At 53.6% G+C, this 245232-nt stretch overlaps 7 protein-coding genes, 1 long non-coding RNA gene and 1 other non-coding gene across 34 annotated transcripts in view; 6 read left to right on the top strand and 3 right to left on the bottom strand.

The window, feature by feature from the left end:
- The window catches only part of INSR (insulin receptor), a 142295-nt gene extending 94329 nt beyond the window's left edge, over nucleotides 1-47966 (bottom strand). For both annotated transcript variants that reach the window (XM_047828799.1, XM_047828806.1), the window contains exons 1-2: nucleotides 47435-47966; nucleotides 28195-28746 (exon numbers count right to left, since the gene is read on the bottom strand). In XM_047828799.1, coding sequence (XP_047684755.1) covers nucleotides 28195-28746; nucleotides 47435-47534 — 652 coding nt within the window. In that variant the 5' untranslated portion in view covers nucleotides 47535-47966. The remainder of the gene's footprint in view (nucleotides 1-28194; nucleotides 28747-47434) is intronic.
- A 22411-nt stretch (nucleotides 47967-70377) lies between these two features.
- Nucleotides 70378-70462, bottom strand: TRNAG-UCC (transfer RNA glycine (anticodon UCC)). The gene has a single exon. It is a non-coding gene; the product is annotated as a tRNA-Gly (tRNA).
- Nucleotides 70463-79336: 8874 nt separating this feature from the next.
- LOC125150096 (uncharacterized) lies at nucleotides 79337-82536 on the top strand. Of its 2 annotated transcripts, none has more exons than XR_007146190.1 (2): nucleotides 79337-79380; nucleotides 81484-82536. It is a non-coding gene; the product is annotated as an uncharacterized LOC125150096 (long non-coding RNA). The 2 variants fall into 2 exon arrangements; XR_007146186.1 differs by lacking the exon at nucleotides 79337-79380 and adding an exon at nucleotides 79830-80175.
- A 7464-nt stretch (nucleotides 82537-90000) lies between these two features.
- Nucleotides 90001-174633, top strand: ARHGEF18 (Rho/Rac guanine nucleotide exchange factor 18). 4 transcript variants are annotated; one of them, XM_047828814.1, is made up of 29 exons: nucleotides 90001-90288; nucleotides 101739-101863; nucleotides 109723-109982; nucleotides 110722-110872; nucleotides 111469-111583; nucleotides 112506-112563; nucleotides 112870-112914; nucleotides 113405-113482; nucleotides 115002-115104; nucleotides 115249-115390; nucleotides 154148-154286; nucleotides 155326-155438; nucleotides 155569-155709; nucleotides 157470-157720; nucleotides 158417-158542; nucleotides 160919-161036; nucleotides 161896-162144; nucleotides 163152-163228; nucleotides 164335-164513; nucleotides 165288-165379; nucleotides 167422-167604; nucleotides 168817-168954; nucleotides 169284-169405; nucleotides 169920-169976; nucleotides 170070-170117; nucleotides 170228-170689; nucleotides 171051-171384; nucleotides 172236-172361; nucleotides 172442-174633. In XM_047828814.1, exons 2-29 carry the CDS (start codon nucleotides 101849-101851, stop codon nucleotides 172582-172584), a joined length of 4065 nt encoding a protein of 1354 aa, XP_047684770.1. In that variant the 5' UTR covers nucleotides 90001-90288; nucleotides 101739-101848; the 3' UTR covers nucleotides 172585-174633. The 4 variants fall into 4 exon arrangements, with proteins under 4 accessions (XP_047684770.1, XP_047684776.1, XP_047684782.1 ...); XM_047828820.1 differs by lacking the exon at nucleotides 109723-109982 and having other exon boundaries at nucleotides 90271-90288; XM_047828826.1 differs by lacking the exons at nucleotides 90001-90288; nucleotides 101739-101863; nucleotides 109723-109982 and adding an exon at nucleotides 110491-110506.
- Nucleotides 174634-176464: 1831 nt separating this feature from the next.
- Nucleotides 176465-183151, bottom strand: PEX11G (peroxisomal biogenesis factor 11 gamma). The gene is made up of 5 exons (XM_047829294.1): nucleotides 183070-183151; nucleotides 181559-181747; nucleotides 178661-178839; nucleotides 177721-177783; nucleotides 176465-177120 (listed from the first exon to the last, which is right to left on the bottom strand). Exons 1-5 carry the CDS (start codon nucleotides 183127-183129, stop codon nucleotides 176886-176888), a joined length of 726 nt encoding a protein of 241 aa, XP_047685250.1. The 5' UTR covers nucleotides 183130-183151; the 3' UTR covers nucleotides 176465-176885.
- Nucleotides 183152-188172: 5021 nt separating this feature from the next.
- TEX45 (testis expressed 45) lies at nucleotides 188173-194793 on the top strand. 3 transcript variants are annotated; one of them, XM_047829021.1, is made up of 9 exons: nucleotides 188173-188784; nucleotides 190458-191043; nucleotides 192064-192170; nucleotides 192259-192359; nucleotides 192610-192722; nucleotides 192804-192913; nucleotides 193265-193469; nucleotides 193977-194062; nucleotides 194566-194793. In XM_047829021.1, the coding sequence occupies exons 1-9, from the start codon at nucleotides 188770-188772 to the stop codon at nucleotides 194791-194793; spliced, it is 1551 nt and encodes a 516-aa protein (XP_047684977.1). In that variant the 5' UTR covers nucleotides 188173-188769. The 3 variants fall into 3 exon arrangements, with proteins under 3 accessions (XP_047684977.1, XP_047684973.1, XP_047684979.1); XM_047829017.1 differs by having other exon boundaries at nucleotides 188173-188921; XM_047829023.1 differs by lacking the exon at nucleotides 188173-188784 and adding an exon at nucleotides 189993-190039.
- Nucleotides 194794-200440: 5647 nt separating this feature from the next.
- Nucleotides 200441-205157, top strand: ZNF358 (zinc finger protein 358). 8 transcript variants are annotated; one of them, XM_047828879.1, is made up of 3 exons: nucleotides 201327-201348; nucleotides 203026-203131; nucleotides 203375-205157. In XM_047828879.1, exons 2-3 carry the CDS (start codon nucleotides 203059-203061, stop codon nucleotides 205078-205080), a joined length of 1779 nt encoding a protein of 592 aa, XP_047684835.1. In that variant the 5' UTR covers nucleotides 201327-201348; nucleotides 203026-203058; the 3' UTR covers nucleotides 205081-205157. The 8 variants fall into 8 exon arrangements, with proteins under 8 accessions (XP_047684857.1, XP_047684856.1, XP_047684855.1 ...); XM_047828889.1 differs by lacking the exon at nucleotides 201327-201348 and adding an exon at nucleotides 201545-202229; XM_047828896.1 differs by lacking the exon at nucleotides 201327-201348 and adding an exon at nucleotides 202237-202467.
- A 1846-nt stretch (nucleotides 205158-207003) lies between these two features.
- MCOLN1 (mucolipin TRP cation channel 1) lies at nucleotides 207004-215565 on the top strand. 6 transcript variants are annotated; one of them, XM_047842840.1, is made up of 14 exons: nucleotides 207004-207161; nucleotides 209320-209516; nucleotides 210216-210383; nucleotides 210472-210637; nucleotides 211056-211164; nucleotides 211411-211507; nucleotides 211721-211820; nucleotides 212049-212155; nucleotides 212282-212431; nucleotides 212573-212674; nucleotides 213095-213217; nucleotides 213476-213691; nucleotides 215160-215290; nucleotides 215390-215565. In XM_047842840.1, the coding sequence occupies exons 1-14, from the start codon at nucleotides 207131-207133 to the stop codon at nucleotides 215424-215426; spliced, it is 1734 nt and encodes a 577-aa protein (XP_047698796.1). In that variant the 5' UTR covers nucleotides 207004-207130; the 3' UTR covers nucleotides 215427-215565. The 6 variants fall into 6 exon arrangements, 1 of the variants encoding a protein (XP_047698796.1); XR_007148717.1 differs by having other exon boundaries at nucleotides 213476-215290; nucleotides 215390-215408; XR_007148718.1 differs by lacking the exon at nucleotides 215390-215565 and having other exon boundaries at nucleotides 213476-214786; nucleotides 215160-215281.
- A 75-nt stretch (nucleotides 215566-215640) lies between these two features.
- PNPLA6 (patatin like phospholipase domain containing 6) lies at nucleotides 215641-237685 on the top strand. Of its 7 annotated transcripts, XM_047842818.1 has the most exons (35): nucleotides 215641-215828; nucleotides 216910-216978; nucleotides 217061-217129; nucleotides 217468-217555; nucleotides 217727-217809; nucleotides 217981-218078; nucleotides 220061-220201; nucleotides 220296-220455; nucleotides 220808-220888; nucleotides 221102-221230; nucleotides 221602-221682; nucleotides 221773-221935; nucleotides 222129-222212; nucleotides 222487-222596; nucleotides 222722-222889; nucleotides 222986-223063; nucleotides 227294-227499; nucleotides 227755-227886; nucleotides 227966-228089; nucleotides 228466-228579; nucleotides 228811-228886; nucleotides 230816-230959; nucleotides 231169-231232; nucleotides 231502-231670; nucleotides 231840-232022; nucleotides 232218-232336; nucleotides 232531-232687; nucleotides 233029-233145; nucleotides 233233-233302; nucleotides 233742-233858; nucleotides 235438-235739; nucleotides 236636-236752; nucleotides 236963-237059; nucleotides 237152-237267; nucleotides 237392-237685. In XM_047842818.1, exons 2-35 carry the CDS (start codon nucleotides 216976-216978, stop codon nucleotides 237464-237466), a joined length of 4035 nt encoding a protein of 1344 aa, XP_047698774.1. In that variant the 5' UTR covers nucleotides 215641-215828; nucleotides 216910-216975; the 3' UTR covers nucleotides 237467-237685. The 7 variants fall into 7 exon arrangements, with proteins under 7 accessions (XP_047698774.1, XP_047698730.1, XP_047698738.1 ...); XM_047842774.1 differs by having other exon boundaries at nucleotides 215641-216978; XM_047842782.1 differs by lacking the exon at nucleotides 233742-233858 and adding an exon at nucleotides 233539-233655 and having other exon boundaries at nucleotides 215641-216978.
- Nucleotides 237686-245232: the final 7547 nt, after the last annotated feature.

Genomic DNA, 245232 nt, shown 5'->3' with positions numbered 1-245232 from the left:
CCCCAACAGACCCAAATTCCCTAGGCTCTCATGCACTGAATGCCACTGCTGCTTGCCACGTCGCAGCCACCAAGCAGATACAGAAGAAACAAAAGACGAAAAAGCCGCACAGCTCTCCAAGTGGGACAAGACACTCCCCAGCCTGCCAAGGACGTCACAACACACTGGAATGAAATCCCTATGTCTTCCCACAGCCTAATCTTATTGTCTTTCTCTTGTTTCTTTTTTAGATGGTGATAAAACATATATAACATTTACCATTTTAATCCTTTTTTACGTACAGCTCGGGGACCTCAAGCACACTCACGCCGTCGTGCGGCCATCCCCACCGTCCGTCTCCAGAACCTTCCATCACCCCAGACTGAGACTCTGTCCCCATGAAGCACGGACTCCCCGCCCCCTGCCCCACCCCTGGCTCCCACCGTCTACTCTCTGTCTCTGTGGACGGGGCTCCTCTAGGGACCTCCTGTGGGTGAGATCATGCAGGACTTGTCCCTTTGAGTCTGGCTTTATTTCACCGAGCATAATGTCCCCCAGGTTCATCCATGCTGTAGCAGGTGCCACAATGTCCTTCCTTTTCAAGGCTGGATCATATTCTGGTGTATGGATATAGTGCACGTTTTGTGTATCCATTCAATGGCTGTGACGCGTGGGTTGCTTTCATCTTTTGGCCCCTGTGGACAGTGCTGCCGTAAACATAGGTGTGTGAACATCTCTTCTAGCCTCTGCTTTCAATTCTTTGGGGTGCATCCTCAGGAGTGGAATTTCTGGGTCACGTGGTGATTCTACGTTTACTTTCTTGAGGACCTGCCATACTGTCTCCCCACACTGGCTGCACCCTGTCATGTTCCCACCAACGGTGCACAAGCGTTCTGATCTCCCCACGCCCTCACCAACACTGATTATCTTCCGTTTTTATTATTTTTTTCTTAATTTTTTTTTTTTAACGTTTTTATTTATTTTTTTGGGGACAGAGAGAGACAGAGCATGAACGGGGGAGGGGCAGAGAGAGAGGGAGACACAGAATAGGAAGCAGGCTCCAGGCTCTGAGCCATCAGCCCAGAGCCTGACGCGGGGCTCGAACTCACGCGAGATCACTCGAGATCTCGCGAGATCGTGAACTCACGGACCGCGAGATCGTGACCGGAGCTGAAATCAAGAGTCAGACACTCAACCGACTGAGCCACCTGGTTTTTGATCGTAGCCGGATGTGAGGCGGTATCCCATTGACCTCTCGCTTATTACTGACATCCATCCTTCCCCTGAGGGAGTGGCGGCCTCACAAGGTCAAGAACTCATCTCCGCTGACGGGCCACGTCCTCAGAGCCTAGAACAGTACCTGGCACTTAGCAGGTGGATTGGAAGTAAACGCCAACTAACAAGCAGCTTGGGCAGGGTGGAGGGATTTGGAGGCCACTTGAGGACTTCAAGGGACAGGCTTCAAGGGCTGCCTGGAGAGACAAGGGGGGAAAGGTTCGCAGCCCCAGGCTCAGTCAGGCTGTGAGCGGGGGTGGGGGGGGCCGGGGTGTGGTACCAACTTTTGTCCAAGCCTCAATTTCTTCCTCTGTGAAATGGAAATGATAAGGGCATCTGCCTCGCGAAGTCACCCAAGAGCTGGGAAGAGAAGCCGTGCAAAATGCTTGCTTGCAGGAAGGCACGGCACCTTCCACAAATGTTCGCTCACAGCCTCCCCTAGGAGAGACTAAATCAGGTTTCTCCTCACACGGCAAGGCCCTCCAGCAGGCCCGAGAGCCCCAGAGGTCTGTGTGGAACAGAAACTATCTAGGGAATGTGTTTTCAACAAAGCCAACGCCAAAGGAACACGTGTCTACAGCGGAGCTGTGGCCTTTAAAAGCCTCCAGCTTCCCCGCCTGGCTCGGGACGCGGGACGCTCACTCCCTTGGCTGCCCGAGACCTTGGGCGGCCTCTGCCATGTGGAGAGCCGCACCGGCCTGCTGAATCCCAGAAACTCGGAAGCGTTCACACAACCTGCACAGTGCGGAGGAACCTGGAAAGCAAGCCAGGAGGGGAAAACGTTCCAGATCCCACGCTTGCTTCTGCAAACGCTGTTTGGGTTAAAAGGCTCCACGTTGCCTTGAGAAAGTTCAAAGCCACTGGGCCTCCGGGGTGTATATGTGCCACCCAGCATTCTGCCATACAACCTTCTCCCGCCTCTACCGAAATCCTGGGTTTCGAATCTCTCTACCGCAACCTGCCCACGTCTCTTAAGCTTTTCTGACAAAACTTTTCCTAGGCCTCGTCGTGGGCTCGGTCTTGATCTTTTTTTTTTTTTGATGATTTTTTTTTTAACATTTTATTTATTTTTGTGAGACAGAGAGAGAGAAACACAGCATGAGCAGGGGAGGGGCAGAGAGAGAGAGGAGGAGACACAGAATCTGAAGCAGGTTCCAGGCTCTGAGCCGTCAGCACAGAGCCCGACGCGGGGCTCGAACTCATGAACCACAAGATCGTGACCTGAGCCGAAGTCAGATGCTTAACAGACTGAGCCACCCAGGTGCCCCTAGGTCTTGCTCTTTTTGCACGAAAAGGGTGACAAGTCCAGGGTCCTAGCTGGCCCCCCCCCCCCCCACCATTTACCCATGCCCTCCTCCACTCTCCTCTCCTCCAAAAAATAAACTGAACAACAACAATCGACGATGATGATGATGATGATGGTGGTGATCACAACGACACATCGTGCCCAGGGGCGGGAGGAAGTCATTGGGAAGAGACACAACATGGCTGCCGGGGACGACAGCACTGGGTTCCATGTTGGTTCTGGTGGTGGCCATACGAGTGCGTTCTGTCCAAATTGCTGAACCGACCACTTAGGATCGGCACATTTTAGAGCGTGTGCAATGTCTCGATTATGAAAATTCACTGAAAGGAATAACACAACAGCAACAAGGCGAATACATTCATAACTATAACAAAGTTCCAATGAGAGCAACAGTGTAACTGCAATGGTTCTCAGGCCTGCCTTTTCTTATTTGACCCTTACACCTTTATGACAGGTTTCTATTTCCATTTTACAGACGAGGAAGTTGAGGGACTTTGGAGAATTCCAGCAACTTGCCTGGCTTCCCACAGTTAGGAAGCGGTAGGGCCAGGTTACAGATCATAGTAGCTCCTCGTGTGCCCAGGGATGTGCTGGCATGCGTCTTATTTGATGACAGCTTTCCAAGAAACTTCCAGAATGGAGGCACCTGGGTGGCTCCATCAGTTACGCATCCGACTTGATTTTGGCTCCGGTCATGACTCAAGGATGTGGGACCGAGCCCTGCGTCTGGCTCTGCACTGGTGGCATGGGGTCTGCTTGGGATTCTCTCTCTCCTTCCCTCTCTGCCCTTCCCCTCCTCTCTTTGTCAAAATAAATTTAAGAAGGAAGGAAGGAAGGAAGGAAGGAAGGAAGGAAGGAAGGAAGGAAGGAAGGAACTTTCACAATGAAACCCTAAAGCAAGCACTGTGAGCCACTATCAATCCAGAAACCCCCATATGCACACGGGCGCGTGCACACGCACACACACGCGCGCACACACACACGCACACACGCACGCACGCACACACACACACACACACGCACACATGCTGCCTACTGAACTAACCTGCCACCTGACTACCCAACACTTTCAAACCAAGGATGGCGAGTCCCTGCAACTTTGAGCATTTCAGGAAAGAGAAACATCTTTTTTTTTTTCTCTCCTAACTGCTGGAAGATCTGTTTACTCTGGCTCTTAACAAAGTTCTTTAGTAATCCAAAGCTAGAGAGTATATGCATGTGTGATATTTGGTTCTTAACAAAACAAATATAGACAACTGGGTTTTCTTTTTTCATGCTTATTCATTTTTGAAAGAGAAAGAGAGAGAGAGAGAGAAACAGAGCATGAGCAGGGGAAAGGCAGAGGGAGAAGGAGACAGAACCTGAAGCAGGCTCCAAGGCTCCAAGCTGTCAGCACAGAGCCGGACGCAGGGCTCTAACTCACGAACCACGAGATCATGACCTGAGCTGAAGTCGGACGCTTAACCGACTGAGCCACCCAGGGCGCCCCAAAGGTTGTTGTTGTTGTTTTTTAATTCCCGAAAGGATAAACAACCTGCCCAGGAGTATTGTCAGTTAGCAGGGGGGTTGAGATTTAAACTCACATGGGCCCTCAATCACGATGACAAAGTGTTTCCTCCAACATGACTTCCAAGTTGTTTTGCTTTTAATCTTTAATTTTGGTCATTTGATGTCTGTGGACACAGACCTGCTGATGGAAACTCCCGAATAATCTTTACAAAACAGAGCCTTGTATCCTCACCAGCCCCCTTACGTATCAGGGCTCCCTACTTTATATCTCTGCCTGAGATTTCCCTGGGCCCCAGCACGGAGGACCCTTTTCATATGACAGCACTCTGTGTTTGAAACGTGACTGAAGTCACTGTTAACAGAGGATGCTCGCAGAAACCCAGAACCTGATATGCAAAAAGAAAAAACACCAGAAAACCCACTTGCAGGGTTCTGTACAGTGAGTACAATACTACTGCTTTATACAAAAGTATGCAGCACTGTGTAGGGATCAGCATTTAGTTAAAAAATATGGTCTTGGCGATCATTTAAAACAAAAGTTATCTCTGGGGAGAGGGCAGTTAATGTAGGGGGATTTTCAGGGAGCCCAGAATGTTCCCCTACTCGACCTGAGTCCGACTCTCTTTACAATGACTTGTAAACCATGCAATTGTCCTCTGCACTGCCGTGTGGCCCTGTTCCATGCTACAGGGTCGTCAGGAGGAAAGACACTGAGAAAACTGGCAATTCAGAGGACCAGGACCTTAGGATAGGATTCAAAATATGTTCTCATCTGTTCAAATCATGGAAACGAGGGTTTGGCCGGGGGGGAGGGGGGGGAGTTCTCTCCTTCTTTAAAATATTTCTGGAAATAGATTTTTCACAAATTTTCCTGAGAGAACATGCCAGAATCAGATCATCACTCCTGACCAGTCAGCCCTAATGTCTGCCGAACTTTAAACCTGGTCCACAGTCTAAAAAACAAGGCAAGGTTCAACGTCCAAGCTTCCCCCACCTTGAAAGATCCTGAGAAGGTCATCAGCCCAGGATTATGCTTCTCCCTCTCCAAAGACAGCCTTTAACTTCTTAAATTCTGACTCCTTGTACTTATAGATGGAAAACCATCCTAACATGTTTGCCGTAAACTCACGTGGAAGAGAATTTCTAGTTCTCTTTTTTTTTTTTTTTTTTTAAATTTTTTTTTTTTTTTTCAACGTTTATTTATTTTTGGGACAGAGAGAGACAGAGCATGAACGGGGGAGGGGCAGAGAGAGAGGGAGACACAGAATCGGAAACAGGCTCCAGGCTCCGAGCCATCAGCCCAGAGCCCGACGCGGGGCTCGAACTCACGGACCGCGAGATCGTGACCTGGCTGAAGTCGGACGCTTAACCGACTGCGCCACCCAGGCGCCCCTAGTTCTCTTTTTTTTATTTTTACATTTATTTATTTTTGAGAGACAGAGAGCACAAGTGGGGTAGGGGCAAAGAGAGAGGGAGACACAGAATCCGAAGCAGGATCCAGGTTCCGAGCTGTGAGCACAGAGCCCGACGCGGGCCTCGAACCCACAAACTGTGAGATCATGATCTGAGCCAAAGTCAGATGCTTAACCAACTGAGCCACCCAGGCACCCTGAGAATTTCTAGTTCTCGGAAGAATAAAGTTCTGGGAAGGAGGGAGGGATGAACAGGCAGAGCACAGGGAACCTACAGGCTGCGAAACCACTGCCTTTAACACGTGCCATTAAACTCTATGTCACGACCCAGAGACTGTCCACACAACACGTGAACTCACATGTAAACTACGGACTTTAGTTAATGCTGGATCAGTATCGGCTCGTCAATTACAACCAACGCGCAGTAGTCCCTGCCCCTCTCCCAGCCACAGCTTCCGTTACCCCCAGTCAAGCAGTCAAGGGTCCTCCTCCTGCCCCACCACAGGCAGGCCTGTGGCAGCCTAACGTGACGTCACAGCCTCCTACACATTTTATCATCTCAGGTCTTCACAAGAAGGGCAAGTACAGGACAAGAGTTTTGAGACAGACATGACATTCACATAACTTGTGTTACATTATATTGTTCTAAGTGCTCTATTCTGTTGTTAACCTCTTACTGTGCATAATTTGTAAGTTACCCTTTACCATAGGTACTCGTGTACCAGAAAAGGCATTGCATAGACAGGGTTTAGTGCTATCCGCGGTTTCAGGCATCCACTGGGGGGTCTTGGAACAAAACCCCCATGGATAATGAGGGGACTGTTGTAGCACATTAATGCAAAATGTTAATAATAAGGGAGTCTGTGTTGGGGAGGGTGAGGAACGCTATGAGAATTTTTTTTTACTTTCTGTAAGCCTCAAACTGGCCTTAAAAATAAATGCTATTCTGGGGCACCTGGGTGGGTTGAGTTGGTTAAGCATCTGACTTCGGCTCAGGTCAGGATCTCAAGGTTTCGTGGGTTCGAGCCTCACATCAGGCTCTGTGCTGACAGCTCAGAGCCTGGAGCCTGCTTCGGATTCCTTGTCTCCCTCTCTCTCTCTGTCCCTCCCCTGCTCACACACTGTCTCCATCTCTCTCAAAAATAAATAAACATTAAAAGAAAAAAAAAAGAATAAAATTCTGCAAATGTCATATATCTGGGGTTAGGGCTTCAGGAAGATTTTCAGAGCCACCAACTTGGACCTAATTGAATTAATAACATCACCCTGTTAAAAACTGGCTGCTTTTCAAAAAAAAGATGCTCTTAAGAAAATAAAAGGGTTAAGCCCCTGAATGGGAGAAAATATTCACATTACCTCTGACATCATTCTGGATTGCAAAATGGATATATAATGAAACAAACCACCCCTGAAGGTTGGGGGGAAAAAGGGCAAAGGATTTTAACAGTCATTCCACAAAGCACATACAGACCCCCAATACACCTGTGAAAAGATGTGCACCATCGCTGGTCATCAGACAAATAAATGCAAATTAGAGCCACAAGGAGAAGTCAGTTCACACGCACTCGAATGGCTGATATTAAAAAAACTGACATCACCAAGTGCTGATGAGGATGCGGAGCCCCTGGAACTCTCGTACGTTGCTGGTAGAATCATACTGTGGTCCAAACAGTTAGGAAAAGGGCTGACAGTTTCTTAAACATATGTCAATGCATGCACACCACTCCTAGGTATGCATCCAAGAGAAATGAAATCATCCGTTCACACAAGGGCTCACGTACAAATGTTCATAGCAGGCTGATGCATAATAGCCAAAGATTCCAAACAACCCAAATGTTCCTTAACAGGCAAATATAAAATAACGTAGGCCCACACAACAAAATACTCCTCAACAATTTTAATAAGCTGTCAGGGCACCTGGGGGGGCTCAGTCGGTTAAGCGTCCAACTCTTGATTTCGGCTCAGGTCACGATCTCACAGCTCGTGGGATCAAGCCCCACATCGGGCTCTGTGCTGAGTGTGGAGGCCACTTGGGATTCTCTCTCTCTCTGTCTTCTTCTCTCTCTGCCCCTCCCCGACTTGCACACATGTGCTCGCTCTCTCTCTCTCTCAAAATAAATAAATAAACATTTTCTTTTAAGGGATAAGCTATCAGTAAACGCAATAACGTGCATGAATCTCAAAACATGAGATCTCTCTCCAGGAGTGCACACCAAGGAAAGGCCATACGAGGCACGGCGAGAGGACAGCTTGTCTAAAAGCCAAGAAGTGGGCTCTCGCCATGAACAGAATCTGCCAGTGCCTTGATCTTGGATTTACCTGCCTCCAGAGCTGTACAAAGTAAATGCGTCCATACAGGAATTAAAAGTATGATACAGATTTACATCTACACAGAGTTTTAATAGATTTAAGAAGGAAAAAAAAAAAGCGGATTTTAACAGAGGGATCACATGTGTGTTGTTTAATCCCCTCACTCTATGGTACGTTGTTAAAGCAGCCCAAGCTACTAAGACACCTACCCGAGGTCAGCAGATATTTGCTCTGCCCACATGGAAAATCCTGACTTGCTTCACCCAAAGTGCTAGCGTCAAATGCCAGGGGATGCCAAAATCCCACCCACCCAAGGACAATGCTGCTGCCTCCCTCCTGGCTCTGTTAGCTTTCAATTTTCTCAACAAGGACCCCAGGGCATGGGGAGAGCAAGGCAGGCATGTGTCGGAGGGCAGCACCCAGTGGAGAATTCAGAAAATCCATCTGGGAGAGCCCCAGGCGTTGGTGACCTAGAGTAATAGGTCCACGCCTCCACGTGACGTCCCGAACCAGTGTGACAAAGGCACCTGCAGATCACAGACCTGCCCGACCCACCACGTTTGCAGAACGCACACCCCTAACGTGCCACAGGGCACACGTGGACTCCCACAGACATCCAGAGGCCCTGATACCCACCCTCCGATCCTATCACCTCCGTCTCAGAGAGAGGTTGCGCAAACCGTACTTTGTTCGGTTAGAAAGAAAACAGTATAAAGTGAGAGACCAGGAGCCCTGTTGGGTTTCGGCTCGCATTTATACAGGATTTCACAGAGCTGACGAAACAGCTTCATGCTCCCCACCACAAGGAGGGACTCCAGCGACAGCCCTGCGGGTCAGGTGGGGACTCAGCCAGGGGGCAGGGGCAGTTCGGATGGGGACACCAGCGGAGGAAGTCACTGGAACTCACCGTGGGTATAGGCGGCCACCAAGCATTGCCCATGATAAGCACACACCACACTGCACAGAGGGGGAGGGGGGGGGGCCTCAGGCCACCCTCTCCCTGCCTCGGTTTCCTCTTCTATAATACGGGGAGGCTAAAATCTTGTCCCCCAGAGGGCTGTCATGAGGAATGCTGTGCTTATTAGCACATAGTAAAGATCAAGTAAATGTCAGGGCTTTGAACCCTGTTGCTGTGTTTTTTTTCTTTCTGACTTCAAACCCTATACAAGTCCTTCAAACCCCAAAAGCCCCTTCAAACCCCAGCAATTGCAAGAGAACAGTCTTAGAAAACAGGAGGAAACAAAGTTCATCCGTTAAGCTACCTTCCCAGATATCAACATACAGAATCAAGGTCTGACCTACCTGGATCAGTGCCCTGAATGAGACACCGCCCAGGTGCCAGTGCATTCCAACATTCACGGGGTGCCGGTGGAATGCTCAGCCCCAAACTGGGCTGAAGGAGGGGCCGCAGAAGAGAATCCATCCAATCCCTAGCTCAAACTGGCTACATAGGGGGACACTGGCAACTTCCCCGGAAGAAAACATCTACGGGGAAATTGATGCTACAAACAGAACTGCTCGGGGACAGTCTCGTGGAGGTATTTGGGATTGGAACCAAGTGGGGGCTTGGGGGGAGGGGAGGGGAGCACAGAGCTTTCAGATGCAGAGATGCTTCCAGCCAGGAACCAAGGGGTTAGAAATTAACTGCCGGGCACCACGCACATTATCAACTGACCTTAACAACACGCTTATGGAGGCACCACTATCCCATTTTACAGATGGGGAAGCTAAGGCTGTTCTTACCCAAGAAGTGTTAGAAGTGTTAGAACTAGGAGAGCGTGGCGATAAGAAGGAAGATTCCAGGTACTGGCTGTGTGATCCCGGGGAACTACTTAGCCTCTCGGTGCTCAGTTTCTCCATCTATAGAATGGGAATAACATTCCCTACTTCTTTAGGTCGTCAAGAAGATAGAATGTATTGGGGCGCCTGGGTGGCGCAGTCGGTTAAGCGTCCGACTTCAGCCAGGTCACGATCTCGCGGTCCGTGAGTTCGAGCCCCGCATCAGGCTCTGGGCTGATGGCTCAGAGCCTGGAGCCTGTTTCCGATTCTGTGTCTCCCTCTCTCTCTGCCCCTCCCCCGTTCATGCTCTGTCTCTCTCTGTCCCAAAAATAAATAAACATTGAAAAAAAAAAAAAAAAAGAAGAAGATAGAATGTATCAATACCTATAAAACTCTAAGAATAGCGTCCAAAACGTTATTCTAGTGAGCACCAGGCATATATTTTTGCCAAAACTCTTTGAACCATTCTCTTCAAATGTGTGCATTCTGTTGTTGGTGACTTATATCTCAATAAAACTACGAAAAAATAAAAGTTGAGAGCAATCAGAGAAATAAACAAAAATAAATATCAAAATCGTTGCCACAGCATGATCTCATGCCAACGATAAACTGGAAACAACCTTACAATGCCGCCCATACAGGAATTAAAAGTATGATACAGATTTATATCTACACAGAGTTTTAATAGATTTAAGGCGGGGGGGGGGGGGGAAGCAGTTTGCAACAGAGGCATCAGGTGGCATCATATAACCTCGTCTTCTTCCACATGTTGATTCCAATTGATACATATGTTTGCAGAGACAATTATGAAAGATTTCTCATCAAAATTAAGAAGCCACGCTCGGGGGTGGGGGGTAGATTTCAGGGTGATTATCTATAGATCTTTCCTTTTTAACTATATTTCTCTAAAATAAAGCATGGATAATTTATGAAATAAAGAATAGACATTTTTTTAAAGACCTAATGAATGTTTTTTAAAGGGACAAGAATCTAAGGATGCAATTTGTGTCCTAAAACTAAGGCAGCCCCCCTGCTCTTATCCACTGGAGATACATTCCAAGACCCCAAAAGGATGCCTGAAGCCGCGGATGGTCCCGACCCCTATACATTTTATGTTTCTCCTATATGGACGTATATTCACCCTTCTCGCGATGGGAGGAGATAATAAAATGCCTACGTGATGTCACACAGGCTACACTGCCTGAACTTATTACGTTTCAAAAAGAAAAAATATGAGAGACAGCATTCGTGAGCAAGAAACATAATAGAGGACCAACTTTCTTCGTGATCCAGAAAATGCATGTTAAGGCTCTAATGATACACCTTCCCATGCCACTCTGACCCAAATGGAAAAGCCTGACCTGATTAACTTGGGGAAAAGGTGTGTGTGTGGGGGGGGGGGGGGGAACAGTGATTTTTAATATCTACCGATGTGAGTAACAATGTAAAATGTTTTTTCATTCTTAATTGCTTTAGAAAACAAATAGTCCTTGTCCATTTCATCCTTCCCCCTGTGTTCAATATTTAATTTAAAAATTTTGGGGGGCGCCTGGGCAGCTCAGTTGGTTAAGCATCTGACTTCAGCTCAGGTCAAGATCTCACAATCCGTGAGTTCCAGCCCCACATCGGGCTCTATGCTGACAGCTCAGAGCCTGGAGCCTGCTTCCGATTCTGTGTCTCCCTCTCTTTCTGCCCCTCCCCTGCTCACGCTCTAGCTCTCCCTGTCTCTCAAAAATAAATAAAGGTAAAAGAAAAAAAAATTATAAAAAAGAAAAAAGGAAAAGAAAAGAAATCCAAGGGAGGACCTTTTAGGTCTCCGCTCTCAGCCTCCGCCTGCAGCCAAGACAGAGAAAACAAGGTTTTGGATGATGGACGAATCCTCCAGACGGATGTTAACACAACACCCAAACTACCCCCCCCACCAACCCCAACACCACTCTTAGTCACGAACAATAAAAAAGCGTAAGAAACACAGACTCCAGATGGCAGATGAAAACCTTTATTAGATTTCAAACGAAAACTACTGTAATCCTTCTAACATGATACAGCCCCATAAAAATAAAGATGAATCACAGACCATTTTCAAGGAAAGGTTTGACCACATGACGTCACAACAAATCACACTGACTTGCAGCATCCTTAGGCTGAGAGCAAGACCCAGAAATAGAAACGAGGGCCAAACAGCGGGGCAGCTCACAGGTCAAGTTCAGCGCTGGCCCAGCCCACGCTCCTCAAAGCCAGCATCGCAAAACCGTAAGCACATGATGAGGGAAGGAGAGAGAGAAAGTGCCTTTGGGAAAACTAGTCCCAGCTGTCTCGGGAGTTAGGGCAGCGGGGATAACAGAACACATGAGGGATGACAAGTCCTCCTAGCTCTGGTAGGACAGAGACATTTCGCCAGCGAAGTTAAGCCTTTATGTCCACACCCCACGTGCATGTCAGTCCTGGGGGGCAGCTTGTCTTGTGGGACGGGAGGTTGTGAGCTCTGACTCCAAATGTGCCTGTTGTGGCAGCATCCAAGCATCGTTTCTAGAAGCCCATCGAACAGTCGCTCGGCTACCGAGAGGCCACCCGCAGTTATAAAATGCAGAAACCCTGCAGGTCACAACAAGTTAAATTTTTAATCCCAACGACTGGACATTGAGACAACCTATTAAAATAAACAGTTAATTTTTTTTTTTTTTTAACCCTAACAACTAGTGATTAAAACTCACTCAACTGGAGAGGCAGTGTAGCAGTCACAAAGGCATGTGGTTCCCAATCAAAACAGACCATGGGCTAGGTGCCAGTTCTAGCCCCGCCCCCACCCTATTATCTGGGCCACCTTGGGCAAGTCACTTTCCCTCCTGTGGCATTATAATTCCTAGGTTGTCCAGGAAGATTAAGGCAGATCATTCATATAAAGAAATTGAAAGAGAGTCAGCCCTCAAGAGCAGCTTTTGTGATAATGATTCTCAAAAATAACAAATCAAAATCATGTTCCCAGACCCTTTAGAAAACAAAAATGTTATATAGCCAAAACCTTGGAGGGCAGCCAAAGTCGCATCCAGGGGTTGAATTCATGGCTTTAAAACCTTTAACTGGGGGGGCGCCTGGGTGGCGCAGTCGGTTAAGCGGCCGACTTCAGCTCAGGTCACGATCTCGCCGTCCGTGAGTTCGAGCCCCGCCTCAGGCTCTGGGCTGATGGCTCAGAGCCTGGGGCCTGTTTCCGATTCTGTGTCTCCCTCTCTCTCTGCCCCTCCCCCTGCTCTGTCTCTCTCTGTCCCAAAAAAAATAAATAAACATTGAAAAAAAAATTTTTTTTAATAAATAAATAAATAAAACCTTTAACTGTACTAAAAGAATGTTACTGGGGCACCTGGGTGGCTCACTCAGTTGAGCATCTGACTTCAGCTCAGGTCATTATCTCCCAGTCTGTGAGTTCGAGCCCCGCATCGGGCTCCATGCTAACAGCTCGGAGCCTGGAGCCTGCTTCGGGTTCTGTGTCTCCCTCTCTCCCCTGCTCGCACTCTGTGTCTGTCTCTCTCTCAAAAATAAACATTAAAAAAAGAAGAAGAATGTTATTAAATTCTTCATTCATTCATTCATTCCCCCCAGTTTACTCCAAAAAGGATTTCGGTGTCTGGTGAGTCGTCTAAACATTTTACACACCAGAGGGGTAAAAAACAAACAAACAAACAAAAAACCAACCCTGGTAAATCTAAATAAATGTAAGTAGAATATATAAACAAGATTATAGCAAGCATGAAATCATGCTATTAAATCCGAAAATCTCAATGAAATGACTACTAAGAAAATACAAATTTCAAAAGCTGACTCAAAGAGATCTTTCCAGAGGTTAAAAAAAAAATTTAAGCTGAATTCCCTAACAACCTCATATGAAATTTTTCAAAGGTTATCAAAGAATTACTCGCCCAGAAGTTTATAGCACCATATGATTTTTCCAACAAATAATTCGTTCTTCAAGTGTTAGTCCTGATGCCACAATTCTAGAATATTTAAAATGGAAACTTGCCTAGTTCGTATTACATGGCTAGAATATCATATAATAAAACCTAATGAAAAGATTGCAAAAGAAAACAGACCGAAATATAGCATGATTTCACTCATGAACAGAAGGCAGAAATCCAAAAAAATAAAAAAAAAAATAAAAACTAACCAAGACAAAGCAAACCCAGCAAATCAAATTCAAAATATCAAGTCATCACGACCAACTAGGGTTTACCACAGGAAAGTAAGGATGATTTTATCTTAGGAAATCTATCAAACATGGATGTCCCAGAATACTATTGTTAAATATTTAATATTAGTCTTGAAGCCCAAGTCAATAGAATAAGATTTAAAAGTGAAGTGAGAGGTATAGCATTTAGATGGGATTTTTTTTTAATGGCCAAAATGTGTAGAGGATAAAATTGCACACAATGAATTAAAAAAAAAAAAAATGAAAGCCTACTAATCCATTCCATTAAAGGATCGGGATTCAGGATAAATATGTCCATTCAAAGCAGCAACAATGAACAACAAAAACTCTAAGATATAGGAATCATCATAGCAAGAAATGTGCAGGATAAATATTTTTAAAAGAACAACATGAAAATATGTGAATAAATGGAGAAATTGATCACACACCTGCTTGGAAAGGAAAAATATTAAGGTATATTTTCTCAAATTAATTTACAGACAATACAATTTTTTTAAATGTTTATTTATTTTTGAGAGAGAGAGAGACAGAGCATGAGCTATGGAGAGGCAGAGAGAGAGAGAGAGAGAGAGAGAGAGGGAGACACAGAATCAGAAGCTGGCTCCAGGCCCCAAGCTGTCAGCATGGAGCCCGACGCAGGGCTTGAACTCACAAACTGTGAGATATGACCTCAGCTGAAGTCAGACGCTTAACCGACTGAACCACCCAGGCGCCCCGATTTAATACAATTTTTAACCCAAATCTGAATGGGGGGAGAGCGCCTGGGTGGCTCAGTTGGTTAAACTCCTGGTTTCGGCTCAGGTCATGATCTCACGGTTTGTGAGATCTAGTCCTGTTTGGGCTCCACGCTGACAGCACAGAGCCTGCTTGGGATTCTCTCTCTGCCTCTCTCTCTGCCTCTCCCCTGATCATGCTCGCTCGCTCGCACTCTCTCTCTCTCTCTCATGATAAATAAAGAAACATTTCTTTAAAAAATCTCAATGGGTTTTACGCATGCTGGAAGAGGTAGCTTTAGAGATTCTTAAGTTCAACGAGAAAAATAAACACTTTGAAAAAGTGCAACAGGAAATGCTGGCTCTACCATTAATAAAACATGTTCTAAATCTATGATAATTAAATCAGTATGGCCCTGGTATAAGAACAGACACAGATGAATGAAACCGAATTGGTATCCCAGAAGCAGGCCATGGTGTTTTGTTGAATTTCATAAATGATAAAGAAACTATCAAGAGTCATTTGGGGAAAGGAACGGATTATTCAGTCACTGGAATTCAGGAAATTAAATAAAGGCTTAGGAAAATCATTTTAGGTTGTCAGTTACACCATACACAGTCTTGCTCTGAGTCCTGGCTAGACTGTTCCATGAATGCCACTGTATTTCCCACCCTGGGGTTCTGTGCCAGATGCCAAAACTCTCCACAAACTCCTGTCCTCCAATCAACAGGTGGAACCTGTCCTGGCTCCCCCTTCAAGCTTGCCTTATCCATGTGACTTGCTCTGACCAATAGGAAAGTAGCACACATGAAGCAGAGACTTGGAAAACACTTGTGCACTGGGGATTAATCTCTGGCTACTTTTGGAACCTCCAGCCCATCATGTGATCCAAGTATAAGCTAGCCTACTGCAGGATGAGCGGCCACAGGGAGGAAAACCAAAGCATCCCAGCTGACAGCCCAGCACTGCCTGCCAGCCATGTGACTGGGGCCATCCCACCAGCCGAGCCCAGATTCGGGAGAGAGCCAAGCCCGTGTCTGTGGTCAGCTGAGGGGTCCAGCCCAGAAAACCTGCCCAGCTAACCCACAGAATCGTGAGCAAAAATAAATGACAGCTGTGTGAAAGCCATTATGTTTCAGGCTGGGCTGTTACACGGCAAGAGCTAGCTGATACAAGTTCCAAGAGAGGGCCCTATGTCCTCCCAATAAACCACCCCTCCTCACTGTAGTTTAAGTTGGTCTGAGTTGATTCCTGTTATCAGCAGTCACGAGTTGACTAGGGCACTCCACGCTGAGCCAGGAAGACAAAATCAGACTGAGGTTCCCTGCCTCAGTCCCTTCCCCATCTGGAGCCTACTTCCTCTCTGCTCCCCCCATTCTATTCTGCTTACACTAAAAAGCACTCTGTTCCCTGTTCCTCAGAGAGAGAAGAGAAGCCAGGAAGGAGCTGACATATTTCTCCTTCTTGATGACACTCTCGTGCCCCCACTCACCACACCTACCCCTTCCTTGTTCCTCTTCTTGGTCAGAGGTACCTAGAATAGCCTCTTCATTGTATGCAACTTTCCCAAGCCTCTCCTTCCTATATTCCACAGACTCTCAAGGAGGTAAAAGGCTGAAAAAAGAAAAATTCAGTGTTCCATTTCATATTGAAAGGGAAAAAATCAAAAAAGAGAAATGAGATTTTTGTTTTTATTGAAAAGAGGGGATGTCAGTTAAAAGTTGAGAAACAAATGATGAGACTGGGTCCTTTACCATTTTCTTATTTCAGATAAGGACGCGGAGGCTCAGAAGAACCAACTTGTCCAAGGTCACACAACAGACGCAGGAGTCAAATCCAGGTGGGTCTGACCCCAGACCTATCTTTAACCATGCAATGAAATGCTCTAGATCAATGCTGCCCGACAGAGCTTTCTGGAATGATGGAAATGTTCTACGTTGCATTCTCCGAATGTGGGGAGTACAACCAGGGGACAAATGTTTAATATTATTTAACTTGAACTCATTCAAACTTAGCCACATGTGACCAGTGGGGCTACCTTATGGACGGCCCAGCTCTGGATTTTACCACGTTGATTCTCCACTGCCACCAGAGGGGGGACCCTCACCATCGTTACCCTTGCCGAAGCCCACCTACCCATCCAGGAGAAGCGGCAACTGAAAGATGTGAGAAAATAGCATGAGGGAAACAGGGTTACCACCAAACCTCTGAAAGCCTTCTATAAATACTCTAATGTCAGGACGCCTGGGTGGCTCAGTCCGGTAAGCGTCGGACTCTCAGTTTTGGCTCAGGTCACGATCTCACGGTTACGTGAGTTCAAGGTGCTCTGCACTGACAGTGTGGAACATGCTTAAGATTCTCTCTCTCCCTCTCCCTCTCTATCCCTCCCCCGCTCACACTGTCTGTCTCTCTCAAAATAAATAAGTAAATAATATGTATATCATAAATACTCTAATGTCCTCTAAAATAAAATAGCCTGTGCCATTTTACCCTTACTCATTTGGAAAGAACAGACCCTTAAGAAGGGATTCCCATTTGGGGCACCTGGGTGGCTCAGTGGGTTAAGCGTCCGACTTCAGCTCAGGTCATGCATGATCTCACGATTCATGGGTTCGAGCCCACATTGGGCTCTGTGCTGACAGCTCAGAGCCTGGAGCCTGTTTCTGATTCTGTGTCTCCCTCTCTCTCTGCCCCTCCCCTGCTCACACTGGCTCGCTCTCTCTCTCTCAAAAAATAAATATGAAAAAACATTTTTTAAAAATTTGAGAATAGATTCCAAATGACCATCCCTGGCTGGCTAGAACCTTTACAAGATCTCCTTCACCAAGTAGAGAAAAAACAGATTTTTTTTTTTTTTTTTTTTTTTTTTTTTTTTGCCTCTGTGTAGCCAACATTTGCACTGTGGGTCAAGGGGGAGTCACTGTCATTTTCTGACTTCTTTGATTCAGAATGTGTAACTTTTATGACCGGGGTCTACTTTAGTTTGCTTCACCCCTCCTCCCAAGACTTCAAGGCCAATGTGCCACTGTGTCCCTCACTTTCTCGTGTCCCTAACTCCTATTTTTCATCCTGCCAATGCCCACTGCTGTTATTTGCCATTCCCAACATGAGACGCTTATAAACTCCCAATGGCCAGAAGTCCCAGAATCAAGTCAAGCAGTACCCCAGCCTTGTGGCTCTCTTTCAAAGGCATCTTTTCAAAAACTGTAAAGAAAGTCTGTGAAGACTTATATCCTTCTCTGAGCCACAGGGGCATTTCTAAGATAATTCTCCAATTCAATTTTTTCTTTCTTTATCAAATTCATCCCCACTTGCAAAACCTTTCCTTTCTCAGATTCACCTGCTGTTTGCTCTCTGGCATGTGTCTCAAGGTCTTATCCACTCTGTCTTTGTAGAACCACGTACCCTAAGATCAACTTCTTGGTTGTTTATTTTTTTCTTACCCTTGTAAAACTCCTTTGCAAATAACCCTCAGACCTCGTTCACTTATAAAAATAATTTTCTTAGCAAAAGTTGCCTCCGTAAAGAACACGAAGTTTGCTTACGAAGTTCACTCTTTGCCTTGTTTACCATATGCTAAAAACAGGAGACCAGGGAGTACCATTTTACTGCATGACAGAATTTTCAGAGTTTAGAAAAGAAAAAAATAATCAAAGAGGCCAGGGCAAGGAGCAGCCAAAGGCTACGTTCGTTTTGTGTGGTTTTCCAAATCTGTGTGTTCTTTGATAATACAAGAGTTTATTTATTTTTTTTGTAATAACACCAAAAGCAGAAAAAGCAAAAAGAAATCTTGACTTAATCTGTTAAACACAGAATCACTAAATGGCCCAGCAATCCCCCAAGGGAATTGACAATAATTATTCAAACAAAAGATTGTACACGAATGTTCGTAGCTGCACTATTCACAATAGCCAAAAGGCGGAAACAGCTCAAATGTTCATCTGTTGGTAAATAAACAAACAAGGCTGGTATATCCACGCAATGCAATATTATTCAGCAAAAAGAGGGATGGGGTCCTGATGCATGCTACAACACAGATGAACCACGAAATCGTGTCTGGTGAAAGAAACAAGACGTAAAAAGCCATATATCAACGATTCCATTTATATTGAAACATCCAGAGTAGGTCAACCCACAGAGGTAGAGAGCAGACTAGTGGGTGTTGGGGACTGGGGCGCGGTGGGGGGGTCGGGGCAGCAGGGAACAGTGAGTGACCACTAAGGGGCACGGTTCCTTCGTGCCATGATGTTGAAACATATATGGTGATGACAGTGACACAGCACTGTGAATGTACCCAATGTCACTAATAAATCTTATGTGACTAGTAAATCTTATGTGTATTTTACCACAATAAAAATACGTTGGTTTTTATTTTTATTTTTTTCAGGTTTATTTACTTTTGAGAGAGAGAGCGTGCAAGCAGGGGAGGGGTGGGGGGGGGGGTGGGGGACACAGGATCCCAAGCAGGCTCTGGGATGACAGCAAACAGCCCGATGAGGGGCTCGGACTCACGAGCCCCAAGATCACAGCCTGAGCCGAAGTCGGGCCCTCAACCGACTGAGCCACCCAGGCGCCCCAAAACACATCGTTCTTTACCGAAGAGAAATCCTGACTGCTTCGGATCGAGCCTGTCTTGCTTTGCATATCTCCCGCCAGTTTTTTTGCAAAGGTGAAAGCCTTTTGCCTCCACACCAAGGAGATCACCTGTGGCGGGAACGCCAGTTGCCCGCGGACAAGCGTTGCAGGTGGTCCGTAAGGAACACTGGTGCTGCACGTGCTCTGTGCCAGGGTGACTCACTGTAGGCACCAGCAACCCTGTCCTTATCAGATCTTCCAACGAGAACAGTTTCTCATAGGCGAGCGCTTGGAAACACTCTAGAAAAAGCCTCCCTCTCTAGACAGCAACCAGCAAGCCTGGGGCTCACTAAAGACCCAAGACCCTCGATGGAAGAAAACAAGAAGCAAAGAAACTTGTCTCATAAAAAGGCCAAAGGACCCTCTACCGAAAACCCTCCAGGCACTTGACGGTTTGGGGCTTTTATCTAGCAGAGATGCCCAGCCCACCCCCCCACCCGCCCCCAGCGCCACTGGAACCCTGCCTCTGTGTCCCTGGGCTTGAGGTTGGGTTGGGGATCTTGGGTCACTTCCCAAACCTAGAATTGGGGGAAATCAGCCCAATTTGCTGCTACCCGTAGGGCCCCGCCCATGACAGACAATGGGGCCCCAAAGGAAAGCAATTTTTTTTTCCTACTTAACGTTATTTATCTGTAAGTCTGAGCTAGCACAGACTCTCTCCAAGCCTGAGAGAGAGGGAAAGAGAGAGAAAGGAGAGAGGGGAAGAATGGGGAGCAGGAGGAGAGGGGCGGGGGATACAATTTTGAAACGCTCCGCTGTGAAAGGGAATGTTCTATCCCGGACAGGTGCCTGGAGAGACCACACGGTGCGCCTGGCTTCCCAGCCCCACAGGACCTGAGGTCCTTGGGACCCCCCTGGGGCACTTCAGACGCCGAGTCACAAAGAACAGAGTTTGACTCTGACAAAGGGTCTGGTGACACGGTGGGAAATAACTGGTCGATGAATTTCGTCAAGGAGGAGGGAACCAACGAAAAACTCGTCCGACCAGTTACCAGACAAGCCACCTTTCCATAATTGCGTATTTAACTCTACCCCACCGTCTGCCAACGGGACTGGACCCGGATTTACTTCTCCAGGCGAAAAGGTGGTTAATCGGAATCCCTCAAGCTCCCTCCAGGAAGCCAGGCACTCGTGCAAACTTCAGTCTGGGTCTACTACTGTCCCCAGGGTGCCCGGTGACCACGCGGTCAACCGGTCTGCCTTCCCTTCAGGGCATCCTCGAGCCTTCCAAAACACGTGCTGCCTACCCAGCTTACAACCTTAACAGTGAGGTCCTTCCACTTTTTGTCCGACTCAGCAAGGGCTCTGGGGTCCCAGCAACACGCCTGGCTCGGGCCACCCGGAGCACCCTTCCTTCTTACCCTCTTTCTAAGCATCATTCACCAGCTGAATCAAACCGCTCCAACCTGGAACCGCCTTCCACAAATGCCAGTGGCAACCTGTCATCAACGCTGGGGACGGGAGGCATCACTCGCTCCTTCCTGCCACACACTATCCAACCGGCTCCAAAACCAGACGTTCATCTCAAAAATTCCAAGCATCCCCGGGGATAAGGAAATCACCATGACCGTGGAATTTTTTTTTCAGTTTGGTGCGGCTCTCCCAGACCTTTTTAAAAGATCGTCGCCAAAACAGAAGAGAGTATGAGTGAAAACTTCAAATGGCCCATCATGCTACGCGACGTATCGTCTTTTGTTATTATTGTTATTCGATCCCCGTGAGCACAGGTTGGATCTCCCTATTTTCTGCAGGGACTACAGTGACACAGCCACAAAGGAATTTAATTTATCAATATTCTGCGGCGATGTTATCTGGAGAACATTGTGATTTCCAGGTGCTCTGGCTCCAGACGTGTGCAGAACCACCGATCAGATGACTCACTTGGAGAGGAATGGGAAAGGGGGGGGGGGGGGCCACCTACCTGCCTTGTGACATCCTCTGCCAGCTGGGCTGCCTTGAAAGGTTAATCCACTCCTGCCCTTTGACTCCCCAGCCAAACCAAGAGCTCCTGGTGCGAAGGGATGGCATCCCATACTCTACAGCCCCCTCCCCTCAGTGCCAACAAGGGGTAGGGGGACTGTGTCAGCCTGATGCTAGGATGTTCCCAATTTCCGATGGAAACAGCCTCTACCCCCCAACGCTCCCCTCATCTTTATAAGGTGCAGAGCCAAAAACAGAGGTTGGCACATCTTTTTTTTTTTTTTTTTTTCCCCGTAAAGAGAGATACAGTCTCTGTTGCAACTACTCATAGCACTAGAACGGCCACAGGCGTTATGTAAATGAATAAATGAGCCAGCGCGGCCGGGTTCCAATGGAACTTTATTTGGGGATGCTGAAATGTTAATTTCATATCGTTTTCACCTCTTATAAAATATTATCCTTTAGATTTCCACGCGCACACACACGCACGCACACACACACAATCTTTTTTAACATATAGAAAGCATTCTTAGCTCACAGCCCACACAAAAATCACTGATGGGTTGGATTTGGCCCATGGGTCAGTCTGCTGACCTCTGGTCAAGCGCACTGGACAAGCCTGAGGTCAAACCACTTCCCAGAAAGGTCTCCTCCTAGAGTAAGTTTCTTAATTAGTACTCTAGCCTCAGTGTCCCCTTCTGTAAAATGGGAGTAGCGTCCTCTCATAGGCTGGCTGTGGTGAGGATTCCGTGAGGTAGCTTGTCAAATGCTCAGCGCTTAGTAAGTGCTCAATAAACGTTAGCTAGGAATGAGTGGTCAAAGGCCATTGCGTATCTACATGACAGGTGCTGGGGACACACCAATAAATTCCCCAGTCCCTATCTTCAAGAGATCTTCGCCTGGGGCACCTGGATCGCTCAGTCAGTCAAGCAAGCTTCTGACTCTTGATTTAGGCTCAGGTCATGATCTCAGGGCTGTGAGATCGAGCCCTGCACCCTCCTCTGCTCTGGGCGTGAAGCCTGTGTAAGAGTCTCTTTCTCTCCTTCCTCTACCCCCACCCATATCGCACACACATGAGAGAGAGACAGAGAGAGAGAGCGAGCTTAGCCTGACAGAGGAGGCGGCTAATGCAAGGTGGCACAAAAAGAGCTATATGGAAAGGCAGCCAGGATGTTGGCAGGGGCAAATTCTAGGGGGTGTCCCCCTCCCCTCCATTTCTTTCTTTCAATACTTCACCAACTCTCCGCGTTGAGCTCAGGAAAGCACAAAGGTTAATACCTCAAATTCTGAGCCAGAACACCCCGGGTTCCAGGGGGGTCCCGGCTCCACTGCTCACTAGCCGTGTGATCCGGGGCAAGTGGCTTAACCTCCACGGGGCCTCCTCGGCCTCACCTGTGAGAAGGAATTGCGGGGAGGATTCGACGCGGTGTCAGAAGCGACGTGCATCGAACAGCGCCCAGCACAAAAGAAGCATTTGCCACCAAGAAGATTCTGATTATTGAAATGTCAAAGGCAGAAGTAAGTATTTAATATTTGATCTAAACAGACACCCCCCCCCCCCGCCATGCTCAGAGACTCTGGAACAAGGATGTATGTCCAAACCCCGGGAGGAGAACCCTGCCTCCTTTCCGCCCTCCTGCTCCTACTCTCTGGCGGATCCCGTATGTGGCACCGTGGCCAGTTTCCTGGCACCCTGCACGCCCCGGCCTCGCCCACCCCTCTGACTGGCAGGGAGCAGCTGGGGTGGCCTCCCAGGGGGGAAAAAAAATGTCACTGGGTTTGGCTCCAGCAGCTGGTCAAGCAAGCTCTGTGGCTTCTGATGCCCCCCAAAGCCCAGAGCTGGGGGTCTCCAGAGCACTGGAGGCAATGGGTGAGCAAAGCGGTCTTCCCTCTGGGGCCATGGGTCCAACACCCACCCCTCATCCACAGGTCATGCAGTGGGCTCCCCTCCGCCCTCCCCAAGCCCCAAATCAGAATTAGAGCCAAATTCGGCAGGTATGCACCCAGCGGCTGGTCTGCCCAGAAGGGGAGTAGACCCATGGCACTCACAGGAAGCTTCCAGAACACACAGAGTGCCAGGCGCTGGGCTAAATGCACCTTCCCCAACCCCCGCATCGTCTCACCTACCCCTAAACCACAGTTCTGACAAGCAGGTCCCGCAACTGTCCCCATCTTTCAGATCGGAAGACAGAGGCTTGATCCGGCTCAAGACCAGTGAACAGGACCCCAAGTAATTCTTGTAAGCACCTGGAAAAGGGTCAGCGAGGCCGACCTTTGGGGTCCTGATACACACCGATTTGGGGGAGGGGAGATACACTCCGAACCTGACGGCAAGTTTGGGGCTCCGACTGGTGCCTCTACCCACAGAGATCCTTCTCCTGTGACTCTCCCGGCCGAGCTGCCTCATCACATACTCAAGGTCAGCATTTGCCACCAGAAGGTCCTCTCCAAGCAGGTGGGGCTGATCCCTCCCGTGGCCCCTGGGACCCCAATGCCTGGCCAGGGTAGGCTCTCAATGAATGCGATCCATGACCCAGCTTGCATACACTCCATCTTCTCTGTCCATCTGAGGCCTCTTGCATTTGGCCTCTCCTTTGACCCCAAATCCATGAGCAGGGTGATGGAGAGGCGGCATCTCAAGCCACACACACCACAGTGATTTTTTTTCCCCCTTTTAATTACCTTAACCTTCCTTTAACCTTCCTTTGCTTTCTCTGCTTAAAGCATCGTTCTTTGGGGAATGGGTGTAAGAAGGGACACTGTAGAGAATGCATACAAACTGGGTCCAGAGAACAACCCACCGTTTCATCCCAAATGCTGACCAGACCCCAGAAGCTTCCAGATCCTGATAATCACATAAGAAAAAGACAATGGTTCTGGAGGCCCCGGGAAGTATTTGAGAGGGTTCTAGAGAGCCGAAAGAGTTGTTGGGTAGTATTCACAGGCCTGTGTCCATCACCGAAGAGAGGGGAGCACCCCCCTAAAGGTTCATTTCAGTCTGTTCTGTGTTCAAGTCTCACACGACTTCACATAAGCCTTCCAGAGCCACGGCAACAAGGTAACATAAGCACCCAAAAAGCCAGAGAGGCTCACCGTCGTTCACAGCAGCCTTATTAGCTGCTGTGGAAGCCCCCCAAGTGTCCATCCATAGATGAACGGATACGTAAATGTGGTCCGTCCACACAATGGAATATCACCCACCAGCCTTAAAAAGGAAGTTCTGACCCCACCACCACATGGCGAACCTTGAAGACGTTACGCTCCGTGGAATAAACCAATGACAAAAGTCCAAACACTGTCTGATTCCACCTCTATGAGGTCTCTAGAGGAGTCCCAAGCATAGAGACAGAGAGTAGACGGTGGCCGCCAGGGATGGTGGGGGTTGGGGGGGGCAGTCAGTGTTCCACGGGGACAGAGTTTCAGTCGGGGAAGATGGGAAAGTTCTAGAGACGAATGGTGGGGGTGTTGTTGCACAACAGTGCGAGGGTGACTGATGCCACTGAACTGGGTACTTAAAAATATTTACGATGGCAGGCACCTGGCTGGCTGACGTGGTGCGGCGTGCAACTCTTGGTCTCAGGGTTGTGAGTTTGAGCCCCACGTCCGAAACAGAACTTATTCTTCAAAATGATAACAAACAAATAAAAATATCAAATCTTTAAAAAGAAATTTAAGATGGTGAATTTTATCTTATGTGTATCTTACCACAATAAAAGAAACTGAGGAAGGGAGAAAAAGGCCAGAGCGGAGTTATACTCAGCAGACGGGGGCACCTGTTCAAAGAGCAATCATTTCGGGGCACCTGGGTGGTTCCGTCAGTTAAAGCTCTCGATTTTGGCTCAGGTCACGATCTCACGGTTCTTGGGATCAAGCCCTGCCTTGAGCTCCATGCTGACCGCACAGAGCCTGCTTGGGATCCTCTCTCCCTCTCTCCCTCTCTCCCTCTCTCTCTCTCTCTCTCTCTCTCTGCCCCTTTCCCCCCTCAGGCTCTCTCTCTTTCTCGCTCAAAATAAATAAACATTTAAACACTAAGTAAACAGGGGCACCTGGGTGGCTCAGTCAGTTAAGCATCCGACTTCGTCTCAGGTCACAATCTCACGGTTCGTGGGCTCGAGCCCCGTGTCGGGCTCTATGCTGACAGCTCAGAGCCTGGAGCCTGCTTCGGATTCTGTGTCTCTGTCTCTCTCTCCCTCTCTGCCCCTTCCCTGCTCACGCACTGTCTCTCTCTCAAAAATAAATAAACATTAAAATAAATAAACAAACAAACAAACAAAAACAATCATTTCAACACCTGTTACCAGGACAGGACAATGCCTTGCCTAGGGGACCTCAGCACCGATTACACACCAGGAGCAGCGGACATCAATGCCAGATGCCGGGAATCAGGTATTGTCAGTCACAGCAGCAGGTGCACAGCCACCCCCTCCCCCACGACAGAACCCCCAGCGTTAGAAAAACAAGCCTGTTCTCAAAAACAAAAGATGAGGGAAGAAAACAACTGTTCGCATCAGGGACGTTTCTGCAGACAATACCACCCTGGATATTTTGAGTAAAATGTGTACAGAAATAAATCCACAGAGGAAGGTCTTAAATAATACCTCAAGACCCGAGAGCCCGGAGCATTTCAAAAAGGCACCTAAATTTGGAGACCTCGGCATTGGAATAACGAAAGCACGTTCCATTTCTCCGGTGCCCCACCTACAAGTGGCTCTAAACAGAGGGGACGGTCCCCCCGCCCCCACAAAAAAAAAAAATACCACATGCCTTTTTTGTGTCTCAGACTTGGCACAAACCCCAGCTGTCTTATGAGCTGTGTGGCCTTAGGTAAGTTAAGCAACCCCTCTGGTCTCTAAAATGAGGGTAACAGTGCTCCCCTTGTAGCCAGATGCTCTCGGGACATAGATCCGAAACAGCCTCTTCTCCCCTCACCATCGTGAATACCAGCTGCCCCCCAATCCGTCTAGACTGTCGTTCCCACAGCTTATTCCCCCCCCACCTGCTCCCCACCCCCACCTCAGCAGCTTCCATGTTCTACAAAATCCCAAACCCACAGGTAGTCATTCTACTTGTGCTGAGATTTCGCCCCAACTTTGTCATTCAGCTCCGTTCTCTCTGTCCCTGACCGGCCAACGTCCCCAAGATTGCTCCACAATATAATAATCATCCTACCCACGCCCATCCTCAAACAAGGCTCTCTCTGCCTTCACTGCCCAACCTCTCAGAAGAGGTGTGGCCTCTGCTCTCACCTTCTGTTATGCTCCCCACGGCTCCCATGGATTCTACTCAGGACTCACCCAAGTAGCCTTTGGGCTCAGGCAAGAAGACCCTCCCTTCCCCCCGTGCCCTATCTTTTATGATACGACCCACCCGTAAACCATCCACTGCCTTTCTCCCACCTCGATCTCACGTTCGCGAATTCTTCCCAGGGAATTTCACAAAGTACGAAAGAGTCAAAACAATAAAAAAAGTAACGGGTGTGTGTTTGGAACTTGCCTTCCTGGTTATCAAAACATTATAAAACCACAATGATTAGAACGGTAGCGGCCCCAACGCAAGGAAATGGTTTACCGATAGCCAGAAACAGACCCCAAATCAATGACAAAGGAGTAAATTTCATCAACAAAAGGCATTGAGACCCCAACAAGTTATTTGCGGGGAGAGGAACATCCCTTTGAATCACGCGCACAAACAGATTCCAAATGTCCAGGATGAGCTTTTTTTATTGATAATTAAAATTAAAATAGGGAATTTGGGGGGAAAAAACCACATTCATTTTACGGGTGGAAAAGGACTTTCTAAACATACGGTAACAGGACAGGCATGCAAACATCCAACTCTGGACTCCACAAACATTTTAAATATATATATTTTTAAGGTTTATTCAGTTTTCAGAGACAGAGACAAAGCTGTGAGCAGGGAAGGGGCAGAGAGAGAGAGAGAGGGAGACACAGAATCCGAAGCAGGCTCCAGGCTCTGAGCCATCAGCACAGAGCCCGACGCGGGGCTCGAACTCACAAACCGTGAGATCGTGACCTGAGCCAAAGCCGGACGCTCAACCGACTGAGCCACCCGGGCGCCCCCGGACTCCCCAAACATTTTAAGCTTCTCTGGCAGCCGACATCCAGAGCATCTTGACCACCGAACAAAAGCGTCTGAAGACACAGTTGGCAAAGGGTTAACAGCCTTCATGTTGAAAAACCGCAAGGAGACTAGTGTTTCAAAAACCACTAAAGTACGAAAAGATAAACGGACAAAGGATATGAACAGGAAGAGAAAACCCAAATGATAAATAAACATGTTTGAGAAGGTTCAACCCCGATAGCAATCAAAGAAATGCAAATAGAAACAATGACAACACATCGGCTCCTCCCTCCGGTAAATTATGAAAGATTTTTCAAACAACATGCAAAGCTGGCCAAGGTGCTCCCTCTCAGCCAATGCTAGGAGGAGCGCCCATCAGTACAACATTTCCGGAAAGCCATTTGGCAATCAGTATCAAGAACCTTTGGCCCAGAAATTTCACTTCTGGAAAAGCAAAGCCTAGAGAAACAAAATGCTCAATAAAGCTTTGACCCGAAAATGCTCATCCTTCTCTTTAGAATAACCGGAAATGATCTAAATGCCCAGAGACAGGGAAAGGTAGGTAAATAAAATAAACACACAACAGAGCCACGAGAAGGAAGTACTCCACAAAATGTGGGATGAGGATTGTTGTTTCGCTTCCTTCCTTTACCCATTTCTTTTGCCAAATGTCTACGCTGAGCAATCTTACTTCTTTCATCACTCAAGAAATAAACCTCCTTTTTCTACAGCAAAGTCCATACTTGCCCACCTCTACCCCCCCTCAAGCAAGAGGAACATTCGACGGTCTAGCACAGCAATTGGCAAACGCTGGCCCACAGCTTGGCTTGTAAATAAAGTTTTATCGAAACATAGCCGTGCCCATTTCTTTCTGGGTTGCCCGTGGCTGCCTTCCCGCTACGATGGCGGTGCTGAGTAGCTGTAACGGGAGGCCACGCAGCCTGCAAAGCCGGAAGTATTTAATATCAGAGCCTCTGCAGAAAAAAGGGGCCACCCCCTCGTCCGGCAAACGCCTCCAGCTGCTAACAGACACGGCGAAGAAACAGCTGAGAGCCCCACGTACCCCAGCATACCTTTCTGGCAATGGCCGTGTGTCCAACAACGCTCCACAAACTGCCCGTTGATGACAGTGGCAGGGCAGTTGGTCTTGCCCTTTGCAGTGCCTGGACAAATGTCCCCACACTCCTCGTTGTCGTCTTTGTTCAACACAATGTAATTATCCTCCACCGAATCCAGGATGCGCGACCAGTCGATGGTGGCCAGGTAGCACAGCTCATTATTCTTCTCGATGCGGACGGAGCCCCGGGTAATGTTCATCAAGCTGTAGAGGCCAAGCTCCTTCAGGTGCACCATCTCGAAGATGACCAGCGCGTAGTTGAAGAAGAGGCGCGAGCCCCGGATGACCGTGAGGTTGGGGAAGAGGTCCTTCAGGCTCTCCAGCCCGTACACCCGGAAGAGCAGCAGGTAATCAGTGATCATGACGAGTTTGGGGAAACTGAGGTCTCGGAAGTCCTCGGGCCTCGTTTTGAACATGAGCAGTATCTGCAAATGACCTTCAATGACCGAGCAGTTGGCCAGTTCGTGCAGCCTCGTCAGGTTGTTCCGGATATCCATGCCAGGGCAGACTAGAGGCGAAAACAAGCACAAGGCAAGACAGGTGAGCACGCATGTCACGGGCGGGCGGTAAGAGTCAGTGGCAGACGGGGCGCCGGGCTGGCTCAGAGCCCGCGTCGGGCTCTGTGCTGCCGGCTCGGAGCCCAGAGCCTGCTTCGGACTCTGTGCCTCCCTCTCTCTCTCTGCCCCTTCCCCAGCTCACACTCTGTCTCTCTCTCTCTCTCTCAAAAAGAAATAAACATTAAAAAAAAATTTTTTGTTTTAAATCAGCAGCAGGGCCAGCTTCACAGGTGTGCATCTTGAGTCGTGGGACTCGCCCGGAAGGGCCCTGCCCTTGGCTTAATGCTCTTCTATCCATTTTTAAACCCTCGGTCGTTTTCGAGAAAGGGGCCCCATGTTTTCATTCTGTGCTGGGCTCCCCCACCGACTCCATAGCGAGCCCCTGATCCGTGGTTTTCTCCATAGCGTCTGTGCCCAAGTGATCGCCTCCGAAAGGCAAAGAAAAAATTCCTTTCGCAGTCCTTGTTAGAAGCCTTTAAAAACCATCACGTCGAACGAGATGCGACGGAGACGCTGGGATTACACGGGATTGAGTAATACGGCAGGTGCGGAAGCGAAAGGGGAGCCGGCCCGGGTGAGTCAACACTGGCAATCTTCAGGAGATAGATTTGCGAGGATAAAGGTGCCCACGCCAAAACAGGGCAAGGAGGGCTGAATTTGTTTTGACAATTCTCCTACCTCGAGGACTCTCCTTCCCAGGCAGACATCCACAAAACAGCCTCGTTACCTCTACCTGGGTGTGGCAAGGGCTGGATGTGATCTCCCCTGCACAAACACCCTGCGTGCCCGTTTCCTTCAGGCGGTCCTTCCCAGGCCCCAGCACCCTTCCTGGCTCCCCGTGACCCTGCACTCCTCCCTCCCAGCGCGCAGGGCTCCTCCCCATCACTGCCCCCCACCCCCTGTAACATGACCTAGGAGAAGCAGCGAGTGAAGTAATCCAAGCCCTCAAGCAGTGCCCAGCACACAGTAGGTGCTCAGTTAATGCCAGCTATTTTGTGGTTGCTGATTTCTCCCACAAACGTATCACCATCACCTCTAGGCTCTGTGCCTTCGTGTCCCTAGACCAGGCGCGGGCAACCATATTCTATCAATGCTCAGTCAGTCAGTATGTTCGGCTTTGTGGTCAGAGGGTCCGTGCAGAAGCTGTGCTACCGTGCCACCGCAGCTCAAATGTGAATGAGTGGACGTGGCTGTGTTCCAATAAAACTTTATTTACAAGAACAGGTGGTAGCCTGGAGTTCTGTCCCGGGGCTGCAGTTTGGTGACCCTTGCCCTAGTCCACGGCTGTCCAACAGAACTTTCTGCACTGATACACATGTTCTAAATCTGTGCTGTCCACCGTGGAAGGCAGCCGCCATTTGTGGCTTCACCTGTGGCTAACGAGACTGAGAAACTGAATATTTAATTTTACTCTAGTTCATTTAAATGGAAATAGACACGTGTGGCTAGCGGCTACTGTCCTGGACAGGGGAGCCCTGGCCCTGTCGGCTACCAAAGCCCTTTCGACCTTAGCTCCCTGTTTCGAAATCTAGCCCATCATCCTTCAAGATCCAGCTCAAACGCCACCTCCTCCAGGCACCCTTCTCTGATTTCCTTTCCTCCGTATACCTCTTTGAAGTTTCTTTCCCCTTCTCCTTGTCCCCCTTATACCCAAGGTAACAGTCATCATAATCGAACTCTTTAGACAGCTTCTCCTTGCCAAAACACACACACGCACATGCACACATGCACACACACACACACACACACACACTCCACTTCCCTCAGCACCAGGAATATGCTTAGTACACAATCTCTACTTACTGTATTCCAGGACACTAAACCTTCCCCCCAATATCTCTGAGGCAAAACAGATGATTCTAAAGAATACTAGAACATTCTCTTAAAAATCCACCCTGAAAACAAATCACAAAAGAAGCGCACATTGGCGGGGGGGGGGGGGGGGGGAACCCCAGCAAAGCAAACAATTGAGGAAATAAAGCTACAATGTTCCTCAGCCACGTTCTGTGCGGATTAGGCTAAGGCAAGGGAAAACACAGAAACACGCTGACCCACTCACTGGGAAGTTGGGAGGCTGCCTGGGGAGAACGAGGGTCCGGGTTCCAGCCCTGCACACTCGCTCGAGGCATCCAGGCCCCGCCCAAGACTCCCAGCTGTGGTCACATCCGAAGCCTCTGTGCCTCCCACAAGCCCCATCCCCACCTGAGCAGTGGCAGGCAGGCAGGCAGGCAGGCAGGCGCGCCAGATCTGGCAAATAAAAATGCAGGATGCCCAGTTAAATCTAAATGTCAGATAAGCACTGAGTATTCATATTTAGCCAGGTGCCCTGTCTTTTATCTGGCAACATCCACTTCACTCCCACTAGGATGGCTAAAATCAAAGGGATGGACAATTACAAGTGTTGACAAGGATGCAGAGAACCTGGAACCCTCGTACATCACGGGTGGGAACACACAATGGCGCAACTACCGTGGAAAATGGTCTGGCAATTCTTCCAACCATTAAGCCATGAGTTACCGCATGGCCCAGCAGTTCCACCCCCAGGTAGATAACCAAGAGAAATGAAAACACGACCACAGGCACACCTGGGAGATGCTGCGGGCTCGGTTCCAGACCACCGCAATAAAGCAAGTACCTCGATAAAATGCATCGAATGAGGGCACCGGGGTGGCTCAGTTGGTTAAGCATCCGACTCTTGATTTGGGCTCAGATCATGATCTCACGGTTCATGGCATGGAGCCCCGCATTGGGTTCTATGCTGATAACACGGAACCTGCTTGGGATTCTCTGTCTCCCTCTCTCTGCCCCTCCCCTGCTTGTGCTCTCCCTCAAAATAAATAAACTTAAAAATTTTTTCATCAAACGAATTTCTTGGTTTCCCGGTGCCTGTCAAAGTTATATCCACACTACACTATAGTGTATTAAGTGCGCACGAGCATGATAACTGAAAAAAAGTACAACCCTTAATTAAAAATACTTCATTACTAAAAAAAGAAAAAAAATGCTAATGATCACCCATGCAGCCTGAAAACGCAAGGCAGGGTGAGAGAAGTCAGGCACCACAGACGACACATAGTACGACTCCATTTACATGAAATATCCAGAATGGGCAAACTTATGGATAGAGACAGAAAGCAGTTTCGTGGTTCCAAGGGGCTGGGGAAGAGGCAATGAGAAGCGACAGCTGCTCAGGCTGCAGTTTCTCTTTGGGGTGATGAAAAATGTTCTAAAATTGACTGTAGCCGAGCGCCTGGGTGGCTCAGTCGGTTAAGCGTCCGACTTCAGCTCACGTCATGATCTCAGGGTCCGTGGGTTCAAGCCCCACATCAGGCTCTGTGCCGACGGCCTGGAGCCTGGAACCTGCTTTGGATTCTGTGTCTCCCTCTCGCTGCCCCTCCCCTGCTCGCACTCTGTCTCTCTCTCTCTTTCAAAAATGAAAACATTTCTTAAAATTAAAAATAAATAAAATAAAATTGATTGTAGTGATGGCTGCACAACCCTGCGGATGTAATTTACTGAATTGTAAACTTTAAAGAGGTGAATTGTATGGCATTGGATTATAGCTCAATAAAGTTGTTATAAAAAATTTAATGACCACGGGCACCTGTGTGGCTCAGTCGGTTAAGCATCCGACTTCGGCTCAGGTCATGATCTTGAGGTTCTTGGGTTCAAGCCCCACATCAGGCTCTGTGCTTATAGCTCAGAGCATGGAGCCTGCTTCGGATTCTGTGTCTCCCTCTCTCTCTGCCCCCTCCCCTGCCTATGCTCTCTCTCTCTCTCTCTCAAAATAAATAAACATTAAAAAAAAAAATCTTTAAAAATTTGATGACCATAGGGGGGCGCCTGGATGGCTCAGTCAGTTGAGCATCAGGCTCTTGATTTCGGCTCAGGTCATTCATTATCTCATGGTGTGTGAGATCGAGCCCTGCTTCGGGCTCTGCAGTGACAGCACAGAGCCTGCTTGGGATTCTCTCTTTCCCTTTTCCCTCTCTCTTTCTGCCCCTCCCCCGTCCATGTGTTGTCTCGAGAGCTCTCTCTCTCTCAAAATAAATATTTAAAAAAATAAAAAATTAGACAACTGTAACAGTAGGGAACAATAAAGAATTGCTTTTTAAAAACCTCCAATGAATCTAACTCAATTCATTAAGGCTGTGTGTGTGTGCCTATTAGCCTCAACAATAGAGCAATTTACTGTTGGGACAGAAAATATCCCGAGGATGTTAGAAATGGTGCCAGAAATAAACGCAGGACCTTCTGCTGGCTCTTAATACCTCTGGATGGAAACCGAAAAATGCTTCAAGTTTTCAGTAAGTGGTACCTGACGAATCCCCACTCCATACACTGGTAGAGAAGAACAATGGGGGGCAGAGGAAGTGGTGGGGGGGTCCAGCAACAGCTAATACAATTATCCCGTTATCCACGGTTTCAGTTACCCGCGGTCAACTGCGGTCAGAAAATATTAAATGGAAAATTCCTGAAATAAACAATCATAAGTTTTGGATTGCCCACCGTTCTGAGTAGCGTGATGAAATCTCCCACCATCCTGCCTCGCCCAGTAGGTGAATCATCCCTTCATCCAAGCTGCGTGCACAACACGCCTGTAAGTGACATAACGTAGCTATTTGCGTACAGAAAATAAACATAGCATATATAGGACTCAGTGCTATTACGGTTTCATGCATCCACTGGGGGTCCTGGAACATATCTCCTGCAGATAGCGGTGCGGGGGGTGGGGGGGAGGAAGAACCATCTTCGTTCTTTCAAAAACATGCCTAAGGAAGCAGGTGCATGTGACTTAAATAAGGAAACAGTGAAATAGTTTTCATGCAGTGACAGCCTAGAGAAAGTTGTTCAAGATAATTCCCTTTGTCCTCTCCCTCAGCACATATCTACAGAAGACCTGGTCTGTGCCCAACACCATTCCAGGTATGAAAGTGCCACCGGGAATAGGACAGATCCAGATTCCTCTCTCAGACTAATAAGTCACTATCAACTACCTGAGTTAACGTGTAACGGGAGAGGATGCCCTCAGGCATTTTAAATTTTCTCTAATAAGGTAAAAAAAAAAAAAGAAAGAAAAGGAAGACGAAGGTACATATATTTTAATTAATGCAATGTATCTAAAAATTTCACTTCAATGTGTAAGCTATACTAAGAAAAATTATTCTGGGGAGGTGGGGAATGCAAACTGGTGCAGCCACTCTGGAAAACAGTATGGAGGTTCCTCAAAAAGTTAAAACTAGAACTACCCTATGGCTCAGCAATTACACTACTAGGTATTTATCCAAGGGATACAGGTGTGCTGTTTCAAAGGGGCACATGCACCCCCATGTTTATAGCAGCACCATCAACAACAGTCAAAGTATGGAAAGAGCCCAAATGGCCATTGATGGATGAATGGATAAGGAAGATGTGGGGTATATGTATATATACATACATATACATACATACATATGTATGTATGTATACATATATATATGTATGTATGTGTATACACACACACACATATACAATGGAGTATTACTCGGCAATCAAAAAGAATGAAATCTTGCCATTTGGAACTATGTGGATGGAATTAGAGGGTATTACACTAAGCGAAATTAGAGAAAGACAAATATCATATGACATCACACATATGAGGACTTTAAGACACGGAACAGATGAACATAAGGGAAGGGAAGCAAAAACAATATAAAAACAGGGAGGGGTCCAAAACAGAAGAGAGTCATAAATATGGAGAACAAACTGAGGGTTATGGGAGGGCCTGGGGGAGGGGCTAAATGGGTCAGGGGCATTAAGGAATCTGCTCCTGAAATCATTGTTGCACCATATGCTAACTTGGATGTAAGTATATATAGATGTAGATAGACTACATCTATATATATTTACAATGAATTCAAAAAAATTTTATTTTTTTAAGTTTTATTTAAGTAGTCTTTACACCCAATGTGGGGCTCAAACTCATGACCCCAAGGTCAAGAGTCCCATGTTCTTCCAACCGACCCAACTGGGAGGCCCATAATACTAAAAAAATTATTAATGAGATACTCTACAAGATTCTTTTGGAAGAAAGCTTCCAAAATGCCATTCAGATGCTAAATTTTCAGAAATACTCGACCTGTACACATAGATTTCATAAAGTGTTTCATCCAACACGTAGGTTCATTTCCCCCACCTGTTCAAACACACTAAAGAGTTTTCCAACAACAGAATCGAGTACTGACCTTTTTTTTTAAAACTAAAATGGACTGAAATAAGATAAAAATAAAGATTCAGCCACACCAGCCACAACTTCAAGAGCCCCATGTGGACAATGGCCACCACATTAAACAATCATGGAACATTCCCCTCAGAGCAACACGTTCTTTTGAACAGTACTGGTCTAGAATTTCCTGCCCGGCCAGAGGGATCTGAGGATTTTCCAGGAGAGAAGACTTAACATGAGAGCAGTCTCTTAGCAAGTGTCCCTTCTGGGGTGCCTGGGTGGCTCAGTTGGTTAAGCATCTGACTCTTGATTTTGGCTTGGGTCACGATCTCATGGTTCATGAGACAGAGCCCCACTGGGGCCCTGCACTGACACTGGGGAGCCTGCTTGGGATTCTGTCTCCCTCTCTCTCTGCCCCCCCCTGCTCGCTCTCTGTCGCTCTTGAAAGAAAGAAAGAAAGAAAGAAAGAAAGAAAGAAAGAAAGAAAGAAAGGAAAAAAGAAAAAGAAAAAAACAAAAGGAAAGAAAGGAGGGAGGGAAGGAGGGGGGAGGGAGGGAGACAGTCCCTTCTCCCTGGTTTCCTCTCACCCATCAAAGCAGGCAAGGAGAAAGTGTGGAGGGGCAGGGAAGGAGGTGTCTAGAAGGTTCTGGCAATGCTTCGCAATGCTGAGATCGAACGCATTCTGCGTTCGATCATGAATGTACTTGATCTTTAGTCTCCACATTCTTCAAATGCTCCCTGGTGGCCTATTCTGGGGCCACACATTCTTCTCTGCCTCCTTACCAGTCTTAACCCCCCGAAATTCAGGAGTCCCGTGCCAACAAGCCTTGGGTTTAGGCGTCCGGCCACCACCCACACCGGTTCCGGGCCATGCTGGAAACACAACAGATCGGCTTCCTACTCCAGCACCTCCCGCCGTGTCATCCTGGGCCTCCTCCTCCTCTCTGTGAACAAGGGCAGCAGCGTGATCAAAGCTCTGAACCTGTGTTAGTTCTCCGCCCTGAGCTCACGGAACCAATACCTAGATTTATGAGCTGCAGAATTTAGAATTTGGGCACACGGCAGAATCAGGCATCCTGAAGATTCTCCGCCTGCCCAAGAGGCTGGCTCTTGCAAGTGAGTTCCTCAAAGAAGGAGAAATGGGGGTGGGGGGGCGGCTACAGCAGGTGCGAGGCAGAATGAGGAGGCCAGGCTCCAGAACCAACAAGTCGCCCACATGGAAATAACTGCTGTACTCATTCAGCCAACGTCTGCTGGACACCTCGGCACCAGGCATCGTGCTGGGCACGGGGATTAGCAAGACAGAAAAGGTTGAAGGCTCAAAGCTGTGACAAGGTGCCATCAGAGTAAAGAGACAAACGCTAAAGCAATGAGCTGCACAGACCAGAAATCCTGATGGCCCCGGGGTGCAAATCTCAGCTTTGTCGACTGGGCACTGCGTGACCTCGAGTGAGCGATGTAACCTCTCTGGGTTTCGCTTTTCCTGGCCCCCTTGGGCGGGAAAGCAGGTGCACAGAAGGCACATGAGGCAGTAGCAGAATAAACATCACAGAGAAGCAGGCTCAGACAAGATCTAAGGGCCTTCAAGAGGCCTGGGTGAGTGATGAAACCACCCAGGGTCAGGGGCAATTTTATAAACACAGATGTCCCTGGACCCAGAGATCCCTGCTGCAGATAGGTTCACACGTGCACTCAGGGAGGTTTGAGGGTGGACCGGGGACCCAGGCATCATAGTGTTTTCCTGCAAGTTCCTGGTAAAAAATACCAGTGAGAGAAGAAACAGCCCCCAGAGAGGAGACCTGAGGAAGGTGGTTCTCAAGCCCAGATGGAAGGTCCGTCTGGGGACAGGAGGGTCGCTGCACCTCCACAGTGGTCAGGGGCCCCGAGGTGGGTGCTCGGGGACTCGGGGACAGAGGAAGCGGGTAACAACAGCGGACCATCGCATATGGAAGACGGAGGAGAAAATCGTGTACGCAGAAGCCCAGAGGGGGAGAGAAGGCCCCGAAGGGGACACTCGCCATCCAGACCATAATCCTTCCGGAAACTTCTCACCATCTTGGAGGACACGCCAAGGGGATCTTCTGAACAAACCAAGAGCCCACAAGGCGCCGCGAGAGACGGAGAAGTGGAAGGAAGCCCTGGGAAAGATGGACGTGCAGGTCCTCCCTCCCCGGGAGAAGGGCAGACGCCTGGCCTGTGACGTTCGTAAGGCAGGGACATCAAAAGGCCGGAGAAGACCTGCAAATTCCTGAGACCCCGGGTCCACCGGGGAAGATTAAGCTCTGGAAAACAGGCCTGGGGAGGGTAACGGCAGAGGCCACATCTGGAAGAAAGGACCGCGGTGGGTAGCATGTGAGTCGGACACTGCTGGAAATTGCTGGAGACACAGGGGCGCTAAGTGCCCTGAGGGGTGGGGGTGCACGAGGCTGGAGCGAGGACAAAACACGGCGCACGTGTGGCCCAGACAGATTCTCCAGAAGAGGAAAGTGGCGGAGGCTCAGAGAGGACTGTGTCTGCCTCAAGGCCACACAGCAAAGAGGAGACAGAGCTGGGACTTGAACCCAGGACATTGGTTCGCTCGGCCCGTCATCACACAGAACCGCAGGCCAGGGGCCTTCGACGGCACACAGGAAGTTCTCACAATCTTCGAGTCCAAACTCAAGGTGTCAGCCGCGTCAGCTTCTCCTGAGGCCTCTCTGTGGCTCATAGATGCCGGCTTTCTCCCTCTGTCCTTACAGCTGCCCCTCTGTGGGCACACAGGTCTGTGTCCTAACCTCCTCCTCTTTGAGGGACACCAGGCATATTGGATTAGGGCCCGCTGTAATGCTCTCACTTCTTCTTTTTCTTTTTTTTTTTTTATGTTTATTTATTTCTGAGACAGAGAGAGATAGAGCATGAGTGGGGGAGGGGCAGAGAGAGAGGGAGACGCAGAATCAGAAGCAGGCTCCAGGCTCTGAGCTGTCAGCACAGAGCCCAACGCGGGGCTCGAACTCACAAACCGACCTGAGCCGAAGTCGGTTGCTCAACCGACTGAGCCACCCAGGTGCCCCTCTCACTTTTTCTTTTTTAAGAATACATTACTATTTTCAAACGAACCTTTTTTTTAAGTTTATTTATTTTGAGAGACAGAGAGAGAGAGAGCACATGAGCGAGAGGGTAGGGGAGGGGCAGAGACACAGAGAGAGAGAGAGAGAGAGAGAAAGAGAGAGAGAGAGAATCCCAAGCAGGCTCAGGGCTCGAACTCACAAACCATGAGATCACAACCTGAGCCGAGATAAAGAGTCGAATGCTTACCCCACTGCCCCAATGCCCTCGTTCTGATTACTTCTTTAAAGACTCCAGGGGCGCCTGGGTGGCTCAGTCGGTTGAGCGTCCGACTTCAGCTCAGGTCACGATCTCGCGGTCCGTGAGTTCGAGCCCCACGTCGGGCTCTGGGCTGATGGCTCAGAGCATGGAGCCTGCCTCCGATCCTGTGTGTCCCTCTCTCTCTGCCCCTCCCCCATTCATGCTCTGTCTCTCTCTGTCTCAAAAATAAACGTTAAAAAAAATTTTAAATAAAGACTCCAAATAGTCACCTTCTGGGAGTTGGCTTCAACACACAACTTTGGGGAAAGAGGGACATAACTGAGCCCGTCACACACAGGTCTCTAGGCCACCAACACCTGCACCTGTGCCCTTAGCCATCACATAGGGTTTCTCAAAGTGTGCCATCTAGACCGCCAGCCTGAGAATCACTAAAGGAGGGAAATGCAGATTCCTAGGCCCGGCTCTAGACCAAAGAAATCAATTATGTCCGGGAGCCAGGCCCCAGAAACCTGCATTTTAAACAAGGTCCGCAAGGTATGCGGGGGGTGGGTACTCAAGTCGGACAGACATACAACCTACCCCTGGCCCCACCTCCCCAGCAGGGCTTCCCCCACAACGAGTCCCCATTCTTCTGCCCCACATGCCTCACTGAGCCCTTCACCCCAGAACCAACACCGTCGGATGCCTTCTTTGGGGCCATCGACTGTTGCTGGAGAGAACCCCGTAAGCATGGTGGGCCGCCCCCAGCAATTTCAAAGAAAGCCGGACCCACACCCATTTTATCCACCTGTGTCCCTGGCTGCTGTGTTTCAGAGCCAATTCAGATCCCAATTCTCACCTCAGTCAGCTAGGGCTGCCCTTCGAAAAGACCATGGACTGGGGAGCTTAAACAACAGAAATCTGCTTCTCACAGTTCTGAAGGCTGAGAGTCCAAGATCAAGGTAGCCAGCATGGCCAGTCTGCAGGGAGAGCCCTCTTCCTAGCTGGCAGGCTCTCTCTCTGCCTCACGTGGTCTCCCCTTGCTGCATTCGTGCAAAAAAAACCAAAGAGATCTCTCTCCTCCTGTCCTTAGAAGGCCACCAATCCCATCGCGTTAGGGCACTACTCTTATGACCTCATTTAACCTAAATTACCTCCCAAAAGCTTGATCTTCAAACACAGTCACACTGGGGAGTGAGGGCTTCAACACACGAATTTGCAGAGGTGGGGGCTCCAGGACTCTGCTTCCTGCTCTGGACAGACACATACCAAGCCCTTCTGGAACCTACACTTTGAGCGTGACTTCATTTACCCGTATAGTCAATGCTTCGCTAGAACGCGTCTCCAACGGGCAGACCAGTGTCTGTGGGCACCCAGACGGATACCTCCAGTCTGTACTGAAAGGGAAGGAGGAGGGGTGGATGATGCCGCTGGAGAAGGAGGGATGGAGCCTCTGACCCGCTCCTGGGAGGAAGAAGCATGGGTGACCATGGGCAGAAGGGGGACACGAAGTGTGCTTGGGGCGCAGGAAGCACATGCAAGAACGCTGAGGCGTATGAGGAGCCCCAAGGGACAGCAGCCCAGAGAGGCGGCAGCTCATGTGCCCGGGGAAGGGATCTAGCTGGAGCTGCAGAAGCACCCAAGTAGGAAGCAGAGAAATCCCAGTGGCAGCAAAATAGAGGAAGAACCGAACGGGGCACACTGGCCTAGAAGAAAGGGGGTCTACCGTGGGAGTGGGTGCAAGGACAGAGGCGAGGCCACGGAGACGCTGGGGAACTGGTACCCAGGGAGGGGGAGGAGAGGAGGGAGAAGTGAGGGACAGTCCCCGGTGAACGTGGAGAGACCGAGACAGGGCCGGTTTGGGGTAGTGAGGACAAGAGGCACAGTGTGGGGCGTGTTGAGTCCGTGAGGACTTTGGGGTGTGCCCAGATACCGGTCCGGAGCTTGGGAAAAGAGGGGCAGACGCGGGTGACGTTTGGTGACATAACCGGCAGGAGATGGGACAACCAAGAGGAGAAAGGGGTGGAGGCGGAAAGCACAATATTTAAGGACAGGCGACTAGAGGACCAAAGGTTCATGCCCACCCTGACACCACCTTCTGTACGCCCGAAAGCTCCGGGACATCCAGGCATTAGCTTTGCAGTCGTAGCTTCGCAATCCCAGGGAGGGCATCGCGCACCAACTCAGACGGTCCTAGGAAGCTTCCGCGCCCCTTGGGAGTTCTACCTCCCAGATGGGAAGGATCGTGCCACAGAAGACCCAGGAAAGAAAACCAAAAGAAGTCAAGAAGTCTTGGCAAGACAAAAGGCACTTTGTAAAAAAAAAAAAGAAAGAAAGAAAAAAGGCAGCAGGTGGCCTTGATACAATATAAGCACATATAATTCGAGAGGAACTTTTCAGAACCCATCCCCCTTCCCATCGTCTGCAAGGAACAAGGGGAAACAGACTGGCAACAAGAATCACAGAAAGCCTACAGGAAAACAGTGGCAGCCCTCCTCTCTTTACCCCTCTGTGTCCGAGCACTACCTTTTTCCACGCTGGTAGCAGACAGTTTTTGGAAAGTACCTACGATTTCCAGTCTCCCACAAAGGCACAGGAGAGAAGCAAGAATCTTCCCGCTACCAGGCCGCGTTGTTCCCCGAACACAAACCTGATGTGACACCCTGCCCTTACGGGATCGGAAGAAAAACCCAGATCCGAAATCAAATTTTAATCCTCCTGCGTCTGCCTCGAGCTCCGACTGGAATTCCTATCCAGTGTGCACACGGCAACGCAGAAGAGCAAATCGTGCCGTGCTAGAAACAAAATCCCAAGAGCACATGCTGGCACCAGGCTTAACGGAACAGGAGAGACCCCCTCCTTGAAGCAAGGGCCAGGGGGCTGGGGCCATCTCACGAACTTTCCAAGATGTAACCAAGGATTTCTGCACAGATTAAAAAAAAAAAAAAAAAAAAAAAAACAGGACCCAAGGGGCATATGCGTTCCACAAGATTCCACACGGGCCCTGAGAAACCCAAATGCACAAATTCTGAAGTGTCGCGATAGGAAACCACCCACAGGCCATCCTCAGCATGTCTGCGGACTCCCCTGGAACACAGAATTGGCAAACACCATTGTCCCCAGGGGAAACACAGTAGGGTCAGGCTCCTGCAAGCCTCCGGCCCCGTATGTTTTTGTCAACTGATCAAAACACAACCTTGTTTTACATCCGTTTCTCCTTAAATACATCTTACGTAATATACGGTGTTGATCAGCTGCCTGTGCGAATCACAGCCAATAGCACGAAGCACCATAGCGTCTGCCTGAGCTGAGCTCATATAGCCACATATTTTCTCCATGAGGCGTATCAAGCCTTCTTGCATTTACTCCTGCACTTACACGAAAATAGCACGTCAACGCCATGGGCAAGGCCGTTTTCAACGGCAAAATCACCAACGAAAACCACAAAAATGTGGGAAGGTGTGGCACTAAAATACGTCGTGAAAAAAAAAAAAAAAGACACTTGGTTTCATCTTCGAGGATCGTATGAATCCACAATACCAGAGCTAGTCAGCTGCGAATGGGCTGGTTCGGCGATTCGAATGGTTGGGTGCTCCGTGCAGGTCCAGGAGGAACCACAAGAGTGCACTGGGTCTTGATTGTAGGGTTACGAGTTAATTTTAGCGACCAGGCAAATTCCCAAATAGGGAATCCGTGACCAACGAGGAGCTATGAGCGCGCAAATTAAGACTACCAACCAATGTTAGGGGCGCCAGGGTGGCTGATTCGGTTGAGCGCCCGACTCTCGATTTCAGCTCAGAGCATCATCTCATGGTTCGTGAGTTCGAGCCCCGCGTTAAGCTCTATACTGACAGTGGAGACCTTGCCTCAGATTCTCTCTCTGTCCCTCTCTCTCTGTCCCTCTCTCTGCCCCTCTCCTGCTCTCTCACAATAAATAAAAAATAAAATAAAATAAAATAAATCTCTCAATCTTAAGAATATGAATTCAATTACAAGATATGTTTTAAAGTCTAAAGAGAAAATGGTAACATGGAGAACAGATCAGTGTTGGCAGAATTCGGGATGGAGATAATGTAGTAATAAAGGGGTGTCTGGAGGGAATTTGGGTGATGGGACCGTTCTGTATCCTAGTTGAGGGGTTGGCCACACAAAACTCTATGCGTGGGTTAAAAGTCACATAATTGTGCACAAAAACAACAACAACAACAAAACAACAACGCTAAGATACAAACTAACAGCACCGTCACCTCCCAGAATAGAAATGGAATCATTTTAGGGACAACGTGCTGAAGGGCACTTTTGTTTCTTCCCCCTCTATGTTTTTGTAAATTTCTTTGCAATGAGCATGCATTACTTGTCTTTTTTTTTTTTTAATGTTTATTTTTGAGAGAGAGAGAGAGCATGAGCAGGGGAGGGGCAGAGAGAGGGACACACAGAATCTAAAGCAGGCTCCAGGCTCCGTGCTGTCAGCACAGAACCCGACATGGGGCCCGTACTCACCAAACTCACCAACTGTGAGATCCCGACCTGAGCCAAAGTCGGAGGCTTAAGCGACTGAGTCACCCAGGCGCCCCACTTGTTATTTTAAATAAAAAACCATAAATAGGGTCTGACTGCAAATCATAAGCCAATATAGGTATTCTCAGTAGAAATTAACACAACGTTGTCTTGAAAGAAAATCTCACAGCAGACATCGCTTTCGAGTTCCAGACACAAAGCCGACAGCAAGGGATCCTCATTCAATGCCAAGATGACTGTTCACAGAAATAAATCCTAAGACCATACCCGTGGCTAAGTAGGGAACATCACTGTTACTTTCTCAGTTGGAGAAAGTGGAACCCATGTATTCGGGGAGCCTAGCTTTCTTTAATCCATCTTTCTCTGTATAGGGCCAAAGTATGACTATCTTTCTGGGCCATGTGATTGCAACTACTCAACTCTGCCATTAGGGCACAAAAGCAGCCATCGATGATGCCAATAAAACTTTATTTATAAAACCAGGTGTGGACAGACAGGATTAGGCTGTAGTTTGCTGGCCGCTGTTCTAGAAGGACTATGGCTATTCGTAAATTAAAAACTGGGCTGAGGGGGCGCCTGGCTGGCTCAGCCAATAGCGCATCTGACTCCTGATCTTGGAATCATGAGTTCAAGCCCCACATTGGATATGGAACCTACTTTATTTATTTATTTTTTTAAACTGGGCTGAGAGTGCTTGGCAGTGGGGATTGGCCCTCCATGAAGAAAGAACTAACATCTGAGCCCCGGAGGGAGCAGAGAGGATGGAGGGAGCCAGGTGCAGGTGAAAAGCCAGGCGGGAAACGGTCTTCTCCTGGGAGGGAGGAGGCAGTGGAGGACCCAGAGAGGTCAGCTGGGGTGAGGCGACAGGAGAGCACTTGGGAGGTGAGGCATTACCTTCACCGGAGCCACTGGCAAAACAAAGCGATGGAGACACAAGCCAGGTGCCGTGGGCAGTGCAGCGGGCAAGAGGTGAGAGAGAGGGTGGCGGGGGCCCACCAGGGGAGGCCTGGCAGGGGAAGGCTGGAGGTGAGCGGTGGGGAATGAGGTTCAAGGGAGTATGGAGGGTTTGTAGGTCAAAAAGGGAAAGGCTCCCGGGCAGACGGGGCTCCCGGAACAGAGAGGAGGGCTGGGACCCCCAGCAGGTAAATGTCCTAGACGAGGTAAAGGTTATCTCCCTGAATGTGGCTGTTCTCAACTGGGGACAGGCTCGCAATGTCCAGAGACACTTTCGGTCATCACGACAGGGAGAGAGGAGGTGTCACTGGCACGTTGTGGGTGGAGAGACCAGGGACCCTGCTCAGCCTCTCGCAATACGCAGGACAGCCCCCCTCAGCCAAGCCCCATCACAGCCCAAACGGTAAGAGCACTGAAGGTGAGAGGCTCTACTCTGGCCAGATTAAGAAGGGAAGTCAATGGGCACCTGGGTGGCTCAGTCGGTTGAGCATCCGACTTCGGCTCAGGTCATGATCTCGCGGTTTGTGGGTTCGAGCCCCCCCATCAGGCTCTCTGCCATCAGCACAGGGCCCACTTCAGATCATCTGTCTGCCCCCTGCCCCCGACGCCACTCCTGCTTGTGCATTCTCTCTCTCTCTCAAAAATAAACATTAAAAAAAAAACAACAACAATGGAAGTCCATGATGGAGCCAGGTACAGTGGGAACCCCCAGGAGCTCACCTCAATGACCTCTATGAGTGAGTGAGTGAGGCAGAGATAATGGGCAGATCCCCAGGAGAGAGGCAAAGGTTGAGAATAGACTTTTTTTTTAATGTTTATTTATTTCTGAGAGACACAGAGCGTGAGCAGGGGAGGGGGCAGAGAGAGAGGGAGACACAGAATCCAAAGCAGGCTCCAGGCTCCGAGCTGTCAGCACAGAGCCCGACGCGGGGCTCAAACTCACGAGCCGCGAGATCATGACCTGAGCCGAAGTCGGATGCTTAACCGACTGAGCCACCCAGGCGCCCCCTAGTCCTTCATTTCTTAAAAAAATCACATGCACCCCCCCCCCACCCCACTCCGGCCAAAATGCCCTACTGGTTGACATTAGAGATTAATGACCTGTAGGGTTTCTTGCCATTTCCAAACCTCTGAGGGGGCATCACATCTCATCAATTCAATAGGATTTTGTTAACCATTACTACAGGCTGGGGTGGGGAGGCTCAAACCCAAGAGAACAACCTTTTGTTAAGAAACCAGTGCTCTGAAGCCAGGCCAGCTGGGGTACTAAACCCACCTCTACTGTCCTGGTCAAATTTCCTCACCTGCGGAAAAACGGATACGAAACCTTACCTCATAGGGCCGTGGTGAGGATTAACGGAGATTATATATTCCAAGCACATGGAACAGCACCTGCCAAGCGTTTACCCTCATTAGTACATGTTAGTTAGGTATTAGCTGAAGAATAAAAGACCCATGGCTTGGAGTCCTGGTGAGAACATAAATATGAGCTGAATCAAGAACAAATATTTCTTTTTTTTTTTTTTTAATTTTTTTTCAACATTTATTTATTTTTGGGACAGAGAGAGACAGAGCATGAACGGGGGAGGGGCAGAGAGAGAGGGAGACACAGAATCGGAAACAGGCTCCCGGCTCTGAGCCATCAGCCCAGAGCCTGACGCGGGGCTCGAACTCGCAGACTGCGAGATCGTGACCTGGCTGAAGTCGGACGCTTAACCGACTGCGCCACCCAGGCGCCCCAAGAACAAATATTTCAACCACACACCTTCTACGTGCCAGGCGCTGTTCTAGGCTCACGAAAGAAACAGAAGCCTCAGGGTGCCTGGGTGGTTCCGTGGGGTAAGCATCCGACTTCGGCTTAGGTCATGATCTCGCGGTTCCTGAGTTCGAGCTCCACATTGGGCTGTCAGCACAGCGCCCACCTGGGATCCTCTGTCCCCTTCTCTCTCTGCCCACCCCACGCCCAACTTGTGCACGCATGCGCACATACTCTCTCTCTCTCTCTCTCTCCCTCCCTCTCTCTCAAAAATAAACACTAAAGAAGAAAGAAAGACACATAAGCCTCCGCCCTTGTGGAAACTGCAAACGTGGAAAGAAGTGGTAAATCCATCTACTGGCCCCTGGAAGCCCAGGCACAAATCCACAATTACCAAAGCTACAAGGAACAGAAGAGCAGGGAACCACATGTACATGGGTGCATACGCACATACATACACAAAACCTGGAACAGGTCTAACATTGGTCTTGGATTTTCTGAACAAGAACCCAAAGCCATGGTCACCCTTCTTGAGAGCCCACCGTACCCCGAGCACCCAGGCCTCGGAGCCACCACATAGCTGAGACAGGTGCTCAGCAAACCTGGGTTGTCCCCTCCAGAGCCTCTGTGTGTTTTCTCACGGACCTCGTTCCCTTCCAGGGAACTCAGGAGCTTCTGTTCCTTCCCTCCCCGACCCCTTCCTCATCATGACTGATTTCCTTTTATGGAAAATTCTGAAAACATAACCCAACAGATATTTTTAAAGTGGGGCCTCCGGCACCAGTCAGGAAAACTCCAGCCATGTTCTCTGAAAGGATTCTTCATTCCTTGCCCCACAGCCAGAAAGGACTGCCCTCAAGCCCAAAGAGCTGGAGTTGGTTTTTGCCTCCACTCCATCTGCTACCAGCACGGGGAGGCCCAGGAGGGAAGTCCGTGGGTGGGGCGGGGCCTGAGAGGCTCACCTGAGGTGAGAGACCTCCCTGGGAGGGCAGGTAAAACTCCTTCAGTAAGGGCAGACCTGGAGGGGGAGGTGGGGGCCATGGGGAGACCCGGGACATCCAGCAGCAGTCCAGAGCCTAGCCTAGCCAGGCCACCAACAGAAAGGTTCGAGTTCTCCCTCCGGCACTGACTTTAGGGCAAGTTGAACGGTCTCCTACCTGAGCCTCAGTTTGCTCCTCTATGCAATGGGCAAACAACAGTACCAACCTCCAGGGGCCCATGTGAAGGTCCAGGGAGATAAGCCCGGGGTATTTGGTGGCACTAACCACAATAATCGTGATAGAGGCGCCAGGGCTTCTGCTACAACAAAGGCCCGGTTGCCAAGGCGCTCGAGTTTGCCTCCGGACATCTGGAAACGGCACCCGAAAGTGTAAACATCGATCTGAAGTGCGGGTAGCCACGGACCTAGATCTAAGGAGGGGGGTAGGATTCTACAATTCCCCCGCCTAGGACATCTATCCGCGGGGACCCCAAGGGACCCTCGACTCTGGCTCCAAACCGTGTGCGCCGCCGACATTCGGCCGCCTGGACCCGGAGACCCCACTTCACAGGGGACCCAGGAGGACGCGTGTCCCGTCTCCGGAGCGAGCCGAGGTCGCAGAGAGCCACACACGGGTCCGAGGCGCGCTCGGGAAAGGCACCCGCAGCGGGACGGGCACTGGGGCAAGGTTCCTCCGGCCCGGGGCCCGCACACGGCGCGCGGAACCGCGAGCCCAGGCGGGCAAAGGCCAAGGTCAGCGGCATCCCGCCCCGCGCGGGGCCCAAGCTACCTTCCCGGCCACGCGCACCGCGCCCCCCCCCCACCCGACACACGCGCGCACCCCGAGGAGGGCTCTGGGTCCACGGCGGTGGGCTCCATTTTGGCAAGGGGCGCCCTCCCCACCGCGCCGCTCCCCGCCCGCTCCCGGACCCCCAGACTCACCCTCTCCGGGGTACAGGTGGCCCGCGGCGCCCAGCAGCAGCGCGGCCACCGCCACCAGCAGCGGCGCGGTGGCCGCCCCCCGCCCAGCCCCGGCGCCCATGGCTGCTGGAGCGCGGGGTCCCGGCGGCTCAGAGCGCGCGGCGCCGGCCCGCGGGGGTCATGCTCCGAGGCGGCCGCCCGAGCGGCGCTGGGGGGGACGCGCGTCCTTCTCTTCCACGCCGGCGGCCCCGCGCGCCGCAGCCCCCGCCCGGGAGGGCCCTCGGAACGGCCCCAGGAGGGGCGCGGGGCCTCGGCCGCTACCGATCCGGCGGAGGCGGCCCCGACCCCGGACCGCGGCAGCCCGGGCCCCGTCCGCGACCTCCGGGTCCGGAGCCCCCTCGCTGCGCCTCGAGCGCTCTGGGCCGCGATCTGCGAACGCCGAGACAGACGGACGCGCGGACGGGCGGGCGGGCACCTGGGCCGGCGAGTGGCGGGCGGGCGGCGGGAGCGAGGGCTGCTCGGCCGTAAACAACGCGGCCCGTCAGCTGGGCCCCGTGCGGGTGGCGGGAAAAGGCGGCGCGGATCGGCACCGGGAAGGGACTCGGCGCCCTGGAGAGGCCCGGGAGGGGAGGGGGGAGGCCCGGGAGGGGGAGGCCCGGGAGAGGGAGGCCCCGCCCCGCCCGGCCCCGCCCGCCGGCCTCCCCGCCCCGGGCCCCCGCGCAGGACGGCCCCCGGCGCGTCCCAGCCGAGGGGGCGCCCCAGACCCCCCGCGACCCGCGTCCGGGAGTTTGGGGGCGCCCCACATGCCGGACCCAGCGACACGGAGCCCTTTTTTAATGTTTCTATGGCTATCTCGTTCCCTTGGTCTTTGGGAGGCTCATTTTGATTTTTTTTTTTTTTTTTTTTTTTTACTATTTCATTAAAACGCTATTTATCTTGGTCGCTCGGGTTTTCGGGACTCCCTTAAATGTTGCGCCCGCGTCACCCTGGTCCCAGTCCTGCCGGCGCGCCTCGTAGTAGACGCGCGCGGGCGCCCCCGCCCAGCGCCAGGGCCCTGGGGACAGCCGCGTGCACGCGCGCCCAGGGCGCTCGGGGTGCTCCGTGGCAGGGGTGACGGGAGGTGGCCTGAGGCGTGCGGCCTGTGGTGGAAGTTGGAGAGAACGTGCAGAAGCTCGCCAGAGAGCAAACGGGGCCCTGCAGATCCCGGTGACAGCACAGGTGGACACGCCCGATTTTCAACGCACAGACCCAGCGTCCGGGGGTGTCTGCGTGTCCAGCATTTGCCGTCCGCGAATAGGGCTCGATGGTGGTCCGCCCGCCTCCCTGAGGGGGGGGGGGGGGGGGAAGGAGCCTTAAGTACAGGAAAGCCTGAGCCGAGTGGAGTCTGGCTCCCCCTCCCCTCACTTCCTGTGCGGCCTTGGACTCGGGACTTGACTCTCGGCGGGTTGGCCTCCGCTGCGTAATGGATGTAACAATACCTGCGTGTCAGACTTGAGGAGGCGCAAGGGAAGAGAAAGCCCGAGACAGCACCCAGCGCGATTCCAGGAGCGGGGCGGGGGGCGGGCACTCATTCTTCCTCTTGTCTATGAAACGAATATTCGTTGGCCAGGAGCTGAGCCCACGGTCCCTACTCCAAACCTACTCCTGCCTCCAGGCCCCTACCCTGGCTGTTCCTTCCGCCTGTCCCTCGGGTGCCTGTTTCCACCACGGTGCTCCAAGGAACCTTCCCAGACCACACTTTGCAAATGCCCCCGCGCCTCATCCCTTTGTTCCCTTTTCTGTCATTTACATCGCACCAGCGGTCCTGAAATTCCTTGGGGTTTTTCCGTGTATCTTCTCCCCTCCCCGTGCAGCAGGAATCTGCCAGCCTTCACTACGTGTCACTCTTTACACCCAGTGCCTAATGTATCTGTTGCTTAATAAATATTTGTTGAATGGGAGAATCAACATGCAGTAAGTAAAGAGGATTTACAGTGAGCAAAATAAACACACTCGGGTTCCTCACAGTCTGGACCCCGGAGAGGGCCCTTGATGAGACAATGCTGGGGCGTAAAGTGGGGGGGGGGGGGGGGGAGGTAGGGTAGGATCCTCTGAGGAAGTGAGTTGGAGCTGAAATCTGAAGGTGAGGAAGAAAAGGAAGCCAAGGAAAGCCAAGGAAAGCTCGAGGAGGCGATCCAGGTGGGGAGACCAGCATCTCCCATCTGCCTGAGCCAGAACACAGAGAAGAGGAAGAGCCTTAATACACCCGGTTAAGCCCCTTCCCAAACCACCTTTTCCTAAAAGCAATGGGGAGCCCCTAGACGGTTTACACAAAAGGGCTGACATAATCTGATTGTCTTTCCCATAATATCTCACCGTCTGCAATGGGCCAAGCGTGAACCCAAGGAGAAGGAATGGAAGGCAGTACAGCCTGAGGGTATGAAGAATTGTGGGTTTGAGAAAGGTCCCCCGTCCTCCTTGTGCAAACCTGGGCAGAGCTGTGGGCTTCCCTCTGATCCACGGAAGCCCCCAAAGCCACTGCAGTTCCAGGCGGGCAGCGTGTCCTAGGAAACGCGTGGAAAGGGACACGCCGTCCCCTGGAACTCCTTCAGGACATGGGACTTGTGTGTTGGGTACAAGTCGAAAGAGTCATTTCAGCTGTGACTTGCTGAGAGACAATGGAGACATCACCACTTCCTGACAGCACGTTTTCTTTTGTAAACACCCCCAGGACCCCCCCCCAAAAAAAAACCCAGGCTTCTAAAAATTGAAAGTCAATCTCTGCCTTTTATTAAAATCATTGGAACAGAAGTAGAAAAACCACCATTTGGCAGTCTCCAAATAATCCGTTCAGGCGAGAACCATCTGTGAATGTTAAAATTAATGGTTGGAGATTAGGGAAGTCAAAGAGGGCTTCTATGGTCCCCAAGTATCGCTCTGCAAGATACTACCTGTCGATGGATGATAAGGGAAAGGAAACAAACAGCTTCACAGAGGAGAAAGCTGGCAGACATCACCCTCGTTAAGTGGCCAACGTTGCTTCTGGATTTTCTTTGGTCATGTAACAATGACCAGGACAATTGGAGAAGACTCAAAAAGTGCCATCAATTATATAATAGTATTGAATCGGTTTTAATTTAATCGTCGCGCTGAGGCGACGGGAGAGAATGTCTCTGGTTTTAGGAACGACATACTGAATGAAGTTATGTATAGGGATAAAGGGGCAGAATGTCTGCAACCGACTTTCAAATCGTTTAGAAAAAAGCAAGAGAGAGAGAGAGAACAAAGCAGATGTGAGGACGTTGGATACAATGTGTGGATCTGGTGAAGAGTGTGCACAAAGGGATTCCCTGCACTCTCCCGAGCAGCTTTTCACGGAGCCCCACCGTCATGGCAAAATGAAAAGTTTTAAATTTTGAAAAACTCATTTGGGGGCTTTTCATTTCACTTTGTTTTTGTTCGGTTGGCTTTGGTTTGACATTTAAACACATTGCACTCTGAAGGCGTGATCTAGAGAGAAAGTGAGCTTGGTTCATGGTTCTTGAATGTAGGCAATGAACCCCTTCGTGGCCCATCAAAGAAGGCGCGGGGGAGACCTCACCACCAACCTGCCCAGCATCCTCTGTTAGGTCTCTCTGGTGCATTCTTCCTCCATCTAGCTGCTCTCCATTGCATTGAAGCAGGAAACCAAGCGTAAACCCAGACTCCTGTGTTGTCATGGAAACCTGCTTTAATACATTACATTTGGGGGGGGGGGGGCGCAGAATTAGAGAATGAGTTCACTTGTAAATAGCATTGCAAAAACCCAGCATGGAGAATTTACTAACAGAACCAGGCAAATTAAAAAAAAAAAAAAAAAAAAAAAAAACACAACACCAACCCCAGGATCAAGTGGGACTCAGCCCAGGAGTGCAAAGATGGTTCAATGCTAGGGAGTCTAGAGTCATGGAGATCATTGTTTTAATAGATCCAAGAAAAGAAGGCACATGAGCCCCTCCATGATACTACAAATGTATCTGATGAATTCTGCAGCCACTCAAAAATGAAACCATGAGACTCTACAATGTGGAAATACTGTTTTAAAATTTCAAAGTAGGGAATATTTCTTAAAGCAAGGCATAAGTCCCAAGTCAAAAATCCAAAAATAACAAATTTGGCTACGTGAAAACTCAGATTATAGGGAGAGCAAAAAAAAATTCATACATAAAGCCGAAAATCAGATTTTTAAAAGTGAGAAAAAAAATTAAGTGAGGAAAAAAATTAAATGACAGATAAAGGACACACGTTATATTACAAAATATGCAAAACATAATATTAATATTTTTCAGTGAGAAAAAAAATCCAAACTCTTGTTTGCCAAGATTAAAATGGCAAAGGACGTGAACAGGGAGCCCACAGAAACAGACTAATGAAAAGGGAAAAAAAAAAAACGGAATACAAAAGGTGTTTAAACATATAAAAAGATGTTCAGCTTTCTTCCTACTTGGAGATATGGCCACATCATTTTCACTGAGTTTGCCACAATCAGAAAAATGGGCAACACAGTGTGAATGTTTGTAAGAAAGTGGACACTCTTGCAATCACTGTTATAAATTAGGTCGATCAATGGGACGTGATTTGGCAATGACTTTCAACAAGTAAATTGCACTGACCCTTTCTGCCTTTCATCTCCTTTCCAGGAAATTATATGCTGCACAGATAGACTCCTGTGAGTAAATATATATTCACAAAGCTATTCATTGTAACAAAATCTGGAACCAACCTAAATAATTTTTCCCCGAGAAGCAGGGAGACCTATCCATTCTCCTCAAAATACCTAGTCAATTCAAATATTTCAAATTTTTCTTGTTCTTTCTCTTTTCTTTTTCATCTCTTGTACCATTCACATAGGGTTTGCATCAATAAGTTATAGTAACTTACAATAGTCACGTATTTTTTCCCTTTTTTTTTTAATTTGGAGGCTATAAAGGCAGGGTGTGACATTGGTATAAGAAAACAGACATGGGGGCGCCTGGGTGGCTCAGTCGGTTGAGCGTCTGACTTCGGCTCAGGTCACGATCTCACTGTTCATGAGTTTGAGCCCCGCGTCGGGCTCTGTGCCGACAGCTCAGAGCCTGGAGCCTTCTTTGGATTCTGGGTCTCCCTCTCTCTCTGCCCCTCCCCTGCTCATGCTTTGTCTGCCTCTCTCTCTCTTTCAAAAATAAACATTAAAAAATTTTTTACAGGGGCGCCTGGGTGGCTCAGTCGGTTAAGCGTCCGACTTCAGCTCAGGTCATGATCTCACGGTCCGTGAGTTCAAGCCCCACGTCGGGCTCTGTGCTGACAGCTCAGAGCCTGGAGCCTGTTTCGGATTCTGTGTCTCCCTCTCTCTCTGATCCTCCCCCATTCATGCTCTGTCTCTCTCTGTCTCAAAAATAAATAAACGTTAAAAAAAAATTGTTTTTAAAAATTTTTTTACAAAATAAAAAAGTTCTAATTGTGGGGCGCTTGGGTGGCTCAGTCGGCTGGGGGTCCAACGACTTCGGCCCAGGTCACGGTCTCACGGTTCGTGAGTTTGAGCCCCGCGTCGGGCTCTGTGCTGACAGCTCAGAGCCTGGAGCCTGATTGGGATTCTGTGTCTCCCTCTCTCTCTGCCCCTCCCCTGCTTGTGCTCTGTCTCTCAAAAAAAAAAAAAAAAAAAAAAGAATAAACATTAAAAAAATTTAAAAAATAAATCTCCATTTCTGACCCCTATTCAAATACAATGGTTTATTGTTTTGATTTTTTTTTTATTGTGGTAAAATGCGCATAACATAGAATTTACCACTTTAACTAACCATTTTCCAGTGTACAATTCAGGGATATTTAGTATATGCACAATGCTGTGCAACCATGACACTAACTACAAATTTTGTTTCATTGTCCCAAGTGGAAACCCCATACCCATTGAGCAGACACTTCTCATTCCCCTTCCCCCAGCCGCTGGCAACCACCAGTCTACTTTCTGTCTCTCTGGATTTGCCTATTCTGGACATTCCATATAAATGGAATCATATAACATGTGACCTTTTGTGCCTGACTACGTTCACTACTTAGTATAATGCTTGCAAGTTGTATCCATATTGTAGCAGGGATTAGCACTTCATGCCTTTTTATGGCTGAATGATATTCCATTATCCATTGGATTTTGAATCGTCAGACCCACCCCACGCTTCTGTCTTGAGCCTACACTTAGACACACGCTTTCCTGACCCCTGCAGTGTAGCTGAGGTACAGCCCCTTGGAATCTCTGAGTGAGGGGCTTCTCCTGGTTTGTGACGCCACTGCAGCTTTGTGGAGATTGAGGCTTCCGCCAAGCGAGTTGCAGAGAATCTAGAGAGTAACTACATTGAACAACCAAAATGCTTGGAAGATGGAAAAGCCGGGGGTGTCTGGGTGGCTCAGTCCGTTAAGCATCCGGCTCTTGATCTCAGCTCACGTCTTGATCTCAGGGTGGTGGATTCAAGCCCCACATTGGGCTCCGTGCTGGGCATGAAGGCTATTTTAAAAGAAAGAAAGAAAGAAAGAAAAAGAAAGAAAGAAAGAAAGAAAGAAAGAAAGAAAGAAAGAAAGAAAGAAAAAAAGAGGGGCGCCTGGGTGGCTCAGTCGGTTGGGCATCCGACTTCAGCTCAGGTCATGATCTCACGGTTGGTGAGTTCAAGCCCCGCATTGGGCTCCGTGCTGGGCATGAAGGCTATGAAAGAAAGAAAGAAAGAAAGAAAGAAAGAAAGAAAGAAAGAAAGAAAGAAAGAAAGAAAAAAGAAAGGGGCACGGGGGTGGCTCAGTCGGTTAGGCATCTGACTTCAGCTCAGGTCATGATCTCACAGTTGGTGAGTTCAAGCCCTGCATCAGGCTCTGTGCTGACAGTGAGGAGCCTAGAGCCTGCTTGGCTTTCTTTGTCTCCCTCTCTCTCTACCACTCCTCACTCGTGCTCTCTCTCTCTCTCTCTCAAAAATAAATAAACCTTAGGGGTGCCTGGGTGGCTTAGTCGGTTAGGTGTCCGACTTCAGCTCAGGTCATGATGTCACAGTTTGCGGGTTCGAGCCCGGCATTGGGCTCTGTGCTGACAGCTCGGAGCCTGGAGCCTGCTTCAGATTCTGTGTCTCCCTCTCTCTCTGCTCCTCCCCCACTCATGCTGTCTCTCTCTGTCTCTCAAAAATAAAATAAAAACATTAATAAATACATACATACATAAATACATACATTAATTAATTAAAAATAAATAAACCTTAAAAAATCTTCTAAAAAATTTATATCTAAAAAAAATATATGGAAATTATCCTGAAGTTCGTCTGGAGGAGGGTTTCTCATCCTTGGGGCTGTGGACATGTAGAGCCAGACCGTTCTTTGTCACGGGGGCTCTCCTATTACTGTAGGATGTTAGCAGCACCCCTGGTCCCTATGCCAGTAACACTGCCCCAGGTTTGACAACCAAAATTGTCTCCAGACATTGCCAAGTGTTCCCTGGAAGGTAACCCTGGCTGGGAACCACTGATCTAAAAATAATTAAATCAGCACCAAGAAGAAAATATGGAAAAGAAGGTAATCAGGACAGCAATAACATTCTCAGGTATTAAAATATTAAAAAGCTAAAATAGGAGCACCTGGGGGACTCAGTCGGTTAAGCGCCCAGCTTCAGCTCAGGTCACGACCTCACGGTTTGGGGATTCGAGCCCCGCGTCGGACTCTGTGCCGACAGCTCAGAGCCTGGAGCCTGTTTCCAATTCTGTGTCTCCCTCTCTCTCTGTTCCTGCCCTGCGCCCGTGCTCGGTCTCTCTTTCTCTCAAAAATAAATAAACATTTAAAAACAATTTTTTTAAGATAAATTAATTCACATAGGCACAAATATAGGTAGGCAGTTAAATCAATATATCAGAAGAACTGACCTAGAAATACACCCCCATTTTTTAACAAATTAATTTCAAAGGTGCCTCCCAATCACTTGAAAAAAGAAAAAAATTTCACGATTCTGTCATTTAGTAAGAGGGGCTGAGATAATTATCTGGTAATTTGAGAAGGAAATTTGTAAAGTCTTTAAAATGTGTATTTAAAAGCTAGATCTAGGGGCCCCTGTGTGGCTCAGTTGATGAGCATCCGACTCTCGATTTTGGCTCAGGGCATGATCCCAGGGTCATGGGATCGAGCCCCACAATAGGGCTTGAGATTCCCTCTCTCTCCCTGTCCCTCTCCCCCACTCACACACGCTCTCTCTCTAAAAAAAATAACTTAAAAAAAAAAAAAGCTAGATCTTAAAGAGAGTCTAAATCTAATTGGCTAAACTTACGATTTTCTATTCTTCTAGAAAAAACCTAGATGAATGTAGAATTAGGTGTACATCAATCTTCCAACAGAAAGCACTTATTAAGCATAACATCACCAAAAACATGATAATAACAACGTCAAGCTTTCACTCCATGAAAATAAAAACGTCTACATATCCAAAAAGAAATGCCAAAAATGAAAATATAAGCAACAGAATGGGGACATATATTCAACAAGCAGCATACAAAAGAGGTCCATATCTCTAGTATACAAAGGGTGTTTTCAAGTTGATGAGGTTCCACCTTCTAGATAACAAGCAAATAGTATCAAGAGACCGTTTCCAAGAGAAAATAAAACCTCCAACGGGCCAGGCGTTCAGGGTTACTTTGAACCAAAGAAACATGAGTGACAATAATTTAGGTAGATACCATTTTTCACCTAGTGAATTTGCCAGTTTAAATATAGGAGACAAAAAAGACACGATCCCTGTATGATCCAGTAATTCCACTGTGAGATACATACCCAAAAAGAGTCGACGGCAGGAACTCAAACAGATGGTCTTTTTTTTTTTTTTTTTTAACATTTATTTATTTTTGAGACAGAGAGAGACAAAGCGTGAACTGGGGAGGATCAGAGAGAGAGGGAGACACAGAATGCGAAGCAGGCTCCAGGCTCCGAGCTGTCAGCACAGAGCCCCACACGGGGCTGGAACTCACGGACCGCGAGATCATGACCTGAGCTGAAGCCGGACGCTTAACCGACTGAGCCACCCAGGTGCCCCTCAAACAGATGGTCTTAACCAAGCTTCACAGCAGTGTTGTCCACAGTAGCCAAAAGGTGAAAATAATCTAGTGTCCACGGATGGGTAAATGGATAAGACACAGTGTGGTCCATCCATACGTGTGATATCATTCAGCCTTAGAAAAGAATGAAATTCTGACTCAGGCTACAACAGGGACACAGGGATGACCCTCAAAGAGATCATACTGAATGAAAGAAGCCAGACACGAGAGGACAAAGATTGTATGATTCCGCTTGTGCAAAGTATCTACAGTAGTCAAATTCATGGGCAGAAAGTATATTAGAAGTTACCAGGGGCTGGAGGCAGAAGGGGGGATAATGGGGAGCTGGTTAACAGTACAGAGTTTCCATTTGGGATGATAAAAAAAGGTCTGGGAATTCGCTAAGAAAGTAGAATGTAAGCATTCTCACCTCCAAAAAAAAAAAAACACAAAAAAACACAAAACAAAACAAAACAAACAAACAAAAAAAACCGTAAGCCGATGATGGCTGTGTTAATTACCCAGATCCTGGCGACCGTTTCACAAAGTTTACATATGTCGAATGTATGTATGTATACTTTAAGTGTGTACAATTTGCTTGCCAATTGTATTTCAGTAAAGCTGGGGGGAAAGTTCTGGAAATGGATAATGGTGATGCTTGCACAAAAAATATTGTGATGTATTTAGTGCCATTGAACTGTGCATTTAAATATTTATTTTTTTATTTATTTTTGACAGAGAGAGAGAGAGTGACCACATGCTAGGGAGTGGAAGAAAGAGAGAGAGAGGGAGAGAGAGAGAGAATCCCAAGCAGGCTCCGTGCTGTCCGGGCAGAGCCTGACGTGGGGCTCGAACTCACAAACCGTGAGATCATGACCTGAGCTGAACCAGGAGTTGGACTCTCAACGGACTCAGCCACCCAGGCACCCCTGAACTGTACATTTAAATATGGTTAAAACCGGGGCGCCTGGCCAGCTCAGTCCGTGGAGCCTGGGACTCTTGACCTCGGAGTTGTAGGTTCGAACCCCATGTTGGGTGTGGAGATTACCGTCAAACAAATCTCTTTTTTTTTTTTTTTAATTTTTTTTTTCCAACGTTTATTTATTTTTGGGACAGAGAGAGACAGAGCATGAACGGGGGAGGGGCAGAGAGAGAGGGAGACACAGAATCGGAAACAGGCTCCAGGCTCCGAGCCATCAGCCCAGAGCCCGACGCGGGGCTCGAACTCACGGACCGCGAGATCGTGACCTGGCTGAAGCTGGACGCTTAACCGACTGCGCCACCCAGGCACCCCAAACAAATCTCTTTAAAAATGGTTAAAAGTTTTGTATTACAGATATTTTATCATGATTTTTCTAAAGCAACAAAAACCACCTAAAAGGAGGGAACTTAAATGCATATTGCTAAGTAAAACAAACAAAACCACACTCTGAAAAGCCTACATACTGTATAATCCCAACTATATGACGTCCTGAAAAAGACGAAATCGGAGAAAGTAAAAAGATCAGTGGTCGCCAGGGGCTCTGGAGAAGGGACCAAGGGATGAACAGGCGGAACCCAGGGGTTTGGGGGGCAGTGAAACTATTCTGCGTAATTCTGTAACAGTGAATCCACGTCTGTATACATTGTCAAAGCCCAAGGATGATACAACACCAACAGTGAACCTTATGTAAACTACAGACTTCCGTTTACAATAATGCATCAATGTTGGCTCATTAGCCGTGACAAATGTACCACCCTAATGCAAGATGTTCATAATATGGGAAATCCCTGTATTTTCTGTTCAATTTTTCTGTAAACCTCAAACCACCCTAAAATTTTTTTACAATGAAATTATTTCAAGTTCTAAGGTTTGGGGGGAGGGGGACAGAAGCAAAAGAACACGCCTCAGACACCTTAGCCGCTGGGATGCAGTGAAAACAGCAGTCGTGGGACGGGGCGGTGATCAAGAAACCCCCTTTCCTGTTACTTTTTTTTTTTTTTTGAGTTTTATTTATTTATTTAGAGCAGATCAGGTAAGGAGCAGAGAGAGAGAGGGAGAGAGAGAGGATTCCAAGCTGTCCAGCACAGAGCCTGATGCAGGGCTCCGGGCTCAAACTCATGAACAGTGACAGCATGACCTGAGCTGAAACCAAGAGTCAGACGTTCAACCAACTGAGAGGCCCAGGTGCCCCCCACCTCCACCCCTTTCCTGTTTCTGGACTGTTCCCATGTAGGGCCTTTGCCAGCTCCGACCTCGAACTCCACCCGCCCTCGTGCCCAGTGCTGAGGGGCTGGCCCAACCCAAAGGTGGCCCCCCTATTGACTCCAAGATCACCAGCCCCCTCCTGACTGCCTGGCAACCCCTTTAATTTAAGGTTGACTGTACCATCTCCGGTTCTGAGCCCTGCAGTCACCTCCCGATCATCCATTTAACAAATGTTTATTGAGCATCTACTAGGTGCCAAGCTGAGTGTATCCACCTGCTACGGTGACAAATCACCATGAACTTGGTAGCTCAAAACAACACATTTATTATCATACGGTTCTGGGGGGTTGTAGGTCCAAAACTGTCTGGCTAAACAAAAATGAAGGTTCCTCTTCCTTCTGGAGGCTCTAGGAGAAAATCCTTTTCTTTGCCTTTCCGCTTCTAGAGGCCTCCTTATGCATCCCAGCAACGTCAAGCCAAGTCCTTTTCCTGCTGCCTTCTCCCTGGTTTTCTCTCCCCGGCCTCCCTCCTCCACATTTAAGGACACTTGTGATCACACTGGGATTACACAGATAATCCAGGATAATCTCCCCATCTCCGGGTCAGCCGATTAACGACCTTAATGCCCCTCGCCATGCAATCTCACATATTCAGAGTTCCAGGGATGAGGAAGGGAACATCTTTGGACGGGCTCTTATCTTGCCTGCTGCCTGGCGGATGTGGCCTTAAGTAAAACAAACAAGATCTCTGCCCTCGTTTAGAGAGGTGACAGTCCAGTGGTAGAAAACCAGCCATAAACACGCTGGGGGGTGGGGTGGGCGGCGGTTGGGCCGGGAGGGCGGGAGTTACGATAAAGATAATTGCAGGTAACAATGAGCACTGTGAGCAAAATCAAACAGCAGGATCTGATAGGAATGAAAATACTACACGCCGGAGAGTCGCGGAAGAGCCCCGTGTGCCACGCTCCGTCTGACCCGGCGTCGTCTTTGCCTTCTGGGCCACTGGAGGCTTCTCCTTTCGCATTGCACAGGCCCAAATAATCCGGGGAGCCCCCTGCCACTCACCGCCAGGCCCGAGAAGATGCTCTCAGTTCTCCGTGCAGCGTCCATCCGGCATCTGAACACTTCTCCCCAAGTCCTGGGTCCCCATCCTAGTTCACTCTGTCATTGCTCAGCGGGACTAGCACAGTCCACCCTGGTACCCACACGGCCCCCCTTTCCCCCCTGCACCCTCCATCCCTCTTCTTGAACCCCACGGGTTGCCCTCCCTGAAGACGCCACCAGAGGGCGCCGGTGAGCACCCAAGTCAGGTCCCCCAGGGCTCCCACCTTGGGAGTTGGGGGGAAGGGGTCTGAGTCCTCTGGCTCACTCCGTTCCAAACACACACACACACACACACACACACACACACACACATACACCTTCCTCCCTGTTCCTCCAACACACCAGACCCAGCGCTGCCCCAGGGCCTTTGCACAAGGCTGTGCCCTCTGCCTAGAACACTCTTCCCACAGATACCCACCTGGCCCCCTCCCTTCTGACCTCTGCTCAAACGTTCACTTCGGCGACAACTTCTCTGACCACCCTGTTTTAAAATCTGCATCACATCCTCACCCCCAGGGATCTCTGCCACCCTCGCTCTCTCTCTCTCTCTCTCCCCCTTGTAGTTATCACCACCTGAGTTTGCTACAGCTGTGTCTTTACATCATTTGCTGCCTGGATTTCAACCATAAACTACAGGAAGGCCGGTGTCCTGTGCTGGGCACCGCTAATCCCAGAGCATAGTAGGTGAGTTGGAGTATTTGTGCCTGGGAGATGGACGGTTTCTGTCCTAAGACCAGGCTGGCTGTTGGAGGAGAATGCACTATGGGGCAAGAGTGGATGGTGGGTCAAATGGTGTAGCCGCCGTGGAAAACAGTCTGGACGCTCCTCAGAACTTAAACACAGAGGTAACGTAGGATCCACAGCAATCCACTTCTGGGATCCAGAAGGATCGAGGATTTATCTGCACACCCATGTCCATAGCAGGCGTCAAATGTCTGTCAGTAGGTGAACGGACAAACAAAACGTGGCCCATTCATACAATGGAATATTTTGTTAATGTTTATTCTGTTTTTGAGAGAGAGAGAGAGAGAGAGAGAGGGAGAGGGAGAGGGAGTGCAAGCAGGGAAGGGTCAGGCAGGGAGGGAGACGCAGAATCCGAAGCAGGCTCCAGGCTCCGAGCTGTCAGCACGGAGCCCGATGCGGGGCTCGAACTCACAAACCGCGAGATCATGGCCTGAGCCGAAGTCGGATGCTCCACCGACTGGGCCACCCAGGCGCCCGTCATGCAATGGAATATCAATCAGCCTTGAAAAGGAAGCTCGTTCTGACGCCTTATACAGCAGAGTGAACCTGGAGGACATTGGGCTCAGTGAAACAAGCCTGTCACAGAAGGACAGATACCACAGGCTTCCGCTCCCAGCAGGTCCCTGAGGAGTCCCGTCCACAGACGCAGAGAGTAGACGGTGGGAGCCAGGGGCCGGGAGGGAAGGGGTGGAGGGCCAGTGTTCCGTGGGGGCAGAGTATCAGTTGGCGGAGACGAGAAAGTTGTGGGGACGGATGGCGGTGACCTTTGCACCGCCGTGTGAACGTGCACAGTTGAAACGTGCACAGAACCATACAGTTGAAAAGGGTTTAAATGGTGACTTTTCTGTTATGTATATTTTACTGCAAGGCAAAGATGGGAGTAAGTGTAAGTAATTCAAGTGAGGAAAGCATCTCTGGGTAAATAAGGGTATGGTGGCAGACCACAGGGGACAGTCGAGGAGGGAAGCGTCCCTAACAAATACTCTCCCGGAGTTTATAGTGCCCAGGTGCTAGAACCTTGACTCCTCACGAACAGCATGCTGTTCCAGCATCCTACTGTTGGTCCTCTCTTACAGATGGGGAAGCCGAGGCACAGAGGTGCAGCCCACAGAGCCGACCAGTGAGCGAGTGTGGAGGGTAGGTGCCGAACCACCATACCCTGGTCCTTCTTCCCCTTCTCTTCTCCTGCTACTTTCGTTCTAAAATTATCGGAGGCTGGGGTGCCTGGGTGGCTCGGTCCGTTAAGCGTCCGACTTCGGCTCAGTTCATGATCTCACGGTCCGTGGGTTCGAGCCCCGCGTCGAGCTCTGTGCTGACAGCTCAGAGCTTGGAGCCTGTTTCAGATTCTGTGTCTCCCTCTCTCTGTGACCCTCCCCCGTTCATGCTCTGTCTCTCTCTGTCTCAAAAATAAATAAACGTTAAAAAAAATTTAAAATTCTCGGAGGCTTCCTACGTGCCATGCGTGGGATCAAACCCTTTGCCGGCATTAATATATATATTCCTGCCAATTTCCATATGTGGCGGATATTATCCCCATCCTGCAGATGAGTAAGCTGAGGCCATGGCCTCCTCCGCAGGGGATCTGGCCTCCTCACCCCCCCAGCTGGACACCTCCCGCGGCTCTCCGCTGCCCCCAGGCTGAAATCTGAGCACCCTGTTCAAGGCTCCTGGTAATCTCAGAATCTCATCTTTACCTCTCCCCCCATAGCACAGGCCCCCTTTGCTCTGGCCGTTCCCAACACTTTGCAGCGGCGGGGGGGGGGGGGGGGGGGGGGGGGGAACAGAACAAACTCTTCCAGCCTCAGAGCCTCTGCACGTGCTCTTTCTTCTACCTGCAAAGTTCTGTTTTTCAGCCCAACTCACTCTCCTTTGCCGACTAATGCTAACCTCTTGGGAGAAGACTTCCCCCACCATCCCCGGACCCACAGCTCAGTTTAGGTGACCCTCTTCGCTGTTCTTGCAACCCCAATGCTCCCCCTCCGCCCCGGCAACGTTGTGCGCCTCCTTCATTAGCATATCCACTGGGATTGTAAACTAAGAGCAGAGGTGTGAGTGAATTCAGATACTATCAGGTGATAGAAACCCTATTTATTTAGAGAGAGAGAGTAAGAGAGGGGCAGAGAGAGAGGGAGAGAGAGGGAGAGAGAGAGAGAGAATCCCAAGCAGGCTCCTCACTGCTAGTGCGGAGCCCAATGTGGGGCTCGAACCCACGAACCGTGAGCTCGTGACCTGAGCTGAAACCAAGAGTCGGACGCTTAACCGATTGAGCCACCCGGGTGCCCCAGCAAGTTGCTTAAATCTTAAGGGAGAAGTACTGTGTGATCTCCCTTAGATGTGGAATCAAAAAAACAAACAAACCAACTGTTAGAAACAGAACAGAATGGTGATTGCCAGGGGCTGGGTGGGAAATTGGGAGGGTAACACTGAAGGGCACAACCTTGCAACTCTGTGGATAGACAAGTTCTGGAGATCAGACCAACATGTTGTACACCTTAAATTTACACAATTATGCTTCATTAAAAAGGAAAGGCTTAAGGGGACATAACGTGTCTTGGAACGAGGAAGTTTTGAATACTGGGTGGCTCCAGGGCTCCTAAATTCCGTAGAATCAGAATTCAGATTCTTTCCGTGTGTCCCCCCGTCCGTCTGCAGCCTGTCCAGGGAATGACGATGTTGGGCTCAGTTTGGGGATGTGTTGGGTCTGGGTCGGGGGGTGGGGAGGATACCCAGGAGGAATATCCAGGAGGCAGCTAGATATTAGAGCCCAGGGCGAGGCAGGAGAGTCCCTACGCCACGACAGAGGATGAGCAGCCCCCGGGAGGGTGTGTGGAGTGAGAAGCTGGCTTTGCCTTGGAAGCAGCAGCTCCTTGGTCACTTGCGCTCGTGAAACACCGACCGCATGGCAGCACTAACTGGGCTCTGGTGATCCGGGTCCCGTGGGGTGGGTTCCAAGCCAAGGATTTGGATGCAAGGATGTATTAAAGAGGAGCTCCCATCCTGCGGGGAGCACCAGCGTGTGAATTGTGTCTCAGACTTTGTCCTATCTCCACGGAAGGGAGCTGAGCCCTGTACTTCTGTAGCAGTCGGTCGTTAGCTATGGGCCGTGACGGGTAAGGAGGCGGGGAGGCTTCCAGGCACTTCCAGCTCTCCTCTGGGGGAGCCAGCGCAGGGCCAAGGGCAGCACTGAAATCCACAGACGTTTAAAACATCTTTAAAACAGCACCCACCTTGTACCTTCATTCTGCAAATATTACTGAGTCTATCGGGTGCCGATGTTGGCGGGGGGAGGGGTCCAGAGGTGAACAGAGCGGTTAAAACTTCCTTTTCTCACGCGGCCGTGGAGGGAGACACCCAATAAACAAAATGAGTAATTGACATATACAAAGTCCATTGGGCTGGGATGTACACCATGGAGAAAAATAAAACAGGAATACAGATGTTGCCAGGGAGGTGGTTTAAAGAGTGAAACTTTAAACAGAAAGATCCAGGGGCACCTGGATGGCTCAGTTCATTGAGTGTCAGACTTTGGCTCAGGTCACGATCTCACGGTTCGTGAGTCCGAGCCCCACATCGGGCTCCGTGCTGACAGCTCAGAGCCTGGAGCCTGCTTCAGATTCTGTCTGTCTGTCTGTCTCTCCCTCTCTCTCTCTCTCTACCCGTCCTGTGCTCACGCTCTGTCTTTCAAAAAATAAATAAACATAAAAAATTTTTAAATAAGAAGACCCAGAGAGCCTCTGTGATGTGGCCACATCAGTGCAGAGATCGGAAAGGAGTGAGAGAGGGAGCGATGTGGGCATCTAGAGGAAGGGCATTCTAGCAAGAGGGGGCAGTGCAAAGGTCCTGAGGCAGGATGATGCCTGGCTTGTTGGAAGAATGGCAGGAGGCTGGTGTGGCTGAAGCAGAGCCAGAGGCGGCTAAGTTCAGACAGGTAAGAGGCGATGCTCACAGCCCCTTGTAAGAACTTCACATCTGACTCCTGGGTCTGTGGATTCATTTAATGCGGATTAAATGAGACGAGGCAGGCTATGCACTTAACATACAGCAAATGTCCAGGAAAGATTAGCCGACGACTATTTCTTGAGACCATCAACAGAAAAGAAAGTGGAACCTTCTGTGAATTGCATCGAAAAATGGAACGCATCAACAGTCCCGCTAAAAAATAATTGTCTCCCACCATCACCACCAGGCTATCAACAGCCAACAAAATCCTTACAACTCAGCCTCAGCCTGACAGTTCTATGTGGCCTGACCTCTGGTCCAAGGAATGGCGCTCTGTCTGAGACCTCAGTGCCCAGTCCCAGCCCAGGAGAACCCAAGGTCAGTATTGAAGTCACATCCTCTGCCCACCCATCAGGCAAGGCCAAAACAAGCAGGCGCTGATAAAACGACTCTATTCTGAGCAGGTTCCTACACCCAGCCTGCCTGGCCCCCCTTCCCTCTCCTCGGCTGAAAAGTGGGAACGTGCTGAATGGCACAGGGGGAAAAAAGGAATAAAATGATCCCGAGTGAGGAATTCGGTCAGTTAGGATAGTCAAGATAAACGCCAAGGCTCCAGTCCCTTCTCACTCATTGATGTCTCTGGACCTCAGTTTCCACATCCGTGAAACGGGCGCTCTGATCCTTCCGCCTTTGATGAAGGATGATTCGGAGACAGCTTCTTCCATCGTGTGTCTCTGCCATCCCAGGAATGTCTGCCCGTGTTTGCTGCTGCAATGCTTGAAGAGGGGGAGGAAACAGCCCCACTGTCCATCTGCAGGGGACCAAGTAAATAAGTACTAAAGAACTTTCACGCCGTAGAACAAGGGTTGGTTTTTGTAAATAAAGTTATTTTGGCACAGAGACCACTGGATCTACAAAAGCTAAATATTTACTCTCTGGCCCTTTAAGAAAAAGTTTGCCAAACACTGCCATAGAATATTATAGAATATAGAATATTATACCACCATGCTACTTTAAAAAAAATTTTTTTTAATGTTTTTATTTTTGAGACAGAGAGAGACAGAGCATGAACGGGGGAGGGTCAGAGAGAGGGAGACACAGAATCTGAAGCAGGCTCCAGGCTCTGAGCTGTCAGCACAGAGCCCGACACGGGGCCCGAACTCACGGACCTCGAGATCGTGACCTGAGCCGAAGTCGGATGTTCAACCGACTGCGCCACCCAGGCGCCCCCCGCAGCATGCAAAGTCTTGTTTTTCAGATAATGAGCTAGAAGGGTGAACATGATCTATTATTATAGCAAAAAAAAAAGTTGCAGAAAATTGTGCATAGTATAATTCCATTTTGGCAAAGTAGATGGGTATTATTTATTTATTGGAGGATATAAGAAATTATATAGACGGATGTGTGTGTGTGTTTATTACATTCTGGGAGGCCATACAAATGGTAACTATTGTGGTTGGAATCACTACAGGGGACTTCCACATTCTCTATTTTTGTGTTGTTTTTGTTTTGGTTTACAATACGTACTGCTCTTTTCCAATTAAGCAATTAAAAAATGTTGAGTCGTGTTGTGGCAAAATACACACAACAAAAATGTGCCATCTTGACCATTTAAAAAAAATTTTTTTTAACGTTTATTTATTTCTGAGACAGAGAGAGACAGAGCGTGAGTGGGGAAGGGGCAGAGAGAGAGGGAGACACAGAATCCGAAGCAGGCTCCAGGCTCCGAGCTGTCAGCACAGAGCCCGACGCGGGGCTCCAACTCACGGACCGCGAGATCGTGACCTGAGTTGAAGTCGGACGTTTAACCGACTGAGCCACCCAGGCGCCCGCCCCTATCTTGACCATTTTTAAGTGCACAGCTCGGTGGCATTCAGTACATTCTCATTGTTGTGCAACCATCCATCTCCAGAACATTCTCATCTTGCAAAACTGAACTTCCGTCCCCCATTAAGTACCAACTCCCCATCCCTCTTCCCCAGCCCCTGGCTCCCCACATCTATGAATTCTATCTCGATGAATTTGATGGTAGGGACCTCATATGAGTGCAATCCCACAGTATCTGTCCTTTTGTGAGTGGCTTGTTTCGCCGAGAATAAGGTCTTCGAGTTTCACCCATGTTGTAGCAGGTGTCAGAATGGCCTTGCAGGTTTGCTCAATGCTATTCCTTTATCCTCAATGCATTTTCTTTATCCATTCATCCGTCCACAGACACTTGGGCTGCTTCCGCCTTTCAGCTATGGTGACTACTATCGCCATGATCATGGGTGTGCGAGTATCTCTTCAAGCCTCAGCCTTCAGTTTCTTTGGCTATGTACCCATGAGTGGAATTGCTACATCACGTGGCAATTCTGTTTTTAATTTTTTGAGACACCACCATACTGCTTTCCACAGGGCCTGCGGTAGTTCATATTCCTATCAGCAATACGTGGCTTTTAAAATGAAACCTTGGGGGGCGCCTGGGGGGCGCAGTCGGTTAAGCGTCCGACTTCAGCCAGGTCGTGATCTCGCGGTCCGTGGGTTCGAGCCCCGCATCAGGCTCTGGGATGGCTCACAGCCTGGAGCCTGTTTCCGATTCTGTGTCTCCCTCTCTCTCTGCCCCTCCCCCGTTCATGCTCTGTCTCTCTCTGTCCCAAAAATAAATAAACGTTGAAAAAAAAATTAAAAAAAATAAAATAAAATAAAATAAAATGAAACCTTGGGGTGCCTGGGTGGCTCAGTCTGTTGAGTGTCTGGCTTCGGCTCAGGTCACGATCTCACGGTTCGTGGGTTTGAGCCCCGCATCGGGCTCTGTGCTGACAGCTCGGAGCCTGGAGCCTGCTTCGGATTCTGTGTCTCCCTCTCTCTCTGACCCTCCCCCACTAATGCTCTGTCTCTCTCTCTCCTTCAAAAATAAATTAAAAACATTAAAAATAATAATAAAATAATAAAATAAAATGAAATCCAACCTCACCACCCTCTGTTCTGAGCAAAATGAACATTACACGTTGGTAACATTTTAGAAAAGAAAAATTTACTGAACACAGTAAGGATGAAGACAGGCAGAGTCCTCGCTGTCATGAATTCATGTTTTAGTGAGGAAGACAGACCATAAGCACATAAATAAATAATTTTCAGATTGTGTGAGGGACAAATGCTGGACAGAGAATAACACAAAGTAACAGAATTAGAAGTAACTAGGCAGTTTTCTGTAGGCTTAACATTTTTCACAATTAAAAAAAAAACTCTTTAAAAAGAATAGACTTCCAGTTTTACAAGATTAGAAGTTTCTGGATTTGGGTTGCACTGAGAAGTGTACACTTAGAAATGGTTAAGATGGTAAATTTTTTCTTATTTTTTTAGCACGGTATTCTTAAAGATATTACACTCTGATGTTACTTATATAAAATTTTACGTACAAAAAATACAGTAAAAATTACCCCAAAAAACCATGCTCTTTTTATTTTTTTCAAAACAAATTTTTTAATGTTTATTTATTTTTGAGACAGAGCATGAGGAGGGGAGGAGCAGAGAAAGAGGGAGACACAGAATCCGAAGCAGGCTCCAGGCTCCGAGCTGTCAGCACAGAGCCCGACACGGGGCTGGAACTCACAAACAGTGAGTTCATGAGATCATGACCTGAGCCTAAGTCGGACACTTAACCAACTGAGCCACCGAGACGCCCCATTTATTTATTATTTTGAGAAACAGAGACAGAGCACAAGTGGGGGAGGAGCAGAGAGAGAGAGAGGGAGACAAAATCTGAAGCAGGCTCCAGGCTCTGAGCTGTCAGCACAGAGCCCAACAAGGGGCTCGAATCTACAAACCGCAAGATTATGACCTGAGCCTAAGTCGGACACTTAACCCACTGAGCCACCCATGCACCCCATAACTTTAGGGGTGCATGTGTGCATGATCCTTTTTTTAAATTTTTTTTTAACATTTATTTTTGAGACAGAGAGAGAGAGAGAGAGAGAGAGAGAGCATGAACGGGGGAGGGGCAGAGAGAGAGGGAGACACAGAATCGGAAGCAGGCTCCAGGCTCTGAGCCATCAGCCCAGAGCCTGACGCGGGGCTCGAACTCACCAACCGCGAGATCGTGACCTGGGCCAAAGTCGGACGCTCAACCGACTGAGCCACCCAGGCGCCCCCATACATGATCTTAATTATGATGATGGTCTTACAGGTGTATGAAATGTTAGAACTCATCAGATGTTTTACTTTAAATATGTGCAACGTATTGGGTGTCAGTTTGGTTCTAGGTACTTTGGCCATAAACGTCTTCGCCACGGATGTTTTCACTGCAAACACTTTCGCCCCTTAACTAATTGGCCATAAGGCAATTTCGCCATAAAAGATTTAAAAAATAACTGGTTAACAGTTTGGTTTCATTTCTCCGTTGACACAGCACTGTCATATTCACACTGTATGAATCTCGGCCCTCACAACGGTCTATACAGTGGCACAGTGTTGAGCCCCTGTAACCCACAGAGCTTTGCAACATCTACCAATGGATGGCGGTGTGAAATATGGCAGAAACAAACAGTGGAGAAGGCTCTCACGGGGCAATAAAACTTTGTTACAAATATGCAGACAGTATTTGGAAATGGATACATTTCTTTTGTTTTGTTTTTTTTTTAAGGAATCTCTACACCCCACGTGGGACTCGAACCCCAGATCCTGAGATCAACAGTCAGATGCTCTGGCGACTGAGCACAGGATACCTTTTTTTTTTTTTTTTTTAATTTTTTTTTTTTAACGTTTATTTATTTTTGAGACAGAGAGAGACAGAGCATGAACGGGGGAGGGGCAGAGAGAGAGGGAGACACAGAACCGGAAGCAGGCTCCAGGCTCTGAGCCATCAGCCCAGAGCCCGACGCGGGGCTCGAACTCACGGACCGTGAGATCGTGACCTGAGCTGAAGTCGGACGCTTAACCGACTGAGCCACCCAGGCGCCCCCAGGATACCTTTCTTAATGAAAGAAGGAATGTTCACGAAAAGAAAGAAAAAGCGGGACACCAAATGAAGAGAAGAATCCACAAGTACGTGCACAACGTTATGAACAAAAGACTTCGGAGACAAGGCCTTAGGTACCGCCCACAAAAGGAAGTCAGTTACTCTCCCAAGTAACTGATTCATTTATTTGCCCACGAATCTACACGGCACGTGTGGAATGCATTCCAATATGTTGTATTTCGCAATGAAGTCTTTCTAACTTTGCTATTCATTTTTCATGTTTCATTACGTCCTTTTCACTGTCCCCTTTCGATTTTTTGTGATTTTACGGCAAAATTGCCTCGAGGTCAATTAGTCAAGGGGCAGAAATCTTTGCAGCAGAGATGCTTCCAACGAAAATATCGGCCACGATCACTTACACCTCAACAAGGCCACCGAAGATAAAAGCGATGCGGTCCCTTTGAGCCCAAAGTAGTTCTAGGACACACGCACCTGCCGGGTCCCATTCAGGCTCTGCAGACCCTTCCTCTCCCACCTGTGTCCCGCGCGGCGCCTCCTCCCGGACCTCCCAGCTTCCGCTCCTGCCCCCTAGAGTCCATTCTTAGCACTGCAGCCCTGGGGCTTTTCTTATCTTCAATACAAGACAGTTCACCTGGTGTCCAGGGCTCAGTGGACTGGCAAGGCCCCTCATAGTTGCCCCTGCTGACCTCCCACCACACTCTCTGGCTCCCTATGTTTCAGCCAAATGAAATCTTTCAGCACCACCCATCAGAAAGGCTCTCTTCACTACTGTGTCCCCAGTCCCTGGAACAAGGCTCGGGTCCCTGCAGGCATCTTGGGAATTTATTGTTTCTTCAATAAATATTCATGGAGCCCCCTCTTTTTAAAAAAATTTTTAAATGTTTATTTTTGAGAGACAGAGAGACAGAGACAGAGTGCGAGCTGGGGTGGGGCAGAGAGAGAGGGAGACACAGAATCCCAGGCAGGCTTCAGGCTCTGAGCTGTCAGCACAGAGCCCGGGGCGGGACTCGAACCCACGAACCGTGAGATCACGCCCTGAGGGGAAGTCGGACGCTTAACCGACTGAGCCACCCAGGCACCCCTGGAGCGCCCTCTTTGGGCCAGGTCCTGGAATTGGCACCAGAAAACAGTGGTCTCTGTAAGCCTCCTGGAGCTTACAGTTGAATCAAACAATCCCACAAACGTATTAATATATTACATCATAATACATTATAAATACAATAGATCAATATATTGCTACAAATGTCACTCATCCGTTTGTTCAACTGCGCCGTGCCAATAATTACTGCCGATAATCGTTTCTAGCAAACACAGGAGTTTCATCCCTCTGTGGCCGCCGTCTCAACTGGAAAGGACTTCTCCACCTAGAAAACTTCTGTCCATCCATCAAAACACAGCTTAAAGTTTACTTCCTCTGACCCCTCTCCCTCCTACATTTCATGACATGAACACCTCTCTCTACTGTGCTACTGTAGAAATAAACTTCTGAAGCATGCAACTCAAGCGGTCAGTAAAAAAGCAACAAAAGCTGAGAAAGGAATTTGTAATGAGTTTCAAAGACCTTCATCAATTAGAACACACACACACACACACACACACACAAAAGGGATTTGGGAACTGAATAGCCAGTTTGCCCAAGAAATAGAAAGAAAACAAGCACTATTCTCTAAAACTAGATCTACTGGGGCTTTTTAAAAAATGTTTTAATTTATTTTTGAGACACAGAGAGAGGGAGAGAGACAGAGCGTGAGTGGGGGAGGAGCAAAGAGAGAGGGAGACACAGAATCCAAAGCAGGCTCCAGGCTCCGAGTGTCAGCACAGAGCCTGATGTGGGGCTCGAACTCACAAACTGTGAGATCATGACCTGAACCGAAGTCGGTTGCTTAACCAACTGAGCCACCCAGGAAAACTGGGGCTTTTTTACAATAAAAGAATACGGCATACAACACTATGCTGAAAAATTTGAAAATCTCCATGGAATTTGAGGTCCCTACAGATATATATGTTACCAATATTAACTCAAGAAGGATTAAAACACCAGGGCACCCGGATGGCTCAGTCCCTAGAGCACACAACTCTTGATCCCATGGTTGTGAGTTTGAGCCCCATGTCGGGTGTTAGAGATCGCTTAAAAATAAAAAAAAAATTTTTTTTTAATGAGAAAGAGTAGAACATCTGAATGAATCAATAAATAATGATGAAAAAACCGAAAGATATTATCAAAAATAACCCCTCCAAAAAATGGTCAATCTCAAAGGCTATATCATTATTCCACCTTCAAAATTCAAGAAATAGGTAAAAATTTCCAAAATAGATGGAAAACTTTCCAATCATTCTATAAACAGCCCAAACCTGATCCAGCCCTGATGTAAAAATGTAGCAAGTTAGTAACAGAAGGAGGTTTTAATGGTCTAGGAGGGCGACCTAGTGTTCAGTTAAGCACACAGGCTCAGAAGATCTATTACCTGTGTTTAAAATCCTGACTCCCAGGGTGCGTGGGTGGCTCAGTTGGATAAGCGTCCAACTTCAGCTCAGGGCATGATCTCATAGTCTGTGAGTTCGAGCCCTGCGTCGGGCTCTGTGCTGACAGCTCAGAGCTGGAGCCTGCTTCAGATTCTGTCTCCCTCTCTCTCTGCCCCTTCCCCGTTCATGTTCTGTCTCTCTCTGTCTCAAAAATAACATTTAAAAAAATAAAAAAAATAAATAAATTCCTGACTCCTCCATTGGCTGATTTTCTTTGAATTTTCTGAGCTGAAGCTTCTTCCTGAAGAAGGGGCTGTTGTTAGGAATTAAAAGAAACAATCCCTGGAAAAATGCTTAGAAAAGTACCCAGCAAATATTAAGAACCCAGTCAATGGTAGCTGTTGCTATTAATTGTCAAATATGAAAAAATAATAAAGTACTTTCCTAAACTGAAATTGTTTTATCTCAACAACTCCATCACGTTTAATAGGGAAACACAAGCTTTCTTGTTACAGTTAAAGGAAAGAATATGTTGCCATTATTAGTATTCTGATGCCCTAACCATCACAGTAGAACAAGAAAAAATAAGGGGGGGGAAATAAGCATCAAGAGAAAAGGAAATCAATTAATATTTCTCCACAGGAAATAACCTTATTCACCCTAGAAAATCTAGCCAAAAAAACTATTAGTGTTAATAAGAATTCAGGAAGGCAACGGGGTACAAAATAAAAACATAAATGTGAAGTGACCAGTAAGTACCAGGAAACGTAATGGGTTTATATGGGGTTAACGGGAACAAATCATTAAACTTGTTTTTCCAAAATCGCTACATTTTTAAGGGATAAAAAAAACCTAAACAAATAGATATTCCTGGGTGGGAAGAATATTATGAAGATGTCACTATGGTACAGATAACAAAAAAGATAGATTTCTAGAAAAGAACAGAAAATCCTTACACAGATCCAAATAAAGATAATTATTTGGTATTTATAAACGAGCAACTTCAAACCAGAATGCAAACAGCTACTTATTCAAGAAACGGACCTGGGACAAGTGAGTAATCGTTTGGGGGGAAAAAAAAAAGTCTGACCCACACATCAACCCTCACAACCAAATAAATTCCAGATGGACAAAAGAGTAAAATGCAAAAACACTGCGGTAAAACACCACTAGAAGAAAATATGAGATGAATATTTACGAATGGCATAAATAACAAAGGAAAAGACTGGTACATTTGACTAGATAAAAAAATTAAACTTCTAGGGACTAAAAACCACTTTTAAAGAGTTAAAAGAGGGGCGCCTGGGTGGCTCAGTCAGTTGAGCATCCGACTCTTGTGTTTGGCTCAGGCTGTGATCTCACGGTTCATGAGATCAACCCGAACATCGGGCTCCTGCTGACAGTGAAGAGCCTGCTTGGGATTCTCTGTCTCTCCCTCTCTCTCTGCCCCTCCCCTGCTCAGGCTAGCGCCAGGCTGGCTGAGTCGGTGGAGTTTGGAAGCGTGTGACTCTTGATCTCAGGGTCATGAGTTCGAGCCCCACGTTGGGTGTAGAGGTTTTACTTAAATAAATAGGACTTAAAAAATGTTTTTAACTTAAAAGAGAAAAGAAAACCTGGAAAAGAATATTTGAGGGGCGCCTGGGTGGCTCAGTTGGTTAAGCGTCTGACTCCTGATTTCGGCTGAGGTCATGATCTCACAGTTTGTGAGATCGAGCTCCACATCAGACTCGGCTCTGACAGTTGGGAGCCTGCTTGGGATGCTCTCTCCACTCTCTCTTTCTGCCCATACCCCAGTCAAAAGAGCTCTCTCTCTCTCTCTCTCTCAAAATAAAAAACAAAAACTTTTTTTTTAAATCCTTTAAAAAAATATTTGAAACACATTTGCAAAAGGATACTTTTTAAATTTTTTTTAATTTTTAAATTTATTTATTTATTTTGAGAGAGACAGAGACAGCACAAGTGAGGGAGGGGCAGAGAGAGAAAGGAAGAGAGAGAGACCCAATCAGGCTCCTCACTGCCAATGCAGAGGGGTTCAAACCCACAAACCGTGAGATCATGACCTGAGCTGAAACCAAGAGTCAGATGCTTAACCAACTAAGCCACCCAGGTGCCCCACAAAAGATGACCTTTTATGTAAGAAATCTTAGAAATTGGGGTGCCTGGGTGGCTCAGTCGGTTAAGCATCCAACTTTGGCTCAGGTCATGATCTCACAGTTCATGAGTTTGAGCCCCAGGTCGGGCTCTGTGCTGACAGCTCAGAGCCTGGAGCCTGCTTCAGATTGTCCCCCTCTCTCTGCCCCTCCCCTGCTCAGGCTCTCTCTCTCTTTCCCTCAAAAATACATACATACATACATAGGAAGGAAGGAAGGAAGGAAGGAAGGAAGGAAGGAAAAAGAAGGGAATCCTAGAAATCAATATCGGAAATAAGAAAAACACAAGGCCAAGAGACCCATGAAAAATTCACCTTTTTGGGTATCAGAAGTTTATAAATTCAAATGAGCTGCATTATTTGCCTGTAAGTTTGGCAAAATATCACATCCCATGCCAGTGAGGAGGTGGGGAAACAGAAACAACGAATAAACTCAAAAGAGTGTAATAAATGAATGTAACAAATGAATGTAACAAAAGAGTGTAACAAATGAATGTAATAAAAAAAAAAAATGGAGCCAAGGGATGGAATAGTGAGGGTATGGGAGGGAGGGGGTTCCACTTCAGAGAGGAGATAACATTTGATCCAAGGCCTGGAGAATGAGAAGGTCCCCACCATGAAGGTCTCGGAGGGAAGAGACACCAGGCAGAAGTAACAGCAAGTGCAAAGGCCCTGAGGTTGGAGCAGTCTGTCAGAAGACCAGAAAGACAGCCCGTGGGGCGGGAGGGCGGTGAGCTGCAGACAGGAGCCCATTTCTTGGAAGGAGGATATAAAACGGCATTTGTAGCATCTCAGCACCTGGGCCCGGCCCATGCTCAATAAATGTAATAATTGTTATGATGGCTGCAAAGAGCGGGGGTTGGGGCGCCTTTGCTGCCCCGGAGGCTGAACTTCCGGATGTGCCCTGGCCTTCAGACCTGGCCACGGTACAAGTGTGGGCCGTGGGAACCTCGGCAGGGCCTCGCTCAGGAAGGCCCTGACCTGTCTGTGCGTCATCCTCCTTGGGTCCTCAGACACGGCCCTGCCGTCACCCACACCCACCTGCTGGGAACAGGCCTGGAGATTCGGCACCAAGTAACCCCTGTCAGATGCCAAGGACTCCTTTTTTTTTTTTTTTAATATTTTGTAATGTTTATTTATATTTGAGAGAGAGACAGAACACAGGCGGGGCAGGGGCAGAGAGAGAAAGAGACACAGAATCCGAAGCAGGCTCCAGGCTCCAAGCTGTCAGCACAGAGCCCGACATGGGACTCGAACTCACGAACCGTGAGATCATGACCGGAGCCAAAGTCGGATGCCCAACTGACTGAGCCCCCCAGGTACCCCAAGGACTCCTTTTTTTTTACACAGTAGCTATGCTCAGTGCAGGGTTCCCAAGAAGCCAAAGCCACTAACATTATACTGGATATTTTCAGGGACAGAAAATCCTGAATCATTTGAACTAGGGTCCTTCTTCCCGTGGGAAGCACCATGAGCCCCAGGCCCCCTGGTCTTGAGCCTGGAAAGCGATCCTCTGCTCGATCAGATCCGGCCCAGAATCTGGGCTGGTCACGCGACTTCCCGCCCTGGTTTGACTCACAGAGCGTGGCTGGACCATCTGACATCCCACTGGCAATAGCAGAGAGTTCCAGTGGCTCCATAATTGTGCCAACACTTGGTATTGTTTGAATTTTCCATTTCGGCCATTCTGGCAGGCGTGCAGTCGGGTATCTCGCGGTGGTCCCGATTTGCGTTTTCCTGATGAGAAACGACGCTGAGCAGCTTTTCATGGGCTCCCGGCTAGTCATCCGTTCTGATGTTCTGAAGCATCTGTCAGGTGTTTTTGCACCTGAGACACCTTTTATGTCTCTAAATGTCCAGATGCTTCCCATGACGCTCTCAAAAAGCTTTGCAAGAGTTTCTCAGCCTCGTCTGTGTGGACATTTGGGGTCATAGCCTCCTTTGCAGGGGGGCGGGGGGCCTTCTGTGCCTTGTAGGATGTAGTGCTGATATCCACGCACTGGATAACAGAAGCGCATCCCCCTGGCTGGTGTGGCAAACAAAAATATCTTCAGACACTGACAGATGTTCCCTGGCGAGGGTGGGCGGGGGGACTGCCCCTCATTTCAGAGCCACAGGGGTAGAGTTACCCAGGCCTGGGGTCCGTCCTGCCCCTCTGCGTCCCTCTAGCTCAGAAAACGGGGCCCGATCGATAGTGCCCCTCAAGGCACGCTGACAATTTGGTGCCATAATCTCCCAGACGCACTGCTGGGTACACACCAGCTGGCCAATAGATCAGGTTCATCATCCAGTTCTGTCTGGACTTGGCAGGGGAGGCATGGAGCTGGGTCCAGCTGGCAGAACCAGCCTCCGAACAACCCAGCATGTGCAGTCCCAGCCCATGTCCACGCGCGGTCCCAGCCCCTGTCCACGCGCAGTCCCAGCTCCTGTCCCTGGGAGCCACTCCAGACAGTTCTGGATTCCTCCCTGGGAATGGCCCAGAGGCCCAGAAGCTGCCAGAAGGAATTTCCTCCACTGCATCCTGGTTCTTTGAAGGCACATTTGGCTTACGGGGGGGAGGCTAGAGGGGCTGGGGTCAAGGCTGGGAGGAGAAGGGAGTCTCCGTGGGCCAAGCTGTTCTCTGGGTCTGACATAGAGCAGTGCTGGGCATCAGGAGATCCTGGGATCAGGCCTAGCCAGGTCTGAAGGCATCTCGGCACCATGCATGGACCCCCCCCTTGGACACACCCATGCGGTACGTACATTAGCAGGTGGGGGACACGCATGTATTCATATGGGCACCTGCACACACGTGTTCAAGCACACGTTTGCACGTCTCTAGCACACAGGCAAGAAGGCATTCAAATACACCCCTGCAAACACACACACAGACAAGCCTGGGTACACGTGGACACCCGCGGGATCCCGCAGTCACGGATATGCTCTAACACACCCCTGCAGGCACGCACGTGTGCCCCCTGGGCAGACACACCCAGAGAGCCACGTGTGCACAGGCGTACCCGTGCGGGACGGCAAGCAGAGGTGTGCTCAGGGCACACGGGGATTCACGTGGACGTGCACACTTAGCTGCAGGTACACTCACAGCCACGCTCAGCCCGCAGGAGCACACGTGTGATGCACACGGAGATGTGGTCGACCCACACACGCAGTGGCTGTGCGTCTTCTGTCTTCGGTATCCTCGGGTGCTCCCGCCTGTATCCCCAGCCCCCAGCGCCGCACACACATAGCCCCATTTCCGCCGATGTCTACAGAGCACCTCGCGTACGTGGGGGGCTCTGTGCTCAGCTCCGGGGATCCCACGGGAGCTACTAAAAGCCAGCCCGGGCGGGGGAGGGGGGGGGGCGCCTGGGTGGCTCCGTCCGTTAAGCGTCCAGCTCTTGATTTCGGCTCAGGTCATGACCTCGCTGTTCGCGAGATCGAGCCCCGTGTCTGGGGGTTACTCTCTCTGCCTCTCTCTCTGCCTTTCCCCCCACACACCAGAGGGAACACCAGCTCCTCAAACCCCGCCAGCTGCTGACACGGACCTGAGGGAGAACAAGAGGCTGGCGGGGGAGGGACACCAGCGTGGGGGCGTGGGGCGGGGGTGGGGACTCAAACTCGGCCTAGGGACTCAGCAAAGGTGGCCCCAGAGTGAGCCCTCCACAGACACCGGCACTCAAGCTCAGGGGCACACACACATTTGCACCCCCCCCCTCCCTTCCCCCCACACTTTCCCCACAAGGCGTTTACCCCCAAAGCAATGCCAAGAAGCCAGGACGACTCACGGGAGCTGATGCTTCCCCGGGGGGGCGGGGGGGGGCACCTCCAGGTCCCTCCCTGGAACTGCAGCTCCAGCCATCTCCCCCACACAGGCGGTGACACCCAGCGTCTGACCTGCCCCTCCCCTCCCCCCGCGACCCCTCCACTTCTCCATCTTCTCCAACACCCTCGGGGCATCCTCACCCACAAGCTTTCTCTCGCCACACAGTCTGTCCAGTCTCCCACTCCACCCAATCTCAAATCTCACCACGTGCCCGGTCTGCAAAACACACCCCGAATTCAACCGCCTTCCCTCCTCCCGCTGCCTCATCTGGTCAGCCCCCTCATCTCCCGCCCCTTCCCCTGGTCCCCCTGCTCCCACCCGCATCCCTACCATCCGTCCTCCCCCCAGTGTCCTCCAAAGGGGAGTCAGGCCCCTCCCTCCTGCCCACGGCCATCCCGGGCGCCCACCTCCCTCCTGGTAAAAGCCCAACTCATCTCAAGGCACACGAGACTGTGCAGGACCCCATCCTGTCCCCTCTTTGCCCTCGCCCTCTCCCATTCTGCCCCTCACTCACTCTGCTCCAGCTACAGGGGCCTCCTCCCTGCTCCTCCAACATGCCAGGCAGGGTACTACCCCAGGACCTTTGCACCTGCTGTTCCATCTGTCCAAACTGCTCTTCCCCCTGATATGCCCACACCTCACTCCTTTACCTCCTTCGGGTCTTTATTTTTATTTTCGATCCCCTGCCACTTGAAAAGGCCACCCCAAACAGGGACGTCTGTGAGCTTCATCCCCTGCTGGAGTCCCAGTTCCAAATGGCGCAGGTGCACAGTCGGTGTTCCCTTAATATTCCCTAAAGGTTGAGTAAATGTTAGACATTATTGCTGTTATTATCAGCCTATTATTTGTCCCTCGGTCCCCTGTGGTCTCTCTGGGGGCCAGGGCTTTCTCCTTCTGTCAAACAAACGTTTATTGAGGACCTACTAGGTGCCTACCAGCAAAGGAATAGACAAAAATCCCCACTCTCCCCAAATCTGCTTTCAAATGCAGGCTCCAAGTGTGTGAACCAAGAAACGATTTCAGACAACAGCAAGAAAGTACGGGCAATAGAGAAAATAAAACGGGAGGTTTGCAGAGCAGCGGGGGTGAGGCCGAGTCCCCCCCCCCCCCCCCAAGCAGGTGCTGCTGGAGCAGAGGATTAAGGAGGAGCCAGCTGCAGGCAGGTGGGGCGGGTGCTTCCAGTTCAGCTCACACTGAAGCTCTCACCCTGCGGCCGTAAGAATAAATGAAGGAACACACAGACGCAGGCACACGTGACCGGATGACCCAGACACACCCCCCCCCAACCTGGGCCCGGGATTGCGTGACCCCTGAGTCCACGAGGGCATGGGAAGAGAGGCCCCCGTGCCCGAGACACCCTGCCCTTCCTCCGGGGTTCCCAGACGCCCTGACACAGGCTCCCCCGGAGGAAAAGGAAGAGCTTCAGCCGGGGGCAGCCTTGTGGGCCAGCTGCTGGGGTGGGGGGACTTCTTCCCCCGCCCTCTTCCTTCCAGGTAACCCGAGAGGCCGCTGGAAAATTCCGGGCACAGGAAATGAAAATGGGCACATGGCGGGAAGCAGGCAGGGACGTCACACCCACAGGTGAGCAGACATTGAGGCCCTCTTGTCCCAAGTGCTGACCCTGGAGCCCCCCCCTGCCCCCAGGGCACCTCCCCCAGCACCTGTGGACCAGGGAACCGGGCCGAGAGCCAGGAGGCATCCTCGCGCTCGCCACCTCCCGTGTGGACCCAAATCAAGCTCGTTGTCCTTCCGAATCCCCCTCAAAGCCACCCACTGCTCTCCCTCCCCTGCCTGGGCTAGGCCACCACCCTCTGGCCCAGATAACAGCAGGACCCTTAACCAGCCTTCCGACCTCCAGGAGCGCAGCCCGTTTCCATTCTCTCCCGCCCAGCCAGAGAGATCTTCCAGAAACAAAGCCCAGTCCTTGCCACCCCCCCCCCCCACCCCATATAGCCTCCCATGGCTCCTCATGGAGAGAAACCTAAAGTTCTTTCTAAACCCAGGTCTTGGAACCCAATCCACACCGGCCTCCATCTCGGGCTTCCTTATTAGGGCCCCTCCCCACCCCCACCCGCGCCCCGCCCATTGGCTCTCCTTGCCCCAGACACGTGGAATCGCTTCCGGTCCCCCCTGCAGCCCAGGGCTTGCCACTGGGTGCCCCGGCCTCACCCATCTTTCGGGCGTCTGCTGAGCCTCACTTCCTGGAAACCCTCCTGGACTCTAAGTCCAAGTTCACCCGGGCTACCCCCCAGGGAGCACAGGCCACACTGCTTCCTACGTACGATTTTGTCTGCCTCCCAAGAGACCCGAGCTCTGCAATGGCTTCCCACGCCTGCCACGGTGCGTGGTCCCAAACAGATGCGCCGCAGAGAGCAGGTGATGTCAGGTGGTGTCAGGTGCAGGGGGCGGGTTTCGCCTGACTGTGCCGGGCGGGGGCAGCGTGCTGTGCTAGGCTGTTCCGTGGCTGGCTGACGGGGTGGGTGGTTACTTACCGACAGCCCTTCATGGCTCACACTGGGGGGTGGGCACAGCTGATCCCCTCTTCTGCGATCTCAGCCAAGACAAGACTCAGAGCCTGAGAAAGAAACCTTCTTGGGGCGCCCGGGTGGCTCCATCGATTAAGCCTCCGACTTCGGCTCAGGTCATGATCTCAAGCTTTCGTGGGTTCGAGTCCCACGTCGGGCTCTGTGCTGACAGCTCAGAGCCTGGAGCCGGCTTCGGATTCTGTGTCTCCCCATCTCTCAGCCCCTCCCCTGCTCACACTCTGTCTCTCTGTCTCTAAATAATAAATAAATGTTTAAAAAATTTTTTTAAAAATAAAAAAAGAAAGCTCTGTGGTGCCCAGGGCAGAATTAGAGTCTAAAAGTTAAAAGCCTGGGCACCTGGGTGGCTCAATTGGTTAAGCATCTGACTTCAGATCGGGTCATGGTCTTGGGGTTCGTCAGTTCAAGCCCCACATCGGGGCTCTGGGCTGTTAGCACCGATCCCGCTTCAGATCCTCTGTCCTCCTCTCTCTCTGCCCCTCCCCTGCTCATGCTCGCTTTCTCTCTCTCATTCTCAAAAATAATTAAACATTTAAAAAATAATTTTAAAATAAAAAAGTAAATTAATTAAAGATAAAAGCCTGACTCTCCCCCGGGGCACCTGGGTGGCTCAGTCGGTTAAGCGTCCGACTTCAGCCAGGTCACGATCTCGCGGTCCGTGAGTTCGAGCCCTGTGTCAGGCTCTGGGCTGATGGCTCGGAGCCTGGAGCCTGTTTCCGATTCTGTGTCTCCCTCTCTCTCTGCCCCTCCCCCGTTCATGCTCTGTCTCTCTCTGTCCCAAAAATAAATAAACGTTGAAAAAAAATTTTTTTTTAATAAAAAATAATTTTAAAATAAAAAAATAAATTAATTAAAGATAAAAGCCTGACTCTCCCCCAGGGCACCTGGGTGGCTCAGTCGGTTGGGCGTCCGACTTCGGCTCAGGTCATGATCTCGTGGTTCATGGGCTCGAGCCCCGCATTGAGCTCTGTGCCAACAGCTCGGAGCCTGGAGCCTGCTTTGGATTCTGGGGTCTCCCTCTCTCTCTGCCCCTCCCCCACTTGCAGACGCACATGCGCACTCTCCCTCTCTCAAAAATAAATAAATGTTAAAAAAAATTTTTTTAAAGAAGAAGAAAAAAAAGCCTGACTCTCCCTAACAGGAGCCTTGGATGACCCTGGTGTCGGGGTGCTCACTACCTCTCACTGGTGATTATCCTGATCATTAGAAGGCAGCATTTGGCTCCATCCATCTCCAGCCTCTGTGTGCCCCCACCCAGCAGCTGAGAATGACCCCCTGTCCCACGCCAGGCAAGTCCCCAGAGGGAGCTTTGGCTGGAAGAAGAAGCTACCAGACTGGGGGCCAAGAGAGCTGAGACGCTGGTAAAGGACAACAGTGGCTCAGTGTTTTCCAGGAAGGCTGGAGTGCACGAAGAATGCAAAGGTGGGAAAGGAACTGCTGGGGGTGGCCCTGTGTCCCCTGACGTGTCTCCCTTGGGTGCGGTGGCGGGCGGTGGGGGGGGGCTGTCCACTCCACCAGCCACATGGGTCCCAACCACTGGCAGAGACGGGCAGGGCCAGCCACAGAGGTGCACGGTCGGCACCTGGCTGCAGTGGCTTTCCAGGGTCTGTCCCTCTCGGCATGTCCTTAACCAGGCAGACGTTCTAAAGGTTTCTGCACACCGCAGAAGGGGGGAGGGGGGCAGGGCCACGTGACACAGAGCCTCACCTCACTGAGCCCGCAGCTTCCTGAGCTGCAAAATGGGACCAATGGAACCCATTTCCCTGGACGGCCGTGAAGGTTTCATGAGAGAAATAAGCCGTTTGGGAAATTCTCAGAGAGCGGCAACCCCTCCCTTATGATTAACCAGCCCCGGGAGCCGCTTCAGGATGCATCTTGACAATTGGAAATATGGAAAGACACAAGGCTGTGCTGCTGGGGGCATCTCGTTATGAGAACGTTGGTTTCTTGGGTTATATTAAGATGTGGTTTTCCTGTTCAAGCCTCTGAAATCCCCTGTGGGTTCTCTGGGGGTTCAGCAGCAGGGGAAGAGGTAAGTCCCCAACAAGGAGTGGGCAGGAGAAGGAGGTCCGGCCTCCTGCACTTTGGTTGCTGCCTGAACTTGGGAAACCAGCCCCGAGTCCTTGGGGGTTGCCACAAAGGGTCCCTACGCCGGACTCCCACCATTAGCGAATTAAAAACATAAGAGGTGCAATTGTCTGTGTTTTCTCTGGCCATCCTGAGTCTCCGGGTGAGCTAAGGACCTTCTCCTGACAGAATAAATACTATCTCCTCCCTGCGTGTAGGTCTGTTTTGGCAAGGTGGGTAGGTGCTCTTTTGCTTTAAAAATACAAACCGATTGGGGGCCCCTGGGTGGCTCAGCCGGTGAAGCGTCCGACTTCGGCTCAGGTCATGATCTCACGGTTCGTGGGTTCAAGACCCGTGTCGGGCTCTGTGCCGACGGCTTGGAGCCTGGAGCCTGTTTCGGATTCTGTGTCTCCCTCTCTCTCTGCCCCTCCCCTGCTCACGCTCCGTCTCTATCTCAAAAAATAAATAAACATTAAACATTTTTAAAGAGAATACAAACCGATTAGAGGCATTAATAAACTTCCCCTGGCTTTCTGCCCATACCCACCCACCCACACGCACGCGCACACACACACACACACACACACACACGCACACACACAGTTATGCAGTTGAAAGGGACCAGAAGAATATTCCAATCAAGGGCACCGCAGGTGCCTTTCCCCATCCAGGGATAGCATAAGCCCCAGGGGCAATCAGCAGGGGTTTCTGATGTCATCAAGGGGCCCTAACGCAATGAGTTACCCCTCTGCACTAAATAGAATAGCTAAAATGTGTCAGTGACAGCCCTGAGTGCTGTCATTGCCGCAGGGAATGCATCGGGTTTTTTTTTTTCTTTTTTTTTTTAATTTTTTTTTCAACGTTTATTTATTTTTGGGACAGAGAGAGACAGAGCATGAATGGGCGAGGGGCAGAGAGAGAGGGAGACACAGAATCGGAAACAGGCTCCAGGCTCTGAGCCATCAGCCCAGAGCCCGACGCGGGGCTCGAACTCACGGACCGCGAGATCGTGACCTGGCTGAAGTCGGACACTTAACCAACTGCGCCACCCAGGCGCCCCTGGTTTTTTTTTTCTTTAGCTGAGATAGCAGAGGAGGTGGTTTATCGGACACGTGTTACATTCAGCCACAAACGCAAACAGAATTAGTCCCGAAAGTCGCAGGTCCAGGGCAAAGGACCAAAAGGGACTGTTTTGGTACAAGCCAGGTGGGTCTCTCAAAGGTGGTCATTGCCATCACGTGGCGATGGGTGTTCTAGATCCTTTGAGTCAAGTGCTAGAGAGTGGGCGTGCTGCCCAACAGTTTGTACCAGCGTCCCGGGCCTCAGGCTTTCCTTATTTCTGCTCGTGTGGCCTCTGCAGGTGCACGGGCTAGCGGTTCACTTGGCCCTCTGCCTCATCTTTCTTCTTTTTCAAGAAATGGTACATTTTTAACACCATCTTGGAACGCTTCCCACAGGACCCAGTAATCCGCTTCTAGATATTTTCCCGAGGAAAAAAAAACTCGTGTTCCCACAAATGTTTACAGCGGTGTTGTTCGTAATCGCCAACAACTAGATACAGTCTACATGACCGTCAGTGGGTGACTGGAAAACAGTAGTGGAATAACTTACAATGGAACGTTCCACAGTGATTCAAAGAAAGACACAGAGCAACGTGGATGAATCTGAAATGCATTATGCTGAGCGGAAGAAGTTCAGACTCGAAGGTTAAAGATCTGTATAGTTCCGGGGCGCCTTGGGTGGCTCAGTCGGTTAAGTATCCGACTCCAGCTTGGGTCACGATCTCACAGTCCATGAGTTCGAGCCCCACGTCAGGCTCTGTGCTGACAGCTCGGAGCCTGGAGCCTGCTTCGGATTCTGTGTCTCCCTCTCTCTCTGCCCCTCCCCTGCTCATGCTCTGTCTCTCTCTGTCTCAAAAATAAATAAAAACATTAAAAAATCTTTTTTTAAAAAAAGAAGACACAGAGTGGGGGCTGTGAAGGCTGGGACCGTTTATGGCTTCCCCATGTTAGGGGAAGAGTTTCCAAATACAGACAGTCCCTCGCTTAACAAGGGTTCCACTCACAGTTTTTCAACTTTGCAATATGGTGTGAAAGCAATATGAGTCCGGCAGAAACCGTAGTTCGAATTTTTAAATCAGATCTCAGTCAGCCATGCGATCACAAGCTTAAACAATCAATACACTGGCAACCATTCTGGTTTTCATGTTCAATGCAGTATGGAATAAATTGTATGAGCTATTCAGTGTCTCATTATAAAATAGGTTTGTGTTAGATGATTTTGCCCGAGGGTAGGTGAATGGAAGTGTTCTGTGTATGTTCAAGGTAGGCTAAGCCAAGCCGTGATATTCGATAGGTTAGGTGTATTAAATGCATTTGGACTTGTGATATTTTCAACTTATGATGTTGGTGTAACCCCTGGATGTAACCCCATCGTAAGTCAAGGAATATCTGTATATGACAATATGCACCACTATTCTTTTCTCTGCATCTCTGCTAGCAGTAAGTGTTATCATTTTTTTATGTTTTTTATCACTTTTTTATGTGCTTTATGACAACAGCTTGAAATTTTTATTTTTTGATGTTTATTTCTGAGAGAGAGAGAGAGAGAGAGAGAGATTGTGAGCAGGGGAGGGGCAAGGAGAGAGGGAGACACAGAATCCGAAGCAGGGTCCAGGCTCTGAACTGTCGGCACAGAGCTCGACGCGGGGCTCGAACTCACCAACCGCGAGATCGTGACCTGAGCCGAAGTCAGACGCTTAACTGACTGAGCCACCCAGGCATCCCTATGATAACAGCTTGAAATTTTTACTTCAATTTTACAAAATATGGGAAGTCATAAATAAATTAAATATACAGAATTTCACAAATTTTCTGATTTCCACTATAATTTCATCTGCAAAAAGATAGTAATCAGACATACATTCTCACTCTTTTCTGTTTTTGTTGACACCCTCTTGGGTGTGAAGTAACAGCTCATTGTCACTGAAACTCACACTCTCTGGGTTCCTGAGGACTATATTTTCATATGTTCTTTGGCTTTTGGTTCCGAGAAGTACCTGTTCATGTGATCCCTCAGTTTTCTATTTATGTTGTCTTTTTTCTTATCCATGTGTAGAAATTCTTTTTATGTGAAGGTCCTAACCATTCTCAGACAACTTACTGGTCTTTACTTATTGGTTCTGTTTATAACATTTCCCCCTAAATTTGTGTTTATGTATATATAATCAGATATTTTTGTCTTTTTTTTTTAAATGATTTTATTCGCTTTTGAGAGACAGAGGACTAGCAAAGGAGGAGCAGAGAGAGAGAAAGACACAGAATCCGAAGCAGGCTCCAGGCTCTGAGCTGTCAGCACAGAGCCAGACGCGGGGCTCGAACTCACGGACCGCGAGATCATGACCTGAGCCGAAGTCAGACGACCAACCAATTGAGCCACCCAGGGACCCCAGATATTTCTGTCTTTTTATTCAAGCCTTCTGAGCTTCCTTTCTTAGTTTAAAAAAAAATTTTTTTTTAAAGGCAGCTTTTCAACCCAAAGTTGTAGAAATTGCCTTATAAGTTCCTTCTACAATTTCTATTACTTTGAGGTTTTTGTTTGTTTTTTTACATCTGCTCTCTAGCCCAGCTGGATTTTTTTTTTTCCTTGCAGCACAGAAACTATCTCAGTCAACCACGTCTCTATCAAAAGTGAGAGGAGGAAAGGGAGACAGCCACCTGTGTCCCAGACCCACGTCCCTCACTGGCTCAGGCTGGGGCCCCGCCCTTCGGTAGTGGGTGTTGAATTCCCAGCCTGGCGTTTGGGTTTTCTCTGCTCGCTGTGGTCCCAGCTTGTCCAGCCAGAGGAGCCCTGGAGAAGCACTCTCCTCTGGTGGTCATTGCAGAGATAGCAGCTACGGTCTGAAGAAAGCCACCTCCTAAAGCTAAAAGCTGGATGGGTTCATTTCCCCCCGGCCTAAAACTGGGGAATTCATCTCTTTGAGGGATCCAAACAGATATTTGCACACGCGTGCTCGTAACATCATTATTCACGATGGCCAAAAGGTGGAAACCTCCTAAATGTCCACGGACAGATGAAAGGATAAACAAAATGGGTCCAGCCACACAACGCAGTATTATTCAGCCTTAAAAAAAAAAAAAAAAAAAGGACATTCTGGCACTTGCTACAACGTGGGTGAACCCTGAGGGCCGGGAAATAAACCAGCTACAAAAGGGGCGCCTGGGTGGCTCAGTTGGCTAAGCGTCCGACTTCACTCAGGTCATGATCTCACAGTCTGTGAGTTCGAGCCCGTGTTGGGCTCTGTGCTGACAGCTCGGAGCCTGGAGCCTGTTTTGGATTCTGTGTCTCCCCCTCTCTCTGCCCCTCACCCGATCACACTCTGTCTCTCTCTGTCTCTCAAAAATAAACATTAAAAAAAATTGAAAAAAAAAAAAAAAAACCCAGCTACACACGGACAAGAAGCGTTTCACTCCATTCACGAGGTACCCAGCCCAGGCAAATTCAGGGACACAGAAAGTCAAATACGAGACACCAGAGGCTGGGAAGAGGGTGGGGAGTTTAGTGTTTCATGGGGACAGAGTCTCAATTTGGGAAGGTGAGAAAATTCTGGAGGTGGATGGTGGGGTGGTTGCAAAAGAATGAAAATGTGCTCGATGCCACCGAGCTGTGCACCTGGAGGTGGTTAGAGTCGGCCATACATTTGTGGGTCCGTTTCTGGATTCTCTGTCCCTGTTCCGTTGATCTCTGTGTCTTGTTTTTGTGCCGATACCATAGTAAATGTTACTTTATGTATATTTTACCAGCAGAGACAGCAGAAAAGGGTAGTGCAAGCAGGGGGGACCTCCCTGGAGGTGACACAGGGTAGTGGAGGGGCAGGAGAGCCAGGGACACACAGCTGAGGGGTCAGCGTCCAGGAGGCCACCAGGGACCTCAGCAGTGGGAGGAGGGCGGTGACGACGGTGGCCAGCGCAGGGGGCGAGGGATCGAGCACTGAGAGTGGGGACAGCTTTCTCTAGCGATTGGACCACACAGAGAGAGCAGGACAGGGAGGCTGGGAGGGAGAGAGGCCTGAGAGAATTGAAAGTCTGGCGGGGGGGGTGGGGGGGGGTGGGGGGAGAGCCCAGAAGAAGAAGCAGAGAGACAAGAAGAGAGACAGAGAGACAAGGAGGTGGGGAAGAGACAGGAGCAACAGGGAGACAAGAAGCGAGGCAGGGACAGAGAAAGCAGACCCCTCCCCTCCAGGCAAAGGCCTGTAGACCCACCTTCCCTCCTAGGACCACCCAGTGATGGCGTCTGTGTGGGTCTCTGGGGCTCCTGCACCCTCTGAGCCGTCTTGTCCCCAAGCTCCCTTCCCTGCCCCTCCGATGATGCCCATCCGTCTTGCTTACGGTCTGGGGGGGTCTGAGCACTGCCAGCCTGTGCCCCTCCGGCCCCACGTTGGCCACACAGACACTCGCGACACAGGAAACTCAGTCCTGCCTCCCAGCCTTTGCCCCTGCGCCTCCTGCCTCGGGGAGTGTCCTTCCCCAGATCTTCGTTTACACGCCTGGCCCCTTCTGGGCACTCAGGTCTCAGCTCCCGTGGCCTTCCAGACACACCCTGGCTCTTGCAGCCACCTCCCCCACCCACCCTCTGTCCCATCACAATGTCTGCTTCCTTTCACGGCAATCAATGCCATCTCCAATTATGGGGGGGGGGGGGGGAGGCCGTGTCTGTTTCCTGGCTCCCAGTCTGCCTCCAGGGCTCCAGAGGGTTGTGCCTGCCTCGTCCCCGTAATCCCCCGCCTACAAAAAGACCCAGCACACAGTAGGCGCTCAATAAATGCGTGTTGCATTAAGTACACAGTCGATGGCGACAGAACGTGTTGTGCACGTGACTCTGTGTGCTTCCCTGCCTCCTCGTGTCCTGTGTGCGTCTCGTGTTTGTATGTTTCTGCGGACGGTCGCGTGCTGGGTGCGGGGCCCTGGGCCAGCCGGGGTTTGTGTGTTTGGGCTTTGGGGCACTCACCTGGCAACGGGTGTGTGAGTGTCTCCACGGGTGGCCCTCTCCGGCCGTGTCCCGGCAGCTTCATGTTTCTAGGGGTCCACGGGCCTGTTGCGCCCCGTGCGAGCGCCCGTAGAGCCTCACGTGTGCAGCCTGTGGGCGGGACAGGGTCTGACCAGCTGGAGAGCACCAAGCTGTGTTTGCTGGTCCCCGCAGCATCCACGCTTGTCACCGTGGCCCGGTTCCAGGTGCCAGCATGGCGAGCTCGGGCTTGGAAAGACACGCACGAGGGCGCGCCACTCTCCAGCATTTTCCCCTGGGAGGCTAGGTCGCCACAAACGACCTCGACAGCCCCGGATGAGAGAATAACGAAGCGAGACAATTAGGGAGGGGCTGAACGTCTTCATTTTACTATGGCAAACCCACATGACGTAAAATTTAGCACTTTAACGTTTTTTTCAATTATTTATGTATGTATTTTGAGAGAGGAAGAGCGCGTGAGCAGGGAGGGTCAGAGAGACAAGGAGAGAGAGAGAGAGAGAGAGAGAGAGAGAGAATCCCAAGCAGGCTCCGAGCTGTCAGCGCGGAGCCGGGTGTGGGGCTCGAACCCACAACCTGTGAGATCGTGACCAGAGCCAAAACCAAGAGTCGGACGCTCAGCCGCCTTCGGCCACTCAGGCGCCCCCACTTTAACCACTTCTAAGCACGCAGTCCGGTGGCCTCAGGCACACGGTACTGGGTTTGAGTGGTCGGTACTTTCATTCTTAACATGATTTCTGTATCTGCAAGTTTATATAATTAAATGTTTTAGGATGACAGCAGTTAACAGGCAGCCCGCAAACTTCCAGAACACATAACAAGGGGCTCTGGGAGCCGGTCTCCTCACGGGCCTCTCTCCGGCCTCCAGGTGGGCGCTCCCGCGTGCCGGCACACGGTTCCGCATGGCCCCATTCATCATGTTGTGGTCACACCCGTGCATGTGCCCGTGGACCCCCCGGTGTCTGCGTGTAAGAGCCTGGGTGAGCCCTGCGTGTGCCCAGGGGTCTCTGCAGGTGCACTGCTCTCTCTCCACCCCCCACCGAGTCTCCCCGGACCTGCGGGTATCTACACACCCATGCGCGAGGGGGCCCGTGTCTCTGAGGACACCTCGTGCCCGAGTACCCACTCCAGCGACACTCTGGAGCCGTGTCTGAGCGTTTCCTCCCGACTGGATGCTCAGTGCATCAGGTCGGTGTTGAAATCAGCTCCGGGGGGGTATTTACACCACAGGAGTCAGCGCATGCTGCATACGCATCAGGACTTCTCTCTCTCTCTGCCAGAGAGGTGGTTGTTAAACATTTACCAGAACGCCACAGGGACCCAGGTCGCTCCGTGTGTCCATGTGACCCCGTGGGTCCCCACGCACGAGCCAGTGCGGGTCCCTGGGGGTTGGAGCACCCGTGTCTCTGTGCATACACGATCCGTGTGCCCTGTGCACCTCTGTGCACCCGTGTGCCCGGGTGAGGCCCTGGCACCCCGTTCCTCTTCGGCAGTTGGTTCCACAGGAAGCCGCTGGGGTGGGGGCGAGGCTGCTGAGACTCCCCGCCCCGCTCCCCACCCCACTTCTCAGGGTGCTCCAGCTGTGTGGCCGGGGAGGCTCCCTGCTTCTAGAACCTGGCCTGGGCTGTCCTCAGACCCCTGCCTCCGCCCAAGGCTGGAGTCCACAGAGGCACCGGGCAGGCGGGCAGGAGGTTCAGAAAGAGGAAGCTGAGGCAGAGTTGGGTCACCCTGCGGTTCCCGAGGGCCCCGCCAGTGCTCCCCCCTGGGCCGCCGGGAAGCCTTAGCCATGGGTCGTGGGGGCCACAGGAGCTGGTAGCGGGGCTGGGTACCCACGGCAGCGAGGACAAGCCTCTCTCTGGTGAGTGACCTTCACGGGGGCCTGGGGGACCGGTGACCAACAGAGACAGAGTGGCAGTGGCGGGGGCGGGGGGGGGGGAGGCAGGGTCCTGAGGGGCAGCAGAGACACCACAGGTTGTTTCCCTCCACCTTCCCGCCAGCCTGCTTCCTGAGTGGGCGGGGATGACCGTTTGACCCGCCTGTCTGTTCTGCAGAGGTCTGTGCCCCGGAAAGGTCACCCCCCCACCCCGGGGCCTGGGGTCCACGACACGTGCAGCCGACAAGAAGATAGAGCCCCCTTGTACCCAAAGCCTGCTTAAGGGACACAGACAGGGGGTGAATGAGGGTGCTCCCTGGGGCAGAGTCTCCACCCCAGGCGGACTTCGCTTCCTAAACCGGATCGCGGGGGCCCCCACGGACCTCCCTGAAGCGGCATCCAAAGATTGGGGCTCGGGCGTCTGACTTTCAAAACAAACGCTGCCTCTTAAGGCCGATGGCAGTCGTGAGCTGGGCCCACCCCAGTCTTCCCAGGTCCTCTGAGGAGGAGGAGGACGCAGCTCCCGGGAAGCCCTCCAGGTCAGAGCTCTGACCCCGGGAGGCGCCCCCTGGCTCCCAGCAAGGCCCACCTTGGGGAGCCTCACATCCGCCCGCCTCGGGGTGGGGCCGAGGGGGGAAGAGGGCTGCGGTTCGAGCAGGGCACACCCAGGCCTGCTTCCGCCCAGCCCCGGGGCCGCCCAGCCCGCAGGCGGCTTCAGTCTTCACGCACCCCTGGGGTCTGGTGGCCCAGGAGAACCGGGAGGGGGTGAACCTGGAGGGGAGAGCTGGGGCCGGGGAGGACGGAGCTGGTGAGTTAGGCTGAGGGCACAGGGGAAGGCCTTGAATGCCACGCTCAGGGGGCGCATTCCCCAGGGTGTTCCGCTGGCTCAGTCGCCCGATGTTCTGAGGACCGAGGCGTGACCACCAAGCAGCTCTGGCCCTATTTGTTCACCGGGCCAAAGGGTGTCCCAGGCCTTGCAGGTGAATCTTAGCAGGGTGCCGGGCGCACAGTAAGAGCTCAGCCTGCCAGACCCAGAGCCTTGTTTTCCTGAGCGGGGCCCGGACAGGTGTGCGTCTGGACACTTTCTAAGTCACGCCTAAAAGAGAGAGACTGATGGGGGACCCCAATCTCTGCCATCTCCGCAGGCTGGGCTCTAGTGAAAGAGGGCCAAGCAGAAATGGCAAACCCGGCCTTGGCCTCCGCCTGAGGCTGGCTGGCCCCTCAGGGGGGGGCGGGGCTTCAGCACCCACAGAAAGTCCTCCCACCTGCCCACCCCCCGGAGGTCGGGGAGCCCCGAGAGGCGTCCGCAGCCCGTGCAGGGAAACGTGTGTGGCGGGAGCCGGGGCATTCAAACCGCAGCTCGGCTCCGCGGGCTATTCTCCGGGTTTCCACGGACGAGCCTGGCCGTCTGCGTATAACTGAGTGCGCGTGTGTCCGCCACTGTCCGCGTGTGCTGGAGGGCGCCGGGTGCTGCTGTGCAAAGTGTGGGTGTTTTTGTATCTTTCCGTGAGCGGAAGATGTGCGGTCACCTACTCACACTATGAGAGCTGACCTCCCGAGGGATGTGCAGATGGGGAGGAGGGCACGTGATGGCCAAGGGCAGAGTTTAAAGGTCAGACAGAGAGGGGCGCCTGGGTGGCTCAGGCAGTTACGTGTCCGGCTTTGGCGCAGGTCACGATGTCACGGTTCACGGGTTCTGCGCCGACCCTGAGGAACCTGCTTGGGAGTCTGTCTCTCCCCCTCTCTCTCTGCCTCTCCCCCACTTGCACAGTCTCTCTCTCTCTCTCTCAAAATAAATAAATAAACTTAAAAATAAAATAAAATAAGACTACAAGGGCTGTGGGCTCAAGTGGGTGTCAGGAGGCAAAGGCAGGCGTGCAGATAATCCTTCGGGAAGGGAGGGGGCAGAGGGTCACTGAAGAGAGGAGCGACAGACAGCCTTTTCCTCTGAGGGGGCGGCAGCGGGCCAGGACTCCAGAAAGAAGAAAGCCTTGGTCCTCTCACCAGTGACAGTGGTTTGGGGCTGGGAGGTCACAGAAAGGATCTGGGGAGCCGGGGGAGGGGGTCAGCTGGGAACAAAGGATTTTTCAGACGCAGGGAGCGAGGGTGCAGTAGGGAGGCCCCACCACCAGGGGGCAGCACCGGCACGGCCACGCGCGCTGACCGGAGCCCGCACACCTGACCTCGCACGCAAAGCCCACGCACCCGACTCACACGTACACAACCGCGCGCGGACACGCAGGAACCCGGGCAGGGACCAGGTAACAGAAGCAGATTTCCCCAGGTCCCAGGTGAGCCTTGTGCACCCAACCCCACAGATACCATCCGGCCTTCAGGCACACACACCGGATCGCAGGGGCTTTTTTAAAAAACAATATTCAGGGGCGCCTGGGTGGCGCAGTCGGTTAAGCGTCTGACTTCAGCCAGGTCACGATCTCGCGGTCCGTGAGTTCGAGCCCCGCGTCAGGCTCTGGGCTGAGGGCTCGGAGCCTGGAGCCTGTTTCCGATTCTGTGTCTCCCTCTCTCTCTGCCCCTCCCCCGTTCATGCTCTGTCTCTCTCTGTCCCAAAAATAAATAAAAGACGTTGAAAAAAAAAAACTTAAAAAAAAAAAACAATATTCAGCTATAAAAAAGGAGGTCCTGCCACTTGGGACAACATGGATGGACTCCGAGGGCACTATGCTAAGTGAATAAGTCAGACAGAGAAAGGCAAATGCTGTATGATCTCACTTAAACGTGGAATCTGAAAACGGCAACCAAACCCATAGAAAAAGAGATTGGATTTCTGGCTTCCAGAGGCAGGGGGTGGGGATGAGGGGGAGGAATTGGAGGAAGGGGCTCAAAAGGGACCAACTTCCAGTGACAAGATAAGTAAGTCCTGGGGATGTGATGCGCACAGCGTGGTGACCAGCGTTAACGCCGCTGCGTGGTGTGCTGGAAAAGTCGCTAAGAGAGTAGAAACTAAGAGTTCTCATCACAAGGGGAAAAAAAGTTGTTTTTGGTTTTGGTTTTTTTGCATCTAAATGAGGTGATGGAAGTTAGCGAAATGTGTTGTGGTCATTTCACAGTATATGAAAGTCCAGTCATTATCCCGTGTGCCTTAAAAGCACACGGGGCATGGGTCCATTATATCTCAATAAAACTGGGGGGAAGGGTGCCTGGGGGGCTCAGTCGCTTAAGTGCCCAACTCCTGATTTCGGCTCAGGTCATGATCCCATGGCTCAGGAGTTCAAGCCCCGAGTTGGGCTCTGAACTGATGGCACAGAGCCTGCTTGGGATTCTGTCTCTCCCTCTCTCTTTCTCTGCCCCCCCCCCCCCGACTCACACTCTCTCTCTCGCTTTCTCTCAAAATAAATAAATAAATAAATAAACGCTGGGGGGAGAACCACCCAGATGTTCCTATTCACCCCCACATGGGCAACTTGACACCCAAGATTTGCCCTCAAACACACACTCACAGGGACGCCTGGCTGGCTCGGCTGGAAGAGTGCGTGACTTTGATCTCAGGGTCATGGGTTCGAGCCCCACGGGGGATGTACAGGTTACTTAAATAAATAAAACTTAAACACACACACACACATGCACAGATGTGAAAATACACACTCTGTGTGCAGACTCACAAACGCAGGGTCAAAATCACAGCCAGTGGTGCACGCACACACACACACGCAGACGTTCACACACACCCAAGCTCACCTTAGGACCCAGTCTAAACTTGTCTTCTGAGGACCCCAATGTCACCACCACTCACAGTGCCGTTTTCTTCGGCCCGTCCTGGGAATGTCTAGTCTGGCCAGGGTGAGACGCCTATAGATGGAGGAGGGGTGAGGGGGGCTTGTGCTCAGGGCTTGGCCTTCCCCCCCAGGCTGGAGTCCCTGGCCCCCCAGCCCCCCTGCCCCCCTGCCCTGGCCCCAAGCTCCCATCAGCTGATGCATCTGGCCGCCCCTGGCGGCAGTCTCCGCCCCTCTTGCTGGCAGCCCCATCCTGGCAGGGCTTCCCGGCCAAACTCCTGCTTCAGCCCCTGCTGTGCACCCACCACTCTCGCACGCGTGGGCCCCCATGGCTAACTCAGCGCTCAACCACTCCTGGCCAGCCCTCTCCAAGCGGTGGCTGAAGCGGTGGGCCTTCAAGAGAGGTAAGGGGGCGGGCAGTGGCCGGCAGGCATGTCCCCCCCGCCCCCAGCAGGGCTCCCTGGACAGCCTGGAGCCTTTCCTTTGCCTGGGGCACAGGCTCTGCCTGATCCGGCCCCAAATTCCATGATCCCTAGTCCCCCGGGGCCCGACAGAACATCACAGACTTATGGGGTCCTTGTCACTTCAGAGGAACCGTCTCCCCAGGCTCAGCCAGGACCTCGTGTCGGGAGGTAAATTTGCAGAACGAGAATCCACCCCAGAACTCCCTTGGGGCACCCTGGTGACTGGCTGGGGGCTCCTGCTGCTGTTTGCTCCTGGGTGATGGCAGGATGGAAGCTAGGGAGGCAGCCAAAGAGAGGAGGTTTGAGACTCCCAGGGGTTCTGGAAGACACCTCCCTCAAACACAACACACGAAAGGGGTTGGTGGCGGTCCCCTCCCGGGTCCTGGGGCCTCAGTTTACTTCTGTGGGGGCTGGAGAGGCCCCTTGTATTATATCCCCCGAGGCCTGGGCGAATCGCTTTGGCAAAAAGACGCTTCGCCTTAAATCTCAGGATGAGTTTTCCCTTGAAGATAACCAGCCAGTATCAGGGGCCACAGGGTGTGGGGGACAGTGTGATAGGAGCCTCCTGGATGTCCTTCCTCCCGTGCCTCCCACCTTTGCCCGACCCTCGCCCACTCCAGGCCACTGCTCAGCCTCCACTGTCACCTGCATGAGCCAAGTGCTTGTCCAGGGTGACAGTGAGTGTTCATGCAGGGGGGAAGCCAGGGAGAAGATTCATTAGCTCATTCATTCCGCAGACTGGTTGAGGGCCTAATGTGTACCAGGCACCCTGCTTGGGTCAAGAAGGAGACAGGAGTATCAGAGGACCTGGAGGCTGGGGCCGGGGAGACAGAGGGAGGCCCGGAGACTGGGACGCGAGAAAAGAATAGCCAGAAAGGTAGAAGTTGCTCGCCCGTTGTTGAACCCTCGTGATGTTGAGAGAGGCTGAGCGACTTTTGCTCGAGGTCACATAGCAAGCGCATGCTGGAGGGGCCAGGATCTGGAAACAGTTCCGTCCCAGAGCTACCTCTGTGCTGTGTTCTGACTGGTAAACGAAGCTGCCAGTGTGGGCAGCCGGAGGGTCTGGGGAGGGCTTTTAAATCCACCAGCGGATGGCAATACCAGAGAACATGTGCATCAACCATGGACCCCCCAAAGTCCCTGTCTGGGACCCAGATCCTTATGAAGTGCCACCCGCTCCTGGCCTCTCTGCCCAGCCCATCTTCCTGCCCAGGCACATTGAGACTGATTCACAGGCTGGCAGGTGGGGGAGTGAGCTGAGGAAACCAGCAGTCACTCTTACACCCTTTTATGGCTGGGGCTGCAGGGGCTAATGGTGGAACCTGAATCCAGGCTCCTTAGCGAGAAGCATGGTGCTGGGAGTAGTCTTTCCTAACAATGTCCTTCCAGGCTTTAGCCCTGGGAGGAGTAGGGAGATACATAGGAAGAGGGCTTTTTTGTGTGCCCCTCTCAAGCTCTGTAACTGGCCATCTGGACATCTAATGCGACTTCCTGGGAAAATGATAGGGTTGGATTTGGGGAATGAAACAAGGCTGGGGGAAGGGTAGTCAGGACCTGCAGGGAAGTTGCCTCACCGAATCCGTAATGAGTACATTCTGTGCCTTAACTGGGTTTCCTTCTTGCCTGGCTTCTCTGACTCTGTCCTACCCCCCTTCTATCTACACCTTCCCCCTCCCCCACTCATCCCCTCAGAATGCCATTTCCTTAATGTAACGAATGCCTCACTGTCTCTGGACACTGCCAGCCCATCTATCCCAACTATCCATCCATCCACATATCCATGCATCCATCCAACCAGCCAGCTAGCCAACTATCTATCCATGCCACTATGCATCCATCCATGCATACATTCATCTAACCAATGATCTATCCATCCATCTAATCATTCATCCATCCAATCAGCCAGCCACCCAACTACCCACCCATGGATCCATGTATTTGTGCATGCATGTATCCAGCCACCCAACCAGCCAGCTAGCCAACTATCCATTCATGCCACCATGCATCTATCCATGCATGCATTCACCTAACCATCCACCCATTCGTCCATCCATCTTATCATCCATCCATTCAACTAGCCATCCATCCATCCATCTATCTATCCATCCATCCAACCATCCAACCATCTAACCATCCATCCATCCAACCACATAACCATCCACCTATCTTACCATCTAACCATTCACCCATCTAACCATCTACCCATCCATCCATCCAAACAGCCAGGAAGCCAAGGATCCATTCATTCATGCATCCCAGCATCCATCAATCCATTTATATAACCATCTAACCACCCACCCAGCCAACCATCCAACCAACCAACTATCCATTCATCCAGCCATCCAGCCAGCTAGCCAACTATCTAACCATCCGTCCACCTATCCAACAATGTATTCACTCATCCATCCAACCATCCACCCTTCCAATCATTTATTCACTCATCCATACTTTCATCAGCTTACCACAGGATAGCCTGGTGGTTATAAACCCCTGCTTTGGAGGTGGAAATTCCTGGGTTCACATCCAACTCTGCCTCTTACCAGTATGGTATGACCTAGGACAAGTTCTCTAAGCCTCAGTTTCCTCTTTTGTAAAGGGAGCACTCGAGGGCTTATGAGGATAGAAGAACGCAAAATACCTGATAGGCTTAACACCAGGCAAGGTATACAGGAGCTGATTAATACACATAAGATTTTACCACTTGGGGCTTGGGGATGTGAAAGCGGGTCAGATACAGTACCTGCCCTCATGAACCTCATGGGCTGCAGCAGGGGTCAGCAAGCTTTTTTTCTGAAGTGCCAGAGAGTAAGGTCACATGGTCTCTGATGCAATTATTGAACTCTGCTGTTACAGCATGAAAGCAGTCATAGATAATACATACACAAATGGACGTGACTTGTGCTAATAAAACTTTATTTATAAAATCAGATGTTGAACCAGATGCAGCCCATGGAACTCCTGGCTTAGAAGGGAACAAGTAAATGGGGCACCTGGGTGGCTCAGTCGAGTAACCATCTGACTTCGGCTCAGGTCATGATCTCACGGTTTGTGGGTTCAAGCCCCGTGTCGGGCTCTGTGCTAACAGCTCAGAGCCTGGAGCCTGCTTCAGATTCTGTGTCTCCCTCTCTCTCTGCCATTCCCCCACTCACTCTCTGTCTCTCTCTCTCTCTCAAAAATAAACATTAAAAAAAGAGAGAAGGGAACAAGTAAACGAATCACAGTGCAATAGCGGGGTAGAAATTGTGGTTGACCATTATTTGTGTGAGAAAACCCCAACAAGAGTTGTGGTTGGGCAGGGAGAGAACAGGGACTGCAATTCAAACAATGGCAGAGAAAAGAAAAGATGATAGAGTGGAGAAATGTCAGGGAGATGAAATTGACGGGGCTAGGTATCCTGAGGGGTAGTGAGGAGGGAAGGCTGGCCTCCAGGTTTCTGTCCAGGTCACCGGGCAGATAGTACGGTCACCCTGCCACAGGGACATAGGAGGAGGAAAGAAAACAATGAGTTTGGCCTTGGCAGCTGGAGGTTGGAGTATGGATGGGAATACTAGGCACCAATGACCAGAGGCCCCTGGAGACAATGTCTGGAGTCTGGGGGAAGAGAATCTGCCATCAAAATCAGAGTTCAGTGTGCAACATCAGAGTCAAGGCTCAGTCTGTAAGCAGGGTCAGGATTCAGCTTGTGGCACCAGGATGGGGCTCAGTCTATGACACCAGGATCAGGACTCAGTCTATGATGTTGGGTGGGGGCTCAGTCCATGACACCAGGATCAGGCTCAGTCTATGATGTTGGGTGGGGGCTCAGTCCATGACACCAGGATGGGGCTCAGTCTATGACACCAGGATCAGGTCTCGGTCTATGATGTTGGGTGGGGGCTCAGTCCATGACACCAGGATGGGGCTCAGTCTATGACACCAGGATCAGGTCTCGGTCTATGATGTTGGGTGGGGGCTCAGTCCATGACACCAGGATCGGGCTCAGTCTATGATGTTGGGTGGGGGCTCAGTCCATGACACCAGGATGGGGCTCAGTCTATGACACCAGGATCAGGACTCGGTCTATGATGTTGGGTGGGGGCTCAGTCCATGACACCAGGATGGGGCTCAGTCTATGACACCAGGATCAGGTCTCGGTCTATGATGTTGGGTGGGGGCTCAGTCCATGACACCAGAATGGGGCTCAGCCTATGACACCAGGATCAGGACTCAGTCTATGATGTTGGGTGGGGGCTCAGTCCATGACACCAGGATCAGGACTCAGTCTATGATGTTGGGTGGGGGCTCAGCCCATGACACCAGGATCGGGCTCAGTCTATGATGTTGGGTGGGGGCTCAGTCCATGACACCAGGATCGGGCTCAGTCTATGATGTTGGGTGGGGGCTCAGTCCATGACACCAGGATGGGGCTCAGTCTATGACACCAGGATCAGGACTCGGTCTATGATGTTGGGTGGGGGCTCAGTCCATGACACCAGGATGGGGCTCAGTCTATGACACCAGGATCAGGTCTCGGTCTATGATGTTGGGTGGGGGCTCAGTCCATGACACCAGGATGGGGCTCAGTCTATGACACCAGGATCAGGTCTCGGTCTATGATGTTGGGTGGGGGCTCAGTCCATGACACCAGGGTCAAAGTTCAGCCTATGACCTTTGGCATCAGGACTTATAGCTTGTGACACAAAGATTGGGGTTCAGCATGTTATACCAGGATCAGAGTTGAGTCTGTCATCAAAGTCAAGTCCAGCCTATTCTTGGCTCAGAAGCTTCCATAGAAAAAGTAAACTCATCCCTGGCCTTTCACTTTCAGCCTGTGGATTGCAGAACCCAACGTCTGAGGTTCTGCCTTTGGCCTCTACAGGCTGTCGAGGCCTCAGGCCTCCGTGAGGCCCCTGCCCAGTGAAGCAGGCAGACCCTTCAGTCTTTCCTGAGGCCCCCTGGGCATGAGCAGGGGGTGGGACTGACCCTTGGGCCAGCTCCACCTCCCCTCCCAGACTCGCATCAGCCTCCCGGACCCCCCCCCCCTCCCCACATCTGGTTTTTCTCCCTCACAGCCTGCTTGTTTTATTCCGACATTTCTCTGAGTCATAGATGCGGCCCTGGCTTCAGGGTGGGGAAGGCGGGAGAGGCGAGACTTAAGGAGGACAGCAGAGCAGAGGCCCTCCGTCAGCCCTGGAGGGCGGCGGGAGCACAGGCGTGGTGGAAGCAGTGACGTGCTCACACACTGTGGCAGGCCCGGAGCATCAAAGGCTCATTCACCTTGAAGGAAATGGAGCAGCAGCCCGCGTGCACCTGCCCCATCAAAGTTCTACGAGGGGCCCCGGGAATGTCGGGAGCAGCAGTTTCATTGAGATGTAATTCACACACCAGCCGGTTTACCCATCTAACGTGTTCAGTTCGATAACTTTAACTACATCCGCAGTATTACGCAGCCATTGCGACAGCTTTAGAACACGTTCATCACCCCAACAGAAACCGTATCTTCCAGCCATCACCTCATAACCCTCTATTTCCCCCAAAGCCCTAGGCAACCACTAATCTGCCTTCTGTCTCTACAGATTTCACCTGCTGCAGGCATTGTATATAAATGCACTCGCGTAGCATGTGGTCTTTGTCGACTGGCTTCTTCGCTTGTAAGGTCTTCAAGGTCAATCCTCACGTTGCAGCAGTGTCCAAACTCCCTTCCCTTTAGTGGCTGAATCCTACTGCTCCGTGCGCCTCTGTCACTCTTGTGTATCTATTTCGTCCACTGGTGCCTATTTGGGTTAGGGACATCACCAGCCTTCCCCTGTGCCAGCAGCAATGGTCGCAGGCAAGGTGGCCACAAACGTATCACCCTAGCTAGACCCTTTGGAGAATGACAGCAGATGTTGGCTCGTAATCATCCTGGCTCAGCATTAACTAGGACGGTCCATGGGGTCACCCAGCCACAGGGGACCCAAGCTGCGGACCTAACTCGGCACTTTCCAAAGGCATCTGACCTCCCACTCCCCACCCCATCTCGGCCCCACCTGAGACCGCCATTGCTGTCACTTAGGACGCGCTGGTCTCCTCCCTGGTTTTGGCAGAGTCAGGGATGTCTTTGGAGGGGGGTTGGAGCAGGGACGATGTCGAGGCAATGCAAGGAAATGGAACGCACATGAGAGAGGCACCAGAGGTCGGGGGCGGACAGAGATTTCTGGAAGGAACAGGGTGAGGTCTTCAGGCAGGCAGCCTCAGAGCAGGAACGGAAGGGGAGGGTCTCAAGCAGCAGGTCCCGCAGGGGCGGGGACCAGGCACAGAAGGAATATCCTGGTGGACATCAGTGGCCAGGCTAAGAGTCTCAATATTCCTCCTGCAAGCGATCAGGAGCCTCCGCGGGGATTCGAATAGGTAGGGGGACTGTGCTGGCTGCATTATAAAGGGCAGGGGGAGAGAAAAAGTGGGTACACCCCCCCTTCCCACAGCAAGGGGCTCAGCCCAAGACCCGACGTCAAGGCAGGGCACCCTCCTGACCTAGAGGGCAAGGAAGGTGGCCAAGACTGGCCAAGTGCCCCAGGCCTATGCTCCACACACTAGGGCCCCTGCATCCTCCCCACAGCTCTGAAAGGCAGGCATTGTCACGCCCACCTCCCAGGTGAGGAAACTGAGGCTCAAAGAGGTCCTTTCCCCAAAGGTGTGCAACCATTAGAGGCAAGTCCAGGCAAGGACACAGTCTGGTTGACCCTAAAGTCCTTGTTTTCTCCTCTCTGCCATGGCAACCAGAAAACCCTGAAACTTCAAATACGACCCAAAGGCAGGGGTAGCCTGGGGTCCCCCCATCAGAGACCCTCCCGATGTGGGCATTGGGCGCTTGCGCTCGGTCTTAAGGAGCCATTCTCTCGAATGAGGGCTTTTGGCCAGAGCAGGTATGACAAATCAATTTCATCTCATGAGTCCGCTCTAAGGAGCTGCTAGAAATGGCCCCGGGGCGGGGGAGGGGGCAGGGGGGTGGGAGTCCGAGGGGCTGAATGATCCATCAGCAGGAAAGAGCCTCCTGTGTGAATACAAACGTCTGCCACAGGCTCAGGAGGCAGGATGGGGAGGTGACGGCACGCACGCGTCTTCGCTTCAAGATCTTTGAGACCATCTCCTTCCACCAGCCCATCTTGTAGACGAGGCAACCGAGGCCCCGGGAGAGCAGCAGCAGCTGCAGAACTCAAGAGTCCTCTCCCCTCAGCCCGTCGCACTTGGCCCTGACACCTCGTCCCTCGTTTCTCTACAGGTTCTGAGCCCAAGCCATGTGTCCAGCCCTTTGACTCTGAAGCAGCAGCAGCAGCCACCGGGAGCAGCGGCGGCGGCCCCTGGAGGCCTGGGCGCCCAGACTTTCCCACCATGGAGGATGAGCAGGCAGGTGTCTGGTGGCTGAGACGGGCGGGAGCCGACGACAGCAGGGGCGGCACATACGCTTTTAGGCGTGCTTTGTACCTACCAGGCGCTCGGCGTGCATTATTTCCGAGAACTCTCATTAAAACCTGGCAAGGTAGCGACCGTCCCGTTTGACCAGCGACGAGGGGGCTGGAATCCTTCCTGGGCCAAGGAGAGGGAGGGAGGGATGTGGAGACGCATGGGTGCACGGAAGAAGGAGGGACTGACAGAGGGATGGGTACACGGACGGACAGACGGATGGGAAGAAGGAAGGAAGGGTGGGTGGGTAGACAGATGGAGGGAAAAGGAGGAGAAAGCTTCCCCGGGGAGCTCCGGGCCAGAGCAGCCTTGCAGAGTGGTCCCCAGTCAGGCTGAGGTGGGCAGACCACACAACTGCTGTGTCCCCACATCAATCAGGCGTGGCCTGTGGGCGGCTCAGGAAGAGGTGTGGCTTCCTGGAAGGGGTCTGACAGCCGACAGTCACCTGCTGACATCCTTCCCAGCATCTGGGTTGGCATGTCTTTGCTGCAGGGGGGTCTGGGCGGCATTTTACACCACCCCCCACACTAAAGGAGGGTCCATCACAGTTAAAGCGCACGAGGCGTCCTGTGTATCCGTCCCTTCATTTTGTAGGAGGAGAGACTAGGGCCCAGCAGGATAAGAATCAGCCCAAGTGGGGGGGCCTGCGTGGCTCAGTCAGTTAAGTGTCCCAAGTGTCTGACTGTTGGTTTCGGCCCAGGTCATGTTCTCACGGTTCCTGGGTTCGAGCCCCACATCGGGCTTAGTGCTGCTGGCACGGAGCCTGCTTGCGATTCTCTCTCTCTCTCTCTCTCTCTCTCTCTCTCTCTCAGTCTCTCTCGTTCTCTAGAAAACAAGACAAGAATCGCCCCAAGGGTCAGCAAGGATCCAGTGTGCACAAAGACAGGAGTAGGACCCAAGTGCAGTTCAGGGCTCTGGACCTCTTCCCATAGGAACTGTCAGCTGCAGGCAGTTGGGCAGATGAGGTGGTAATGGGGGGACCCCTCCCCCACGTCCCTGTCATTGTCATCTACTTGGTCACCAGAGTTGGAGGCCAGTGGAAGGTACTTCCCTGTCCCTTCCCTCCTGCTATCTCACCCGAGCCCTGTGAACGCTGCACCTGCACCCCTGTCCGTGTTTCCCCTTTCTTCTCCGCTGCCCCGGTGGAGGCCACCAGGGTCCGACTCACTCCACCAGGCTTCCCCTCCCCACTCCCCCCTCCCCGCCCATCTCAACTCTGCATCTTGCACGAGATCTTTGATCTTTCCGATCTTTCCGAAGACAAACCACAGTCGCCCCCCCCCACCCCCACCCTGCCTGAACTCCCTACACCACCGCTATCTGGAACTTAGAGATTAAGTTCTTAGGTGATCTACCAGGCCTGCTGATCCGGCCCCATCTCCCCCCTCCACACCTCCAGACAGAAGGAACGCCAGTTGTTGGAAGGCAGCGGGATCCCTCAAACCTGCAGGCTTCTGAACATCCTGTTCTTTTGATGCCGGGAATGCCCTCACCTGCGGCCTCTGCCTCACCAACTCTTATTTGTTCCTTCGCTAACACCTCCTCCGGGAAGACCCCCTGATTTCTTTCTTTTTCTTTCTTTCTTTCTTTCTTTCTTTCTTTCTTTCTTTCTTTCTTTCTTTCTTCTTTCTTTTTCTTTCTTTCTTTCTTTCTTTCTTTCTTTCTTTCTTCTTTCTTTTTCTTTCTTTCTTTTTTTCTTTTTTCTCTTTCCTTCTTTCTTCTTTCTTTCTTTCTTTCTTTCTCTTCTTCTATTTCTTCTTCTTCTTCTTCTTCTTCTTCTTCTTCTTCTCCTTCTTTTTTACATTTAATAGGACACTTCTTGAAAGTCTCTTGTCTACTAATTGGTAAGATGTAGACCTTTTTAAAATACATGAAACTTGACCAATATGTGAAACTTGACCAGTTCGAGAGATCATTTACATGTCATGTGGACACTATTTTATGTGGTTGGATATAGGGGTTTTTTTGGTTTGGGATGAGCTCTGGAAGGTATCTAAAGATTGTCTAAATTTTCCTAATTGGGTTGTACTTAATAGTTTTTTTATTTTTATTTTTTTTACTTTTATTTATTTTTGAGAGAGTGTGAGCGGAGGAGGGAGGAGACACAGAATCCAAAGCAGGCTCCAGGCTCTGAGCAAGTGTTCAGCACAGAGCCTGATGTGGGGCCTGAACCCACGAACTGTGAGATCATGACCCGAGCCGAAGTCGGACGCTCAACCGACTGAGCCACCCAGGCGCCCCGGGTGTTTTCCCCCCCTTTTAGTAACAGAGTCTTTTCATTGATAACTTCCCAACAGCATCTGTAAACATCGGGTACAAAAATACTCCGTTTAACTCTGTTTCCCAAGGTCTCAGCTTGCTCCAAGGAGGTCCTGGGAGGGGCCTGCTGGGCCCTGAGGGTTCACACCTCTGGCCAGGGAAACACAGACCTCATCGGGCTTGCAGCTGAACGGCCCGCCTCCCTCTGGAGCCTTCTACAACTGTCTCAGAAGCCTCCTTGAGATGCCAACTGGAGACAGCATTCAATACTTTTGTTGGAGGAAAGGGCAGGGAGACCAGAATTAGTAGGTGCAGGGATGGGTTGGGGTGAACTCAGTCCCGACAGTGCTGGTCACACACTTTGAGGTGGTCTTGACCAGGGCATCGGGGCAGGGGCCTTCTGGCTCCGGTCTCTGGGAGCCTTTAAATGTTTAGAGCAGACCTCGAGCCTGGCTCTGGAAAAGCTCCCTTATGCCCAGCCCATAACTCCGGCTGAGCTGGTCATCCCCTGGCCTGGCAGAGGGGTCTGCAGAAGACTTAATAGGTTTGTTTACACAAACGATTACATTGGTTTTGTACTTGAAAGTAGAGGGGAGGGGCGCCTGGGTGGCTCGGTCGGTTGGGCGTCCGACTTCGGCTCAGGTCACGATCTCGCGGTCCGTGAGTTCGAGCCCCTCGTCGGGCTCTGGGCTGACAGCTCGGAGCCTGGAGCCTGTTTCAGATTCTGTGTCTCCCTCTCTCTCTGACCTTCCCCCGTTCATGCTCTGTCTCTCTCTGTCTCAAAAATGAATAAATGTTAAAAATTAAAAAAAAAAAAAAGAAAGTAGAGGGGATTTTCTTTCTTTCTTTCTTTCTTTCTTTCTTTCTTTCTTTCTTTCTTTCTAGTAATCTCCACCCCCCATGTGGGGCTCAAACTCTCAATCCTGAGATCAGGAGCCCACACACTCCACCTGCTGAGCCAGCCGGGCACCCCGAGGGGATTTTCTAAGTAAAATTCCGATCCAGAATTCCTGTCCCCCCAAACAGGGCCAGCTGGCTTCCCTCAGTTCTTCAGCCTGCTTCCTGGAACATTCTATCACCCTTGATTCTAATGGCTGGGTTAAACCATCCCTCCTATCCAACTAGCTCCGGGAGGGCAGGGACGGACTGTGTGACTGCATCTAACACAACCATCTTCCCCCCCAGAGGAAGAGCCCTGAGTCCCGAAATAGGAAAACAACCACTAACATAAGATCGCTTCCACTGATCCAGGGTTTGCGATGTGTCCACACCACCTCGTACCCACACAGCAAGTAATCCTACAAGAAGGCAGCATTACACCCATTTTACAGATGAGAAAACTGAGGCCACGGGAGGGGCTGGAACTTGCCCGAGGTCACGCTGAGCTAATACAAGTCATACCAGGGAGGCAACCCTTTGACTAAGGCTTTTCTACTCAGGAGCCATCTGCCCTACCATTTATTTGCTACTTTGTTTGATGCCCGTCTCCTTTCCTACCTGATGAAATGGAACCGGGAAACAACACGCTTAAAGTTGCTCTGGCGGGCCGTGGCTTACTCATGACACGAGATAAGGAACTATTCACATTTTGAAGTTTATCCGTGTACGATCCAAATCTGCACCTTGTAAGCCCTTCTGCAGAGTGGGCATTCCGGGGACATCTCGCCTCTGAGTCTGACTGGGGGAGCTCATCCCCCCCTGACACCCCCCCCCCCCCCCCCCGGTGGCCAGAGGCCCAGGCTCCTCAGGAGCCATGAGCAAGAGCCTGGATTTATCGCCTCCTCTCTGGGGCGTCAGGCCCAGCATACACTGTTCGGTCGGATGCCTGGAAAGGCCCCCATGGGGCTGGCTCCCACCTTTTCTCACCCGGGCAATGTTGGAGGAAAGAGGTTTCGAAGCAAAGGATGAGGCACCCCCCCTCCCCCCCGTCTCCCTCAGGGTACCTGCTGCTGGGAGCTAGGACAGCCTGTGCCACAACTGCCCATCACCCCTGCCACCCCCAGCCCTGGCCACAATCCCACTTCTGCCTCCGGTGAGGGAGGCCAGATGCAGAGGAGGGGGAGGGGGCCCGGCCCAGGCCAAGAGGCTGTCCTGACATGCTTCTGTTTACAGAAGGAGAAAAACCAGAGACACGAGGAAACCTTTCAGGCAGTGGCAGGGGAGATGGGAGTCCGTAGAGGTTGTCTAGCCACCACGGATGGGACTGGAGTGATTTGGGGAAAGGGGAGACCCGCGAGGAGGTTGCAGGAAGGGGAGGGGCGCCCGGGGCCAGCCGCAGCCAGAGACGGAGAAGTGGGAGAAGAGGGAGCCTGGCGTATGAAGGACAGAGGGAGGAAGTGGAGGCAGAGAAGGAGCAGCCGGGGAGGGGAGGACAAAGATCAGCGGGTCCAAAGGGAAGATTCAAGGAAAAGGGAGGCCGTGCGAGCCGTATGGAGGGTGTTCCAGAAGTCAAACCCAGGATACCTCCTGCTCCCAAAAGAATTAAAAGCGGGGACAGGGGCTCCAACAGATCTGCACGGCCGCGTTCCCAGCAGCGTGCCTCACAACAGCCAGATGGTGGAGACAACAGGGTGTCCATCGCGGGATGAATGGGACACAACATGTGGTTTTGCCGATATCCATACAGGGCTGTCCTTCCAGACAATGGAAGGGTTTTGTTTTGTTTTGTTTTTTAAGTTCATTTATTTATTTTGAGAGAGAGATAGAGAGAGTGCATGCCAGCAGGGGAGGGACAGAGAGAGAGGGAGAGAGAGAGAATCCCAAGCAGGCTCCACACTGTCGGCCCAGGGCCCGACACAGGGGCTCGAACTCACGAACCGTGAGATCACGACCTGAGCCGAAACCAAGAGCTGAATGTGTAACTGACTGAGCCACCCAGGTGCCCCAGACAACAGAATGTTATTCAGCCTTAAAAAGGAATGAAATTCTGATACATGCTAGAATACGGATACACTTGAAAACATTAGGCTAAGTGAAATAAACCAGACACGAAAGGACAAATATTGTACGATTCCACTTACTTGAGGTCCCCAGGCTCGGCAGATTCATAGACAGGCAGCAGATTAGAAGCTACCCGGTACCTTAGTGTCACCGAGCTGCATGCTTAAAAATGACGACAATGGCAAATTTTACGTCATGTCTACCTTACCACAAGAAAAAGAAGGAGGAAGGGGTAAAAACCGTGGAGAGCTCCAGGCAGGCGAGGTCGGCAGGAAAAGCCAGACCCTGCAAAGCTCCTCTTTCCAGGTATTTTCAATTTTGAATTGGAAGCTTCCCTGAAAATACCCCAAACCAGGCAATAGCAGGGGCCCCCCTGCTCTCCCTCTCCTGGTAGAGGACTGGCCCTGCCTGACCAAATGGTCCAGAGTTAGGGTTGCAAGACTGAGGAAACCAAATCAGAGGACACCCAGTTAGATTTGAGTGTCAAATATTACGATGCTTTGGAATATACTTATCCTAAAAAAAAATACTTGGGGTTTATCTGAGACTGAAATATAACTGAGTGCCTTGTATTTTATGTGGCAATACTATCCTTGGGGACCTCTTCTTTTTTTTTTTTTTCAACGTTTTATTTTATTTAGGGGACCTCTTCTTTTTAAGCACATCTATTAACATCTCCATCCATCTTTTTATTTATTTGTTTGTTTGTTTGTTTATTTTAAAGTAATCTCTACGCCCAACCTGGGGCTTGAACTCACAACTCTGAGATCAAGCGGCACATGCTTTACCAACTGAGCCAGACGGGCGCCCTCCTGGGGGACTTGTGTAGAGTCCATGAAGGGGGCCGTGTTCCCTCGTGGCCCCTTCAGGCCACCAGCTGGGACAGTGTCTCACAGGCTGCCTGAGACCACATAGATGCCTGGGGCCATGCTCAGCATTGGCTTTGCAGGAGGCAATGGGGAGAAGCCCACCCATCCACCCACCTACCCACCAAACCCGGTCTGAGGACACTCCTAACAAAAGTCTGGACAAGGAAAGTCTCTGTGCCACAGGTCCTGACAGCCTTACGTAGCCTTGAGGAGTCAGGAAGGCAGCCTGAGGACATGCCCAAGCTGGCTTTTGAAGGATGAATAGGAGTTTGCCAGGCCAACCGTAGGTGGGCTAGGAGAATAGGTTTTCCAAGGAGAGGAAAAGGCAAGTTCCCTGGCTGGGGGAAAAGATGGCAGATAGAATGATTGGGAAGGAGAGAGAGAAGAGAAAAGGGACTGGGGCAAGGAGAGAGAGGCGTAGGAAAGAGCAGAGGGCTTGGATCCAGACAGACCTGAGTTTGAGTCTGGCTGTGCGTGATCCAGGGCGAGCCTTTGTTCCTCCCTGAGCCTCAGTCTCCTGATCTGGAAAGTGGGACAACGATGCCCCCTGGTGGAGCTGCTGTGGCATTAGCGACAATGCAGGTTTAGTTCGGGATGATTGTGTTGGGAGCACTGAAGGCTGGCACATCGTCGTCCACTTCTGTGTATCTTCTGCGTCTCACGGGGCCGGGCACGCCGCTGCCTCGCGGGTGGGTGGGTGGCAGCTTGAGGCTGCCGAGGGGGCTGGCCCCGGAGCCTTTGGTAATGTGCCCCCTGGGCTTCTCCCTGTCAGAGAGGGGAAGGTGTTGGCTGGAGCACTCCAGACCCTGAGGGAGCAGGGCCAGAAATAGGGGACGGGAGTGAGGTGAGTCGTACAAGCACAGGGCCCAGTACTGTCATGATTTAACATTTTGATCATCTGTTCATCGTGACTCTCTTTGCATGACTCTTGACATTTTATTTATTTTTATTATTTTTATTGTGTATTTATTTTTTGAGACACACACACACACACACACACACACCGAGTGTGAACAGAGGAGGGGCAGAGAGAGAGAGAGAGAGAGAGAGAGGGAGACACAGAATCCCAAGCAGGCTCCAGGCTCCGAGCTGTCAGCCCAGAGCCCAACATGGGGCTCGAACCCACGAACCGAGGGATCATGACCTGAGCCGAAGTCAGACGCTGAGCCACCCAGGCACCCCTGACTCTTGACTTTAAAAATATATATATTGTACTAACCTGATTTTTCTGGATTCCTGAGTTTGAGCCCCCCCCCCCCCACGCTTTGATTTTGTGCCTGAGGCAAGGTCCTCACCTGCTGCACCCTAGCCTGGGCCTGGGACGGACACTTAGGGTCCAACAGACCTATGAGGAAATGTACCAAGCACCCCAGGGACAAGGCAGGGAGCCCCAGCGCTGCATGAAATTCTGCCCTTAGCGCCAAGGATGACTTATCTCTGTGCTGCCCTTTTACAAACTGCATTCGAAGACATTAAACAAGGTGGGGGGGGGGGAGGCAGAGCAGAGATTATCACCCCCTTTTATAAGCCCATGGGAGGGAAACCCAGCGAGCAAGGTGGAGTCAGGGCTAGAGGTCCCGACTTCCAGCCCCTTTTTTGGGATGAGGCCCTGAAGGCCCAAGTTAGACAGATCGCCTGGGGGGACATTCCACCCCACCTGGGGGGGGGGGTGATGGGCAGGGGCCTCTGGCACCCGCGGTCAACGCCCTCTTCCCCTCCCACACGGGTCTCCAGGAGGATGGCCTTCTAGGACAGCTCAGCGACAGCGCCGAGGACCTCAGCTTGGACTTGGGGGCCCTTCAGGGCAGCGAGTATCTCCAGGACCTGGGCCTTGGGGCCTTTTCCCACAACCAGCCTGGGGAGGCCAGGGACAGCGGCCCCCCCAGTGAAGAGGCCGGAGGAGATTCGCCCTTCTCCAGCTCGGCAGAGTCCCAGGGCGGGGCTCGGAGACGCAGCTGGGAAAGGTCTCGGAGCTGCTCCGAGAGCTGGCAGAGGTCAGGCTTCCGTGACGCGCCCCCAGGACAGGGCGGGGCCTCGCCCCTGCAATCTGCAAGGGGGCGGGACGGTGTCTGCAGTGTTGGAGGCAGCCCCAAAGACCCGCTCCCCGGACACACAAGCGTCCCGCACACAGAGCCTGTGAGGGCGGACGAGCCCGCGTACTCGCTGAATAAACACGCACGACCCCGAGACGAAGACCGTAGGCTCGCGCGGCAGGTGCACACACGGGCCCGTGCGCACCGAGCGTACCCGCCTGCAGGCGTCCGTGCTCGCCCCGCTCCAGCCCCTACATAAAAGCCTAAATGTGTGACGTGCCACTGGTCGTGCACGTATGCACCAAGCCACGGATGCACTCGTGATTAGAACACAGACGTGTGCTCGACTCCACACACAGCAGCAACCCCACACAGTGGAGGGGGGCTTTGACCGCCCCCCACCCCGCACCTGCCTCCCTCAACCCCTCCCGAGTCACCGCACAGACATCCGGTCTGGGTAAACATGATGTGTCCTCCGTGCAAAGGTGTGGACCTACCTGCAAAGTCCCCAGCAAGGCTCCCCGACCTCTCCTCCCATATGGGGAGACTGAACACTCCCTATACCCTGACCACTCCTCCCTGCCCCCCCCCCCGGGAAGGATGGCCCACAGGTCCCCCCAAGCCCCTGGATGTGGAGCTGGGGAAACAGCCCTGTGGAGAAGACACACTGAAGCCCTGTCTTCCTTTCTTCTTCCGCCAGGCTCAGCCTCGAGGCCGCGGCTGTGAACGAGGGGCCCTGTCTCCCTCGGACGCTGGCTAGCCTTGCTCTGAACTTGCCGGGAGAGGATCTGCAGGCCTGGACCCAACAGTGTCTGTCTGGGGGTGGGACCCCAGCAGAGCACCCAGGCAAGGTGGGTGCAACCCATGACCACCCTGGGACCACAGCTCGGGACCCAGGAGCCAGTGCGGCGGGTGGGAGGGAAGAGGTTCCTTACCTGCAGCTAGTGGGACTTACCTGTCACAGCGGGGTTGTTCATGGGGCCGCCCATAACCGGGGAGTCACTGAGTCCTGAGATTCCACCCCAGGCCTGAGCGTTCTTCATTGGGGTGGGGTCCACAGTAGGGGATCCTCGCTCGCAAGTCTAACCCATGGTCTGGGAGGCTGGGGGGATGTCTCTGCATCTTTGCAGCTGGAAGAAAGCCCCGTCGGTGACCGGGTAGATCTCGTCTCAGGTCTGGGACTCCAGCCTCGGGGCTGTAGCCTGTGGCTGAGGCACCTTTGGCCAGGACCATGACCTGGGGAGAAATATCTGATGGGCTGACATCTGGAGCTCAGAGTTCGGGGCTCCAGCCCTGGGCTGCTGCTGCGGGGATCTATCCCTGTGCCCAGTGGCCGAGGCAAGTCCCCGCCCACGGCTGGAGGATGGGGCTAGGGACCCTCCATCTGGGGAGCTGGCCTGCAGTCCGGGCTGCCTCCCTGGCTTATCGAGATGCCTATTCCCCACAGGAATGTGACAGCCCTGAGAAAAGAGTGAGGTCACGGTCGGTTCCCGTGTCCTTTGATGAGATCAGCTCCCTGGAAATCTCTCCGGCTTTGGAGGTGCCCACTCCTGCTGTTCAAGGTAGCCCAGCCTGGGGGGGTTCCCTCATTCAAACCAAGAAGGGTAGGGGGGTTCTGCTGGGGGACTCCCTGGATGGGACCCCAGTTGGGCCTGAGAGTTTGGGAAAGGGCTGCTGGTGGAGGGGGCTTAGGGGCAGGAACTGGGGCCCTACTCCTTGTGGGGGGTAGGGCAGAGGGGGAGAGGCCTCCGGCATCTGCCCCATCCTTCTGGGCCTCCAGCCAGAGTGGACCGCACCACCTCAATGCCCTCGCTCACCTAGGGCTCTTCTGTCTCTGCCTCTGTCTCCTCCTTCGTCTCCCTCGTTATCTCTGAATCTCTGTCCTAAGAGCCTGTGTCTCTCTGCTGTCGGATAGACCCGAAGCCTAAACCCAAAACTACCACTTTTCTTTTTTTTTAATTTTCTTTTTTTTAATGTTTATTTATTTTGGGGAGAGAGACAGAGACAGAGAGAGACAGAGCACAAGCAGGGGAGGGGCAGAGAGAGAGGGAGACACAGAAACCGAAGCGGGCTCCAGGCTCTGAGCTGGCAGCACAGAGCCCGACGCGGGGCTCGAACCCACAAACCTCAAGATCTACCACTTGCTAGAAATCTCTGAGCCCTTGTGGCTTTCTCTGTAAGAAGGGAGCAATGAGCATATCTCCGGGGGGCTACCTGGGGCTTCACTGAGCATACCTGTGCACAGCACTTGGCATACAGTAAGCACTCCTGAGACACGGTGCGGGGGCCGGGGGGGGGGGGAGGGACAGGGGTGCGCTTCCAACACTGGATCTCTGCCCCCTTGGTGCCTCCCCTCCCCGAGTGGCAAGCCCCCTCTGGACGGTCTCCAGTTCCGCAGGGATGGGTCAGAGGGGGTCCACACAGGGCCGGCCTGCCCCAGAGCCCCCTGACACCTATGCCTCCTGGGGTGGGGGCCGCTTCCAGGCCTGGAGCCGCCGGAGCTGGAGTGCATGGAAAAGGACCACGTGGAACCAGATCACGTGTGAGTGTCTGCCTCGCGGTGGGGAGGGGACCCCCAGGGGACCGCCAAGGGGCCAAGGCGGGGGTCCCTCCCAAGCCCCCCGCGACCTCGGTCTTCTCTCCCACCCCATCCCTCTCCCAGAGGAGAGACCCAGGCCCCTCAGAAAGGTTCTCACTATGGCATCAGGGGAGGGGCTGAGCCTCCCGGGCAGGGGCTGGATGGGGACCTGGAGACCGGCTGGGCAGTCACAGCGCGTCTTGGGGGATGTGTCTACAACCAGGGCGACGGTGCGCTGTTTTTACACACTTCCCCCGCCCCCTACCCCAGGCTGATTGTCCAGAAGGTGCTTCAGGAACTTCGACAGTACCACGGGTGAGTGGGAAGGGGGACACGCGTCAGGGAACGGGGCTGGGAAGACAGACCAGATGTGAAGGACAGTGTGGGGAGAAAGCCTGCGGGGACAGGTGTGGACAAGACGGGGAGATAGGGGAGAAAACAGGGATGGGAGAGGTGGGGGGAGGAATGCACGTGGGAAAGGACAGGGGACATGGGGGGGGGGGGACCCAGCCCAGAAGGTACCTGTACACAAATGAGAAACGATGCTTCTTTCCCAAGACACTGCCATTTGCTAGAAAGTCTTCCTGACGTGCTGATTTTGTTTGGCCGAGAGGTGTTACCCCCCCCCCCCCGCTGGGAAACCAGTCACAGTGACCGTGGATAGAGCCCACAGTGGGAGGGATGGTGGGGTCCTGGATGTGGCTCCAGGGCACCGGAAGGTGGGGGTGGGGGGAGAGGCAGGAGATGGGACATCTGGGGAAGGAGGGGCTGCCGACCCATGCGTCTGTCCCCTCTGACCCTGCAGGGCCCGACAGAGGGCTCGCTTGTCAGTGAGCCCCGGAGAAGCCCACTCAAACCTCACCTGGTTTGAGTTCCTGTCTGAGTAAGTTTGCAAGTGGGAGTCTCGGGCTGGGGCCCCGCCCTGGCTTTGCGCACGTCTACCAGTGGCCCTCTGTGCGGGACCCTAAGCTGGGGGCGGGAGGTGGGGTCCCCCCCCCCCCCGCCATCCTCTCACTGGAACTGCCAGGGCAACGATGGAGGTAGGGGCTGGGGAGGCGCCTCATACACCTTGGAGGGTAGAGGAGGACTTCCTGGAGGAGGCAACAGCTTGAGCTGGCTTCCGATGGAAGAGTAGGGATTCACCAACACATGGGGAGGAGGATGGGGGCAAGAAAGGGGTGCCTTCCCGGGGAACAGAAAGACCTAAGGAATGGTGTCAGGGTGGGGCTGGGAAGAGGGAAGGTGAGGGAAGTCAGCAGGGGTCAGATCACCTCTGTGACTCTGGAGCACCGCTCTCTGGTGATTGGTAATGGCGAGCACAGACTGGGCTGGGGGCAGGGCAGGGCAGGGGCTGCAGACTGGAGGTGTGGATCTCCCTCCAGTGGATAGATTCCGCAGGGGCTGGGTTTGTTTGCTGCCGACTCAATAAATAACGTTGATCCTTGAACAACACGGGTTTGAACTGCGCGGGTCCACTTATCTGTGGATTTTTTTCAATAAATACTTGTACAGGACCCTAAATGTATTTTCTCTTCCTTATGATTTTCTTTAAAAAAAAACGTTCATTTATTTCCGAGAGAGAGAGAAAGCGAGTGGGGAAGGGCAGAGATAGAGAGGGAGACGGGGAATCCGCGCAGAGCCCCACGCAGGGCTCGAACCCGCGAACCGCAAGATCATGACTTGAACTGAAATCAAGAGTCGGATGCTTAACCGACTGAGCCACCCAGGCGCCCCTCTTCCTTGTGATTTTTGTAGTAACATCTTCTTTTCTCTAGCTTGCCTTATTGTTAGCACACAGTACCTAATACCCATAACACATAAAAAATGTGTTAATTGACAGTTTACGTTTTCAGTAGCTAAGTTGTGGGGGAGTCAGAAGTTATACACGGATTTTTGACTGTGCAGGGGGTTGGCGCCCCAACCTCTGCGTTGTTCAGGGGTCAACTGTATTCATTAAATGAGGGGGTGCCGGTAATCCAGGAGAGGCGTGACAGTGAACCGGGGCTGGGATGTAAGGGGGAAGACGAGAGCGGGATTTGAGAGATACCCCAAAGGAAGAATGGGCAGGATTTGTAGGCTGATCAGAAGGTGGGGTCACGGGTGAATAGCAGGGAGGAGGCAGAAATGGACAGAGCCAAGATTTCCAGCCTGGGCCCGCTGAGGGGCCCCAAGCTTGAGACCATGTCGCAGTCCCCTCTGTGAACCCGGTACCCCCATCTCCTGGAACTTGGTAACCATCTGTGTTTGTTGAGTGAATAAGTGATTGAGAGGAGGGAGGAGAGAGTGCGGGGACCACAGAAGAAGCGAAACAGGACGAGGGGGCCGCGGGGGACAAATTCCACGTGGGGTCCAGGAGCGACCTGGGCCTGCCGCCCCTCCCTGTTCATCTTTCCGCCCCTTAGGAGCGAAGACAGCGCCAGAAGGGTTGAGCGGAGTGACAGGAGCACCAGGGTGAAACGCAGACTGAGCTCCCTCCGCTGTAGAGTCACCAGACAGAAGGAGAAGGTCAGGGGGCGCCGGACCGGGGTGGGGGTGGGTACCCCGTCCACCTTCTCCACATTGTCAGGTTGCCCCTGGCCCTGGAGCCCTGTGACGCCAGGGAGATCCGAATGCGCGGGGCGTTCTGAGGTTCGCTTCTGTCCCCCACAGGGGAAGAGCCCAGCACAACCAAAGGACAAGGGTCAGGATGCTAGAGAGAGGAAGGAATGCATCCATGGGCACCAGCTGGCCCAGGGGACGTCCGTCGGCCACTCCAGCTGTCCCCTGTGCGGCAAACCCTTCCTGAGCTCTGGTGAGTCCGGTGGCCCCGCCCACCCCTCCGGATGGCAGCCAGTCTCTCAACTTTACTGCCTCTAAATCTCTCTCTCTCGTGGCCTCCTGTGCTGGTTACTCCCTCAGCCCACTTCACCCCTGCCAAGGGGAGGCTCCCTGGAGAGCACCGGGGCCCTAGGGGCAGGGACCCTGTGGTTACCTCGGTTTTTTGTCGTTGCAAAAATCCTCTGGCAAAATTCTGACTCAGGCGGTGGGTTAGCTAGGGCTGCCTGACAAAATACCACGATCTGGATGGTTCGAACAAACAGAATTGCACAGCAGACGCTTGAACAACGTGGAGGTTAGGGACGCTGACCATCCCACCCCACCCCCACTCTGCAGAGTCTATATACAACTCTTAGCAGTATTTTGGCACAACAAACTAACTCCTCCTACCCCTCCAGAGGGGGTGAGTAGCCCCCTTCTCCCCCCCCCCGGACTTTCAGTTTAATTTTCTATTAATTTTTAAATCTTCGTTTATTTTTGAGAGGGAGAGAGTGTGTGTGCGAGCGGGGGAGGATCAGAGAGGGGGACAGAGGATCCGAAGCGGGCTCCGCACTGACAGCAGAGAGCCCGATGCGGGGCTCGAACTCACGAACCTCTAGATCATGACCTGAGCCTAAGTCCAATGCTCAAGCAACTGAGCCCTCCGGGTGCCCCTAGACTTTTAATTTTAGAATCACAGAAAAGTGGAGAGAGCAGAGAGGGTCGCTTTCTAACTTTTCTCCCGGTTCCTGCCATGTTAGCATCACCTGTGACCACAGTACATTTGTCATAACTTAGGAACCAACATTGGTGCAGTAAGTTTTAAAGTTTTTTTTTTTTTCAACGTTTATTTATTTTTGGGATAGAGAGAGACAGAGCATGAACGGGGGAGGGGCAGAGACAGAGGGAGACACAGAATCGGAAACAGGCTCCAGGCTCTGAGCCATCAGCCCAGAGCCTGACGCGGGGCTCGAACTCACAGAGCACGAGATCGTGACCTGGCTGAAGTCGGACGCTTAACCGACTGCGCCACCCAGGCGCCCCTTTAAAGTTTTTTTTAAAAATGTTTATTTATTTTTGAAAGAGAGAGAGACAGAGCATGAGTGGGGGAGGGGCAGAGAGAGAGGGAGACACAGAATTAGAAGCAGGCTCCGGGCTCTGAGCTGTCAGCACAGAGCCGGATGTGGGGCCTGAACCCATGAACCAGGAGATCATGGTCTGAGCCGAAGTTGGACGCTTAACCCACTGAGCCACCCGGGCTCCCGGGGGCAGTATTATTCATCAAACTAGATTTTCCTCAGATTTCACCAGATTTCTTCTTCCACTCAGGTTCTCTCTGTTTCGGGACCCAACTCAGAATACTTTATTATCGTTAGTCATCCTGTCTCCCTAGTTTCTCTGGTCTGTGAAGTTTCCTCAGTCTTTCTGTATTGCTCGTGACCTTCACAGTCTTGAGAAGTATCAGCTGGGTTTCTAGTACGATGTCCCCCATCTGGGTGTGTCCCATACTTTCTCATAATTAGGGTTATAGGCTCAGGAACCTTCTTGCCTCCTCCTATCAGGGGATAGTGCTATCGACATAACACCCCTGAGGATATTAACCTTCACCCCCTGGTTAAGGTTACACCTGCCAGGTGACTATCTTTTCCCTTTCCCTACTCTGTGCTTTGGCAACAAGTAACTCAATGCAGCATACTCTCAGGATGGCGGGAATTGAGGTCTGCCTCCTGGAGATAATTTTCAGGACAGATCTTTGAGATCACAGAAGATTCGAGTTTGTGTAAAGGAAAATACGTGGGGTGCCCTTAGCATGGTGCCTGGTACGTAGGGGTACGTAGCGTCCATCATCATCACCCTGTATCGTCGAGTTAAAGCTAGCGTCGAAACCACAGACCCCCAACCATACCCCCATGCCTGTGTAAGGAGGCCTGTGGGGCCACAACGGCCGTGACTCACTCCCAGCAGGCTGAGAGTACCCACCCCCGCCAGGTTTAACGAGCCACAAACCTACCTACCGCTGGAGGCATTCAAAGCCAGATGTTACTATCTGTCCCTTAGAGGAAACAGCCCCACAGGAAGTTCCGCAGAACAGGGAATGAGTCACGCTCCAGGTAATTACGGAGGGCAGGTCTCCAGGGGTAAAGCGGAGATGCTTTCCCAGAGACCAGCCCCGCTGACAGAACACCATTCCGGACAGTCTTGTTAATGGCCTTGACCTCTGAGGTTCCCCATGGTCTGACCCCGCCTACCTCTCCACTTTTGCCCACATACACCACCTGCACCTTGCTCATTCAGTGCTGTTCCCGGAACTCCCTCGGCCGCATAACTCTTACTCACCCTTTAACCCAAAGCCACGGCCACGTCCCCCAGGAGGCCTGGATTGTGGATTAGGTGACTGTATCCGTGTCCGAGTGTCTCTTAGGGCAGTTGCTGTTAGCCGAGAGGACATTGGCAATATCTGGAGGCCTTTTTTTCTTTTGTCGTCAGAACTGGGGTGCTACTTGCATCTAGTGGATACAGGCCAGGGGTGCTGTTCAACATCCTCCAACACAGAACACCCCCCGACAACAGAGAACCATCCAGCCCCAATTGCCAATAGCTCCAAGACTGAGAAACACTGCCACAGACTCATGTTCCCAACGTCTCCTTAGCTCTTAGCAGAGTCCCTGGCCCATGACAAGGACTTAATAAATGCAAAGCGGTTGGATACATACAAGAAAGATAAGAGATACCTCTCCTTTTTGCCAGGCTCTTGAGAAAGTTGGTGTCTACGTTTAGGGGAGAATTGTATCAACCGGAAGGTTTCTATATCCAAGGTAGCTATAGAAATAAGGAGCCTGCCACTTTTCCTGCTTAAAATCGTCAATGGCTCCCCATTGCCTTTGGAATAAAGTCCCAAAGTAATAGGAACTCTGAGAGTGAGCATTTACACATCCACTGAGACCTCAAAATCACCTGTGTCAGGGCTTCTGACCTCTGAGGAAGCACGTCCCTGTGCTTCCGGAACCTCCAATTTCCTGGACGTGTTCCCTCTCTTGACCATGATGCAATGCACTTCAACTGCAGGCAGGTCGCTTGGGGACTCTGCTACCCTGTTTCTGAACTGAGGGCTCTCGACCACAGATTGTGGGTGTTTTGAAGTGGGTTTGGCTTGGAACGATCTCGGCTTGGTTGGCCAGCTTGAACCTTGGGCGAAAGAGGTGCTTGGCTCCTCTCCTGGTTACTGCCCCACTGCCACACCAGGGGTGGGCCTGGGAAGGGGTGGGGCAGCCTCAGAGCCCGGATGTCTGATGGTGCCCGAGGGAGTGCTGACACTGGGGGAGGGGAGGCATCTGGCATTTTTTTCTGGTGTCTAAGAACACCTGTGTGTGTTGGGGGGTCTGGCATGTATTTCAGACTCTGGACACCTGTATGGGGGTATCTGACAGTATCTGTGTCAGAGGTATCTGGTATGTGTTTGGGGGGAGCCTCTAGAACTTTCTGAGTAGGGTTTTTGACACGTTTCTATCTGGGGGTGTCTGATGGCTCCTGGGTGAAGATGTCTGGTACTTTGGGGTAATTGGCATGTTTTTCAGATTCTGAATCGTTTGGCGGGGGTGGGGGGGGGGTGGTAACTAACAGATCTAGGTAGGGTGTCTGACCTATTTGGGGTACCCGAAAGCATGTTTTGAGTATCTGATGGCACCTGCCTGGGTGTCTAGTATGAGTTTTGGGTATCTGGACAGACCCATGTAGGGGTGTCTGGAACGACTTGAGAGCCATATGGCTTTTCCCCAGACTTGTCTAGCTTCCTGCAATCCACGCTGCCCCTTCTTCGCAGGTGACAGACCTGTTCGGTCCATTTCTTGTACCCTGTCCTTAGACTCCTCGCCCTGGGCCTCGGTCCCCTGCGACGTCCCCCGGCGCCCGCCGATCCCCGGCTCCAGGCACCCCTGATTCCCTCAAGATATACCCCCAGCCCCGCTGACCCGCCCCCACAAGGATCGCCCTCACCCTCACCGCAGGGACCCTCCCTGTTCGGTCCCGGGGTCCCCCCTCCCTGTTCGGTCCCGGGGTGCCGGCGAAGGACCCTCCCCGCACCTCCAGCCTTAGCCTGAAGCAAAGTCCGCGCGAGCCACGCCCCCTTCCGGGCTCACGCCCTCTGACCCGCCCCCCGGGGCGGGCACGCGCGTGCGCAGCTCTCCCGCGCGGCTTCCCACTTCCGGCCCCGTGCGGCGGGCTGCGGTGGATCCTAGGAGGCCGGGCGGCAGCGGCGGCGACGGAGGCGGCGGCGAACGGCCTGCGGGGACCGGGCCAGGTGAGGGCAGTGGGCCGGGCCCGAGGAGAACGGAGCTCGGGAGGGAGGCCTCGGGCCCCGGGAACGCGCCGTCGAGCCCCGGGGGTGGCCTGGGGCTCCGGACCCCCGGGGCTGCTTCAGCCTCGGGTTGGGCCCCCCTGGAGTCTTCCAAACTGGAGGGCGGGTCCTGCCGTTCAGGCTGCCCCTTCAGTGCATGTGGGGTCCAGCTGGCGAAGGCAGAGGTGCAGACGGTGCCCGCCGGCACCATCCGAGCTCCAGCCCTCGGGCGGTGCAGCCTCCCCCCAGCTCAGGTTTCCGGGGTCCAGGTTCTGGAGCGCCCGGGGCGGGACCGGGTATATAGTGATAAGCATAAACAGTGACCAGCTCTGTGGTGCTTCAGGCCTCTGTGCAGAACTCCCTCCGTGGAGCGGACGCCCTCCGAGCTAGAGAGCGTCTGGGCAACAAAACTATACCAAGAGTGTGTGCTTTGGATCATCCTCCAGTTCCTTATGGAAGAATTTTAGATGTTGCGGTGCTGCTTTCTTTGCAGGGATGAACGAGAGGCCCTTGATCTTTGCATGGTCCGTGGTCGTTACCGTCCCCCGATCTTTTTTACCTGTTGCTCTGTTGGGATGGAAGCCTTAAAAGAGATGGCTGGCTCTGAGCGTAAAAAGTTTTCTTGGTGGGGGGCGGGGGGGGGGTTCTCTTTAAGTTTTACCTGGAAGTGAAGGACACAGCTCTACCCCCTTCGCTTCATTTGGGGAGAGTGGAACTCCATCCAGGCAAAAGCCTTAAAGGGCCTTTTTCTTGTCGACAAGAGACAGTTCAGGACCTCATAAACAGCCCCATGGCCTCGGGCGATTTGGAGATGATTTTACAGGTGATACATTGCATATCTGGCTGGGTGAATGGTTAACCCTGAAATTGTGTGGAGAAGTGCCAAGAGTGCGGGCTTGAGTGTCAAGTCAGATCTGGGCTGTGGTCCCAAGGCCGTCACATTTTAGCCCTGTAACGTTGCTAAGCCTCAGTCTCCCCATCTTTAAAATGGGAATAAGTATTGGTTAGCGATTCGACCAGACAATATGGGTAAAGTGCATAGCAGAGTGCCTGGCTTACGGTGAATTCTCAGTAAATGTTATTTATGCCGTGTATATGTGCATGCCCCCAGACTTGTATTTTGAGGTTGACAATAATAAAGAGCCTGGAAAACGCGAGCATCTCAGTTGTTGTTTGGACTGGGTCAAAGTGTACACTTTATCAGTAGTTGGCTATTCTCTGGGTCAAGCCCTTTTGAGAAAAAGGTTGTTCTAAAGGGAATAGGAGCATAGTGCCAGAAGGCATAATAAATGCAGTTCTTGTAAACATAATTTGGGGGTTTGAATAGCTTATTTCATTTTTAAATGGCATGCACAGAGAAATGGAAAAAGCGATTCTTTGATTCTTTTCTTTCTCTCTCTCTCTCTCTCTCTTTTTTCCCTAAATTGACTTTACAATGCCCTCACTTTGAAGGCTGAAGTGGCATGTACATTGTTTCTGGTGTAAGCTGTGTTACAATTTTCATTCTTGTCACACAGTAGCAATTACCGCTGGCCGCAGGGCCATTACCCTTGTCACCAGCCCCTGGGACTAGGGCTGTGGTCACCAGCTGTGCCTCCCTGGGTGTTTACCTACCACATGTTTAGCATATTTCTGATCCTTGTGTCAAGGTCTCCTTTCTTCCTCATTCATCCTAAGTCCCGTTTCCAATTCTTCAAGACTTTGAAAACGTTTTCATCTCGGCTCTCTCAAGTAATTTAAAACTCAAAGACCTTTATGAAGTCCAAATAGTTTGTTCCTTTGTTATTTATTAGTTGGGTTTTGCTTCTCCCCTGAAAGCGGTGGAGAGCTGCCTGCCGTGTTTTGAAAACCCTTTCTCCAGGTGCAGAACAATTCTGGTCACAGCTCCGCAGCTGCCCGTAGGAATTTTCTGGAGGAGGAATGTGACTGTTGGGGGGAGGGAGCAAAGTGATTAAAGTAATGTCCTCAGTGGAGGGACCCCTGCTGCTGTGCTTCGTGTTTGTTGTTAAAATTGCCCGTGAGTGTAAAACTCAGCCCGCTTGCTTCTCTGCTTTTGCTTAGTTTTCAACTGAGTACAAAGTCGCAGTTGGTTATGTTCAAAGTAGCAAACACACCAGCTGATTTACATCATATCTTGAAACCAATATTCTAAAGATTTAACATATCCTGTGTGGTTACATTTTAAACTCCTATCACTCTTTTTTTTTTTTTTTTTTTTTTTTAATGTTTATTTATTTTTTGAGAGAGAGAGATAACACGAGCAGGGGAGGGGCAGAGAGAGGGAGACACAAACTCTGATGCAGGCTCCAGGCTCTGAGTTGTCAGCACAGAGCCTGATGTGGGGCTCGAACTCACACAACCTCGAGACCATGAATTGAGCCAAAGTCAGATGCTTAACTGACTGAGCCACCCTTTTTCTTTATGTAACAGCTTTATTGAGATAGAATTCACCTACCATAAAATTCACCCTTTTAATGTGTGGTAAATTATTTAGTGGTTTTTTTTTTTTTTTTTTTAAGTTTATTTTGAGAGAGAAAGAGAGAGTGCACGGGTGAGGGGCAGAGAGAGAGAGAGAGAGAGAGAATCCCAAGCAAGCTCTGCACCATCAGCGTGAAGCCCGTTGTGGGGCTCAAATTGTGAACCTTGAGATCATGACCTGAGCAGAAATCCAGAGTCGGGTGCTTAACTGACTGAGCCACCCACCCAGGTGCCCCCTTCAGTGATTCTTAGTACTTTCCCAGAATTGTGCAACGTCACCACTATCTAATTCAGACCGTTTTATCATGTGGTTATTCTTGTGGGTGAGTTTCAGGAGGAGAGAAAGGCGAAAGAAAGAGGTGGCCTACGCAGGGGCTCCATGACTCCATTGCCGCATGGGACAGAGGGAAGGAAGGACCACATCAAATTACTTGGCTGGAATCCAGCATGTTCCTGTGCATAAGGACAACTAGGCACTGTTTATGGATAACTCTTAGTTTGCCGAGATGACCTTGCAGAGCACAAGCGAATTTAGAAAGAATAATAAATTGTGAAGTCGTCCGCAGCAGGGGCCAGTGTGCTCACCGGTCCCCACACAAGACTGAAATGGATAGTAACTGACCGGACATATTGTAGAGCAAAAAAACAGTGGTGGACCGGTGGGTTACGAAGCAGTGAGGGAGCCAGCTCTGTGGCGCTCATGACCCCAGGATATGGTCAGTGACGGTCCTTGCGATCTTTTGCAGTGGCCATTTGGAGGCTTCTCATCAGAGAAATGAAAGAGAGATGGGGAGGTGGAAAAATTGAGACCCTCCTATGTACTGTTGACGGGGCTGTAGAATGGGGTAGCCACTATGGAAAAACCGTACAGCAGTTCCTCCAAAAGTCACACAGTTACCGTATGATCTCCAAATTCCACCCCTAGGGAATCTGCGCCTAAGGGAGGTGACTATATAGGCCCGCACAGAACGGGCACACTCACAGGAACGTTATTCACAACAGCCAGCCCAAATGGCCGTCCCATGAACGGAAACGTGAAATGTGACCCGTCCATTCAGTGGAATATTTTCCACCCACAACAAAAGAATGACATTCGGCTACGGGTGACAACACGGATGAGCCTTGAAAACGGCATATGCTGAGGGAAAGAAGCCAGTCCCCAAAGGCTGCGTGTCTTCTGGTTCCATTTATGTGAACTATCCAGAATGGGCAAGTCCGTAGAGACCAAAGATAGAGTAGTGGTTGCGGGGCGGGGGGGGGGGAAGAGGAGCACCGGGAGTGACAGCCAAGGGGCGCAGGGTTTCTTTCGGGGATGATGAGAATGTTCTAAAACCGTGGTGATAGATGCACAATACTGAATATACTAACAGCCATCCAGCCTTACCCTCTGAAAGGGTGAGTTGTGTGGTACATGCATCCCATCTCAGTGAAGCTGTGGCGTAAGAGAAAAAGGAAAAGCCACAGGATGAGAACTAGAAGCACAGTGGAAATGGTCACGGGACAGAATTGTAAGGAGTGGTTCGAGAGCAGGTGGCTAGAAATCCAACGGGGCAGGATCAGAAAGCCCTAAAGAAAAAGGGAACGTCGCTCCAACACAAATAGCTTGGGTTGGATGGTTGACGCTAATAGATTCTTGCTTTCCTAAAGTTGATTACAGACCGCTCCCTGTCACTGAGTCCCGTGTGCCATCCGTTGTGACGAGGGTTGAGGCAGAGAGAGATGTGGGGTCAGAACGGGCAGCAAAGTCCTCTCTCTCGTGAGGGGCGGGGGTTAGGCCGAGACTCAGCAGCAGTGACAGAGGGGGACGGCATGTGTGAAAGGCAGAGTCGGGAAAGACGTGCTAGCCAGGAAGCGCTGAGATGGGCGTTTTACAGGCTGGGGTGTCACCCTGGAGGACTTTATGGCCCTTGCTTGTCAGTGGGTGGAGGCTAGCTTGGAAGAGGCCAAGGCTGGAGACAGGGAGGCACGTTGGGAAATGACCTTGGCCTAACAGGGACAGTGGGGAAGAGGTCAGACTTGGATCTGCTCAAAGGTGGGTGTGTCAGGGCTCATGTGGTGGTGTGGGAGAGAGTGTGATGTTTGATGTAGGTGACCAGGCGGGCAGCGGGCCCTGAGGTCATCAGCTAGGGGAACTCTTCTCACGCAGCCGGGGCACCCGAGGCTTGTGGGTGCTGTTGGTATGACCAGTCTGGCCCTCTCTCAAGTTTATCTTGTGCTGGAGAGGGGGAAGCCGTGTGCCCTGCCCTCCTATCAGAGCCTCTTCCCCCACCCCCCCACCCACATCCACCCCATCCCAAGGCTTCCAGGGTCTAAGGACAGTAAGAAAAGTAGGCCTTGAGGAGCATCAGGGGCCCTGAGGCTGCACTGCTGTGAGATGGAGTGGGGGCGGGGCGGGGCAGTACTCACTCCCTCCTCGAGGTTGGAGGTAAGAGGGAGAGAGGCAGACGGCCTGGCAGCTGAGTGATGCGAAACCCATCAGAGATCAAGTGTGACCAGAGAGCCGTGGTCTGGTTAGTGTGCTCGTGGGACCAGAGGTGGAAGCCCTGGGAATTCTGGGGCTTTTCTGTCCGCTCCGAGCAGGAACCAGCCGCCCTCAGCCTCCCCGCGGTACGTTCTGCGTGGAGAGTTGTGGCCTGGGGGACCGGAGGGCCGCCTGCGTCTCTCCTCTGTTAGGTGATTTACAGCCCACCTCTCCCCCCCAAGCCGATGTCCCGAAAACGTCCTAGGTGCGGTAGGCAGGTCGAGGGCCCCCGAGTCACCCCCGAGATGGCAAATATGTGACCCTCTGTGGCAAAAGGCACTTCGCAGGTGTGACTGAGGATCTGGAGATGGATGAGCCCGGGTTACCCAGGAGGGTCGGGGTGAGAGAAGGAGGTGTGACGGTGGAAGCAGGGGTCAGAGGGAGGTTGGAAGGGACTCGCTGCTGACCCGGAAGATGGAGGAGGGGCGGGAAGGCGGGTCGTGCAGGCGCCACTCCAAGCCGGGAACGGGTTCTCCCCTGGAGCCTCCAGAAGGCGGCCGCCCTCCGCCTTCTGCCCTCCAGCGCCCTCGGGGAATAGTTTGTGCTGATCTCGGCCAGGCCAGGGTTCCTGGTCCTTTGCTACAGCAGCCGTGGGGGACCCCTACGCCCAGTGTCCACCTCCGTTGCTTGAGAGCCCAAGCTTCTCATGTGACTCGGGACCCGCCCCCAGCCCTTTCCAGCACTTCCTTCTACTATGGAAGTTTCTGGCGCTCCGGGCTTTACTCAGCGTTCTGCAGGCCTCCCTCAGGCCACTCTGGTTTCCACTTCACATGTACACACGTGAGCGCCCAGAGCGGGAGGGTGGCAGCAGAGGGCTCACGTCGGCTTCCGAGGCATCAGAGATGCTCCGTGAACACTCTGATCCTCAGCTCCCTGTCTGTAGAACTAGAAGCTTAACAGCCTCCTTAGTTTGTAGGGTGGGAACTGTCGTGAGGGGCTCCGCAGTGTCTGCGTGTGTTCGTGCGTTCATTCGGTACCAGCTTCCGGGGTGGCAAGAGTGAACACAACTTAGCTCTTTCCTCCTCCCCCTCCTCCTCCTTCTTAATCTTAGAAATATATATACTTCATTAACAGAGTGCAGAAAATACACATAAATAGACAAAAACAATTTTTAAAAGTGGAGGGCAGCCACCGCGGCCGGCTTTGGAAGTTTGAGGGTTAATTGTAAGTCACATCTTGTAAGTTAGGGCTTTCACTAGTGTCATTAGCTCCACCCGGCTTACTAGCAGGAAGCTAAAACCTCCCTCTTCTAGAATGTTCCCAAAGGTCTGATCCCAGGGAAGGCCCTCTGGTCCCCTGCTTGCTGGGACCTCCCTGCTGTTCACAGAGTCGTCCGTTCTGCTGGCTGCTTTTGAAAACAGGGATATTATAATTCACATACCATAACATACATCCCTTTAATGTGGATGATTCAGTGGTTTTCAGTATATTTACAGAATTGTGCAACCATCACCACTCAGCACCCCAAACATTCTCATCACCCCAAAAGGAAATCAAGTACCTATTAGCTGTCACTCCGCATTTCCTTTTCCCAAGCCTCTGGCGACCTCGACTCTACTTCCTGTCTCTAGATTTGCCTGTTCTGGGCGTTTCGTATATAAATGTGGTTTTTTTTCGGGGGGGGGGGGGGAGGTTCTTTAATGTTTGTTTATTTTTGAGAGAGAGGCAGGGAGACACAGAATCCAAAGCAGCCTCCAGGCTCTGAGCTCTCAGCCCAGAGCCCGATGTGGGGCTCGAACCCACAGACTGCAAGATCATGCCCTGAGCCGAAGCCCCAACGCCCAACCGACTGAGCCACCCAGGCGCCCCTCATATATAAATGTTTTTAAGGTTCATCTATGTTGTAGCCTGAATCTGTTTTTTAATCTGTGGCAACATGAGCATTAGAAGAAGGGTGATATGGGCCACGCCACTGTGTGCACAGACTGCCCCAGGGACACTGGCCTGTTTTAATCTGTTGACCTGATGGGAGTGTTTTCTGCCCTGTCTCTGGTGATGTGGTTGGCTCCATGCTCTGGGGGCTTCTTGGCCACTGCCTCCCCATCTGGATCGTCCTTACACTGTCCCATAAATACTTAAGTCAATTGAACAACTGATCTACAGTCAAAATAAGCAGAGACAAGAGGTAAAGTGAAATCTGACGGCCTTCTAGATGGTAAAATTAACCAAACACCGAGTAACTTTGTCCCTGAAGATTTGCCAAAGTACGTAGCTTTCCATTGGTCTAGAAGGTTCACCATGTAGATGGGCCCAAAGACAGGGGCTTCTGGGACTCTATAGTGTGTTTGGTTTTGACCACGACCACAATGAAAACTAACGTTTTACGTTGTAACCTCGTAAGCATGTGTAAGCAAGCGCGCGCACACACACACATACGTATGTGCATGTGTGAGGGGATCCAAAGTTTTACTAAATACTCATCTTTATTAGTCATGATAAACTGGCATATTCTGTTGTTTTATGTTTTTTTGTTTTTATTTCTTTTTACATTTTTTTAATGTTTATTTATTTTTGAGAGGGAAAGAACAGGGGAGGGAGACACAGAACCCCAAGCAGGCTGTAGGCTCTGAGCTGTCAGCACAGAGCCCAACGCAGGGCTTGAACTCATGGACCATGAGATCATGACCTGAACTGAAGCCTGACGCTCAACCGACTGAGCCCCCCAGGCGCCCCTCCTGTTGTATTTTGCGGGAAGCTGTTTCCCCAGCTCGCTAAGGGGTCGTGATCCTCAGTGTCAGAACACTGCCTTCAGATCCCAACACATACGGTAGGAAAATGTTCAGCAAAGGGTGTAGCCCTTGGCGACACAATTAATGGCTGTGACTTTTAAGAACTGTACTAGTTTCTTAGGACCACTGTGACAGATTGCTACAACCTGACTGGCTTACAATAACAGAAGTGTATTCTGTCACAGTTCTGGGGACTAAAACTCTGAGGTCAAGGTGTCTGCAAGGCCGCACTCCCTCTGAAGGCTCTAGGGAAGGGTCCTAGAAGGCTGCCCAGGCCAGACTTCCTTGGCTCACGGCTGCATCACACCAGTCTCTGCCTTTATATTCACTTGGCCTTCACCTCTGTGTGTGTTTCTGTGTCTGTGTCTCCCTCTGCATCCAAATCTCCCTCTTTGCCTTGTACAGACTCCAGTCTTTGGATGTAGGGTCCGCCCTTCATCCGAGCTGATGCCACCGCGAGGTCCTTAAGTTAATTACATTTGCAAAGACCCTCTTTCCAAAGGAGAGCACGTTCTGTGAGGTTCTGGGTGGCCATGCATTTTGAGGGGACCATATTCACCCCACCACAGGGCCTCCTATTTCTAGTGACTCATAAATGAGAGCTACAGGTACTCATTTCTTAGATTCTTTACAACACAGTAACTTCAGGTATCGTAAAGTGAAAAGTAAGCGTTGAACTTCGGCCCACTCTTGGGAACCCAGTAAGTGAAGAGAGGAAACAGGAGATCTTAAGGGGAGCTAGTTTCTTGCTTGAAAAGCTTCCAAATCTGAATCTCCTGCGAATATCATTTGCTATACGGCATAAACAGGTGCCTGAGACTACAGTATGTCCACTGTTTGCTTGTGTGCCTGTCTCCATATACCCTCGTCTTTCCCCATGCGTTCAAAAACCACCTGCATCAAATACAAAAGCCTTGTCAATTTGGAGAGGAAAAAACAGTTCCCTCTGCCTGGCCCTGCACCTGGCTGACATAAGTATGTGCGATTGCTTTCTTCCCGACCTTGAGACATGAAATACATTGAAATATATTCAAGCTCACACTGTTGCAGTTCTGAAAGGAATACTAATGAAGGTCTTTGCAAGGTTTTGGAATTTTCCTAATACACCAGCAGGTTGCTGACTTAACGTTAATAGTTCTAGCCGGCGCTCTTAGCAGCGTGGAGATCTTGAGATGCTCAGAACCAACCTCGTACCTGTTTGCTACCAGCATAGGCTGCTTCGGGGCTCTGGAATTCAGTAATGACTTCACGCAGTTAATCTGCTTCATTGCTTCCTTTATTCCGTTCCCTTCTGTGTGTCAGGGATTAAAAATGGGTGCTTCTTATGCCACATGAGTGAGCCCTGCTGGGTTGTTGGAATAGGCCTTCCCTTCCAGAACAATCCAAGCAGATAAGGTAGACCAGGGATCAGCAGACTTTAACTCTAAAGAGCCCAATAGTAAATATTTTCGACCGCACAGCCTCTGTCTCGGCTGCTCCCGAGAGCAGCCCCAGGCAGCAGGGAGACAAGATGGGCATGGCTACGTTCCAATAAAACTTTATTCACAAACATAGGTGGCTGGCCCTCAGGCTAGAGTTTGCCCACTACTGCAGAAGACTCATGACTTTTACCATTCTGGTTCTAGGGTTGCGACTCTGATTTTGTACATTTGGTGAGGGACACAGGTGAAGGGGACAGGGCATCTTCTCAGCTGCAAGTTTGCACTGGGAACTCCTTCAACACCCCTGACACCATTTCTGTTGTCCTTTTTACAGAGATGCAGTGCCCTTGAATAATTCCCCAAGCCACTGAAAGCAAACAGGTTTTTTCTGGCATGGTATTTGCATGTTTTTCTTTCCTGCCTTCCGCCTTTAACAGAATGCTTTTTATCTGGTGAAAGAGAAACCCACTGGGCCCGGTCCAGTGTTTGATTTCCTCTGCCCTCCTTATAGCCACCTCTGCTAACATTTGTTCTTCATCCCCTGAATAAAAGTATTTTTTTTTAAATAGCTAATAATAATGTTAGTTATCCAGAAATCTTCTGGAAGATTTCAGAGGTGCAGTGGCAACACCTGAATTAATCTTTTCAAAATCCTTTGTTTTCATTGAAATGTTTTGCAGCCCACGTCATGTTGACTTCTGTACAGTCCGTTGAATTAACGTGATTGTTTAAAACGCCAAAGAGGAAACCAGGCTGCCCTTCCTGGCCAGGCCTGGGGGAGTGGGAGCCATTGTTTTGCTGGGGCCCCTACAGTTCAGCACCTGGCCTTGGACCCAGGTCACAAGAAACAGTCATGTGGCACATGGCTTTTCAGGGTCTGAACAGTCACCCATGGATGATGCCGAAGTTCCACCGAGCAAAGGGGAGCTGGGAGTCGCGCAGGGCATCCTCCCCACATCCTTGGTTTCGCACACTTTGTCAGATCTAGTTCTCTCTTTAAGCAGTCACCTTCCAGCCCTGACCCCTCTGTCCGTCTGACCAGATTGGCCCCCCCTCAACCCCACACCGCTCATGTCCAAGTCATCCTTTAGGAGTGATCCTTCCTAGTTCTCTCGTGGTGAAATGTTCCAGACCCACCTGCAGGCAGCTGGCCCCTGTGTACTGGCTAAACTTGTTCATCAGAATGAGTCAGAACACCCGGTGGAGAGGGTTTTTTGTTCCCGCATTTTCATTAACCATCCTCGTTAATTGCGAAGGGCGTTTTGAGGAGTGGGCGCTCAGAGGCAGAGGCGGGCCCCTCCCAGACCCCCCCGGGGAGCGCTGCGGAGTCGCCTGCCTACTGGAGCCAGTCTCCTGATGAAGCTAGTAGGTCCTGTCGGGCCGAGAGCCCGTAGTGAAAAGAGGACAGAAGTTCCTAAGTGCTGCTTTGGGTTTATCTTCTGTCTTGGGGAATGCCAGGTTCCAGGGAGAAAATCTACATCCAGGAGGATTGAGTAGCAGCCGCTCTGAAAGTCAAGTCTTCTGCAGCCCTAGTTGTGCCTTTAAAAAACGAACAACAACAAACATTTTAACCATTTTCAGTGTCCAGTGGCATTCAATACATTCACGTTGTGCTACCGTCCGTCTCCAGAACCTGTTCATCTTCCTGAACTGGAACTGTGTCCCTGTTAAACACTGACCCCCACACACGCTCCCAGCCCCTGGCTCCCACCATCTACTTTCTGTCTCTAGGGATGGATTTCTCTAGGGACCTCACAGAGGTGGAGTCAGACACAGTGTGTCTCCTCCAGCCGGGTTTATCTCACTGAGCATAATGCCCTCAAGGTTCACCCACGTTGTAGCAGTTGTCTGCACAGCCTTCCTTTTTATTTTACTTTTTATTTGTTAAACCTTATTCATTTGTTTATTCAGTGAGAGGGTGGAGGGAGAGAGGGAGGGAGACAGAATCCCAAGCAGGCTCCACGCTGTCAGCGCAGAGCCCGACGCGAGGCTCGATCTCAGGAACCGTGAGATCATGACCTGAGCAGAAATCAAGAGTCAGACACTTAACCAACTGAGCCACCCAGGTGTCCCTTGTTATTTCCTATTTTAAAAAATTAAATCGTCCTATTGCTTCTGAAGTGGCTGCTCGTCGTGGTTCTGATTTGCATGTCCCCGAGGATGAGTGCCGTTGCACATCTTCTCGGGTGACTGTCGACCATCCGCATTATCTTCTTTGGAGAAATGTCTGTTCAGGTCCTTTGCCGACTTTTGAATTGGGGTGTTTCCTTCCTCGTTGAGTCTTGAGGGTCCTCTGCGCTCAATGCATCTGACACCGTGGAGCCTTGCACAAACTGAAAAGCCAGCTTCAGTTACCTAACCACCTATGACATCCTGGGGCCCGCCACCAGAGGGCTGGCATCTGGGAAGGAGGCGGGAACACTGGCATCGCAGGGCCTGCCAGCCGCAGACCAACTGACTCCCCGTCTAAAGGGTGGGTTTATTAAAGAGGCAGCGTGAGTCATTAGGAGGAGGCCGGGCCCCATCAACCTCCTTCCCTCTTCTGATGACAGATAGGTAGCCCGGTTGAGCAGGGAGACGAGGGGGAAGGTGTGGAAGCAGGAGGCATCTAAGCGGGTCCCCCACGATGTTCTTGGGACAGGATGAGAAGTGCTGGGGGGGGGGGTGGGGTGTCAGGGTAATTCTGAGCTAGCCGTCCTGCAGCCAGGCTCATAACTAGCGAGATGAAAGTTCCCAAAGGGTGTTAATTAGAGCACCGCGGTCAGCCTAGAGGGAGGCCACTCCTGGGTTCCATCCTCCGCTGTGCCCTGTCATTTACTGTGTCATTTAGAAAGATAAAGATGTGTAAGGTTTAGTTATCAAAGCTGGAGGTGACAGGTGGAGGGCAGGGGGGTGGGGGGGAGCCGTCGTCACAGTGTCATGGAGTCAGGACCCAGAGATCTCAGCGACGGAAACGAGGTAAAACATGAGCGCGAAGAACGTTTCAGTTCCTGTGCCTGCCTCCAACATCGCTTCCGGCCTCGGCGCTGTGGACGTTCGGGGCCCAGTGATTCTCTGTGGTGGGGCCATCCTGTGCTTGGGGGACTCGATGCGACGAGCACCCCCGGCATCGCGACCATCGAAAATATTTGCAGACAATGCCCAATGTCCCCTGGGAAACAACCCCCACCCCCCCGCCCCGGTTGAGCACCACCAGTCTAAATAAGCAACTACGGAAACAGAAACAGGGTGGGGAATTAGGGCTGAATGACAGCCTAGGTGGACAGCTCAGGGATTTCAGTGGATAGTAATCATTTGGGCCAGCGTTTGTGATACCACAGTCCTACCCTCTTCTCCCCAACCCCCAAAAGGAACTAATGTAATTAAGTTAGGCCCTTCTGGTACCAAGACAGTCAAAGCCAGGGCCCTAAGACAGTTAATTCCGTGTCTTATCCAAGGAGCTCTGCGAAGCACTCTCCCTAAGCCTGCCTTCAGGTCTCACGCAGATTTCCCTTCCTTGTTCAGACCTCCATCCTGAGCGCCAGCCTCCTGTGTCAGCTGCCACCTGCCATCACCTTGAGCCCTCAGGGGCAGCTTGGGTGACTCCCCACAGAAGGCAAACCCATCACCTCTCCCCGCTCCCGGCCCCCATCTCTGCCCTTCCTGGGTTGCCCGTGTCCAGTCCCGACACCCTTCTCACCCGTCTCCCTGCATCCCCCACCACAGCCACTGCTTCCGGAGGCGAATGTGCTGGAAGACTCTGTGCATAAAGCTGCCGGTGGCTTTAGTTTCCAAGATAAAGTATAAACGCCAAGGATCCCAAAGGCCTGGAATGGAACCCTCACACACGAGCCGTCCCCTCCACCTGCCTCTCTGCCTGTTCCATGTCTCATCTCTCCTCTGACCCACCCCAGACCATGTCTCCCTCTGCCCCTTCCTTCAGCAAATATTTACTGAGCATCCACCCTGTCCCGGGCCTTGTGCCAACAGTAAACAACAAATAGAGCTCCCCTGGTGTGTGGCGTTTCCTATCTAAGGAAACAGCACAGTTCACTGTTGGTGGATTCCATAGTTACAAAGTCACCCACTGACTGAAATTCACCCGTAACCCCCAAGTCGATACTCAGAGTGCTTTCTTGGACGTTAGACAGCACGTGGAGTGGCAAAACAAAGTGCCTATTCCCACGCCACCTTCTTGTTTGAGCTCATTCTATAAACAGGTGTCCCCTTTACAGTGTATTCAGTGCCACCTTTAAGTGCATTTTTGTGCTTTCTGTTGAAATGGCCCCCAAGCATTGTGTCAAAGTGCTGTGTAGAGTTCCTGAGCACAGGAAGGCCGTGCTGAGCCTTACAGGAGAAAATACGCGTATCAGGCAGACCTCATCCAGACGATGTCTATGGTGCAGCAGTGTATGTTAAATAAGGTGTCTTCCGACTCAAACACACAGAAAACAGGGTTCTGTATTGATGCGCTGATGAAAATAAAATCAGAATTCCTTAGAATTCTAACTCCGTGTCGACAGCCTTTCTAGATGTACCTGCCACAAATCCAGAGTGTCGGTTGTCCGTAACGCGTGAGACCCTAACGATGTTAGGACTGAGGTGATCTGATCCTTGTGGCTCCCAGGACATGGGAAGGAGAGGAAGTGGAGATCGTGGGGTGTGGGTCTTTTGCGCTTCCCCAAATACCTGTGTCTGGGGGCCTTTCCCAGCACTGATGATAGACCCCTCAGCTTGGGCTCAGCCCAATTCCCGTCACTTCTGCACTGCCCGTGTGTCCTCCCTCCAACCCACACTTGTCCCTGCCCCCCCAATGGCAGCCCATGGAGCCCCATCCCTAGTAAAGGAACGGCCCATCCCCAGCCTGTCTTGGGAGCACGCCCCAGGACTTCTCCGATCCACCCTCCCCTGAGCCCCTTTTCACTTGAGAACTCATTCTGAGGAGCCCTTGTGCACAGGGCCTCCCGGAGGAGTGCTGTTCCACAGGCTCTGGACCAGCCAGCTCAGGGACAGGTTCTAGTCATGTGTGAACGAGGCACACGGGCAGTCTGGGCAGCGCCCTCTTCTCTGGGTACAGGCTTTTCAACCTGGAGCCTGCCCAGGTGGCTTTACCGAGTCAGCGGTTTTTGGACCACGAGTGCTCTAAGGCAGGTGGCTGTCTGCAGGAGTGAGCCCAGCCAGCCCCAGGCCCCGGCTGCAGTCTGTGCACGCTCCGAGATAGTCACCTGACCGAAAAAGGCCAGCAATTTTTAAGTTATAAGCCTTAAATACTTTATTTAAAGTAGATAAATGTATTTTTTTTGAGATTTAAAAAAATTTTTTTTTAACGTTTATTTATTTTTGAGACAGAGAGAGACGGAGCATGAATGGGGGAGGGGCAGAGAGAGAGGGAGACACAGAATCGGAAGCAGGCTCCAGGCTCTGAGCCGTCAGCCCAGAGCCCAACGCGGGGCTCGAACTCACAGACCGCGAGATCGTGACCTGAGCTGAAGTCAGACGCTTAACGCTTAACCGACTGAGCCACCCAGGCGCCCCTTGAGATTTGTTTAAAGTTATCTCTCCACCCAACATGGGGCTCAAACTCACGACCATGAAATCAGGAGTCCCCCTACTGAGCCAGCCAGGTGCCCCAATAAATGTACTTTTGTTTGTTAATCTTTTGGTGCCCAACAGCCTTTCCTTTGAGAATAGAAATCCCTGTCATCTTTCTTGCTTCAAACCAGGCCTGGAGAGGGATGTGTGACTGGCTCAGTCCATAGAGCGTGCAACTCTTGATCTCAGGACTGAGGTTCAAGCCCCACGTTGGGTATAAAGATTACTTTAAAATCCAAAGAAAACCCGAAGCCTAGATTCTGTGATTGGTTTGATGGGTTTCCCCTCATTTGGGCTGGAGGGTGTGGGTTGTTAGAACGATCACCTCCTCATCAGATGGCATTTTGGTTTGCTTGTTTTTAAAGGACTTGCTTGTAAGTTTTAGGAACACTAATAACTCTTTTGCACTGGTGGTTCAAGAGTTTAAATAGCACTTTGTTGTTAAAGAATGCATCTGTAAAAGCTCCAAGGGGCACTTGGGTGGCTCAGTTGGTTGAGCGTCCGACTTCTGCTCAGGTCATGGTCTCCCAGTGAGTTCAAGCCCCGTCTCGGGCTCTGTGCTGACAGCTCAGAGCCCAAAGCCTGCTGCGGATTCTGTGTCTCCTTCTCTCTCTGCCCCTCCCCTGCTCATGCTTTGTCTCTCTCTGTCTCTCAAAAATAAATAAATGTTGGGGCGCCTGGGTGGCGCGGTCGGTTAAGCGTCCGACTTCAGCCAGGTCACGATCTCGCGGTCCGTGGGTTCGAGCTCTGGGCTGACGGCTCGGAGCCTGGAGCCTGTTTCCGATTCTGTGTCTCCCTCTCTCTCTGACCCTCCCCCGTTCATGCTCTGTCTCTCTCTGTCCCAAAAAATAAATAAACGTTGAAAAAAAAAATTTTTTTTAAATAATAAATAAATGTTAAAAAAAACAAAAACAAAAAAACCCTCCGGAAACGACTAGAAATGGCTCTAGTTAAGCAGACATTTGCAGGCAGATGACCGCAGAGCATCCCGTCTGCCTCATTTGCCTCGTCCTGAGTTGTGTACCTGGATGGAGAAGAGGCTTCTGTTGTTAGGGTGGACCCGTTGAATGCAACTTGCTTAAGAGTGTACCTGTTCACCCGGGACGAAGAGCAGACCGCTCGTGGCAAAACGTGGTTTTTACTGAATATCGTTCTTCAGAATCTCTGTCTTCAGCTACTCTCATCTTGTTTCCCCCTTGAACGTTCTGGCTATTTCTACACATGGATTGCCCCCGAGTCCATATTCCCAGGTTTGACTGTCACCCTGGATTTTCAGCTGCCTTCAGGACTCGTGACCTAGTGTCCTGGGGCACTGACAGCTCCCGCCTTCCTCTCCGCTGCACCTGCACCTGCTCCGTGGCTTCTTCCAGTCCCAGCCCATGAGGTCACCACCCAGTGGCCCAAACCAGGTGTCTCTGTCTTCCCAGGCTCCTACAGCCACCCCCTGCCCTGGCCTGCCTCCCACCCTCTGCCTGCTGTAAGGACATCATCACTGGCACGCAGACCGCTGAACTGGTTCCATCCCTCTGCTTCCTCTGGTCGCCCACCATCCTCTCTAGGAACGCACGTCTCATCCTGCATGTCTTTGAAATCCCCTGTGATTCCCCATCAGGAAGACACGGGGCCCTGGAGGGACACAGGAAACACCACACGCTCTCATGCCCCCTGCCTGCCCACCCTGCACAGACCCCCACCGCCTCTCCTGCAGTGGCCTTCCCCTTCCCTTCTTTTCTCCTAACGACCTCCTACTCATCCTTCGAAACCCAGGGCAGATGACCCCATAATCTTCCTCCCCTCCCCGCCCCCACCGGGAAGAATGACTCATCTTCCTCTCTGAGACACTCCCAGCTCCCAGCACTAGACATCCCATAGTTATTTGCTAACATGTCACCTTCTTGATCACTTGGGCTCCTTAGGGCTGGGGATCTGTCTCACTCAGACACCATTATTCCTGTGGAAAGCTGTGTTTTATGCTTTTTAAACAGATCTGCAAACTTTTTACTATTATTACTTTGTGGGGTGTGGACTGTCTGGACAGCGCAGGGCTCTGTGGGAGGAGCCAAGCCCCAGTTTCCCCAGTTGCCGGTGTGTTAAGATTTTGTGCATTCTGGTATCGAGCCCTGTCCCACAGTGTTGTCTGTGTTCAGGAAGATGCTGTCAGTCTTTCTTTAATTAGGTGCTTGGACATTAGGACAGGCATGAGGCAGCCACCAGCTGGCCTCCTTGCCAGCTACTCTCTCCAGATTCATTTCCTCACCGAGTCCTCCCCAGAGCCCTGTGAGGTCGGCGCCATTTACCGTTCTGCACAGATGATCGAGCAACCTCAAGGGCGCTAAGTAATTAGCCAAGATCGTAGCAGCAGCAAGAGCAGGTGACAGAGTCCAGATTCAAACCCCCATTCTTCCTGACTCCAGAACTGATGTTTTGGAAGAGAACAGTCATGTCCCAGAATGTCCCTAATTCTGCAAGCCCACACTTGGGGAAAGAAACTAAAGTCGTGGATCTTACATAACCTAATAGAAGCAGGCGTCAGAAATTGTCACCATCTGCTTTGAGCTTTTTCTCAAACTTGCCTTTTGAAATAAATTTAGATTTATGGAAGAGTTTTAAAGAGAGTGTACAGAGAGTTCCTATATACACCCTGCACCCAGCTTCCTCCTAATGCTGACTTTTCTTTATTATTATGATAAAAGTCACGCGAGCATTGCAGCACATTTGGAAGCTAGAGAAACGCGGGAAACACCCACACAACTACAGTAAGCCGTCCTTCTGTCTCGTCGCCTTCCAGGATTTTCTGTCTCTGTCCGTGATGTCCCGCGAGGTTGTCCTCAGTGGTGCAGTCCTTTGGAAAAGCAGTTTAGTGATACCAATCTAACATCGCAAAATGTATCTAACCTTTGCCTCTTTGAGAACTCTTCGCTGTCTCTTTGAGACACGCGTCCAAAATTGGGATGGGCCAAAGGTCTGACCACAGCAAAGTCGGAAAAGCAGAACTTACGAGAACCAGAGCAACGTGAGAAAGTGACACGTGTGTCTGATTGCTGTGGTTAATGAACGTGAACGCCCATGTGATACAGGCCAGGGTGCAGAGACACTGGTGAGTGGTGGAGAGAATATTGATTCGTTTCCGTTTTAATTTCTCTCTCTTTTTTTTTTTTTTTTTAAACATTCAAGTTCACTCTTGTACTGTTCATTAAGAGGGATCACCTTCAGGTAACAGTGACGTAGGTGACATTTTTCTCATGTGCCCTTATCAGTGTTTCGTGAGGACCGTTTCTCATCAGCCAGGAATCTTTGGAGGTGAAGAGTTCCTACGGCATTCTGTGCCTCCAGACCTTAACATGCAGCCGGCTGGATGTACGCCCCAGCATGTTCTCCTTTGTTCGCTTTTTTTCCTTCCCCTAAGATGACTCACCTGCCTTTATTAAACAAGAACCATTTAGAGAAATGCCATCTCAGTATTAGACATTACTTTGCAGAAATGCCTTATTTACCAATAGAATAAATAAGCTGGTGGTTCCCCCCCCCAAAAAAAAAGCCCTTTGAAATTAAGTTTGTTAAGAATAAGAATTCACCCCCAGCCAATTAACATCTGGCTGTTTGGATCCTAAAACCTAGCTCTCTGCCTACCTTTCCCGTCTCAGCCTCATTTTCCCTCTTATGCAAAATCAGAGTGACACTCTCCTGCACCTGTCGCAGAAATGATGCTAGACTGAGGGAGCATTAGAGCAGAACAGGCCACTTCTGCTGGGATAGAGGCCTCGCGTTAATATTTCTGGTAAGCGACATACCATGAAGCATCCCTGACTCTTAGACATTCCAGAAGGAGAAGCAGCTTAGACTTGTGGGGTTTCTTTACCATGGACCCTGAGATTTTCTTTAGTGTGCTGGCAAAACACTTTGATCATGGGTCACCTAGCGGTGTTGAAAGGTCCTGAAGAGCCTTCTGCATCTCAGAGGAACGCAGCTCAGAGAAATCCGGGGCTGGAGGAGGCCGAGGGAGATCGGGTCCTGCTTTTGGGGGATTGGGGATGAGAACACCAACCACCCTGCCCTCATTGATCCCTTGACAGGCTGGCGGCCACGAGGCCTGTAACCATAACCCCGCCTCCAGGCAAATAATATTCTGCCTGGCCTTCCTGCAGACACACGACACGAAAACCCGACAGGAAAGCCCACGTGCTGGGGTCAGGGTCAGGCTCGCCTGTGCAGCACCCGAGGATGAGGACGCTCTGGGTGCCGGGAGGAGGCAGAAGACTGTCCTTGTGAAGTCCGCCAGGGAGCCAGAGTCCCATGGAGACCCAAGGAGAAGAGTGGGCAGGGAAAGGTCCGCTGCAGAGTGTGGGGGGCAGAGGCCCGTGCTGTCGGGGCAGGAGCTCGATCTGCCGAGGCGTCTCTGAGGGTAAAGCAGCACATGAAGTCCCGGAGGCAGAGGAGCCCATTAAGATATGAGCACCGTGGGGACAGTCACTCCCTTCCTGACCGTGTCCTTCCCACCCCTTCCAGCAGAATCCAGGCACCACACAGCCTGTTATATGGAGCTTTTTTAAAAATCCCACCAGAGGTAACATCCCGAAGGCAGCAGGCCGCCCTCACCGTGAGATAGCAGGCCTCGCCTTGGGGTGCCCTCCCCCTGCCTCTCCTCTGTCCACCCACTGCCCTCCCCACCTGCGTCCTTCCGGCAGCAATGAGGTCTGCGTACCTGTGCTGGGAGCGGCCTGTCCCAACACATAGATCAAAGCAGTGCTGGCATCCAGAGACAAGTGACACCTGACCCTTGCCCTCCAGGAGGTCAAGGTTCAGTGAGGCATGAGGCAGTGTGTTAAAAGGCATAACCAGCAGTGTGCACAGGGGTAGAGGAAGGGCACGGGAGGGCCTAGGCTGTTGGGGGAGCTGGGAAACAGGGAGGGTGACCCAGAGGGACTCTGGCTGGGCCCCAAAGCCGGCCAGGCTAAGGGGTGCCTGGGCCAAGCCACCCAGGGCTCTGAGGCTTTCCAGTGCCACGTGTCAGCGTGGCTGGGGTGCAGGAGCAGGCCAGTGGGTCCCAGCCAGAGCCGTAGAGATGCTAACCAGTGTGTGGTGAGACACGCAGCAGGGCGGACAGCGAGGGAATGGACAGCCGGCCACCCAGAGGGGCTGCAGCTTGGGCCTACTGGTCAGGGAACAGGCATGAGGCCCGTTACATAGAAGGCAGGACCAGGGACCCGTTGGACTTGGGGGGTGCAGGAGAAGGCTGTACTGCAGAGACCCCCCCACTCAGGAGCTGGTGCATGGAGGGAAGGTCTTATGAAGATGAAGGAGGTTCCAGACCGTGGGCAGGGGCGTCAGTGAAAATGGAGAGAATCACATACAGAGCAGGGAGGGCGCCTCTCCTGGGAAGTGAGCGTCCCGGTCAAGTTCCCTGGTGGGGCGGTGGGGGGGGGGGGGGGGGGGGGTTGGTGACCTGTGCACCAGGAGTGCTCGGTGGGAATCCGTCAAACACATGCTGAAGGATCTGAGGATCGGGACCCTCAGCCCCACTTGCAGAGCACAATCCAGTGCGCTCTCCAGTAAGCTGGAGATACGGTGCTTGGCCAGGCAGACGCTGACTGGCCTGCTCTCAGGAAGCTTCCGGCTGGTGGGGAACACTGACCCCCTGTGCAGTGGCAGGGGTAATGAGACTGAGGAAACATAGGGCAGGGGACCCAGCTACTAGTACGAATTTAGCCCAAGAACGTATCCAGTGCAGACGAAGTATTTCATGCATGTGTCCGTCAGTTTTAGTTATGAACTCGGTGAGACCTTGGAAGCAACCCAGGAAACGTGCCGTTGGAGGAAGCTTGGAAGGAATCGTAAGCAGCTTCTGAAATGTACTTCGCAGTAGAGTGAAATGTTCATGGCATGACCTTGGGCAGAAAGGCAAGATGCAAAATTGTGTCTGCACCCATGTGTTAAGTGGACCCTTCCGTAGGCTGTGAATGGTTGATTATTAGCAAGGGTCCCATTAAACGGAACTAATAGAAATAAGAATGGGATGGAATGTGCTCAAACAGGAGTAGCGGTTTTCTCTGGTTTGTGAAATACTGGGTGGTTGCTCTTTCATTCGTACTTAAAGCTAGAAATTCCTCCCCTGCAGTAACCCACCCCTTGTGCTGTGAGCCTGGAGGGAGAGCCTGCTTGCTTCCAGGCCTGCCAGTAGGCCAGCCCTTCCAGAGGGCCATCCTTGGGTCGTCTTCTCTGGCCAGTGTCCCCATTCTGACGCTCTTCCTCCCAGGTCGCAGCTGGGATCTCGGTTGTTCAGTCAGCCTCTGGGCGTGCCCCTCCTGGCCGGCGCTTGGCCCGGACGGGCTCCTTGGCCCTCCTGCCTCTGACCCTCCGCGGGACTTGTCAGAATACGGCTTTCCGGATGCCCTCCTGGCCGGCGTCACCACGAGCCACCCACGCACTGAGCTCGGCCTGGGCCTGAGATGAACCCCCGGGCAGGCGTGGCTGGCCAGTGGCTCGGCCCTCATGACTCTTGTCATGACACTGATGTTGATGCGGCCTAAGATGACCCAGCCCTGTGAGCACCACACTGCTGATTTTCTGAGCCTGCTGCTGCCCACCCCCCCGCCCCCCACCCCAACTGCCTTTGCGGAGTCTCTTGATGTTTCCTTTACTGTAGCCTGTCCAGTTAGTTTTGTGTTAACTCCTCTCCCTGCCTTTGTTTCCACACGTAACTTGAAGCAACTCGTCTACTCCAGGCGACTTTGGTAAGCAAGCCGACTGCGTTCCCATCTCAGGCAAGACGGAGGACGGAGCCAGTGGGCGCTCCGCTGGCGATCCTCTCTCTACCTGAGGTGGGGCCGTTACCAAGCTCGGGTGTGCGTGCTCAGTAAGTTTCAAAGTCGCCCAACCTGTCCTCATCCGGTTCTTCCTTCTCCCTCAGATTTACACGGGCGTCCTGTGGGATCCAGCCGGCACCTTGCTGGTACCCCAGGAGCTGGTGTATGCTCCGTGCCCCTACCATGGCCAGCACCTGCCAGGACAGGCCACCCACTCACTGTGATGGCTGTAAACACCTCTGTCTGCTCCACGCTTGGGCTGCCCGGATTCCTGGCCTGTTTCTCAGATTCACGGCTCACAGGCCTTTTTCTTTTTTCTTTTCTTTTTTTTTTGGGGGGGGGGGCCACAGTTGAACATTGAGTTTTTAAGATTAATTTCTTCTTTTGCCATCCACGGTCGCTTCTGTCCTCCCCAGCTCCCCAGAGTTGCCACACACAGGCACACACAGTCTCACCGCGAACTGTCTTCATGTCTGAGATGAGGTGAACTTCTGATCCGGCGGCTTTAACTTGCGCAGTGTGGCGTTGAGCGGCTTGCATGGGCTGAGCACTGAGCAGCCAAGGTTAGCTACGCGTCCTTCTCTCCCTCCCTTCACCCTCCTTCCTGCCCTTCCCGCACACATCTCTGACCCTTCCCTGTGAAAGGTGGGGTGCTTACATAACAGAAACTCATTTCGCACAATCCTGGAGGCTGGCGGTTCAAGGTCAAGGTGCCAGCAAATTTGGTTTCTGGTGAGCGCTGTCTTTATGCCAAGAGAGGGGGTGGAAGGAGGGAGGCATCTGGCTCTCTGTGTCTCTTCTATGAGGACACTGATGCTACCAAATCGGGGCCTCACCCTTATGTCCCCCCTTAACTGTGATTACTTTCTTGGAGACGCCGTCTCCAGACACAGCCACGCTGGGGTTAGGGCTCCAACAGACACACTTTGGAGGGACACAAACACAAAACATTCAGTCCATAACATGGATGAACCTTGAAAACGTCGTGCTAAGTGAAATAAGCCAAATGCGGAAAGATGAACGCTGTGTGATTCCACGTATGTGAGGACAGACCCGTAGAGAGAAGGGAGCAGGGTGGTGGGTGCGGGGCTGGGGGAGGGGCGTTCTTGTTTAGCAGGTACAAGGTTTTTGTTGGGGACAAGTCTTGGCTAGAGACATTGCCGGTGGTTACACGCATTGTGAGTGTGTTTAGTGCTGCTGGATCGTACGCTTACAGATGGTCAAGAAGATAAGTGTTCTGTACATTTTACCACAGTACAAAATAATGATAGTAACTAATAAAGAAGAGAAGGAAAACGGGAGCGCCCTCGGGTCCGGGAGAGACCCCCAGGCTGGCAAAGAGCAGCACTGCTGTGAGAGGCCAGGTGGGCCCAAGGGTTCTTGGCCACAGGTGTCTTGCACCAGCAGGAGGGGACAGAAGGTGACAGCCCAGACCAAGGTCCTTGGTTGCGAGCCTACTGAGCCGAGCCCAGGCCATCTGGTAACTCTCTCGACCAGGGTCACTCCCTAGGTCCCTGCATTTGCCGCTTTGTTTTACACGGTGGCCCCCTGGAGGGGCCGCTGCACAAAGTCCCCAGGTTCCCACCCAGGAGGCCTTGCCGGCTGGGCCCAGCTCTCTGTAGGGTGGCCCCACATCCTGTGGATCACTGACTTTATCTTCTCATGTTTTCTCTTCGAGTTTTAGAACCCGTCACAGTCACGTTTGTCTCCCCAGATTAAGATAATTTGCCGTGAGGCCCTCTGGCCATGTCTCTTTCCCGCAGTAACCCTCTCTGAGTGTTTTGAAGCCGACCTTCTGCTTGGCCATCAGAACTGCTTTCTGAGGTCTTGGTTCCATGGTGTCCGGCACCTTCTCCAGTGATCCTGTCTGGGAGGCCATGCCCTCTGGCCTTCCCTCCGAGAGGTGAGGGGAAGGAAGAGACGGGTGCTTGTTCTTTCTGCTGAGGCATCCGGGGAGCAGTAGGAGTTCTATATGTATTGATTGATTTTTATGTTTATTTATCTTTGAGAGAGACAGAGAAAGACAGAGAGAGACTGTGCATGAGCAGGGGAGGGACAGAGAGAGAGAGGGAGACAGAATCCGAAGCAGGCTCCAGGCTCCGAGCTGTCATCCTAGAGCCTGACGCGGGGCTCGAACCCAGGAGCTGTGAGATCACAACCTGAGCCAAAGTCAGACGCTTTACTGACTGAGCCACCCAGGCGCCCCAAGAGTTCTATATCTAAATGCGTTCTTAGGAAACATGGTTTTATTCGTTGTTGGGTGCTCTGAGCTGCTGAATTGTGTCCCCCCTCAAATTCTCACGCTGAAGCCCTCGCCCCCATAGTGATGGGATCTGGAGGTGGAGCCTTTGGGAGGTAATTAGGTTCAGATGGGGTCACGAGGGTGGGGCCCCTCGGACGAGGTTAAGTCCTTGTAAGAGGAGGCCCAGAGAGCTTGCTCACCCTGTCCCCACCCCTGGAACACACACGGGAGACCCGGGCTGGCTGACTGCCAGCTGGAGAGAGCGCCCTCCCCCAGGACCTGCATCTCTCTCGTGGCTTGTGAGGAGGAGCACTTTTTCATGTGCTTTTTTACCATCTGTATATTTTCTTCGATGACGTGCATCTTCAGCTCATTTGCTAATTTTCGAAATGGGTTGTTTGTGTTTTTACTGTGAGTTTTGACAGCTCGTTATATATTCTGCATGCTAATGCTCCGTGAGCTGGTGGCTTGCGGGTATTTTCTCGCATTCTCTAGCTTAAGGAGCCAAAGTTTCCAACTAGGCTGAGGTCAATTTAGAGATTTTTTTTCCCCCCTGTCTTTTGTGGATCAGACTTTTGGTGTCTTATCAAAGAACTCTTCATGAACCAAGCCCTAGTTCCTGAAGATTGTATCCCTTGTTACCTGTGAAATGTTTTATAGTGTGACGTTTTCCATTTCAGTCTGGTCCACTTGGAGTTCTTGGGTGTAAAAGTTCAGGTCAAGGTTCGTTTTTATTCTCCAGGCACACATAGACATTATTGTCCTGTTTTTAACTTCCTGAATGATCGACAGAGTAATACAGAATATTTTGTAGTATCATAACCCGCACGTCCTGTATGGTATTCATGCTAAAAGCATATATTTGATACTAACATTCTTTTGCTTTGTGGAGGGATTTTTTTTTTAACATGGATCTTAGGATCAGTTGCTTTTTTTTTTTTTTTTAGAGAGAGAGAGAGAGAGAGAGAGAGAGAACATGAACAGGGCAAGGGGCAGAGAGAGAGACAGACAGACAGACGGAGAGAGAGAATCTTCTCTCCACGCTCAGTGTGGAGCCCAACTTGGGTCTGGATCCCAGAACCCTGGGATCATGACCAGAGCCAAAATCAAGAGTAGAACGCTTAACCGACTCAGCCACCCAGGCGCCCCATGATCTTACTCACTTTAAACATTATTTCTCAACCATTTTCTATCCAGGAGCAACTCACTGTCGGTGGTGGCATTATGGATTATTTCTACTTTTAAGCCTTTTCGTGATTTCTAAGTTTTCTACACACGTAGTTGAGAAGATACCCACAATTTGTTTTAATAGTGTTTGCTAGGTTTGACGTAATTTGGGAGTAGAGGGTTGTGAATTATTTTTATTGGGTAATAATCAGGTTCAGGAAGAGTATTCTTTCTTGCTCACACTTACTTCTAAGCCCCAAGATGCTTGTTTTTCCCCCTTTGCCCCTGAGGCACGGGGTTAAGGTTTTCTGTTGTGTTTTGCCTTTTTTTTCTTCTATAGGCTTATTCTTTATACTGTCTTACTTGTGTAACATCGAAATGAAGCAGGGCAGAGAAATCAATGAGCTGTCTTGGCATCGATTTAGTTTGATTTGGTCTATTCTCAGGTGGCCGAAGAGCCAGGAACTGTGAACTGAAAACTTCATCTTGTCTCAGATTTTCTTAATTGTCTCTCGAACACTCGCCCAAAGCGCGTGCTTGCTAGAACTCTCCAGAGACAGACGCCAATCTCAGCCTACAGGGAAAGTCTGCACTGAGACAGAGTGGGGGCAGGGACAGGGACGGGACGCAGGACCTCAGTAAAGATGACAAAAGTGACAGTCATTTTGAAGCCAAGCTTTTGAAACCGCTGTGCAACAGGGGGCGGCTGTTCCTGCCTAATGATGTCACTTGGCTGGTCCCTTTATGCGACCCTTTCCAGAAAACTGGGGGGACTTCTGTGCCAGGGCCCATCTGCCTTCCCAAGCTGTTCCCGGTTGCCTTTGAGCAGCTGGAGGGATCTGCTATTGAGAACATAAAATTTGTGCTGGGTGGCTCGAGCTGGTTGAGTGTCTGACTCTTGATTTCGGCTCAGGTCATGATCCCAGGGTCGTGGGATCAAGCCCCACGTCGGGCTTCATGCTGTTAGCAGAGCCTGCTTAGGATTCCCTCTCCCTCTCTCTCTGCCCCTCCCCTGTTCGCTCGCTCACTCACTCTCTCTCTCAAAATAAGTAAACTTTTTAAAAAAGGGTTTTTTTTTCCTTTTTATTTTATTTATATTCAGGTTAGTTAACATGCAGTGTAGCCTTGGCTTCAGGAGTAGAACCCAGTGATTCATCTCTTACATATGGGCACCCAGTGCCCATCCCAACAAGGGCCTCCTTAATGCCCCCCACCCACTTAACCCAGCCCCCAGCCCCCCCTCCAGCAACCCCCAGTTTGTTCTCTGTATTTAAGAAAGAGTCTCTTATGGGGGCACCTGGGTGGCTCAGTCAGGTAAGCGTCTGACTTCGGCTCAGGTCATGATCTCACAGTTCGTGAGTTCAAGCCCCGCATCGGGCTCTGTGCCGACAGTTCAGAGCCTGGACCCTGCTTCCGATTCTGTGTCTCCCTCCCTCTCTGCCTCTCCCCAGCTTGTGCTCTCTCTTTCTCTCTCTCTCAATAATAAATAAAGTTTAAAAAAAAAAAAAGTTTAAAAAGAAGTACCTTTAGTATTTAAAAAAAGAAAGAGTCTCTTATGGTTTGCTTGCTTCCCTTTCTGTTTTTATCTGATTTTTCCTTCCCTTCCCTTGTGTTCATCTGTCAAGTTACTCCAATTCCCCAACTAAAAAAAAGTTTTTGAATTAAGGGATGGGTACTGAATTTTTAGACATAATGCAGTTGCACACTTAATAGTCTACAGCATAGTGTGAACATAGCTTTTATATGCGCTGGGAAACCAGAACACTCATTTGACCCGCTTTATTGTGGTGGGTCTGGAACCGAATGCACAGTATCCCCGGGGTGTGTAAGTAAGTAGGGTCGTGATATCTGTCACACAACTTAGTCGTCTGATTTGCTCACAGAGACCGCTCTTCAAGCCACCAAGACAAAACAGGTTTTAAAAAATAATCATCACGGGGCGCCTAGGTGGCTTAGTCGGTTAAGTGTCCAAGTCTTGATTTCGGCTCAGGTCATGATCTCACGGTTCACGAGTTCGAGCCCCACATTGGGCTCTCTGCTGTCAGCACGGAGCCTGCCTTGGATCTTCTGTCTCCCTCTCTCTGTCTCTCTCTCTGCCCCTCGTCTGCTCGCTCGCTCTCTCTCAAAAATAAATAAACGTTTAAAAAACAATCATCATGAGCACAGGCTGCAATTTGTTGCTGAGAACAGCGTGTATTTTTTTCCTCTGGGCAAAGAACTTTTCACATTTTCCCTGTTGGCCTCCTGTCTTTGCCCCTGCCTCTTCCCCAGGTCCCTGCGCACAAACGGCTCTGTGGTACAGTCTCTGCAGCGGGCCCGGTTCACGCCGATCGATGGCCCCTCTCAGCAGTGGGCAGACGGTGCTAATTAGGCCCCGAAGCAGCGGTCGTGGCGGTCGTGGCGGTGTGCAGACAGCGCTAGGCGGCCGGGTGCTCACCTCTGCTCCGTGGCCCCGATCCCAGCACCGCACCGCCGCCCCCTCTGTCCCGCCACGGCTGTCTGGTTTAGGAAGACACGAGGGCAGGACGAACGCACATTCGTGCCTCTCTCTGCCAAGGGCAGAGTGACTGACCCACACCGTCTGTTCTGCTCCTGCAGAAAGATGGCTGTACCTCACCGAGTTTATTGGCTGGTCCAAAGGCTTTACGGAAGGGTGTCCGACTCTGGGTTTCAGCTCGTGTTGTGATCTCGCGGTTCATGGGTTCGAGCCCCACATGGGGCTCTGCGCCGACAGCTCGGAGCCTGCTTGGGATTCTCTGTCTCCCTCTCCCTCCGCCCCTCCCCCACTCGTTCTCTTTCTCTCTCTAAATAAATACACTTTAAAAATAAAAAATGAAAGCTTTACTGAGCTATAACTCACGTACCATACAGCTCCCCCACGTAAGTGGGGTCCCAGTCACCACAGTCAGCGTTAGAACCCCACAGAGAAACCGTATACCCCTTAGCTGTCGCCCTCTGTTCTCCCCCAGTCCCACACGGCCGTCAGTCTTTCTGTCTCCATGGCCTTGCCTCTTCTGCCCATTTTCCTGGAGACGGACGCCTACAATATGTGGTCACTTGGGTCTGACCTCTTTCACTCAGCAGATTTTCCAGGTTCATCCAGGATCCAGCCTGAAGCAGGGCCTGGTTCCTTGTAGGGCCGAGTAATAGCCCATCGTGTGAATGGACCCTGTTGTGTTTTTCCAGCCATCAGTCGACGGGCCTCTGGGGCCGATTCCGCTTCTGGCTGTTGCGAATAGTGCTGCGTGAACATTTATGTACAAGTGTTTGTGCGGGTACCCGTTGTCGCCTCTCTCCGGCGTGTACCTGGAGCGAGTCCCTGGAGGGAATGGCACCTCCACGTTTAACCGTTTGAAGAAGCACCAGTTTTCCAAAGCGCTCCACCGCCTTGCGTTCCCACCAGCAGCCCTGCAGTTTTGCGTGTGTTTGAGAACGTTGGAGGCCCCGGCCCTGGCAGGCACGCCCCCGGGCCCCTGGGTGGCTGGTGTTTTCAGGGTCTGCAGGATTTGTTTGAAGCAGGTATGGGAAGACAGCAGACCTGGAAGTGACTGCCATGAGAGAAGTTTGTACTCACGGCCCCTAGGAGCAGGAGGCGGGGCACGCCACGCAGGGCCGCAGGGGGCTGCCGGATGCCGCAGGGTCAGTCAGGAGCCAGAGGGCGGGCATGAGTGGAAGATGTGGGCAAGAGCCTTCACTGTGGTTTCCGTGGGGAGGAATGGTCAGGGCGGGGTGAACAGGCTTAAGACTGGCTGGATTGAAAACCCCCGCGGGCTCTGGGGTGCAGGCGCTGGCCCTGGTTGTCCGGCCCCGGGCCCTGGGGTAATCGGGGCAGGGGGACGGTGGCCCCGAGTGTGAAAGCCCGACGGACGAGGAGGCTGGAGCGTGGGCTCTGGGTCGCTGGGTGTGCATGTGAAAGGTGCTCTTGCAAGCGAGTCCTTTCCTGTCTCTAGGAACCCGCCAGCCCTGGCAGGGGCAGGCTTTCCTGGGTCGGCAAGGTGCCACCTGTCAGATCATCAGAAATACGGAGTAAGGGGCACCTGGGTGGCTCTGTCGGTTAAGTGTCTGACTTGCGCTCAGGTCGTGATCTTGCAGTTCATGAGTTCGAGGCCCCAGCTCGGAGCCTGGAGCCTGTTTCGGATCCTGTGTCTCCCTCTCTCTCTCTGCCCCTCCGCAGCTTGTGCGCTCTCTCTCTCTCTCTCTCTCTCTCTCTCTCTCTCTCTCTCTCTTTCTCTCTCTCTCTCTCAGAAATAATAAATGAATTAACTTAAAAAAAAATACAGAATAAAATGACATGATTGAAGCAGCTGGTCTGTGGCAGAGCCCCCCACTTGTGTCTTGACCAGGCACTCATTTCCGTGGCTGCGCATATTCTAGAAAGACTCGGTTAGTGATTGTCCACCCCTTACTTTAAAAGTCTTAAGTGGCGTGAGAGGGGCAGTAGTGGTTCGTTCCTCCAGAGGAAAAAGAATGATTTATCTCCAGAGGCCATATTGCTGTCAGATGTACAGCATTCTGTTTTTCTGTAAAAAGTCCCCCCAGCTTGGAGACTTTTGGGGAGTGTGTGTGTAACAAGTCATAAGGAAGTACAAAGAATATCAGGGCTCTCAAGAAATAGCGTGTGTGTCTGAGCAAACAAGGGTGTTCTACAATGTAATAGTAATTTCTCAGTCAACAGGGTTCTTACGTACAGCCTGCCCTCATTTATTCCCGGATTCTGTATTTGCAAACTTAACTTCCTCGCTGAAACGTATAAGTAACCTGGGGGCACCTGGGTGGCTCAGTGGGTTAAGCGTGCGACTTCGGCTCAGGTCATGATCTCACGGTTTGTGAGTTCGAGCCCCGTGTCGGGCTCTGCGCTGACAGCTCGGAGCCTGGAGCCTGCTTTGGATTCTGTGTCTCCCTCTCTCTCTGCCCCTCCCCTGCTCACGTTCTGTCTCTGTCCCTCTCTCAAAAGTAAATAAACATTAAAAAAAAAAATCTTATACGTAACTCCCAAGTCAGTACCTGTGGGGCGTTCACAGTCACGTGCAGCAGACATGTCCAGTGAAAATACAAGTCCCCCAGCACGTGTGTTCCTATCCAACAAGGTGGCGTGACCTTCTGCCTCCATCTTCACCTCGTACTTGAACAAGCGTCCTTTTTGCATTGTGCTTAATGCCATGCTTTTCACATTTTTGTGCTCTCCGTCGGTGATTTGGCTGTTTAAAATGGCCCCCCGGTGGGGCGCCTGGGTGGCTCAGTTGGTTAAGGATCCCACTCGTGACTTCGGCTCAGGTCATGATCTTGTGGTCTGTGAGTTTGAGCCCCGCGTGGGGCTCTGTGCTGGCAGTGCAGAGCCTGCTTGGGATTCCATCTCCCTCTCTCTGTCCCTCCCCTGCTTGCTCTCTGTCTCTCTCTCTCAAATAAAAATAAGCTGTAAATACACACATACATACACGCATAAAATGGCCCCCGGGCATCGTGCTGGGGTGCTGTCGGGCATTACTGAGTGCAAAAAGGCTGTGATGCGTCTTTCGGAGGAGGAATTACGTGTGTTAGGTACACTCCGCTCCCTTCAGCCATGAGTTGTAGTCCTACTGACCATGAGTTCAATGCTAATAAATCAACAGCATGTATGAAATAAGGTGTCTTTCAAGAGAAACACACATAAAGCAAGGTTGCGTATTGATGGGCTGATGACAGGCGTGGGCAGAAGTTCCTGGGAACCTAGCCTTGTAGCTTCCCGAGGAGCGGCGATTCGGTATTGGCTAAAGCAGGGTTCGCTGCAACTTTATGGAACATCACTTTTGGGAATAATGAGAGGCCGCTGCAACTTTTTGTCTTGAAATAGCTTAAAATTCACAGGAAGTTGCAAAACTAGTACAGAGTCTCAGGTGTCCTTCACCGAGCATCCCCCAGGGATGGTAAACTGACATGACCTCAGCCCGTGGTCAAAACCAGATCACTGGCATCTGTACAGTATTGTTAACTTGGGGACAGACCCTGTTTGGGTTTTGCCAGTTGTTACCTGCACTCCTTGGTGAGGGAAAGGGAGTGAATAGTTCTAGGACATTTTATCCTTTGTCTATAGAGATCTGAGTAACCCAACTCCACTGTCAAAGGGCAGAAGTGTTCCATCCCAAGGAAACAGTGACTCCTTAAAAAAATAAATAAATAAATAAACATAATATTGACCATTTTAACCGTTTAAAAAAATTTTTTTTTAATTTTTTAATGTTTATTTTTGAGAGAGAGACAGCATGAGTGGGGGAAGAGCAGAGAGGGAGAGGGAGACACAGAATCCGAAGCGGGCTCCAAGCTCTGAGCTGTCAGCACACAGAGTCTGACGCAGGGCTCGAACTCACAGGCTGCGAGATCATGACCTGAGCCGAAGTCGGACGCTTAACCAATTGAGCCACCCAGGCACCCCCATTGTAGCCATTTTTAAGAGTACATTCCAGTAACATCAGCTACATTCGCACTGTTGTGCAACCACCCCCACCTCTGTCTCCAGAACTTTCTCATCTCCTCAAACTGAGATTCTGTCCCCATGAAACACGCACTCCCAGCCCCTGGCTCCCACCATCTACTCTCTGTCTCTGGACGGGACTCCTCTAGGAACGTCCTGTGAGCGGATTCGGGCAGTATTCATCCTTTTGCGTGTGGCTCATTTTGCTTAGCATGATGTCCTCAAGTTTTGTCCGTGCTGTAGCAAGCATCAGGATTTCCTTCCTTTTTGTGGCTGAAAAATAAAACAATGATTTCTTGACCCGTTTTGCGGGAGGCACTGCCCTCCATTCTACTCGGGAAACAGCGATCAGAATAAATAAGTAAATTGTATCATATGTGAGAGAGACCAGCTTACTGTTCTTTCAGCTGAAGTTCTGTCCCTTGTACCCCTTTGAGTACCTGGTGTCCCTAGTCATGACCCTTAGCCGTGAATACCTCAAAGTATCTTCTCAATTATCAAGGGAAGGTTTAAGTTGCTGTAGATTTAGTGTGTCCATCATTTATTAAACTTCTTGGGGACTAGTGATGCTCAGAAGATGTTTACGGTGACTTTTTCTCCTGCAGACTCTTTGGTTAAAGCAGAATGTGGGACACCTGGGTGGCCCAGTCGGTTAAGCATCCGACTTCGGCTCAGGTCATGATCTCGGCAGTTCGCAAGTTCGAGCCCTGCACTGGGCTCTGTGCTGACAGCTCAGAGCCTGGAGCCTGCCTCAGATTCTGTGTCTCCCTCCCTCTCTCTCAGAAATAAACATTAAAAATATTTTTAAAGCAGAATGTATCTCACTTCAGGTAAGATGTTGGGTCACAGGAACAATCGGTCAGCCAGGCAAAGGACACATTTCAGGGTTGGTCCCATATTTGTATATTTGAATCATAATTGCCTAGGTGGGGTTCACAGTGGTGTCAAAATGGCAGGAAATGCCTGCCCTGGACCACAGAGGCCTCAATTTATGACTTTCACCTTGGTGAATGGGTGTTCATATATGAGAGAGAGCCTCATCACCTTTGTCTCTATGATAATAGCAGTGGTAAGCCACTTAGTATCATGACGCTGGGGTGTCTGGGGTCACTGGGCAAATGTCACCCCCACCATACAGAGCTGTGTTACAGAATGAACGGCTACGGATACGTGTCCGCGTGGAATATGGCATCACGCCGCCTAGTGCTTAAGTCTCAGCTGATAAGCTCTGTTCACTGCTCCTGGACCAGTTTTCTCTCCGACATGTACCCAACTGCATGTTTCCAACCACCCTGAATTTCCACCTAAGTTAAAACTTTGAGAATGCAGAATCCCACTGTGCAGAAAAGCTCTTAAGTACATTTTCCTCTAGTGTTGGTCCCTTAGCCACCCCAAAGGTCATGGTCTGCATGCGGTAGAGAACCACGGTCCCCACTACTTCCCTGTGTGACAAAAAACGAAGCTTGGGGGTGGGGGCACCTGGGTGGCTCAGTGGGTTTAAGCGTCCAACTCTCAGTTTTGGCTCAGGTCATGATCTCGTGGTTCCTGAATTCGGGCCCCACATTGGGCTCCATGCTGACAGTGTGGAGCCTGCTTGGGATTCTCTCTCTCCGTCTCTGCCCTTCCCCTGCTTGCTCGCTCGCTCTCTCTCTATCTCAAAAATAAACAAAATAAACTTAAAAACAAAAACAAAAACAAAAAATGAAGCTTGGGTGCCTGGGGGGACCCAGGAGCCAGGTCAGAAAGGCTAGTGGACAGATTAATTCCTTTTATAAAAAAATTTTTTTTTTTTTTTTTTTTTGAGAGAGCGTGCGTGAGCAAACTGGGAGGAACAGAGAGAGAGGGGGACGGGCTCTGAAGTGGGCTCTGTGCTGACAGCAGAAAGCCCGACACAGGGCTTGAACTCACGAACTGTGAGATCATGGCTTGAGCCAAAGTCAGATACTCAACTGACTGAACCACCCAGGCGCCCACAGTCGCCTCCAGATTTCTTCCTAACGTTGCTCTTTGTCCTCGCCTGGAATAGAGCCTTCAGTGTGGTTTTCACCCTGAGAATGAATTAGCCAAGCAGCCCATCTCAGCTCAACTTGATTTGTCAAATAGAAGAGGGTGAGAGTTTGGCCTTCTGAATTTCATCTTTCCATCAGTGGGAAAGGTGACCAGAGAATTACACACATCCTATCATCTCGTTTCCTACATTAACGAGCAGATGAGTGTGAAGAGCCCTTTGGAGCCCCTGTCGTGTGTCAGGTTGGTTTGCAGTTGTTGCGTAAAATAGGATTGGCACCTCTCGTCCGTCCGCTCTGCTGCTCAAATTCTATCAGAGTGCTTTTACGGTCAGGGGTGCGTGTGGCCACACATCGTGCCCTGCAGTCTCTGGGTCTCGGAGTCATCCTGACATCCGATCTCGGGTTAATTACAGCCGTGTGTGTGTGTGTGTGTGTGTGTGTGTGTGTGTGTGTGTGTGATGTCGGCACGAGCCACACCAAGCGCAGAGCTCTTGGTGATTTTAGATTATTTACAGTGAATATAAACTACTCTCCGCCTTTCACCTCCTGCCAAGATGGAAGGGGTGTCGGGGTTTTTTTGTTGTGATTTTACCAAAGGAGAAGATATTGTGCGATTTCCACACTAAATGGTCACAGTGGGGACCAATTTCCTGCCCTCCAGACCCGCTGTCTCAGCCAATACAGTAGGAGAAGACGCGGCTTTACATTTCTAGAAGGATCACACGGAGGCATAAAAGCGACGCAGCCCGGCCTCGCACCGCGCCGGGTCCTGGAGCCCGGACCGTGAACATGGGGAACACGCATTCCAAAAGCAGTGACCGAGACGGCGCGCTCCGTGGCCGCCCTGAGCTGTCTTTCTACAGCTCTTTTCCTCGGAAATGGAGCGAGAACGTCTTTCTGGATAACGAGCTGCTGACCTCCAAGATCCTGTCCGTGCTGCGGCCGCAGTCGGAACGGGGCTTCCGGACAGGCCAGCTCCGCTACCCTGCCCACTTTCTCAGCACCAACTCTGTGTTTGCCTCTGTCGCAGCGTCCTTAAAGGAGCACCCGAGGGCCACCCTCTTGTCCGATGGCAGCCCGGCCCTGTCCAGGAATGTCGGCATGACGGTCTCACAGAAGGGGGGGCCACAGCCAGCACCCAGCCCGGCGGGAACGGGGACGCAGCTCGGGTAAGTCGGGTCCCGTCTCTGCGCCAGGGGCAGCTACAGGTGAAGGGAGGGAGCGGGATGGGACATTCCCCTGGGACCCCGCAGATGGCCTCTCGGAAAGGAGACCCTCAGGTCCGTGTGAATCTGATCGTAGGCCCCCAGCCACACGGTGAAATTCCTATTCACACTTGTACTTGGCCGCTTGCAGCCAGCTGGGTTCATACCCTTGAAGGGCCCTTGGGCGGGGTTTCTGTCTGAGCCTGAGATGATGGTAGAAGTCCCACTGAGGTTGCCATGGAGGTGGCATCCCGTTACTTACGCCTTAACCCTGTCCTCCGTGGACTCAGGGTGGTTCCCATATTTCTCCGTTCAGCGGTGTTTTGGTTGAAAACGTAATGCTAACAGATGTCATCACGGTGGTCCTTGCACGGGTTGGCGGGGAAGGGGGCTGATTATCTTTTTCCGTTAAGAAGGGTTCTCCACCCTCACCTGTGAGCGTGGCTGTGTCCACCTAACTGTCACTCGAAAGAATTGCAGGGGCTCCGTGGACTCCGGTGGCCATTAAAGGAAGCGTACAATTCAGTTCACCCTGAGAACATACCTGGACATTGAATTGAAGTCAGTTATGATGGGGGGACGTCCTAATGTTACGATTTTTACAAACGATTTATGGGGTGCTTGGGTGACTCCGTCCCGGTTAAGCGTCAGACTCTTGGTTTCGGCTCGGGTCATGGTCTTGCGGTTCGTGGGTTCAAGCCCCATGTCGGGCTCCGCGCTGAGAGTGTAAAGTCTGCGTGGCATCCTCTCTCTCCTTTTCTCTCTGCCCCTCCCCTGCTCACTCACTCTCCCTCCCTCCCTCCTTCTCTCTCTCCCTCTCTCAGTAAACTTCAAAAAAAAAAAAAGTAAAATCAATTCTTTTAAAAACAAAAAGATCTGTGACAAAGTTTAAGTGCATGTAGAAATCTGGAAAGTTCTCAAATAGATTTGCCTTCCTAGAAAGGGTGTGTATGTGTATTTAATTCAGATTTTTTGAATAATGGTTTTTATGATTTTTATTTAGACCAGTCACAGGAGAGATGGATGAAGCCGACTCCGTATTTTTAAAATTTAAGCAGGCAGCTGATGACTCTCTCTCGCTTACATCTTCGAATGCCGAGCCCATTTTTGTAGAAGGTACGGCCCTCTGGCTTCTTTCCCAGGTGCCACGCTGGGAGAGTGCCGGGACCCCTATCCTTGTGTCCACGGGACACGGCCTGGGGCGGCCCAGAGCCAGTGGAACAGTGGCCGCTTTTTCTTCCCTCAGACCCTTGCACGGCCTCGCTGAGGAGTGAGATCGAGTCGGATGCCCGCGAGTTCGAGGCCGAGTCCTGGAGCCTCTCTGTGGATGCCGCGTATGCAAAGAAACAAAAGAGAGAGGTGGTAAAGAGGCAGGATGTGCTCTATGGTGAGAAGTTCTGCACCGTCACGCTGACCTTCTACCTCCTTCTTTTCCATCTTTGTTTTGATTGATTGCGCCTGGGAGTCTGGGCTCCGTCTGCTCCCCCAGGGCAGCCCTGCTCTCCCAGTCAGGGAAGAGGTGGCCAGGGAGGGCTTTGTGGGAACGCATCCCTGAGGACGAGCGTGGCCGAGTGCCCAGTCCTGATCATCCTGACCCTGCTGGTGACCCTGAGAGAGAAGACTCCCCCAGGCCTGTCCCAGCCATCCCTGGTGACCACAGACAACGCCCCCCCCCCCCCCCAGGGGTTTGGGAGACATGTGACGTAGCACTGGCTCCCGGTTGGGACACCCCTTCCCGCTGGCCATTGGAGGGCCTGGCTGTGGACAGCCGCTGTCCTGAGATGGGAGGTTACAGGTCACTGTGCAAAGCATGGCTCTCAGACAAGAGCCCGTCCCCCGGCCGGGTGCCGCATTGGGTGCCCTACGTAGGTCCCTCCAGGCCTCTGGACCTTCTATAAGCAGGATGACAAAAGCCCAAGACAGCCACACTGGAATCTGAGGCCCTTCTCTCCCCAAAGCCCTCGCTTGTTCTTACGATTCTCCCTCCATGGGAATCATTCACCAGGACTGACACCGTTATGTCGTCCGAGGAGGCATTTTCTGCCCCTCATCGGGGTTCTGTGAGGAGATTCTGGCACACACGGGTCTTCACCGTTCGCTGGTGTCCGGCTGGTGGTGGTGTCCACACTCCGTGTCACACATTGACCTTTCTGCCCAGCCGGAGGGGTTTGGGGTGTGGGCAGGAGGGGACCCTGATAGATGCTTCGCCTCAGGACTCCAGAGCAGGGCAGAGATCCTGCAGGGAGGTGCAGAGAGGACCAGTCTGGATGCTTCCGTCCAGGCAGCCCTTTGCCACATTGTCTCACCCTCTGGGCAAACACAGTCTGCGTCCAGCCCCCATGGCCGGCAGCTCTGGGCCGGGCTGTGTTGACCTTTGGTCTCCTAACAGCCTCAAGGCCGTGATTTCAACAACAGGTAAACTCCAACACAGAACCTGATCTTTCTTTGCCTTTTCACAGAGAATTAAATTCCTCACCTGAGCTCTGCTTTCTTGTCAGTTGTAGTCTGGGTCTGGTCAGTGACGTGCACAGACGTGTGAGTTTCACATCCGAAGGAATAGTGTTCATCAGAACAGTCTTCCTGATAGGGCGCCTGGGTGGCTCAAGTTGGTTAAGTGTCCGACTTCGGCTCAGGTCATGATCTCACAGTTCGTGGGTTCGAGCTCCCAGTCGGGCTCTGCACTGACAGCTTCGAGCCTGGAGCCCGCTTTGGATTGTCTCCCTGTCTCTGCCCCTCCCCCGCTCACTCGCTCACTCACACTCTCTCTCTCTCAAAAATAAATATTAAAAATCAAATTAAAAAAAAAAAAAAAGAACAAAGAACAATCTTCCTGCCTAAAACAGCCTTGAAATGTCTTCGGGCATGAAATCCTCCTGTGAATTTGAGGTCCCAGCACACATCCCGGATCCTCTCTTTCCTGATATCACCCCAGCCCTGGCTGCTCCCTTAAATTAGGACCTCCACAGTGCTGGGCCCCAGGGCGGGGGGAGAGGGGGCCTGCCCCCAGGCGGGGAGACCCCCAGGGCCAGGGCCCCGGTGCCGAGCTGGAAGCGGCCAGCCGGGCACGCGGTGGGCAGGCGGCACGCGTGATGCCATCGTGGGCGCCCTCCCCGGCGCGGGTGAGTCCCCTGGTCCGTGTCCCCGCAGAGCTGGTGCAGACGGAGGTGCACCACGTACGGACGCTCAAGATCATGCTGAAGGTCTACTCCAGGGCCCTGCAGGAGGAGCTACAGTTCAGCAGCCAGGCCGTCAGCCGCCTCTTCCCTGGTGTGGACGACCTGCTGGACTTGCACAGCCACTTCCTGTCTCGGCTGAAGGAGCGCCGCCGGGAGTCCCTGGAGGAGGGCAGTGACCGGAACTACGTCATCCAGAAAATCGGGGACCTCCTGGTGCAGCAGGTGGGCACGGCCGGGCCGGGCCGGGCCAGTCTCTGCTGACTGAGACGCTGTGGCCCTGGGCCATCACGCGTGTGCGTGCAGCTCGTGGTTAGAAGCAGGCGCCTGCGTGCCAAGCGCGCTTGTGAGAACACGTCCGCCCTTGCAGGCGGGGCTTTTGTCTGGTTCGCTGGCTGGGTTGTGTTGTGTTGTGTCTTTTCCGGTTTTGACCTCCGTGTCTCTGGCTGTTAGAAGCGTATCTGTGGTAAAGGGCCCCAAGCCTAACCTGACTCCCGAGTCGACTTGTGAGCCTCGGCCAGGATTGACAGAGGGGACCCGTCAGTCCCCGTCCGCCCTCGGGGTGCTCGAAGCATCCCGAGTCCGCGAATCAAGAGCTAATTAGAGGAATACCCCTTTTGCTTTGAAATCTCTCTAACGTGCTGCGGCTCAAATTGATGCTCCCTTCTTGGATTTCAGGAAATGTTACAGCACTGTGACGTAGTAAAGCCCATTAGAAGGTTTTCTCCTTTTGCCTCACTGCACCTTGCATCGAGGCCCCCCGTACTGAAGCGTTTCTCTGCCTGCGTGTATGTTAGACAAGAAAGGGGAATCCCAAGTCAATTCGAGACACATTTTCATGGAATCAACTGAGCCAGACAAGAACACGCCCTGGTGGTTTGCACGCTCCCTCTCAGTAACCTCTCCGTTGTCTTTCTGCAGTTTTCAGGCGAAAATGGGGACAGAATGAAAGAAAAATATGGTGTCTTTTGTAGTGGCCACAACGAGGCGGTCAGTCATTATAAGTTGCTGCTGCAGCAAAACAAGAAATTTCAAAGCTTGATCAAGGTAAAAAAAAAAAAAAATTTTTTTTTTTTCAATGTTTTATTTATTTTTGAGACAGAGAGAGACAGAGCATGAACGGGGGAGGGGCAGAGAGAGAGGGAGACACAGAGTCGGAAACAGGCTCCAGGCTCTGAGCCATCAGCCCAGAGCCTGACGCGGGGCTCGAACTCACGGACCGCGAGATCGTGACCTGGCTGAAGTCGGACGCTTAACCGACTGCGCCACCCAGGCGCCCCCAAAAAAATTTTTTTTTTAATTAAAAAATGCATCCTCTTTGCTCTAGATTGTTTTCCACAGGACTGTAATCTTTGAAGAGCTTAAGGTTATAAGGTACCTGTTATAAACCAGGGGTTTTCAAGTTTATTTATTTATTTTGAAAGAGACAGAGACAGTGCAAGTGGGGGAGGGGCAGAGAGAGGGGGAGACAGAGAACCCCAAGCAGGCTCTGCACTGTCAGCTTGGAGCCTGATGTGGGGCTCGAACTCACGAAACCGTGAGATCATGACCTGAGCCGCAACCAAGAGTCGGACGCTTAACCCACTGAGCCACCCAGGCACCCCAAGTTTTTCTTTCATGTTAACCACAAGCCTGTTCGGAGCACGTCTGTGAAATCTGGAGAATTGCGAGATGTAAAACAAAGCAAAGCACACCCAGGGCTTTGTTCCTGGCCACACCAGCAGGCCACGGCGTGGAACCTGCTGACCACCACTCCTCAGACTGCTGAGGGGACACAGGTGTCATTCCCTCGTCCTGGGAACCACCCCTCTGGAGCCACCCGTTCCGCCTTCATAACTTACTCCACGCCTTTGCCCCCCCCACCTCGCCTCCTTCCCTCTCTGGTCCCCATTTGTCCCTTGAGGCCTGGGAAATGACCCACACCTGCCTTCTGCCTAGTCACGTGCAGGTGCTCACAGCCCAGAACCAAAAATGCAACATCCAACCTGAGTCCCTGGGGAGGGGCAAGCCCCTGTCTCCCGCATCCTTGCAAGTGCGCCTGGGTTAAGGTCACTTGGCTGTCAGCATGCCTTCTGCAGCTTGGTCCCCGAGGACTTTAGTTGGAAGTGATAGCCAATAACTAGTGGTCTAGAGTTAAGAATGACAGGTTTTGGGGGCACCTGGGTGGCTCAGTCGTTAAGCATCCGTTTCTTGAGTTCTGCTCGCGTCACAAGCTCACGACTCATGAGTTCGAGCCCCGAGTCAGGCTCTAAGCTGGCAATGTGGAGCCTACTTAGGATTTTCTCTCCCTCTGATTCTCTCTCCCTGTCTCTCTGCCCCTCCTTCGCATGCTCTCTCTCTCTCAAAATAAATAAACTTAAAAAAAAAAAAAGAATGACAGGTTTTTAAATTCCGCCCCATTGCAGTTGCAGTGGATGTAGACGGGAAAGGCAGAGGGTCCGTTTGAGGTTGTCCCTGGAACTTCACAAACCCCAGAGTCCTCCTCTGGCCCTCCTCAAAAGTGGCTCCACAATGGCTGCATTCCTGGAGTGCTTGAGTGCCGAGGGAGCAGAGAAGCAGAATGTGTGGTATGCTCTGGAGGGCACCAGAAACCGTGCTCCGCCCTGCCAGGAGCTGGCTTCCAGTGACTGCTTCTTGGGTTCTTAGCCAGAGGTGTGCGTTGGGTGCCAGCAGGGGGCTGCCTCAGAGGCACAGGCTCAGGGTAGTTCCAGATGGTTCTGGCAGCCGTCAGTCGGGGTCCTCGTGTGTATATGCACGCATGTGTATGTGGGCATGTGTGATATACAGCTCTCCGGGTGATTCCCTACCGCCCCCTGTATTTTTGAGAGAGACAGCACAAGCGGGGGTGGGGAGAGGCAGGGAGAGAAAGGGGGACAGCGGATCCGAAGCAGGCTCCAGGCTCTGTGCTGGCAGCAGAGAACCCGAGGCGGGGCTCAGACTCCCGAACCAAGAGATCATGACCTGAGCCGAAGTCAGACGCTTTAACTGACGGGGCCACCCAAGTGCCCCTCTTTTTTTTTTTTTTTTTTTTTTTTAAGTTTATTTATTTATTTTGAGGGACAGAGAGAGAGAAGGAGAGAAAGAGTCCCAAACAGGCTCTGTGCTTTCAGAGCTCAACGCAGGGCTCGAACTCAGGAACCTTGAGATTATGACCTGAGGCAAAATCAAGAGTTGGATGCTCAACGCACGGAGCCACCCAGGCGCCCTGGTTCTGGTTTCTTCTTCCTGGGTTTTACAGAGGCCCTCCTTTACAAGAGGGGACACTGCCTTTGCTTTCTGCGCACAGCAGATGAGCCCCCCCTTTCAAGTACTCAGTGAAGCAACAGAGACAAAAGGCCTTGGCGACCTGAAAAAGGAAGGTGCCCCCAGCTGATTTGGCAGGAGCCAGGGTGCCAGCGGGGCATTTTGTTTCCCATTGCCTAGAAAATCGGCAACTTTTCCATCGTGCGGCGGCTTGGTGTGCAGGAATGTATCCTCCTGGTCACGCAGCGCATAACCAAGTACCCGGTGCTGGTGGAGCGCATTATTCAGAACACAGAAGGTACAGTAGCTCTCCTCGCGGCCTCGCCCACTGCCGCTCGGAGGGGCGATCTCGGTCTTCCTGCCCCGTTTTAGCGGTGGGTTGGAGAAGCGCCCCCTCTGTGCTCCCTCCCTGGTTCTCTGGAGGAGAGACTCTGGAGCCGCCATGGCGGCTCAGCAGTCATTAGCCAAGCTGCCACCATGCCGAATCCACCGTGCTGGGTTGTGGGGTTTCCGACTCAAGAAAGATGGGGTGCCGGTCTTACTTGCCCGCTGTCACCCCGCAGCCCCTGGCACAGGCCAGGCCACAGAAGGCCCTGGGTCGTCATCCAGGGAGTAGATGAATGTTGGTCCCGACAGGCACAGAGATGGCCTTCGTGTCACGTGCCTGGAACCTGGGCAGGCAGAGGAGAAAGGGCCCACGGGCCAGCCCGGGGTTCTCAAAGGCCAGGGCCTGACCACACGAGCCCCACCCCCAGGAGACTCGGGCCCTGCGAGAATGAGCAGATTCTTGGATCACCCAACTCTGGGTGATGGTGGGAGGTGGAGGGAGTCTTCTGGGCAGAGCTGGTGGGCACGGGGTTGGGGCGGGGGGCGTTCACCGAGGAGGGGCAGGCAGCAGGGCTAGGCAGGGCCACTTCTGTCTCTCAGTCACGCGTCGGCTTCCACGTTCAGTGGAGGCTGTGTCTCAGCGGGAACCAGATGCCGCCGCCTTTATCTGGAGAAGCATTTACATCCAGGCGCGGGTTGGGAGGTGATTCTTGAGGGTCCTCTGAGCAGTGGCTTCAGGGAGCGCACCTCGTAGAGCCCATAGCACGTCCGCCTCTGTCATGTTTGTGAATGGGGACACAGGAAGGCGCTAACCCTGCGGTGTGTGGCAGCCGGCAGCGAGGACCACAGAGACCTGAGCCAGGCCCTGAAGCTCATCAGAGACATCATCTCGCAAGTGGACGCCAAGGTCAGCGAGTTCGAGAGAGGCCAGCGCCTCCGGGAGATCGCGGGGAGGGTGGACCTGAAGTCCTCCAGCAAGCTCAAGAACGGCCTGACCTTCCGCAAGGAGGACATGTTACAGCGGCAGCTGCATCTGGAGGGCACGCTGTGCTGGAAGACCACGTCGGGGCGCCTGAAAGGTAAGCCTGGGCCCCCGCCTCCGGGGGGCAGCCGCGGAAGGGCCCTCCCCCCCCACGTCCCTGAGCCTCCCGCTCACTGCCCAGGGGGTACTGTGGGCCCCGCCTCCAAAACCCACAGTGCACTTGCAGACCAGAGAGCACACTGGCCTCCAGCCTGCGTTTCCCCGGGCCAAACCACGAGCTTCTGGAAACCTCCTAACCTGTCCGTTGACACCAGCATCTTTCAACATCGTTGGCGGGGAGTGCCTGAGGTGGCCAGGGATCAGATGTGCTTGTTCGTAGCTTGCACGGGCGAGCATCTGGCAGGCAATTTAGCGCCTCCTGGGTGCACGACACCCAGGTGGGTGGTGGGTGGTGGGAGGGCTGTGCCCTCGGGGGCTCCAGCCAGTGGGCAGAAAGGGAGAAAGAAGGAAGGAAGCCAGAAGTAGTGAGAAGTGCAGTAAATGCTTGTGAGGAGGAGCCCGCAGGCCGCAGGCGAGAGGACTCGTGGGGAGAGGCGTCTGGTCTGGGTGTCTGGAGAGGGCACTGCTCCTGCTTTCTGAGACACACGGGCTCCGGCTGGACGCTCCGTGCAGGACGTGCCAGGACTCTGCTGTCAGGTGTCCCCACAGGGACAAGGGGCCTGAGGGCAGGCCACAACGTCCCTGGCTCAAGTCCCCGCTGACCTGGGAGCAGGAGGGGGTGGGGGGGACACAATTCATGTTTGAGGAATCAGCCAGAGAATCTCAGAGGCCAGGCCTGCAGGTGCCATCACAACAGGGACTGAGTGGCAGGTTCAGCAACCTCCAGCCACTGATCTGTGCCAAATGTTGGAACCCAGGAGGTGATGGAGAGCCGTGAGGTGGACGGAAACCCTCAGGCTCCTGCAGAAGCATCATGGCGCCAGGCTGAGCGACCAGCCCCCCTGCCCTGGGGCTAGAGCCTTCCCTGGACGCGTGGGTCTGCCTGGCAGGACCCATGTGGCCCTGCGACCCTGTGAGACATTTCCTTCTGTGCTTTCTCATTAGATGTTCTCGTTGTCCTTCTGACTGATGTGCTTTTGCTGCTACAAGAAAAGGATCAAAAATACGTCTTTGCCTCCGTGGTACGTATCCCATCTCGTCAGACGTTAGGTCCTGCCCTCTGGGACGTTAGGGGGTGGCTGTGAAGCTGAGTCGGAGGGCGGCCGGGAGGACACATCCGAAAGTTCACCCGCTGTCCCACGTCCTCCCAGGGGCCAGGAGGTTCCAACAGGGCAGGAGTAGAATTTTCCGAGACCCAGGGTCCTGTCTGATTGCCTGAGGAGGCCTCAGGGCCTTGGGCTGGCATCCTGTCTGGTCTTAGCCTCCTTGTCTCCGTGACCTTTTCTCTCTCAGGGGCTTGGGGGTTCGGGGGCTCCCGCATCCTTGCCAGGAGATCCCCTCTTTCCTTCCCTACCAAAGACCGCAGCTCAGGCAGCTGCTCCCTGGGAGCTGTGAGCATCTTGGCCCCACGGCGCTCTGATCCCGGGACACCCTTGTCACGGGAGCCAAGCCTGGCCTGCATAGGGCTGGTTTCTCCTGGGGCCTCTCTCATTGGCTTGCCATCCTCTCCCCGTATCTTCACATGGCGTCCCCTCCGTGTGACTGTGTGCACCGTCCCCTCTCTTAGTAGGACCCCAGACCTACTGGATGGGACCCCCTCCCTTAATGACTTCATCTTACCTTAAGCACCTCTGTAAACGCTCCACCTCTACAGAATCACATTCTGAGGTGCCAGGCAGGTTAGGGCTTTAACATCAGGATTTGGGGGGCACAGTTCAGCCCATCACCGCCAGTTAACGTGCATTTTACCAGGCTGTGTCAGAGCATCGTCTCTCGTAGGATCACAGAGAGGAATACTGCCTGGCTGTGGCGGTTTGGGGCACAGAGTCAGGAGGAAGATTCATTTGTGATCATACACTACCTACCCTTGTATCTCTTGGGTTTTGTCCAGTGGCATGCATCACTGGTTATAAAACACGTGTTTAAGCACGATAAACAGAGTATACGAGGAGATCGTTGCAGTCGTGTCTTTTTTCCCCACGTGGCAAAATATCTCTGCTTTCCATTGTTTGAAAATAGATGGGGCACCTGCCGCCCCCCGTCCCCTCCCCCTCAGACAGGCGCGCGACAGCCATTCAGATACGGCAGGGTGAAGCTACCCCCTCACCACCGCATTGCACCCACACAGGACTCCAAGCGCCCGGTCATCTCATTACAAAAGCTCATCGTGAGGGAAGTGGCCAACGAGGAGAAAGCCATGTTCCTGATCAGCGTCTCCCTGCGAGGCCCGGAGATGTACGAGATCTACACCAGCTCCAAAGAGGAGAGGAACACCTGGATGGCTCACATCAGAAGGGCCGTTGAGAAGTGAGAAGGGCCCGTGTGTGCGCCCCCTCCCGACCCGACCCCCCAGCCGTGTAGCCTTGGGCTTTGACAGCCACCCGGTCAGCTGTGGCCTTGAAGGGCCTGAGAGAGCACTAGAGGTCACAGGTCGGCCAGAGACCCCTCTGCCTTTCCTCTCCCTCATTCCGCCTCGGTGCTTTGTCCATCCCCCTCGTCGAAAAGGGACACGTGGCACCATTCTGGCACCTTCCGACAACAGCCCAACCTGTCAGTTGCTAAAGGGGCCGCGACATTGCTGGCCGGGGGGTGCGGGCCCAGGCGGTTCTAACTTTGGGTGTTGGTGGGATGCGACGAATGACACCCGACAGGGGGCCGGGCCTGTTGGAGCAGGTTGTGGTGTCCGGTCCTTCTTCCTCAGGCCAGGGGACCCCTCAGGACCCAGCCAGCCTGCTGCTCCCTCTCTTTACACCTGGCAGCTTCCCGGACCCTTAGCCTGCCCAGAGCTCCCTCCATACCCGATGCCAGTTCTGCAGGTCCCCCTCAGTCTCCTCCTCTCCCGTGTCGTGACCGGGCACGTAAACCAGTGGCTGGTTACGTGTGGACCCTGAGAGACGGGATGACTGCCGGTGGCTGCCATTCTCTTCTCCCTCATTTTTCTCCCACACCGTTAGCAAGCTAAGTCACCCACAGAACGAGACGTTCTCGGCAGCCAGTTCTGCAGACAGAGCTCTCAGGGCCCGTCACTGAGGCCAGCCTGCCCGTGAGGCGTTCTCGCCCATCTGCCCATTCTCCCTGCAGCTGTCCCGACGAGGAGGAGGGGCCCTTCGGCGAGGCCGAAGAGGAGAGGAAGGTGGTCGAGGCCCGCGCCCTGAGGCTGAGGGACTTCCAAGGTAAGGGGAGTCAGTCTGGACCTCTGACTCCCACGATGTGTCCCTCGTGTGGTCAGAAGGCTCCACAGCTTGGCTTGAGGCAGTGGGCCAGGGACCATGAGCGGCATCTCTGTTCCTTCCCACTGGGATTGGCCACGGAGTGACTCCCGTGGGCTGTCTCGTGTCCTACAGCTCTGTGGGGCCTTTGCAGTGAGGTTTTGTCATGAGCTGGCGATCGGCAGGAGGGGGCATGAGAAAGGGAGAGGGTGGCGCTCGGGGCCCCTGAGCCACCTCCAGACACTCGCGCTTCGCCACATACACTGCCCTCTCCCTCCGTCCCTGTCCAGGAAGGAGCTCGCTGTGGGTGTCCCAGGTCACGTACACAAAAGCCCCAAGGGGACTTGGAATAGCACGGGACCCCACAGCCTCCTTCTGGCGCCTGGCAGACCGAGACCAGCCCTGGCTTTGTGGTTGGGGACCTCGGCTCCCCCCGCCCTGTTTTAATTTTTTTTCCAGCTACTTTATTGAGACATAATTCACACACTACACAGTTCACCCACTTAAAGCATACCATGCAGTGGCTTCGGGTGTATATCACAAGATTGTGCAACTGTCACCACAATTTCAGACCATTTTCAGCTCTCCACAAAAAAACCCCGCGCCCATTAGCTGTCACTCCCTGCTCCTTCTTCCCTTAGCCCCTGGTAACCTCTGCTCTGCTTTCTGTTTCTATGAATTGGCCTGTCTTGGGGATCTTGTGTATAGAGAGTCCTGCGATCTCTCCCCTCTTGTGTCTGGCTGATTCCACGGACCACGATGCTTCAGGGTTCAGCCGTGTTGTAGGGTGTGTGTTTCCTTCCTTCCTAAGGCTGAATACTGTTGCGTTGTACAGATGCACCTATGTGCTTATCCATTCTTCTCCCGGCTTTAACAGACTCCTGTGGGACTGAAGTGAGGTCACTGCCAACAACGGTTCCCAGTACTTTGTGGTCTCAATCGGCTTCTCTCCTTCCTCTCACTGAGTCACTTATTTTCAAATTAGGTAGCATTTAGACAGTAAGCACGTAAAATTAGGCAGTTTATATTTTATTTCTTTTGTAGGGAGAGGCATACGTTCGAGGGCACTGATTAATAAAAATGTCCAGAAGAAAGGGGTGGAAAATCCCACTGACCCCGAGAGCACAACGCTAATGCCGTATTCATTCAGACTCTTTATTTTTGCGGGATGGTTATGTAACACACACCCTGTGCTAGGCACATGTCCGTGGACACACCTCTGTGGATGCCACAGTCCTACAACGATATCTGTTCCTTACATGTTCGTGACAAGATTGCGTTAGAAATAGGTGCTTTCTTTATGGAGATATTCGTTCCCATCTTGGATCAAAAGCTGATCTCATCTTTAACACTGGGACCTCAGGGACACTCCTCAAAATCAGAAGCAAGGCTGGGCCAGCCCCTGTCCCCATTATTACCTTTATCCTGCAAGCTCCGGCCTGGGTGATAAGGGGAGGAGCAGAAGTCAGATCATGACTGGAAGGGAAGGGACAGAATTGTGTTTCACGTGTGACATGATTATTTGCCTAGAAAATCTAATAGAATCAACCAGAAAACTACGGGAAGCTGTGAGATGCAGCTGAACGTGACACGTGTATTCTAGCAGTCACCAGCGAGAGCTTTGCCGTGGCCGCAACTAGAAAAAGGCATAAAACCCAGAGACCTGCAAGGAGTTTGGCCTAAATGCCTGACAGAACACGCTCAGGATAGGAAAACGAAGTCTTTGAACATTCTCACTTTGGCCCAAACTAATAAATCGGCCCGTGAAAGTCCTCGCGTGTACCCCATGGTGTTTAGTTTTTCATAGCTGGGGCGAACAATCAGAAGGCAGGCCTGTGCCCTCACCTTCCCCGTGGGCTGTTGGAAGGGTGGGCCGCGGGTCAGCCGGGGTCCCCAGAGTCCAGCCCCCCACCCCCCTTGCAGGGGCCTCCCAGAGCCCACTCCTGGGAGAAATGATCCTGGAAGGCCGACTGCTGCCCCCCCCCCCGCCCCCCATCCCTTTGCAGAGCGACTGAACCTGAAAGACCAGCAGATTGCGCAGAGCCTCAGCGAGAAGCAGCAGATCTACCTGGAGATGGCCGAGACGAGCGGGCTGGAAGACGTCGCTCCGTCACGGCTCCTCTTCCGAGGAGGGGACCCCTCCGAGACCGTGCAGGGGGAGCTGATTCTCAAGTCGGCCATGAGTGAGAGTAAGGAGCCGAGCCTGGGGGCCCTCACTGGGCACCCGGCTGCTGCTGCCGCCACAGTTCCACCCGGGGTGGGGGGTGGTTCTCGGGGGGACCCCAGGACGGCACGTGACCCAGTGTGGCCAACTCGCCACCCTGTCTGGGACGCACTTCTGTCTGGGGCGGGCATTCTCCCAGGAGCAGCGCTCACACCCGGCAGACTCAGCACCTTCTCCCGAGCACCTGCTACACGAGGCACCACGCCAGTCCCCTAGGATCTGAAGTCGACTGAGATGGGTTCCCCACCCTCAAGAGGCCCTCCTCTCTGAGGATTGGGGCACCAGTGATCTCCCCAGAGATCATGCACATACCCACATTTGGTGGGTCATTTAAGAGGGCTCCTGCCCCTGGGCCTGGAACCCCACCTCTGGGGGGAGGAGGCTTCTGAACACAGCGACCACAGGGGGGCGCTGGCCAGTCTCCTGCCCTCCGTGAGCACTCTGCTGCCAGGCCCGCCTCGTGGAGCTGTCAAGGTCCTTGCTGGAGCCCCCGGCGGCCCCCACACAGCTGCTGGGCCAGCTCCGCACGAGGCCCAGCCTGGGTCAGGCCAGCCGGCCAGTGCTCACTGGGTCCAGACGGACAGCTGGCAACTGCTCTCTCAGTGACAAACGAGAGAGAGAGATGCCCTCCAGACCTTTCCTTCAGAGTGAAGGGAACAGAGACCAGGGGGGTCCCTTGTGGACTCCAATTCTGCTCCACCTCGTGTCCTCCGGCCACACTGACCTTCTGCTTCCTCACATTTCTTCAGGGGCCATTGTTCTTGGCCCCCTGAGGACCCTCTCATATCCTGTGCCTGGGCCTGGAATGTTCTCCCCACCGCCTCACTGGCCAAAGCCTGTTTGTCCTAAAGCACTTTGTGTGACCAGACCTGCCCCCAGAGGCCACCCTCCCATGGCCTCCGACCTTCTGTGTGCACCCCTGACACACAAGCACACACCCGAGTTCTTCCCCGGCCCCTCCCACAGGCTGCCCCGAGGTCCAACCTGACCTGCAGACATGCATTGGCCTGTCCTGGCTGCAGTACCTGAAGTTAGGGGAATGCATAGAGCGGGGGGCTGAAGTCCTGCAACAGGAATTAGAAGACCGTGACCCAGGCCCTGCAAGCTTCTAGGCCCCGATCCCTGTGCCCCGTGTGGTTCCACAGGGCGACTCGCTTCCTCCCATATCCTTCCACAGTTGAGGACATCCAGAACCTGCTCTGCAGGCAGCTGGCCAGCGCCAACGGTCAGGCGGAAGATGGGGGAGGCTCCGCGGGCCTGCCCCGCAGGGCAGACACCTTCGGGGGCTGCGACACCGTGGGCAGCCCCGGCAAGAGTGAGTGGGGCTTCTTGGGATAGCTCGGAACGTTCCCTTTGCAAAGCCGAGGCATTTATTGCTGGGTGTCTCTGCTGCTGCTTCCCCTCAACGATTATAAACCCTCTGTGGTGAGGTTCTGGAACCTTTAGGGTGTTGTCGGTCATGCTCCGACAGCGGCACACAGACCAGCCCCTCCCTTTCCTGCTGGCGTGTGTCTCCGATGCTGCCATTTTGGCACAAGCCCAAGGGTAGCGGCCTGGCCACAATTTCCTACCTGGGTTCCGGGGTTATGGGGCCCCGTCCGGGGGACCTCCAGCCCCCTCACGCACCTGGATTGGGGTTTTCAGACGGCAGTTTTAAGAAGGTCTGCAGCAACGACCCCGGCCCCCGAGACTGGCAAGGCCCGGTGAGCAGCCCAGACTCCAGGCCCGGCGACACCCTGGGGGCCTCTGAGGAGCCACCACCTGTGGTATGTCGCTCCCGTAGCCAGGTCCAGGGCCGCCCAAGCCCTTTTCGTTACCGTTGCCAAGTGTGAACAGCCTGTGCTTGCGTGGTCTAGTTTTTCCATCTCGTGGCAACACGCTGTCCCTGGGAGTGGCCCACAGTGGCCGGGAATGGGATGAGAGAGGGGACAGGCCCAGGGCAGTAGCTGCAGCCGCCTCAGCAGAGGAGAGACCCTGCGGGGCCTGCCAGCGTTGGGTCTGTACAAGTGTCCTGGTGCCCGGAGGCTGGGGCGCACTGGGGCCCGAGCAGGGCTGCGGCTGAGGCTCCCTCTACCACCCGCTGTGTGACCCGAGCCTCCGCAGGGTGAGCCCACGACAGCCGCCTTCCCGCCTCCAGGAAGGCTGCCCTGTGCGGTTGTTTTCCAGATGCCAAGACTCAACGCGAGTCACAGGACCGGGCGGGGCTGGGAGGAGAAGGGCCTGTTGGTCACTAATCAGCAGGTCCTTAGCTCTTCAAGTCTGACGCTGTTGCCTCCACAGGTCACAGTGCCAGGTGCGGAGTCTGGCCCCCGTCTGCCCGCCGTCCTGGAGCTGGAGGTAGGCTCGGGGCTCGTCCATCTCCCCGGGGGTCGGCATGCACGCCCCGTGCAGCTTCGTGCAGGGAGCCCGCGTCTCTCTCCCTCTCCACAGCTCGTGCAGCGGATCCAGACGCTGTCCCAGCTGCTGCTAAGCCTCCAGGTATAGGGGCTGCGCCCGGGCCCCTTTCCTGCCGGAAGCTAGGGTCTGGGGAAGGGCCAGCCGCCTCCTAACATCGGGGCCTCCCCCACGCCCCGCCTCGGCCCCCGCAGGCCGTCATCGCCCAGCAGGACAGCTACGTGGAGATGCAGAGGGCCGCCCTCCAGGAGCGCGAGAAGCAGCTGCGGCTGCAGTCCACGCGCGGGAACCTGCTGCTGGAGCAGGAGCGCCAGCGCAACTTCGAGAAGCAGCGGGAGGAGCTGGCGGGCGTGCAGAAGCAGCAGGGCCGGCTGCGGCTGGAGCAGCAGCGCTGGGAGCGCGAGCGGGAGCGCCAGCGGCAGGAGCTCGACGTGGCTTCGGCGCAGCTGCGGCAGCGCGAGGAAGAGTCGCTGCAGCTGCAGGAGCGGCTGGGCCAGGAGCGCGAGCAGCTGGAGCGGCAGCGGCGCGCCTACCAGCACGACCTGGAGCGGCTGCGGGAGGCGCAGCGCGCCGTGGAGCGGGAGCGCGAGCAGCTGGAGCAGCAGCGGCGCCTCAAGAAGCAGAACACAGCGCTGCCGCCCGACGCGCTGGCCGAGGTGAGGGGCGGGGCGGGGCGGCGCGCCGGGCGCGGGCGCGTGAGCCCCGGCGCGTGTCAGCATAAGTGCCGTGTGCGTGGGCGCGACTAAGTGTAACCTTGGGTGCTCGTGCCTGCAGCAGTAAGTGGCGACCCGGGGGGGGGGCCGGCGCCGGCCCCGCCCCCAAACAGAACCTCCCAGCCGCGCGCGCTTAGGTGACCCCGGGACCCAGAGGAGGTTGGGTGGGGCAAGTGGGCGAGACCGGCCCTGGACACTGCAGATCTGGGGACAGCGGCTGTGGGGGGGTGGGGGGGTTGGGGGGTGGGACGTGATCTCCAGCAGGAGGGACAGCTCTGGGATGTGGCGTCTGTCCCTCTTTCAGGCCCAGCCCCCCAGCCACGCTCCCAGCTTCAACGGGGAAGGGCTGGAAGGGCCCACCGGCCTCGCCAAAGCGCCAGGACCCCGGGCGAGCTTGCTGCTGTCCAGCTCGGGCCCCGAGTTCCCAGAGCGCCCCGAGGTGGCTCGCCGGGACAGCACCCCGGCGGAGGGTCGGCCGGCCAAGAGCGACGTGCCCATCCAGCTGCTCAGCGCCACCAACCAGATCCAGAGACAGGCGGCCGTGCAGCAGCAAATCCCCACCAAGCTGGCCGCCTCCACCAAGGGCGGCAAGGACAAGGGCGGCAAGAGCAGGGGCTCCCAGCGCTGGGACAGCTCGGGTGAGCCCGGAGTGGGGGGGCGGAGCTGAGGCTGCGGAGTCCTGGCGGGCTCTAGGTGACCGGTGATCTCAGGTGCCCACCCGGTCCACTCACCACCGTTTGTGAGACCAAAGCGGCTTCTTGGGAGCAAACCAAAATGGGACCCCAGGGCTGTTCCCTGGAAGGGGCACCAGGAGAAAACTGGAAGGCACAGCTGGTGACACCAGGCTACAGAGACGACCTGTCCCCGTGTGGTCTTCCGGCCCAAGAAGCAAAATTAAAACATCAAACCCCATGTCCTTTTCCTACCCCGGCCCTCACACTGGGACTGGGGATGAGGGAACCTCTTGGCAGTTCAGAAAGTGGGGCCCTGCAAAGGGGTGACCAAGGAGGAGAGGTCAGAGAGCCTGGGTCACTGAGGGACGTCGAGGCAAGCAGTGCTAACACTCCCACCGAGCCCCCAGCCAGTGCCGACACTAGCACCCACATCTCTACGGGTCCTCGGTCCACACAGGGGACACTGAGGTCCTCGCACAGAGCACTCTGCAGCGAGTGGTCCCCGGTAGGGAAAGCCCGGGGGGGCTCCCTCGGGTGCTGTCAGCATGCAGGCTCTGGCTGAGGGGAGCCAGTCCTGGGGTGTTCCCTGAGGAGCAGGGCCTGTGTCCCAGGACTGCTGGGACTCAGGGGTCACGGGGTCTCTCTCCAGCGGCGCACTGTAGTCCGGCCTCGCTGTCCCTGGGGCCGTCCTTGGTCATGGGTGCCGGCGTCCTCCCTCGGCCGTCTGGGGGAAGAGCCAAGGAGGGGTTGGAGGGGGGCTGCTTGTGTGCCTGGAGCGAGGCCAGACACCCCGGGCCGTGCCCTTCTGCCCTCAGCCTCCTTCGACCTGAAGCAGCAGCTGCTTCTCGGCAAGCTCATGGGCAAGGACGAGGGCGCCTCTCGGAACCGCCGCTCGCTGAGCCCCGTCCTGCCAGGCAGCCACGGCTCCACGCCTCTCCCAGGTGAGCCCGGCCCCCCGGGACAGCGGGGCTGCTGTGATGCCCGGCAGCTGCCGACACCCGCCACCCCCCCTCTCTTCCAGACCCCTGTGGCTCAGCCCCAGCCGACGTGCCCCCTGAGGGCTCCAAGCCCGGGGGCGCGCCCGTGCCCCCATCCTTCTTGCCACTGCCCACCACGCCATTGGACAAGGAAGAAGCCGGCAAGGAAGACGTCATCTTCTTCTAGAGGGGCTGTGGCTCCAGGTGCAGACCCCTCCCTGTCCTGCTCTCCGGGGAGCAGCCCAGTTGTCCCTCCCCCCTTCCCTAGCAGACCAACACCAGCGACCGCATGGCTGGGGCTGGGGTCTGGGCCGGGGCGGGCCTGTCGTCTCGAGGCTCTTTCTGTAGGATTAGCAATGGTGCCTGGGTAACTTTCTAAACTTTTTTTGATACAGCAAGGAAAGTTTGTAATCGAAGGGTGAGCCAGAGCTGACCTAAGGAGCTGTGTTCAGTTGTAGCACCCCATGTGAGTAGGGAGAGAGCAACTCCATGCCATCGTTCCCAGGGACTGCCCAACGCAAGAAGCCTGGTGACAGGCCAGATCCCAGTCTAAGGAGAAGGTGCTGGCCCTGGGCCAGGCTCCACAGCCCCCAGGAGACGCTGGAACGTGTCATTAGGGCACCAGGAGGGGTGGGTGGTGTCAGCAGAATCAGCTTCCAAAGCAGAAACCTACATGTGTTCACGGTGAACCTCAAGGCCGAGGGCGTGAGCTCAGACCAGGGGTGGCACACAGCCCGCCTGGGGACAGAGGGCCACAGGGCAGGGCGTATGAAGGGGATGGCCAGTGGCACCGTAGACAGGTTCTATAGGTTCTGGAAGGGGCGGGCCATAACTCATTTTAATTTGACAGAGGTTTTTAAAGCCTGCTGTTGCTCAACTTTGTGCTTCCCAGAGGAACCTCACCCAGTTGGCATGATTCTGTGGGATTCAAGGGCACCAGCTGTTCTCTGGGCATTCAGCCTGTCCGGAGAAGGCAAATCGAGAGCTTTAGGCAGGACTCGTGCACTCCTGAGGGTCCCGCTCCTAGCAGAGGGTCCCCAGCCCCCATGGGATGGGCTGGTGTTCCTGGGGCCACAGGGAGGAAGCCCCCGGGACAGGTGTCCCTCACTGAGGGGCAGGTGCTGGTTTAGGGAATGGAGTGGTGGGGCTGCCCTGCCCTGGCAGACAAGGGTGAGATGCTAGAGGGGTCACGTGTGGCCAGGAGACCTTAGGTGGCCAGATGGCCGTGGGTGCCTCATGCCCAGTGAGCCATGCTAGCTTACTGTCCACTTTCCCTGGAGGGCAGCTCCCCCCCACCCCACAGTCCAGCCGCACAGCTGTGGACGGCAGGGGGTGGGAGGGGGGGGTGTTAGATGTCCAGGAACGGTCGGGTGGCAAACGGGTCAGAGCCACACTTCAGCTCTGGAGGAACTCTGGGTGCCGGGTGGGTGAGTGGGGATCCCGCAGCCTTTGCACCCCTGGCCCCGCCACCGAGCCCAGAGCCCAGTCCCTTCCAAGGCATTGGCGGGAGGACTTGGGTCCCTCGCTGACCAAGGAGCGGGGGCGCTGCAGGGTGGAGCGACACAGGCATTCCTGACGGAGGAACGGAAAGCAGCGGTCGTGAACCTCTCCCAAGCACAGGAAATGGTGTGACGTTCCTGGGCCTCTCCGAGAAGCCCCGCCTGCTCCCTCCTCTCCCCTGCTCTCGACTGTGTCCTCCTCCTCGAGGAGCAAGGAAAAGCGGTCTCCCTCGGTCCTGTGACACAGCGGAGCCGACCTGTGCCACGTCTCTAATCAGTGTTCGTGTCGTACCGAGACGTATCGGAGCACTTTAGAAAAGTTGACTTTAGGTCCCTGTCCTGTCGTAAAGAGAACATTCCTGGGCCCTTGTGCTGGGCGATGTGACCGCCAGGTGCCCCTCGCGGTGAGGAGTTTCCGCTCAGCCATGTGGCAGCAGTCAGGGCTCCCCGCCACGGGGCTGAGGGCATTTCTCGGTCGTGCCACGCAGCGGGGCAGTGGCGGTACATGTCTGGCCAGCAGGAGGTCACCCCTGGGTAGAGCCCAGTTCTCCTTGTGTGGTCGGTGGCTGAACAGATACTATTTCTGTGGAATCTGTGCGCGTCTTTGTTAATCGTGACCATAATCTTAGTCCACCCGACAATTGCTTTTACGATGATTGCGTTTCCTCACCGCGGGATCTTTCAGAACCGTCTTAGAACTTAAGACCTGATTCCAGCAATAAAAGTGTCGGAGGTGAGCGAACGGAGTGTTCGTATTGAGGGTTTGGGGTTTTGTTTGAGGATCGTCTGCCCAACGCCGGTGCTGTGATGGTGGATTACGGGGAAACTCCCGTGGCTCCCCTCCCCAGGCGGGCCCCCCCCCGCCACACCCCCTGCTGCAGTAGGACCTGGGGGAGGCCTGGACGCCACGCTCAGGGCCCCGCAGACTCCCCTCCACAGGACCTGCGTGGCCGGGATGCCGTAGGGGCCCCCCGAGCTGATGTTCCCTCCTGCTGCGTGCAGGGGTCAGGCCTGTGGAAGAGTGCAGGACACTCCCCTGCCCCGCAGCTGGGGTGGTGGCTTCAGGGATGCTGAGGCTCCTCCTGGGCAAGCAACGTGGCCCCGCCCAGAGGAGCCCAGCCCACAAGCCCGCCCTGGTCCCCTCTGAGGATGCTCCAGATGATCACACTGGGGGTGGTGGCGAGGCCAGGGCGGCCGTGGCCCGGGGAGAAGCAGCCCTCCGCAGGGGACTGAGGTGTGGGAGCACCACCAGTCCTCCCCGCTCCAGCACGGCCCCCTTCCGTTCAGACCTGTCCCCGTGGTCTTGGGGTGTCAGCCTTCTTGACAAGGAGCCATGGCTGGCCTCTGGGCCATCCTCCAGGCCCACCAGCCTCCCTGCTCCCCAGTTTGCTGCCATGTGTACTCCCTGGGTCCCGAGAGAACCCGTTGAGGCCCAGCTCCTGGGAACGAAGACCTGAAGAGGCTGAGCAGGGGGTGTGGCCACACTGCAGGTGGGGCTTCTCCTTGACCACCCAGCAGTGTTCCCACACAGCCCGGGCCCATAGGGACACCAGCCTGTTGGGGCACCCGTGACCTGACACGTTAGCATCCAGGTGCTCACGTGGTTTGCCCACAGACACCCTGCCCTGGGTGCCTTGTATTAACTGAGTCTCCAGGCAGGTGAGTGGGTGCTGCTGTGACCGCGCCCCCCCCCCAATCTCCCTGGTGGCCCCGAGTGCTGGGAAGGGGGCCTCTGCTAAGGGCCCAGAGCCTGGCCCACCCCCCACCTGTGAACCCCAGGGACAGACAGGTGGGGCAGGGTGCTCCAAGGGGGGTCTCTCCTGCGCCCCGTGTCCACCCAAAGTGGCCTCCACCCCAGCTCTTCCCACCACGTCACTTCCTTGGGAAACAAGATGCGGTGGGTGTCCCATGAAGCCCCAGGGGCTGCAAACTGCCATTTTTGTTAGATCTTTCCAGAGGGACAGCATGATCCCCTCTGCCTTCCCACCAGGACTCCTGTCACGGGGAGGGCCAGGTGTGGGCTGGCCACCACCTGCAGGTGCCTGCCTGAGGCCACACGGGGGCGGTGGCTCTCAAACGTCAGCCTGAACAGTAAACGCATCCCATCGCACCTGATCCCCACGAGGAGGGAGACAGGAGCCTGCATGGCCCAGCCCCAGCTTGGCGCCCACGACACGCTCAGACCGGCCCTGGGTCCTGGCCGTGTCAGAGCATGAAATGCTTCAGCCGCCACAAGCACCCCAGCGATACCCAGGAGGACAAGACCCAGGCGTGGGGGTGGGAGGCGGCGTCCGTGTGGCCCCTGTGCCTGAGACGGGCGGGAGAGCCGCCCGCCTCAGCCAAAGGCTGCTCCGGGCCGGGTGGGCTGTGCTCACAGAGTCCGAGAGGACCCACTGAGTCAAGCACGTTCCAGGAGGCAGGCTGGGGAGGTGTGGTTTCCAGGCACCCACCACATCCATGCAGCACTTAGATGGCTCGGAAAATAAGGCCCAGGGGCCTGTGTGAGCCAGGGGGCCTGCGGGCCAGAGGGGCAGGAGCCAGCGAGACAGGAATGAGCTCACACGTGGGCCTGGCACCAGCACACCCTTTAATTGATCCTCGTTTCCATTGTCCGAAGGCCCACCTGGCACACGCGCCTGGGCTCTCCTGCTCGCCTTGATTGGAACGCAGGACACAGGCCACGCGAGGGTCTGCTGAGGTTCCTCTGCACGTGAGGCCTGGAGACCCCTACTCTGGACCTGAGAGCAGCCTCCCCCACTGAGCCCGGAAGGCCCTAGCCCTCAGCACTCGGGGGACCTCACCCCTGCCTACATCCTGCCCCACCCTGGCCTTGTCCCCAAGGCTGCTCGAGCGTTCTCTGGGCGGTACCTCCCTACACCTGGCATTGACTCGCTCAATTAAAGACCCAGCCCCAGCCCCGGTGATTTCTGCCTTGTGGGAGGGGGCCCTCCGGTGGGGTTCCGGCTGCATCCACACCTCCCGGGCCACGTCAAGGGGCGGTGGCCTCGGTCCAGTCACCGGCCCGGACGGCCTGGTACACACTGAGGAGGGAGGAGACGGTGCCCAGGAGGCCCACCAGCCACGGGGGGAAGCGGCCGGCCCACAGGACGCCCGGAGGCAGCCAGTGCACGGCGTTGGCCAGATCGGCCAGGTTGCTCAGGAGAGTCAGCACCTCCGACTGAACCTGGGCCTCCAAGGCCCTCCTCTTGCTCCGCGGCAGCCGGCTGTGGGAGCAGAGAGAAGGTGCTGGGGACGACCCACGAGTGCCTTCGCTCCCCCAAACAGGCCGGAAGAGGTGACAGCAGAGGGAGGGAAATGTGGGACTGGGTCCCTGTCACACACCCCCAGCAGGGAGCTCATGGCACGAAAAGGGCACAGACTGGCAGGAAAAGTCTCAAACCCACACCTCGGTCGTCTGGCCACTGGAGACGGGTGGGGGGACTGGTGGGGGCCCAGCTTCTGGGCCTGCCGGGTGCGGCTTTGCCCCACATTCCCTCCCAGCCCAGATGAAACATGGACGGTGAGCACAGTTCTCAAGAAACGGCTGTCCCAGATCAGCCTCCCTGCTGGGGGCGCCGCCATGAAGGCTCAGCCACTTCCTGTCTACAGGGCCTCAAGCAGGCCTCAGTTTCCCCACCTGTGCCAGTCCCTGGAGCTGCCGTAGGCCCCATGATCTAGCACACGCGGCCGCCCCAGCCCAGGCCTGCAGAGGACGAGGTTCACAACTGGTGGAAGCAGCTTCCTGGCTCCCACCCGGGTCCCCAGCGTGCAGGACGAAGTCAGCCTTCTTCCGACCAAACCCCGGATGTCCCTGAATGTCATACCTGGTAAAGGCCACCGCGGGGTCCCTCAGCCTCTGTCTCAGTTTCAGGACCATCCACAATGACCTGCATCAACAGAGGGGGGGATGTGCCACCAGAGGGGCATTCCCATCTGCCAGGAAACGCCAGTAGGGGGCGGGGAGGGGAACACTCTGCCTGTGTTTTCTGGGCAGGGGACTCTCAACAAACCCACTCAGCAAACTCTCTGTAGAGAGGAAAATGTTTGGGAGGAAACCATTCTTTCACAGTTCTAGAAACGACACGGGTTTCAGAAGCACACAGCCAGACAGGAAACCCCCGGCTGTTTTGTCCGGGGATGTGCACCGATGACCACGCACACGGAGAGACCGGGTCCAGGCTTGTGGACTTATTCTTCCTGGCTCCGGCGGGAACAATCACGCACGTGCCAAAGATGTCCACATCCTAGTCCCCAGGACCTGTGAGTGTGCTCCCTTACATGCTAAAAAACTCTGCAGATGTGACCGAGTTAAGGGTTTGAAATGGGAGGTGACCGAGGTGGCCCTGGGATGACACCCAGAAGAAGGACGCACAGGGTTGCAGTTAGAGAAGATGTGACAAGGGACACAGGCTGGAGGGACAGGCTCTGAGATGGAAGGAGGGGCCACGAGCCGAGCAGGGCAGTGGCCTCCAGAAGCCGGAAAAGGCAGGAACTAATTGTCCCCTGCAGCCTCCCGATTTCTAGCCCGGGGAGTCCCTACTGGACATCCGCCCTCCAGCACGGCGAGACAGTCAGCGTGTGACGTTTGAAGCCACCGGCTTTGTGGGCATCTGTTAGGGTGGCCATTGGATGGATCCAGGGAGGGGGCAACAAGAGGAGGACTGTGGGAAGAGGCCAAGACCCTCGCACCTCCAGCCTGTCTGCCCACCGGCCCAGGTCTCGGGGCACCCATACAGCCTGCCGGCGCGTGCTAACACCACTTGCCTGGCGATGCCCAGCAGCAGGGAGAGGCCCCAGAAGGCCGTGCTCAGTGTCCACCACCGGGCAGAGTCCACACGGAGGATCTTGGCATCGGCAGCCCAGGCGATGTGCTCACAGGGGTAGTAGAGCTGATCCGCCAGGTTGCCCAGGACGGATACGCAGCGGACAAAGATGTCTTCCTCCTGCAGGACCAGGAGAGAGCGGGGGATGGGCCTGGAGTCAGACCTACCCAGGTCCACTTTAGTGACCCAGACCAGGCCAGGTGGCAGTCACAGGGCAATGTCCAGGCCCAGCAGGCTGGCCCATGGCTGGGCCACTGCAGGAGAAAGACCTGATTTCTGCTTCCCAACGGTGTGGTCATCGCCCAGTGGAACAGAAGGTGTCGGGAGTCCCCGGGGAGCTTCAAAACCCCCACCTCTAGGGGTGCCTGCGTGGCTCGGTCAGTTAAGCTTCTGACTTCAGCTCAGGTCGTGATCTCACGGTTCGTGAGTTTGAGCCCCACACTGGGCTCTGAGCTGTCAGCACAGCCTGCTTCAGATTGTGTGTCTCCCTCTCTCTCTGGCCCTCCCCTGCTCATGCTTGGTCTCTCTTTGTCTCTCAAAAATAAAAGTAAAACATTAAACAATAAATAAAACAATAATAAACAATAAATTAAAAAAAAGACCCTATCCCCAGGGTTTCTGCCTCACTAGGTCTGGGGTGGGCACTGGCACCAGGAATGTTTTTTATATACATATATATTTATTTTTGAGAGAGAACGTGAGCCAGGGAGGGACAGAGAGAGGGCGACAGGGGATCCGAAGCGGGCTCCGAGCTGACAGCAGAAAGCCCTACTCGGGGCTCAAATCCAGCAGGATCATGGCCTGAGCCAAAGTCGGACGATCAACGGCCTCACCTACACAGGCGCCCCCAGAAATGTCTTTCAAGTTCGCAGATGACTCCCACGAGGGAACCGTGACCCCACAGGCAGGGTGCTACGGTACCACCAGGCTTCCGCACTCAGTGCTGACAGTAAGTGGGCACGAGGCTGCAAGGCTCGGGTCGCCTCCCCAGACCAGAGAGGGGGCACATCCCCACAAACAGGCAAACTGGGGGTGCCTGGGGTGAGCTGCCGCGTGCCCCTTCTCCCACAAGGACAGGCCTCAGGCCTTCAAATAGCAGAACCCAAGCCCTTCAAGCCTGAGTTCTGAGCCACCGCCTGTATCAAGTTGAGGCTGCAGGGGCCTGGGCCCCACCCCCCAGGACCCGGGCCCCTGGGGGCCTCCAAGCTGCCTGCTATACCCGCTCCCTCCTCTCCATCTTCCCAGGATCCCCCTCATGAGCCCCACCAATGCCCCCTTCCTTCCCACTAGCCAGCTGTGACCCTGCCTCCCTCTGGGTTTGAACCCCACTCCAGCTCCCCTATCCTGCCTGGACCTTCTGGTGTGCTGGCACATTCCACTCCTCCATGAGAACAGAGCCCTCCCCGCCCCTCCTCACCCCTCCCCAGTGTGTTCATTCCAGTGTCTCCAGAGAAGCAGCAAGGTCAAGGCCCTACACCGGGGAGGAGATGCTCACTGGGCAGGGGGCACAGACAGAAACACTGGAGCCAACAAAGGAGTTCCTGTTCTGGCCAAGGGAGAGACAAGGTGCACAGGGCCCCTGGTCTAGGGACGCAGAGACGTGGGGGGAGGGGTCCTCAGGGGGCACATGGGAAGCATGCCCTAATCAAAGAAGAAGATAGGAGATGGGCTTCAAAACAGGGGGAAGGTCCAGGAAAGCACCTGAAGTTGGGGTGACTGGGTCATGGGCACTGGGGTGGAGCGAGGGTGGGAGCAAACCTGGAGTGGCTCAGAGAGGGGACAGGAGAGGGGTTGGGCAGGACACCCAGGGAGGGGCATGGCTTCGCCAGGATGGCCCCAGGCAGCTTCTGAGCTCATCCCCTGGGGAAATGTCCCCTGGGGGAACAAGATGGCCCCAGGCAAGGGAACACTGCTCTAGATTACGTGCCTTCCTGCAGAATGCTGCAGTCCCCTTATAACAGCCAAACCTCCATGTCCCTCAACAGGGGACCAGCCAGCTGCATAGCAAGTGCTAGGTGGCCACAACGAAGGAGGGAGCTCTGTTTGGACCTATGTGGAGTGCCCTCCAAGTTGTGCTGTTTAAGCGAAAAAAGCAAGTGGCGGGACAGTGAAAATGGCACACAGCTCATTATATAAACAATGCGTATTTGCCTGTGCGTGTACCGGTCTCATGAAGCAATCACAGAAGGCCGACAACAGCTGCCTCTGAGGAGGAAAACTGGGGAAGGGGGATCAGGAAGGAGGGAGACTTTTTAGTCTACATACAGCCCATATAGCCTTTTGGAATGTATGAATGTAGAAGCTATTTTTTTAGATTTATTTATTTATTTTGAGAGAGAGCACAGAGCCCGACACAGGGCTCGATCCCACGAACCATGAGCTCATGACCTGAGCCAAAATCAAGAGTCGGACGCTTAACCGACTGAGCCACCCAGGCACCCCACTTATTTTTTAATTTAAATTAAAACGAGAACATATGATTATCTCAAAAAAGAAAGCAAAAGTTTAAAAAAAAAACAAACATTAAACTGCCGGGGCTCCTGGGTGACTCAGTCGGTTGAGCATCTGATCCTTGGTTTCAGCTCAGGTCATGATCTCGAGGTTCATGAGTTCAAGTCCACCATCGGGCTCTGTGCTGACAGTGTGGAGCCTGCTTGGGGTTCTCTCTCTCCCTCTCTCTCTGCCCCTCCCCTGCCCACTCTCCCTCTCTCTCTCAAAATAAATAAACTTTAAAAAACAAAACAAACCAATAAACTGCCCACACAACAGCCTTCAGACAAGTCCAGAAAACACCAGTTTTTGCCCAGAGTCTGTGCCTCCCTCTCTACGGCCCCTTTACCTCTGCCCCCAGGCCATACTGCTTCGTGTAGATAAACATGGCCATGTCGTCAAAGAGTCGCAGGACAGTCCTACAGTGGCTGAGTTGGGAGGACAGTGTCAGCAGTCGTGTCCCCACTTCTGACCTGGCCGGACACTGCTCCACCAGGACCCCACCAACCAGTTGGCAACAGTACCCCAGCGTTCGGATCTGCAGGACACCAGAAGCAGTCAGCACGGCCGTGCTCCCGGACTAGGCTGGATCAGCCCCCGTGGCCGTGGGTCCCACGGGACCAAGTTGGGGCGGGGGGGGGGGGGGTCGGTAGACTAGATCAACAAACTTCCAATAAGAGCTGAACATTTGCTGGCCCATCTTGCACGTGGGCCAAATGGAGAAACATGGCATCCTTGTCCAAAGTCACTGTGGACACTCGAAGGGAGTGCTGGCTCGTGTCACCCTCCCTTTGGACACAGATGTGATGGGAACAAGAAAATGAAACCATTTCCCAGCAAGCTGGAGGACGAGGCGGACGTGTATATCTGCATCCACCCAGCTGGACCAAAGTCTGTAGCCAGGCTGGGGAGGGGAGAAGTGGGGAGGGGAGAAGTGATCCGGCCTCAGCCCAGTGAGCAAAAGGGTCATATGCTTGAATTACTTCAGTGATCAAAGGAACTCAGTGGCTGACTGGGGCCATTGAGAACTGGGTCGGCTTTATACCTTCTACCTGTGTTTCATCTGGTTTTCAGAAATTGCTTTTTCCTGTTGTTTTGTATATTATTGTTACTGATTTCTTTTCAGTCCCTTTTAACAGCAAAACTCGGCAGTGTAAAATGTCCAGCTTGGGAATTGATTAAAACCTGAATGCCCGATCATAAGGGATTTGGTTGGAACCCAACTGCCCAACCACTGGTACATTTCCTGGTACAACCCAAATTCCTACCTATTTTTAAAAGAAGGAAGCTCCTATAGGAACACGCAGAGACTCTGCCCTCAAGGGCCTGGATGGACCCTAAATGCCCAACCAGAGGGTATGTGGTAGGAACCTAAACATCCGAATACAGGGAAAGCCCTACAAAAATCCTAAATCCCCGTAGAAGATTGTTAGGGACAACCCAGGGACCAACTGCAGCGGCCTAGTCAGACCCTAAATGTTCAAACGGGGACTTGGTTGCCTTGTAAATGTCCAGCCAGGTTGAATTGGCTGGAACAACCCCAATGCCCAGTTATAGGGGATCTGGTCCTAAATCCTAAGTCCTATGACTGGGACAACCCAGTGACCATCTTCAGTGGTCTGGTCGGATCCCAACCGTCCAAACGTGCGGATCTGGTTGGTACTGAAAATAATCCAGCCATGACGGGTTAGCAGGAACAACCTAACGATCGCCGCTAGGGGACAGGGTCGGAGCCCAGCCCGGGGAGGGCCTCTGCGACGGAGGATCCTGAGCGACCCCGCCCCTCTCCGGCCTCAGTTTCCCGTCTCTGAGCCCTGGCCCTGGCCCGAGACCTCCGAGCGCCCTCCGCCCCAGCCTCACCAGGCGGTCGCGGCCCCTGTAAGACTCCAGCGCCGACGCCAGGCCGCTCAGCGCCGCCATGGCAACTCCGCCGTGGCGCCACCGTGACGTGAGCGCGCAGCGCCAGGGGGCGGGGGCGAGGCGCGAGGCCACGCCCCCGGGGGGGGCGCTGTGCGCAGGCGCGGCCGCGACCCTTTGTCCCCGGTCCGGCCCTTTGTCTGCATCGGGGAGCGTCGGAGTTGGCAGCTGAGTGACGGCCGCGTGTGCCCCCGGATGGCTCGGAACCCGCTGCCTTCTGCCCCGCTACGGCTGGTCTTTTCCGAGCTAACCAGCTGCCCACAAAAATAATGTCCAAGTTGCCCTGGTTCAAGAAGGGGTTTTTCTTTATAATTTCTGTGCTTCACCCTTTCGCCTGTTGTCTGCTGGTCTATAGCGACCGTGTGCAGCTGGTGTAATATCAAAGAAGGCATTGCTAGAAAGTCAAGGAAACTGCAACCGTTCTAGACAAGGCGATAGTCTGGTGACTGGAGTTGCTCCAAGGGGCGTAATTAACTGCGTGACCGGGAAGAAGGTATTAAATTATTCACATTGTACCAGTTTGTAGCTTTCCTTCCGCCCCCCAGTTTGGTCGACGGCACTGTAGGAGTTGCAGGTGTAGGGCCTAAAGGCCTGAGCCACGGATACAGTGAAATGATTACAGTGGGTTTAGTTAACAGTCATCTGTAATTGTGTAGCTTTTGAATTTTGTGCGACATGCATGTATAGTCTCATCAAAAAGGTGACATTTTTCAAAAAGTTAACGTGATTCATTTCCTTTTTTTGTTTTTCGAACGAGAGAGTGAGTGGGGAAGAGGGGCAGAGGCAGAGAGACAGAGGGAGAGAGACAGTCCCAAGCAGGCTTCATGCCCAGCTCAGAGCCTGACGCAGGATTCGATTGATGGTGAGATCACGACCTGAGCCGAAGTCAAGAGTGGGAGGCTTAACCGACTGAGCCACCCAGGCTTTAATTGAGGTAAAATTCATCTCAGATTCACCATTTTAAGGGGCGCCTGGGTGGCTCAGTCGGTTAAGCCTCTGACTCTTGATTTCGGCTCAGGTCATGATCTCACAGTTCCTGAGATCGAGCCCCTTGTTGGGCTCTGTGATGACAGTGTGGAGCCTGCTTGGGACTCTCTCCTCTCTTTCTCTCAAGCTCTTTCTCTCTCTCTCTCAAGCTCTTTCTCTCTCTCTCTCTCTCTCTCTCCCTCTCTCTTTCTCTCAAAGTAAATAAACATGAAAAAAAAATTGTTTTTAAAGATTCACCATTTTAAGTGGCATTTAGGACACTCCCATGTTGTACAAACATCACCCCTTTCTAGCTTTAAAATAATTTCATCACCCCCAGGGGAGACCATATCTGGTCAATATCTGTCTTCGTTCACTTAGCATAATGTTTTCGAGGTTCATCCAAATTGTAGCTTATATCGATACCTCATTCCTTCCGTGGCTGAGTACTATTCCACTGTATGGACTGACCACATTTTGTGTGTCTGTTCAGCCATCGACAGACACTCGGGTTATTTCCACATTTTGGCGGTTTTGCCTTCCTCCTGATCCTTGAAGTTACAGTGCACTCCTGCCCCAGGGCCTTTGCATTGGTGTGCCCTCTGCCTGGAATGCTCTCCCTCCAGATTCCCACATGGATCCCTCCCTCACCTCTTCCTCGTGTTTACTAGAACATCATCTGTCTTCTCATGGGACCTCCCCTCACACCGTCCTGGGCACTTCCCACCCACATGTCCTGATGCCTTATTTTTCTCCTTAGCTTGTAGTACTATCTAACATAACTATATTGTGTCTTTGTCTGGCTGTCTAGTTATTTGTGCCTCAAAAGAGTGTGAGAAATTTGATTTCTCTTGGTCACAGCTACGTCCCCACAGCCTGGCACAAAATAGGTTCTGAATAAGTGCCATAGCTTGCAGGGCTCAGCTCCCTGCCCAAAGCTCTGTGTGTGTTCCATCCACACTATCCCGGGAAACCTTGTCCACTCCCACGAGTTCCCTGGCCACCTCTCCCTTGTGACTCTTTTTTTTTTTTATTTTTAAAAATAATTTTTGGGGCGCCTGGGTGGCGCAGTCAGTTAAGCGTCCGACTTCAGCCAGGTCACGATCTCGCGGTCCGGGAGTTCGAGCCCCGGGTTGGGCTCTGGGCTGATGGCTCAGAGCCCGGAGCCTGTTTCCGATTCTGTGTCTCCCTCTCTCTCTGCCCCTCCCCCGTTCATGCTCTGTCTCTCTCTGTCCCAAAAAAAATAAACGTTGAAAAAAAAAATTAAAAAAATAATAATTTTTTTAATTTTTTGAGAGACAGAGCACAAGTGGGGGAGGGGCAGAGAGAGGAGGAGACAGAGAATTCGAAGAAGGCTCCAGGCTCTGAGCCATCAGCACAGAGCCCGATGTGGGGCTTGAACTCACAAACCGTGAGATGGTGACCTGAGCCGAAGTCAGATGCTTAACCGACTGAGCCACCCAGGCGCCCCCCTCCTCATGCCTCTTTAATCCTGACCTGATCCTGTTCCCACCTGCCCCATGGACAATGTCCCTACTCATCCCACAACCCCCATCCCCACGCTCAGCAAGTCCCAGACCGACTGTAGCATCATCCCCTAACGTCTTGCTCTCCGTGTCCCCATCTCAGGGCTCCCCCGCCAGCCACTGAGCCACCCAGTCACAGACCGGTCATCACTGTCTCCTCTTTCTCCCCCCACACATCCCTCCCACGTCCCAACAGTCACCAAAGTATCACTTCCTCCCGGCCCACGGCCCCCTCCATAGGCAGCCCTCCTTCTCTCTGGACCCCAAGCCCCGCCTCCCCCGATCTGCCTTCCCCGACAACATCTCAGGACACTCTTTAACCCCCACATCTGACCACAGCCCTCCTTGCTTAAAACTCTGGACACTGTTCCTGCTGCAGACAAAAGCCAAGCCAAGCCCAAAGCCTGCAGAGGGACGAGGATCTTGGGCTATAGAGCCTGCTGCTGAATGAGTGGTTACGTCCCTTCTCTTGAGCGCAAGCTGTCCCTGACTGCTTCGTGACAGCACAGTGCGTTTCTCCGAGTGCCTGCTGGGTGGCCGGCCCCATGCCAGGCCCCAAGCACACAACAGAGAGTCTTTCGGGCCCTGGCCAACCCTCCCAGCGTCCTCCACCATCAGTTAGGGCCGAGCTTGACCTTTGAGAGAGGGAAGGGAGCTAGACTGGCATTCACAGCTGGCCTTGTGGTCGCTAGGAGCTGGCCGGGCAGCCCCAGCTAGGCCCTGGTGCGCTCCTGCGAGACATAAATAATTTCACAGAACGCGGGCGTTGGACAAGGCCATTCCGTGACCGTGGTGGGACGAGACAAAACAAGCTGAAGGCAGGCAAAACATGAGCATTGTCCAAACCACAGCAACAACCAGGCGTTCGCTCTTCCTGGAGAGTCTGAGCGCTGCTGTTCTTTCCCGAGACTTTCTGCGGAAAAACTAAGATCCTCAACAACAGAATTATCTCTCCCCCCCTGCTTTCTGACAGCATCCAGGATCCACCTCCTCCTTTTCCCAGCAGACAGAAGGAGGAGGCGGAAACTGTATTTGCATCAGCCTGGCAGGTGCCCAACGCCCTACCCTCCGGGCGGGGGAGCCGGTGATGGGGCCTCACCCCAGAGGACAATGCAACAATTTGCTTCAATTTAGTGAGAAGAAACCCACTCAGGGAATAAGTCCTGGGGAGGTATTACCTAATGTTACATTGACAATCATATTGCATTATAAATGTATCAAATCAATATGGTGTGTCTCAAACATAGGCAATGTTATATGTCAACTATATCTCCAGAAGAGAGGTGGGGGGAGAGGGAGAAAGAGAAAGAAGGAAGGAGGAAGGAAAGAGCCTATTTAGTAGCTGATTCGGGGTCATGAACTTTATTTATTTATATAAACAAATTTATGTTTACATATATTTATTTATATGTATATAAATTTACATGTTTGTATAAATTTACATATTTATATAAATATATTTATACATTTATTTCATTTTATTTTTTTTTAATTTTTTTTTCAATGTTTATTTATTTTTGGGACAGAGAGAGACAGAGCATGAACGGGGGAGGGGCAGAGAGAGAGGGAGACACAGAATCGGAAACAGGCTCCAGGCTCTGAGCCATCAGCCCAGAGCCTGATGCGGGGCTCGAACTCCCGGACCGCGAGATCGTGACCTGGCTGAAGTCGGACGCTTAACCGACTGCGCCACCCAGGCGCCCCATATTTCATTTTATTTTTAATTTATTTTTTGAGAGAGAGAGAGAGCAGGCGGAGGGAGAGGGGCTGAGAGAGAGGGAGACAGAATTTCAAGCAGGCTCTGCCCTGTCAGGGCAGAGCCGATGCAGGGCTCAAACTCACCAGCTGTGAGATCATGCCCTGAGCTGAAATCCAAAGTCAGATGCTCAACGGACTGAAACACCCAGGCGCCCCTTCATCTGCTTTGTTTGTTTTTTTAAGAAATTGTTTTTCCATTTAAAAAATGTTTTATATTGAGGGGCATCTGGGTGGCTCACTCGGTTGAGCGTCCGACTTCAGCTCAGGTCATGATCGCACGGTTTGTGGGTTCAAGCCCCGCATTGGGCTCTGTGCCGACAGTTCGGAGCCTGGAGCCTGCTTCGGATGCTGTGTCTCCCTCTCTCTGCCCCTCCCCCACTCGCACTCTGCCTCTCTCTCTCTCAAAATAAACATTAAAAAAATTTTTTTTTAATTTTTAAATGTTATTCATTGTGGTAAAATACACATGACATAAAATCGAGCATCTTAACCATTTTTAGATGTTCTGCGCAGTGGCATTAAGCACATTCACACTGTCATGAGACCGTCCTCACTGTCCTCTTTCAGAACTTTTCAGCTGCCCAAACCGAACCTCCGTCCCCATGAGACCCTGACTCCCCATTTCCCTCTTTCCTATTGTTTTGTATGTTATTTTCATTTGTCAGGTCATCTCAACAAAGAAAGCCAAACCTCCCAGCAGTAAAAACCTGCAACGCGAACCCCCGTTGCCTCGAACCTCCCAGAAGCAGGGACACAAGCCCAGGTGAAGACAAGCCCGTCTCAGCTCATACCCACAGCTCCCCGGAGGGTGTGCTCTCGCTCGCGGTCACAAGTAACAAGCTTGGATTTGGTCAGCCTCGGGTGTGTTCCTGACGGTCTTTGGGCTGGGGGGGCACTGGTGTCCCTAAGGGCACCTCGGAGGTCTGCGAGCCCTGGAGTGACATTAAGCGGTGCAGTGACTCAATGACCGAAGACGTTGGCTCGTCCTGCGTGGGGAGTGCTGAGAAGCAGGCAAGCAGGAAAATTCTGGAAAGTGATAATAATGAACATACTGCCTCCAATCCTCACTGCTGCTTTCTGAAGCCCCATTTTCCAGATGGCAAAACTGAGGCTTCGAGAAGTCAAGTCACTTGCCTAGCTCTCTTGAGCTCTCCGGAGGCAGGATCCTCTGGCCTCACTCCCGTTCTTCTTCCCAGCTGCCCTCAGAGTGGCTGGGGACCATTGTGACAACGCTGGGTGAGGGAAGCTCTTTGGTCACAATGGGCAGAACTGGACCACGCGGGGACACAGCCTCGGAAGGAACGTATGAGCATCTTCTGGGAGACCGGGGACACAGGGAGTCCAGAGGGTCAGGCCGGTGGCCAAGGGCATTTCCTAAGACTCATTAGTCCCCATGCCACCCCTTGAGGTACGTCCCACATGCTCATCCCTGATGTGGAAACTGAAGCTCACAGGAACCCGATTGCTTATTCCGAGGCGACCTTGATTTCAATTGTTAGATTCTCCGTAGACTATTGGAAACTTCTCAGCTCTCAACTATTTCAGGTGCCAAAATGATCAAAGAAGCAAACGGAGACTCTGAACATCTGTGGTTTGGTTAAAATGCTTGGCCCCTGTTTACTAAATATTTTTTATTGTTGTTTTTAATGTTTATTTATTTTTGAGAGAGGGAGAGACAGAGCGTGAGCAGAGGAGGGGCAGAGAGAGAGAGGGAGACAGAATCCAAAGCGGGCTCCGGGCTCTGGGCTGTCAGCCCCGAGCCCGTGAGATCATGACCTGAGCCGAAGTCGGTTGCTTAACTGACTGAGCCGGCCAGGCGCCCCATGGGCCCTGTTTCCTAAAGAGGTCGACATGACCAGTTTTGAGCTGACTCGGTCTGGGCGGGGGGTGAGCCTGCGGTACCCCCCGCCCCCACCAGGACTGCTGTCAGAGGGGCTGGGAGCAGGGTCGGGGAGACTCCCCTGCTCAGAGCAAAGGCAAGAATGTCCCGGTCAGCTAAATGGGGGGCCAGGAGCCTGGAGCTGGAAGTCAGAGAAGTGGAGAGACACGTCTATGCCTCTGAGAGTTTCAGGATAGGAAGAGATCCGGGAGAACAATCAGCACCCAGGACAATTGCAGAGGGCAGGAAGACCCACGGTGGGGGGGGGGGGGGGGGGTAGTGGCAGAGACTGTGGCCAGGACTGAGCAGAGACGGAAGATCCCACATACGGAGGGGAGGGCCCTGGCCTTGACCACTACCGGAGGGTGAGGAGAAGGGGCTCCGGTATCAAAGAGACTAGACTGCAGCGCTTGATTCTGCAGTCCTTCTTGTGGCCCACCCTGCACTGGCCTTGGCACCTGCTGTTCCTTCCGCCTGGAATGTTACTCCCCCCCGCCCCCATACGCTCCTCTCCCACATTTCCCAGGTCTTTCTCAACTGTCATCTCAGGGACACCATCCCATTTAAAACCGCAGCCTCGTCCCCTCACCACCGCCCTCCTGTGCTGTGTGATGCTTTTAGGCACAGCACTCAGCTCCTGCTAACACCGCCGCAATTTGTAGTGTTATATTTTTTCAGCATTGTCTGTCACCCCCATTGTCACCTCCACAAGAGCACTGGCTCTTGGTCTGTTTTGTGACCTGATGTTCCCCCTGCCAAGACCTAGAACAGGGCCTGGCACACGGTAAGTGCCCAACGAATGCTTTTATCTCTATGCTCTCTACTTTCCCTGGGGGCAGGCACAGGGGCTAGGCCTGTTTTGTTTGTTTAGTTTTTATTCAGAGAGAGAGAGACAGACAGACAGAGTATGAGCAGGGGAGGGGCAGAAAGAGAGGGAGACACAGAATCCCAAGCAGGCTCCAGGCTCCAAACTGTCAGCACAGAGCCGGACACATGGCTCAAACCCACCAACGGCAAGATCATGACCTGAGCCGAAGTCGGATGCCCAACAGACTGAGCCACCCAGGCGCCCCGAGCCTGTTTGTTTAGGAAGTCCTCAGCCCCACCCCCAATGCCCAGTGCCTGGCGCACAGGAAGGAGTAAAAGCAGCTTTGTCCTCAGGCGGGCACTTGCTCAGTCTCATGATCTCCGCCCTCTCACAGGTGGCGCCTTGTCCCCCGATGGCGATGGCCGCGGTCGCCCTCCTGCCATGCCCGATGTCCCGGCTGGACTTCCTCAAGGCCTCGCACTTTGCACTAGGGCCGGATCCGCGGCTGCACGTGGACGCCATGCAACCCACGTCGCACCGGGACTTCCCGGCCTACCCGGGCGTCACCCGCGCGCTGTCGTGCCAGGAGCAGCCCGTCAGGTCCTTCTTCCGACAGGACACGCGCGCCGCAGGCGCGGAGCTCCAGTCGGAGGCGCACTGCGCGTTCGCGCCCCCGGCGCCGCAGCCGTCCGCGCCGTCGGGGACGCGGGAGCGCACCCTCGCCACGCCGGCCACCAACTTGCGCGTGTACGCGCCCGCGCGCTCCCGTACCGGCCTCTCCACCGCGCGCGCGGACTTTGGCTGGCCGGAGCTGCCGGCGCGCGCCAGAGAGCAGATCCGCGGCGCGCGCCTCATCTTCGACCGCGACTCGGTGCCTCCCGGCGACCGAGCCAAGCTGCGCATCCCGCCCACCACCTACCGGGCGCTTTTCCCGCCCCACGACGCGTGCCCGCGGCCCCGCGCGCCCTGCAGCCACTTCGGTGAGCGCGCCCACGCGCCCCACGCGCGATTTGCCACCCCCTAGGTTCTCCAGGCCCGCGGGGATTCCGCGCCCTCTCCCGGGGGACATTTGGCAAAGTCTGGAGATCGTTTTGGTCGTCACGACCCGCGGAAGGGGGTAGTCCTAGCAGGGAATGCATGGAGGCCAGGGATGCTGCTGAATATATCCTACCGTGCACGGAACAGCTGGCCTTAGTAAAGAATTACGGGGCCCCAAATGTCAATAGTGCCGAGCCTGAGAAAACCTAGAACTTCCCTGAGCCTCAGTTTCTACATTCACTGAATGGCATTGCTCCTGAATTTTTTTGAGGGGCTGTGCCCTGGGCAGAAGGCATGAATGGTGGTTTGGACAAATCTGCTAAGTGCCCCCCCCACACACACACACATCCCAGGCCCGCCACCATGGTAGTTATGTGAGTCTGAGCAAGGTGACATCTCCAAGTCTCGATTTTCCTCCTCTGCAAAATGGGTGCAACAACAGCGCCCCACTTCATAGGAGCTGGTGAAGCAGAAGAGGCCAGAGTGCATGAGGCACCTGGCGTAGAGTGGGCGCTCAAAAAAGACTAGCTGTCATTTGTGTGATTTTCCAATTCTGTGACTCGGGGACCTGCCGGTGGACATCACTAGGCAAGAGTCCCTCCAAGTTGGAGTCAGGGATTGTCAGATCTGGATTTGACTCAGTTCCGGTTTTGAATTTCGTGACTTCTGGCAAGTGACTTGATTTCTCTGAGCCCCCGGAAGGCTGTAGAGTGGGGAGAATATTACTAACTCTCAAATGAGGTTTGAAGCACTTAGCCTAGATTCCTGGCTCTGGTCAGGTATGTTGGTAGCTATTCTTGCTACCATTATTTGTATTATTTTGGCTGTTTTTCCACAACAGCCCTCAGGGGGGGCTAGTCAGGACTGCCCACCTCCCCTTTCCAGGCAAGGAATCGAACCCCAGTGGGCCTGAGGCTGCGTGGAACCAATGTTGTTCTCTCTCTCCTCTTGCTCCTCCTCAGGGGGCAACAACGCACTCCAGTGGGACCACAGGAGACATGACGATGGGACCTCCTACCAGAGACAGTTTCAGGCCCTGCCAGGCCCACCTGCCTCGATGTGTAAGAGGGTAAATCGAGGTGGGGCTGGTGCTGCTGGGGAGGGCAGTGATGGGGGCTGGGTGGTGCCGCCCTCTTCCCACCTGTGTCCACCCACAGGCCTCCTCCAGTGTGGAGCTGGGAGACTCCAAGATTGGCTATGGGCCCGTGTGCTCCGAACAGAAACAAGCCTACGGGCCCCAGGGTCTGCCCCCAGACAGGTACTGTGGCCTTCCATCAGGATGGAGCAAAGGCCTCTCAGCGACAGGTGGAGTGTACCACCTGAGGCTCTCGAGCCAGTACTGTGGGTGCCCCTCACCTCCAAGCAAGGCCCACTATTGCCCAGATCTCCCACCAGTAGCACCCCACAGCCTGGCCTTTGGGAAGCCTGCCCCTCTCCCATTTCCTGGGAGTTGCAAGGGCCCAGCTCAGATCTATCTGATCATAGAGCGGATCCCCCCTTACCTGCAGGTATGACAAGGCCCAGGCCTCGGCCCACATCCACTATGTGAATATTCGTCCTGGAGATGGGCTCTTCCGTGACAGGACCACCGAGGCTGAACACTTCTACCCCCGAGAGCCAGGTGGGAGTCTGCTGCCCACCCTGCCCCCTGCTTCCGCAGCAGCCTCCCAGGTTGGCTCAGCACCTATTATGTCACTGGCAGAACGTTTTGTTCTTCACCATGACCAGACTCCGGCATCGCACATCCTGGAAGGAAATCGGTGCCCCGGCCCGGGCAGCCTCACCACCTCCGTGCACTTCTTCCATGGCCAGGTCAGCAGGAAGGGGGAGAAGGCCACAGGGCTCATCAGGGACAAGGGTTCCCTAGACAGTACGGATAGCAAGTGCAGAGGCCTTGAGGTGAGAGTGCGCTCGACGTGTGTTGGGGGGGGGGGATCTCCTGGATCTATCTGCGGGATCTAAGGTTAAGTCAGTTAACCACTCCCAGCCTCAGTGGCTCTGTCTGCAAAATGAGATACAACGCCAACTCCCAGCACCAGCACGTGGGGCCCAAGGAGGGTGTGAGCTGTCCAAGGTCGTATAGCGCTCACCTCTTCTCTCCCGCCCGAGTTCTGGGACACCCCGCACATTTGGGAGCTTCCCAGATGCCATGTGGTCCTACAGCCACTGCCCGTGAACAAGCCACCCAGCTGCCACCTGCCTCACGAGAAACTGCAGAGTCACGTGGGCCTAGGGGAGTCCTCGCTGCTCGGACAGTTCTTCCAGACCTCCACTGGCACAGACTACTGCTCCCCGGGCACCATCCAGAAGCCGCAGAGAGCGCCCACTCTCCACTTGCTGCCTAGCAACCTGCCCCAGGGCACCGGCGGTGAGCTCTAACCCCGCCCCCGCCGTTCTCGCCCCGCCCACCGCCCCATTCTAGCTCCGCCTTCTGAGGAGCTAGATTCCACCTCTTGAACCCTGATCCCAACTCTGCCCCCCCCCCACAACCTCGTTCCGTCGAGGATCTGATTCTGCCCCCTCCCCCCACCCCACCTCCGCCATGGCACCGCCCCCTGCATGACCATAGTCCCGCCCCTCCCCATATCTGCCCTCACCTGAACCCTGACCCCTGCTCTTCAGTCGGACTCTGGCTCCGCCCCCTGACCAACTAGACTACCCTTCCTGCCCCCCCTCCCCCGCAACAACTCTGTTTGCCCCGCACCTGGCTCCTCCCTTCTCCCCGCCTCCTAGTCCTTCCTTCGCTCTAACTTCACCTTGGGCTCAGGCTTCGCCTGAACTCCTACTCCGTGCTTAATCTCACCCGTTCCTGCCCCAGGGCCCTGCCCCTCCTCCCTCAGCCCCTCAGCTCAACTACCCCCACCCAAATCTACAGAAACAGATTTTTTGACCATGAACCAGAAGATGCTGAAGCCGCATAGAACAGCTCCCGCCTCCGTGACTGACGAGATGCTACAGAGGGTGAGGGAGGAGGAAGGGGTATCTCCCTGACCGGTAACCCCCCAAAGCAGTGTAGTTTTGTCCCAGGATGATAACGCCGTGAACTCAGGCCCAGAATTAGTGTCAAGTTCGTTCAGGGTCACTCTACGGTGACCCCAGGCACAGGGTCATCTTAATGTCACTCCAGCCTCAAGGTCATCCCTAGCTCATCTCCAGGGTCATTTCAGGGTCAGCTCAAGGACATCTTTATATCACCAGCCACAGGTATACCCTCAGCTGAGGGGTAGCTCAGAGTTGCCTAAGGTCACCACAGCCCTGGGGTCATTCCAGGGGTCCCCCGGTTTCTCTCCAGCTTCCCACCCAGCTCCTGGGGCAGCCCAAACTGGGACACCTTTTGCCTACCTCCTCAGAGTCCAATCATCAGCCTTTGCTGCTCCCAGGGTCATATGGGGACCACGGGGTGGGCCAGGTAGGTCAACCACCCTTCAGGCTGTCCTGCCAGGCTCCCCGCCCTGACTCCACAGTGCAAGTATAACCACATTGAGCCCCCGCTGGGTGGACAGCGCTTCTTCTCAACCCAATACGAGGATGAGTTTGCCTTCAAGTTCCAAGGCCCAGCGGTGCTGAGATCGGCCAACCTCCAGGACAGCCATGTGCCTCTGGGCTCCCCCCGCCAGTGGGTCTGTGGGGCTGGGAAGGTAGACCCTCAGACCCCCCAGCCCCCTACTTATCCATGCCCTAGCCAGCAATAAACACTGCCTTGGCAACATCTCACCCCTCCTCATCAGTCAGCCATGAAAGATGATGCTTGGTGGGATGGAGACTGTACAGGAGAGAGTGACTCCATCAAAAAAACCCCCAAAAACCTTAACACACACTTCCATGGGCCCTTCAGGTCACCCCACTCTGGGCAGGGAGGCCACTCTAGCTTGTACAAGGGCTTGGCAGTTGGACTCAGTGTAAGGTGTCAGGTGCACCACCAAATCTGAATGATGTGGAGAGAGTGGAGTCAATGTTGAACCGGGCACTGAGGTGAAGTGTTGAGAACCTAGGCTCCCAGGGCTGAATGGACAGGCTCCAAATCTTAACTCTTCTATCCTGGATAGTAGTCTTGGGCAGGTCACTTCATCCCTGTGAGCCTCATCTGTTTGCTCATCTGTAATGCGGAGATGCAGGGCAGTCCTCTCGTTAGAATGTTATAAATGAGAAATGTGCACACGTGTCCATGCGTGTGACTGAGGGTCAAGGAGGGAGAGCACTTCCCTTCTGAGCATGAAGGTGACGAGGAAAGAGGAAGATGAGAGTATGGGAAGGAGATTTCAATCGTTGAGAGGCTGGGTGGGGCCCAGAGGAGGGACAATGAAGGGGTGGAGAAGCTGAGAGTGGCCCAGCAATTTTCTCCATTATGGTTCACCCACAATGTCCTGGCTGGCTGGGCAATTGGCCCCCAGGTCAGAGCTGGGTCCGGGGACAAACGAACGAAAACCATCAGGATATGATCAAGTTCAAGGGGGTAGATGTCCAGCCAGGGACAAAATGAAGAGGGTGGAAAGGAGGAGGCTGGGGTGGAGCCCTGAAGCCAGTCCTTGACAGGGCTTGACAAGCAGGTCAACAAATGGTACCTTGGACAGCGCCCCCATCTTGAAGGTCTCTGGTGTGGTGAGATTGCTCTGTCTGGAAAAAAAAAAATGGGCGTTGGTGGCCATGCCCAGGGCCTGCTTCAGTGGGCTGCTGCCAGTCTGGTTTTGGGGAATGAACATGGCTCCCTGACTCCATAGTCAGACCTTCAAAGACCAAGGCCTCCCATCCATCAAGCCACTGAGAGCCAACCTCAAGCCCAACCAGGAGCCCTCTCCCCATGGGCAGCAATCCTGTGAGGCCAGGTTGTCATTTACACAGGAAGGGCAGGAGTCCAGCTTTGGGTCGTACAGAATAAGATGGCTCTTTTGGCTGCACTCATATTAGCCATGCAAGGGTATGCGAGCTGCAAAACACCTCTTCTTGCTTTCACTAAAGATGTACATGACACATTTGTGAATTACCTCCTGATGAACCGGGATTTCTCAAACCCAGTACTATTGACATTTTGGATGGGATAATTTTTTATTGTTAGAGGCCCTCTTGTGCATCGTAGGATGTTTAGCATCATCCCTGACCTCTACCCGCTAAGGGCCAGCAGCATTCTCCCTCTACCCCAGCCAGTTGTGACAACCGAAAATATCTCCGGGCATTGCCAAATGTCCCCTCGGGGGAAGAGTTGTCTTGGTTGACAACCACTGCAATAAACCCAGCCTACAAAGATCCCCAGGACAAAATCAGGCTCTCCTGATGAAGCTGGTCTGTTTGTTGAGAAGACTACTGGTTTTTCTTTTTTTTTTTTTTTTTTTGACTACTCTTAACAAAAAGGCTATTCCTTTTTGCCTTGCCTGCCAGGAAGCTGAGAAAGCTTACTTTGGTATTCCTTTTCATGTAGCTCTGGTTGCAGGATTACTTGTGTTCCCACCTGGTTCTAGAAGTGGTTTGAAGCAACAACCCAGACACCAGATGAAACATAATGGGTAGGAGTTACAAGGAGGCAGATTTCTGCACAAATTGAAGCATTTTCTAACAATGGAATTGACTAGCCCTGGGATGGGTTGCTGGGAAAGAATGAGAACTCCACTAGAAATATTTTCAGTGCAGAAAGATACTTCATCATGATTTGGGATGTATTTTATGGATTTATGGCTACTCTTCCTGTATTCCACTCACCCCTTCCCACCACCAAAACAGGCATTTCATATTAACTACAGAAACCCAAAAGGCTGATAAAATAAGATGAATAACATAGGATTGCACCTGGGAGAACAGATTAATTTTTTTTTTTTGAGAACAGATTAATTTTTAAAGAAAAACATTTCATCACCGAGCAGCAGAATTCAGACCAGCCACTTACCTGCCTGTCTGTCCTTGGGCAAGTGATGGTGTGCTCTGATCCTCACTTCATTTGTAAAGTGGGATGGCACTTAATTCTTCCTTCCTAGAATGGGTACAAGGTTGACACGAAATGTGCACGTACCATTCTTAGACCAGGTTGCAGCTGCACAGGTGCCCATAGTTTTTTAACGTCTTAGGTCATTTTTGTTGCAAGTGACAGAAACCCAGCTTGCTCCAGTTGAAGAAGAAAGGGATTTTACTGAGGTTGCTAAAAAGAAAGCCACAGGCTCCAAACAGTGTTACTGGGGCCAGGCTAAAGCACCAAACCGGGGCTTAATACCTGACCTAATTGCAGTTTCAACCTCCTCCAGAAATGTAAATTTTAATCTATCGATCAGTAATTTTCTTTTTTTATAGATTTTTAAAATGTCTATTTTTGAGAGAGAGCGTGTGAACAGGGGAGGGGCAGAGAGAGGGAGAGAGAGACAGAATCCGAAGCAGATTCCAGGCTCTGAGCTGTCAGCACAGAGCCTGACGTGGGGCTCGAACTCAGCAACCATGAGATCATGACTTGAGCTGACCTACTCATGACTCAGCTTAACCGACTGAGCCACCCAGGCGCCCCCTATCAGTAATTTTCTGATATGCACCAATAAGGTCATCTGTCACAGAGGCCTTCCCCATCCCCCAACGGAAGGTAATGAGGTAATCTACCCAATAAGATCCACTGCCTTCCCCTAAGGGAAAGTGACTTTGCCTGGGACAACCCTTTTTCTTTTGCTTATAACTTTCTTGCCCTGCCCTCCTCCCTAGAAATACCTTCTATTTTGCGCAATTCCTCATAATGCCCCCCTACGCTTTACAAGGGATGCTGCCCCATTCATGAGTCATTTAATAAAACCAATTAGATGTTCAAATTTCTTTGGTTGAATTTTGTTTTTCACAACTTAGAAATAAAATGTGGAATTAGGTCTCACGTGACTATCAGGACTGTTCTCCCTCGCCAGTTCTCAGTCCTGCATCCCTGCAAGTGGTGGCTTGGAACCATTGGGTTCCAAGGACGCTATAAAAAGATGCTATAACCCAAATCCTTTTGATTAAAGCCTCAAAGAAAGAGGGAGGGGTCTTGCCCCCTACTTCTCTTAGTGGAACTTAAGGGACACGCTGATTGGCGCATTTGAGTCACATGCCTAGCCGTGAGCCAGTCACTGTGCCCAGAGGGATAGAATGCTATGATTGGATGGCCGGTCCACTAGCCCACCCCTGGGTGATTTGGTTCCCCAAAGCTCACCAGGATCTTTGAGCCCGGAGACCAACCTTTCTGGACCTTGTTTCCTAGCAACAGACCTGTGCCTGCCATCCCCTTAGCATCTATTTTGCTCCAGGTTACAATCCGGAGGGTGGAAAATCAGCTAATAGGCTCCTCCCAACGGAGAATAATTGTACGTTTATAGACTGGGAGTGTTCGGTGTTAGAGAGTAGCCTGAGGCATCTAATGCGCCCTGGTTCTCCGAGAGAGTCCCAATCTTATCTCCCACCTCATTACTAACTTCCTCTTCCAGTTTGGGGCAGAGAATTCAGCTCTGGCAATCACAAAATCAAGCAGACGCTAGTCTCTCCTTCAAGAAGTCCACAGAGGCACCTTGTGTCTGTCGAAGGAGACCTTTCTGAAGACCTTATGAAGGCTCTCACGTATTTCAACATCCTCCATGTTTTTCTCCAAAGACCCTCAAACCACAGTCTCAAGAGACGCGTGTTTAGAGTCCCGAGATAAAATAGGCAGGGTTTTAAGAAGCTATTTTTCTTCCACATAACAGATTTCTCGTTTCTCGAGGAAGGCTCTTCTCAGGGCAGATTGTGCACTGTGTAAATCTAGGGAGTGCCCTTCACTTTAAAGTGAATACGTATGTGTACGCGGTGGCCCCGGCCCTCTACCTCAACGTTGCTCAGCCAATCCCACGTTTGAAGTCATTTCCCTCAATATCCTTCCCTTTCCAGGTACTAATTCTAAATAAGTTAAGACTATCATGGATTCAAGGGACAGAATAGGGATTCGAGGGACAAAACTATCCCAACTGTCTGGGAAATTTGTTGGCTCGTGGTAATGGAAAGGATCAGGGCGTCTGGCTTCAGGTATGGCTCTATCCAGGAGCTCAACCAATATTGCCAGAACTGTCTCTCCGACTTTCACCTGTACATCCTGGTGTAGACTGGCTTCAGTCTGCAGACTGTTCTTCCAGACAACTGCACAAGGTGGCTGAGGGTAAGATGAGGTCCTACATACAGCTGACGATCCCAGAGAAAGAATGAGACCTTCCAATGTCATGTCCTCAGACCTACTTATTGTGGCCAGGGGATGGAGTTGTCTGATTGGTAAGCTTAGATAGAATATTACTGGGGCAGGGGAGGGGGGCTGTGTTAGACTGGAGTAGTGGGGAAGGATCCACAAAGAGAAAGCAAGGTTCTGACTGAGGTACTTAGCAGACAGAAACAACAGCTGTCATTACAAGTATTATTTGTTGGGGCGCCTGGGTGGCTCAGTTGGTTGAGCGTCCGACTTCAGCTCAGGTCACGATCTCGCGGTCCGTGAGTTCGAGCCCCGCGTCGGGCTCTGGGCTGATGGCTCAGAGCCTGGAGCCTGCTTCCAATTCTGTGTCTCCCTCTCTCTCTGCCCCTCCCCCATTCATGCTCTGTCTCTCTCTGTCTCAAAAATAAAACAAACAAACAAAAAAACAAGTATTATTTGTTATGGGATCTTCCGGGAGGCGACGGGGTGAGGAAACCAGTGACATAATCCAATTTCAGTCTCAAACCTCTCAGATCTTCTTGTGGGCTTTCCCGCAGAAACGTGGAGAGCAGGTTTCAAACCATAAGGTCAGCACAGATCTAGAAGGTTCACAACAGGAGAGAGAAGACTCCTGGAGGCCTGACGTACTTGAGGTTGTCTTCAAGGGTAGGTGGTGCCAAAATTAACCGGCCAACGACCATCAGAAATACACCTGTCATCAAAAAAAAAAAAAAAATTTTTTTTTTTTAGCTTGCTCCAGTGGGAAAGATCACATAATAGGAACCATGGGGTGCCTCCATAAGAGGGTGTTGTGGGACAGGAGGGCATCTTATGGGATGCAGGCATGTGCTGGGTAGTTTTAAAGACAGCTGAAGACGGTAGAGGCCAAGTCTAAGTTGGTGCTAGCAGGGAGCGGATTGGTGCCTGGGTATTTTGATGATTTTTATCTAGCAGTGGAAGAATGGACGCGGGGCTCTCGTTGGTAAGAAGCAGCAGTCACTTGCGTTGGTCGGGAGAGGAGGGTGTGTATTCATTTTTGTGGTTGCAGCGTGTCCTTGTCTCTGGCTTGGTTCAGACATGGTCACAGAGCGGCCTTGTGTGATCATTGTTTATATTCTGTGACTGTTGTTTATGTTCAGTGAAGAACATCACGGCCCAGCTGCCAGCTGCCGGGGCTGTTTTTCACTCCCTCTTCCCGGGGATCTGTGTCTCCAGGTAAAGTCTGCCCAGAGTCCTTCCCAGCTCTGGCCTAGGCTTCTCCAGAGATCATCGTCACTCCAGTGGGCATCAGACACAGGGAGTCCACACCAGTGACAGCAGTGAGTGACCCATCAGCCGGGTAGGAGGAAAACACTCAGGGACAGCGTTCCCAGCCCTTTTCCTGGCAGAATCTTAAAGGGGGACGCTGGGCTGGGCAAAGATTAACAACTTCGTAAATTGCAGGGCTTCTCCGAGCCTTGGCTGTGTTTCTGTGCAGTGCCAGTCGGCCAGGGAAACAAGGTTTGGTGCCTTTTGGACAAAGATAGAGTCAGACACATGGGCAGGAGGCAGAGACAGAGACAGAGGAGGACAGAAAGAGAGACGGAGGGGCAGAGGCAGAAAAAAGTGGCAGGAACGGAGGCAAAGAGATTGGAACAGAGAGACGCAGGAGGAGAGGGACAGAGACACAGAAAGGAACAGAGCTAGGCGCGGAGAGGGGAGCAGGGATGGAAAGAGAGACAGGCGAGAGACAGACACGGGGGCCGAGGCAGGCGAGGGCAGAGAGGGACCCGGAGAGGCTGAGACGCGGGGCCGGGCCGGGCCGGGGCGAGGGCAGCGCGGGAGGGCGCGGCGCAGACAAAGGCGCGGTCGCGCGGCCGGGGCGGCCGGGCCGGGACAAAGGCTGGCCCGGGGGGCGGGGGCAGCGATGGCGACGGCCGCGGCGGGCGCGGGCGAACTACAAGTCCCAGCAGCTCCCGCTGCGGCCCTCGGCCGGCCCCTCTCGCTCCCCGGGAGCGCCTGGCGGGGCCGCTGGGCCGAGGGGGCCGCCGGCGGGGCTGGCGGGCGGGGGGCTTCCTGCGGGCCCCGGGGGCGCGGCGGGCCGGGCAGGGGCGAGGGGCGCCGGGTGAGTGTCCCCGCGAGCGGGCCGGGCGGGCGGGGGCCGGGGTCGCGGCCGGGGCGGGGGCGGGCGCGGGGCGCGGCCCGGGGCGACCTCTGTCCGCCTCCCCCCCAACCTCCGCTCGCGCGCGCCGCCCGCCCCGCCTGGGAGAGCGGGGTCGCGGGCGTGAGGGGAGGGGGTCCCCGCGGCCCGCGGGCCTAGCGCGCCCTTTCGGCCGCCGCGTCCCCGGGGGAGGGCCCAGCCGGAGCTGGGCGCCTGAAATCAGGAGGTATGGGGGGGGGGGGTGGGCACCCTCAGCTGTGGGGTCGGGAGCTCAGGACTCCCCTTCCCCTGGAGGCGATCCAGACCCCCTCCATCCCAGGAACCGTGGAGGACGTCTAAGTATTGTTCTCCCCACCCTCCAGCCTGAGGTCGGGAGTTCAGGAGGCCCTTCCTCAAGAGAAGGATCCAGGGGTTCCCTCTGACCCTCTGGAACCCCGTTATTGTTCCCCCTACTCTCCAGTCTTGGGGGCCAGAGTTCTGGAAGCCCCTTCGCAGGAGGTCATCCAGGGGTCCACCTGCCCCCCCCCCCAGGAACTCAGAATGCCCGCCCCCCCCCCTTCCAGCTAAGAGATGGGAATTTGGGAGGGCCCTTCCTCAGGAGGCAATCTAAAGGTCCCCCTGCCCCCCAGGAACCCAGAAGGGGACCCAGGCATTGTCCGCCCCCCCCCCCAAATGTGGTGTCTGGGTTCAGGAGGTGATCTAAGAACTCCACCCTCTTGCTTAGCCACTTCCAGCTGTGGGGTTGTGGCTAGGATGTCCCTCTCCCTCCAGGATCAGATCTATTTGTCGTTTGCTCCCCAACCCCCACCCATGGAGTGGGTAGCTCCAGACCGCCTCCCCATCAGGTAATCCTGAGCTCCCTGTGCTCCCCAGAAGGGGTCCCAGCTATTGTTTCTAGACCTTGTTCCCAACCACCAGGCATGGGGCTGGATGGAATTCAGGATCTTTTCTCCAGGAGAGGATAAAAGGGTCCTGACACCCGTCACCATATCTCAGCCATTGGCTCAGTTACTCAGGAATTCCCCTTTTCTAGGAGATGACCCAAGACCGCCCCCCCCCCCAGTAACCTAAGAGGAGCCCCAGGTATTATTTTTGCGCCTCCCCCCCCCCCCCCCTCCGCTAGGGGTTAGAATTCAGGATTTCTATCCAGCTGGGCAGACAGGTATACCAACACCTGTCCCTGCTCTCCTGGCTATGGGGTCCATGGGTCTCCCTGCATCCCACTGGGTCCTACAGCATTTCCCCCACCCTCTCTAGCTTTAGGAACTTGGCATTCAGGTACACAAGGGTCTTGACCGTTACTCCCACCCCGGAACTGTGAGGTCTGGCACTCAGGTCGTCTCTTCCCCAGCAAGCAAGCCAGAGGTGCCTCTGCCCTCCCCCAGTGACCCAAGATGAGTACCAGATGCTTTTTGCCCCCCACTCACCCCCCACATCCAAGCTTCAGAGCTCACAATGCTCCTCTCTACGAGGCAAGCCCGAGGTTTCAGGGGAAACCCCAAATATGCCCTCCCCAGTGATGGAACTGGGATTCAGGCCGTGTACTACGAGCAAGCACAGGAACCCAGGGACTTATCCCTCTTTCCCGTGAGGGGACCCCAGCCAAGGGGGTAGGAAGCCTGGATTCTCTCTCCTCCACAGGAGCCAAGCTTCCCACGGGAGGAGGAGCCCAAGATGCAGAGAGGGGCAGAGCCCTGGAACTGGGTACTGGAGACCTCTAGTGCCGGGTCTCATGACTTCCATCCAGGTGTGGTGCTGAGAAGGGAAGCCCCGCCCCACCCCCATGTCCCACCAGGGTCCCTCTTCTCCCTGCCCTGTCTGGAGCTTGCCACAAGTCTCCCCGCAGTCTGAGGCAAGAGAAGGATCCATGTGTGTGTGCAGCGATGGGTTGTGGGGCACGGCCCCCTCTCACTTCCCTGCCCAGACTCCAAGAGAGACCCCCTGTTCTCCAGCACCTACCTCCACCCACCCTCTGTCCTCACCCCTGCAGATCCGGCCCTAGAAGCAGCCAGCATTTCCACACCAGGGATGCGGCGCTCGGTCCTGGTCAGGAACCCAGGCCACAAAGGCCCAAGGCCCGCTTATGACGAGCTTGACTCTGACTCCGAGGACCTGGACCCCAACCCCGAAGAGCTGGACCCAGAGCCCGACCCAGAAGACCTCAACACTGTCTCCGAAGATGTGGACCCCAGCTATGAAGATCTGGAGCCCGTCTCTGAGGATCTGGACCCCGATGCTGAAGCTCCGAGCTCCGTCTCGGGGACCCGTGACTCGGATCCCCAAGATCTCGACCCCATGTCCTCAAGTTTCGACCTGGATCCAGACGTCATCGGCCCTGTCCCCCTGGTTCTTGACCCCAACAGCGACACCCTCAGCCCCACCGAAGCCCCAGACCTGGACCCCCTCTCATCTAGCCTCACTGCCGCTCCCGAGGTCCTGGCCGCCAGCCCCGCGGTGCTTCCTGCTCCTGCCAGCCCTCCCCGGCCCTTCTCCTGCCCCGATTGCGGGCGAGCCTTCCGCCGCAGCTCGGGGCTGAGCCAGCACCGCCGCACCCACAGCGGCGAGAAGCCCTACCGCTGCCCCGACTGCGGCAAGTCGTTCAGCCACGGCGCCACGCTGGCCCAGCACCGGGGCATCCACACGGGCGCGCGGCCCTACCAGTGCGCCGCCTGCGGCAAGGCCTTCGGCTGGCGCTCCACGCTGCTGAAGCACCGCAGCAGCCACAGCGGCGAGAAGCCGCACCACTGCCCCGTGTGCGGCAAGGCCTTCGGGCACGGCTCGCTGCTGGCGCAGCACCTGCGCACGCACGGCGGCCCGCGGCCGCACAAGTGCCCCGTGTGCGCCAAGGGCTTCGGGCAGGGCTCCGCGCTGCTGAAGCACCTGCGCACGCACACGGGCGAGCGGCCGTACCCGTGCCCGCAGTGCGGCAAAGCCTTCGGCCAGAGCTCGGCGCTGCTGCAGCACCAGCGCACGCACACGGCGGAGCGCCCGTACCGCTGTCCCCACTGCGGCAAGGCGTTCGGCCAGAGCTCCAACCTGCAGCACCACCTGCGCATCCACACGGGCGAGCGGCCCTACGCCTGCCCCCACTGCTCCAAGGCCTTCGGGCAGAGCTCCGCGCTGCTGCAGCACCTGCACGTGCATTCCGGAGAGCGCCCCTACCGCTGCCAGCTCTGCGGCAAGGCCTTCGGCCAGGCTTCCAGCCTCACCAAGCACAAGCGCGTGCACGAGGGCGCCGCCGCGGCGGCTGCCGCTGCCGCGGCGGCCGCCGCAGGCCTGGGCCTCAGTCCTGCTTCGATGCTGCGGCCCGGGCAGGTCTCCCTCCTGGGGCCCGATGCTGTGTCTGTTCTCGGCTCCGGCCTGGGCCTCAGCCCTGGCCCCAGCTCTGGCCTTGGCTCTGACCCTGGCTCCGAGCCGGGCTCCCTCCCTAATCCCAGCCCCAAAGCTGTCTCTGGCTCCGAATCTACCCCCACCCCTGATTCTATCAAAGCTTCTGACCCTAAGCCTGGTCACGACGCAGATCCCGACCTTGTGGCCAGCCCTGACCACGGATCTGGCCCCAGCTCCGACTCCAACCCCGAGTCTCATCCCGAACCCTGCTCCCCCACCCATGACACTGTCAGCCCAGCCCTCCCTACTGGCGAGAGTCCTGAGTGGGTGCGGGAACAAGGGGCGCTGCTGGGGCCCGACGGCTGAAGTGGACGCCGATGCTCCCGGGGGCCTGGGGAAGTTGTGTGTCGTGCAGTTTAGTAAAATCCTCGCACTGCCTCCTGGCTCTGTGTTGTGGTTTGCCTGTTTCTCTTTTTCCACTAAGGCACAGCCCTTTCCTCGGGAGATGGGGGAGGGTGTGGCCCGTGCCAGCCATAGCTGGAACCCCAATGTCCTGGCTCCCTGCCCCTAATCCTCCAGGCTTCCCCGTTCCCCCACAAGGTCTCACACTGGCCCACCATAGTTACCACTCTGCTCCCCAAGAGCACCCTAGCCACCCTAGTCAAGGGCAGACTTCCTTGGCGGGTGGTCTGAACAGGATCCCTTCCCTCTGGCTTTTCTCTGAGTGGTGGAATTTCTGGCATGTTGACAGTCTAGAAGGCTGATAATGGAGGCTGATAGGAGACCTGGCCGGCAGCCCTATCCCATGTGTTCTGTGTTCGCACAGCCTACCCCACGCCCTTCACAGCCCATGTTCTAGGTACAGCACTGGACAGAAGAGGTGCTCATTTATGTGTTCAGCCCAAATCTGTTGCTTCCTGGAGCCTCAACAGAGAGCAAGATAAGCACGGCCTTGGCCTTCACAGAACTCACAGATGCCAATTTCAGAAAGCTTTGAAAAGCAGTTACTGGGGGGACTGCTCTCCTGAGGAGGGATTCTAGAATCCAAATAACCCACTAATTTAATTGTCAGTGCTGGTTGCCCGGCCTTGCTCTGTACCCTTGCAGTTTATGCTGTCGCATTTTCTCTTTTAATTCCACAGCTTCACCAGACAGGTAACTATGACTAAGTATCCCCATTTTGCAAACGAGCAACCAGACATGTGGAGTTTAAGGGACCCTTTGGCGGATGTAGAAGTAAGTGGCAGTTGGCAGGGCCTAGATTTATTAAATTTTTTTTCAACGTTTATTTATTTTTGGGACAGAGAGAGACAGAGCATGAACGGGGGAGGGGCAGAGCGAGAGGGAGACACAGAATGGGAAACAGGCTCCAGGCTCTGAGCCGTCAGCCCAGAGCCTGACGCGGGGCTCGAACTCACGGACCGCAAGATCGTGACCTGGCTGAAGTCGGATGCTTAACCGACTGCGCCACCCAGGCGCTCCCAGAGCCTGAGTTCTTAACCAGCGTGCTTCAAAGAGTGTGCAAAGGCCCCGGGGCTGTTGAGTGATGAGCTAGGGGAGATTGGGGCCAGAGCAGAGGGCCCCGGCAGACTGAGGTGGGAGTTTGCTTGTTATCCTTGAGCAACGGGAAGACGTCGACAGGTGTGGTAGAAGACTCAACAGGAGTTACTCTTCCAAAATGCTTTCCGGCTGCCGCCTGGACAGTGTAGTGCAGGGGGCCGGAGTGGGAGCCTCAGGTTAGGAAGGAGGTGGCTGCAGTGGTCCAGGCCAGGAATGTTGAGGGACTCTCGGCTGACGGCCATAGGAGTGGGGATAAGTGGTCCTATTTAGGACACAATTAGGAAATGACATAGATTTGCCGACAGTTCAGATGAGAGGAGCGGAAGCCGAAAGAGATGCGAGTAAGCATGAGGTTTCTGCCAGGCCAGAGAAGCAGCCATGAGACAGGACGGACGATCATCCTCGGACTCTGGGGAGGGTAAGGGGTCAAGCCTTGAACGTGGAACTCAAGAATCCGGCACCGGACGGAGGCGCGGCAAGGAGCCAGGACGGAACCAGCCCTACTTTGGCATTCTCACAGCCAGCCCATCCCCCAGCACCTTCAGGGACCGTCGGCGTTAGGGCCCCAAGACCGCCCTCCGCCCCGCAAGTCGCCAGCCGAAGACAACGCATGCGTGCTGCGGCCGCAGGGATTGTCGTGGCGCAGGGGGTGGGACGGGATCCGGTCACGTGCTTCCAGTGGCGGGGGGGGGGGGGGCGCGGCGCCGCTCCGATCACGTGACCGCGGCTCGAGTCAGCTGATGCGAGAGGGTTTGAAGCTGCACCGCGAGGGAGCGAGGCCGCAGTGGCAGCGGCGGGCGCTCGGACCCCGGCTGCCCCGCCGCGCCCGCCGGCGTCCGGCGCTCCCCGTCCCGGCATGGCAGCCCCCGTGGGCCGGCGCGGCTCAGGTGAGGGCGCGCGGCCCCGCGGGCCTCCGAACGCGGGCGGCGGGCGGGCGGCCAGCTTCCCCGACCTGGGGCGGCTGAGCTCCCGGTTTCCCTTGCCTAAACTCCGGTGCTGACCTCTCAGCTTCCCGGGAGTGGAGATAAGGACAGATGGCTCCTAGAACCTGGGCCACAGGTGGGCAGCAGCTCCTCCGACCTCGGAGTGGCGGGACTGCCGAGTGCTCTTCCTGGACCCACGTTGTGCTCAGAGTCCCTAAACTCAGGCAGCGGGTGGGCCGCCAGCCTCGCCAGCTCGCGCCGGGGAGGTTTCCAGGGTTTGCGTTCTGCTTTGCTCAGCTTTGCTGGAACTCTCAGCGGGCACCAGCTTCTGCAACCCTCACGTGAAACTCCCAGGATTCCCTTCCCCAATCCAGGAGGCAACGCTCAGCTTCTCTAAACTCAGACAGTGAGCTGGCGGGGGGATTGCCTCCTTGACCTTGGCACTTAACTCGATTTTATAAGTCCAAACCCATGGAAGCTCAGCTTCCTTGAACTCAGGAGGTGGCTGCCCAGCCTCCAGTATTTTCAGTCTCTGCTTCTTAATGCGGGGGGTGGGGCTGGAGGAGGACCCTTTGTGTTGGTCTTTCAGCTGTCCCTGCTGGTAGGATCTGGGGTGGGTTAACTGTGATCCCAGCTAGGGAGGCGGGCCTGCCCTCTGGCTTCCCATCCAGCTGTCTTGTAAACAACTCCACAACAACATCCCAGCTCCAAGGGGACCAGCCAGGAGCTGGCCCTCCCTGCACGACAGGTTCTGACGGTGCCACATTCATCCTGGTGGCTGTGCCAGGCAGTCAGCCAGCCAGGTCCTGGAAAGAAGCAGGGTTCTCCTAGTAGGGGTGTGTGGGGGGGGGGGGGCTGTCAGGGATGGTCCTGGGCTGCTGTGACCAGCTATGACCCCAGCAGGTGATGAAACCTTGGACTTTCCTCTTGGGCTGATCAGGAGTGAAGGGAACGAGTAATGCTTAGAATAGTCCCTGTTTGCTGAAGAATTACTAAGATTCTAGAGCTGAACCGAGGCTTTTGTCTTGTCAGTCTTCATTCTCAGAACACCTTCCAGAATTTCAGCCTCAGGGTAGACTTTTTTTTTTTTTTTTTTAATTTCCACTTTTCAAATGAGGAGACGGAGGTTTTAAAAGATGTCCAGGATCCCCCAACTGGGAAGTGGCAGGTCTGGGATTTGTTTCTAGGGCTGTGTGATTTCCAGAAGTTGGGACCCTTAATGAAGAGGCTATATTAGCTCACGAACTGACGCACAAATGGCATAACGACACCCACTGGGGTACAGTGAGTCTTGAGCAAATGTGCTCTGTTATTGTCGATCTCTCCTTCAGGCCTGTGGCTTGTGAGAGTGTCAGCTGGGTGGGCCAGGTCACCATGAGCGATGAGCAGAAGGGCCCTTCTTTGGGTGTTTGACCAGAAAAGAACGGGAAGGGGTGCCTGGGTGGCTCAGTCAGTTGAGTTTCCAGCTCTTCATTTCGGCTCAGGTCATGATCCGAAGATCATGGGATTGAACGTTGCACTGAGTATCGAGCCTGCTTGAAGATTCTCTGTCTCCCTCTGTCCCTCCCCCACTCATGCTTGCTCTTTTTCTCTTTAAAAAAAAAAAAAAAAGAAAGAAAAGAAAAGAAAGAAAAATCTGGAATGTAGCTGAGCTCCACGCTCCCACCTGGGGGCTGGAGTTGATATAAGCCCTGGAGGCTTGAGTGACCTGTGAGAAGCCAGTGGAAGCCATTCGTGCTTTCCCCACAAACCGACAACTGGAACGAGGATGGGATATTCGGACACTCTTACCACGCACCAGCCCCTGTGGTCGATGCTTTGTGAGCATCAGACCTTCAGCTTCCCGGTGAGAGAGATTACTGCCCCATTTTGCAGAGGAGGAAGCTGAGGCTCAGAGGCCGGGTGCCCTGCCCCAGCCAGTGAGCAACAGGGTCACGCATCAGCTCAGGCCCTTTTGAGCCCCAAATCGGAATTGGTAGCCTCTGAGCACTATTGCTGTGTGTATCCATAAAACGTTGCGGTTTCTGGGATTTCTTCGATGGGAGTTATTTTCTTGGCTGGAGCAGGGGACCCGTCTCCCCTGTTGCCAGGTGGTCCCCACTGCCCTCTCCCTTTCCCTCAGAGACGGAGCGCCTCCTGACACCCAGTCCTGGGTATGGCACCCGGGCCGGGGCTTCCCCGGTCCCTCCGGAAGAGGAGGACCTGCGTCGCCGCCTCAAATATTTTTTCATGAGTCCCTGTGACAAATTCCGGGCCAAGGGTCGCAAGCCCTTCAAGCTGATGCTGCAAGTCGTGAAGATCTTGGTGGTCACTGTGCAGGTGAGTCGTGCAGGGGCCCCAGCAGAACCGAGCTGTGGCCGCCGCTGTTCTTGAAGGAGAGTCCTGGAGTCAGAGCCTAGTCCTGATGCTGCAGCAACGTAAGGACAGTGACAATGGCAGTGATCAGTCACAAAGCTCTCCCAGGTCTGTGTGGGAACAGCTCCTGGTAAGCTCACAAACGCCCTTGGAGGTCTTGGCAACTCTTACTGCCACCCTTTTACAGATGAGGCAGCCAGGGCCCAGAGAGGTGAAGGGATTTGTCCAAAATCACAGAGCAACCAAGCATGGGGAGCTGGCACTTGAACCCAGGCAGCCTGGTGCCTCAAAGAGAACGGACCCGGTGGCTTAGCAGATACTGCTGCCACCCCAGGCCCCATGGTGGGCTTTGGGGACCCCAAGACGAATCAGACCGAGCCCCTGCCCTAAGGAGCTCTGGGTCTGGTGCTGTGATTCGGGGCATATTACCACATTTCTGATTTCTTTTCGGTACAAGGGCCCATCGGTGGTACTCACCCTGTAGATTTGGGCTCAGCACAGAACCCGGCACCTGCTAAACATTTAATGAACGTTGATCTCGGGCATGAGATGTACGAACACCTGCTGTGTGCTGCTCACCGGGGATTTCTGGTGGGCCTTCCTCCACTCGTGCCCTGGGGGAGGCCCCATCCCAGTTTTGTCGATGCCTGCTCCCTCCACCAGCTCATCCTGTTCGGGCTCAGCAACCAGCTGGCAGTGACCTTCCGGGAAGAGAACACCATTGCCTTCCGGCACCTCTTCCTCCTGGGCTACTCTGATGGGGCGGATGATACCTTCGCAGCCTACACGCGGGAGCAGCTCTACCAGGCCATCTTCCACACCGTGGACCAGGTGCGGGGCCCCCCGGGGGGCGGCAGGCGAGGGGGCAGGCAGGGGACAGCAGGCAGGGCTGACGGCTTCTCCCCTTCCCTGCCCGCAGTACCTGATGCTCCCCGATGTGTCGCTGGGCCGGTATGCCTACGTGCGGGGCGGAGGTGGCCCCTGGGCCAATGGCTCGGCCCTGGCCCTCTGCCAGCACTACTACCACCGCGGCCACGTGGACCCGGCCAACGACACCTTTGACATTGATCCGCTGGTTGTCACTGGTGAGCAGGCGGGGGGGGGGGGGGGGCAGACACAGCAGGCGGGGTATCGTGGCCGCTGGGAGTCACATTCCGGTTCTGCCTCCCAGCCTTCTAGGAGATAGGGTTGTCCCGATTGATCGTGACTCGACGCTCGGGGTGTCCTCGGGGGAATGTTTGGTCCGCCTGAAAACGCACGCGTGGTGTCTTAATATCATTGATCCACTAAACGTCTGGGGGCTAACTGAGGGCCAGGCCCTAGGGCCTGTGTCCGGAATGAGACACACTGGGCCCTGTCCTGGGGAGACAGTGGGGGAACAAATGACAACCGCTAAGCTCATAGTGGGAAGTGAAGGAGGGAAGGGGGCTGTCGGGGACCCTGGGGAGACCTGCCTGTGCCTCTCCCGCCCCCAGTGTCCCTTCCCTGACTCCCTGTCCTCAGACTGCATCCGGGTGGACCCCCCTGAGAGACCCCTTGTGCCCCCCAGTGATGATCTCTCCCTCTCGGACGGCAGCGCCAGTTACAAGAACCTCACGCTCAAATTCCACAAGTACTGCCTGATGGAGGGGGCCTCCAGGGCTGGGCCGAGGGTGGGGGGAGGCAGGATGCCAGGCATCCTTGGCCGCCCCCTCACAGGCGGGGACAGAGGAAGGCCACGCTGATGCCCGTGTGCGAGCACTTCCTCTGCAAGCTGCAGAGTCAGCATTGGGGCAGGAGCACTGGTGGGGGCCGGGCGGTGGCAGGCGGGAGGAGCAGAGCCCCTCCCCCTCACCCAGGCCTCCCCACCACCCCCCAGGCTGATCAACGTCACCATCCACTTCCAGCTGAAGACCATCAACCTCCAGAGCCTGATCAACAATGAAATTCCAGACTGCTACACCTTCAGTGTCCTGGTAAGCCCCAGGGTCCGGGACGAGGGTGTAGGGCCTGCCAGTAATAGGGATTGCCTGCAGGGCTTCTGAGCTCCGGGGCTGGGGCCCTTGGCCAAGGGCAGCGTGGGGGTGAGAAGGGGGATGGGGCTGGACAGACCGTCCATCGTGTGGATCTGGGAGCCTGGGTGTGTCAAGGTCCAGTCTGGCTCCTCCTGCCTTGCCGTGTTGCTACAGATCACTTTTGACAATAAGGCGCACAGCGGCCGTATCCCCATCAGCCTGGAGACCCAGGCCCACATCCAGGAGTGTAAGCACCCCAGCGTCTTCAGGCACGGTGAGCCCCCAAACCCCACACCAGCTAGGACAGGAGGTCCTGACCTGCCCGGGGAGCCCGCCAAGTCCCAGGCCAGCACGGACCCAGTTCCTGACTCCCCCAGGTCACCTGTGAGCCCACTGAGGAGCCACAACCAGTCCTGCAGCCTCCTAGGCCTGGCCTAGCCCCGTCCCTAGTCTCCCGAGGCCCTGAGCCACTCCTGGCTCTACCCAAGTCATCTCCTCACAGGAGACAACAGCTTCCGGCTCCTGTTTGACGTGGTCGTGATCCTCACCTGCTCCTTCTCCTTCCTGCTGTGTGCCCGCTCGCTGCTCCGTGGCTTTCTGCTGCAGAACGTGAGAGCTGCCTCCAGTGGCCTGCACGTGTGCCCAAGCCGGCCTTGCCCAGCTCTGGGGCCATAAGGGCCAGGGGAGAGCGGGTCCCTTGCCTGGACAGGCTCTCACCCCTCCTTCCTCCTGCAGGAGTTTGTTGGGTTCATGTGGCGGCAGCGGGGACGGGTCATCAGCCTGTGGGAGCGGCTGGAATTTGTCAACGGCTGGTACATCCTGCTGGTCACCAGCGATGTGCTCACTATCTCGGGTACCGTCATGAAGATTGGCATCGAAGCCAAGGTAGGTCCTGCCTGGGGCCCTGTTGTCCCCTTCCAGGCGCTGCTCCCCTAATACGCGTTAACCCCCATCCTGCCTGGGCACCCCCCCCACCTCCGCCAGAAGGGCCAGGCCAGATGAGGTTGACTCTGCTCTTGTCCCTAGAACCTGGCGAGCTACGATGTCTGCAGCATCCTCCTGGGAACTTCCACCTTGCTCGTCTGGGTCGGCGTCATCCGCTATCTGACCTTCTTCCATAAGTACAACGTAAGCCGCGTGTGTGCAGGCTGGACCCTCTAGACGGCAGCCATATGCTCCCCAGATCTCACTTCCCTCCCCCAGATAAATTCATACACGTATGGCAGTCAGCGGCCTCTCTAGGTGGCCTGTCATGAGCCTCTTCCCCATACCTGCCCGCCCCAGACATCCGTGTCACTACACCTGAACCACAGCCACGTGAGCCCGTTGCTTTACATGCACCCAGCTGAGTCTGGTCGTGGGATAGCCTCAGGCCCCCTCGTCCCCACCCTGCCCCTTCTCAACCCCAACTTCTCAACTCCCGGCTTCTGTGGCGGCTCTGGCGTGACTTCAGCCAGGTCCTGCCCGCTTCACCGCCATTCACAAGTCCCACCTGGGTTCCCACACCCTCATTGTGTCCCCCCCCCCACCGCCATCTGCCTGCCACAGATTCTCATTGCCACGCTGCGGGTGGCCCTGCCCAGCGTCATGCGTTTCTGCTGCTGTGTGGCTGTCATCTACTTGGGCTATTGCTTCTGTGGCTGGATCGTGTTGGGGCCCTACCACGTGAAGGTAGGGGCTGTCCGGGGCGTGCTGCTCAGGATCCACAGTCCAGGGGTTCCTGTCTCCCCTCTCTAAGCCCACTTCCTAAACCCTCTGACCCCTGGCTTATCGGTTGTTGATGTGGGGGCACGGAATCACCCACCTTGGCCCCTGGTACCTTCCCGGGAGTTCTGCCCATTATTCCCTCTGACCCCCGGTGACCCCACCCTGCCCCCGGCCCCGCCTGTGGCTGCCTCTGATGGCACGACCCCACCGCCCTGCTGGCAGTTTCGCTCGCTGTCCATGGTGTCCGAGTGCCTGTTCTCGCTCATCAACGGGGACGACATGTTCGTGACGTTCGCCGCGATGCAGGCCCAGCAGGGCCGCAGCAGCCTCGTCTGGCTGTTCTCCCAGCTCTACCTCTACTCCTTCATCAGCCTCTTCATCTACATGGTGCTGAGCCTTTTCATCGCGCTCATCACTGGTGCCTACGACACCATCAAGGTCAGCGCCGGCCCCCACGCCCTCCCCCCAGCCTGCCTCCAGCGGGGCCAGCCCTCACATACTCACAGCCGTGTACCTGGGGCTCCAGGTCCCCTTAGTAGGGTCTCAGGGCACATGAGGCAGGGTGAGGAGGGAAGGGTCCAGGGGGAGAAGGTGGGAGACTCTGAGAAGCCAGAGAGAGGTGACTGGGGTGGTGGTGCCGATCGCAGCCGCCAGTCTTGGTTTCATCCGCGTGGGGTTCTGGCCAGGTAAGGTTTCCTGAGTCTGCTTTTACCAAGCGAGAGACCAGGCTGTAGAGTTTTAGTGACTTGCCTGAGGTCAGCTGCTAAGCGGCCAGGCTCAACCCAGGACTGAGGGATTCCGGAAGGCCCCGCTCCTAATTCTTCTGTAGGGTGGTCTGGGCAGGAGCTCTTTAAGTCCAGGGAGTGGCGGTCCTGCAGGTTGCGGGGGTCAGAGGAAAGGGGTCGGAGTAGAATGTGGGGGTGGCAGGTGGGCCAGACCCTGTGCTGGGTGGGTATCTAGGAAACGCAGTGTATACAGATTAGTCTGGACCAGTGGGCAGGGTGGTGACCAGCTGGTGAAAGGGATGAAGGCTACAGAGGGTCCCCTGGTCTAGACTGGTACTGGGGTGAGTCTGGGAAAGTTTCTAGAATGTGCTGTCTAATACTAATCTTAGCCACCTGTGACTACTTAAATTTTGACTTGAATCAAAGTGAATTCCACACTAAGTTCCTCACTCACATCTTTCGAGTGTCAAATGCCCGAAAGCCAGTATGGCTGGTGACGACCAGGTTGGTCGGCACAGATAGCAAACCTTGCCATCATCTCAGAAACTTCTGGATTGACGAGATGCGAGTTGAAGAGAGAGAGCACCTGGGAGAAGGAACAGCCAGAGCAAAGGCCCAGTAGCCAGAAAGGACTTGGGGAAGAGATGCTGATTCCTCTACCAGGTTGGGAGGGGGTGAAGGCTCTGCTGAAAGCAGATGTGCACCCCCCCCCCACTTGCAAACATGGATAAACCATCCCACAGACACACTCTGTCACCCAGGCCCGAGGAGCCCCTGTGGAGCTTGCTCTAGCGCCTCAACGTCACACGTGTGTATCAGCTTGGGACGTACAAGCCCAGACCTTGATCCCGCTGTGTGCACCCAACTCAGTAGTTGCGTGTCAAGCACCCAGATTGTGTTACGTGTGGTTCTGGGTGCTGGAGCACAGCAGAGGGCACCAACTGACTGAGATGCGGGGGCACATATTCGGGAGGCCAGGGAAGGTCTCGGGGGGAAGCACACCATGAGGAAGGACAGGTGCAGGGGACAGTGAATACAGAGTGAGTGCAAAGGGGTGGGGGTGGGGGGAGGCGGGGAAGCTTGGCTGGTGGAAGGAACCAGGAGGAGATCCAGTTGGCTGGCCGGCGAGGTGGTGGTGGGGAGGCCAGACATCAAAGGGGCCACCCCGCGTTTCCCCACAGCACCCCGGAGGTGCTGGCGCGGAGGAGAGCGAGCTCCAGGCCTACATCGCGCAGTGCCAGGACAGCCCCACCTCCGGCAAGTTCCGTCGAGGGAGCGGCTCGGCCTGCAGCCTCCTCTGCTGCTGCAGCAGGTTCGAGTTGGGTATTGGGGCTGCGGAGAGGGCGTGGGCCCGAGGGAACTGCTGCCTTCTGCCCCGCTGGCTGGCCGGCTGATACGGCTTCTCTTCCAGGGACGCCTCGGAGGAGCATTCGCTGCTGGTGAATTGATTCGGACCCGCTGCTGCTATTGGACATTAGCCCTCCGACTGCGGAGACTCACGCTTATTTATTTTTAGGGTTTGCTTTTAAAGGACCGGTTCCCTGCCGTGCCCTGAGGACCTGTGCCAGTCGGGTCGGACACGGGTGGGACAGGGGTGGGTGGGTGTTAAATAAACGGGAAAATAAACTTGTTCTCGGTTCTAGTGGGAGGGGCATTCCCTGCGCCCACAGGTCTCGGTCCCTTTAAGGCGTCGCCAAACAGCGTAACGGGCTGCGCCAGACAGTGGACCCTTGGTGGGGGCGGGGCTGCGGGGCGCCCTGTGGTGAATGATTTAAAGGGGCCGCGCCTGCGGCGCCGGGCGGAAAGCTACCGGTGTTGGCGCAGAGTGGAGCCTGGCTGCGGCCCCCTGGGTGAGTCCGGGTTTTCGTCGCCCCCGCAGACGCGTCCCTTCCGGGATCGTTAGCGAGACCTTGGTTTTCCTAAGATCTGTCCTCCGATTTCTGGTAGTCCCAGGCTCTCTTATGTTCCCATCCCCCTCCTCACCCAGTTCCCGGCAGGTGTTTCCACGCGGGTAGCTGGGTGTGCGCTGGGGTGAAAGGGCCCTAGTTCTCCGTAAATTTTCCATGTAGTCTCTAAAGGGCCCAGTGACTCCCCCAAGTTTCCGTTAGTACTCCAGCCGTGCCAGAAACATTCTCATTCCCTCAGAAAAGCCCCAGTAATATTCCAGCGTTCATCCCGAGGCCGGTTCTCTAGCTCAAACGACCGCTGGGACGTGCCCATCCAGCTCCCAGTTTCCCCAGTAACAGTCCTGTATTCCTGGGAATCTCGGCAACTTTACAGTGACCCCCGGTAATTCCAGCATCCCTGGTTTCGTGTCAGTAATGGCGCCAGCATCGTTCCCAAAGTTCCAGTGATGCTCCACACTGTCAGAGACCCCATAACTTTATTAATGCGTGACAGTAAAGCTCCAACATCAGCCAGAACACCTTGTGACCCCGCCCCACTCCGAGCATCTCGGGATCCTTCCGAGACCTCGACATCACCCCAGGACCCCTTGTGTGGTAGTGTGCCGGCAGCACTCCCAGCGCCCCGGCCTGTGGGTTTCCCGAGGGGCAGGTTTAGGTCAGAAGCCAGTCGTCTCCTCGACCCCCATGGCTTGAAGACCCCAGTTTCCCTGGGAAGGTCCATCCAGCCTTCGCAGGGGGGTGCGGCCTAGCGTCTGCTGGGTCAGAATTGATCAATCCCGCAGGGAAGAAGCCAGGAAGGGGCCACTTGCGGGAGGAAGTCGGTCCTCTTGGGCGCCCGTGCAGTGGCTGCTGACTGGGTGTCTGGCAGGCTGCCCTTTAGCCCCAGGGTGGGGCTCTACCGCTGGGGCGTCTGCCGGCCCAGCTTATGGGTGACGGGAGCCAGGCGGGGAACCAGGGACCCCCCCCCCCCCCCGTCCCTAGCCCGGGACTCGAGGTCCCCCTGCACCACTTCTCTGCTCTTCAGTGCCCCTCCAGCTGTCCTCTGGCCAGCAACGCCATCCAGGTGGCCCGTACGAAAGGGGCAAGGCTCATGGTAAGGAGCAGGGCTTGCGGCAGGGGAGAGGGGGGCCCAGAGCGACGACTTGCACCGGTTCCTTCTACTTCGTATTCCCTAGGACTCAGGGCTACCAGACCTGCCTCCCAGTCTGAAGCAACTGATGGAGGCTCCGCTGCAAACCGGAATGGTAAGGGTTGGGGAGGTGTGGCGCTGCGGGAACTACAATTCCCGAAATGCTCAGCGCTCATCGCGGTCCCGTGAGACCTTGGTTACGCCTGTTCTGGCGGAACTACGTTTCCCGGCGTGCACCGCGGGCCGCGGAGCCGCCGGAAAAGAGTTGCGCCCCCGGGGAGGGAGCAGCGCCGGCCCATTCTGCAGATGGGGGCATCGAGTCACGGGCCGACTGTGACCTCCTCGGGGGCCGGGGACTTGGCGGAGTGGGATGGGGACGGGGGCGTCCCGGCCTCCGTGGAGGGCTCGGCAGGCCGGATATGCGATGCGCAGCCAGTGCCCTTCATCCCGCAGGTGCTGGGCGTGATGATTGGGGCTGGAGTCGCGGTGCTGGTCACTGCCGTATTCATCCTCCTGCTGGTGCGGAGACTGCGAGTGCAGAGTGAGGACCCGGAGGGCCCCTCCGGGGAGGCTGCGGCGTAGGGAGCTGAAATGTCCGGGGCCCTAAGGCAGTAGAGATGGGACTTACGGGAGTCTCCAGGCAGGGTCCTCATCTCTGGTCGCGTGGAGTCTGCGCGGAGCTCAGAGTGCTTCTCTCCCCACTTATCCCCAGAGACTCCAGCCCCGGATGGTCCCAGGTATCGATTCCGGAAGAGGGACAAAGTGCTTTTCTATGGTCGGAAGATTATGCGGAAGGTGAGTCTAGCACCTCCTGGGGTCCTTGCCGACCACACAGAGGTTCTACCCTTTCCCTCTTGCACCTCTTAGTAAGCCCGCCCTCCTTGAGTACGCGTCTCTGGATCTGGTCCCTTCTCCCCTTAGGTCTGAACTGGCAGTTCACCCATCCCCCATCCTTAATTCTCCTAGGTATCACAATCCACTTCCTCCCTGGTGGATGCTTCGGTCTCCACCACTTCCCGGCCACGCATGAAGAAGAAACTTAAGATGCTCAACATTGCCAAGAAGTAAGGCTGTACTGGGTGTACCTGGCGCTGGGGGACCATCTCAGGGACCTTTTGAGTAATCAGCCCACAGCAAAGGGCCTATCTAAGGGTTCTTTGAACCCCACGGACTCAGAGGGGCTATCTCAGAGCTCTCCCAGACAGGCTGTCTGTGGTGTCTGTGGTGTCTGTGCCCCGAGGGCTCTCTCAGCTATGTTCCCCTACCACAGGTGTGTCCGTGAGCCCGTTACCTCCAGCCCATATCTCAGACACTTTATAATACACGTAGGGGTCTGCCTCCTAGTTTGCCGTGTGGGCTAGTTCATGGGTCTCCCCACCCAAGAAGTGATTCATTGGGGTTCACTCAGGTGTTTCTGTGACCTGCTGGAGGGGCTGTCTCTAGCTTTTGCGTTCTGGGGGTATCTCTGCAATTTCTCCGTCAAAAAGCATCTTTCTATGTTACCTGCCTTAGAGTTCTTCCCACACTAAGGAGGCTGTCTTAAGCATTTCTGTACCGCCAGGAGTTATTTCAAGAATCTTCTTGCTTTAAGAAGCATAGGAGGGCATGTCTGGGGGCCATGTCATCAGCAAAGGGCTATCTCAGAGTCTGTGAGAAAGGCCCTCCCAGGGATCTTTCTAAGTTGGAAGCTGGCTCTGAGGTCGGTCTCCTGACATCATGGAATATACCTGAAGGTCTGTTTTGAGGGTGTCATCCCAGGGCTGTTCATGATCAACAGTTGTGTTATCACACAGCTTTTTAGGGCTTGAGAAGCAGTGGGTAGCTTTAGATTCTCTGTGGTCGGTTGAGGGTTTATATCTCGTGTGTGTTTATGTCGCGGGGGTGGTCTCAGTGTGTGCATACCCTTAAGGAGCTACACTGACGTCATGACCTTCAGAGGGCTATCTCAGCTCTCTGTGAACTGGGTACGGGCTAGCCCAAGATCTTTCTGATCAGAAAAGGAGCCATGTCTGGATTTCTCTGTATCATGGAGTTTAATTCAGGGGTCTGGTCATACTAAAGGGTCTATGTCAGGAGTCTTGTGACCAGGGGAGGGATCATCTCAGTAGTAACTGTGCCTTGCCAGGAAGGGTTCTCCCAGGTCTATGGTTAGCAGAGGAGCTATATCTGTACTCTCCACACATGATGAGAGCTATTTCAGGAGTCGTGACCATCAAAGGCGTCATCTCAGGGTTCTTGATATCTGGGCATAAGGGCTAGCTCAGGGATCTTTGCAAAGATCAAAACAGTTGGACCGGGGGGTGACTGGGTGGCTCAGTCGGTTAAGTGTCCGGCTTTGGCTGAGGTCATGATCTCGCGGTCCGTGGGTTCGAACCCCGTGTCGGGCTCTGTGCTGACCGCTCAGAGCCTGGAGCCTGTTTCGGATTCTGTGTCTCCCTCTCTCTCTCTGACCCTCCCCCGTTCATGCTTTGTCTCTCTCTGTCTCAAAAATAAATAAACGTTAAAAAAAAATTAAAAAAACAAAACAGTCGTACGGGGGGCCTCCTCATATGATGGAAGCCACCCCAGAGATCTGTTTGCATTAGAGAGATTATGTCAGGGTCTAGTCTGTGCTGAGAAAGATGGTCTCAGGGTCCCATGATGAACAGAGGTGCTATTTTGGGGGGCAGCCCGTATCTTACGTCAGGGATCTGCCTAACTACAGGTTCTACCTCAGAAGCTTACAATTAGTGAAGGAGTAACCAGCAAATTCATTTTGTGAGGGATTAGAGCAGTAAACATTTTAGGCTTTACAGGTCATACGATAGTTACAATTACTCAACTTAGCTGTTGAGCGGAAGTAGCCGCAGGTAATATGTAAACGAACATAAATGAACGTGAATTGCGAATTGCGTGTGTGCCGATAAAACTTTATTTACACAAGTGGGTAGGAGGCCAGAGTTTGCTGATCCCTGTCTTTTGTGATTTGGGGGAAAGGCTGTGTGGAGTCTCAGGTCTGCCCGAGCCCTCTCCCTACCCGCCCCCTGCACCCTTCTCTTCCCACCAGGATCCTGCGCATCCAAAAAGAGGCCCCAACACTGCAACGGAAGGAGCCCCCACCCTCGGTGCTTGAAGCTGACTTGACGGAGGGTGACCTGGCTAACTCCCACCTGCCCTCCGAGGTGCTCTACATGCTCAAGAATGTCCGGTCAGTGTTGGGGTGCAGGCGGGGGGCTGCAGAGCTGGGGGCTCACCTGACCTCCTGCATTCCTCCTCCTCCTCCTCCCTCCCCCATCCAACAGGGTGCTGGGCCACTTCGAGAAGCCGCTCTTCCTGGAGCTCTGCCGACACATGGTCTTCCAGCGGCTCAGCCAGGGTGACTACGTCTTCCGGCCAGGCCAGCCGGATGCCAGTATCTATGTGGTGCAGGATGGGCTGCTGGAGCTCTGTCTGCCAGGGCCTGTGAGTGGACCACCCAAGGGGGCACCAGAGGGAGATGGGCAGGGGGAATGGGCACTGGTTATCGGGATGGGCATTGCTGTCAGTCAGCAGGGTAGTAGTCTTCTGAGATGTGCGGGCAGGAGTTGGGAATGAATGCCCAAAGCTGTCGGGGTGGTCTGCATCGTCAGCAGTCACAGTTAGTGATGCCTAGGAAATGGATGCTGGTCAAAGATTTGGTGGGTGCCGGGATCGGGATGTCAGTGATCACTGGGTGGTGAGGTCGAGAGCCAGGGGTGTGGTCAGGAGGTGGAATGCCTGTTGGCAGGGTGGGGACAGCCGTGGTCAGCCCCCCACTCCCCTCCCGGTGTCTCAGGACGGGAAGGAGTGTGTGGTGAAGGAAGTGGTCCCTGGGGACAGTGTCAACAGCCTCCTGAGCATCCTGGACGTCATCACTGTGAGTGGTCGATGTTGGGGGGCGAGGAGGCTGGCTGTGAGGACAAAGTCGGAGGGCTGGTTTGGAGAGGGTCGTCTCAGGGACGCCAATCTCCGATAGTTCCCTCGGGTGCCGCCAGTGTTCTCAAGGCACTGGCGTTGGGAAGGACTGGGGGAGCGGGAAGGGGGCTCATAGCCCCTGATTTTGAGTCTCCTCGTTCCCCCGCGCCCCCAGGGCCACCAGCACCCCCAGCGCACTGTGTCCGCCCGGGCGGCCCGAGACTCCACGGTGCTGCGGCTGCCAGTGGAGGCCTTCTCTGCCGTGTTCACCAAGTACCCCGAGAGCTTGGTGCGGGTGGTGCAGGTCAGCGGGCCCTCTGTCTCCCTCCACCTACCCGACCGCCACGGGCACCTGTGGGCTGGGACTCAGCAGCCAACAGGGGCTCAAGCTGTGCTCTGGGCCCTGAGCAGGCAGAGCTCCAGGGGGGCCCTGTCCCCTCCCTCCAGCTGTCTCCACACCTGCTCCCCCCCATCTTCTGCCACCTGATTGTGGGTTTCTCCCTGGCTGGCCCTCTGCCCCGGGTCAGCCCCTCACTGCTGAGCCGACCTGGACCTTCCCTCCACTCCAGCCCCGTAATGCTTCCTCCCAGCCTTCCTGTTACCCAGCTCTTGTCCCGCAGTGTCTCACCTCCAGTTTTCTCCCCGGCCCCGCCCCCTCCGACCACGCCCCTGCAGATTATCATGGTGAGGCTGCAGCGGGTTACCTTCCTGGCGCTCCACAACTACCTGGGTCTGACCAATGAGCTCTTCAGCCACGTGAGTTGTGCCGGGAGTACAGGGAACACGGGGCTGGGGGTGGGACGCGTGCCTCCCAGGTGGTACCACCAGGGTGCTCTCTGTCCCCAGGAGATCCAGCCCCTGCGCCTCTTCCCCAGCCCTGGCCTCCCAGCCCGCACCAGCCCCGTGCGTGGCTCCAAGCGGGTGGTCAGTGCCTCCGCCACTGAGGAGCCAAGGGAGACTCCCGGCCGGCCACCTGACCCCACTGGGGCCCCGCTGCCTGGACCTGCAGGTATCCCAGAGGACCCCAGCCCTCTCCCGAGGACCCCTTAGCTGGGTACCCAAGTCTGACTCCTGTCCGGTCCCCTAGGGATCCCTAGCCTCAGGGAGCCATCGGAATCGCTTTCCTAGTTCCCTACCGCGTCATCCGAGCTTCAGGCGTGGTGGCTCTGAGGGGCCGGAGCCTGAACACGTGTCTCTCGCAGGGGACCCGGTGAAGCCCACCTCTCTGGAGGCCCCCTCCGCCCCGCTGCTGAGTCGCTGCATCTCTCTGCCAGTGGACATCTCAGGTTTGGGGCGCCGGAGGGGAGCGGGGGAGGCCATCAGGCTTCTGGGTTGAATGTAGGGGTCCCGGTCTTGATTTTCCCCATCTGTGAAGTAGGAATACTGGCAGCACTCGCGTGGCTTTTTGGCGGGTAATCACTGAGGTGGTTAAGAAGGATTCTGCGGGAGGGAGTGGTCACGGAGTAGTCCTGTCTGCACAGAGGTGGGATTCGGCACATAAGTCAAGTGTGGTCACTCGCGTCTTTGTTGTTTTTGTAAAATGCCTCCTGCTCACGGCAGGCTTGCAGGGTGGCCCCCGCTCGGACTTTGACATGGCGTATGAGCGTGGCCGGATCTCCGTGTCCCTGCAGGAAGAGGCTTCAGGGGGGCCCCAGGCGGCTCCCGCTCGGGTGAGGCCTTGCCCTCTCCCCCACCTCGCCCCAGCGCCCTCCCGGGACCCCAGCCTGGTGCACGGTGGCGTCCTCGGGAGGAGGTCAGGTGGGAGCACAGAGGTCACAGGCCCTGTCCCTTGCAGACCCCCACTCAGGAGCCCCGGGAGCAGCCAGCGGGTGCCTGTGAGCACAGCTTCTGTGAGGAGGAGTTGGCCACGGGGGGTTGCCCCTTCGGGCCCTACCAGGGACGCCAGACGAGCAGCATCTTTGAGGCGGCGAAGCGGGAGCTGGCCAAACTGATGCGGATCGAGGTGGGCGGCCGTGGGGTCCTGGGGCACATGAGGTGGAGGGTCGGGGTGGGGGGTGGGGGGGCGGACAGGCCCATCTCAACCCCGCTTTCCCTCCAGGACCCCTCCCTCCTCAACAGCCGGGTCCTGCTCCATCATGCCAAAGCTGGCACCGTCATCGCCCGCCAGGGGGACCAGGTGAGGCTAACTCCTGGTCTCTAATGCAGCTCTGACCCCAGACCTCTTTCTGACCCTTGATCCTTGCCCTTTGACCCTGTATGAAGATCCCCGAGTATGTGATTTCCGCCGCTGATCTTAGGTGCTATGACCCTGATCCCTATGTCCTCTGGACCTATCGACCTTTCTTCTCCAACCCTTGAACCTTTTATCATAGGACCCCCGACCCCTAGATCTCTCTTACCTGCCCCGGCCTCTCCTGTGACTTGTATTTTCTGACCTTTCCGTTCCTCAGTATGCGCTCACATCCTGTGTGCCTCTCGTCCTGGGCCCCTGCTGGGGTGGGTATGCGATAAGTGTGTGTGGATCAGAATCTGGACCCAGAGGCCGTGAACCAGCCCCTGGAGCTGGATTTCAGTGCTTCCTGGTAGCACCCAGCAAGTGTAGGAAAGCGTATCGCAGGAGTCCCTCTGGTGTGCACGTGGGGAAACTGAGGCCTAGTCATGATTTCACAGTCCAGAAGCCAGGAGGAGGAGGAGGAGGAGGGTTCTGGACTGAGGGGGCCAGAGTTGCAATCAGACTCTGCCCTGACTCCCTCTGTGACTTTGGGCATGTCATCGGAAATGTTCTCCGCTTCCTCATCCACAGAATGGGGTGATAATGGTAATTACCTGCTAGAATTGTCATGAGGAATAAAGAATAGTTCTGAACCTGAGGTGTTCAAGGGTGACAGGCCCAGGGGAGGGGGCGGAGCAGCTCATGGGGAGATGGGGGCGGGCGTGACAGGACTCAGGCACTGAGACTGCAACCCCACTTCAGGGGAGGGCCAGGGGGGCCCCAGGCTTGGGGAAGGGGGTGTGGATTTGGGGGTGGCCCACCTGCTACCGGCTGAGATACTGTTCTATCACTTGACCTGTTGGTTGAGCAGATGCCTCAAGCTGCTCATTGCAAGGTTGGGCTCCTTTCTACAGAGGAAATTGGGTGCGGCTTTCGCAATCTGGGGCTGAGGAAGTGGGGTCACACCGCAGCTCTTGTGGGGGGGCCCCTGGGCGCTGCTTATCTGCGAGACGAGGGGGCTCAACCCAGTCCCAGCTGGCCTGCTAGTGGACCAGACTGGTCTACAACCATGCGAGGCTCCTGGTGTCGGGGGGCTCTTCAGAACTTTGTCAGGGATGTTAATCTGCTGTGTCTCTCTCCCTCCAGAAATTCATACCACTGGTTTGCAAATGGGGGCATTTTTACCCCCCAGGGGACATTTGCCAGTGTTGCGACATTTTTTATTGACTTGGGAGGGTGCTACTGGCATCTAGTGGGTGAAGGCCAGACATGCAAGAATGCACAGGACAGTCCCCCCCCACCCCCAGCAGATTTATCCAGTCCCGAGGTTATGAAACTCTGCTTTACACAGGTATTGCCCAAAGTGTGCTTCTTGGAACACCTGTATTACTTACAAACAAGGGATCTGTGCTCAAACAGGTTTCTGGAATGTTGGCTATTTAATCCCTTTGTGGAAGCTCTATTAGCATATTCAAGGCTCTGAGAAGTCCTGCAGTGAAGAGACTTGCTTCCCAATCTGATGACAAAATGGCAGATTACTTTAGCAACCCCCATTCATATCCCAAACCGAATCTGGAAATTCTCTTAGAGGGTTCCAGCAGCTGTGTGTGTGTCCTGGGACTGCAGAGGCAGGAGATACCAGTAAGGCCCCTGCCCTTAGGAAAACCCACAGTTCTGACAGACCTTGCGTTCAAAAGAATGACACCAGTTCTTGTAAAATCATGTGCTTAGTGCATACACATAAAAGATGTTTTTGCCTTTACAAAATCTGGCTTAGGCAGGGTAGCACCTCTGAGGAAGTAACCTCCAGCTAAGGAGGAAGGAGGGGGAGGAATTAATTATGGGCAAGGGGCAGAAAAGAGCTTTCTAGGCAGAGGGAAAGCTTGTGCAAATGTCCTGTGGTGGAAATAGGATATTTGACCTCTAGGAGACAAAAGGAGGTCAACAGAGATGCAGTGGAACAAGGGAACTGGGAGCAAAGTATGTGTGTGTGTGTATATATGTGTGTGTGTGTGTGTATATATATAAATATATATATATATATATATATATATATATATATATATATATATTTGGGGATACTTTTTTTGACATATAATTCACATACTATGCAATTCATGCATTTAAAGAGAAGTCTGTGGTTTTTAGGACATTCAGAGTTGTGCAACCATCAACACTATCAAATTTTTTAATGACTTTCTTTTTAAAATTTATTTATTTATTTTGAGAGCACACAAGCAGGGTGGGGGCAGAGAGAGAGAACCCTGGGCAGGCTGTCCGCTCAGAGCCCCACACGGTGCTCAAACTCACGAACTGTGAGATCATGACCTGAGCCGAAATCAAGAGTCGGACGCTTAACCGACTGAGCCACCCCAGGCGCCCCGTAGACTGCTTTTAACTTTTGCCAGACTGTTTTCCGAAGCGGCTGCTCTGTTTTTACCTTCCCACCAGCAGTGGGTGACAGTTGTAGTTTCTCTGCATCCTCTCTAACACATTTTGATTCTAGTCATCCCAGTGCGTGCAGTAGCGTCTCGTGGTTGTGTTTTTTGTGTTGAGAGAGAGCGCGTGCACGAACGCCTGGGAGACGGGCAGAGGGAGAGAGCGTCTCAAGCAGGCTCCATGCTTAGCTCAGCCCAATGCGGGACTTGATCCCACGACTCCAGGATCATGACCTGAGCTGGAATCAAGAATCAGACAGTCAACCAACTGAACCACCCAGGTGCCCCTCATGGTTTTGATTTGAATTTCCCTAGTGATCAATATTTTGATCATCTTCTCATGTGCTTATTGGCCATTTGTCTACCTTCTTTGGGGAAGTGTCTATTCTGATGTTATGCCCAGAATTCGTGATCCCCAAAGACCACTAGGGAGCCGAGTCCGATGCAAAAGCAAAGAGCCTTTATTCGAGCTAGCTCGAGCTCAATCCCCTACCTGCACCGACGCAGAGGTGAGATACCAGGGAAGGAGAGCGAGTTTCAAAAGGACAAAGGTTTTATTGAGGCCTGGGGGCAGTTGGTGAGGTAATGGCTATGGCCTCAGCCGATTGGCTGGGGAGGGGTCCTGGGGAAGGGTCCGGCAGGTGAGGGAGGGTTTACTCAAGGGGAGGAGGTGTGGTCAAGGTGAAGGACACAGAACAAGATGGAGTCGGCTGGCGTAGGCCCGCCCTTTCACTGAGACTTTGACCATTTTTTAAAATTGAGTCAGTCTTTTTGTTATTGAGTTGTAAGAATTCTTTATGTATTCCAGATACGAGACCCTTAGCAGATAGGGGATTTGCAAGTATTTTCTCCCAGTCTCTGGGTTGTCCTTTCAGTTTCTTGAATCAGTGTCCTTTGAAACTCAGAGTTTTTCATTTTGATTAAGTCCAACTTATCAAGTTTGTGTTGTTGCTCTTATTTTTGGTGTCATATCTAAGGATTCCTCACCAAATTCAGAGTCACAAAGACTGAGCCCTATATTTGCTTCTATGAGTTTTACAGTTTTACCTTTTACCTCCATGTCTTTTGATCCATTTCTATATGGTGTGAGGTAAGGGTCCAAATTTATTCTTCCATGGGCTAACTAGTTGCCCTGCATAAACTCAGAGGGCTTAAGCTCAGCCATGCCACCCCCCTCCATAGCCCTTGCAGCCTCTTGCCGGCTATGTTGGAGAGAATTTATGGAGCTTGGGGCACCTGGCTGGCTCAGTCGGTTGAGCATGGGACTCTTGATCTCAGGATCATGATTTGAACCCCGTGTTGGTCATAGAGAGTACTTAAAAAAAAAAAATCTCATGGGTGCCTGGGTGGCTCAGTCAGTTAAGAGCCCGACTCTTGATTTCAGCTCAGGTCATGATCTCATGGCCTCATGGTCTGTGGGTATTGAGCTCCGTGCTGACAGCAAGGAACCTGCTTGGGATTCTCTCTCCCACTCTCTCTGCCTCTTCCCTGACTGTGCACGCTCTCGCTCTCAAAATAAGTAAACTTGTTTTAAAAAAATCTTCAAAAAAGAATTTATGGGCCTTAATCTGGTCTCAGATTTTGTTAATCCGTTACTAATGGCTACCGTGGGTGCCCAATGGAAATTAGGTATGTTGTGCAGCTCAGAGCACTGCAGAGCGTTTCCTCCCTCCCCTTAGCTTTTCCTCGGGGTGCACTGAGCTGAGTTGAGGGTGGGAGTGTTGCCCCCGTGCCCATCTCTGCCTCTGCCCCCCAGGACGTGAGCCTGCACTTTGTGCTGTGGGGCTGCCTGCACGTGTATCAGCGCATGATCGACAAGGCGGAGGACGTGTGCCTGTTCGTGGCACAACCCGGAGAGCTGGTGGGTCAGCTGGCGGTGCTCACCGGGGAGCCCCTTATCTTCACACTGAGAGCCCAGCGAGACTGCACCTTCCTGAGGATCTCTAAGTCTGACTTCTATGAGTATGGCGGGAGCCCCCCCCCCCCCCCCCCAGTGTTGGGGTGGGAGTGGTACTTGGAGGGCCCGACTTGACCCCATTGTGCTGGGGCAGAGCCCCTCCCCCCCCCCCCCCCCCCCCATGCCCGGTGCCTTTCCCCGGACAGCTTTGAGCCCTTCTGCTCCCACCACCAGGCCATCACGGGCCCTCTCCACTTCCCAAGGACATTCCCTTCCAGCTCCCCTCCCCCGGCTCACGCACCCCCCACTGTCCCCTGTAGGATCATGCGTGCACAGCCCAGTGTGGTGCTGAGCGCCGCGCACACGGTGGCCGCGAGGATGTCGCCCTTCGTGCGCCAGATGGACTTTGCCATCGACTGGACGGCGGTAGAGGCGGGACGCGCTTTGTACAGGTGCAGCTCAGGCCTTGCCTAGGACGCAGCCCCCACCCCGTGGCAGCCCCCACCCCGTCTCACCCGCTCCCCACCCCAGGCAGGGCGACCGCTCCGACTGCACCTACATCGTGCTCAATGGGCGGCTGCGCAGCGTCATCCAGCGCGGCAGCGGCAAGAAGGAGCTGGTGGGCGAGTACGGCCGCGGCGACCTCATTGGCGTGGTAAGCCCCCCCCCCCCCTCTCCCCAGCTCCTCCCAACAAACACGGCGTCCCAGGTAGTCTGATGGGACGGTGATGGCGGCTCCCTTCCGTGGGCGGGAGGAGGGGGCGACTTCTTGGGGTGGGGAGTCTTCATGGGTCTCCTCCCCAGACTTCTATCAGAAGAGGAGACAACCCCCCCACCCCCGGCCGACCCCTGCCGCATGGGTCCCTCTCCCCGACGTTCTAATGAGTCGTGGGGCCTGATCTTCCATCCCATATCGGGGGACCGTCGGGGTAGGGCCGGACCGCCTCCTCTCTGCACCCACGGTCGGCTTCCCCTTTCCTACCCGGGACCTCCCGGCTCAAGCAGCCCTGGTCACGCACGCGGTCCCCCAGGTGGAGGCGCTGACACGACAGCCTCGTGCCACGACGGTACACGCGGTGCGCGACACGGAGCTGGCCAAACTCCCCGAGGGCACCCTGGGCCACATCAAACGTCGATACCCGCAGGTGCTGCTGGGTGCTGTGCGGGCTGGTCTCCTTAATGGAGGGGAGGGCCCGAGGGGGCAGGGCCTAATGGGGGGGGGGGGAATAGAGCCCTAGGGAGGAGGTGGAAACCCCCCCAGTAAGAGCAGGGCTCTTTGGGGGCGGGGCCCGGGCAAGGGGTACGCAGGCAACCGAGTAGGAGGAGGGAAAAGTTGCCCCTCTCGTCTCACTGGAACTCCGCTTTCCCACGTCCAGGTCGTAACCCGCCTCATCCACCTGCTGAGCCAGAAAATTTTGGGGAATTTGCAGCAGCTGCAAGGACCCTTCCCGGGTGAGAGCCGGCAGCCCCGGGAATGCTGGGGGATGTAGTCGTAAGCCTAGAACGCGCCGGGAGAGGGAGCCCTAAGCCCTGGGCATGCTGGGAGATGGAGTCGGGCGTAGAAACCACGCTCTGCGTGGGGCTTGAAGCGGGGGGGGGGAATCTGATGGATTTCCGGTGCCTGCTGTGGGGGCGGGGAGGGGAATGGAGTTCGGGTTCCTGGGCAGGCCGGAAACGGAGACCTAGACCCCCGGCCATGCTTTTAATGGAATCTAAAGTGTCGGCAGTGCTGAAGGGCAGAGTCTTTAGTGGCAAGCTGGGTTGTGGGTGTCCAGGCCTACGGGGCGGGCTAGGGACCACATCTTGAGCCCACTGTAGAGGGAGTCCTTAAAGGAGTATGCTGGGAAATGAAGTCCGTCGGGGTGGGGGGTGGGGTCAAGGGTCTTGTTGGGGAGTGGCTTCTGAAGTGACGGGCAAGCTGGAAGGGGTTGTTCTCTGTTCCAGCGTTTGCTGGGAGGTGTGGTTCCTTGAGTTAGGGTCCTTCGGGGAATGGAGTCGGGTAACAGGCATGTGGGAGTATGGGGCCGAGATTCTCAGTGAGGGCAAGCCCACCCTGGATCAGCCCAGCAACCTCTACGCCTGCCCTTCTTTATCCCCAGGGTCTTCTTAGGCCCCTTCGGCCTTGATGCCTGGATGGGGGATGGGCAGTGGTGACCCTTGGCTAAGAACCGCCCCCACGCCCAGGGTCTTTCCTGACATTTTTTCCCCTGTCTTGGCCCATGTATACAAATGCCCATTCACTTCCATCAGGCCATCCGTCCACCCTTGTCACAATTCTGGGGCAATCGCAGGCGCAGAAACGTCAAGATTTCAGACCCCTGAGAGTCTCTCTGTTGATGAAATACAGAAAAGTTTTCCAGGGAGCACCTAACGTCCTAGGCACTGTGTTGGGCACGGGAGTGGGGAGAGTGCGTAGGCAGACAAAGCTTCTAAAAGGGCTTACAGCTCGACAAGCGAGGTATTTTAATGTTTATTAAATTAAATTAATTAAGAGAGAGACAGGGTTTGAGCAGGGTAGGGACAGAGAGAGAGAGAGACAGAGTCCGAGGCAGGCTCCAGGCTCTTGAGCTGTCAGCACAGAGCCCGATGTGGGGCTCAAACTCACCAACCGGGAGATCATGACCTGAGCCACAGCCGAGGCTTAACTGACTGAGCCAACCAGGCGCCCCACAAGCGAGGTATTTGAAAAACACAAAGAAAAGTCCTGATGTCACAAGCTGATACATACAGTGAAGAAAACAAAAGGTCTAGCGGAGGGAGGGCGGCCTTTCTGAGGACGATGAGCTGAGACTTGACAAATTAGATAGGGCCTGGAGGGGAACTAGGAAGACCCACACAGGATTTGGGGGCTTTGGACCGCTTCACGGATGAAAGGGAGCGAGCGGGAGAAATGGAGGCCGGGGCCTGGAGCCTGGGAGGGGCATTTAAGCTTATTCAGACTGGGAAGCATCTGGAGGGGAGGAGGCAGTGAGAGCACCAGGCAAGAGAGAGGGGTTCGTGGCTTGGTGTAGGAGGTTAGTGGAGAAACTGAGAAGCAAGTGGATGTTTCTGCCTAGTTTTGCGTTTAAGTCCCTTCAGTGGACAGAGGCACCAAGGCCAGAATGGGGTGGGAGCACGGATCCGTCCATGCAGACACATAATGTAGAGTTATGTGATGGATCCTGTTGAGGAGATTAGGCCCCAAATCGAAGTTCACATGGATAGATCTTATCAAGACGGGGGACGGGGTGAGGCTGCGGGACCAGGACCGAAGCCGTTACCTTTGCTGTGGCTTCACCAGGCCTCAGCTAAGGGATGAGGGCCCGGGATTTCTGAGGAGGAGGAGGAGACAGGTCTACCCTCCGGACACGATTGCACAACAAATCTTTACTCGGGACTCAGCAGGCTCGGGACTTGGCGTCCCCCCTCACTCGGAACTTACCAACCCAGCCAGCAACTTGGCAACCGTGGCGGTCCTGCCAGTGTGCGCGGAGGTGCCCATGGTGGCCTTCACCCTGGAGCTGCAGCATGCTCTGCAAGCGATTGGTCAGTCGGGGAAAGGGGCGTGTCTAGAGGCCATTGGGCGGGGCAGGGCGCACGTGGGCAGAGCATTGGCCAGTGAGGGTGGGGTGGACCCGGGAGTGGGGGGGGGTATTCTCTTATAGGAGAGCCTTCCTGCCCCCCCCCCACTCCCCGCAACTCTGCACCCCTCTCTCTTGGCCTGGATTCCTAACTTCATCCTCACCCATCCCCAGGTCCAACCCTTCTCCTCAACAGTGACATCATCCGGGCCCGCCTAGGGGCTTCTGCCCTGGATAGGTATGTGTTTGGGGTTTGAGGACGTGGGGATGGACTTGAAGCCCAGAATTCTTTCAATTCTGGTTGAGTTCTGGGCTGTGAACCAAGGAGCATGCGCCCCATCCTCCGGTCAATGGGAGCCCGTGGATTGAATCGCCCCTGGAGGGCGCGGATGCAGGGGTCTAAGATCCCCTCCAACCCTCCAACCCGGAATGGAGCTGCATGGTTTCCGGGAGGTGTGGGACCCCTGACCAGCCCCCAGGATGGCTCACCCCCAACCCCTGTCCCAGCATCCAAGAGTTCCGGCTGTCAGGGTGGCTGGCCCAGCAGGAGGATGCCCACCGCATAGTGCTGTACCAGACTGATGCGTCGCTGACACCCTGGACTGTGCGCTGCCTACGCCAGGCCGACTGCATCCTCATCGTGGGCCTGGGTGACCAGGAGCCCACTCTTGGCCAGGTCCGGAGACCGCACACAGGGACCCCGCCCTCCCGTGCCTGCGCCCGGCCCCGCACACCCTCACCGTGGGGCTAGGAGAGCGGGGACCCAAGCTCAGCCGGGGGTGGGGGGCGGGGGCGGGGAGGAAATGACCCACGATCAGTGACTTCCACCCTCCGCTACCCCACAGCTGGAGCAGATGCTGGAGAACACGGCGGTGCGCGCCCTCAAGCAGCTGGTGCTGCTGCACCGGGAGGAGGGCGCGGGCCCCACGCGCACCGTTGAGTGGCTCAACATGCGGAGCTGGTGCTCCGGGCACTTGCATCTGCGCTGTCCACGCCGCCTCTTCTCTCGCCGAAGCCCAGCCAAGTTGGTGAGGGCTGCACTTGGAGAGGGGCCCCGCGGGAGGCGGGAGGGGGCGGGGGGGGGGGGGGGGGAGCACCCTAGGGGCGGGGCCTAGGGGCTGTGGGGGCGGAGCGGTGCCGCGGAGGCCCAGGTACCGCCTCCTGCACCCCATCTTCATGCGTCGCCTCTCTCTCCCCCGCGTCCCCCGCCCCCTGCATCCCAGCACGAGCTCTATGAGAAGGTTTTCTCGAGGCGCGCGGACCGGCACAGCGACTTTTCCCGCCTGGCGCGGGTGCTCACAGGCAACACCATCGCCCTGGTGCTGGGTGGGGGCGGTGCCAGGTGAGGGGTGGGGCTTGTCCTGAAGGGTGGGGTTGCGGTGCCTGGGGGGTGGGGCTTGTTCCCTCGGAGCCCTCCCATAGGGATGGGGCTGGCGCTTGCTGGTTGTCTGGGGAGATGGGAGAAGGGGAGTCCTTGGTTGGGGGGGCAGGGGTGGGAGATCTCCAGGGAGTCCCTGGGTTTTCTCCCCTTTGCAGGGGCTGCTCACACATCGGCGTGCTGAAGGCATTGGAGGAGGCAGGGGTCCCCGTCGACCTGGTGGGCGGCACGTCCATCGGCTCCTTCATCGGTGCCCTGTACGCTGAGGAGCGAAGCGCCAGCCGCACTAAGCAGCGGGCCCGGGAGTGGGCCAAGGTGTGTGTTGGGGGGGGAGGGGGGAGGAAGTGGGGGGGGGAAGGAGGGGTGGGGGACAGGCCCACCCCCACCCACCGCAGGAGGGGACAGGCCCACCCCCACCCACCACAAGAGGAGCACCCTGAAACCTGACCCCAAAGGGTCCCTGAGCCCTTTCTGCCCTTTTCCTGACTTAATTTGTGAACCCCACTTGGACCCCAATAGCGGATCCCTCCAGGAATTTGTGACCTCCTGGTTAGTGACCTCGCCCCCAGCTGGAGCCAATCAGGGCCCTCTGTGACCCCCTTGTTAGTGACCCCGCGCGACTCCCGTTTGACCCTCACTGGCCTCCTTGCCCCTAGAACATGACTTCGGTGGTGGAGCCGGTGCTGGACCTCACGTACCCCGTCACCTCCATGTTCACTGGGTCGGCCTTCAACCGCGGCATTCACCGCGTCTTCCAGGACAAGCAGATCGAGGTGTGCCCTCCTCCCTTGCCTGCCCTGCCCCTGCTGCTCCCTGCGGGAGCCCCCACTCCTCTGCCACCCTGGTCCCTGTCCCCACAGGACCTGTGGCTGCCGTACTTCAACGTGACCACGGACATCACCGCCTCAGCCATGCGTGTCCACAAAGATGGTGGGTGCCCCCAGCTGGCCCCACGACAACCTCTGTGGCCGTGTCGGGAGGGGGTGCGGGGAGGGCAGCTGAGCATCTGGGACGTTGTTAACATGAGTGACCGTCCGCCCCGGCCTGAGGGCCGAGCACTAACCACCACCCACTAATGCCCCGGAGGCCCCAGGTATGTCTGTCCTCAGGGGTGGGGGGCTGGAAGGCTAGTCAGGCCCCTCACCCCCTCACCGCCGTCCCCGCAGGCTGCGTGTGGCGTTACGTCCGGGCCAGCGCCTCCTACTGTCCCTACCTGCCCCCACTCTGCGACCCCAAGGACGGGCACCTGCTGGTGGATGGGTGCTACGTCAACAACGTGCCAGGTCAGCGAGCCCACCGGGCTGGCCGGGCCTCCGAGCGTGTCTGAGCGTGTCTGTGCGTGTCTGTGTCTGTGTGTCCCGCCGGGCAGGCTCCCTGTGGCGATACGTACGCGCCAGCATGACGTTGTCGGGCTACCTGCCCCCGCTGTGCGACCCGAAGGACGGGCACCTCCTCATGGACGGCGGCTACATCAACAACCTGCCAGGCAAGTGGCTGCCCCCTCGCTCCCACGCAGAAGCGCGCACAGCACACGCGTGAGCAGGTGGGCCCACATGCAGGCACACAAACAGGCGCCCGGGAGGCCACGCCCTCGCACGCCCGTCCCTCCACGCTGCCGCAGACACACACGCGCGCACACGCACAGATGGGGGGCACCCGTGCGACCTAGTGAAGCTCTCGCGCTTACCTGCTGACCTCACCCGCGCCGGTGGCAGGCGGCCGGCTGTGCAGTTCGACGTGTCACATACCCCGAAGCGAGCGCATACGAACAGATGCGGGGGCTAGGTACACGCGCGCTCCCGGGGCCCGCAGGCCGAGGTGGGGGGGGGGGGTGTCAGCAGACGACAGCGAATCCGGCCCCCGGCCTGATTTTGCAAATGAAATTGCACAGCCACGCCCAGTCGTTCACGCTCTGTCTCGTGGCTGCTCCGTGCCGCCATGGCAGAGTCGCGCGCGGTTGTGATGGAGACCAGGTGGCTGCAGAGCCGGAGTTGTTTTCTCTGTGGCCCCTTACGGGAAACGTTGGCAACCCCCCGCCATCGGTGCTCTGCACAGACGCACAGCCTAACAGCCACACGCACGTGAGCAGGTGTGCACAGATCCGTAGGTGCACAGGCGCTAGGAGACTTGCGAGGGCCGTCCAGGTGGGTGCACAGAGACGACACACGCCGAGGTGTGCGTGCTCACACACACACACACACACACACACGAGACACACACGGGTGGCAGGCGTGTGCAGGCTCGTACAGGCGCACGGACGTAGGCACGTGTTCTGAGACACACAAACAAGCTCGTGAGGTACTCAGGCAAAGTCTGATGGAGACTCAGGTCTCTTTCCTGGCTGCAGGACCCTGTCCCCATCCCCCCAGGCCCTCCCAGACCCACTCGGGGACGCTCAGTGGGACACACGGACGTGGAAACACAGACCCACAGACACACCGGCCTCCTCACCGGGCCATCACCCGCCCTTCACCCCTCTGTCCTGTTTCTCTGAACCTCCTTGTTCCTGTTCATTGTTCTCTGTCCCCGTCTCAGCCCCAGATCTCCCCCCAGATCCTCTCTCCCTCCAAATCTCTGATATCTCTGCCCAGAAAATCTCTGTTGCTGTCCCTGCATCTCTGCATGTCTCTCCCTTGTGGTTTGACGTCCACGCGTCTCCGTGTCTGTTTTCTTGCCCCTTGGTCTTCCAGCCTCTGTGACTGTATCTTCCTGCCTCTCTGTTTCCTAGTGTCCTCACCACCTTGTCTCTCCTTATCACTCCCTCCACACCTCTGCCCCACCCCCCCAACGTGTCTGACTTTGTGTTTCCTCCCCAGCGACGTTGTCTGTACCTCCATCTTCTCCACCCCTCTGGCCCCACTTCCCCAGACCTAAAAGCTCCACCGTCTGACCCTACCTCCTCAATGTCATGGGCATCAATGCCCATGCCCTTTGCATACCGGCTTGTTGTTTGCATGGTTTTTCGTGTGTGACCTTTTGCATGATGGTGTTTGTGGGACTGGGTTGAGCTTCCCTGCCCTGGGCTCTGGCGGGGAGCCACCTGCTGACCGCCCCCGGCCCCACAGCGGACATCGCCCGCAGCATGGGTGCCAAGACGGTCATCGCCATCGATGTGGGGAGCCAGGATGAGACGGACCTCAGTACCTACGGGGACAGCCTGTCTGGCTGGTGGCTGCTGTGGAAGCGGCTAAACCCCTGGACAGACAAGATCAAGGTTCCAGACATGGCTGAGATCCAGTCTCGCCTGGCCTACGTGTCCTGCGTGCGGCAGCTGGAGGTTGTTAAGTCCAGCTCCTACTGCGAGTACCTGCGCCCGCCCATCGACTGCTTCAAGACCATGGACTTCGGGAAGTTCGACCAGATCTATGTGAGCGGGTGGGAGTGGCATGGTGCCTGTATGGTGGGCTGACAGAGCTTTACTACTTAGAGCCCAGAGCAACATGAGGGGAAGGATTCTAGGGCTCCGTTCCCAGATGGGATCTGTGAGGAACAGAACGGTAATTGATTTGTGATGTCTGCAGTGCGTGTGGCAAGTGAATGTGGCTGTGCATGTGCCGTGTAAGAACTAAGATTCCCATTATGTGCCAGCTGCACTGCCTGAAGCACTGTCTAGCGATTTCTAAAGCCATTTTCTTCATCGGTGGGAATGAGAACATTGGTCAGTTTGTAACGTTTGCCACAAGCATGGGAGAGGTGTGGAGCAGTGCATATGTCACCTGCCACTGACCTGAAAAATATGTCCTAGCCCATGCTAGCTGAAATTGACTGGGAGCTGCTGACCAGAGCCCTGAGTAAAAAAGTCTGATCCCCTTTCTGGGCTCACTAGGAAAGTGTGCCGTGATGGATTGGTGACGTCTGTCATGGGCACGGGAGATGGTGATATCTACAGACGTATTGCATTTTTGCAGACCTTGAAATAAGCTTACACGACGTCATCTCAGGCCATTTGGTACTTGGCACACTGCACAGGGCTGAGTGGGAAAGAACGTAGAGAGATTGATTGGTAATGTCTGACAGGCACAGGATGAGACGATTGGTAATGTCTGACAGGGGCACAGGATGAGAAGCGTGGGGACAAGTGTGCGACCTATGGCTGGCCCTGAAATAGGTTTAGTCTCAAATGCCAGCTCCCCCAGAGCATCAGGCTGTTGAGAGGCCAAGGAAAGGTCAACAGAACAGAGCTGAGGAGAGAAGGGGAGGCAGAGAAGACCGTTAGGGGAGTGGGGTTTGCGGGCATGGCCTCAGCCTTCTTGCCTCCTGCAGGATGTGGGCTACCAGTACGGGAAGGCTGTGTTTGGGGGCTGGAGCAGGGGCGACATCATTGAGAAGATGCTCACGGACCGGCGGTCTGCTGACCTCAATGAGAGCCGCCGTGCGGATGTAAGCCCGTGACCTACCCCAGTGGGGCCACTCTTAAAACTAGATTACCCCAACCCGTCTCAGGTGACCACAGACCTCCTTGAATTTAGCTGAGACCCTCAGACCAGAGAACTTCCCCTAGGATCTTCGGGCCCCCAAAACACCACAGACCCTGATGCTCCAGGATCCCACAGAGGCCCCGAGACCTTCACTTACACCTGCATTCCACAGGTGCTGGCCTTCCCCAGCTCTGGCTTCACCGACTTGGCAGAGATCGTGTCCCGGATTGAGCCGCCCACGAGCTACGTTTCCGACGGCTGTGCTGATGGTGAGGGGCCCAGGTCGCTCATAGGAGGGTGGGGCTGGGCCTGGGATTGGTGGGCCCCTGGCCCCACACCTCACCTTGCTCCCTGATTCCAGGAGAGGAGTCAGATTGCCTGACAGAGTATGAGGAAGACGCAGGGCCTGACTGCTCGCGGGACGAAGGGGGCTCTCCCGAGGGCGCCAGCCCCAGCACCGCCTCTGAGATGGTGAGAGTGAGTGGCCCAGGCCCTCCCCAAGGTGGGGTGACATGGCTGATGCATGCCGAGCGGCGTGCACCAGCATCCCGGGCTCTGTGATACGTGTTGATACGTGTGTGTGGCACTCCTGTCCCCTCAGGAGGAGGAGAAGTCAATTCTCCGGCACCGGCGCTGCCCGCCCCCGGACCCTCCCAGCTCGGCTGTGGATGCCTGAGGACCTCGAGAGGGTCCCCCTGGGGCTGGGCTGGGGGCGAGCCCTGTGGGGGTGGCTCATTCCCTCTCTGCCTGCTGCTATGCCTGCGACCCTCCTGGGTCCCCCTTGATCCCAGCGCCCAGGGCGCACACACTGGACTGCCCTGCCCCCGAGGGGAGGGACAGCACCGCACTGAGGACCCTGGATCAGTTACTCCCAATAAACCCTCCCCTCTTGGAAGTGGCCTCATGTCATCTTTGGGTGCAGGGGGCACCTCACCCCACCTTCCATGACTGGGATGGCTGGAGCTGGGGCCGAGACAGCCTTGAGCTTGTCACAGCCCCCACCCCTGCTGCCCCCTTGCCCAGCCTCAGGCCCAGCTTCCCTGAGGGCTCTCAGAATTCACAGGACCTCCGAATGCCACAGGCAACCCCCAGGGATCACAGGTGTTCTTGGGTGCCCACCCTGGCACCCCTTATTTTCCCCCTGCCCTTGGCTGGTCCTACTGTGTGCACGTGCTTTGTGTGCTACGTGTGCCTACTGTGTGCGCAACAGAGCCTGGCTCCCAAAGGATGCCCTGTGCAAATACGCAGGCACATGTGGGCGCACACGCGTGCACGGAGCTCACAAACTTTCAGAGACTCCCAAGCATGACCTTACTGTGTGTTGAGCTGAGGCCGTACAGAATGAGCCAGTCCCGACGGCGCGCGGAGACCTGTCCCCAGGGGTTCTCAGTCACCGTCTTGGTGTGTCTAGACTGTGGAGCCGAACTGCCTGGTGTGAAGCCCCAGGCTGGCTTCTTACTGGTGGCCTCAGGCTTGTGGCTGAAACTCTGAGCCTCACCTGCTCCACCTGTGAAGTGACGCTGGTAGTAAGTGCCCCATCAGATTCCACTGCTACTGTCACTACAGCTGTCGCTACTGGGCTCTAGCCTGGGCCTGAGCCCGGGCCCCTCGAGGCTCCCAGCCGGCACCCCTACTGTGTGCTGAAGGCCTTTTGGGGGCTCCCAGTCACTGCCTTTACCACATGCCGTTAAGTGCAAAATTCGGTGGCACCGTTGTGCAGCCATCCCCACCGTCCCCCTCCAGAACTTTCTCACCCGAAACTGAAACTCCGCCCCAATTAACCACTAACTCCCCCTCGCCCAGCCCCAGCACCCACCAGCTACTTTCTGTCTCTATGGGTTTGGCTCCTCCAGGGACCTCATATAAATGAAATCAGATAGTATTTGTCCTTCGGTGTGACTGACTTATTTCGTTAAGTATGATGCCCTCAAGTGTCATCCGTGTAGCAGGCATCAGAACGTCCTTCCTTTTTAAGACTGAATGATACTCCGTTGTACGGATGGATCACGTCTTGTTCATTTGTTTACCTGTCAGTGGACGCTCCTGGCTGCTTCCACCTTGGGGGCGTTGTGAGCAACGGTGCCGTGAACACGGGCATATACATATCCCTGCTTTCACTTCCGCTGAGTGTGGACCCAGAAGTGGCATTGCCGCGTCATACGGTCATGCTCGGTTTAACTTTTTGAGGAACTGCCACACTCTTCCTCACGGTGGCTATACCACTTGACCTTCCCACCAGCAACACACTGGCCTTGGGAGGTTTTTGAGTGGGGAATAGTCAGATCTGTGTCTCCAGAAGGGGATGGCTCGCAAGGGACCGAGGAGAGATGACTGGGGCAGCGGACCCAGGGAGGGGAAGGAGGGACAATGTCCGAGACATTCACAAGAAAATTTGCCAGAATCCAGAGTTTGATGCACACCGGGGGGCAGGGCGCAGGGGACGGCAAGGGACGAGGGCACCGTGGCATAGGTGACCAGGGAGGGACCTCTTTGTCAAGATGGGATGTGGAGAAAGGAACAGGAGTAGGGGGTCATTCCGGGCTCTGTTCTGACCACGTTCAGTGTGAGGAGCTTGAGGGGCCGTCCGAAGGGAGATGGTGGGGGCTCTGGACATTTGGGTTGGGGACTTAAGAGAGATTTGTGCTGGGACCAGTCGGAAGCACCAGGGCAGTGGTGGAGATTGATGACATGGGGATCGATGACGTTGTCCAGAGAGAGGCTGTGCCGAGCGAGAACAGCCCTGGGGCTCACGTATGCGCTGTCTTCTAGATGCTTACCTGAAGCTCCCCTCCTCGCCTTGAAGTGGCCCAGGGGCAGCTGGGGTGGGCCGAGCCCCCTAACAGTGACTCTGTGGGCTTGGAGAGCACTCCTCTTCCAGGCGGACCCAGTGCGAGCTGGAGTTGGGCCGGAGCTCCCCACCGTCCCCAGGTATATTGCTTTGCTGCGGCCACCGTAACGAAGTACCACAGGCTGGGGGCCTTCAACACAGACCTTTATTTCTCAGTTCTGGGGTCTTTGAAGTCAAAGATTAAGGTGCCAACATAGCTGGGTCCTGGGGAAGGACTTTTCTGGGTTGCGGGCTGCCGACTCCCTGTCGTACCCTCATTTGTCAGAGAGAGGGTGAGAGATCTCTCTGGGGTTTCTCTTATAAGGGCACTCGCCAATCCCACTCGTGAGGACTCCACCCTCGTGACCTCCCAGAGGCCCCATCTGATGCCATTACATTGGAGGTCACCACTTCTACGTACAAATTGGAGCAAGGGACACAAACCTTCAGTCAGGGAGTCGAATTCTCTGTTGTGCCAATTCCTGGATTATGTGAAGGAGAGAGCTGTCTTTCTTGGGCTTTGGCTCACATGATTTTCCTACTGCTTCTGAAATTAATCATCACAAACTTGGTGCTGAAAGCCACACACGTTTATTATTTTACAGTTCTGGAGTTCAGAAGTTCAAAATGGGTCTCTCTGAGCTAAAATCAAGGTGTCTGCGGGGCTGCATTCCTTCTGGAGGCCCTAGAGGAGAATCTGTTTTCTTGCCTTTCCATCTTCTGGGGGCACCTGCATTCCTTGGCTTGTGGCCGCATTGGAAGCCAGAGGTGGCTGGCTTCCTCTTTCTTGCGTTGCATCACTCTGACCTCTGCTTCCAGTCTCCATCTCCTTCCCTGACTCTGACCCTCCTGCCTCCCTCCTGTAGAGACGCTTGTGACGGCATTAGGCCCACGTGGGTAATCCAGGATCATCTCAAGATCCTCAGTGTAATCACTTCTGCAGAGTCCTTTCTGTCAGGTAGGGGGACATTCACAGGTTCTGGGGACTAGGGTGTAGGCATATTTGGAGGAGGCGGGCGTTATTTTGCCCAAGCACATGGGCTGAGCCGATAGAAGACCCTCAATAATTAGTCATTTTTGACATTCTGGCTATTCGTATCTGGCACACCAGAGCCTCGAAGGTAGGGAACTTCATCTCCTGTACCCCATTGGGAACGTGGTCTCAGGGTGTCAGCACCATGGACAGCGAAAGAGAGCTGTCCCAGGTGCTGATAAGTCCCCCTGTCTCTACCTTCCCATCCAAGACGGTGACATCGCTGCCCTCAGCAAATCTCTAGGTTTTAAGAGGCACATTAAGCTGAAGATTCAGTCCAAGTTTGCCCCTTGTCAAAATCTCCATCCTAATGGCCTTCCCCTCCACCCTCACCCATGCTGTTCCAATTACACCAGCATTCTTTCTTTTTCTCAAACTCTCCCGCCTTCAAGCCCTCTGCTTTTCACTCTTTGTGTAGCTGAATAAGTCTGTTCTCAAATATCACTCCTTCAGACTGTCTGAAGCTACTGTCTAAAGTAGCTTTCCCACCCCCGCCTGCCCCGTTTCCTTGCTTTTATTTATTTATTTTTTAACGTTTATTCATTTTTGAGAGACAGAGAGAGACAGAGCCTGAGCGGGGAAGGGGCAGAGAGAGAGGGAGACACAGAATCCGAAGCAGGCTCCAGGCTCTGAGCTGTCAGCACAGAGCCCGACGCAGGGCCTGAACCCACGAACTGCGAGATCATGACCTGAGCCAAAGTTGGACGCTCAACCGAGCCACCCAGGCACCCCAAAATCACAATCTCTATCCACAGTTGTTTTATTTGTTTATTTAGTTGTGTATATCTTTCTGAATGAGACACACTTGAATAGAAGTTCCATCACTGGGGAAACTTTGCATAAAAGAGCTGCTGGCTCATAGTAGCTGCTCAATAAGTGCTTGTTGAATGAACCCAAGTTCTGGAGATAAATCAAAGATGCTTGAGGTGTCTCCCACTCTATTGGGAGTCTTGGCACCCCACCCTGAGACCACATAGTTTCCCCTTTCCTTTAAGCACAAATTAACACCATCAGCAGCAATAACAATAACAATGAGCTTATGGGAAAATTGCTACATATCAGGCCTTGCACTGATGCATGCATGTTCTCTCTGAATTCCTACAGTAGCTCTATGGAGGACGTATTATTATCATCCCATTTTATAGGAGAGAAAACGAGCTTCTGAGGGGGTTAAGTTACACAGTTGTTAATAGATGTAGCCAGGATTCATATTCATAAGCTTACTCACCACCCAATGTTATTTCCTCTGGAGGTGGACTTGTTGAGATTTCCATTTAAGGCTGCAATCCTGGGGGCAGCACTGAATCCTCAGGGAAGAAGTCCTCCATGGACCTAGAAGGAACTCCCTGATCACTAGAGCCTAAGATGCCCCAAGCCTCACCAACTTAGACTGGCATCAATCTTTCCTACTTTTTCTCACTGATCCTGGGCAGGATGGGACTGCTGGCACCTCGAAGTTGGAATGGAGCCTGCTATGGGCTGAATTGTGCCCCCCTCCCAAATGTATATGTTGAAATCCTAACCAGGACAACAGAGTGAGACTCTATTTGGAGATAAGATTTTTAAAGAGATAATAAGCAAAAATTAATCGGTCATGACTAGTGTCCTTATAAAACGGGGACATTTGGACACTAGGACAGATATATAGAGGGAAGACAACGTGAAGACACAGGGAGAACATCAACTACAAAGCCAAGGAATGCCTGAGTCCACCAGAAGCTAGGAAAGCGGCATCAGACAGATGCTCCCTCACAGCCCTCAGAGGAATGAACCCTGTTAACTTGGATCTCGGACTTCTAGCCTCCAGAACTGGGAGACAATAAATTTCTGTTGTTTAAGCCACCGGCTCTGTGATCCTTCGTTATGGAAGCCCTACCAAACTAATATAAAGCCCTCGGCTGGACCCAGGTACCATGATGTGGATGGGATGGTGTCTCTGCCAGGATAAGTTAGAATATGCTGCTGTAAAAAATGACCCCAAAGTCTTGGGAGCCTAAAACCATACAAGATTAATTTTTTGCTCTCAAGATGTATCTATTACAGATCATCTAGGGATTCTTTCCCATGTGCCTCACTCCTCACCCCACGTGATGAAACAGCCACTATCTGGAATGTTTCAGATCACTGTAGCAGAGGAAAGAAATCTCTGGGGTGGGGGGTGGTCTTGCATGGCAATTAGATACTCTGGCTGGGAAATGATACATTTCCACTCACTACTCATTGCTCAGAACAAGTCACATGGCCTTACTCAACCATGAGGGGGCAGGAAAGAACAGCTCTGCTGTGCGCCAAAAAGAGAGAACGTTGGAAATCTTTGGAGAAATCATTCATCACTTAAGAGTTAGTGGGGCTTCCAATGGAGCTTCTTGGGCTGTCCAGGCTACTTCTCCCTGGTTCTAGAGATTAAGACTCAGAAGAGTTAGTGGGGCTTCCAATGGAGCTTCTTGGGCTGTCCAGGCTACTTCTCCCTGGTTCTAGAGATTAAGACTCAGCTAATGCTAAGAAATCTTGGGGTTCCAATGAGGGCCTGGGTTCTGGATCAGGAGGTTTACCTGCAGCTCAGGAGCTGACCCAGTGGAGTGGGAGCAGAGGAGACCGATGGAGCCAAGCTAACAAGAGGGTTTGCTTTACATGTTTCTGGCCAGCTCTCTGAAAATGGCCACATAGAGGTCAGAACCCTAGGACATCTGGAAAGCTGAGGTAAAGGGTCTCTCCTGTATAGAACGATCTCCTAGGATCTCTCCCTCCCCCAAAATAAAAACAGATGTCCGCCAAAATCTTGTCCACAGAGGTTCATATGAGCATTATTCATAATAGCCAATCAGATACCCACCCACTGATGAACAAATGAACAACCTGTTATACCCACACAATGGAATATTATTTGGCCACAAAAAAAGAAGTGAAGTACAGACACATGATACAATGTGGATGAAACCTGGAAACTTTATGCTAAATGAAAGAATGTAGGGGCACCTGGGTGGCTCAGTCAGTTGAGCATCCGACTTGGGCTCAGATCATGATCCACATTTAGCAAGTTAGAGCCCCGCAATGGGCTCACTGCTGTCAGCACAGAGCCCACTTCAGATCCTCTGTCCTCGCTTCTCTCTCTGCCCCTCCCCGACTCGCACCCATGCACACCTGTGCGTGCACACACACACACTCTCTCTCTCTCAAAAATAAATAAACGTTAAAAAAAGAAAGAATGTATAATGTGATAATTTGATATACCCATACATTGTGAATGGATCCCCCACTGAGTTAATGAACATATACATCACCTCACATATTTACCATCCCCCTCTCTGGTGAGTACATTTAAGTTCTACTCGTGGCAAATTTCGGTTGTAAAATACAGTGTTATTAACTATAGTCTCCGTATTATATATCAGCTCCTCAGACCTTATTCATCTTAGAACTGAAAACTTGTGCCCTTTTACCAACGTTTCCCTATTTCCCCCATCTCCCAGCCCCTGGCAACCACTTTTCTCTTCTCTGTTTCTATGAAGTCAACTTCCCCCTCCCCCACCCCAGATTCCACATGTAAGTGATGCCTTGCAGTATTTGTCTTTCTCTGGCTTATTTTGCTTAGAATAATGCCCTGCCATTTCATTCATGTTGTTACAAATGACAGGATTTCTTTCTTCTTAAAGGACAAATAAGGTGGCTCAGTGGGTTAAGCATCTCACTTCTGTTCAGGTCATGATCTCGCAGTTTGTGAGTTTGAGCTTGAGCCCCGTGTCTGAGCTGACAGCTTGGAGCCTGGAGGCTGCTTCTGATTCTGTGTCTCCCCCTCTCTCTGCTTCTCTCTCTCTCTCTCTCAAAAATAAACATTAAAAAGTAAAGGATATATAATATTCCGTTGTATATATACACTATATCTTCTTTATCCATTCATCCATCCATGGACACTTGGGTTGTTTCCATACCTTGGACATTGTGAATAATGCTTCAGTGAACATGGGGGGGGGGGTGCAGATATCTCTTTGAGATAGTGATTTCATGTTCTTTGGGTAGGTCCCTAGAAGTGGAGTTCCTGGGTCATAGGGTAGTTTTATTTTTAATTGTTTGAGGCAACTCCATACTGTTTTCCATAGTGGCTGCATCACTGTGCGTTTCCACCAAAGTGCACAAGGATTCCCTCTTCTCCACGTCCTGTGTTGGAAATGCTTTCGCGCTGATAGTGGTGATGGTTGCAGACCTCTATGAATACACTAAAGTCTACTGAATTGCTCACTTTCACCGGGTGAATTGCACGGTGTGTGAATTAGATCCACAGACTCAAGGGAGTGGAAACAGGGACCTGGATTTTCTCAGAGTTGAGGAAGCGTCTGCCCCTTGCCAGCCAGGTAACTCAGATTTCTCACCTGTGTCTTTTACCTAGTTTTAGTCCCTGACTTAGAGGATTGCTTTATGATTAGAATAAAATGAAATACAGCTCCGCACAAGAGGGGACACATACACACGCACTCTGAACTGTCCTGGATCAGCTTCTTATTTCTCTGCCACCAGGGGGCAATCTTGCTGTGATATTTGGGTGTCGTGCCCCTGGAGTGAAGACTTCAGGGGCGGGGCTTTCTTC

This window comes from Prionailurus viverrinus, chromosome A2, assembly GCF_022837055.1.
Source record: "Prionailurus viverrinus isolate Anna chromosome A2, UM_Priviv_1.0, whole genome shotgun sequence".
In the NCBI taxonomy this organism is placed as follows: domain Eukaryota; kingdom Metazoa; phylum Chordata; class Mammalia; order Carnivora; family Felidae; genus Prionailurus; species Prionailurus viverrinus.
This window is presented reverse-complemented; position numbering and strand designations above follow the sequence as displayed.

Excerpts from the sequence above, each read along its gene's own strand:
- PEX11G (XM_047829294.1), bottom strand. The coding sequence starts at position 183,129 with ATGGCGGCGCTGAGCGGCCTGGCGTCGGCGCTGGAGTCTTACAGGGGC. Across the intron at positions 178,840-181,558 it reads AGTATGGCCTGGGGGCAGAG|GAGGAAGACATCTTTGTCCG; the intron begins GTAAAGGGGCCG and ends CTGGTCCTGCAG. Across the intron at positions 177,784-178,660 it reads CTGCTGCTGGGCATCGCCAG|GTCATTGTGGATGGTCCTGA; the intron begins GCAAGTGGTGTT and ends CTGTTGATGCAG.
- TEX45 (XM_047829017.1), top strand. The coding sequence starts at position 188,796 with ATGCTCATCCCTGATGTGGAAACTGAAGCTCACAGGAACCCGATTGCT. Across the intron at positions 192,171-192,258 it reads CTGCCTCGATGTGTAAGAGG|GCCTCCTCCAGTGTGGAGCT; the intron begins GTAAATCGAGGT and ends GTCCACCCACAG. Across the intron at positions 194,063-194,565 it reads CTGACGAGATGCTACAGAGG|TGCAAGTATAACCACATTGA; the intron begins GTGAGGGAGGAG and ends CTGACTCCACAG.
- PNPLA6 (XM_047842774.1), top strand. The coding sequence starts at position 216,811 with ATGGGTGACGGGAGCCAGGCGGGGAACCAGGGACCCCCCCCCCCCCCC. Across the intron at positions 233,303-233,741 it reads CATGCGTGTCCACAAAGATG|GCTCCCTGTGGCGATACGTA; the intron begins GTGGGTGCCCCC and ends CCCGCCGGGCAG. Across the intron at positions 235,740-236,635 it reads GGAAGTTCGACCAGATCTAT|GATGTGGGCTACCAGTACGG; the intron begins GTGAGCGGGTGG and ends TGCCTCCTGCAG.
- ZNF358 (XM_047828879.1), top strand. The coding sequence starts at position 203,059 with ATGCAGAGAGGGGCAGAGCCCTGGAACTGGGTACTGGAGACCTCTAGT. Across the intron at positions 203,132-203,374 it reads GTCTCATGACTTCCATCCAG|ATCCGGCCCTAGAAGCAGCC; the intron begins GTGTGGTGCTGA and ends TCACCCCTGCAG.
- MCOLN1 (XM_047842840.1), top strand. The coding sequence starts at position 207,131 with ATGGCAGCCCCCGTGGGCCGGCGCGGCTCAG. Across the intron at positions 209,517-210,215 it reads TCTTGGTGGTCACTGTGCAG|CTCATCCTGTTCGGGCTCAG; the intron begins GTGAGTCGTGCA and ends TCCCTCCACCAG. Across the intron at positions 215,291-215,389 it reads CTCCTCTGCTGCTGCAGCAG|GGACGCCTCGGAGGAGCATT; the intron begins GTTCGAGTTGGG and ends CTTCTCTTCCAG.
- ARHGEF18 (XM_047828814.1), top strand. Across the intron at positions 110,873-111,468 it reads CAGCAGAGCACCCAGGCAAG|GAATGTGACAGCCCTGAGAA; the intron begins GTGGGTGCAACC and ends TATTCCCCACAG. Across the intron at positions 113,483-115,001 it reads TGGTTTGAGTTCCTGTCTGA|GAGCGAAGACAGCGCCAGAA; the intron begins GTAAGTTTGCAA and ends TCCGCCCCTTAG.